Source organism: Lampetra fluviatilis, chromosome 21, assembly GCF_964198595.1.
Source record: "Lampetra fluviatilis chromosome 21, kcLamFluv1.1, whole genome shotgun sequence".
Lineage (NCBI taxonomy): Eukaryota > Metazoa > Chordata > Hyperoartia > Petromyzontiformes > Petromyzontidae > Lampetra > Lampetra fluviatilis.
In genome coordinates this window covers 8726255-8994132 of record NC_136295.1, presented here as the reverse complement: position 1 = coordinate 8994132, position 267878 = coordinate 8726255, and the positions used below count along the sequence as shown (strand labels likewise).

The 267878-nt window shown below is 44.3% G+C and overlaps 6 protein-coding genes and 4 non-coding genes across 15 annotated transcripts; 8 read left to right on the top strand and 2 right to left on the bottom strand.

Annotated features, from left to right (window-relative positions):
• The first annotated feature begins 69106 nt into the window (after positions 1 to 69106).
• LOC144938206 (frizzled-2-like) lies at positions 69107 to 72626 on the top strand. Its single transcript, XM_078866012.1, has one exon. It carries the CDS (start codon positions 69213 to 69215, stop codon positions 71019 to 71021), a length of 1809 nt encoding a protein of 602 aa, XP_078722138.1. The 5' UTR covers positions 69107 to 69212; the 3' UTR covers positions 71022 to 72626.
• Positions 72627 to 83702: 11076 nt separating this feature from the next.
• Positions 83703 to 118737, top strand: KIAA2012 (KIAA2012 ortholog). Of its 6 annotated transcripts, none has more exons than XM_078866005.1 (25): positions 83703 to 83802; positions 84624 to 84786; positions 85557 to 85988; positions 90414 to 90561; positions 91260 to 91430; positions 92307 to 92479; positions 93931 to 93996; positions 94492 to 94627; positions 95523 to 95641; positions 96415 to 97003; positions 97305 to 97445; positions 97640 to 98023; positions 99023 to 99247; positions 100005 to 100082; positions 100166 to 100233; positions 100649 to 100724; positions 103202 to 103408; positions 103783 to 103909; positions 106838 to 107081; positions 109161 to 109254; positions 110055 to 110365; positions 112346 to 112554; positions 113657 to 113829; positions 114890 to 115109; positions 115758 to 118737. In XM_078866005.1, exons 2-25 carry the CDS (start codon positions 84682 to 84684, stop codon positions 115930 to 115932), a joined length of 4671 nt encoding a protein of 1556 aa, XP_078722131.1. In that variant the 5' UTR covers positions 83703 to 83802; positions 84624 to 84681; the 3' UTR covers positions 115933 to 118737. The 6 variants fall into 6 exon arrangements, with proteins under 6 accessions (XP_078722131.1, XP_078722132.1, XP_078722134.1 ...); XM_078866006.1 differs by having other exon boundaries at positions 83704 to 83802; positions 84621 to 84786; XM_078866008.1 differs by lacking the exon at positions 83703 to 83802 and adding an exon at positions 83825 to 84096 and having other exon boundaries at positions 96415 to 96988.
• On the bottom strand, positions 118728 to 121672 carry MTERF1 (mitochondrial transcription termination factor 1). Its single transcript, XM_078866011.1, has 3 exons — positions 121314 to 121672; positions 119901 to 120620; positions 118728 to 119468 (listed from the first exon to the last, which is right to left on the bottom strand). Exons 2-3 carry the CDS (start codon positions 120600 to 120602, stop codon positions 118971 to 118973), a joined length of 1200 nt encoding a protein of 399 aa, XP_078722137.1. The 5' UTR covers positions 120603 to 120620; positions 121314 to 121672; the 3' UTR covers positions 118728 to 118970.
• Positions 121673 to 122192: 520 nt separating this feature from the next.
• NOP58 (NOP58 ribonucleoprotein) lies at positions 122193 to 136146 on the top strand. The gene is made up of 16 exons (XM_078865760.1): positions 122193 to 122372; positions 123740 to 123816; positions 125049 to 125101; positions 126279 to 126403; positions 127324 to 127460; positions 128330 to 128394; positions 129288 to 129422; positions 130001 to 130146; positions 130787 to 130913; positions 131153 to 131316; positions 131915 to 132049; positions 133345 to 133406; positions 133917 to 134071; positions 134574 to 134687; positions 134981 to 135072; positions 135889 to 136146. Exons 1-16 carry the CDS (start codon positions 122328 to 122330, stop codon positions 135940 to 135942), a joined length of 1686 nt encoding a protein of 561 aa, XP_078721886.1. The 5' UTR covers positions 122193 to 122327; the 3' UTR covers positions 135943 to 136146.
• LOC144938305 (small nucleolar RNA SNORD70) lies at positions 125185 to 125272 on the top strand. The gene has a single exon (XR_013637839.1). It is a non-coding gene; the product is annotated as a small nucleolar RNA SNORD70 (small nucleolar RNA).
• Positions 127126 to 127216, top strand: LOC144938307 (small nucleolar RNA SNORD70). Its single transcript, XR_013637840.1, has one exon. It is a non-coding gene; the product is annotated as a small nucleolar RNA SNORD70 (small nucleolar RNA).
• Positions 127918 to 127998, top strand: LOC144938309 (small nucleolar RNA SNORD11B). The gene has a single exon (XR_013637842.1). It is a non-coding gene; the product is annotated as a small nucleolar RNA SNORD11B (small nucleolar RNA).
• Positions 129548 to 129627, top strand: LOC144938308 (small nucleolar RNA SNORD11B). Its single transcript, XR_013637841.1, has one exon. It is a non-coding gene; the product is annotated as a small nucleolar RNA SNORD11B (small nucleolar RNA).
• A 306-nt stretch (positions 136147 to 136452) lies between the features above and the next one.
• On the bottom strand, positions 136453 to 160196 carry LOC144938104 (uncharacterized). Its single transcript, XM_078865801.1, has 20 exons — positions 160143 to 160196; positions 159656 to 159748; positions 157691 to 157783; positions 156877 to 157047; positions 155931 to 155990; positions 154879 to 154971; positions 154001 to 154093; positions 150572 to 150688; positions 147928 to 148056; positions 146553 to 146801; positions 145408 to 145716; positions 144346 to 145032; positions 143296 to 143430; positions 141682 to 141750; positions 140826 to 140900; positions 140644 to 140718; positions 139777 to 139860; positions 138337 to 138415; positions 137809 to 137982; positions 136453 to 136538 (listed from the first exon to the last, which is right to left on the bottom strand). The coding sequence occupies exons 1-20, from the start codon at positions 160194 to 160196 to the stop codon at positions 136468 to 136470; spliced, it is 2910 nt and encodes a 969-aa protein (XP_078721927.1). The 3' UTR covers positions 136453 to 136467.
• Positions 160197 to 206466: 46270 nt separating this feature from the next.
• Positions 206467 to 259223, top strand: LOC144938203 (integrin alpha-8-like). Its single transcript, XM_078866003.1, has 31 exons — positions 206467 to 206993; positions 207927 to 208152; positions 213932 to 214059; positions 217968 to 218071; positions 219900 to 220023; positions 220679 to 220740; positions 221194 to 221239; positions 223683 to 223808; positions 224950 to 224994; positions 225129 to 225172; positions 225600 to 225656; positions 225777 to 225829; positions 227276 to 227481; positions 230321 to 230512; positions 231432 to 231477; positions 231960 to 232067; positions 232916 to 232971; positions 234813 to 234967; positions 237315 to 237452; positions 238861 to 238928; positions 240390 to 240537; positions 245597 to 245689; positions 246426 to 246505; positions 247826 to 247906; positions 249189 to 249294; positions 250491 to 250655; positions 251626 to 251751; positions 252971 to 253084; positions 253781 to 253882; positions 254724 to 254846; positions 255637 to 259223. Exons 2-31 carry the CDS (start codon positions 207968 to 207970, stop codon positions 255733 to 255735), a joined length of 3180 nt encoding a protein of 1059 aa, XP_078722129.1. The 5' UTR covers positions 206467 to 206993; positions 207927 to 207967; the 3' UTR covers positions 255736 to 259223.
• The last annotated feature ends 8655 nt before the right edge of the window (positions 259224 to 267878 follow it).

Genomic DNA, 267878 nt, shown 5'->3' with positions numbered 1-267878 from the left:
CCCAGTATGCTTTAACCATGTAGTCACACATTTCAACCAATTCTCATTCCACCACAACACTTTCTTGAAGTGTTCCATCCACTTGCAAACTTGGAATCAATAGTAACAATTTACATCGTAAAACAGCGCCACCAAATCTCCACTCTACCAAACCGAACGTGGGTGAAAGTGAAACAACGAAAGTGGCCACCGAAGACCCAGGAGTCGTGGCATTGGTGGCAGCGCGACTTGTCAGCAGTGCTGTTGAGAGGAAAATTTAAATAACATTAAGCACGGCGATAGGAGCCTCGCTGACAGGCTCCCAGCAGGCCACTTCTTGCAAAATTCGGGTAATTTGTTACGAGCGGCAGGGACCGAAGGCGAAGAAGCACAGCTTGAGTTGTAAATCGGTTTGGCAGAGGCTTCCTACGTGTGCTATGGGCACCGGAGGCGAAGACAGCCGTCTCTGATTGTACCCAGAGCACCACGATACATTCAAAATTAAAGCAAAGATGAAAAAATGCGTTTCTTTTGTGTGTGTGTGTGAGATTGTGCAGAATTTAATTATTCCAATAGTGTCGTATAACCTGCGATTTGCAATGTTTCATATTTACATGAATCATACTCAATGTGTTTGCCTGAAGACCCCCCCCCCCCTTGCCCCCACAAAGCACTGGATGTGCAGTATTCCCTGGTTATTCGCGATTTTGGCTATCTGCGAATCGCATATGGAACTCTACACGACGACATGGAGAGAGAGAGAGAATGTGATCCGAGAAAGTGATGAGATGAAGTGAGATAAAGTGATGAGACAGAATGTGATGTGATAAAGTGATGACATGACGTGATTCTACTGTGCAGCATCTACATTATTTAAGGTAAGTTAATTTATAAACTAGTCTTTGATACTTTCATATGTATTTGTATTTCCTTTATGGTTATTATAACCAGTTTGTAGGTTTTTGCTTTATGATAATGTTCATGTATTTCATAGATTATGTATTTATGTTAATTAATTTTAGAAATCTAGATTCGCGAGCATTTCGGGAAAGTATCCCTTGCGAATGACGAGGGAAATGCTGTCCACACGTTTGGGGGAACTGTGAAGATTAGTTTTTGAAAGTGTAAAAAAAAACTCTTCTGTGATTGCCGAGAAAAAAAAGGTGCAATTTTACATTTACACCTTGACCAAAAAAGAATGACATGGGAAAATAATAAAATAACTTTAATTCTTATATAAATAATCACGTCTTCACGAGACTCGGTTTGCTGTCAGCCAACGAGTTAAGCATACAGCTGACGAATCTGTGCAGCCACGACAGTGCTTTATATTAATAGTGATTTTCATTTGGTGGAGTCTGCACTGGTATTGGTTATAGGCAGAGGTCGCAACCGGGTACCCAATACCCGTACCCTACCCGATACCCGGCTGCCCGTACCCGGCCGGGTACGGGTACCCGTTTGCGACCCTGGTGCGGCCGAGTACGGGTAGGCCGTGAGTCACTGGTGAGTCACCGTTTGTCACTCATTTCCCAACGTCTTGTCTCTTCTCACAATTCAAGTTCCTAGAATCAACCCACCCGCACCTGCAACATGGCTTCATCCCAGAAGTCGCAATCGGGTACCCGTACCCTACCGGATACCCGGCCGGGTACGGGTAGCCGGGTATCGGGTAGGGTACGGGTACCCGTTTTCGACCCTGGTGTGGCCTGGTACGGGTAAGGAATCAAAACCCGTTTGCGACCTCTGGTTATAGGTGGAGGCGGGGGGGGGGCAGGTTTATGCTACATCTCCCATTGTGGGCAATGGCACGAACTCCACTTGTGTACTGATGGAGCAAGCGTCTTGTGCTCAGAGGGGCCGCACAAATCTGCAATTAATGAGCTTTGGCTCGCGTTCAGGAAGTGTGTTAATGATGTCTCAGCAGAACCTGGTGCCATGAAATAATGATACCCTATGCTCCGCACTGCTTTCCCGCAGCAGTCACACCAAACTGGAGAACTGATAATTGTCCGGAATTAATATTTAAAGCGACACAAGAAATACAGATAACTTTCAAATGGAATACCAACTGTGCATATGAAATTAGCAATTTCCAACTCAATTTCAATTCATGCATCACAAATTGGTGGTTTTAGTTGAGCTGGCTCATATTTAGGTTACTCACGATGTGAACAATAATATGGCCTATTGATGTGAATATTCCATGCGTATGTTGTGCAGTCCTTTATCAAACCACTGCTATTTGACCATACTTCACCACGCTGGTCAGTGGGGGTTGTGAAAGCGGGTCGCATAGACTTTGGAACGTAGTGCAGTACAACGTTTGGATTTTGGCAAGTTGCCCTTTTTATTACAACGTAGCTCCACAACAGTCTGCTACCCTTTGTGTGCGTGGTGGTCACCCCATCCTAGTACTAGCCAGGCTAATACCCGCTTAACTTAAAATTATTTTTAAAATAAAATTTAGCGCACTGAGCGTGATTTCGTCATCGGCTTATGCGTGTATCAGGCACCTTTATTTGTAAGTATTATTGAATTCACATTGTGCGTGTCTATGTGTTTTTTTAATACAACTATATCTGACAGTGATGTTCGGAATGTCTTTGAGAATGCACGGCCGAATTGATTGGGTTTGGTGCAGTTGGTTTTCACTTAAAAGAAGACATTCTCAACAATATATCTGTCGGCAATTTTTTTTTTTACACTGATACGTAAAAAAAATACATTCATATAAACACTGTATGCGCATTCACATTAAATGCTCCGTATCACTCTTTATCACATCTCTCAAAAGTATATTATACACATATGTAGGAATGTATTTGAACAGGAAATTGCACGTTCTCCAATATGAAAATGCACTTGCTCGATCCGTGTTTAATATACCGGTTTGTCAAGCCTCTCTGTTTTAATTGGGGCCATGATCTTTCCACTTGCTGTGGCCCAGAGTCGTTTACATCCGAGTGGTAATGCACTGGGCTCCACTGACAAGATATAAATGAAATGAGACTGTAAATATGCTAGTAAAAAAACGGACATAAAACGACAATGTATTTGTTAACGCCAGTAATTATTTTTAAACAAAACGTGCAAATTATAATTCTAGATTTGAAGCTTTCGTGACTGCAAGGATTCATACTCTTAGTTCTTTCGGTAAAGTCACGTAGGTAAAAAATGACATTAAAATTTATAAAAATAAAACAATAAAAATCACGACGTTTCGGAGGCAACACAAGCTTCCGTCTTCAGGTGAAAAAAAAAAGACGGAAGCTTGTGTTGCCTCCGAAACGTCGCGATTTTTATTGTTTTATTTTTATTAATTTTAATTTCATTTTTTACCTACGTGACTTTACCGAAAAAACTAAGAGTGTGCAAATGCTAGTTGTTTTTGTTATTGCTAATGATGTGTTTTAACTGCAGCAAGCAAAGCTCTTGATAAGCCGTTTCAATTGGAGAACGATCGCTATTTGCAGTCCTTAGCGTGTCCACTTTCAGCCCTTTTGTCAATCTACTGCTGGACCAGGGCGAGTCGTCATGGTCGTTTGCCCATACTTCACCACACTGGGTCAGTGTGTTTTGTGAAGTTGTAGAAGGGGGGGGGGGGAGTACTTTGTGGTAGCACATCCAAGTACTATCCGGGCTCAAAATCCCTGCTTAGCTCCCAAAGTCTGACTGGAGACGGGCGCATTCTGAGTGAGTTGGCCACAGGGTATGCGATTACAATTCCACCACAATTCACTCTCTACAATGTAGACGAACAAACTATTTCCAGCACATGTGAATGAAACATTTAAATACAACTGTGTTGGATATAACCAGATGACGCCCACGATTCCTGGCCAGAAAGCCTACGATTATTTAATTGGCATGTAATACGACTCTTAAATGGGATTGTGGGATCGGCAGAATCGCAGAATCATAGGGGCTGCACAGGGCTTGGCCAGCCTAATGGAATCAACATTGAAATGTATTGGCCAATGAAATGCCTATGACTTTTTTTCACTGGCGATACTGGTCGATACTAGCCAGCTAGTACGTAGGACCATAAGAGCTTTGAAGTTGAAAAAAATATAGAACAGATTTGAATTAATGTATAAATGGCGTTTCCATGAACAGATATTGAACACATATCAATTTCTCAGCCAAAGTTACACGTTATTTACTGCAACATGAGCAGACCGCCCCTTTACCAATATGCATTTCCGCAGAACGAATTCAGTGCGTGTATTCGTGGTATTTTATGCACTCTAGGCAACAATTGTGAACGTGAAGTTATCTTAGTCTAAGTGAACATAGAGTGTACGTCAATAGGTTAATGGGGACCGGAACCCCTCTCGATAGGTGAAAATCCGCGAAGTAGGATTGGCCCCCTAGGAATTTCCGTATATGTGTGTGTGTGGGTACCAGAATGTTTAAAATATGTATATTTATACTTTATATATATTTTACTTAAATCTATTTAATTATAAAACCTTAATATTATACATTCACTCTCTCTCTCTCATACGATACGTATTATGGTGTTCTACACTCACCAATGACACTAGTATCTTGAGACTTGACTCCAGTAATGACGACGATGACAATGACGATGACAATGACGACGATGACAGACCTGTGCAGTTCGATGAATGTGATGATGAATGATGATAATGATGGTGTTACTGCACAGGTATAATGAGGCCTTTAAATCAGTTCCAAAAATCCGCGATGCACTGAGGCCGCGAAACTTGAACCGCGAAGTGGCGAGGGATTACTGTATATACATCAACGGCGGTGGTGCAGCGGTTAGCCCACTGTGCAATGTACTCGGCTAAGTTCTATTCCCTTGTCACAGCGAATGAATATCAGTGGCGGGTTTTATCTGAACCAATCCTCCGGCCCCGTTTTCTACCAGCACACACTGGCCAGCACAGTGAAGCATTACCGAAGATAAAGATCGCCCGTATGGCCTCAACAGACTATTGGGACAAGTGTTGTTGGCGAGCACCTATCACGAGGTTGGTGGGTGACCAGCACCACGCGCAGCCGCCTTTGTCTCCCCATTAGCGATGTTTACGCACCGCACCGGGTATTCATTTGAGGCCGAGTCGACCTACCGGAGGCCCAGGACCGGTTTCAGACAATCGCCGTGACCAGGGGGATGGCAACAAAAATAACCTGGAAGAGCCATTTAAAAAAAAATCGAAATGGTATAAAAAATGTTTTTTTTAAACCCCTCTCAATATTTCAAGAGCCGCAATGCAGTTGGTGAATGACGGTCACGAAGCAGTCTTTAAAGAGCCGCACGCGGCTCCGAAGCCATAGGGTTGCCCATGACCAACATGTCTTTTGGAGACCTTTAATCCGCGATAAACAAACGGGCAGTTATTTTATATAGTGATACACCATGAATCCGTTGTCAGTCATTAACACTGACAGTTTTGTATAATGAGACTACCTGTGCAGGCTATGGGTCTCCTAATTAGCCAATTTAATGGTGTAATTGCCCCAGGACAGTGACCATTATGCTGGCCGCTGTCTCGCCACTCTCTTGGCGATTCTCTCCATCTCTCTCTGATAATAAAGATAATGATATAACACGTCGCTATAGGGTTATATTAGTTCGGTATGAAGTAAACACGGCTACCGCTTCGTATCACCGTACTATTATGCGTGTCATCGTATCCTCACCCAACTCATATTTTCCATTCATTTTCATGAAAGTTTTGCATTTGTATTTATGATGTGTATTTTACGAGGGCAGCAGCAGTAGCAGCAGCAGTAACATTGTTCCCATGAAACCTGGTCAAGTGTGATTGTTCAAGCGTTCCGAGTTGGAATTCCACCGGGGCACACTCAGCCTCTCAATTGTGCGTTCAGGTTGTTACCGGGCTGCGTGTTCAGCGTGATATCCGACGTTTCCAAACCAAGGCCTTCTGTGAGCTTCGTCGGGTGAGTTTTATGCTACGTGAAGCATCTTCGACCGCTGTTGGTGGCCAAGGTGCTTGAAATTAGCCACCAGGCAATGTTTTGTGATCGAGGGAGACTGCGAGCTGCTCACTTCATTTGCTGCTGTGGCAGCTGGCGGTACGGGCAGCGAAACGTCGGCCATCATGCCGAACAATTCGCGGGCACGACCGGTAAGACGCATCGGAGAGAGGCGTGCAGTGCAACCCCGAAATAAGAAAATGCTACACAGTAACAGAGTCTTTAATTGGCAGGGATTCGTAGAAATTGTTTCTCAATGGAGAGAGTCAAGTGTGGAGAATCATTAAATAACTGCAGCATCGATGATGGTCTGGGGGTTTTAACGTCGCCTCACATTGTAAGGAGCAAAACAACAAAAAAGAAGCACACGAAGGTTTTTTGTTATTGTATTTCCAACGACATTCATCATCCTTAAGTAATGAGAAAACGCAATACTGCGGTTAACAATTGGGTCTCGGAGCTTTGAGTGGTAATTATTGATTTAAAGGTGACTCTGGGGAGCTGTGGGGACTGACACACATTCAAACAAATGCGTCCACACGTACCAAGCGCCAGCATTTGGCATCGCTCCTTCAGACTTAACCTAATTACTCGATATGTGACCAAATGAGTGCATATGCCATTTCTCGTATGCTAAGAATGTGTATAGTTTGCAAAAGTTTCCCATTTCATTGAAGCAAAAAGGGTTTGCAATCCTTATACCCAACTGATATATTTGTGGGGCCTATGTACATGAATATTTCCCAATTGGTCAATACAGTAGAAATGTAGGATTGAAGATGCATGTGTTTTTTATATTTTAAACAACAGCTCCGCTGGCTAAGTATATACTGATCCACCTCTCAAAAGATTCGATTAATTGTCACGATTCGTGGGTTGGAAATTGCTTCGAAACATTTTTTTAAATCTCTTGAATAGCTCTTAAGGTACTGTCAATTGTAAAGGTACAGCCCTGCAATTACTTCCTCATACCACTGCTGGTGCAAGGGCTTCCACTAGAGCAGTGATTCTTCACCTATCCTTCTCTGAAAGGCCATCTCTCACCCCCCCCTGGGGGTGCGTGCACCAAAGGTTAAGAACCACTGCACCAGAGGAAGCTCTAGACAGTCCCTCTAGTGGACTGTATTTGGCCTTTTCTTCCATGCTGGCCAAACGGCTTGGAAGAGCGGTGGTGAATTCCTTACCCCACCAAACGCGACATGCCAATCAATTAGCTGTCGTGTACTCATTTATAACGAGCTCGGTGGAGACGTGGTGAGATTCAAAATAAACCATCGCTTTTTTTGTCAATGCTGTCGCAGGAGGTCACGCCATAGACGCAACGCTCCTTCGCTGACTGCGTGATGAGTGATTCATTGATTGTTTTTGACTGCCCCTGGAAGTTTAAATTGAACCGGACGACCTCTGGATGGCAAGCACAGTGCGCTAACCATCCTTTCATCAGCCATATTTAGCCCCGAACAGCACCGTGAGCATATGATTTGTATAAAATGTGCAATCAATTGATTTACGTGCAAAAATTTCAAACGATTGATTTCCGTACGCACTATTTGATGCGTGTATAGCGAGCATGCGGATTGATTTCGGGCAATCATTCGATGCATCGTTGCTTGCACTTCCGATCCCACGCGCGCACCCTCGCAACTGTGCAACCTACGAGGGCATTCAAACAAAGTTTTGAGGTTAACGGCGCTCGTACATTTTGACTGCGTTTCGCTTTTTAAAAATACCGTATACCGTTGGCAACCCCCTGACATGAATGCCCTCATTGCTGTATGATTATACAAAGTGCTTTTGAAAGGAAGCCTGGCTCGAGGTTTGTGTGACTGGCTCTTTAATGTAAACCAGCTGCGAGGCTGTTTGCCTTTTAATGAGTCCCCACAATTAGAAATGCCACTGAGCAGCTGAAAGCAACTTCATGTTTGTAATTATTTAGTATTATTACCATGGGCGAAGTTTGGGAGGGGGAGGCACGGAGGAGGGGGGGGGGGTAACGCCCCTCCCAAACTGGACACCTTTATTAATTTATTTTCAGTAGTTTACAATTAAGATAAAAATGAGTTAATTATATGCACCCGTGATTCCTAATGTGAGAGACAAAGCGAACCTCTGCCCCCCCCACCCCCCAAATATGATTATTATGCTTGTTTACTCAGGAAACCCTCACTGAGTCTCAAGATTATTTTTCAAGTCTTCGGAGTCGAGGTGATGATCGCTTTATGTTTTTTTCCAATTAAGTTATTTACGAGTTTTTTTTACTTACAACATGACACCGGCAAACAACAATGGCCTACTCTTCTTTGAAGGATGTCACGGGATTTTTGGCATCAACTGTGAAGCAGACGACACCTTTATTTTTTATGATTAACACACCCTCAGTATTAACCAGGACGGCCTTCCAGATTCGAAGCACACACCCCTGCAACAAGCGGCGAAAGTGCTACTGCTGGGCAATAGATGACAGGGATTAGACCAAATAGATTAAAAAGAAGAAATTCTAATGTCAAAAGGCTCATTGGTACAGGACACATTATTGATGTGCAGCGCTTAATATAAGAGCGTACCACCGGTAACAGCTTGAGGTCACGTGAAATGTATTTTGCATTCAGTGCAAGGTGCAGGGCGATGGGTGCATTCATTTGAATGCGATCGTTAATACTCCCGGGATAAATGAACGCAGGTAAATCCAGGTGGGAAATTCAATTCGTCTTTGCACAACAACAACAACAATGTCGCGCAAAAATTTTTCCTTTTCAATCGCACTTTGGGATATTTTATGTCCACTAGCGGACAAGCAGCACAGCAGCATTCAAAGGACATACCCTTTTCTTTTTGTTTTTGTCCATGCCCGCAGCGAACTATTAGAAGTGACTTGGGGGGAACGGCAACCTTGCGATCTTCGCGCGCAGAGATGAACGCTGCTGCCGAACTCGCCCGGCCAATGCCACGCGTCGAAGGTGCCATCACGATGATTGCGAACTCAGAGCGAACGAGCGAGCGAGCGAGAGCGCGTGCGGACATCCCATCGTGTTGAGCAACTAAATAAATAAATATAGCGATTTTTTTCTTGGCGGGGGGAAATTGAGATGCCGTAAACGGGAAGCATTTCAAGTCGTCGCAGCAATGCCATTGAAGTTTGAGACGTTAAATCACGAGTGGTGTATCCAATCAGCCCCTGGGCCTGGGCCATCACTTTGAGCTTCGTGATGCAGCAATTGACGCCCAGCTGTGTTTTCATTTTTGCTTATGCACTCCGTGAGAGGTATTGGGCAACACAGGACGCGTTCGAGCAGGCCGAGAGAGCGAAAAGTTTCTTCGCAAATGCAAAATCGTTAGCGAAGACACACCGCCCAAGGAAAACTTGCAGCTACGTGGTCACCGATCAGCCGTAGGTCAATCCACTGCCGGATGAAGTCCATCCGCCTTGTGTCACGGTCCCGCTGCGCCCTGTCGCTGCTTTTGGTAAACAAAATGATGGCATTGCTCAAGGGGAACATTTTCACAGATATAATGAGATGAGCCTCAACATTGCAATCTTGCAATGCACACACGCATTCATGACGCGGAGCACACCGAGAATATATTTACAGCGGGGGTTATAAGCGGCTAACCTATTTTAATATATGCCTATGACCTTCACAGCATCGGGCATGCACGTAGGCAATTCTTGACTGCTGCCTGGCGGTCTTACATCTGAAAGCCTCCACGTTTTTGTAACCCAGCGTGTCCGCTGGGACCCCTTGCAAATCTGCAGCAACGAGCATGGGTCATAATTACCGTAATACCAACACACGCCGAGCATTAAACACACTAAATACATTTTCACGTTGCTCGTGTAAATGCAGGTAATGCACTCGAGGCTTTTTAAGTGCTGTTTTTGGCCCCCGTCTCTAATCATCTACTCAATTTGGCTGGACATTAATAGTCAATTTAGTTATTTTTATTGCAAGCATTCCAAGGAGCATGCCCAACAACCAGTATTCATTGCTAATTAATTCATATAAGAACACATTGCAGGGAAAAAATTATAATATTGCAGTGGTTTAGACTTGTCTTGGCGCAGTTCCATGAAAGCAAATCGTACAGAAACATTGCCGTTGTTTTTTTTAACGCTTCGCCCATCTATATTCATGCGTACACCGCTCCCTTAAATCAACCTGGGATTATTATTTGTCTTCTTCTTTTTCCTGTTCCTTCTTCTCTTATCCAGTTTAGCCATTAGCTGGCAGCACCTGTATAAATTGACAATGTCAGTCCCCTTATTTACCCAAAAAGGGTTCCGGGGGATCACGTGGAACAGCAACGATGTGCCCGGTCCAATTTGCTCGTTGTCACGGGGCCCAGAGGTCCCTGCTCCTCACAACAAGCAACAAACGCTCGCTCGCGTCACACAACCAAGGGCTGTAACAATTTGGGGGAGGTGGTGGTGGGGGGAGGGTGGGCGGGTGGGAAGGAAAAAAACAGAATGCCCCCTTCACTTCCTCCTTAAGCCGTCACTCGGTTTGGGGGGGGGGTTGGCTACAAGCTGCCCATTATTAGAGGAGCATTGCGGGGAAACTGGGACGCTTCATTATTGATGCCTCTGCGGTGAGAGGTGGAGGGGTGGGGTGGTCACAGCAAGGCCAGATAATTGAAATTGGTTGATGCTGCCAATATCCGTCGAACGGACGGCGGTCAATTTGATGGACAGGTGACTCGCGACGGATGCGGCTGTTTACCTCGATTTGTTTTAAATATTTTACTGAACGCGCGAGTGAGAGACACATTGCCTCATTAACGGTATTTTTTTTTTTACCCCGTGTTGCTATAGAAACGATAGCAACCGACGGAGTACGGACACCCACAACATTTCTCAGATTGCCACGGATGAGACCAGCGCGCATGATTGCTATGTTACGTGTATTACCTCGACCGGACATATATCAATCTCACGTATAATATATTACATCCATATTTTCCTCACTGTTGTAAATTATGCAAAAAAAAACAAGCGATTATAGGGAACACTAGGCCAACAAATACATGTTTGGCCACACCTCGCTTTAAAATGCTTGCTACGAGAAAAAGAAAGAGAGAGAGAGAGAAAAAAAACTGTCTTTTGACTCTTCTCTGTGTTCAGGAAAAGTTTGCAAAAAAAAAAAATGTTAATGTTGGCAGCCTCAGCGGTGGGTGGTTCATCTCAGCAGGCGGACGATTTGCATAGCCCTTCCAACAACCGAGGTCACTTTTGCACGACCGTTCTATCCGCGCGCGCGCGCACGTGCGCAGCCCCCACGGAACTGCGGGTACACCTCGTCCGATCCATTTTAGCATTCCGCAGAGCCCCTTATAATTGCCGACGCAGCGAGCAGTCTGGGCTCGCGCTGATTCACCCCCCCCCCCCCCGACGTTACAGGCACTTTTCCAACAAAATGTATGCTAACGGAGCTGTGGGAACACATTCGTGGATAATGTATATATTTTTGACACCATTGGAACCTCATTTGCCAGTAAAAAATATGATTATTGTTTTTTTACCCTTCTATCTGGCAACAAAACTGACACCTTTTTTTTACAAGGAGTCATGTTTGCATAGACCGCAATACCTGCAGTCATAATGCAAACAAAAACATAACTCTGATTATGTATGCACATTATCAGAGTTATGTTTTTTGTTTGCAAACATGACTCATTGTAAAAAAAGGTGTCAATTTTGTTGCCAGATAGAAGGGTAAAAAAACCAATTATTATATATATTTTTAACACCTAATACCGGCAAGAAAAAAAACAAGACATGATCGCCATTGTTTGGAAGCAGCAAATGAATGTTTATGAAGACACAGGCTGCAGGCTTTCGGTAATGAACCACAGGGACACGAGTTTAAGTCTGCACGCGATCCTTAAGGGACTCTCCCCATCCCCAGGTTTTCATTTGAGAGATAAACTGCTTTTGCAGAGGAATAACAAACAGTCTCACGTGACCCTGCCAATCATCCCTTCATCCAGACCCACAGACCTTCCACAACACTCCCCCTGTGGCCATGCACTATTCAAAATGACCCATTCCAACTTCTGCCAATAAATAAATCCGATTAACCTCAACGCCGTGTGAAGTCAATTATTTTAGAATGTTTTATGCATGTGTAGTGACTGACTCAGAGACACTTAGAGTTGGAGGCACTCTGTTTATTAACACGGCCTAACGAGTGAACACTTCCAGTAATTCGTCTATAACGGACTACGGTTCCCAGTCAGGTCTGCCTGACTGGCGACGCCGAGATGGTGAAGACGGAGATGGCGAGAGAAGAACGGCGAAGACTCCAGCAGCAGCAGCAGCACAAAGGGGATCCCACTCCACACGACAGCCCCGAGGTCCCCTCCAGGAGCCCCTTTTATACTGTCACGTGGCCTGGCTCCGCCCCCGGCCACGCCCCCTTTCTGGAACCTACCCGAGATCCCCCTCTGGTCTATCACGTGACCTGCTGTCGGCCAGGGCTGCTGTAAGCTGCAGATCCCCGCCAGCAGCCAGCGCTATGCCGCTACATGACCAAGTTTATGTCACTGCACATGTGTGAGCGTGGTCCTAAACAACCATAATAGAGGTTTTATTGGCTTAGATTGCGTAAATAGAAATGTGTCCTTAAACCCCCCACCAACCGACACAGCCAATTAGTAAGGTTTGTCACGTAAACAAAACGTGCCAATTCGTTACTAGTTCAGCACACGGGTGTGTTGGAGAGTAAATACCCAACATTTACAATTGCAACGTGATAAATTAATAAGGTTTGTCACATTTAAGTGACGAAATTTACTAATTGGCTGTGTCGGGTGGTGGCAAGTTTAACGACATTTATATTTACGAATTCTAATCATAAAAACCTTTCATGGTTAATATTGGTCGTGAAGGCCTACCTGTTAAACTAACCCTAAACAACGGCTAACATTGTCTGTGACGAACGGGCACATAAATACGCATTGATCCTCATGCTCACGACAAATGTATAAGAATCGATTTTAATTTGTTATTACGCTCATGATAAATGCACCGCGCTTGCTTGTGTGAGAATGGATTACCCTGGGTTTATACAAATTGCGTGCTACTGCAACGCTTAGGTTAACGCATTGGACGCAAGAGTATAACAAAGGTGGAAGAGACAATAACGGCGGCGATTCTTGAATCTAATTGCGACCCTGAACATTGATGACAATTTGTTGAATCACTGGGGGATTGGGGGTGATGGTGATCTCCTATTCGTCGAAAAATACTGCAAATTGTGGGTGCCTCCATAGACGCCACATGTCCAGAGTGTCAGATACCCCTTGGTATGACTCTTTGTTCCGAATGAAATCCAGGCATTTGAGATTGACTCGCCAAATACATTTAGCATTGACTAGCCAAATACAATTTATCGTCAAGATTTTTAGAATGGGATCATATTTTACAGGAACCCATTCAACATTCCTTGAAGATTCTGTTCGAAAACAAAAACGTGAAATGATTATTCGTGTCAATATCGTGATACCTTAACCAGTCCCGGGCACCAAAACGTGCAGTGACTCGTGTGCTAAAGTGTGGTGACGAGTCATTCATCCAGCAGTTGCTTGCAAAGGGCTAAACGTAAGATGACAATAATGATTATTACGTATAACGGTGTGTTTATTGCAATCACAGCTATCACCTTCATTGCATAGAACATGTGTTTATGTTAAGCGCATCTGTGCACCATTGCATTATTATTGTTACGGGCGTGGTGGGGGGGGGGGATTTGTTGGGTATTTATAACCATTCACTCAAGTCTATAAGGCCTTCAGTCTTGCACATCAGCTTGCGCAATGGTTTGTTGGTCCTAATTATGTCCCCATGCTCATTAAAAGCAATGGGATGAAAGCTCAGCTTTTTTTGCAGCTGCCATGGTGAACACAAAGTCCTCCCCTTCCTCCCTCCCTCCCTCTCTCGCCTCTCCGCCCGCGTATGTCTCGGCTCATTAAATCGGTGATCAGATTTGCACTAACGAGCGTTGTTCACTGACATACTGGGTCGGCTTCTCAGAGGCCGTGGTATGACACTGGGATGGTTGGCATTTAGCCATGCCTCGCAAAATAACAAGGGTACTTTTCGCTCGCCCTTACCGTAATACAGAGAATGGGCAGGTCAGTTATATTTATCTTGTATGAGTGGGGCGATCAGTTGTGCGATTTTTTTTATTGTGTCAAATGTCGAGCGTGAAATGACGGATGACAAATTTGACACGTTTGCATTGTGCTTGTGCAGACCTCCGATTTATAGCAGCTCAAGCACAAGAGGCTAACATCCACGCGTATATATACTCGCACACTGGCCATACATTTTTTGATGGCGCGTGCGTGCGCTAATATTGCGTACCATAAATCGCCGTCCTGCATTTTAAAGAAATAATACGGAATTAAGGAAGATCGTTTGTGATAGTTGCCAGTGGACTTGTTTTCATGCGCATAATTTTGTCCTCTAAGCAGAGAGAGACGCGCTATTGAAATTATTTGGAAAAGCGATCAATTAATTACTTCCATCCAAATACCTTGAAAGCAAGAGTCATCTCTGGCTACGGTTATGGCCGGCGGTTTGCTTGAGAATTGTAAATAAAACGCATAACAAACACAAAACAAGCCAGGTGCGCTGTACAGCATCGATGCATATATTCCACGTTGCTCTATGGCTGCCAAAGCGTAAATAATAAATCAATTTGGAGGATTGTCTCTATGCATTGCAGTCGTGGCACTGCAGTGCGTCGCATTTTCCACTTGCCGAAGCAAAGGAATAACTGACAATACTTCGCGAGAAAATTAGGACCCGTAATTATGCCTTCCGCGTACTAGAACCTCTTCAGGAGATGTCCCAGTCAATGTAGGACGCCACGGTGGCTATGAGATGTTAACTACCTCGCCTGGTATACAGGAGGTCGTGGGTTCGATCCCCACCATGACACCTGTATATTTGAATTCAGACGCTGTCGCTTCGACAGACCTGGTTTTCACCTGAGGACGGCTGCTTGCGTTGTGGCCGAAACGTCGTGAGAATTGTTTTATTATGTTTTATTTTTTATTATTTGATTACTTCCCTTCTACGTGACTTTACCGAAAGAACCAAGAAGATGAATCCCTGCAGTCACGAAAGCTTTAAATCGAAAAATGTATATTTGGAGTTTGCATATTCTGCCCGTGGTCGCGTGGATTTTGCTCCGGGTGCTCCGATTTTTCCCTCCACATTTATAAACATGCGTTTCGAGTTTTTTGGCTGGTATAAATGTCCACGTGATAAGCTACTTCGTTGAGCTGTCATTTTTGATAGCCAGGTTGCTTCTGAAAAAGAGCTATAGAGCTATGTGGGCCTTACCTGGTTAAAAAAAAGTTTTTAAAATGGTAATAATGGTTCAATGTAACACACTCTGGAACAATCTTCACTTGTTTGGACCTCCACCCGTTGTCTATATGAATATGCTGGTTTGCAAACGCATATACAATGCTTACATGAGATTTGTCCGCGAAAGATTGGCTTGGTTGTGCAATTCCCATCGAGGTGCGATGCGAGTTATGGGACTTTCAGGTGAGAATGGAATCGATCAGATTCAAAAACAACATTTTTTTGTTGTTGCAAAATACAGAGCATTCCTTTGGCACTCAGCGGGTCTTCATAGCCACATGGACAGAGGCGTTAAATTAACTTATGGCACCAGCATGCATCATCATCTTTCCTGAATGATCGTCTGTTAACTATTGAGGAAGCTGCTTTTCTCTTCACGAGTCAAGCTTAATTTGTCTGTGAGCTCCGGCTAAGTTTATCCTTACATTTTAAAGAAATAAAATAATAATGTGTAAATAAATGTGCATACTATTACACATTGCATTGTTCAATAGCATTTATGTCAGCATCGTTATCATAAAGCATGACCAATCCACTGCTGGATGGAGGCCTCCCCTACCCCTCACCCATGTTTACGATCCCGTGATGTAATAAGTATCCAGTACCTGAGAGTGAGCTCATTGCATTGCTCATCTCCTCGGAAGATGTCCTCTCAGGCGTATTCCCTCCCTTGGCTGCCAACATTTAATTCAAATTGAGATGTAAGGGCGTGGTGGATTTATTTGATTCTTTCAAATCATATTTACGGAACGTTCAACACTGAACACAAACACAGACGAATCAAATGTGTCGTGCGTTAGTGGTACACGAGAAGAGGTGGCGCAGTGGATGTGTGCGCGCTGTGCTCCGAACCCAGTAACCTGAGTTTGATTCCCGTACCGGAGCTAATTACCAGTGGCGAATCCGAGGATCCCCTTCGTCGACCTGCACTGAGCAGTGTGGTGAAGTATGGTCAAGCAACTCCCATGACCTAAACACGTGGTGCTGAGCACCCCCCCCCTCCAGCAGTGGACCGATAAACAGCGGCGGTGATAATTATCATCGCAGGACTGCGTTCCGTGCTCACTGTTCACCAAACACCGCCGTGAAATGTGGCCAATTGTTTGAGTTAAAACTACACAATTAACATTCCATGCCAGTCACGTTTCGGAGAACAAAATGTTTATGCCAAAACACTAAAAATATAACACCTTCACTGCAGTTAAATCTTTTAACAAAATGTAGTCTCCCTTGTCCCCATACCTTCAACCATCTGCTGACAGCTTTTGTATTCACACTTAAGTCAGCTAAATCCCCTGGAAGTTGGTGGAATAATTTATGAGGAACGGGGGGCCTCTGGCTGCCGGAAACCAAACAGAAAGCCTGCGGCGTCGGTCGGCTACGGGCCGTGCCACTTAAAACCCAAACTGCGGGTCTCACCAACAGCAGCAGGGCAGTAATGTGTTGCCGTTGTGCCAGCACCACACTATTTAGGGAGGGGGGCAGGGGGGGGGCAGTGTCCCGTGTCACTGCCAGCCCCCCTTTCAAGCCACGCTCACGGCATAAACATTTTTTCGGGACGCAGATGGAATTGGAATTTGAACTTGTAGAGAGTGTGCACATCCCTCGCACGAGGACACAGGCTTTTATAGGGCGGATTGTAATTCTTGTTTTTGCACGTGACTGCCGTTTTAGAAACGTCGTGAAGCAAAGGAAAGAAGGTAAAAGGCGCAGGCCTGCATCTGCTTTGCTTATGCCACTGCTGGTGGAATGGCCTCCGCGCGAGGTTCATTTAGACAGCTCTTCTAGAAGGTGCTTGGCCTCCCCTTCCATGCTGGTCAGAAATCTTGGAGGAGGTGGAATAACCCACACTTTACCCCACTACGCGTGAGCTGCCTATCCTATTTTTTTGTTTGATGGGAAAGGCAGACAAAGGTAGCTCTAGTTTCCCCAGCACCTCCGATTAGCGCGGTTGGCTACGTACGGTGCGAAAGAAGTTCAACATGCGTACGTGCATAGTTTAGCGATTAACTCAATGCTTTCCTGAGATGCCAAGTGGGAAAGCACCTCGCGCAACAGATCTCAGTGGGCAGGTGGATGCGATACGTGTCCCACGATCTGGGACTCATGTCCACAGTCGCACTTCGTCGTCGACTCGCGGAGTGGGTGGCCCGGCCACGTCATCGCTCCCTCGTGTCCGGTTGTGCGGACTCGGTTGAAGCCAGGGACCTCTGCCGTTGGGTCAGTGCTGATGAGGTGACCGACTAATTGTTGTGTCACAACTTCTGCTGCTTGGTGGACAGAGGTGGGGGGAATTTGAGAAACTCGCCGCATAGCTTCAAGTGCCGCGCTGGCAGATGAAATCTAACCGGCGACCTCTGGGTTTCAAATGCAGTGGGCTAACTATAACACCACTGTGGTAGCATCCACAAATGTAAACATTACGAAGTCACTGCTGTCATCAAAGAGTTATAAAACTAGTTAAGTTCCCATATGTGAGAGTATATGCATATTTACAAACCATCATTTTGGTTATATACTATCAATGATATTTTGTGAAGAATAAGGGTGATGTTTCGAGTTTCATGGAGTAGTTAGAGACAGGAGGCCCGGCTGTTTGTCAAATTAGGCTGGGTGTTGTTTGTGCTACTGGCTTCCCTGCGGCAACAACAAAAAAATCCCAGCGAATCGCAACGTGCTCACTGCTGCGGTACCGTGAAATGTTCTTCCATTATAAAGTATGGGCATGCTGCTGTGCGGTAATGGTTAGCAAACTGGACCTGCGGTAATGGTTAGCACACTGGCCTTGCAATCCAGAGGTTCTCTGGTTCGACCAGTTTCAAATGATGGTGCGACCTCACGAAAATCGACGCATACTCTGTCCACCCAGCAAAAGAATTGGTGCACTATGCTGCAATTAATCGATGGGCGGGTCCCGCCTCCTCCAGGATTTCTGACGAGCGTGGAAGAGCAGGCCTCTAGAGACAGACTTAATTTGGAGCTTTCGTGACTGCAGGAATTATTCTTTGGTTCTTTCGGTAAAGTCACGTATTAAGATAAAATACTAAATTAAATTACATACTAGCATACGACGTTTCGATTGCAACACAAGCAATCATCATCAGGTATAAATTAAATAGAAACACAAATCTAGTATACTTAGAAATGTAATGTAATGCAACAGAGAGTCGGATAACATAACAGTCAACACCCTACCTGGTTGATTACGTTCTTCCTAACTCTAGAGACAGCTCTCTTTACAGATTCCTTCTTGGACGGAAGTACTTCCACCAGCAGTGCTGAGAAAAATCAATTGCAGGGCTGCACCTTTACTTCTTCCAAAATGCTCCCACGACGGAATAACAACTGCAGTGGTAAAACCTTAATCGGCATCATGTTTTGCACCATCACCGCAGCACTGTATACCAAGAATGATCAATAATTTAATTTAACTTCCACACCACCGTAATAGTATCCAGAACTACACCACGAAGCAACACCACCATCGTGCCTTTTCATCATTACCGCTTTGGAAATTGGCAACGTCACTCTCGCACGCTTCAGCAGAAACACACAGCGCTCACTCGAATCACTCTTTTCCACAGCATTGGACTCGAGTCCCGCAGGTGAAGTTGAAGAACCAAAATCTCCTACAGACAAAGGCTCATTAAATCCTTTATATTAAGTTCACTTGCTTGCGCGCGCGTTTACGACCGTGCAAATCTTTCGGTCGTTTTTTAACCCACTTCCCGTGATCCAATCGAGCTGACACTTTGCACACAGACTCGTTGTGCGTGACAATTAATTTTTGTGAATTTTTTTTTCCATAACTTTACACTTTTTAGGAATTTTTTTTTTATATTTAATTACCAATTGCTTAATGGTGGCAGGCAATCATCTGACCCATAGGTGGCAGCCATCTCAAGCCAGAGGACGAGAGGACTCTAGCCGCCACGCATATAAAGGATTTATAGTGAAAAACTTTGTTTTTACGGGTTAATTTTTTTGTCATCCTGGCCACAACAATTACACAGCAGATATCCACCCTAAAGTGTTGACTCATTTAAAAAAAAATTTTCATCGCACAAAATTCCACAACCATCAGTACCTACAATGGTGAACATTTATTCGTAGAATTCCAAACAAGACACTATTATGCACTTCTAAATGGCACGTTAATTGTAGGTTTTCCTACCCACTGCCTGTGTGTGTGGAAAGCACGCCACGCTCTGCATCACATCGCAACCGACCAATTAAAATGAGCGGAAGGGTGTGAATTGACTCGGCTTCGCTTTCCGGATAATTATCGCTCCATTTAAATTGGCACTTTTTTTTTTTAGGTACGAGCTACGACGACCGCGACGGCGGCGGCGGCGGCGATGATGATAACAATAATGTGTGGGAGGAGGGTGGGTGGTAAGATACGGGCCGTCACAGCGTGCCGTGACATACGACGCGCAATATTTTTGATGCCTCTTCCTGCGTCGCCCCCCTCTCACTCATTACCACCAGGCTGGGTTCTGCGCAGCAGGGGGGTGGGGGCAGGTGTCTTCGAAGCGTAAAGTAATTTAAAGTCGGCATTCTCGCGAACGTGCGAAGCGAGGCGTTAAAAAATACAGCGCCGGCTTGACACAAAACCGACGCACACGCCTGTGCCTCCTCCTAAGAAGCCGGGGCACGCCAAACCAAAAAAATACAATTCAATGTATAATTCACGCACGTATAAATGTGTGTATGGTATTCATAAGTGAGTTAATCTTTTATAATATATTGTATGGCGCTAAGTCCAGCTGAAAAGGATGGTAAATTATAAAATTGATGTCGCTGTGCGTTTGCTTTTCACCTGCGCGCAACACATTGTCCGAGCATGCCAATATTTAGTGTGTAGCATGCACACGGAGGAACGCATAATTTATGTATGTTTTGCATGCACTTGCATGCTGCCCCGAGTATTTTCTAAACTGATCGGTATGCTGTTAATTGATAGAAGCGCGCGTTGTTTTATCGTTTTAACGGGTGAATAAATACGTTTGTAATGTATTATTCTTCGGTGGAGGAGGGGGGGTTGCACCTTTCTGCGTCACTGTAGGCGTCTTCCAACCCCTTCTCTCTCTCGAGACAAACCCCGCCACCAGGGCGAGATGCATTTTCAAACAGAGTGATGCCATCTTTTCAATTGTAAATGTGCTTCAGGTACGCACGCACACAAATAGTATTTAACGTTTGCATCGGGCTCTACGTAATTCTAACTGTTGTGGGTAAGCGGGTGTGGGCAGGACGTATCACGGCTAGAAGGGAGTGGCAACAAAGGAAATGGAACGTGCCTGAGAAACTAAAACTCAACAATTTTTTATTGGTATCCTATCAGGTAATGTCCACTGAGCTATATAGCTCTTTGTTCAGAAGCGACCTGTTCATAAATGATAGGCAAACGAAGTGGCTTATCACATGTGAAATGTATCGTAGCCAATTGCTCTAAACGTATGTCGATTCTAAATGTGCAGGGAAAAAACTGGAGGGCCAGGAAAACAATTCCACGCGACCACGGGGAGAAAACACACACTCTCCACGACCTCCTGCATGCCAGGCGAGGTAGTCAACATCTCGCCATCACGACAAGAAAGAGAGAGCATGCCAACCGAGGAGATGGGGCCAGGAGATGAGCTCGTACGAAGGTGCTGGGTGGATTGTGACATCGTAGGATGTGAGAGAGGGTGGCGGCACTGAGAGGCCCTCATCCAGCAGTTAATCGACCAAGGCCGATGATAATAAATTCATTATGCTTCAGGGGATATGCCCCCTTTCAGCAGCACTACAGTAATTGGATACTGAGCTTTACTCGACGATCTAACACACTCGTATCTCCCCAAACAGCCTGCCACCAGCGTGCAATACTTTTCAAAAACACAGACAACTCGTCTTTTTAATTGTAAATTTGCTTTTGGCGTGTGCAAATATAATTAAAAATTTTAATAGCTGCTCCGTGTTGACATCACCGCTGGTCATGCTAAATCATAAAAAAAACACACCAGTCAACAGAGGAAAATAATCAATGGCAGCGAATAAAATGTAAAATTACCCCCGTCGTAAAAAATCCTTAAATGAGTCTGTAGCGATGCCAGCCAATGAGCATATCATGTCGGGCATTTGGCTCTACACATGATTGGAGCTTCTTTCAGGTCCTGAAGAAAAAGCTTTCAGCATGTGGAGCGAAACGTCGAACATTGGAAAAGGTGAAGGTGCAGCCCTGTAACAGCCAGGAAAAAAACATCAGTGAGTTAAATAGGGACAACCAGGAAAATATAGATTAAATAAACATTCTATTCGCAACAACATTTTTTCAAGGACTGCTAATGGCATCATGTCTCAAATATGCTACCACCAGGTTGCAGTTTTTGTCGATACCGAAATTAATGACACTGAAAATGCACCCAGAGCCATCTCGTATTGTACACTGGAAAAAAACCCAGAGGGCAGAGTTGAAGACACAGAAAAGGTCACGTGGGCCATGGGAAGGAGCACGGGGTCATGGGGTTCCCTCCGTTTATCTTTTGGTTGTGAGTGCCAAATTAGAGAAGTGTGTTGGAGAGAATAAAAATCAAGTGAAGTTCACATCCTAATGAACGGCAACCATATATTGTATAACCAATTAATCTTTGTAAAAAAAAAAAGGGAGAAAAGGCTTTTATTTTTTCAAAGGTAGAATTGCAATAATTAACATGAAAAATACAGTAATCGTTAAAATGATCTCGTACACCAGACTCCATCAATAGTTGTAATCAACCACTCAATGTAAGGCACTTGATTACACTTCTATAATGCACCAAATCATTACATCACAAATCATTAAAAGTGGTGTATACTTAAATCTTGACTTAAAGCTTTCGTGACTGCAGGAATATGTTGTATACTTGGTAGATAGCACACTGGCCTTGCATTACAGAGGTCGTCGGTTTGATCTCCCGGCATAGCAGTTGAAATATTCTGGAAAGTTGCTTGAAATCCAGCCGCCTCTGTCCTGGTAGCTGCATAAATGGGTACACAGACTGCAGTTAGTCGATCGGCATGTCGCGTGCGCTGGGATGAAGTGTGGGTACTCTCATCTCTTCCGAGATGTCTCAGAAGAGGTTGGAGTAGGTCAAAAACATACCCTCTAGAGGGGGCTGTCTGGAGCTCCCTCTGGTGGAGGACCTTCTGCCAGCGATGGTTGTGAGCAAATCAATACAGCACAGGGCTGCTCCTCCAACTTCAGTTTTTTTAAAATATATTTCAAAATCAGTCTTTATTTAGAGTGCACGAGGAATCCATTGAGCTATGAAGCTCTTCTTCACAGATGTCCGGTATGGGGGAGTTAGCAAGTTTACAACAAACAATACAAAAACAAACACGATAAGAGTGCAAAATAGAGAAAATGGCAAGTCGCCAAATATAAATCATAAATAATTCATACATTTATTATATTAGTCCGATTTATCACGCTTGGGGCAATGCAGAAAAATCAACACCACAAGAGTCACAGGCCACACCAAGATAACACCAGACAGTCCCCAATAGAATAGCACATTAACATTGCAGTAAAATAAATGCGCGTATAAAATGTGGGGCAGTTCTCTGTTACTTGCCAAAAGTGAACTTGCAAAGGGAGTGTGCATGGACACACACATATATTTCAAATGAAACGAGGAATTGTACGTTTCTTTCATGTGAAACCATTTAATTATACAAGCAGCATCTGATGCGATTAAATCTGTCAAAAAGTGTTATTGTTAATCATGGGTGTGAGTATCCTTTCTCAAGGTGGTACCATTTTTGTCAATGTGTTAAAGTCGGACATGAAACATTCATACGATAATCCAAATATCAAATGATATTCATGAATCCCTGAAAATAGAGTGGAAGTGTGATTAAACCTGCTCGCACAAATTTCCTTTGGACAGAACGTGTCATGTAAAATATCTCATGTGGCCAAAACTAAAAATCAGTATTCTCTCCTATTGCCGCTGTTCCATTAATCCAATATAGAGTTCTGTCAACGGCTTCAATGCAAGTTACTGGAAACTCATCTTTTGCTGTACATGAAACTGTAGTTTAATTGTTATCTCTTTATTCAGCAGTTCCTTACTGAACTGCCAGGTAGGGTATGGATCTGTGAAACCCTTAGGTGCCTATTTGTTTTGGTTTCGTCCACGCAGACTAATGTGTTCTTATGAATGTGTCCATGAAATAAAATAAATAGAGGTTTTAAAAAGTTTCCGCTAATATTGTGGTTGAAATGAACCCACGTCAGCCGGCGGGAAATCTAATGTTCTTCCATTTCAAATGAAACATAGGAACATTGTATTGAACACATACATTAGTTAATTAATGTGTTCAATAAAAAAAATACCGTTTAAAGTCCATGAATATCTATTGGCGTGTTACAGGCACGCAGATTAAAACATTGAAATTCAAATTGGCATCAATGCCACCACCCAGTGTTTAGAACATCTGCAGAGTTTTGAAAATTTCTGGGTTTGATCCTATTGACTGCTGTTCACGAAAGCGTTTAAAATAATTGGGCACCAACTGCACTGCGGATTTCCGCTCGGCATATAGAAGTGAAACCTGGGTGCAAATTCCTGCACAGGGCTGCCTCTGTGCTCGCCAAACATAGCCTTGAACACCAAGCTGCGTACACCGTGCTGCGATGCCAGCAAATGCGGCTCCTAAAAAGAGTGGCAGCACTGGGCATAAGCACACCGAAGTAAGAGCGTAGCTCAAGGTGCCCCAAACTCATGACAAAAATAGGGATGCGTCAAATGTAAATACTAATCTTATTCAACAAAACAGGGTCATTAACATAGCACATCAATTCATTTATCACATCTCCACCTTGTTAACATCTATCTGCTCTCATTTCACTGCATCTTGACTTTTGACTGCATCTCTTTTATCTCTTTACGTCTATCTATAGCGGAGATATTTTGTACATGCAATGCACGTGTGTGTGTGTGTGTGTGTTGTTGAACCGACACGTACTGTATATCTCTTGCCTCCGTCTCTTCGATCATCTCACGAGGATTGTATTATTTGAAATTGGGGCCCTCAAAAAATGTTCTACTTCGGGCTCCCAATGGGCGAGCACCCCTATTGCTACTAGAATATTTATTTACCTAAAATATACTTATGTAAGATGCAATTGTGTGTAATTGTATACTCACAGTTTACCAAAAATGTGCAAAAGGCTTTCTCACTGTTGTCTCACAAAAATAAAAATCACAAAGCAATTTCCTGGATGGAATGTGTTAACCTCTGACCTACGTACTCCATATTGTCTTGCAGTTGACCTCGAGTTTCTGGAAAAGCAAGAATCCCATCTAGCTGACCTCTGCCATCCACCTCTCGGCTTTCATTCCAGACTCTTTTCAGTAGCTTCCAGACTATTCACAAAGGATTTTCATTTCAGTTTTTTGGTCTCTCCCAACTGCCAATTTAATTTCAATTGTGCTGTCAGTGTCAGGTCATGTGACCAAGTAGTCATTCAAAAATCTCGCATAGAAGTTGCATCACCCTTTGTTAAGAGTATGGCCCACGGAAGGTGATTTCACAGAACTGCTTCTAAGAACTCTTCAAGTGACCTCTGGCCCAGAGTAAGAGGCACTTTCCCACACGCTCTGTGTACGAGAGTAATGCTCGTCGCATTTCAAATCCACATTTTTATTCTCAGAAATGGAACTTGGCCAAATTGAGTGCAGAAACAAATGTAATGTGATGTGTGATTTTTTTTTGCATATTAATTAAACCCAGGATCTTAGCGGTATAATTTATCATTCTACATTCGCACCCAGATATCTTTTTGCAATTTCCACCCCACCCCCCCCCCCCCCAATTAACATCACTCATGAGTTTTCTCGGGATTTATTGGTTTGTATTGTTTAGGCATTTTGTCATATGCTGGTATCCAGCCTTGCATGTCAAAACGAGCACCTTGCCATCCTATCTCATCAGGGGTACCTTGCTTTGGATTTTCAGAGCCTTAGGCATTTCCGCTGAATCTTAGAAATATTAAGTCACGGGCTCAGGGCCAGATGCAAGCTCTGTAACAGATGTTTCCCTGGTTAAAGCCACTTAACTCACCCTCCAGATTATACCTAACAATTAAGCAATGAAATACCGAAGTGAAAACGGTCATAATATACACTATCCAGCGAGGTATACAATAAATGGTAGTGGGGACATTGCTATGATCTGTTTCGTTTGCGTGGTGTTAATTGGGCCTTTGTTTCACTATCTGAGGTTCCCTTCCCCTGAACATCTGCGTTGGCTGAGACCATTGGCCCAAGACCTCCTTCTCCTCTCTTGACTACGACCGATTCTGTCTACGAAGAGTCCTCGTTATAATAATGCATGGCTCTCCGTCAGTCCAAATGCGGATGTAGGTGTCCTCATGCACACTGGTGAACGGGAGTCGCTTGACTATACTGCACCGTGCTGGTTAATGCGTATGAGTGAAGGAGCTACCCACCAGGACCAGATTTGAGAAGGCCGAGAATCAAATGGTGCAATGCGCCGACCACTGTGCTACTGCCCACTTCACTGCATCTCCATTCTTCTATCCTAACATGTCAATGCACTCGCTGGCCTTCAGACCTTCTTGCTAAACAAAAAACCGCCTTCAACACCAAATGCCCCTGCCACCTTCTCCATACGTCTTCCATCCATCCTGTAATTTTGGTCATAAAGGTCACTCTTCCATAATACTGTATAAGCTTTTGGGTTAGATCGTGTAAATATAAATGTGTCGTTAAACCCGCCACCACCCGACACAGCCCATTGGTAAGGTTTGTAGCGTAAACAAAACATGGTAATGTGTTACTTGTACAGCACACCGGTGTGTTGGAGAGTAAACCCACAACATTTACTATTCGAGTACTGTGAGATTTCGCCAGATATTACAACCAGCATCATCAGGCGACAGCCAGAGTCATGGCGAGTAAAACGAAACTTTTATATTTACACAATCTCACCCAAAAAGCTCAGTTATGGATGATACCGTTGGCAAAAGCCTCTTACGTGTTAAAATGTCACTCTTGTAATACAAAACCATCACAGCATCTCTTGAAATCTCACCTGGTTAAAAAAACTAAACTATTTTACATGGCCTTGACCAGTGGTTACATTCAGATTGATACATCCAAATTGCATTGTGACGAGATTGTGACGAATTAACGAGTAAAAGAGGTTGTTGAGGCTATGATAGTTGGGGCAGGGATAGGGTGCCTCTTTCTGAATCAGATTAAAAACATACCGACTGAACCAATATGATTGGATGTAAACTCACAGCATGGTGCTGAGACATCTGCATACCATACAGCAACGGTAGCATATGCTTGAAGCCAAACATAATAAGGGGATATCATTTTATTTCCAGATAATAGCTCAGCGAAGAGCTACAATGCATTTAGGAAAATTAGAACGAATCATGTTTTTTTTTACAAGAACGTGACTCATGCGGCTATCATAGCCAGCAGGCATGTAACAATGTATACTTTCATAGATTACAATTTATCGTAATAATAATAATTCAAATTTATAATTCGCATTCCATCCCAGGATTCCAATGCGCGTGGATTGACACGTGATTGTAAGAAGTGATATATACAAAGACTGTAACATGTTAACCTTACATTTAGACTCAAGGAGTGAACGAGAGACCACTAAGGCAACAGAGAAAGCAAGCAACACAACAACAACAACAGGATGGAAAAGGTAAAGGTGCAGCCCGGCCTCCATTCGAGGGAGCTATTTTGGTCTGAAATAGAGGTTTCTTTTGGGTTGGATCACGTAAATATATAAATGTGTCGTTAAACCCTTCACCACCCGACACAACCAACTGGTAACGTTTGGTTACGTAAACAAAACGTGACAATTCGTTACCAGTAGAGCACACGGGTGTATTGGAAAGTAAACCCACAACATTTACCATTTTAAATGATGTGCTACCCAATACATCTTAGTGGCATCTTATTGCAGCTTAGAATATTTAAATACACGCTATTCATTAAAATATTATGCATCTTTTTTTGTACAAGGTTACCACTTATAGAGGCGATTTTTTTTTGTCTGGTAAGAGTTGGTTAAACACACCACGCTCAACAAAAAAATAAGTTTGAACCTGCGTGTAAAAAAAAAAACATGCCGGTAGGTATCAGTTGCAATGAGTCTGTGTTCATATTGACGACCATGCAATGAGCGACAGTGCGCGCGCGGGATTAGGTATGCAGACGTTGTGTGGACCAAAAATGTATTATGTGCATTATGTTAACAGAGTTGTTTGCGTTAAAAAAAAAAGCGGTGGCGAGGCAACGGCGTAAAATGCGAAAGAAAAAAAGCCCTTTGATTTCTCAGCCGCAACTAAACTGCATAATTCCAAACCTCAGAATAAATGGAATGTGAATTAGCATCCACACTGATGGTTGACCAGACTGCGATGAGACTTGGATGCCGTTTTTTTGTTAATTCCTTTGCATATTTTTTTGAACGAGTTCCAATGATGGCAGTTTTTTTTCTTTATTTCTTTACATTTTAATACGACTCGGAGTAGAATGCGGTATTGTTATTGAAAGAGAGGACACGATAAGCTGCAGGAAATTAGATTTTATTGTATTGCAGGGGTGCATTTTATGCTTCATTTAAGTTCGCAGCACAGAATGATGAGGTTGGGGTTATCCCCCCCCCCACCCCGTCTAAGTAATATTTCCGGCACACGCACGAAGACAAAGATCCCCCCGTATAGCCTGGGTTCGTAGTGCAGCGAGCTAACCGCTACACGAACGCTCACAGCACACATGCAGACACACACGTGCACAATCTAGCCAGCCGTGATGCCTCTGTAAAAATCCAAGCCTATTCATGGTAAAAAAAAGGCAAAGGTGCAGCCCTTTGCCTTTTGCTGGTGGAAGGGCCTCCACTAGAGGGAGCTCTAGAGAGCCCCATCTAAAGGGGATTAGGCCAAGATTTGAAGCTTTCGTGACTGCAAGGATTCATATTCTTAGGTTTTTTCGGTAAAGTCACGTAGGTAAACAATAAAAATTAATAAAAGTAAAATAAAAATAAAATATTTTATTTTACTTTTATTAATCAAAGTATTTTTATTTAACTTTTATTAATAAAAGTAAAATAAAAAATATTTTTTATTTTATTTTACTTTTATTAATAAAAAAATTTTGCCTACGTGACTTTACCGAAAAAACCTAAGAATAGGGATTAGGCCAAACCAAACGTATTCGAAGAGGTGGGAATACCCACTCTTTACCTCGTTACACACGCGACCTGGCGAGCGACTAACTATGGCGTGACCATTCATACTGCTGGCAGAGACCGCGGCGAAAGGGGCGCCACGATGGCGAGATGTTAACTATCTCGCCTGCTATACAGGAGGTTGTGGGTTCCATCCTGACCCGGACTCTTGTATATTTAGAGTTTGCATGTTCTCCCTGTGGTAGTGTGGATTTTTCTCCGGATCCTCCGGGTTTCCTCTCCATATTTAGAATGAACACGCGTTTAGAGTATTTCGCTGCAATACATTTCCACATGAGCCACTTCGTTGAGCTATCATTTGTGGCCAGGTCGCTTCTAAAAAAGGGCTATATAGGTCAGTGGGCCTTACCTGGTAAAATAAAATAAAGATTGGTTTGGATAAACCTGCCCCATTGTTTCAACTGCTGCACCAGGACATCAAATGGAACTTGCGACCTCTGGATGGCAAGTCCTTACCATCACATCACGGCAGCATCCTTCTATTCGTGGAGACAGACAGTTTCACCTTTTTAATAGCATCCCAAACCAACTGCAACGTTCTAAACAGTGAAAACACAGCCCGACACAGGCCCAAATCAGCATACTTATTTCTGAAATATTCCTAAATGGAGCATCTTTACTTAGCAATCTAAACTTACTCTCAATCTCCAATGCTCAGCATTTCAGAACGCCCAAAGACATTTCAGCAAAGCATTTCTATATATATAATGCATGAGTGTATAAATGTTTTGAGAATGAGCTCCTGAAATATATCCACGGGCTTACTTTTAGCATATTGAAGGCCTCACTTTGAATGTATTACTGGGTGGCATTTTTTCTCAAGTGCTTTGCCACAACCAGACGGCAGTGAGTTCAGTATCCAGCTGCAGATCGACTCAGGCCATTATCCCCTCGGGATTAATAAAAATTAACCCGTAAAAACAAAGTGTTTCACTATAAATCCTTTATATGCGTGGCGGCTAGAGTCTTCTCGTCCTCTGGCTTGAGATGGCTGCCACCTATGGGTCAGATGATTGCCTGCAACCATTAAGCAATTGGTAATTAAATATTTTAAAAAAAAATCCTAAAAAGTGTAAAATTATGGAAAAAAAATTTCACGAAAATAAATTGTCACGCACAACGAGTCTGTGTGCAAAATGTCAACTCGATTGGATCACGGGAAGTGGGTTCAAAAACGACCGAAAGATTTGCACGGTCGTAAGCGCGCAAGCAAGCAAGCAAGTGAACTTAATACAAAGGATTTAAAAATAAGTACCGCTTTGTGTGAAATCAAAAGTGTTCACATACGGGACACTTTAACTTGACTTGGATGTTAGTGCAATGCTGCCTTTGAATTATCCAGGAAAGCCTCATTGAGTGTCAAGAATGTTTTCAGGAGAGTCCTGCATTATTGGAATGTTTGGCCGAATCCATAAATGAGTGTCCGACTTTTTGGGGAAGAAACTGGAGAACCTGGAGAAAACCCAGACACGCAAGGAGAGTGACACTCAAAGCTCTGCACAGATACACTGAAGAATACACTGCCATCTGCGAGCCATCTTTCAACTCACAAGCTGTAATGCTGGCATAATTCACTCCCAGACAGTTTCTCATCCAATTGCAAAGCATGTTCAACCCTGTGTGGCTAACGAGATCAAATCACTCGTACAACAGGCACTTTCAAAACGACTTGGTTGTAGGCAATTTTAAAATAAAACCTTGCCGATTTTAACCTGCAAAAAACACAATGCATGTTTGTATGTTGAACTTCTTTCGCACCGTACGTAGCCAACCGTCCTGTACTTGTGTAAGGTTACATCCAAAACGAAAAGTGAATTAATAACCGTGAGTACGTGCGTATTTTGTAAGTGCCATTTGTAAGAAGCTTTGTGTACCCTTTGTGCGTGCACTCCATCCGTACAGAGTGGGTTTTGGAACCACATTGGCAGATCACTCTGCCGGGTATTCATGGTGTCTGGGACAAGCCGCGCCACCTGAGCTGAGCTGTTGTGAGTGTTCAATCCCATTGACCTGAAAATGCAGTCACTGTCCAGACTGACTCCCATTAGGAATTTGCACATCCGAGACGTAAGCGTCTGTGGCAGGCATAAATTGCCCTATTGAAGCTGCCAGTGCAGAAGCGTGTCACGGAATGAGGAATTTTGTGTTTATATAAAGCCCTAGGCTCAAAGTCCATCGTGCCGTGAAGCTGCCAAGCCGCGAGGGCAGACACGAGGATTGCGATGGCTTCGGGGAAGTATATTTTTTTAATAAAATTGCAAATGGTAGCGAGTGCAGTGTGTATTTACACATCTGGTTATGTGAACTAAATATGTCGAGTCCAAATGCTGCGCTAGAGGAATGCAATGAAAAGGAAAAGTTGCATTTGTAGATCATCAACCGTGGTCGATCCACTGCTGAACGTGGAACTCCCTACGTCGTCACCATCCTTGACGGTCCCACGATGCCACAATCCACGCCACTCCTGCGTCTGAACCGATATGATCGCTCCATCTCTGTGGTAGTGGTGGTCGTCTTCCTCCTGTGCACGCTTCCTCTTTCGGCTGTCACGCCGTCACCAATCTCGTCGATCGGGGGGTCATCGCCCATCCCAGCGACGAGTGCTGCCCCGAGTGCACTTCGCCTCGTTGAACTGAACTTCAACAGAATTGCGCGTGCTGTACACACAACACGCGCATTACATTGTCGCACAAATGTCGGCGGCGATATTTGTTTTTGTGCACAAACGGTCGATCTGCGGGAACAGCCGGTTGAGAAATGTGCGTGCGCACGCGTGGGCAAGGCGCATCGCCGGATGGGGCGATGGTGACCGGATGAAGAGAATGCGCCAGAGAAGATAAACACCGTGGAGATGGCGCGACAAAGGTAGGCTCACCTGCAGTCAAAAAGCAGCGTCTTTTGGCTGCTGGCCATCGAACAAAGACGGGCACTGCATCGCGCACTTTCACATGCGCTTCTGCGGCCGTCTGGAACGTTCTTCCTTCCGATATTGGGAAGCCACTGGACTTATGTACTTTTAAATCGTCTAGTTTGTAAATTATTTTATTTCGAACTGATCTGTGTGTTCAGTTTGTCGTCCTTCCCGCTGCACCTCCGATTATCACGATTGGCAAAAGAAGTTCAATATACAGTGCATACAAGCCACGGTGATGACTAGTGTCTGCGTACAAAGGCCTTTATCCATCAGTGGGTAGATCATGGCCGATGCTGATGATGATTCCAATAACAACGCAACTATACATGTAATGATATTTGTTTTAACTACTAAGGTAGATGCTGAATTTCAAATTAGGCATACAATTAAATGAAAAATGATAATATTATCATTCGGATACCTGCTCTTGGAGTAAAATGTATAATAATGCCAAAAATAGCTTTCATTTGCAGATACGTATTCTGCGGGCACAATACCCGAAGGCTGCCGTTGGGTGCTAAAGTTACCTTTATAAAGGCACTTAAAGGGATTAATGATTACATGAATTGATTATGTCATTACAATTGGATGCAGCTGTCATTCAATCTATCGCAGATCCATGTGATTGCCAAAAGTGCATGTTGCATTGATTGGAAAAATGGGTTCCGTGCGTGACTTGCTCCACGGAATGTCGCGTTCGGAATTTACTTTGCCCAATATGAAAAGGACGCTTGAGACCGTTTGCAGTGAAATGCACTGCGCTCATGAGCGGTACAGCTCTTAACCTTCAGAATTTGACGGGCCGGGCTTCGTGTGTTATTATCAATGCGTCGAGGAGATTCCTTGGCTAATGCGCCCAACCCGGCAGGCTTTATACTCCTAACCGCGGCGAGTCGCTCAATCGGAATGTCAATGATCGCAGATTAACCGGTAACGATCCACCTCTCTCATTGGGTTAAAAGCACGCATGCGATGGGGGAAGGAATTACAACAACGAAAAAAAAAAACCCTGCAACTTACAGGAGAATAAAAGACGGGGAGACACATGGACAGCCCCCCCAAAAAATATCCATGTTAATCGTGTAGTGGATGGGCGAGCGAACGAGGAAAATGATTGTTCTTTTCGCATGTGCGGCTGGCTATCCCTTCGGATACGCAATGCCCTGGCGTGTTCCTTGCCAAGCACGGAAAACCTTGAAATTCTGGTAATTAGCTCTCGCTTTTAGCAAACAAAGCCGCATGCTGCGCTTTGAAAGTTGCTTGTTGAATTTTGAATCATTGTGTACTCTGCAGATAGCGCAGAACATCGTCTGTTGCGCACAAGAGCTCATTAGGAGCGGGAGGCTGCAGGGAACGCGCGCGCGTGATAATTAGCACGAGGCGCGAGTTCTCGCCTAATTGTTGGGGTGCGTATAAAAACAAATGGAAAAAAAAAATCTCCGACATTGTCACTTCGTCAGTAAATAAATAAGCAATGTAACGAACTCGTTACGTTTGTTTTCGGTGACAGCCGTGTTCTAGGATTTAGCAAATTAATCATTCGAAGGGGTAAATCCCTTAGCTCTGTGCCATTCTGTTTTCCGGGCCCATGTATCTGTCCAGCTTTCTTCCTTTCGACTGCGAGATGCTAACCCAGTCCACCTCTGTCATATTGCACCGATTGTCGCAACCGCACCGATATCTTCGGACCGAGCTGCATTGTCTTCCGGTTGCCGAACGGATACATTGTGAGGTCGCGCTCATCTCACACGAAGCACTTTCCACAAATGAACCACGATACCTCGTTGATCTAGTCAAGGAGCATAAACCATCACGCGAACTCGGGTCATTCTCGCGGCTGCTTTTGGCTGCTGGCCATCGAACAAAGACGGTCACTGCATCGTGGGCTTTCAGATGCGCTCCTACGGCCGTCTGTAACGCTCTTCCTTCCGATATAATTTGAAAGTAGCGATGTACTTAAAAATTATCTAGATTGAAAACTCGTTTAGATTTAGAACTGCTTTTTGTTTTTAGTATGTTGTCCTTCCTTCGCACCTCCGATTAGCACGGTTGGCTACATACGGTGCGAAAGAAGTTCAACATACATTAATCTTAATGTTATCCATAAAAAAAAACTAATTTTACTCTCATCAAAATAGTTAATATTTGCCTTGCAGTTCTCTGCACCCTGGTGATAACTGACATAACATGGAGGTGGAGTAATGGTCATCGCCTCCCACTGAAACACATCCAACGCAACATCTGTTGGGGCGTGGTACGAGATTAGCTGGTGTTCCTATGCATTACGAGTGGAAGAAACGCATTCTGTATGGGTTGCCAGATGTACAAATCTACGTGCAAATCATTCTTCAACGGTGCTCATGTCCGTATTTTCAACATCAGTTATCTTATAACGTTGTGCAATAATTGTACGCAAACTCATTGTGTGTTGTTGTGGAGCGTCCTGGGTAATAATACAATTAACACATCCACCTCCGTTCTGTATATTCATTCGACTCAAAAGTAATGTATTTTAACGTGGAGATACAGAATAGCAAGTTAATGTGTTTACTGTGGGATCAATGTATGGTGTTTTAACTACACTGCTGTGTTGATATGTAAACTCCTTTGTCAAGGCGCTCTCCTCCTCCCACCCAGCTTAAAATACGCTGCTAAGCTTAGCAGTGTCCATTAGGACGCTGTCTTTCCGACAGCCTTGTTCTTCACCTGAGGACGGCTGCTTGCGTTGTGGCCGAAACGTCGTGAGAATTTTATGATGTTGCATTTTTATTATTTCCCTTCTACGTGACTTTACCGAAAGAACTAAGAATATAATTAAATCTCATTATATATACCTTGTATATTTAAGTTGGGGGACACGAAAAAGTATTGTAACTGCTTTAATGTAAACTGATGTTGAAAAGCTTTCGTGACTGCAGGGATTCATCTTGTTGGTTCTTACGGCAAAGTCACGTAGAAGGGAAATACAAATATTTAATTATGTTTTATTTTTATTATTTTATTATTTCCCTTCTACGTGACTTTACCGAAATAACCAAGAAAATGATGTTGAAAACGTCACCATGTCGAATTGAAGTTAGGTGGATTGTGCATGTCAAACTTGCCAGTTTAATCCTTCAGCTTGACAAACGGATCACGTGAGTGGGGTCAATCACTAAAAAAACACGTCACGAGAGCACTTATCAAAATCCCATGTACGACCAATTCAGTTGCTTCAATTACAGCAGCCAACACGGTACTGGTTGTATTCCAACTCAAGTTCAAGTTCATTTATTAGGTATAGCCCAGTGAGCCATTCGGCTCTTGAATCGGGTGCAACCGCAACAAACAAAAAACAAAAACATGAACAAAAAACATCTTAAAGTGAAAATGTGACTAAGTGCAAACAGAAAATCCAAGAAAAGACAGCAAATTATTGCAGAAAAAAAAACTCGCCAGCATGACGCGTGAAAATCAACTCACGGGTGCGAGTTTAAATAAATAAGCGACTGGGAGAAAGGGAAAACACATCTATATATACACACACACCGAGATCTCTTTTGTCAGCGTACCAAAAAAAAAAAAGCTGATGAAGAATCTCCGGCTATAATTATTATCCCGCTCACTATCGAGCGGATGTGCTCAGGCATCACCCAAAACCCAGTTGCTTGTTATGATTCGACGAGGCATCTCCCCCCCCCCCATCACCTCCTTCCCCGGCGCGCGGTACAGCCTCGGCTAATGAGGGCACACATTAAATATTAATAACGGCTTGCCGTCCTGAAGGGCTTCGTGCCATTCAGCGGGCCGCCTTCTCTCTTCGCTGTTAGCAGCCCCTCGCTAAAGCCCCTCCGCAGCACGTGGTATTCAGCTCGAGCCGCCAAATAAATTAACCCCGTGGGGGGGGGTGGGGGATAGAGCTGTCACTTTCTGGTAAACAAGACCTGGTGAAAGTTTTTTGTCTCTCTCTCTCTCTTACTCCTTACTCTGTCTTTTTCCTGGACCCAGTTTTTTTTAATGAAAAAAATGTACAATTTTTTTTTTAAATATTATTTTAATATTATCTCAGTTTAACACGTAGGCTTTCGCGACCAATATCATCCATAAGAGGTTTTTTGGTTAGATCGCGTAAATATATCTTCCCCACCACCCCCCACCCATCTCAACTCACCCCCCTCTGACAATGAGTGCTGGTAAAACACAGCAAAAACATGTTTTAAATTCAATGTCTGCAAGCAATTTCAAAACATATTTTGGCTTCTAAAAATAAAGCCGAATGCATCTGAAAACTTTTCTGCACTCTCGTTATTAAAATTCGTGCAACAATATCAATAACAAACAAAACAAAAAACTGCATTGTACCTGGCTTTTATTAAAGCTGGAACTAGTAGTTATAATCCAGAAATGTCTGGTTCAGAATTTGTATTGTAAATTACTGAAAATTCATTAATAAAGGTATCTAGTTGCGGCGGCGGGGGGGGGGGGGCATTGGCCCTCCACGCAAAACCGGCCCTAGACCTTTGGGGGCCCTAAGCAAAATTTGGTTGGAGGCCCTTTGATGTATGCTTTTTTTCACCCACTAGCTAGCAGCGACTCTAGGGAGCCCTCTGCTGGCCACGGGGCCCTTTGCAATTGCAAGGGTCGCTTAGTGGCTGGGCCGGCTCTGCCTCCACGCCCCCAGCCTTTTGCCAATGCAATGCTGGATGGAGAGGCCTTCCCATCCTGTGTCAGTCATGGGGGTTGTTTGGCCATACTTCACCAAGCTGGCCAGTGGAAGTTGGTGAAGGGCAAACCCCTTCAGATATAATTTGACACTCACGTGAGGTGTGGCCAGGAATCTTTTTTCAAAAGTGACCTGGCTATCACAAATGACGGCACAATGAAGTGGCTCATCATCTACATGTAGAGGGAAAAAACGGAGGTCCCCGATAAAAATCCACGCGACCACGGGGGAGAACTTGCAAACGGGCGCTAGGCTCAGGAGAGAACCCACGACCTCCTGTACACCAGGCGAGTGAGTTAACATCTCCTAGCCACCTGTTGCCGGTTTCGTAGCAGAGCAGGGGCACAGCGTCCACGCAATACCAACCTTGTGACTGCCCTACATATACAATATGACATGCTGTACTTTAAGTAACCCAGCCACTCGAGTTCAATTCACAGCCATGGCTAACATCGAGAAGCAAGTAATATCTGAACCGGTCTTGGGCAGCATGGTGAAGTATCGTCAAACAACTACGTGACCAAAACAGCATGAGTTTTTTTTTTGTAATCCAGCAGTGGACTGACAAAGGGCTGTAAATGGTTATTATTATTATATACTGAAATTATGAACGTGTAAAATGCACTTAGCTAGTAATTTACAATCAACTACTGAAATAATTAATGTGTGGTCATGCCCTTGAGGTTTTTAGTAGAAGTTTTTGTTAAATCAACAAGGTCAGAAACAGAGCATTGATGAATAGTAAAGTGGTTCAGCAAAAAATAAAGTCCATCATGCTAAGTTCATAATAGAAAAGGTAAATACAAGATGTCGCTTTGCACAGCTGGGGTTTATGAAATGTATTTTCTCTATCTACTTAACATATTAAAGGGATGAAGCAGCAATCCAATTAAGCGTGCTTTAAATTCACCATTTGCAGATTTATTTTTGGAAATGTGACCTTTATAAAATAAATTAGCCTCACTAAACCACATTACATTTAACATTCTAACATGTGAAAAGCATCAGCTTATTACAAGATGACAAAAAGGAGAGAAAGGGAAGAAAAAACACAGTTAATAAATAAATAAGCCTGACAAAATAAATTAATATATACATAGACTACCGGGGGAGGGATAAGGCGTGGCTATTTATGTATTGCGTTAGTCTTTGGGTGGCTTTTTCCCTGTTTAGGAGATTACAGGAGTCATCGCTCGCTCATCCACTTATTCTATCGAATGCTGCCGACCGTCCTCTGCTGCAGCTGCACAATCACATTACCCATCCACCTCGGCCACTCCGAGGTCAAACGCTGGGTCGGGTGTTTTTCGGTCCATTCCATAAAAAGCTTACATAGCGACGCGGTGGCCGAATGCGGCGAATCGCTGAGTACGAGCCTAATGAAATGGCTCTTTTGTCCGCAGGGACCGCTGGAAGTTATATTTACTGAAAGCGCAGGCAAACTAATCATCTAATGGAGTCTCGCATGAAGCCGCTGGCGGCCAGCCTCATCAATCTATTGGGAGCAATGGTAAAGAATTTAATCTTGCAGATGAATATAAAGCAATGGCCTGCAGCCTCGAGATTACTTTTGCTCTGCGCGCATGTCTTAAGTGTTCACAATGGCACACCCTAGCCTCAATTTTATGAAACTCCCAAATGCCACTTTCAATTAGTCTGCGCGTGTAAGCGACAACAGTGCGGCTTTATTTTGCATCGGTGGCTGATAAAACCAAAACGCTGCCGAAGCCCAGAGGTCTCCGACTGTTGTATTGCAATAAAAATATAATGGAGGGAGAAAAAAAATACAACACAAAGCACACCGGCGTGACGTAGTGATACATATGATTCACAAAATATATGCCACGAGTTATACATGTATATACTAAGTATAATATGTAATTCCAAATTAGACTTTTAAGTTTTGCCAAGATTTGTAAAGTGTCATCAGAGTGAGTGACACCATGTCTGTATCTGTCTGCATGCATATGTAATTGTGTGTGGGTGGGTCAGTCTATGTGTGTGTGTTTGTGTATATGTTTGTCGCTATATGCGTATTGTGCGAGTGTGTATGAGTCTGTTCGTGTGTATGTGGCAAGCGTGTGTTTGTGGGTGGTCTTGTGCGTGTATATTTTTGCACAGCGTCTGGAGATGAGCTTGTATTCAGATACGCTGTAAATCTAAACTGTGAACGCGTCATTATCATCATTAGTATTGTCATGCTTTACAGACCATTACATCCTACGTGACTTTACCGAAAGAACCAAAGAGTATGGATTCCTGCAGTCACGAAAGCTTCAAATCAAGATTGAAGCTATCCTGCTCAAAAAAATAAAAACTCCGCTTCGTTCACGAACAGCCCTTGCGGTCGCACCGCCGACCGAAACCAAGTTGATTGACATCTTCCGACCTGCTCACAGTCAATTGGGGATATGATACAAACAAAAAATTCCCCCGGCTTGCAGGACAGATGCCCTCTTGTCAAAGTGCCCAGGGGGGCAAGCAGGCCCGACCATGAGAAGCCGCGCGTGCATGTGCTGCCTCCGCTATCGACCGACGGCCGTCTCTGTGTGCAGCACATCGCAGGCCGGCATAGCCCATCTCTTCTCATCATCTTGCTCTCACCCCCCCCCCTCACCCCAGGTTAGGGGCAACTGCATTAACAAGGCTGGAGGGATTTAAAGCTTTCGTGACTGCAGGGATTCATCTTCTTGGTTCTTTCGGTAAAGTCATCACGTAGAAGGGAAATAATAAAATAATAAAAATTAAACATAATAAAATAATTCTCACGACGTTTCGGCCACAACGCAAGCAGCCGTCCTCAGGTGAAGAACAGGTCTGTCGGGAAGACAGTGGCTGAATGTGTCATTCAATGTGTCATTCAAACGCTGTCTTCCCGACAGACCTGTTCTTCACCTGAGGACGGCTGCTTGCGTTGTGGTCGAAACGTCGTGAGAATTATTTTATAATGTTTTATTTTTATTATTTTATTATTTCCCTTCTACGTGACTTTACGTGACTTTACCGAAAGAACCAAGAAGAAGGCTAGAGGGGACACGAGATGCAACCGTTGAGGGCGATCTTCTTTTTTTCGTACGGCTGATGTAGATGGCAGAGCCACAACTACAATTTCACGTTCAGCTGGTCAAGCCCAGGTAACCGCTTCAGGAGCAGCGCACGGAGTGGTATCGCTGTGATGTCGCCTTTGTATTTGTGGATCGGGGCATTGCGTCGTTACACGTTGAACGGTCTGGACTCGATGACCACAGTCGCACGCTGACCGAGAGGTTTACATCTTCCACTTGTGCATCAGGTATCCGCGTCTGCCATGGTTTGTGCATATGCGGCTAAGGGTGGACCACGAGCTTCGTGGAAGATCACAACCAACGGATCTTCTGCGTTGGGTCTCTAACACTGTGTTTGTTTGCGAGTTATTTTGAAGTTGAGGGCAATGATGGGCAACTTCCCCCAAGGCGTCGTCACTGATAATCTCACCACAGGCCATGGAGGCCTCCAGCGTGTACCAAGAACTCTACCAGCAATTGGTCGATCATAAAATCTGCTAAACGCGAACCCAATGGAGGGACTGGACACCCCCGTTAATGGGATATAGGCATCTAAGTACAGCCATTCTTAATCCAACAATGGATGAAGGCGTCCCCACCCTTTGTCGGTTATGGTGTGTGTGTTTGTGAACCCATGCTTTACCACGTTGGTCAGTGCGGGTTGGGTGACTGACTGGGGAGAGGGCAGGGCTGGTTCTGATATCACTCGCCAACACTGGGGGGGGGGGGGGTGGCATGTGCCCCCCCAATGATCCGATCGAAATCCCTCATTTCGATCGGATCATTGGGGTTTATTGGTAATAAATCGGCATTTTGCGACCCCCACTGCCACTGTGTAGCATATTATTACGTGCCAGGGACTCTATGAGATGATAGGACAATAGTCTGAGTCCATAATTGGCAATAAGTAACGGCAAAGCGGTTATAGGTGACTCACAGAATTGTGCGCAGTTGCGTCTACAGTCCACGACTTCCCTGAAGGCATCAACACCTTCAGCGAGCGCGATGCCGATCACACAACGCGGTTCGAATTCGACCCTCGATCGATGGCTGCGCCATTCCCGCACACGCGTCGAATTAAAAGCAAGGGACAAGTCCGTACTTCATGGAACCTCCTTTGCCAGTACCAAAATATACTAATAGGGTTTTTCCCCTTTTTTCTGGCAACAAAACTGACACCTTTTTTTTGCAGAAAAAAGGGGGAAAACCCTATTAGTATAAGTCCTTACTTACTAACAACTCTATCATTTTTCTTTGCTGGAGGGGTTGCCCCCCCTACCTAAAAATCCTGGCTCCGCCAGTGCTCGCCAATGCTATCAGCCTCAGCTGGGAAGTAGACTCCAGTCGCTGAGCACAGAGTGACGAATGTTAACCACCGTTGCACTGTTCCATCAGAAGTTAACAGTTTAATTTTCAATTTCATGGCATTGTCGTAACGTGTGTGTGCCCTGTGACCAAATCGTCCAGAAAATGTGCCCGATCTCAACATATTTCGGAAGCCAAGCAGGTTTGAGCCGAGATAATACTTTAAAATCAAAATTCAAAACGACTTTCTTGACAACTGCGTTTTGTGGTCCCCCCCGCAACTCCAATTAGCACAGTTAGCTGCATAAGGTGCAACATACGTACTTACATACGGATGGGTTACCATCGTGCATATCAGGAGCACGAATATGCTTGGTATTAATAGATATGTTGGCAAATAAGGTTATGGCAATTGTCAGGCTCGCAAGGAAGCTACACACGTGGGATGGCTCGGCCTGCGGTAGCCGCCGGCAGCGGGTGATGTGACAGGGCATAGCCGCAGGGGTGCTACCAATGAGGGCACCCAACCTTTTTACACTTGAGAGTGGCCTATGGCAAGGGTTTCTGAACTCCATTCCTCAAGGCCCCCGGAGCCCAATGAAACTTAAAAGCCACAAGGCATGGGCTCAGAGCTGTCAGGAAACATAATGCCGTGAAGTGTTGGAAGCTGTGCATTGTTGAGTAAAATTGCCAAAATACACGAGGCTTTACCCGTCCAGAAAGATGAACTCCATAGTTTGGCCAAGACGCAGGGAGGCATGCCTGTGCGTGTCAGCACGTCTCATTCGGCTGTGCAAGACCACCCCAGCCACGGCAAAGTTTCCATAATTACCGACCATCCGGTGCATGCAGTTTGTAGTGGATGCGTTGGAATACGATAATAATATGTACATTTTGGTATTTGCACCATTCATATAGCGCAAAGACTTTCACGAAGGAGCTATGTGTGTACTCTGTAAGCTTTACCGAACATTTCACGGACAGTGACCGGCAGTGCAGACGGGACAGAAGCATCGAAATAGTGTGCGAGTGTGTGAGCGGATGATTGAGTGAGCCGGTGAGTGCGTGAGTAGGCGAGTGAATGAGTGAGTGGGTGGGTGAGTGAGTCGGCAAGTGAATGAGTGAAGGGGTTGGTGTGTGAGTGAGCGGATAATTGAATGAGCGGGTGGGTGAGTGAGTGCGTGAGTAGGCGAGTGAATGAGTGAGTGGGTGGGTGAGTGAGTAGGCGAGTGAATGAGTGAGTGGGTGAATGAGTGAGCGGATTATTGAGTGAGCAGGAGGGTGAGTGAGTGTGTGAGTAGGCGAGTGAATGAGTGGGTGGGTGAGTGAGTAGGCGAGTGAACGAGTGAGTGGGTGAATGAGTGAGCGGATTATTGAGTGAGCAGGAGGGTGAGTGGGTGAGCGAGTCGGCGAGTGCATGAGTCAGTGAGTGGGTGTGTGAGTGAGCGCATAATTGAATGAGCGGGTGGGTGAGTGAGTGCGTGAGTAGGCGAGTGAATGAGTGAGTGCGTGGGTGAGTGAGTAGGCGAGTGAACGAGTGAGTGGGTGAGTGAGCGGTTGGGTGAGTGAGTGCTTGAGTAGGCGAGTGAAACTGCAGGTGGCATATCTCGATGTCTTGGTGCGTCGACCAATTGGGTGACCGTTGGTGCTGCCGATTGGAGTTGATGATGACCAGCGTCGGCTGAAACTGGACACGAGCACATATCAGCCAAATAGGATGTGGCAGCTTTGTATGCAAGCTTTGTATGAATAGAGGAGATTGCTGATCACAACCCTACGTGCCGTGGTGGATCACAAGGGCCGAGGATTTTTGAAATGTTAAAGATCACGACGTTTCGGAGGCAACACAAGTCTGATGCAGCTAATCTGGCTGTGACGGTCCCACCTGATGACGGAGACTTGTGTTGCCTCCGAAACGTCGTGATCTTTATTTTATTTTTTATTAATTTTGATGTTTTACCTACGTGACTTTACCGAAAAAACCTAAGAATATCTATATAGCTCGGCTGAAAACATTTTTTGGAATGTACTGTATTCATGGGGTGGGAGAAACTTGAATTTGAACACCAGGACCTCAGCTGTGCCGGCTCCGTGTCTCTGAGAAACCGAGCGAACCTCATTTTCCCCATCTTCTCCGCGCAAAAATAAGACTCACATTTGTGCACATTCAGCATTTGTTTTTCTTTCTCATCAAATTGTTGTTGCAGATGTTTATTGCGAAGTACTTTGAAGATAATTTTGCCTTCCGTACCGTAAACAGAATATATCAAATACGTGAACGTTGTTCGCAATGAGGGTTAAGGGGGGGGGGTGATGATTAGCGTGCATAATTGTGTAGTATGACAATTTGGATCCAGCCCCACGTGTTCCCCCGCCTCCCCACAATCCACACATAACTCCTGGCCATGACCTTGGAAGCATGAAAATGTGGAGCGACTGGTTACACTAATTGGCGGTCTGCTGGCTGCTGTGTGGTGTGGGTGGAGAAGCACGTGGCAGACCGCTGCATGCATTGTTTATCAACCCCATCTTTTCTCCCCACTCCCTTGGGCTCCCAATCCTTGCTTCCCCCACCCACCCAGCCCTGTAACCCCTGAGACCCCCCCTCTTTGTCCCCACCCCCCCACCTCTCCTGCCTCAACCCCCAACAGAATGCATTTACGCGACCGTGCGTAACTCTCAGTCCCACGTTGTGCGCGAACTCCAGACGCGTCTCCGTTTAAAGTCCTCGTATTGCTGCGCGCCACCGTAATTATCGTTAAGTGTTCTTGGCCGCTGAGACCGTCCCGAGGCACACATCTCTCCTCGACGTCGCTCTGTCTTTTGCTGCTGTAAACCTAAGCGCTTGTTTTTATTATAGTTTTACCCACTGAGCTGTATAGCTTTTTTTTCAGAAGCCACCTGGTCATAAATTATGGCTTAAACGAGGTGGTTTTTCCATAATATAGGTTTTTTTGGGGGGGTTAGATCGCGTAAATATTAATGTGTCCTTAAACCCGCCACCACCCAACACAGCCACTCAGTAAGGTTTATCACTTAAACATAACATGACAATTCGTTACTGGTTTACGTCATAAACCTTACACCGATTGGCAGTCTGCTTGCTGTGCGATCTCATCCAAAAAAACGATATTATGACAGATGCTATTGGTCGCGAAAGGCTACGCGTGTTAGACTGAGGTGGCTTATGTGGAAATGTATGGCATCCAAATGCTCTAAAATAAATGATGTCTTTAAATGTGGAGGGATAACCCCGAGGACCCTGAGAAAAATCTACGCAACTACGGGGAGAGGAGACACGCAAACTCCAAATATACAGCAGCAGGCGTCAGGGATCGAACTCCACGACCTCCTGTATACCAGGCGAGAGAGTTAACATCTCGCCACCGGCCATGCGTCATTCATTGTTGACCATCGATTGGTATCAATTGTCATTCTTTCACTTCTTCTTGGTCTTTTCCCAAATATTTTTCCCTCCATCACCTAATTCGGCAAGCGGTTCCCTCTCACCAGATGCATGCATAGAACCCAGACGCATCATTCAGATGAGTATTGACGGTTACAGCTGCTTATGAATGGTGTGCTTTTTAAATAGAAATGTGTTATATCTAAAGGTGGAAAGAGGCATTAATTAAAATCGATTATTCAGCTCGCGCCACCCTTCGCATCGCGCGTGCGAGAATCGATGAGTTTAGATCTGCGTGTAACTGGATCGCGTGACCCCTGCAGTCAGCCACTCGAGGTGCGAACCATTCAAGGCGATGTTGAACGAAAGCATCGAGCCTCGTATAGAAACACGGCCCCCTAAATCGTGACAATTCATCGATTCGCCAGGTAGGGTTGGGTGTTTGGGTTCGGGGTGGTGAATAATGTCCATTTTATTCTAGATTTGAAGCTTTCGTGACTGTAAGGATTCATATTCTTAGGTTTTTTCGATAAAGTCACGTAGGTAAAAAACTTAAAATTAAAATTAATAAAAGTAAAATAAAAATAAAAATTACGACGTTTCGGAGGCAACACAAGCTTCCGTCTTCAGGTGGAACCGTCACAGCCCGACAGCTGTATCAAGTAAAAGAGAGATTACAAGAGATACCACTCCGTATATATAATGGTTGAGTGGGGGGGGGAAGGGCCAGGAACGGCTCACTTTTGTAATCTCTCATTTACTTGATACAGCTGTCGGGCTGCGACGGTTCCACCTGAAGACGGAAGCTTGTGTTGCCTCCGAAACGTCGTGATTTTCATTTTTATTTTACTTTTATTAATTTTAATTTAAATGTTTTACCTACGTGACTTTACCGAAAAAACCTAAGAATATGAAAATGTTCCTTTTGTGTGTTTGAGCTATATGACATACGACAATGTAAATGTGTGTGTTTGGTGAGCGGTGGTGTAGCGGTTTGCACGCTGCGCTACGAACCTGGCGACCCGAGTTCGATACCCGCTCACGGCCAACACCCAGTGACGATTATCTGAACCGGTCCTCGGCATCCCCCTAGGTCGACTCAGCCTCAGTTGAGTACCTGGTGCGGTGTGTAAACATCGCAACTGGGGAGACAAAGGCGGTCGGGCGTGGTGCTGGCCACCCACCCCCTCGTGTGCCGTTCTGGCCTTCATATGTGCTCGCTAACAGCACTTGCCCCTACAGCCTGTTAAGGCTATACGGGTGATCTTTATCTTTGTCATCACTTTAAAAGCCGTCTCTTTGTCATCGCTGACCATTGAAACGGTGTGGGAGGGGGGAGGCTGCCACGATTGAATGATTAACATACAAAATCCAGAGGTTGCTGGGTTCCATCTCCTGGCAAAGACAATTGAAACAATCGGGCAAAGTTTCTCGAACTGCCACCACCACCCTGTCCTCTGTCCATCCACCCAGCGACATAAGTGGGGTTAACCACAGTGTGCCGATCGAGCAGGTCGCTTGTCATTGTGGTAAAGTGCTCGAAGTCCCGCAGTCGTCCAAGACGTACGCACGCATGTATGTTTGAACTTTCTTTCGCAGCCATACGCGGCTAGCCAGCCGTGCTTATCGGAGGTGCGGGGGTTACACTAATGTAGATGTGCGACCAGCGTGTAAGACGAGGCTCTGCATAGAGCAACAATATGTCGTGGAAATGGAGGGTGCTTCAGAAAAATGTTAACACTTCTGAGAATTTGCAACAATACCACGAGAAATTGTGCCTCCAGGCTCTGGAGACCACTTGGAGAAGATTCCAGGCACGCGTTGACAATGATGGCGAACAAGTGGAGACTGTTGACTTTTTGAAGCTATTAATATACATTTGTTATCATGTTACAGTGTATTATCCGTTCTTTTGCCATTAAAAACGATATAGTCCCATATAAGTGTTAACATTTTTTTCAAGCACCTTGTATATTCTGCCAGCAGTGGCATAAACAGGACATTGCAGGGCTGCACCTGTAGCTCACATTACACTTGAGCAGAATGGAATATTAAACTTCCTGCAGCCAACTACGTACGTAATGGGAGCGGCGATCATTCTGAAACGTCTCACTTTCGGTGGAGTGCTCAATAATTAGCCCGCAGTTAAATACTTACATTGATAATAGGGTTTCCCCCTTTTTTCTGGCAACAAAACAGGTGTTAAGATGTTAAAACACCAAACTGAAACCTTTTACAAGGAATCATGTCTGCATTAACCACAATGCTTGTGGTCAGAATGCAAGCAAAAAACATACTCTGATAATATATGCATTGTCCTTGAAACTGATTGTGGTTAATGCAGACATGATTCCTTGTAAAAGGTTTCAGTTTGGTGTTTTAACATCTTAACACCTGTTTTGTTGCCAGAAAAAAGGGAAAAACCTATTATTATATTTTGGTACTGGCAAAGAAGGTCCCATGATGTAGATGCTCACCCCGAGCTTTCATTACTTGTCTTTGGGCTGTACGCCTTTTGGCGTCCTCTGGTCTAACACCGTTTGAGATGAGGCTCAAAAGAAAGCTGTCTCTGGTGTGGACCAATACGTTTCAAGGACAATGCATATATTATCAGAGTATGTTTTTTGTTTGCATTCTGACCACAAGCATTGTGGTTAATGCAGACATGATTCCTTATAAAAGGTTTCAGTTTGGTGTTTTGTTGCCAGAAAAAAGGGGGAAAAAACCTATTATCATATTTTGGTACTGGCAAAGGAGGTCCCATGATGTAAATACTCTGACAATGTCGTCACGGAGCACAGAGTCCGTATTGCACATTTACAGGGAAAGAGGCCAAAGAGCCGCCGTTCTCATTTTAAACTCCTCGGGGCACAACGTGGACCAGCTTTCCCTGTCAGGAAGAAGAAAAAAACGTCTCCACATTCATATGCTAATAAGGCACCCATTCAAATGCAAAACGTCGTTGCATATGAAATGCATCCATCAGTTGGGAGACACAAAACACTGGGGCCCTTCACTGCTCTCTTGACAATGCCGACTTTCTCCTCTCCAGCAAACTCCATGGAAGCAGCTGTGGAGGAATGACCCCCCCCTCCCCCCCAAAAAATAAAATCTACCAGAAATGTCATAATTTACGAGATTACCATCGATCAAATGTTCGTGCCAATTGTAAATGAGATGTGGTGTTTTGAATACTCGTGTCCGTACGTTTTTAGGATGTTTACTTGTTGCTGTGAGTTAACATCAGCGGTTGTTCTAGATTTGAAGCTTTCGTGACTGCAATGATTCATATTCTTAGGTTTTTTCGGTAAAGTCACGTAGATTAAAATTTAAAATTAAAATTAATAAAAGTAAAAATTAAATTAAAAAATCACGACGTTTCGGAGGCAAGTTACTTGATACAGCTATCGTGCTGGGACGGTTCCACCTGAAGACGGAAGCTCGTGTTGCCTCCGAAACGTCGTGATTTTTATTTTATTTTGATTTTACTTTTATTAATTTTAATTTACATTTTTTATTTACGTGACTTTACCGAAAAAACCTAAGAATATCAGCGGTTGTGTCGCGATTACTTACACTGATTTTAGTAGTTTGTGTTTATTCTTGCGGGGATATCTTCCACACTTTTCGCAGGTGTCAAGATGTGCCAGACTCCTCCCTTCAATTCTAGATTTGAAGCTTTCGTGACTGCAAGGAATCATCTTCTTAGGTTTTTTTCGGTAAAGTCACGTAGAAAGTAAAATAAAATAAAAACAAAAATCACGACGTTTCGGAGGCAACACATGACGGAGACTTGTGTTGCCTCCGAAACGTCGTGATTTTTGTTTTTATTTTATTTTACTTTCTACGTGACTTTACCGAAAAAAACCTAAGAAGATCCTCCCTTCAAGTGTTGGCAGCAACATTTTTGACGAGACAAACATTGCTCATTATAAATATTCATAACAATAATAATCCCATATAACATGGTGAAGTTGATACAAGCACCTCATAAAGAAAGCTGCAGAGCGGGGCTACAGATAAATATAGTAGCCAAACGAAAGGCAGGCACAACAAATTCGATACATTATTCAAGGTGTCTGTTGGAGGGACAACACTGCAATAAAAAAAAACACATCTGTGTGTATCTATGGCAGTTATTGAAGAAGGGCCAGCATCAAATTATTCAATAAAAAGGTGGACGAAAGCCGGTTGGAATGCCTTTTGCAATAAAGGGGCAAACTAAGTCTAAACAATGTAACGATTTTTAAATTCACGGTGGGAGTTACGGGTCTTGCTGGTGCATATATTGCTTTAAATGCGGACCATATTCGATGACGAAACTCGCCCGGGAATTCATCTATTTACTTTTTTGAGTGACCAGGCTGAAAGCCTGTATCGAGAGGTTCACGTGATCGTAACAATGTTTATTTTTAGTCCACCCTGAGGCACGGTGCAGAAACGTGCATTTGGATTATTTAGCTTATTTTGCTGATAAAAATTCCCACATATTAAGTCACTTCGTTGAGCTATCATTTGTGGCCAAGTCGCTTCTGAAAAAGAAGATAATAAGTCAGTGGGATTTACCTGTTGAAATAAAAAAAATATTTTATTTGTTTGTGATTTTCTTACCTTCACCTATACTTTGCACTCCTATCGTTTTTTATTATTATTGTTGTAACGTTCTGACCCGCACCTGCTGAGCATCTCTGAAAAAGTGCTTTGTAGCTCATCGTATTCTGCCAGTATAAATAAATATTATAATTATAATTCTCAATGCGGTATTACCACTTTATAGGTCTACATCTGACATGGACAATAACTTCCATGAAGGCCTTGTCACCCTTGTTCAAAGTAAATTGTTTCGCACCCATTATCCGCTGATCCGAGGACCTATTATCCATTATTCCTGTTGGCCAGACACCATAAACAGTTCCACTTTCTATTGCAATCCCAAGTGAGTGGGATATGTGCCGGTGCACTATCTATACCTGGTCGTGTAGGTCTTCTCTCCTTCCTTCTCTCCTTTCGTGTGTCTTCTCTCCTTCCGTACGGCTGATGTAGATGGCAGAGCAACAACTAGAACAGCGGAGTGGATCACTGCTGTGGCCGCGGTAATGAGATTGCACTAAAGCCACCAGCCGCCAAAACTTGTCAATTCGATGGTTCGCTGTAGATGACGGTCGGATAAACCCTAACAACACAATCTCAGTGCTAGGCGCAGTTGCGACCCAAAATGGGTGGATTTTGGGAAGGAAAATAATAACGTTATAAGTAGGCAAGTAGCAGACTCTGAGCGTCTACGGCATGGCAAGGGCACCAGTCATCATAATCACAGCCTCTCAAATGGTAATTTCATGCCTCGGCAAGCGGGTTAATTAAACCCAATGGGAAAACTTGCATATCAGTCGGACAGAAGCTCCAAGCCCTGTGAACGGCAGGCTGGGCGGTCTTATTATAAGGTCCATCATCTGCCTGCAGCCTGCAAAGGATTATACTGTGCTCACTTTCCTGTCTCTGCCAGTGGTCGGCCCTCACGGTTGCCTTTAACCATTTTGAAAGACGGCGAGAGGCAGGTAAAAACAAGTTAACTTGCCAAAAAGCGCGCATTTTCGCCACTAGCAAAAAAATTTTTTAATTGCCACAACGCCGGTAATCTGATGCGCAGACATTTATCGCGTCCCGTGTTGACGATTATGCTGTAGCTGCAAATTGTAAATACCACGGACAGAGTTCCGCCACGAAAATACAACATTAACGTTTCATTGGCCCAGGCAAAACATTAAACGGGGATTACAAATCGACATTTGATACGATAAAAATTTTAAAGCACGCAGGATCAGACTTTATTTTAGACTGCCTTTTAGATGTTCACGCTCGCTAATTTTAAACAAGCCCGTTGCTAAATTTGGAAAGAATGCAATGCTCTACTTGGCTATTTGTTTACCTTGCTCTGACTATAAGGGTGTGTGCAAGTATAGGGGCCGTCCATAAATGACGTCACGCGTTTTTGTAAGATTTTTTTTACCCCCCCCCTCCCTCGTCACATGACGTCGCAAAAAGTCAGACCCCCCCTCAAATATGACGTCACAAAGCTCTGCCCCCCCCCCCAAATAAAACATGCTTCAAATCGCTTTAAACTATTATCATTGTAGTGCGTATTTAATGTGCCGCTGCACTCTGATGTTGTAGGAGAAGACATTTATAAAAAAAAAAGTCTATTTAATTAAGTAGAACGTGTTGTCTATATTTATTTAAAGTTGCGCATTTTGAGGTGACGTCACATTTCTCAAACCCCCCCCCCCCTCGTCACACATCGTCACAAATGTCTGACCCCCCCCCCCCCCAGGTGTGTGACGTCATATATGGACGGCCCCATACCCTGTATCTGTATGTGGGTGTCAACTGTAAATAACTCTTCAGGGGTATGTAAAATATGTATTCGATGCCAAACGTAAATATTTTATACAGATACTGGATGTAGCCATGGCATAAAATTCCACTATCACCTCAGAAAAAAGCAATGGAAACACCTGAAAAACAATGCGAAGAGTTCAAATTGAAACAATATAAACATATAGAGAGAGTAAACATCCATTTTTTGGCCCAATTAGCCTACATCAACATCAAATCACGATTGATATTTCAAGATGAATTCAGAGGCAAAACTAAATATTTTATTCATGGATCGAAAACATGAATTTTTTTTTGTACCCGTGTGCATTTGCTATTCATAACGATTACATTGACAATATATATTGGTTGAGTGGTGGCGCAATGGTTAACGCAGTGCACTATGAAACGCAACCTTCATTAAATTCGGGCACGGTTAATATCAGTGGCGAGCTACATATGAACCCATCTCAGCCACCCACACCAACCCACACTCACCAGCGTTGTGAACTATGGCTAAACACCCCCCATGACCGACCTGCTGTGGAGAGAGAGGGCCCTTCATTCAGCAAGCGGACTGAGATAGGGCTGCAAATGATAATTACATTTTCATATGGGAGGTGGAAAAAACCCCCATTTCAATCATGGAAAATAAAAAAGATAAATTATGGAAAAGGTAAACATTACTGTCCCCCCGTTTGGCCTCTGCCAGGTTACCGGAAAGCCATCGAGGTCGTGCGTAGCCTCTTACGGTGTGTTTAGTCACGTCTGACTCACTCCGTCTTCTGCATTTTGTCACGCTTCTAAGTTTAGGCTCCCACTCTCAGCGAGAGCCACTTGCAGGGGCCGCTTGTGCTTAATGCATCTGTCAGTGGCTGGCAGTACCGGAGAGCCGCCACGCTTCCAACAGGACCTGCTTTGCTCGTGTGTCGCCGGCAAGATTTGTTTTGCTTTTTCTCGCCCGGAGGGAATTACTACCCCCCTGCCTGCCACCCGTGCCTGTCTCGAGCTAACAAGGCTCATTATCCATAACGAGCTACCAGCAAGACTCCAGACGCCCATAGCCACCCACACCATAACCCTGCCCCCCCCACCCGCATCTACAACCGAACCACTCCACCAAGTCGACCAGAAAATTGCTTAATGATAAACCCAATTACACTGTATTCTACGGTCTCTCTCCGCTTACTTTTCTGTGCTGCTGCCGCACAGCGTGATCGGAGTTGCTTTGTTTGCGGCTAAACGGATCGCGACAATGCGCGGAACGGAATGAAATGCAAATATTGTTCATTCGGAGCTGAAAGCGGAATTGAGGGCCAGCGGGTGTGATGGCGTAGATGGTAGCAATGTTGTCTGAAAATGTTCCCTATGACGAAAACTTCTTTGGGCGTACGAATGTCTGCGGCGTATTCGCTAAGTCTACTCAAGTGCCGGAGGGATGTTTGCCCAGGCGCAATGGTTAACACACCGAGGCAGGCCTCTCGCTGTGTGGGGCGCTAATGTGGCGAGATGTTAACTACCTCGCCTGGTATGCAGGAGGTCGTGGGTTCTGATCCCGACCCTATCGCCTGTATATTTGGAGTTTGCGTGTTCTCCCCGTGGTTGGTGTGGATCGCAGTGGCGTAGCTAGGATATTTTGCGCCCGGGGACGAACTATTAAATTGGCGCCCCCCTCCCCCCCCCCCGTTTAATCACATACCAAAATGTAATTACATGACATGTAGGCTGTGTGTGGCGGGATATATAAACTTTTAGGTTGAGGTGTAGATTTGTGCAGTAGTTTCAGGCTGCCGCGCCCGCCGCAATAAGTTATAATGTAACGTTGTAAGCCTCATTTTGGCGCCCCTTTACCTTGGCGCCCGGGGACATATGTACTCCCCTGCCCCCCCCCCTCTAGCTACGCCTCTGGTGGATCGTCCTCAGGTTTTTTTCCCCTCCACATTTAGAGATAAGCGTTTAGAGGATTCGGCCGCTTTAAATGTCCTCGTGATAAGCCACTTCGTCGAGCTATTATTTGTGGCCGGGTCGCTTTTGTAAAAACAGCTATGATAGCTCAGTGGGACTTACCTGGTAAAATAAAATGAAAATAGTTTCGTTTATAGTTTAGTTTCAATTTCTTGAATCCCACCTCCCCTCCGCTGTCCACCCAGCACGGTCAGTGGGTGAACCGCAGTCGATCGGCCAAGTCGCGCGTCATGCGGTAAAGTGCCGGTACTCCCACCTGTTCTAAGGCGTCTGACCAGCGTGGAAGAGTAGGCCAAAAGCACCCTCTGGAGAGGCTCTCTAGAGCTCACTCGAGTGGAGGCACTGCCACCAGCAGTTGTGCGTACTAACTGCTGTGGCAAGAGATTTCAATAAATAATTAATCGTTGTTGCGTCAAAAACTATCCTGATGATTGCGACCCATGTACATATACACACGCAACTTACTGTGTTTTTGAGGGTCATTTGGAATGAAAATATATTCCAAAAATATTATGTTAGGTGGTGACAAAAGAAATAATCTTTCCAGCCACCTTTCAAAAACATTAAGTGGTAGGCATTCACAAAATTGTAATAATGTTGGAGGAAGAGTTTGCAAAGTAGTGTTACATTATTCGACGATGACACGATTGTGTTTTCTTTATTGCCTTGGAATTTTAAATAATTGTGTTTTTCCAACAATGAATGAACTTCAAATCTATAATGAGAGCATCGTTTGGAATTTATAAATAAAATCTTAATGAGATAAGTTCATGTTGCATAAGAGATATATTATTGCCTTGAAATAAGAGAAATGTGGACAAATACAGTCAGTCATTGACTTACGAACGCCCGACTTACGAACACCCGTACTTACGAACCAGCTTCCATGAAATATCAAAAAATGGCATTAACTTAAAACGCGAACTCGCAATTGCAAACTAAACCGCAGAACTATTTTGTTCAGAGGAGCGATCCTCCGCGAGATGCAATGAGTCGGTCTCCCGCTGGGAGTGAGTGTTTGCGTGTGTGCGTGCGTGCGCACGTGTGTGTGTGTGTGAAAGTGTGAGTGTGTAGGGAGTGGTGGTGTAACGGTAAGCGCGCTGAGCTACGAAAACGGTCATCAGTAGTACCTGGTGTGCTGTGTAAACATCACCACTGGGGAGACAAAGGCGGCCGGGTGTGGCGCTGGTTACACACCTCCTCGTGTGCCGTACCGGCGGTCATAGGTGCTGCTCGCGAACAGCACTTGCCCCAACAGCCTGTTAAGGCTATACGGGGGGTCTTTATAGTGTGTGTGCAATTGTGGTGACTCATTGCCCCCTTTCCCGATTACAAGCTAGCATCAGGATGCAAGGTAAATGAAAATTAAACCGTTCTTTCTATTTATGTTACTGTATCCATAAGAGGTTTTTTTTGGGTTATATCGCATAAATATATAAATGTGTCGTTAAAACCCGCCACCACCCGACACAGACAACTAGTAAGGTTTGTCACGTAAACAGAACGTGGCCAATTCGTCACTGGGGGGGGGGTTAGGTCGCGTAAATATTTACGCGAAATATTTAAGCGCTCTAACCCCAAACAAAACGATATTAAGCTTGCTGTGTATTCATATTTCTCCACTTACGTTTATTGGGATTTTATTTTGAGCTCATTATTTTGATGCGTCCCTGTTTACATTTTGGTTTTTTTTAATCGTCAAATTGTTGGGGCCCAAACCCCCCCTTTCAGCTGCTTGGAGTCCGAATGCTTTTCTGCTCGGTTTGTTCATGCATACCGCCACTACCGTTCTGGACGTACACGTCTGTGCGCACGATATGCGGTGCAAAAATGTAGCAAACATTAATGGTCAAACATAGAAAACAAATATAGTTCCATATACGGTCCACGTAGCCTCTCTTCTCTCCTCGTTTGCCCGCTCGCTCGCTCGCTGCAGCAGGCAGACGCCTACACGTGACCCCGAGGAAAGAGGTCACTCGCCAGATCGCAGCACTAATTATCCAGCTGGGCATAGAAGACATCGCCCGTCAGCACGTGCTGTAGGCAGGTGGAATAATAAGCCCATTATGTAATCACCCCTGACATTATCATCCCTAACCCCCACCCATTAGCCGTGCTCCCCATTAGTACCGAACCAGTCTTTCATCTGAATATATATGATATTTTTTTTATGTCCCAGCCATTCTCAATACACTAATGGTCGAAGGCCTCCCCATTGCTGTTGGTCATGGGAGAGTTTTTTGACCACACATCAACACGCGTGTCAGTAGTGAGGGTTGGTGAAACAGGGGTGGGAGGGAGGGAGGGCAATTCTGGTTCTGATATCACTTACCAATGGTGTTAGTTGTGGTCTGGAATCGAACTAGGATTATCCACTGCACCAATGTTCCACCACTGAATATAGATATACTGCTCATATCACCAGTATGTGAATGGAATATATGTTGAAGTATTGAATGTTAGTATGTAGTTGCATTATGGCAATACACCAGCATGATGTTTTTTTTTAATTACTGTGATGAAAAAGGATTTGTATGTGCCTCAAATGAGTACCTGGTGCGGTGTGTAAATATCGCAACTAGGGAGACAAAGGCGGTCGGGCGTAGTGTTGTCCACCCAACCCCTCGTGTGCCGTGCCGGCCTTCGCAGGTGTGCTCGCTAATATCAGTTGCCCCAAAAAGTTTGTTAAGGCTACACGAGGTTTTTGTGTCTTTATACAATACTGGATGTATGGGGTTTGCAGTGGGGGTGCAGTGGTTGGTGCACTGTGCAATAAACTCGGCGATCCCGGCTAACATCGGTGCCAAATTATATCTCAACCAGTCCTGAACATCCATACTTTACCAAACCACAATGACCAGCGTGCTGAGGATTGTTGAAAGAAGCCCCATGACTGGCAATGCATGGAGAGGCCTTCATGAAAAGTTTGACTGACAAAAGGGCAGTATATTGTTATAATTCTTACCTTAATGACATTGCATTGACTGTATGCATGGAGGAGTGTTCGCAGGTATTCGAGAGACCGAAAAGTAAGCACAGACCCATACTTATTTGTATTCCAATAAAGTAACACCTTCAATCAGTGCACCGATTCTATTAAGTGATTAGCACGTGAGAGATATGGCTTTGAAATAAGATCAACATTAGGTTACAACTTTGTATTATGATTATCTTGGTCTAAAAACTTTGTGGACTTGCTGCTGTCATACATTATGTATAACATATAGCATGGCGCTGTACATAAACACAAATGTGGTACGTATTATTGGACATTATATATTTCAATAAACGTGGAATGTGTGTAGGTACACGGCCACAGAATAAAAAAAAACTATGCACGCTTCGATTACACACTTTCCATCTTAATTCCGTAAACCCGAGGTTATTAAAATTGTAATCTAATCTCGTGCGGCGTGCAAGCAATTAAAATGCATCCTACAACGTTGCATACAATTCACGCGACGAACCTGTTGGCGAAAATAAATGGAAATTATAAAAAAAAATTCCTTGCACATTCATATCTTTCGTCATCTTCGTATCCAAATCGGGTCGTGTTTGTGAAAATCAGAACTGCAGCGTTCTCCCCCCCTCCCCCGCCCTGAATGTATTACGTTGCAGGAATGTCTGTCCAATTTTGGCATCATTTGAGCTGGAGGTGGACATGAAAGTCCGTGAACCTGCGGGTAATTGAGAGCGGGGCTTTCCTGCTAAACGGGGCATGTGTTTCATTCAGTTCGTGGAAGCTGGTGGTTTTTAGTGGCTGGGAGAGAGGTACGTTGGTCGGGAAGCTGGCCGCTTGCTACAAGCTGTGTGCTTTTAAAAGTTATCATCATCGGCGTCGAAATCAGACCATCGTCAATCCACTGCTCGATAAAGGCCTCCTCCAAATGTCCGCCACTACCTCTCTCACGAACCCACTTAGCACTTTGACTGGTCAGTTATCACAGCAAGAGATATACAGATAGTCCCCGAGTTACGATGGCCCGACTTACGATATTTCGATCTTACGATGGCGATAGCGATACGACAAAATTGTAAAATATTTTAAATTTCGCGCGACAGGCAAACGCAGCAGGGTACAAGGTACGATACTGTACGTTGGGACGCTGCCGGGATGTACGCATCTCCCGCCTTGTGTGGTGCAGATAGGATTGTTTCCTGAAAAAACTTTCTATTAAATTGCAGTTCATATAGGTAGGCTAAGAATTCACCTTGTTTTTTACTTTACATGTTACTGTTCAATACAGTATTGTAATTAATAAATACATACAGTCTATAGTTTATACAGCACGGAACTGTAAATTGCTCTGTTTTGCTAAATTATCACTATTATTTAAAACTCCTAGGTAGGCTAGGCCATCTTCGACTTACGATATTTTCGACTTACGATGGGGTCGTCGTAACGCATCTCCATCGTAATTAGAGGACTACCTGTATAGGCAACTTCGCCAAATATGTAATTTGAACCTTCCACTTTAAGCAAACAACTATGCAACACATGTCAGTAAATTGAATGTCAAGGCAATTTTTTCCATTAAGATTTAAATACATTATATTTGCCTGTGTCTTCAAAGAGAAGGGTATGGTCATTACTACTTGTGATTTTCCGTGGCATTCTCAAGTGAGATTAACGGAGGGCCGATTCAATCGTTCAAAGTGTGTTTGAAATCGATGTACATACTTGACTCACTTTCATTAGGTTATCAATATTTCTAGCTTAAGCTGTGATTTATCAGCTTCGGGCACACTGGTCTGAGCCGAAATTGGATCATTAAGGATTTCTATGCTCAATTTATTGCCAATAATCATGAATCAGCGAGGGTCCCTTAAGCTGCAAGCCTGCGGTAACTAAAGCTAACATTAACACAATGCGACCCATTTCAATCAATATCAGCTGTTGGATAAATGGTTGGCAATTCATCCTCGTGAGTAACGCTAATAGTTTCAGACGGGACAGCGGTAGCAGAAACGTGGGATTAAAGACATGAAGATTAATGGCGTTTGTATGACTGCGGTTACGGGTTAAAGCTGACGTGATCTATCACGGAATTATGGCAGGCTTCTGGGATTGGCGCCATGCGCAAAATGCCCAAACCCCACCGGCCGGATCGTTCCACGTGACGCGAGGCGCACAGAGAATGATTGACAGGACCGATGGGTGAGCGGCCATACCCTTAGCAATGCACTGAAATCAAGACTTTTATTCACATATGAGCTCAGTAAAATGTGTCGATAACTGGCGGGCACATTCGGTGTTATATTTGTTTATGCATGGGCATGTATGGAGTGTTTTTTTGTTGTTGTTGAAAATGTGTAATGTGAAAAGCAAATATGATTATAATTGATTTGATTTCCAATTAAACACACTATTGATAATATTAATGTTATTATATGTAAAATCCCGCACACCCTATTATCACTTACACATTGTCAATTAAAAGTTTCTCTCACGTTTATTTTTGTTACAGAGTTTTTTTTAAACCAATCACTGTTATAAATATTCGTACAGTGCGGTAAATACGCGGCCATATATTTGGGGGGGAGGTGTACATTTGAAATTATTTAAACGCAAAACTTGTATGCCAAAAGGATGTATTGAGACACATTCGCAGTGTGACAATGAAATCGACTCCTTGGCAAGCTCCCGAGTGGAGAACGGTTCAGGATGTTGGTGGAGTGCAGGGTTAAGTGTGCGATTAATCCCTACACTGCATTGTCGCTGTTTGTTTTCTCTCTCTCGGCCCGAAGCTGGAATACTTTTCCTCTCCCAACTGGACTCTCCTTGCTCATAAAGCCAGCGGATTAATATATATAAGGATCACTGCTTAGCATTCTGAACACAGCGCAAGGGCCAGAACGATGTCTTCCATTGACAGGGCAGGCAGCGTGGAATGCCAAACAATCCGAAGAGCCACGTGGCTTCTGGATGCCCCCTTTGCTGCACATGCGGGTCGCCCCTCATCCGCTAACAGATGCGCGTCTCCCTTGACAATAATCGTGCATGCTGCCAGTCCATCTCCTTCAGGGTCGTGAGATGCTGACGAGTTCCAACTGTTGTACTTTAAAAGTGCGGCGGCAACCACTCTGCGGGTGTATTTTCATTCATCATCATAATAATCACAATCAACCGCTAGTTAATTCACTGCTGGATGAACGTATGTCAATGTATGTGTGGTAGTCCTGAGTGGGCAGCGGTGGTGTAGCGGTTAGCGCGCTGCGCTACGAACCTGGCGGCTCGAGTTCGATTCCCGCTCACGGCCAACGCCAGTGACGATTATCTGAACCGGTCCCTGGGCCTCCCCTAGGTCGACTCGGACTAAAATGAGTACCCGGTGCGTGTGTTAACATCGACCACTATAGGCAGACAAAGGCGGCCGGGCGTGGTGTTGGCCACCCACCCCCCTCGTGAGTTGTGCCGGCCTTCATAGGTGCTACTCGCTAACAGCACTTGCCCCAACAGTCTGTCAAGGCTATACGGAGAATCGTTATCTTTGTTGTGGCTGTCTTTGTGGTGGTTGTCCTTAACATCTCCAATTGCTAAGCGACGCATGTTTAAATCATTGCGTTGTGTTTTTTCACACAATAAAAAAACCCTTTTTTATTGTCCACAATAGCTTGGACATCGACCACAACCACACCGACGACTAAAACATGGGTTTCTTGAGAAAATAGATATGCGCAGTGAACAAAATAAAGCAACGGAAATCAAGAGTTCCCCCACACAGTTCACAGACTTTAAAAGTTATCCCGAAGCGTGCAACAAATAAAAGAACACTTCGGATTACTACAGCGCGCCCTTAACGAACAAATGTTGAAATCCTCATTATCCACTGTTGACCTAACACACCAACACCATCACTCTTCGCAGGACCACGAGAGGTCTAATGAGACTAGCCACCTGCCGTTGTCCGAGGCCAAATGGTCTCCTACCCTTTGGTTGACCTAAAATAACTTCCGGAACACTTCATGCTCATTTAGGGCATTCAGACGGGTGGGTCCAAAGGCACGCCGCAGATCCACACGATATCGCCGATTACAACGGATATGGGGAAATGGGCCAGTGTAGCTCCGACTGGGGCATGTCAAGAAACTGACGTTTCTCCTATTATACGGATGAAAAGCCAGTCTGCTGGCCAGGCTGTTTGCAAGACCCCCCCTCCATCCAGTCTGCGGCCCCACTCCCTACATTAGCATTATCACACCCCCATTGCCAGCCCTGTCCCTTAGCAACAGACCATCGATATACCCCGCCACGCATCTTTGAACAGCTCGGGCGTGTTACCAGTTAACAGTCAAGGCAGCGGGCACCGGATGATGATGCTTAGTGAAGCGAAAACTGAAAGAATTTGCTTTTTTTTGTGTGTGTCTCGATAGGGCCCCCTCTCCTCCCAACCGGTTTTGCGAGGTGTCTATCCGTAGCAAAGTCACTCCGTGCCATTGCAACACACTGCTCACTCGCACAAACAAAGATCGTCACCCGCGTAGGCATTAAGAGGTTGCTGGGGCAAGGTGCTGTTAGCGAGCACATTGCAAGTCTTGCACGGCGCACTCGAGCGGGGGGACGGGAAACAAAATCAGCATATTTATTTCTATTGGAGGAATCCGAAGAGCTATAAAGCTCTTTTTCACAGATGTCCAGTTACAACAACAAACTGTGCGAAAACACGACAGCAGTGCAAAGTCACAAGAAAGGTAAACAAATCACCCAAACACATACAAATAAAAACAACTAAACCATCCCCAACCTACCAGCGCTGATTATTTTACACACCAGGTACTACTCATTTAATGCCGAGTTGACCTTGCGGGGGATGTTGGCTGAGAAAACAAGACGTCCTCTCGTCCCTGTACATAACGTGTGGAACAGCAAACCCACCCCCCACACACTCACCCAGCGAGGCCATCACGCAGCGCTGTCGTTTAGCCCCCCACCCCACCCCTCTCCAAGTCTGCACACAAACCAAACACTGCAGTATCTGTAAAAGCACAGCTGTCCCCTCCTCGTGCCTCCTCTCTCTCTCTGTGTCCTCAACAGCTGCCCTCGCTGCTGCCGATGTTTCGTCTGGCAATCGCAGAGGCGGTAGGAGCCAATCGTTGTGCAAACATTACGGAGCGAGGGTGCCACGTGCTTTTACGTTCGTCCCTTTAAATAACATCGTTGGTGAATGGCTTAGTTATTTCCATCCAATTACACACAAGTTCCACACCCGCGTACACCGAACCATTCAGTCCACTCGGTTTTCCCCAGAGCTCTGCTTTTGTTAAGTTTTTTTTATATTCCCATCCCCTTCTTTGTGTGCTTAAAATTAGCATGAGCAATGCCCATCGACGCTGAAAATGGGTTCGATGCTAGTGGTTCATTGTATGTGTTAGGAAAATTGTTACAGCGATGCTGGCTGCATTGGCAGTGGCTTCACAAGCACAAAGTAAATACGAACTGAAACAAATTAGTTACGTTGGGCAATGGGCCCCCTTCTGCCTCTCGTATATATGTTTTCCCTATTTCAGGCAGTCTTATTATTGATGAAGATGTTGAGTTTTTGGTTGATTGGGGTACTCGACGTCTTTTGGGCGACGATGATGTGTAGACATTGTGTGTATTGCATCCACTTGTTTCCCGATACAAACTTGTGATATTAAAAAAATAACTGTTGCCATCGGCGATAATAATTTCGTCATGGAATTTAGCGATGAAAATAATTGTCACCGAGGCGCCTTTCAATTTTAGTCAACCGTGACTATGAGTGCATGAAAATCATCAGCATGCCAATGACTACGAAACAAAATCTGACCGACTATGACGAAAGTAAATAAATGAGTCTGCATGAACACACAGACTAAGATAGTTTGGTGACGTTATTTAGAGTCAGCAGTGCATCGAGGAAGATCAAAAACACCAATTAGCTAGACAGTAAACATATATACATTTTTTTTACCAAGTTCCGATTATCACGGTTGGTTATGTACGGTGCGAAATAAGTTCAACATACGTTGGCTAATATATGGGGAGGGGGGATTGCAAGTCCCTCACACCAACAATTGAATAACTATGAGCCGACTACATTTTGAACTGCTTCAGTCGATTAGACTAAGAGAATAGCTAAATGAAATCCACAGGCTAAGACTTAACTAACATTCCATGGGTTGTCCTCGACAAGACTATGGCTGTGATAGAAAATGATGACTAAATTTACATTGGTGTCCATCAAACTTTTGGAATCGCTGAAAGGTGTGCGCAGAGAGTACCCATGCTGATCTGTATTTGTTTCTTATCTTGAATTCAGTTTCAATTGCTGGCGCATATCCATCCTTGATAAACGAGCTCTACAAAACAAGTATTGAGTAAAACAAAAAAAATATGAATCGAATGGGATAAAGCGATTGCACAATGGTCCGCTCACCGCACTATGCAGAGAGTGACCTGAGTTTGATTCCTGGCAATGGCTGGGAAATGAAATAGACTTTGATGTTCTGACCAGCATGGTGAAGTATGGTTAAATGAACCCCATGGCCAACACGGTGTTGGAATATGTTCATTAAGCAGTCTATTGACAAAGGGATGATAATTATTTCAACTAAGCTTGTCAAAAGCACGATTAAGGCATTTTCAAACATCTCATTGATTATTGCAAAACAAAACATTGTGAATAACAGCTTTAGTTCATAAGGACTAAAAATAATTCACGATGAAAATTTGTACTTGCATTTTCAAACATTGTCACGTGGCTATTTACCTGCTTCCTCTGCTGATGGAAATTACATTAATCCAATATGAAGTGTTAAGAATTATACATAAAGCTACATTCACAAAAAAGTAAGAAGAGAGAAGCCATCCAGCCAGTCAAACCAGGCCAGTAAAAATTGTGACAATTCTTAATTTTTTTTTAAACAATGCCACATTAGGGGCCTTGCAATTCCAGTCCTAGCAGGTATAGACAAATAATGGATATTCATGGATTTTCTAATGCTTTCCAAGATTCGTTGTGCTCAGAATAATTAGACAACATATGCAGGTTATGTCCGCACCTCTGATTAACACGGTCGGTTATGTACGGCGCGAAAGAAATTCAACATACATTGGCATAAAAAACTAAGTTTGGCTTGGGCAGGAGACTTCTTCGATGAGCAGGGATGATGGCCGATGGTCGGAAGAATAATAAAACGGCATCCAAGGAATGGAACACATTCGAGAGGGCATCCACCGAGGAGATGGAGCGATGCGATGAGTTTGCGTGCAGGTACTGGGTGGATTATTACTTCGCACGATCGTAAGAGGTGGCGGTGCTTTGTATTGTCTGCTGTTGTTAGTTGCTGACCCGCCCAGTCTGTGACAGAGAGCTTCACAGATCATCGGATTCCTCCTGCAGTCTAAATAACGATTCTGATTGAGAAGCATTCATCTAGCAGCGGATTGAAATTGACTGACGGTGGCAGTACAGTACTGTAATGTTGCGCAATAGTGTGTAAAGTGCTATACCGTATATAATATAGATTACAATGATTCAGATGGCATACCCGTTCAAACAAATATACAGGCACAAATTAAGCAAAATGGGTAAGGAGAAGGGGGTCAGGCTAGCATGACAGTGACACATTAGACCAGGGCTGGGGAACCTTTTTTTCTGCCAAGGGCCATTTGGATATTTGTAATATCATTCGCGGGCCATACAAAATTATCAACTTAAAAATTAGCCTGTTATATTTGGTCAAACATTTAATTAACTCACCCCTAATGTGATGGCTGGAACCGCTTCTCTTTGGTGAGGCGTGTGGTGTTAGCTGGTATTGATGATGTTGCTGCTACTCGCAACTGCTTTTCCAGGATTGCTCCTCGATTTATTGAATTTCGAGTCCCGCCTGCGGTTGCCTTGGCAGGGCCAGAGACCAAATGATTCCGCGGGCCTTATACGGCCCGCGGGCCGGACGTTCCCCACCCCTGCATTAGAAAAACAAGAATGAATATTATAAATGTGAAATCAGATGAGACAAACGCAAGCATTTAATGCTGACAATGCACTTCCACTAAATAAAAAAGTATCATGCCGATAGGCTTTAACCCATGTCCTCAAAATTAAAGCCCTAACGTTAACAAAAACTTTATAATCAACACCGAAAACAACCAAGTTAGTTGTAGAATGATTAAACTTAACGTTTAATTACTTTTTGTTTGTTAATTTTCCTTCATACGTAAATATTTTTTTTTATCGATGAGGAGAAGTGAGCCCCATGAGATACTGTAATCAAGTTTTTTTTGTAAAGAATACCTGATAAAATATTTTCTTAAATATGTGACAAATGCATATAGATGTACATCCCTGTTTCATCATTAAACTGCTGGATGAGGGCCTCCCCACCATGCCTTGCAGGCCCTTATTGTTATTTGACCATACTTCACCACCCTGGTCAGTCTGTGTTGAAGGATCGGGGAGGGGGGTGGGGAAGAGTAGAACAAGAATGTATATTGTAGTAGGTTTTTACCCTTTAAACTGGTACAAAACTGACAGCTTTCCTTAGAGCCTAGTCTCCATTGGTGTTGGACCAGATGACACCAAAAGGCGTACAACTCAAAAACAGCGCACTATCAGAGTATTGAGAGCTCGGGGTAAGCATTTACACTATGAGACCTCCTTTACCAGTGGCAAAGTATAGTAGTAGCTGTCTCGGGTGTGGACCAATCAACTTCAAGGACAGTGCATATCATTACCATTATCAGAGTTGTTTCTTTTTGTTTGCATTTTGACTGCTTGTGTTGTGGTTATTGCAAACATGATGCCTTGTATAAAGGTGTCAGTTTTGTACCAGTTTAAAGGGTAAAACCCAACTACTATATTTTGCACACTGGTAAAGGAGGTCTCATAGTTTAAAGAATGTATACATGTTTTCTTTCTGCATTGCCCTCTGCTGCCTGTGACACCTACAGCGTGTCTTTCGAGCATGGTGGTCGCTCATGAAAGCACGATCCAGGCTCACCGCTGCTTAGCTTCCAATGTCTGAAGAAGCCAGGCTCATTACAGGTTATTTTATATACAAGTGGCAAATTTGTACTGTACTGCTTCCAAATCTGCTGCTGGATAAAGACCACGTTGCTCTTCCTGAATGTGTGTCCGCTTTCCATGGAGACAATGGGATAACAAAAGCCACGATTTACCATGGGTTATCTACGAGCAAATATGCAAATTATTCTTTGGTTCTTTCGGTTAAGTCACGTCTAAAGATAAAATAATAAATTAAATAATAGCATATTACACATTCAATTGCTCTCTCTTTTTTACAGGATTACAACAGCAACGATTGATCTGATTAAGCCCATTGATCAAAAATGATCGACGCCTCTTTTGTGGCTGATGACTGGGGCCTCTTTAATAATGTTAGCCGCCCCAACATCATGATCCCCTGAAAGCACGCATCAACTTCCCGTCCAGCGGCACACGTGGGGAGAGAGGTTGAGATTGTCATCTCAAACAACCATTTACGGTGTTATACGATGAAATTAGTAGAGTGATCGAAAAAAATCACGAGGATAATCAATCGACCACTGAAATCATCGGGCAGGTCAGCTCTGTGCACGATTAAGTTATTTACAAGTACAGTGAAAATATTTTTTTTATAATAGTAATAACAGCTGTTAGTCTTTAACCAACAACAAAAAACTCCGCTCAATTAATTCAGTACTGTGCATTAATTAAACAGCGATTCCAGTCAATACAATAACGTAGATCTAATTAAACATTAAATTACACGGTTCAGCTGCCGTCCGTTTTTTGGTACATTATCGGGCCCCAATATAATTAGTTAATTCGTGGTCAAAACAAAATTAGTAATTCACTCATCGCTAGGCTATTTTTAAAGGCTATCTTCTGACAGCCTCTATTAATTTGCATGTGTGGTACAGCGTGCAGGACTTTGGAAATGTCCATTGTATAGACCAGGGGTCGGCAACCTACGGCTCCGGAGCCGCATGCGGCTCTTTACGGGCTGCTTCTTGACGATATGTACGTATGTACATAGATGCATTGCGGCTCTTGAAATACTGAATTTTGTACCGAATTGGAAAGAAATGGCTCTTCTTGTTATTTTGGTTGCCGACCCCTGGTATAGACCATACTTTATTTAATTTTAGGCCCTGTGCAAAATTCACCACCTCCACCGCCCCCAATTATGATTCTATCAACTTTCACGACTCGGGGTTGTGATTCCATTCAAGAAATCGATGCATTTGTTCGCGCTGTTGGCAATTTGGCACCTAAATTTCGATTGAAAGCTTTCGTGACTGCAGGGATTCATCTTCTTGGTTCTTTCGGTAAAGCCGCGTAGAAGGGAGATAATAAAATAATAAAACATAATACAATAATATAATTAATTAGATCTAAAATAATACCATTGTATTATTTTATTATGTTTAATTTGTATTATTTTATTATCTCCCTTCTACGTGACTTTACCGAAAGAACCAAGAAGATGAATTTGACACCTCTAAAGTGTCCACAGAGATCACACGAACGAATTATATTAGAGCTACGCTATCCGATTGGTGAAGTAATCAATTACTGTACCGATTATCTGTGTGATTTCACAATGCATCAGGTAACTCAAAAATAGCGGGGGGGAGGTGGGGAGAAGTCTCATCTCCATTCCCACGTGTGCCGTTGGAGTGTTGGACGGGAGATGATGGGCACATCTTGGTGATGTCAACGGGAATCATCAGCGGCGTCGTCACGCTGTGAATGAGTTGTAGAGAGTTTCCTGCCTTTGAGAGGTAGGCGCCCGAGTGATCGACCACACAAATAGACCATTACATTTTCAAACGATTAACCGACTTATTCTGTCCGACTCACCGTCCGAGTTTCATAAGAATGCATGTTTTTGTTTACTGTGGGGAGTCATACTCTCGGCAACGAGTTCGGGTGGGTGGAATTGTCCCACACCCCAAAACATTTTGAGTAGACAAGCCATATACTCTAGATTTGAAGCTTTCGTGACTGCAAGAATTCATACTCTTTGGTTTTTTAGGTAAAGTCACGTAGGTAAAAAATCTAATAAATTAAATGAAAACAACTGTGTTGCGCCCGAAACGTCGTGATTTAATTGAGTTGTTTTCATTTATTTGATTTTTTACCTACGTGACTTTACAGAAAAAAACAAAGAGTATGAAGCCATATACTCGTCAAGAAGCTTAAACCATCATCACGCAAACTCCGGTCATCCTCACAGCAGCGACTTTTGGCTAACCATCGAACAAAGACGGTCACTGCATCGCGCGCTTTCAGGTGCGCTTCTGCGGCCGTCTGGAACGCTCTTCCTTCCGATGTTAGGAAGCCGCTTTTAAATTAAGATTGAAAATTAATTTCTTTGGAACTGCTATTTGTGTTTAGTTTGTTGTCCTTCTACCGCACTTCCGATTAGCACAGTTGGCTACGTACGGTGCGAAAGAAGTTCAACATACATTCCATTCCATCCTCACTTGGCTGTCATTGTCCCGCTGGGCTCCTAAACAGGACTATAGCTACGAATAATAATCCATTTCCCTTACCCAGGAAAACCTCAGTGAGTCTCAATAATATATGTTTTCAGGTGGGTCCTGCATTGGAATGTTTGGCCAATTCCATTAATGAGCATTTGGCTTAATGTGTGAGCAGGAAACGATACGGAGAGAAAGCCCACATAGATGAGAGAATGAACTCTTATTTCAACACTGACAGATTCAAGAATGCACTGATTGACTGCCATTGCCCCGACCACCTCCCAAATTGTTCGAAAACACAAATGCGGTGCCCTTAACAAATCAACGTCCTCCGTACCGATGAAATACTCATGCACCGTACAAACTTATTCAACTTTGCGTTTGTATGTTGTACAAAAAAATCTAGTGCACCACTCGTAACATACCATACCTGTCAACCCAAACGGTTTCTTGTACAGGGAAAATTGAGTTTTTATGTCCATACGGCGAACAGCCGTTTCAATACGGGCAACAAATAAATGTGTCTATTTGTTTGTGTTTCTCCCTTGTTGATGGGACTTTGTAGGATGAACGTTGAGATGTATAAGGGCACGGGGTGACCAAAAAGGTCTGAATTGGTCTATAATAAGTTAGGGCACTGATAAGGGGTTCACATATATGTACATACGTGCACACACTAATTTGTTTGTGACACGCTGCGTACGTGTATGTGTCATGTGTTCCCCCCCCAAAAAAAAAATTCCCAACACGAACCGATTTTTTTTTCTTACCAAAACAACGAGAAGCTTAATTTCCACCATGTGTGTGTGGTGTGTGTTGGATGGGGGATGGGGGCGGGCCCTGGGCTTGGCTCACGCCCTCACCAACGGCGCGGGTTTCTAGGCGGCCCGGGGAGCCGCCCATTCAAGGCGGATGGATCCGTGGTGCTTCCCTCCATCCCCCCCACCCTTACCGATGGTGGTGGGTGGGGGGGTGTAGAGGGGGTGGGGGGGTGTAGAGGGGGTGGGGGGTGTAGAGGGGGTGGGGGGGAGGTGTAGAGGTGGTGGGGGGGAGGTGTAGAGGTGGTGGGGGGGGGGTGTAGAGGGGGTGGGTGTAGAGGGGGTGGGGGGGGTGTAGAGGGGGTGGGGGGGTGTAGAGGGGGTGGGGGGGGGTGTAGAGGGGGTGGGGGGGTGTAGAGGGGGTGGGGGGGTGTAGAGGGGGTGGGGGGGGTGTAGAGGGGGTGGGGGGGTGTAGAGGGGGTGGGGGGGTGTAGAGGGGGTGGGGGGGGGGGTGTAGAGGGGGTGGGGGGGGTGTAGAGGGGGTGGGGGGGGGTGTAGGGAGGTGGGGGGGGTGTAGGGGGGGTGGGGGGGTGTAGAGGGGGTGGGGGGGGTGCAGAGGGAGTGGGGGGGGTGTAGAGGGGGTGGGGGGGTGTAGAGGGGGTGTAGAGGGGGTGGGGGGGGGGTGTAGAGGGGGTGGGGGGGGGTGTAGAGGGGGTGGGTGTAGAGGGGGTGGGGGGGTGTAGAGGGGGTGGGGGGGTGTAGAGGGGGTGGTGGGGGGGTGTAGAGGGGGTGTGAGGGGTGTAGAGGGGGTGGGGGGGGTGTAGAGGGGGTGTAGAGGGGGTGGGGGGGTGTAGAGGGGGTGGGGTGTAGAGGGGATGGGGGGGGGTGTAGAGGGGGTGGGGGGTGTAGAGGGGGTGGGGGGGGTGTAGAGGGGGTGGGGGGGTGTAGAGGTGGGGGGTGTAGAGGGGGGGGGTGTAAAGGGGGGGTGTAGAGGAGAGGTAGAGAGAGGGGGGGAGTAGAGAGAGAGGGGGGTGCAGGGTGGGCTAGGCGGTGGGGCGCCTGGAAACGGCTGCCACAGGGATCGGACTTCAGACCTCAGCTTTGGGGCGAGGGAAGAGAAGAGGAGAGAGGAGTCGGGAGGAGCGAACGTAGAGAGACGCACGAACGCGGGGACGGGCGATGCCCGCGCTGCTGCTGCTGCTGCCGCCACTAACTGCGGAGAGGGAGAAAGGAGTTTTTCGAGGCTTCGTCGCAACCCGAGGCGCGCAACGACACGAGGCGAGAAACTCGCAGCCGAGTTGACGAGTCGGCGGATGAAGATTAACGATGCAAGGCGGTGGCAGCCGCTGACTTTTAACCAGCGCGCTCGTTGCGTGCAATAAGCCGACACGCAAAATCCCGAGTCGAGTTTGTTGTTTGTTTGTGTGTGCTTGGGTCGTCTTGCGGCCAGCCACAAACGTGCGGACTTTTGTTTGATTTAAAACAACAAAAACAGCAGCGCAAGTTGTTTTATAGTAACTTGGTCACGTTACTGGGGGGGGGGGGGGGTTGTTGTTTTGGGGGTTGGCGGGTGTGGGGGTTGGGGGGGGTAAGGGACCCCTGAAGACAAGGAGTTGATCCAGCGAGGTATTGGGGATCCGTGCACGGGAGCGCTGTGACAACACCGCGGGGCGTGCGGGATGATCGCGATGGTGAGGATGGTGCGCCGAAGAGAGGCAGCCTACCACCACCACCATCATCATCATAGCTGGGCGTCGGTGCTGTCGCTGGCTCTGCTGCTGCTGCTTCTCACCTCCACGAGTTCCTGGGCCCAACAGCACGTTGGAGGTGGAGACACCGGCGGTGGAGGAGGTGGTCGGGCCATCTCTGTTCCCGAACACGGCTTCTGCCAGCCCATCTCCATCCCGCTGTGCACGGACATCCCGTACAACCAGACCATCATGCCCAACCTCCTGGGTCACACCAACCAGGAGGACGCGGGGCTGGAGGTGCACCAGTTCTACCCGCTCGTCAAGGTGCAGTGCTCGCCCGACCTCAAGTTCTTCCTCTGCTCCATGTACGCGCCCGTGTGCACCGTGCTCGAGAAGGCCATCCCGCCGTGCCGCTCGCTCTGCGACAGGGCCCGCCAGGGCTGCGAGGCGCTCATGAACAAGTTCGGCTTCCAGTGGCCCGAACGACTCCGCTGCGAGAACTTCCCCGTGCAGGGCTCGGACGAAATCTGCGTCGGGCAGAACCACACGGACAAAGCCGGCCCCACGGCGCTTCCACCCACGCCCCCGCCGGGTGGTGGCGGCGGCGGCGGCGGTGGCATCGGAGGAATTGGCGGTGGGGCCGGAGATTTCGTGACCATCCACACGCGAAGGCCCCCCGGCCGAACGCACCCGTTCATGTGCCCGAGGGTGCTGAAGGTACCTCCTTATCTGAACGCTCAGCTCTTCAGGGAGAGGAATTGCGCGGCGCCCTGCGAGCCCAAGAAGCCCAACGGGCTGATGTACTTCAGCGAGGAGGAGCTGCGTTTCTCACGCCTCTGGGTGGGCATCTGGTCGGTGCTCTGCTGCGCATCCACCCTCTTCACCGTGACCACGTACCTGGTGGACATGCAGCGGTTCCGCTACCCGGAGAGGCCCATCATCTTCCTCTCGGGCTGCTACTTCATGGTGGCCGTGGCGTACGTGGCAGGCTTCCTGCTCGACGACAAGGTGGTGTGCAACGAGCAGTTCTCCGAGGACATCTACAGGACCGTGACGCAGGGCACCAAGAAGGAGGGCTGCACCATCCTCTTCATGCTCATCTACTTCTTCAGCATGGCCAGCTCCATCTGGTGGGTCGTGCTGGCGCTCACGTGGTTCCTCGCCGCGGGCATGAAGTGGGGCCACGAGGCGATCGAGGCCAACTCGCAGTACTTCCACCTGGCGGCGTGGGCCATCCCCGCGGTGAAGACCATCACGATCCTCGCCATGGGCTTGGTGGACGGCGACCTGCTCAGCGGCGTCTGCTTCGTGGGCATCAGCAGCGTGGCGGCGCTGCGCGGATTCGTCCTCGCGCCGCTCTTCGCCTACCTCTTCCTGGGCACCTCGTTCCTGCTGGCCGGGTTCGTGTCGCTCTTCCGAATCCGCACCATCATGAAGCACGACGGCACCAAGACGGAGAAGCTGGAGAAGTTGATGGTGAGGATCGGCATCTTCAGCGTGCTGTACACGGTGCCCGCCACCATCGTGATCGCGTGCTACTTCTACGAGCAGGCGTTCCGCGAGCAGTGGGAGAAGACGTGGGTGTCCCAGTCGTGCAAGGGCTTTGCCATCCCGTGCCCGGTGAACCATTACCCACACATGGCGCCAGATTTCACCGTCTTCATGATCAAGTATCTCATGACGCTAATTGTGGGCATCACGTCTGGCTTCTGGATCTGGTCGGGTAAAACCTTGCATTCCTGGAGGAAGTTTTATACCAGACTTGCAAATGGAAACAAAGGTGAAACCACGGTCTGAACTGAAGCAAGATGGAAGGGGGGGTGGGAAAACCCCCTTCTTCAAATGTTGGAGTTTGGTCGCAACTGTATATTCTATACAGCAAATAGACACACATAGTATGCATATAAGTAAATATACATATGTATGTATTTTAGTCTGGCTTTTAAAAGGCAATTTTTATTCAAGCAGATCCTTGTACAGACCTGTAAACTGATTATATTTGTATTTAAATGACCAATAGTCAATAGTTGTTTTGTACAATTTTGTTTTCCCTCATGTGAATATCCTTATATAACACTGCAGTATATTATATTGCATTTTTTTGTACAAATTATTAGTTGGAACATTAAAATGCTGTATACTTTTAACAACTTCCAACATTGTTTTTGCGCTCCTCATACAGATCTCGCCAGGAGAGAATTTTTTTTAAAAACCCGTCAGCCTTGCCTGTGTGTAACAAACGTGACGGGGTCATTAAGCCTACTTTTAAATGTCAAACAGTGGTCAACGGATCAGACAAAACACAAACGTAAATGATTGGAAAAACATTGAGTGCTGACTTAACCTGAAGTAGCTTTTGACATCGCTCTGTGGAGGATAGAATGCACGTTGGCAATTTTCTTTTTCAAGCCAATAATCCTGCAGCCTTATGTTCACCGGCAAACTTTAAGGTATATATATTTTTAAACAATTGTAGATTCGCAAGCCTCACTCACTACTCATTTCGACTGCAATTGCCGCATTACAAATTTACTTGACTTGCACATTATTCACACAATTACAATTCGTTTTAAACAACGGACGAGTGTGAGCGGTACGTATAGGTGACGCAGAGGCATTCATCAGTTCCGGTACAAAACTGTACACATATCTTTGTTTCACTACAAATTATTTTTGCGGGTCAAATTATGAACCGAAAAACAAAAAGAAAACATCCAGAAGCTGTGATGTTATCGTTTTGTTTTCTGCGGGAGAAGGCATTTAAAAACTGTGACCCAAACTTTTTTTACAAAAAGAACACTTTAAAAATAAGAAATTTTTCAAACGTACAATTTCCTTTCAGAACGCTGCATGCGCACACAAACTTCTGGGTCACATGTATGCAGATCGTAATTGTTGTTTTCATGAGCGCTGCTTATAAAGTCTTACGGGGTTAAGCACGCCCTCTACGGTTGCCAATGAGTTAACTTGCTCTTAAGTCTGGCGCCAATGCAATTCATTGCATTGTGGTGATATTTAAATGACTGCCATTGACAACTTGTAACGCCCATGCGTGTACTTATATCCGATCACGCTTGCCGATGGCACCGAAACAACAACAACAACAAAAACAAAACCCGAACGTAAAGAGTAGACCGCCCACTTTAGATTTTTTTACGTGACCTGACCATTATTTCACCTCCGGTGCAAATGTGACCCCAACAGCTTTGTTTCGTGCACACACACAGCATAGCGAAGACACGCAACCACGCACAATAACAACGCAACAATGAAAGCGGTCCTCGATGTTGACGCAACAGCCGCATAACACAGTTTTTTTTATTTAAACCCTCATCGCCTTCCATGTCTTCATTTTTTTATGTGCATATTTAAGAGGCAAATGTTAATAAATGTTTCATAGCGCGTTGTTCATCCGTATGCATTTGATCTGGGTGGCAATTAGTTTGGGGAGCAGACAAGGCTGAGTTGCTTGCAACCCAGTCGTGTTCTCTGGGGACTCAAAGGCTTTTCTGCAGCTGTCTTTCATCACGTAGACACATGTCATGCCTGGCTTCTCACGTTGCACCGGAGGCCATGGACTGGAGGTTTTAAAGAGAAATAAAATCCCTTCCTCTCAGGAAATGGTGCACCAAAGAAGGGGGGGGGGGACAGTCCTACTTACCTCCTCCCCCCGTCGCATCTCTCAAATGCAAACCCGCCGCTCACGCACACAATTCTCGTATAATGCCGTTCTTAAATTTTCAGCGCTTACATTTTTTTTGTTGATACGCTGAGCCACCCCAAGCCGTCTGCGTTTTTCGTTATCGCGTCAATTTAAACACCAAGAATGCGCCCAGGTACTGCTTGCATACAGCAACGGTGCAGTGTCTGCAAAAAAAGACGGTTTACATCACGTTCATAAATGTCAATGCACATGTATTTATTTACATACAGTACAATTATTTTTGTATGAGCAATAGCTTACTCCAAAAAAAATGGGACGAAAACACTGCACCACATGTAAAATTAAGCTGCATACATGAAAATGGACTGCTTTATTACCATTTGTAATGGTACATGCTTTGCCCCATGGCTGGCTAATAGGAATCAATATTGTACAGCCCCCTTTGTCAATCAACTGCTGGATGGAGGATCGTGAGGAATGTTTGAACATACTTCATCACGCTGGTCAGCGCGGGTTTGTGACTGGTGTATGGATGCCCTGGACGTCTACCACTCGTGGCTGATGCAAGGCATGGCCGGGAATCGAACTTAGGACGCAGGATTTTGAGCACAAACATGGTGACCACCGCGACACTACTCTTACCCGCCGTGGCCAACTACAACCCCAATGCGAAAATAAAACCCAATTCTTATGACATTTTCGTCGAGAAATACATCATTTCAATCCACGGTAGTGGATCTTCCAAGAGCTTGCCATCGAAATAAAGCTTTAGCACAAGATTGTCTGGTTTCATGCAATGCTTTGAAAGAAATGGGCGTGTGGATGGCGGGCGGGCGGGGGGGTGAAAACAATTGCTTTGGCTCAGTTCGGAGTAACACTGGAATGTGAGAATACACACACACACGTGTACACGCGCGCGCCCCCGCATGCCAAGCGTGACTGGCCACTCCTGGGGTAGTCGATGCCGTGCTGGTTTTGGCTGCTGACGTGCTCGCCTTGCCTTGCTTTGCCTTCCTTTGCCTTTCTGCTACTGGGCTGCACCAAGAGCAGTGGAATGAAAAGAGAGACACGAATAGATTGTTATTCGAGCCGACGGGCCATTGTGCTGTAGGGTTTCGACCCTGGCGCCTGAAAGGGCAACTTTTCCCCCCCCGCCCGCCCTCACCACCACCAAACTGGCCCCCTCGGCCGGCACCTCTGCCACCACCACCACAACTTTCCCTCCCCACCCTCTCCCTGCCCCTGCCACTCTTTTTCTCCTTCACTCTTTTTGTATCCAGCTCCCAAACAAAAACCACCCCCTTCTAACAGCTCCTTAAGCATCTGACTTGGCCAGAGAAGCCTTGTGTAAAACGACAAATATGCCAGGGATGGACTCTGAAAACGTAAAAGAAAATAACAGAATAAAATGTTGAAAACGTTTGTATTTTTAGGCAACAAAACAAACGGCTGTTTTCATGAGGGTTTACCGATCAAGAAAGATGAAAACCAAAGTTTGTAGGTACGTTTAAATTAGGCTCTGGATTCAGCCCTCCTCCCACATTCCTATATTCAAGTAATTCTATATCGAAAATGTCTCATGCATAGGGGGTGTAGCCGGTATAAACGACAAGAAAAAACCGTCATCACCATCTCGTCTTTACAGATTCGACTATTGTTGGCAAAGCCAAGATAATGGGGCCCACAGTGTGGAAGTAGAGACTTCACATGTATTATATATGGTTCCAAGAGGCAGACTGTTCTATACGAATGCATCCTAATCACGATTAAACCAGTGTACAGTTTCGATTTAAAGCTTTCGTGACTGCAGGGATTCATCTTCTTGGTTCTTTCGGTAAAGTCACGTGACTTTACCGAAAGAACCAAGAAGACAGTGTACAGTTGTGTATCTGTATCACTGCTGCTTGTCCGTCGGTCACATTTGCTCATTTATTTTGATGACTATAGGCAAGAAGACCAAGAACGATGCTCCTCTTCAGAAACTGATAACGGTTTTGCATAATGGGTGCTTTTGATGCGTTTTTTTGTGTGTTGACCGAAACTTGCAAAAGCTACGGCAGAATGCAGGATTGTAAAAAAGAGGATCGTATCACTGCTCGGTCTTTTTAAGCGCTTACCGTTTGTTTAATCTTTGACTGTATCGCTGCCTCCCACAGACTTTTTAAACCCCCTACTTGAAATAAGGTCGTGCTATAGGGCTGTCCCTCTATCGACTCTTTGAAAAACCCTCGCTATTGCCGGTCTGGTTTGGATTTTTATCCCTGATCTTGCTTGCGACATTGTTGTCCAACTTGAGTTATGAGGCAAAAAGAGTTTCCAGATGTGCAGTTGGCTTTTTAAATATATTTTTTTTTAAATATGCTTTCATGCCGTATGCCCTCTAAAGGAAATATTTCATTATTTTACTACTTTTCATATCCAATATCTTTTAAGTTATGTGGGTGATAGGACATTGCTATTTGAGATATTTCCTGTTTCATCTCAGTCGCGAGCTGAACTACAATGACAATCTTGCCTGCTGTAACATTTTCAGATTTGCTCACTAAGCTTAACTTGTAGACAAACATCCATTTGCACAGTTGACACTGACGTTTGGTACAGCTTGTTACTGGGTAGTTCGACTCCGAGCGTTCGTGAGATGGGAGTGATTAAGAATCGTCAAGTCAAGCGGAACTGTGTAGATAAATGCACTACATCGTACAACTATTTTGTTTGTTGATGCAGTGGCTTGGAGTATTACCAAGGTTTAATGTCAGAACGTTTTTCTTTATCTATTTGAAGTTGAGCCACTCTGATTGCGGAACAAATGGTTTATTTGCATGACATTTCTATCGTCGCATAGGGGCAATAGGGGTGGAGGTGGCAGAGTGATTATGGCACTGCGATATGAACCTGGCGACCCGAGTTAAGTTTCAGGCCACGGCTAAGATCGGTGGTGAGTGATATCTGATCCAGTTCTAGCCCCCATCTTCACCCAAATGAGCTGACCACCGCTGTGAAGTGTGGTCAAACAACCTCCATGACTGGCATGATATGGGGAGCCTTTATTTAGCAATGGATTTACAAAGGGCTGTAAATTATGATTGTTAGAAATGTATCCTGCTTATTATGTTTTTTGTGCCATTCTTGTAGCGCAAGACCATCATAATTGCACTATTTTTCAGGCAACGAGTATAGTCTGATATTTTGCCAATCAGAAATGACGTTGCCATGTGGTTTTACCTGATTAAATTATTTTTGGGTATTTCTGTTTCAATATGGACTGTGAAGCTGACACACGTGACCTTGTCTTGTGAAAAAAAAGTATGACAGGATTATTAACTTTGAAGCGGACTACACATGTTGCTGATGAATATGCCCACAGTATGAACCAGGGCAGCTACTGGGATCAAACCGTGGACCCCTTCAGCAAGCAGCAAACACGCTATCACTCAGCCATGTTACAGGGGTAATAAAGGCGGTTTTTACTTGATGAGAAACAGCAATACCAATTTAACAAAAAAACTCGTGCAAGTCTTGCCTTTGTCCTTCAAAGGAGCACTCAATCTTGCCACTTCCACTCCCAGTTATGAGGCTGTTTGATTGAAAACGCCTTCCCACATTTCTGGGAATTCTGGGAAAGTGAAGCCAGAAGAATACTGTAGCTGCCTCCTAAACGCTATGCCAAACCCTTGCCTCCTCAAACGCCACCCATGACAATTATATTATTTGACAAGACCAATGCTCAACCACAGCTGTAAAGCAGATGTCAAGGCCTGATCGTACACACTGCTTAAACAGAATGTTTAAATTTGAAATATACAGTACACCATACATATGAAACAGCTGTCCAGAGTTTGTTCCACATGCTCGACAATAAATTTCACTTCAAGGATGCATAAATGTAAGCCTACCGTTTGGTTGTTGTAAGGTTTTTTTAAATATCCTGACTCAAGTTGCCAGCTCATTTAAAGGCACATCAAAGCCTCTCCTGCATTGAGCATGATTCGGTAATGGTGCCCTATGCAATAATACTCTATTATAGTAATTTGGGCCAATTTAAAACGAGAAAAAAGTATGCAATTAAAGAGAAAAAGTAAATGAAACCAGAAACCTCTGGGCAAACTGGAATGATTAGACATCCTCATTTTACTTAAAAATGGGACCTAGATGTGATGCTGCCCTCATGCCCTGGCTATTACCGCCAGGCTCAATAAATCAAATATGAGGTCGTGTTTGACTTGCAACACGTTGGTATGCCTGTCGGCAAGTTGTGTATGCCTAATAGAAACACACTTGAGAAATTGTAACTTTTATACTACGGGAAGTTATTTTTTTAATACTTTTAAACAATCATCCTGTCTTTTTCACCGCATTATGTCACGAGTTGAATAACCCTCTCATAAGTCTTCCGGCAAAGAGCAACCACCCTGAGTCAGAGTATGGCCATGGAAGAGACTTTTAATCGGACTTTTCAACAAACAAATAATATTTATTCAAGTGGCCTTTTATCCTGTACACAGCAAGGCTCGCAAATTGCGATACACCCTGCTATGAGACCGCCGATCACATTGCAAATGTGTTTAATTCCCACTGCTAAAATTTTACAAAGTTAGTTGAAAACATACAAGTACTACGGTTGTTTATTTGTGTGTTGTCATTGGTGACTGCTACACTGAAGAGCCTGGCTTAATCATGGGTGGCTGCCCAGTTTCAAACTCGGGATCTTAGCAGTGCCGGCCCAGTGCTCTATCCTTTGAGCCTCCCAGTAACCTCATGGAATTTGTTTTATCCTATTAGCACGAAGGGTAAGTATTTCAAAGGAATGCTTCTGCTATGATGGATTTTCTCATCATTTACACATTCGACCTTTGGAAGGACGTACACATTTATATCTGATTCTTTGGCACTTAATTTGAACAAGTTATTTGGAAGGCCAGGCATGAGTGCTCCATTCTACCTATTATGGTTATATGCCAGCAATATCTGGCATGTGTACAATAGCTACTGGCCATCATTGTACGCATGTGGTAATGTTATAATTTGCATTTGGTGAGACGGATTTCTTTGACTCGTAATCGCTTGTTCCTTGGGACGCCCCAAGTACAACTTCTATATCCCAATCATGGGCAGCATCATACATTTAAAGCTCCTCAAACAGGCCGGGGATTTTGGAATGCCGGACTCTGCAGAGTACATGCGAGGAAAATATTAATCCACTGCTATGATATTATTACTTTATTATAGTAAACTCTGCCATGAGATTGTGCAGCATACATGTGAGGAAAATGCTAATACACTGCTATATGTTTACTTTATCATCGTAAACTCTGCTATGAGATTGTCACAATATATTTTTTTTTGTTAAAACGCAAAACCCTTTTTTATGTGATTGGTGTTTGTTTGTGCAGTCATTGACGACAGGCTTAGACCATCAATGCTCTAGACCCGGTTTAATCACAGATTGGCTGCCTGGATTCAAAACCCCAGGATCTCAACGTTGCCAGATCAGTCCTTTGACCTCTGAGCTAGCTGGCCATATGATTACATAATAAAGCCTAAGAATGGTATTGCCCGAGGTTCAATATAATATGCGTTGTACCGTTGAACCTTGAGTTGAACACGTACAATAGTTTTACGACACTGTCTCACGTCGCTGTGAAGTTTCAGAGACTGCACGTTTGTAATCTACCGCGTGTAAGTGCGTGCGTGAATTGTGCACCCAGATACACAGTGGGGTATTTCAGTGGAAACTGATGGTTTTACGTCATTGGCAATAGGCATGAAAAGACTACCAACAAAAATGCATTGACTATACAATACATTTGAAGTTTTTCATCTATGTCTGTCCGAGCTCAAGGAGCAAAACCCATAAATATTGAATGCTGAGATTTCGTACTCACATTCCTTAGCACGGGTAGATGTTTCTATTCCTGAAAATACCTTTATTTTTTTTCCAACGGATGGCAGCTCAAATTTCAGAAATAAGGAAAGTATTGTTGTCTCAGGCAAACGTGATCTGATGCAGCCAGAAGAGATACAATCAATAATGTCATTCCGCCATCATCCTAAGACATATCTGATCTACCTTGCTCACAAGGTAAGGAATGACTTCCGATCTGTGTTTCTCAACAGGTTATATGCATCAATGAACACATGTCAATACAATATACTGTACAGTATGGTTGCTGAGCACGGCCCAAGGCACCAATAAACCAGCAACAAAGAGCACTTAAATGTGTAACGATAAAATAGTCATACATATATTGCATTTAGCAAGGATATAATATCGATTTAAAGCTTTCGTGACTGCAGGGATTCATATTCTTGGTTCTTTCGGTAAAGTCACGTAGAAGGGAAATAATAAAGTAATAAAAATAAAACATAATAAAATAATTCTCACTACGTTTCGGCCACAACGCAAGCAGCCGTCCTCAGGTGAAGAACATGTCTGTCGGAAAGTCAGGGTCATTCAGACGCTGTCTTTCCGACAGACGCTGTCTTCCCGACAGACCTGTTCTTCACCTGAGGACGGCTGCTTGAGTTGTGGCCGAAACGTCGTGAGAATTATTTTATTATGTTTTATTTGTATTATTTTATTATTTCCCTTCTACGTGACTTTACCGAAAGAACCAAGAAGAAGGATATAATAATTTAGGGAAGGAGATGATGGGAGTGAATTCCAAACTCCAGCAGTGCGTGGAAGGAAGCAGACAGAGAAGTGTTTTGACCTGCACTGTGGCGGTTACACACAGCACGGGTGGAGGAATCGGTGCGTGAAGTTCATGGGAACAGGAACCTTGGTAGCGATAAAACAGTGATAAGGGGATGACCGACTGCCTGTATACGAGTTACTTGAGTTATCTTGTGAGCGTTCAATTATCAATCAACCTCACCGCTTATGTCGAATTCTACCAAGGGCAGCGAGGTAGGCAATGGACACTCCATCCCAGACAACATCGGTATTCCAACGTCGGCCCAATGTGTGCTCTGTATAAGCGGTAATAATTGCGCAGCGTTAAAGAAGGCTTGAATAAATAAATAACCAATGCAACCTCTCCATGTGGTTGAGGTCTTGAGGCAGCTTATAGCCCCTGGCCTGTTGTCACCCCAGTGCGCCTTGAGATCTCTGCACGATAGCACACGTGAGCACTAGCTCGAAGCACCAACACCACCCGCCATGGATGAATTTCACCCCCGATGGCCAGACACCTAGTGCGACATTGTAAGTCACTGGCCTTTAGGTTTCACAATTGCCCTAGCGTTGCTCTCTTGTGTAATCTCTAACCCACACCTGGAGTTCGTGTGTGTGGTCATTAATTGCATGGGCAACACTGAGCAAGAATCCATAATACTGTGCACATGGTGATCCATGTATATATATAAAACAACATAAATAACCAGTCTTCTTCACATATCCGTCTCCAAAAAAATTTATTTCTTACACAATTCATCAGCTGCACGGACTTCTGTGAGTGCATACTTTCAGCAGCATTGTTTCAAGACAAGCAAACTATGGACTGTTTTCAGCACACAGTGCCACATCAGCAGAGTCAGGTTTGCTTGATTCAATGTTGGTGAAATGCCGCGCTTACAGGCAGGCAAGAGCCCTCCCCGTTAACACAATCGGGTCATATCATGGGACCTCCTTTGCCAGTCGCAAAATATGAGAACAGTTTTTCCCGTTTTTTCTGGCAACAAAACAGGTGTTAAGATGTTAAAACACCAAACTGAAACCTTTTACAAGGAATCATGTCGTCATTAACCACAATACTTGTGGTCAGAATGCAAAAAAAACATACTCTGATAATATGTGAATTGTCTCTAAAACTGATTGGTCCACACCAGAGACAGCTTTCTTTTGAGCCTCATCTCAAAACGGTGTTAGACCAGAGGACGGCAAAAGGCGTACAGCACAAAGACAATGCACTATCAGAGTAATGAGAGCTCGGTGTTAGACCAGGGGACGTCCTCTAGTCTAACACCGTTGTGAGACTTGGCTCAAAAGAAAGCTGTCTCTGGTGTGGACCAATCCGTTTCAAAGACAATGCATATATTATCAGAGTATGTTTTTTGTTTGCATTCTGACCACAAGTATTGCGGTTGATGCAGACATGATTCCTCGTAAAAAGTTTCAGTTTGGTGTTTTAACATCTTAACATCTGTTTTGTTGCCAGAAAAAAGGGGAAACCCTATTATCAATGGGGTAATAGTTCAATGCAAAATTGCATAATACATAACTCATGTGTTACGGTACACCACTAAAATAATATGGAAAACGTATAGGCAAAATTTAGGTTATGTAAATAAAATCTGCACATTGTTGAAGTAAGGCTGTTATTTGGCCCAATATTATACCACTTCAGACCTTGCTACACTGAACGCATTTTTTGATAGTCATGAGTAAATTGAGGCAGTTTATCAACAGCATCGTACAAATACATGTTGTAGGCTATTCTAAAGGCAACAATATTAGCCAAACTAAAAGACAACTGGCTACGAATGAAACCAATTGGAAACACACTACTGGATATTGTTTTTTGACCAAAACAGGGTTTAACAAAAAAAAAAACTTCGCTGTAATTCTATATCTCGAGCAATCAAAACATGAAGATCGTTTTTTATGTCATCAACATTTTGTCAAAATCAGTTGAGTGACTTTTTTTCCACATCGTGCAAAGACAAAGGTAGCCTAAACAAACTGTAGGGGCAAGTGCTGTTAGCGAGTAGCACCTATGAAGGCTGGCATGGTACACGATGGGGTGGGTGAGCCAGCACCATGCCCGACTGCCTTTGTCTCCCAAGTGGCGATGTTTACACATCGCACCAGGTACTAATTTGAGGCTGAGTCGACCTAGTAGAGGCCCAGGACCGGTTCAGATAATCGTCACTGGTTTCGACCGTGAGCGGGAATCGAACTCGGGTGGTCAGGCGCGTAGCCCAGCGCACGAACCGCTGTGCCACCACTCCCCGCACACAAAGACAAAGATCCCCCCCCCGTATAGCCTTAACAAGTGCTGTTAGCGAGCACCTATGAAGGCCGGAACGGTACACACACAAACCCACACATGAATTTAACAGAATCCACGGCGGCATAACATTTCAAAGCATCAGCCACCACCAGAGCCAGCCATGCGGGCAATTTGGTGTAGTTTTACATGGGTCCCTACCACCACCACCATCATCATCTGCCATGGTCAAATCCCACTGGGGTGGATGAAATATCTCTCCTTTTTTTTATTCCCAAAACCGCAGCCCATCTAAGCTCAACACGATCGCGCACCCCGCGTAACAATCGGCTTGTTACAAAGGATTTCATCGCTCCGTTTTTTTTGCTCGGGAGGTAATAAGGATGTCCTCCCTCGGGCGCGTTCCAATCGGTTCCCACTGAAATAAAGACAATGCAGCCTATTCTTCTTCTGCTTTCACCTCGCTCTTCTCTTTGGCTAAATATTGAGGACAAGCGATGTACAGTGCGTGCTTTTTTGTGGTTGTTGTTCCGCTTGTGATTTGCTGCCATCTGTTGCCATCAATTGCTACTACTTCACGTGTGCCGTAGCCTCCTTTGCAATCTGGTGATTGTGTGCGAGTGGCGCGTGTGCGTAACGAGACCACGTTTGTACAACGTTCGTGATGACAACCAAAACACGTTTGGCAGAGGAGTCTTAATACGGTATAACATTATCAGACTTTCGCTCTCGCGAGGGTTATTTTTTGAGTTTTTTCAGTAATTCGTCGACACGGTTGACCCCGCTGAGCCAGTTTTGCCCGGCACATTTTTTGTTATTTTTTTTAACAAGGCAGATCCGTGGCGCGTAAACACGACAACTACAAACAACAAAGATCCCACTGTGTGTAGCCTTAACAGACTGTCGTGGCAAGTGCTGTTAGCGAGTTGCACCTATGAAGGGGCGAAGTTTGCACACCGCACCAGGCTACTCATTTAAGGCTGAGTCGACCTAGGGGAGGCCCGGGACCGGTTCGTAGCGCAGCGCACTAATCGCTGTGCCACCGCTCCCCCACAACAACAACAACAAAGACAAGCATCCCCCGGTATAAATTTCGATTTAAAGCTTTCGTGACTGCAGGGATTCATAAAGATCCCCCGGTAGAGCCTGAACAGACTGTTGGGGCAACAACACAGAGACAGTTTAACTGTCGCCTGATGAAGCTGTTTGTAATTACTGTCGAAACGTCGTACTCGGATTGTAAATGTTGTGGCTTTGCTCTCCCAACACACCGGTTAGTGCTGTACTAGTGACGAATTGGCCACGTTCTGTTTACGTGACAAACCTTACTAGTTGGCTGTGTCGGGTGGTGGCGAGTTTTAACGACACATTTATATATTTACTCGATCTAACCCAAAAAAACTATTATGGAACACACACACATCAATTATTGTAGAGAATGAGGTACAGGGAGGGTGGGGATGCGGTGGTCCTTGAGGAATATTGTGCAACGAACAAACAACTTTGCTGCATTGCGATTTAAGTAGACATCGTGTTAATCATTTATCTGTTGGAGGGGAGAGAGTTGGGTGCCGGCTCATTCAAGAAAAGGCCACGCAAGCCAAACCCTCCTTCTTTACAGCTCTTACCCACGGTGGCTTTGCGATTTTTTTTATTCTTCCTCTTCCACGGGTGGGTGGGGGTTAGGGGTTTAAATGCGAAAAGGTTGCTTTGAAAAGAAGGCGAGCCAATGATGCACAAGTGAATTGTGCACAAGGCCGGCCGAGCATTGGCGTTGTAGTTACAGAGCCCTCCCGAGCCTGGCAACGCGAGAAGAGAGAGAGAGGGCTTTTGGTGGTGGTGGTGTGGGTGGTGGTGGTGGTGGCAGTGTGGGTGGGAGGTTGGAGATGCATTGCAGTCGGCAACACAACGCACGCTTCGCGTTCTTCTTCTCCTCCTCATCATCATCATCCTCCTCTTCAACACGGTGTTTTTTAATTGCTATTAAATTCTCGTTTTCTTTTTGTTTCCCCTTCAGATAACGCCGCTACGATTTGTGAAGGGAAATGGGGGTTAGCTGTGTCCATCGAAGCGTTTTAAAAGAAGTGTTATTTTAGTGCGGTGTCAAAAAGGGAATACTTTTTTTTTAGTTGATGAGTGTTTCGTGAGACGGGGGGGGGGGTAAAGAATTACGTTGGGATATGAGACCAGTGTCAACAACAAGTAATTCCGTAACACCACACTTTATGTTCAACTGGAGGAAAGGTACCGTGTAACAAGTGTACGTAAGGTCGACACGTTTATTTATTTAAAACAAGCTTGTTATAATGTAAAAAAAAGGTGTAATTTCTCACTAACTCAGTTGATACGATGAACTCCATTTATTGTGTCGGTGTAACCGGTTGTGTTCGTTACAATTGTTATCAAACAAACTGCATCCACCCTCTTTATCCGGATCATAAGACGCACCCTCTCGCCTCGTGCAGGTTATGTATGTGGTGTGTGAGCAGCCGAATTTGTGTAACTTCATTACCACAACTTTAGGGCGCGTCTTTACTTTGCCGAGCCTCTCGTGATCCAGATAATGTCAATTTCTCGGTGACACGACACATGGGCGCGATGTTGTTTCTTAATTCTCCACGTTGAAAGAACGGTGCCTTGCACGATTCCAGAATATTGACATTTAAAACAAAACCTAATCGTGTAACACATTGTCATTTTAATTCACGAGCATGTGATTCATTAATGTGATAGCAAAACAAATGGCACCCGAGGCTAATTAGGGTTGGCACTCTCTCTCGGAAGCAGTCAAGCGTGAGACAAGGAGGAGTTGGTTCGGTCTGGAGGGAGCCGGCATTGAGGCGTCATGCTGGACAGTGACAGAGGAATGCCTCTGTCCCTGCTAAGCCGAGGCATTGGCCTGCTCGTTCGGAATGGCCAGGAGAAGGTGGAGGTGTACTTCGAGCCTCAGGTAACTCTCCTTTACGCACGTACGTTCATCCACAACACAAAGCCATCTTTAACACGTAGGCTTTTGCGACCAATATTATTCATAATCAACGTTTTTGGGTTTAGATCGCGTTATTGATAAATAAATATTTATATTTATTGCCCATGGTTACATAAATAACGCGATCTAAACCCAAAAACGTTGATTATGGACAAAGCCATCTGCATTCATGTAAGGTGTGGTGAATGCATTTATGATCAGCAGCAGCATTTTCAGCAGCATCAACAGCAGCATCATCATCATCATCAAATTAGCAGCAACAGCTGGGGGCAACATCATCAGTAGCAGCAGCAGGATTTTCATCACAAGCATTATCAGCAGCAAAGCTCCCCTATCAGACGACAATAGAGCAGATGAGGCCTCGTCTGCTCTTCACCGCAGGGGCAGTTTGTGTTCTGATCCTGGCCGAGATGGCCTCCACTTCCTGAGGTTTATACTCTTTGTTTTTTTCGGTAAAGTCACGTAGGTAAAACATAAATAACAGAAAAACAACTGAATAAAATCACGACGTTTTTCATTTATTTATTTTTTACCTACGTGACTTTTCCGAAAAAAACAAAGAGTATGAATCCTTGCAGTCACGAAAATTTCAAATCTAGAATTCCTGAGGTTTGCTTTGTACTATCCAACACCTGTACAAATTGCAGCCCAGGCATTACCAGATTGCCCATGGTTACATTTTTTTTGGCAAAATTTACGTGTCATTTTTTGCTTTCTCTGCAATCCCCGAGGACTATTTGAACTGGCGGGTGACTGGAGGCCGGCACCCCGCGTGCCGCTGCCCTTACTGGCCCACCGGTGGCCTGGCCAAGACCTACACGACCCGGACGGGGCCCCTCCTCCTCTACTCCGAGGAGCTCGCCTACCCGGCGCATCTCTACCAGGAGGAGGTTCGCCGTCACCAGCGGCGTGGCCACCAGCCCAGTCTCCCGCAGCCGGAGAGCTTCCTCCAGCAGGTCCAACCCCACCAGCAGGAGCATCTGAATCAGCAGGCCCTGCTGTTCCAGCAAACGCAGCTCAACCAGAAAGCTCACCTTCAGCAAAGAGCGAGGGCGGCGCGGAGAAGGCCGGCACACCCGGACAGGAATGCGGACGCCGTCACCGCACAACTGAAAACCCTCAGCGACCTGACCGATGCGATCTTGATATATGGATGCAGACAGGTGAGATAATGCCACGCTCGTCGTTCGGTCGTCATCGTCACTTTTATTATAATTGTGCTTTAAAGCTTTCGTGACTGCAGGGATTCATCTTCTTGGTTCTTTCGGTAAAGTCACGTAGAAGCGAAAAAATAAATATTTTATTATTTATTTCCTTTCTACGTATTCATAATAAACGTTTTTGGGTATGTTTTTTGTTTGCATTCTGACCACAAGTATTGTGGTTAATGCATACATGATTCCTTGTAAAAGGTGTCAGTTTGGTGTTTTAACATGATGCGAAGGATCTGTTTTCCTCCGGGCTGCGGAGATGAGAGGTGTCAATGAGAGTCCGATGTAGTGGTGGAGGTCTCTCCCGCACTGCGGGCTGCAGTCAAAGGCAAGGAAAATAAGGAAACAAAGGCCTCTTTTAAAAACACGGTTGCACGGCCATAACAAAGCCAACATTTAACCTACCCCGAATTGTGTAAGAACTTAAGGACATTGAAAAGAATAAATGTTGCTTATCTCGTCTTTAAAAAAAGAAGATATATTTTAAACCCAATATATAATGTGTATATGATCAAATAACATCATATAAATGTTATTCCATAGCTGCATGAAAGGCTCCACGTTGCAGTGTCAGTTATGGGCGTTGATTGACCATACTTCCAACATCAGCATGCTTTGTCGGTGCGGGTTAGTGAAGGTGGATGTTATGAATAGTTCAGATATCGCTCATCATCGACGCAAAAGAGCGTTGCCGGGAATCTCAAGGTACGTCACCGTGTTCCTAGCGTAGTTGGCTAAACACATGTTTTGTAATAAAGCAGTATGTACCAAAACACAATGAAAAAATGTGAACTTAAACTTCTCCACTTACTGATATATGAGCACCAATAGGAGGTAGCCTGCTGGATTTTAGGGCATCAATCTTGCTTATGGTTTCCTGTAGACAGATATACAGATGCCCTTTAGGGGAAAAAAAACAGGTAAAAAGGCCACTGAGGCGAAAAGTTTCTCTTTCAAGGGAAACCCGGGTCACAAATCAAAATCGTTAGTTCATTTGGGCATTCGTGCCATTCTTCTAGCACACGGCTATCAAGAAGGTGTGTTCGCACAGATGTTTGTAGTCTGTGGTAGTTTCACAGTGGGTTGCAATGTTTCTACGCGGATTCACCCAATTAGGTAAAATAATACAATGCTGATTTAAAGCTTTCGTGACTGCAGGGATTCATCTTCTTGGTTCTTTCGTTAAAGTCACGTAGAATGGAAATAATAAAATAATAAAAATAAAACATAATAAAATAATTATTTTGTTATGTTTTAGTAAGAAAATAATTAAAATAAAACATAATAAAATAATTATTTTATGTTTTATTTAGTCTGGGGTGTGTCATTCAGAGTCTGGGGTGTGTCATTCAGACTCTGTCTTCTTGACAGACCTGTTCTCCACCTGAGGACGGCTGCTTGCGTTGTGCCCGAAACGTCGTGAGAATTATTTTATCATGTTTTATTTTTATTCTTTTATTATTTCCATTCTACGTGAATTTACCGAAAGAACCAAGATTATATAATTGTGCTGTCGGCATAATGTAATGCCACAAGACAAAGTGTTCATTCGGAACTCTGACAAAGGACTGTCATTACCCCCCACCCGCACCCCGTGTGTATTGGTCAGCAGAAGCAGATGTCACAGAAATACCTCCAGCACTCTTCAAGTGACCTTTATTGTCCACACTCTGAAGGGGTGCAACTTTTCCACCCCCCCTGCCCCGCTGCTGCAGAGGCAGATTAGTTGCATGCCAGTCACACCGAGATATAAAACAATTCAAAGCTGCACATTAGCTAATTTGAATGGAAAACCTAAATTAATATGATAATCTTTTTTTAGTTGGTCCAGTCACTGAGTTGAGACCATCCACTCTCTATACTTGGTAATGTGGCATAATCACAGTTTGTTGGGACCCACATTTCAACCCTAGTCGTTCTGATAATTGCTTTTTTACCCTTTTATCTGGCAACAAAACTGACACCTTTTTTACAAGTCGTACTGCTGTGAAGGCTCAACACCCTGACCGCCGAGCTACCTATATCTTTTTTTTATGTTCAATGTCATTGATTCAGAAAATATAACGGATAACAATACGGGTAGTCTGGGATACCATTACATTGAATAAAAACAATTGGTAGCTTTACCAATTTTTTTCTCAATCAAACTAAATTTCTACCTGCTGCTCCCATGTAAGCGAAGCACTCGTCAGCACCAGATTTTGAGGCTTTATCTGCCACGAAAACTCTCGTGACACTCCTGAGGTAGTTCCATACCGAGTGTGGCAAACAGTACTGTGGCATATTCTTAGTTTTTTTCGATAAAGTCACGTAGGTAAAAAAATTAAAATTAATAAAAGTAAAATAGCTCTCACTTGATACAGCTATCGTGCTGTGACGGTCCCACCTGAAGACGGAAGCTTGTGTTGCCTCCGAAACGTCGTGATTTTTATTTTATTTTTATTTTACTTTTATTAATTTTAATTTTTTACCTACGTGACTTTACCGAAAAAAACCTAAGAATATGAATCCTTGCAGTCACGAAAGCTTCAAATCTAGAATTGAGTACTGTGGCACTATCCTTAATCGACCAGGCCAAACATTCTGGGCTAGAAAACATTGGCTACTATGTTGAGTAAACATTGATTGAGAGGTTGCACAGTAGCAAGGCCAAACAGTTTGAAACATTGTTGGTTTAGTTGTCCTCTTTCCAGTCTGGCCTTTGGACAAGTGCTGTAGCATGAACATAGCAAATAGAAACTTGATGACGTAGTGGCACAGTGGTGCGCACACTGCTCTGAACCCGGCGACCTGAGTTCAATTTCTGGCCACAGCTAAAATCAGAGGCTAGCGATATCCGAACCATTACTTAAAACCTCGTCCCCCCCCCCCTCCCCCCGCTTCACCAACCTGCATTGGCCAGTCTGGTCAAACAGCTCCCATAACCAACATGGCACGTGATGCATTTCACCAGCAGTGGATTGAGAATAGGCTGTTAAGTTATTTAACTTATACCCTGTGCGGGATGGGTTCACGTTATACCTGAAGCCACTTATTAGCCATGGCCAGGAATCAAACTCATACAGCACGTACCAAAATAAATTAATAGATTCTTACCAAATTTTAAATATTTGTTATGACACGAATCAATTGTTTCTCGCTGCTATTGGTTACGCACATTCATGTAGTGTGCCAAAACATCAATAATACGAAAGGTTTATACCGCAGAATTGCAGCACTTAAGACAGCATGTTTAAAAGACCTCCAGCAAGCATATCATTGAACCAACATTCTTGTTGACCGAAGGCAAAAAATGTGATAACCAATGCTTACTCGGCCGCTTCATCATTATTTGAACAGCCCCTTGCACATTTCTCTGGATATAATTAATTGATCTGTTACGCAATTATCCGATATTATGCCGCTTTTTTCAAAACGGATCACGATCAAAATGGGAAGCAATGTAGTGATGGTTTACAGTATCGCAATAATTGTCCATTAAAATATCGCAATAACGCCACACACCTCGCTGAAGAAACTGAAATATGGGTTGTGCTTGCGAAAAAGACATGGGAAAACACTCTAGGGTCCCTTTGAAAGGAGTGCCACTTTGCAAGGCTAATTTAGACATAATTACCAGTACATACACATGGGGCTTTAAGTGCATCTTATTATAGCTCTGTACCAAACTTGCTCCCCCAGGCGGTATTATCTTGAGAGCTCGGTGTCATACCACACGTGAATTATGAGCCTGATGATGACGCATGTGTAGACCTTGGTTCCTCGTGCACTTCCTACAGACTCAACTAGCCCTTCTGATGGGTGGCTCAGGGAAATATTTTATTCTCCACAAAGAGAAATACACACCCGAGTGTGCAGAATATCGGCACTTCAGTGTTGTCCCTACGGTCTACTGCGGCTATACTTTGGGCGGAAAACGTCTCTCACCAGGGCAGCTGAGAGCAACAGGACTCTCTCTCTCTCTTATCCATTTTTCACCGGCACATCACAGCCATGCCAGCGTGGGGCTCTCACGGTATGTGTGGTTAGGTTTCCACTGGCTAATTGCCAAGCTGAGCTCGAACAAAACCGTGAAACGTGAGCCTCATAAGGCATCTGAATCTGACTCGGGGGCCAAACAGGGTCCGTGACCGAGTTAATCACGATCATCATGCATGCGAAACTCGTGGATTGCGTGTAATGTCCATTGGTACAGTGAGAACACGCTCTTCCCCGCGTCATCGACTCGTTCATTTCGTGTGACGCCAGCAGCATGGCTCGGGTTCTGCAGTGGAAAAAAACATTGTGAGCCGCCCCGGGCTGACTCGGCACGGCCCCGGCACGGCCCCGGCACGGTTTGGTTACGCGGTGGAAAAAAGAGGTATCTGTGGTGTGCAGATTGTGGGAGGCCAGCATTGCCCGAGCATTCAGTCCCTTCCGTCGGCGAAGGCGAGCAGGATTCGTCCGGGCTACTCCGCACGCCGCTACCTCTGCAACTGGTTTCACTCTTGGGATGAGGCATTGCTGCTCAAGCTCCACAATTCGGGTGCGAATTCTCGGACCTTTCTGCGAGTGTGTGGTGAGAATACAGCGCGGGGTATGACGGTGCTGCGGTTAGTGTCACGAACCCGGCGACCTGAGTTCGAGTCCCGCTCACATCCAACACCAAGTGACGAATATCCTAACCGGTCCTGGGCCTCCCCGAGTTCGACTCAGCCTCAAATGAGTACCTGGTGCGGTGGGTAAACATCGCCACAAAGGCGGTCGGGTATGGTGCTGGCTACCCCACCCCCTCGTGTGCCGCACCAGCCTTCATAGGTGCTTGGTAACAGCACTTGCCCCAACAGTCTGTGAGGGCTATACGGAGGATATTTGTTTTTGGTGAAGACTCAGAATACCAGTGGATAGTGTAATAACCCTTATGCCTTCCATATAACCTGATGTAACCATACTGCTTTGTACAATGCGCACAGCCTTGTTTTAGACCACCATCTCAAAAGAGTCAAAATTGTGGCTGTTTCGTTTAGAGAGCCAAAGGACAATTAGTCAACTGTATACCTGTATTGAATGAGTTCACGTGACCTTCCAGCCACTAGAGGCCTCAAGTGTTGCAAACATAACTCTGAAATCGAACCACAACCCTGACCGGTGACAGTTGATTGAATCCTTGCAGCTTTAATCACCACTACAGCCATAATATGTGTTTTTCCCTTCCCCCTCTGTGCATATTTTGGCTATGAACAGGTCGGATTTCATACTCCACGCTGTACCGGGAGGGCAGGTGGAGCCCACGCGCCTTTAGAAGAGCTCACTATGACCTTACTGCAGCGCCACAGCCGTATCAGCTCACAAGCAGCATGCTGCAGGCACCCGGACATACCCTGTTATGCAGGACCGTTGCCAGCTATGCGAGCGGTATGCCGACGGTGACCAAAACAAAACACAAAAAAATCACCTGGTTACCAGAGAACATCGTGATGTAGTAGTACTACTGTACTACGTGGAATATTTTTTTTCCACCGTTGCGCCGTATGCAGCTCTCCGATATGCTGCTGGGCTGACCGCGAGTTGCTTGGCAGAATGTCCGACGTTGCATCGACGGTTCCCGACGAAGGTCTCGGACCCGACGACACGTGGAAACGGCCCGGAAACGCATCGGAGAGTTATCGTGAAGTCGCGGTGTAAACACATTTGCGTTAGCTATTGAGCGTGCGGGTGGCGTAACTGCACGAGTGCCCGCGGGCCAGAGGGATTTAGGCGCCGGGCTAAGAAGAAGTTGGAAGTCATCATTTGTGGTTATTTCCCCCCCGGCCACCCCCCTCGTTTCGAACTCCTCGCAGCCATGTAAGTCGTGTTGAATGAGAAAACCGGAAGGGAAAAATAAACAACGACAACGAGATGTGTGTGAGAACTCGGTGTTTAGAGTGAATAACCACATGCACTATGAACACCGCCTTACATCGGATAAATATACGGCGGGCTGACGTTTTGGGCAATGGGCCTTCTTCAGAGCAGGGAGGGCAGAGAGAGACTCGCCGCCACGTGGTTGAAAATCACACTTTCCGCTCTCGTTCCCCGAGGCGATCGGGCTGAGACCATTAACTCGCTGTGCTTGAGAAACCCATCATACTCACAGGTGGTGGTTGCCTGGATTTGAACCCACGATCTCAGTGGTGCCAGCTCTTCACTCTGATCTTATTTCTCCTACTTCTTTCATGGAAACCCAGCGACTGATGGCCCCCTATCCTTGAAATGTGTTCCTTAATCACGACGGCACGCGGTGCCTTGCAGGCGATGAAACGGAGGAGAAGCAGCAGGGTTCCGGCAAGCAGATGACACTGCCGGACGGCGTCGGTGCCTCAAGTTTCCCTGACAGCGGCCAGTGCGGCGTTATCGGCAAATGCTTTGATCAGTCCGCGAACGGACATCGGCTTGAGCCTTCATCTCAGGATAGCATCGTGAAGGTACGGTGACAGAGGCTGTGGCACATTTGCACTTTGAATCTGAAATATGATGGATTTCTCAAGTGGCACCAGCAGATGTAAAGCACCTTAATTTGGTTAGATGGAGAAAGGTTTTTTTTATTTCTTGAGTGTTTTTTTGTTTTATCATCAACAAACCACTTTTGAAGATCTAAGTGATAGTTAAGAGTAAATACACCTCTTGAATTGAGCAAGGTTACATGACGTTGGGAAAAGAGAGAATCGATGGCAATTCCAAAGAGGAGCAGTGCAAGAGGGGAAGAAACAGAAAGAGAAGTGTCATCACCTGCTGTTCTGTGGTTGGTTACAGTATGGATGAGACGGAATAGTCTGATAGATGGATGGAGAAACCAGTGGTGGAGCAATCGGTTAAAAATAATATTTTAAATTGTATGTAAACATGTAAACTCTTACAGTTCACACTTATTTTAAGGTTTTTTAAATGATTTTTTACATTGCTTACTGGTTCATAATACAGGTTTTTTTTTGGGTTAGATTGCGTAAATATATAAATGTGTCGTTAAACCCGCCACCACCCGACACAGCCAATTAGGTTTGTCACGTAAACAGAACGTGGCCAATTCGTTACCAGTACAGCACACCGGTGTGTTGGAGAGCCAAGCCACAACATTTACAATCTGAGTACGACGTTTCGCCAGTAATTACAACTAGCTTCATCAGGCGACAGCCAGATTTGTGGAGAAGTCCACCTGTTTCGTTCCTTAAATAGAGGCGTAGATGTGATGACAACACTTGTGCACTCTTCTTGCACGAAGTTGGGGGGGGATTCATGAATCAACGCACATTATGCACGCGCATTATGCGAGCCCATTAATCTTGCATTTCCTGTCCAATGTCTGTACTAAAGCCTACATGTTAAATCGTTGATATTCCAATCGTGCTTGATTACTATTTGCCTTTATTTGTGAATGCGAACGGCATTGTATTTTCTTCTTGGTTCTTTCGGTAAAGTCACGTAGAAGGTAAATAATAAAATAATAAAAATAAAACATCATAAAATTATTCTCACGACGTTTCGGCCACAACGCAAGCAGCCGTCCTCAGGTGAAGAACAGGTCTGTCGGAAAGACAGCGTCTGAAGTCTTTCCGACAGACCTGTGACTTTACCGAAAGAACCAAGAAGATGAATCCCTGCAGTCACGAAAGCTTTAAATCGGCATTGTATTATTTTACCTAATTGGGTGAATCCGCGTAGAAACATTGCTACCCACTGTGAAACTACCGCAGACTACAAACATCTGTGCGAACACACCTTCTTGATAGCCGTGTGCTAGAAGAATGGCACGAATGCCCAAATGAACTAACGATTTTGATTTGTGACCCGGGTTTCCCTTGAAAGAGAGACTTTTAGCCTCAGTGGCCTTTTTACCTGTTTTTTTCCCCCTAAAGGGCATCTGTATATCTGTCTACAGGAAACCATAAGCAAGATTGATGCCCTAAAATCCAGCAGGCTACCTCCTATTGGTGCTCATATATCAGTAAGTGGAGAAGTTTAAGTTCACATTTTTTCATTGTGTTTTGGTACATACTGCTTTATTATAAAACATGTGTTTAGCCAACTACGCTAGGAACACGGTGACGTACCTTGAGATTCCCGGCAACGCTCTTTTGCGTCGATGATGAGCGATATCTGAACTATTCATAACACCCACCTTCACTAACCCGCACCGACAAAGCATGCTGATGTTGGAAGTATGGTCAATCAACGCCCATAACTGACACTGCAACGTGGAGCCTTTCATGCAGCTATGGAATAACATTTATATGATGTTATTTGATCATATACACATTATATATTGGGTTTAAAATATATATTCTTTTTTTAAAGACGAGATAAGCAACATTTATTCGTTTTAATGTCCTTAAGTTCTTACACAATGCGGGGTAGGTTAAATGTTGGCTTTGTTATGGCCGTGCAACCGTGTTTTTAAAAGAGGCCTTTGTTTCCTTATTTTCCTTGCCTTTGACTGCAGCCCGCAGTGCGGGAGAGACCTCCACCACTACATCGGACTCTCATTGACACCTCTCATCTCCGCAGCCCGGAGGAAAACAGATCCTTCGCATCATTTTATGGTGGCTCGCTCGCTGGAAACCGCAGGAATGTCAGCAGTAAGTTTTCATCTTTAACGACTTACATGCCGACTTAGTGCTCTATACGGCTAGATACATCATCCTGACATGGTAATGATCACTGCGTAGGTTTTTCGTGGTTGTGCCGAATAGCATTCCCATCGGTTTTCGGGTCATACAACCCGGTGAGTATGTGGGTTGTACCACGTGTTGTTTGGCACTATGTCCTACATGCTGGAAGCTTCTTTAAACACTGAATATTCCATTTCTGAATGCGGTACAACCTGAAAACACCTAATGGGGTGATAGTAATCATCATTTTCATCATCATCAGCACCAGCAGTAGTAACATCATCATTAGCATCATAAATCACCAATGATCACATTCTGAAATACAATGCACCTCGATTTGTCTGTGGTATTATTTCCTGCATCTCAAGTAACCACAGGCTCTGTTGATCTGTGACACATCCTGTTATCTGCAGATGGCTCCTTACTCACATTTATCCATGGATAAGTCATTCAAAAGCAGTCTCCCAAAAGTGAAAAATTAATCCCATTTGCATTTTTTTCCAGATAAAAAGAGGGATTTAGAAGTGCCAATACGTCCATCCTATTATCCGCCATTATCTATGGATAAGCACATGGATATCAAAGTTTATTTCACAGACGTCGACAATATTACAGTATCCCCCAATAGCGCCCGCTCACATATCAACGCTAATGAGATAGGTTTTACTCGTACTGTTGGACAGGTTTCCCAAGCCCAGCATCTAGTGCTGATCAACACCTTACATGTTTCGTCAGTTTAGTTCTCTCACACATCTCAACTTTGTTGTTTTCTTTCCTCGCGGTTTTCTCATTCAATGCGACTTTAACATGGCTGCGAAGTTTAACGCATTTTCCGAAAAACTTGTCTTTTGACACTTACAAGTTTCGGCGAAGGCTCTGGCTGTGGACAAACGAGACTCGGGATATGGAGAAGAGGACAGGGGGATGTCGCGCTTTCCTGCTGTTACAGAGACTATCTCGAAGGAACCGGCAAGAAAGCCAGTGAGTGATCTCAATCGGCATACTTATTACGTCATTCAATTGTTTTTTATGTAACTGACTAGGCTATGCTGGTACTGTAAACCAGATCACTTGTAACATATGTTGGGCCCTTCACCTGGTAGCCAGCATGCTATGATCACATTTGTTTTCTATGAGGGCAATTTGTTTTAAAACGAAAGTGTGCAAGCCTTTCGGCAGGTATATATGCAACGCGTTGCTAATCCACATCTGTACCAACACCACATTATTCTCGTTCACACTTGCTGATTTAAACGGACTTAACTGCACTTGTTGACTCGCTGGCACAAGTGAGGGCCAAACCACAGACTGCTGTACCTGCACTTCTGGCTTGGAGGCCCTGTCTTCTAGTTAATGAGTAATAACCCTACGTGAACTACCGACCAACCCCTATCCAATGACCAACAACAATGTCTTTGACATTGCTCGTAAGGCACTGGCGTAAAGCAGCATAATAGTACGAGCAAAATGTGATCTTCTTCTGGGGGTTAGGCCACGTGTTGAGCCTTACTTCTCTCAAGCTTTCGCCACCACAAATCGCTCCGGTTATCTTCTTCAATTCAACTCCTGGAAATTGATTACACTTGTTTGAGAGAACCAATGTTTGACACGTGGTCTAACCTCGAATACCAGCAACACATACGTTCTAAAATTAACGGTGTGAGATCACCCTCATGGACGTGGTGGCGGAGCATGCACATTTGGCCGTGAGCAAAACCACCTCCGCGCCTTTGTGTGTTTTTGTGCACCGGCAGCCACCGTCCGATGGCGTGAAGCTGCCGCTCATTACGATGGAGCCTCCTGCCACTCCCCAGAAGCAACAGGCCGGGGATAACACGGAGGAGGAGGCAGAGCAGAGGAAGGGACCTCCTCAACCACTGCTGCCGTCCATCTCCCAGGGCAGGTCACCCACGATGGGGCAAGGCATCGGCCCCGTTCAGGACCGCGTTGGTAGGACGTGGGGCTTAATCAAACAGGGGGCCACGCGGGGAGGCGTCACACCGTTCGAGGCGGCCCGGGCAAAGCCAGCAACAGGCGGCGCCCGACACGGCCAAGTTGCCAGAGACGCTGGAGTGAATAGAATGGCACGAACCGACCAAGGTGCCGTCACTTTCGTCAAGCCACAGCGGGATCGTTCCCCGGATCGTGGAGCGACCAAAGCTCAAGTTTCGTTGCCGCCTGTAGATGAGCCTGTCTGTGCAGCTAAAGAGAGAGATGGAGTGCCAGGTGTTCACTGGGGTGATGCGGTCGTTGCCAGCAGCTCAGGACAACCGGTCAGGCGAGCGACGGATGTGGAGGGACCTTCAGTTGTTGGTCAGATGGCTGCAGGTGAAAGCTCTCAATGTAAGCATTACATGAAGCACCTTTGTATTTGATGTGACTATAGGGACAGTAAACTGTCAATGTGTGGGGAATGCTACAGTGTTTCAAATGTTTTTTCACGTGTTAAATGTTAATAAAATTTAATATGGAATTTGTTCTAGATTCTTGGATTAACATGAAAAATCTGAGAAAATTGTGGCTCGATATGAAATTCCGGATGATTTTAATAACAATTGTTTAGAATTAATCTAAAGATGTGTATGTGGGGATACCGGTGAATAAATATATTTGTTTGCGATTATTCATTACCCTCATCCTTCAGATGAGTGGCAGCTTCTTGGGAAAAAGGGGCCCGGCAGCCATGACAGTGCGAGAAGCAACAAGGGAGGCAAGGGTGCACAAGACATGGGCATCAAGGGCGACAAGGCCGGCAGAGACATTGTCATCAACCCAGAGGACATAGGTAGGGTTTCTACCCATCCTGGTTTTCCTAGGAATGTCCCCTTTTTGAGGTCTTCCCGGCATATTTAAAGTCCCAGATTTTGTCAGTTGTGTAGTAATTCACTACTCGAGACGATGCATTTACACGTATTCTCCCCTCTTTTTTGCTATTGCGAGATATTATTCTCATCATATTTTTTTCTTCCTTTTCCTCAGAGGTAGCACAAACTGTAGACGTCGACCTCGAGTTTCCCCCAGTGGCCACCGGGGTTAACGTGGGAGCCGGCGAGGTTAGCGGCGCCAAGGCCGAACGGGGTGGTGCTAAGCCTGGCGGTGCCACCGCCGCTTCTGGGGCAGCCGGCGCGAGGACCGGGGGTGGCAGCATGAAGCCCGCAGACGCGGCCGAGGGCAGCGGTGTGAAGGCCGGAGCCTGCAGCATCACGTTTGAGGGCGGCACCGAGGGAGCGGGCAACAGCTCGAGCAACAAGCTCAACGGCGGAGTCACTAAAGGCGTCCCCAAGGCCGCGGGCAGCAACGCGAAGGCGGCAGGTGGCGAAGGGACGACCGTAGTGAAAGGGAATTTACCCGAAGAGCTGAGAGGTCGGTGATTCTGCTGTGTTTTTTGTTGTTGTATTAATACTAACAAGGCGAAAATACGTGAACGCTGAATTTGTTTTCGTGACGAGCACTTATTACCATCTTCTACGTATTATAGCACCCTCCGGAAAGTAAGCCACATGGCCAACTCGTGCCCGGTATTAGTACAGTCATGCAAACCTGCTCTCACACACGGACACACATATGCCTGCCAGATTATAAGATGCACCCTCACCTTTTTCTTTAAAATATAGTTGGAAAAAATGCGTCCTATTATCCGGAGACTATGGTATTAACTGAAAACCTACACCTTTACTTAAAGTACAGTATTTATGTTGAACTTCTTTCACGCCTGCTGATGTCTTATCACCCTCTTCTCAACAGGTGATTGATTATGGTGAAAGTGATCGCTCCATATCTGACAAGTTAGAGTGTGAAGAGATGTAATGTACGTGTGTTGAGCTATGTGAGATACGTGCAGAGGCTTTAAGAATAAAATGTCGTTTTCTGCCTAATGTATCCCTTATTTTAGTTGGTTACCTATAAACGAATCGTCTTTTTTCACCAGCGTTATGCTTAACACGTAGGCTTTCGCGACCAAAATTATTCATAATCAACGTTTTTGGGTTTAGATCACGTTATTATAAAAATTGTAAATGTTGTGGTTTCACGCTTCAATACACCAGTGGGCTAAAGCAGTGAACTATTTGTCTTTTGTCAACGTGACACTTTTTTACTGATTGGCCGTGTCGGGTGTTGGAGGGTTACGACACATTTATAAATAACGCGATCTAAACCCAAAAACGTTGATTATAAAGCGTTATGCTTATCAGAATCTTTGTTTATCCTGGAGAAATCTGATGAGCAATGACGTTATTTTTGAAAGATGTCCAGTAGCTCCACAGATGTCCGGTGGGCATCGTCATTATAACTGTACCCTTACAGATGAATCGTACGCTAAAACATACTATGTTCATCCTTTACCCCGTGCGCATCTGATAGCCACACACACGGGAGGAGACTTCATGGGCAGTGCTGTCCTGGGTCCCGACGGGGAAATCATCAAACTATCTTTGGTGAGAGCCGCCTATTACATCGACGCGAAAGGGCAAGACGGCGCTGGAGATGTGCTCGTGTTTAACGTGAGCATGGAGCACAACGCTGCGGCACATGAGCGGCAGTGGAACGCGCTCCTGGGGGCCTCGCAGCGGAGAGGAGGAGACGAAGGTACGCCGGCCGCACCTTTAGCACCACGCACAGATCTTGATCGCTGCTATAAACGTCCACTCCGATGAGCCGGCTTCGTTGAGCTACTGTTTGTGGCCAAATTTCGATTTAGAGCTTTCGTGACTGCAGGGATTCATCTTCTTGGTTCTTTCGGTAAAGTCACGTAGAATGGAAATAATAAAATAATAAAAATAAAACATTATAAAATAATTCTCACGACGTTTCGGCCTGGTCGCTTCTGAAAAATAGCTCAGTGGGCCTTACCTGGTAAAAAAAAAAAATGCTCGTTTTACAAGACAGCAGCAATCCTCTCGGGAGAAAACGAGTTAATGTTTGCAGTGGGAAGTGAGGTGAGATCGCCCCGTCTGTCTTTTGTTTAGGCTCGCCTTGTTAAAACAAATGCTGCCATTTGTCCTGCGCAGTAAAATGTCTCTTAAGACTGCAGTGACACGAGTGGGGAAATGTAAAGCAAATATTTGTATGTTTGTACGGAATAATGGCATCGCGGTTACTGTGCGATGAACTCGGTGGTGACCTTGCTTCAATTCCTGACATTGTTTAACAACAGTGGTGAGTGATATATGAACCTGTTCTGGACCTCTGCTAGGTTGACTCGTTGTGTAAACATCAGCGCTGCAAAAACTAAGATGGTCTCTTGCGCAATGACAGTCTTAACATGTGTTCTGCTAAAAGCACTTGCCCCAACAGTCTATATGACTAAACAATAATCTTTGTCTGTGTGTGTGTGTTTAAAAAGACGTGAGGTCAGTCGAGTCTGGGGTGATGGAAGACGAGGATTACCAAGACCTTCCCGTTTCCAACAAACAGAGCCCACGTAATCCTATGCACGAACTCACTGCCACAGATTTAGCGATATTGCACACATGTCTTTTACTAACCACTGTTGCATTCTTTCAGGTGACATTGACACTGATAAAGACACAAAAACTGAGAAGGGGACCACTGCTTTTTCTGCTGTTTCCCAGGTACAAAAACACGCGTGTTCATAACCATCATCATCAATCGCGGTGATTTATTCTCTGCTTAATTAATGCTTCCTTACCAAGTCTCTATAGCTCATGGTATTGAACTTCAAAATTAGACGAATTTTCAACATTCAGAGCCGCAACTTGATCAATGTTTTTACTTTACCATTTGCATTGTTTCCCTTTTGCTCTCTCTCTCTCTCTCAGTTTCACAATCTCATTCGCTCCATGTATCTCTACGTGACATTTTCATAAGTTGTAAATAATCGATACTCGCACGATTCGATACATGTATCGTGAGCGTGATAATTTAATTTTTTAGTCAAATGAAGCGTCGCATGCCTCTAGTATCTACAGCAAAGCGAGGGCAATGATGCGGTCTGATGTCATTTATTTTGTTTCTGCACGTTACCAGGGAGCTGCCGACAGTGGATTGTTTGTAACGAGTCCCGTAACAATGTCTGAACTGACGGAACCTGGCACGGTCATGGGTGAGCTGCTATTTTTGTTTTCTATTCATGTTTTTGTATCTGCAGTCAAGAGGCAAAGGATCCGTTAGAATTACTTGCAAAGCAATTCATCTCTTCCGTTGTTAGAGAATGGCCTGCAGAAGCAATTATCACAGAGCTACCATTGAGATTCCTTTCAAATGACCTCTACCCTACACAGCAGGGGGGAATAATTTCCCCGCATACCCTGACAGTAAAATCAATATTTCAATTCGTAGAACTGGAATTCAGTCAAATCGCTATGAGACCTCCTTTACCAGTGGCAAAATATAGTAGTAGGTTTTACCCTTTAAACTGGTATAAAACTGACACCTTTATACAAGGCATCATGTTTGCAATAACCACAACACAAGCAGTCAAAATGCAAACAAAAAGAAGCAACTCTGATAATGGTAATGATATGCACGCCTTTTGGCGTCATCTGGTCCAACACCAATGGAGACTAGGCTCTAAGGAAAGCTGTCTCGGGTGTGGACCAATCAACTTCAAGGACAGTGCATATCATTACCATTATCAGAGTTGTTTCTTTCAGTCAAATCAGTTTGCAGTACTAAATGTCGTAGAGGTTGTTTTTTATAATGCAGTGGCCGGCTTGACACCATCAAGCAGTCAGGTGACGACCATTGCTCTCATAGGGAAATGACTACCCTCTACCACGTGTGTAAAAGGGGATGGTAGCAATCGCTCTGTGATATCCATTTCTGTGGACCATTCTCTCATTGGTGAGCGGCCTGAGACCATAAATTCGCTACACTTGAGAACACTGGTTTATCACGAGTGGTTGAAACCTAGTTGTGGCGTGAGATCTAAACGACAAGTCACAAGCCCATATACAATGCGTTGTGATGGGGCCAACTCTGGTTGTAAAGGAGCTAGCGAGTGTGTGCGGACACAGCAATACAATTACACGTATTGTTGATGTGCAGCTGGGCATTAAAAACCACAATCACGGCTCCTGCGCTAGGTAACTGTAGCTAATCTGGGCAGAATTAAGCCTAAGCCCTTGATGAATTTAAAATATAATTCCACAGGTTGAACCATGTGTGAGATACAGTGCAGAATGTGTTCACTCCTTTAAAGGAAATGGGCAAGATTAACTCTGCGTCTGAACAGACAATTGAGTGCATAACAAATCTAAAATTACATCTTTAATCTGCTGTTATTAACCCGTAAGAAAGAAGAAGTGCAGAATATGAAGGTTTACGTTTATGCTTATAGAATGGTAAGCTAGCGTAATACAATTGTTGGATAATTCATGAATTTGGACGATTAAAATGACACTCGGTACAGTTGGTTACAGTTGTGTTTCATCTTCTTGGTTCTTCCCTTCTACGTGACTTTACCGAAAGAACCAAGAAGATGAATCCCTGCAGTCACGAAAGCTTTAAATCGAAACAGTTGTATTTGTTTGCTGTAGAAGTAAACTTTGACTGTAGTTCAGGAAGGACAACAACTTCAACACATTAGTAATTTACGTTTCCATTAAAATCAAACAATATATAATATGTGATGCTTCGGGCAATGGGCCGTCATCACAGCAGTGTAAATGTTCCCTTCCACAGCTTGTCAACAATGTCATTACCACTTGCTTCTTGCTTATAAAAAAACAAGTGCTCACATTCGGTGTGTAAAAATTCAGTCCCTTACAAACCATGATTCTATGAATTGTCATGATTCAGGGTGGCAGATCGATAAAAAAAATCGATACTTTTTTACGTCACATATTTGCCATCTCGTTTCTTTTGTCATTTTGTTCTCTCCCGTTTGCCTAACTGAAAGATTAGCATATAATCTACACGTGTACAGCCCTTTTTGTTCATAGACTGCTGGATGAAGGCCTTCCCATACTCTGCGGGTCATGGGGGGGCTACTCGACCACACTCCACCGTGCTGGCCGGTGTGGGTTTGGTAAAAGCGAGGAGGAACGAGTATAACCCGTAAAAACAAAGTTTTTCACTATAAATCCTTTATATGCGTGGCGGCTAGAGTCCTCTCGTCCTCTGGCTTGAGATGGCTGCCACCTATGGGTCAGATGATTGCATGGCAGCATTAAGCAATTGGTAATTAAATATAATATTTTTGTCCTAAAAGTGTAAAATTTTGGAAAAAAAATTTCACGAACATTAATTGTCACGCACAACGAGTCTGTGTGGAAAATGTCAGCTCGATTGGATCACGGGAAGTGGGTTAAAAAACGACCGAAAGATTTGCACGGTCCTAAGCAAGCAAGCAAGTGAACTTAATATAAAGGATTTAAAAAAAAACGCAGGAGTCTAGAAGCACAGCACAGCGATGGAATTGTTCAGCATTGCCCTGTGCCGCCCGCCACGTAGCTCCCGCAGCCCTATGACAACCCTTGTTCGGCGTCAGAGAAACAAAGCCCTGGCTGAACCGATGCATCGTGAGTAAAATATCGTGGTTTTGTATTATTATTGTCGTAATTTAATGAAATGTTTCAGCTTTGCCTCCGGCGTCAGAATCGATGGTCAAGGTGGAGTTCGACACGTGGAGCCGCGAGCTCAACTCATCGCCGAGTCCCAACGAGACCATTATTGTAGAGGACGGCCGCACCGGACGAAGGATCGTGAGGTCGCGGCAGACGCCAACGCAGATGGGACCTCCAAACAGGAGCAAAACGTCCGTCTCCATCATCCTACCCTCCCAGGGTGCGTCATTTTTTGAGCGGCAGCCATCCCGAGCTGTTCCCCCTTCGGATTCATGCAGGATGTATGCGTGTGTGTTGAACTTCATTCGCACTGTACCTAGCCAATCGCGTGAATCGGAGGTGTGGGGGAAGGGGAATGTAAGGATAATGAAATGCAACGGAGGTTTTGTTTGTGTATATTTGTAATAAACTACTAGACAAAGGTCTGTTTGTATTGCCACCATCATCATGGGCCATTGCCCATATATTTCTGGATAAAAGGCTTTAACACACAGTCGGCATCTCTAAAGGTCCTGGGATGCCACAATGCATCTTGTAAAATAATATTGTATTCTGATTTGAATTGGTACATCTTTCTTTTCCGTTTGCCTGTAGGTATGGATGATCCAGAATCATTCCGTTCCGATGAAGACAGCTCGAGTGTGCTCTCAAATGCATTTAAAGACTCAAAGGAACAGCAAATGAATAATCACGTATCTGAGACCAGCCAGAACCATGACAGGCAAGAGCATTTATTGAATTTGTCAATCTAAAAGTATATTTAGCACATATTGAAAATGTGAATTCTAAAACCATGTGGCTTAAAGCGAACACACTCGCACAATATGCTGCCAAGCTGCACCAGTGTCTTCCTGATCTGAAATAAATGTGGATACGTAAACATGAAACCAGGCCATGTTACGCAGACATAACCCAACTTGAAATGTACTCATTTCATCCTTACAGTCGTGGTGGGATGAACTACAGGGGGTAATTATGTGCACACAGCAAGGGCCTTTTTCAACACTAGTACAAGCTACGAGCAAAATACGGTGTGGGGAAATAATAAAATAATAAAAATTAAACATAAGATAAAATTCTCACGACGTTTCTGCCACAACGCAAGCAGCCGTCCTCAGGTGAAGAACAGGTCTGTCGGAAAGACAGCGTCCTAATGAACACTGCTAAGCTTGATAATTGTTTTTTTGCCCTTTTATCTGGCAACAAAACTGACACCTTTTTTACAAGGAGTCATGTTTGCATAGACCACAATACCTGCAGTCATAATGCAAACAAAAAACATAACTCTGATAATGTATGCACTGTCCTTGAAGTTGATTGGTCCACACCCCAGACAGCTTTCTTTAGAGCCTAGTCTCACATGGTGTTGGACCAGATGACGCCAAAAGGCGCACAACTCAAAGACAATGCACCATCAGAGTATGAGAGCTTGGGGTAAGCATTTACACCATTGGAACTTCATTTGCCAGTAAAAAATATGATAATTGTTTTTTTACCCAAGTATCATATTTTTTAAGCTGGGTCAGAGGAGGAGAGAGCATTGACAAAGGAGTTTACATATCATTGATATGACAAAGGAGTTTACATATCATTGATATGACAAAGGAGTTTACATATCATTGATATGACAAAGGAGTTTACATATCATTGATATATAAACTCCTTTGTCAAGGCGCTCTCCTCCTCCGACCCAGCTTAAAAATACGCTGCCAAGCTTAGCAGTGTTCATTAGGACGCTGTCTTTCCGACAGCCCTGTTCTTCACCTGAGGACGGCTGCTTGCGTTGTGGCCGAAACGTCGTGAGAATTATTTTATTATGTTTTATTTTTATTATTTTATTATTTCCCTTCTACGTGACTTTACCGAAAGAACCAATAAGGTGTTTATTTTGTTTTTTTTCGATCAAATATACGCTGCCAAGCCTGGTAGTGTTTCATTAGGACGCTGTCTTTCCGACAGCCCTGTTCTTCACCTGAGGACGGCTGCTTGCGTTGTGGCCGAAACGTCGTGAGAATTATTTTATTATGTTTTATTTTTATTATTTTATTATTTCCCTTCTACGTGACTTTACCGAAAGAACCAATAAGGTGTTTATTTTGTTTTTTTTCGATCAAATATACGCTGCCAAGCCTGGTAGTGTTTCATTCAGACGCTGTCTTTCCGACAGCCCTGTTCTTCACCTGAGGACGGCTGCTTGCGTTGTGGCCGAAACGTCGTGAGAATTATTTTATTATGTTTTATTTTTATTATTTTATTATTTCCCTTCTACGTGACTTTACCGAAAGAACCAATAAGGTGTTTATTTTGTTTTTTTTCGATCAAATATACGCTGCCAAGCCTGGTAGTGTTTCATTCAGACGCTGTCTTTCCGACAGCCCTGTTCTTCACCTGAGGACGGCTGCTTGCGTTGTGGCCGAAACGTCGTGAGAATTATTTTATTATGTTTTATTTTTATTATTTTATTATTTCCCTTCTACGTGACTTTACCGAAAGAACCAATAAGGTGTTTATTTTGTTTTTTTTCGATCAAATATACGCTGCCAAGCCTGGTAGTGTTTCATTCAGACGCTGTCTTTCCGACAGCCCTGTTCTTCACCTGAGGACGGCTGCTTGCGTTGTGGCCGAAACGTCGTGAGAATTATTTTATTATGTTTTATTTTTATTATTTTATTATTTCCCTTCTACGTGACTTTACCGAAAGAACCAATAAGGTGTTTATTTTGTTTTTTTTCGATCAAATATACGCTGCCAAGCCTGGTAGTGTTTCATTCAGACGCTGTCTTTCCGACAGCCCTGTTCTTCACCTGAGGACGGCTGCTTGCGTTGTGGCCGAAACGTCGTGAGAATTATTTTATTATGTTTTATTTTTATTATTTTATTATTTCCCTTCTACGTGACTTTACCGAAAGAACCAATAAGGTGTTTATTTTGTTTTTTTTCGATCAAATATACGCTGCCAAGCCTGGTAGTGTTTCATTCAGACGCTGTCTTTCCGACAGCCCTGTTCTTCACCTGAGGACGGCTGCTTGCGTTGTGGCCGAAACGTCGTGAGAATTATTTTATTATGTTTTATTTTTATTATTTTATTATTTCCCTTCTACGTGACTTTACCGAAAGAACCAATAAGGTGTTTATTTTGTTTTTTTTCGATCAAATATACGCTGCCAAGCCTGGTAGTGTTTCATTCAGACGCTGTCTTTCCGACAGCCCTGTTCTTCACCTGAGGACGGCTGCTTGCGTTGTGGCCGAAACGTCGTGAGAATTTTATTTTATTATGTTTTATTTTTATAATTGTATTATTTCCCTTCTACGTGACTTTACCGAAAGAACCAATAATATGAATCCATGCAGTCACGAAAGCTTTAAATCGAAAAATGAAACACGGTGTACAAAACAAATTAATCACTTACCCAATGTCTGATACATACTTCCCCAGACTGCCAATCCTGTACGCACTTATACTTCTCTGAACAGCGGCGATTAAGGTGTGCATTTGCGTTGACAGTTCGTGCACACAAAAATAGGTTGCGTTATGCATTTCAGCAACCGCTCTGACATTCGAGGCGGTACGATCATCACTAAGCGACGTTTTATTTGTTCAGTGAAATGTGTGGAATGGGCTTTAAAAACACTATTAATCTCGTGGCAGATCAGCACAAGAATCTGGAAAAAACAAGGCCGTTGTGTCGAAGAAAGGTAAACGCCCCGAGGCAAGGGACGACAAGGACAGGCGTTCGGCAAGGCGCTCTGTCGAGACGCGGGAGCGCGCGTCCGTGCGGGAGGGTTCGACGGGGGAGATGAGCCACACCGTGGCAAGGCGGCCTTCCAGCAACGACCCGGACGACGCGTGGGAAGACAGCGTGGGTGATAACGCAGAGGCGCCCTCGAGGGCCGTAAGTAACACAACCGAGGCACGTGGGAGGTGGCAAAAGGGGTCGTCAAGAGCACTGAGCTAACAATGCTGAGATCCTCGGGGTTTGAATATGGCATAGCGGTCCATGATTTTAAACAAGCACTGTCATGGGTTCTCGAGATCCATGAGTAATGCAATGCTGAACCAATTTAATAAACCATAGGTATCACCCGAGGCGTCTTATGAGGTGGCAGGGTGTTAAAGAGGTCAGGGCACTGAGCTGGCACCACCAGGATACTGGGCATAATCTGGTGCAGCCACTCATGAATAAATTGGGCTCTCAAGTGTGAGCTGATGGCCTCAGTTGGGTCACCAATGACTACGCAAAAAAAGCCCATCGCGGTACATTGGTTTTTCATTTCATATAGATAAATACCAGCATGTGATAATTATTTAAAGTATTCAATGTGACAAACATGTCACAGCAAGTGCGCCTCCTAGTGTGTGGTTAAAATAGTTCTTGTGGGGAGCGTTATCGTGCAGCGGTTCGCGTGCTGTGGTACGAACCCGGCGACACGGGTTCGGTTCCAGCTCACGGTGATCACCAGCAACGATTATCTGAACCGGTCCTGGGCCTCCCCTTTTAGGTCGACTCAGCCTCAAATGAGTACCTGGCGCGGTGTTTAAACATCGCCACGAGGGAGACATAGGCGGCCGGGAGTGGTGCTGGCTTTCATAGGTGCAATTGCCCCTACAGTCTGTAAAGGCTATACGGGGGATATGTCTTTAAAATAGTTCACTGGATCGGATCTCAGTGGCAGCCCTGTAAAAAAAAATCTGCTTCTGTGAGCTGTTCTCGAACACGCAGGGCTGCAGCGCTCTGCAATATTTCCAAATGGATTCCTCATCCCATGGCATGACACCGATCGCGCAAATGGATTAAAATTGGGTTTAGAGACACGTGCTGCTAGTTTCAGCCAGGCCTATCGTGGTGTAAGCAATAATATATGGGCTATCTATTTAATTAATTATGATTCGATTCCTCGATTAGTTGGACAGAAAATAGATGGGGAGAAAAAGCTCGCTTTTTTCCCACGTGTGCCGCTGGACGGGAGGTGATGGGTGGGGATGCATGATGTCTTCGGCATCATCAACCGCGTCACACTGAGCGTCGGATGTTGGGGGTGACCGCCATTTTAAACGGGGCCCCAGTAATCGGCTGCACCAAAAGTGGTCGATTATCATATTTCGTTGATTGCACAACTCTGTGGGTGAATTGTCCCAGCTCTGTTATACATGGCGGTTTGAGGGCTTTGCTGCCAACTTGTAACATCAGGGATCCGGTGCCAATTTGATTGGGTTGTGCAATTGCCAAAACTCGCGTGTTTTCTTTGGACGCAGGCACCATCTTGGTCTGCTGTGTGCACGCACAGAAGCATGATTTTTAAATCAGGATAAAACTGTGGCAGACCCACATCCAATGGGGGATTTTATTATCTAGGATAGATGGAGACATAATAGTCAAGAGGGCACACACAGGGTCGGTGGGGGGGAGGTCCATTAGACCATTACGGTATTGGCACTGGCATTAAACCGCTTCGTGCAAAGGGCTTCACAGTCATGGTATATAAGTGGGTGACGTCTACGTACCATGCTCAGTTTTCATTATTCCTGAGGAGCCGAGTGGCTCAGGACCAGCACACCGTAGATATCCTTGTTCTTGATTTTGGGTTTCGGCCACGTGTGATTAAACCAATTACCAATGACTGCACAAACCAATCGCACGAAATTTGGGCATTTTTTGACTACGCTTAAGCCTCCACCCTTAAAAAAAACAAGTTTGACAAGTGATGACCAATTTTTTCAGAGCATTAAAAGGTGTCCCTAGCGTCGATAAAGAGGGCTATTGAAGTGGCATCAGAGGTAGGTATGTGACGTCATCTTCTGGGTGATGCACTGCTCGCTGTAGAGTTGCAAATGCTATAAATAGGGGAAAAATAAAATAAAAGCTCCGTATTTAATTTTCTATAATGGAAGCATTGCAAGCAAGTTGTTATTTGTTTGTTATTAGTGCCTGTGTGTTTTATTCTAACCGTCTGCTTTGTTTTGATTGCACAAGGAAACGAGAATCGCAAAAGAAACGAAAACTAAAAAGTCCGAGGGCAGTACAAAAGCCAAAGCGAACGAAAATGAACGGAGTGCTTTTGTTGTAGGTGAGACATTATAAATGACTTCCAGCGCCTAGCTTCCAGTCGCACAAGAAACGTTACACATCCCCTGTCCTGTTTTTATTCTACGTAACTCTTAGCTTCAGCTGCATCCAGTTATGTAATGTTGGATCAACCCGTTGATACGATTCTTAAGATTATAATTATAATAGAGGCGATCATTTCAGAGGCACGTGGAACCACAGGCAAATGGCATAGGCAGCCAGGTGGTGATTGAGCACTAAATTCCCCCCCCCCTCCCTGCAAGATCTGTGGTCCTCTATATATTGAGATGTTATCGGCCAATTAATGAGTGTTTACATGATGCATATGTACAGCCATTTTGTCAATCCACTGCTGAGTAATAGTCTCCCCACACCATGCAGATGGTGGGGGTTATACGAGGCATACTTTGCAGCACTGTTCAGTGTGGGATGAAGGAGATGCATAGACATTGGAGCAAAGTATAGAACAACGGATTTGCTACACTGCCCTACACTGCAGCGGCAGCCCACAAAACCTGTTTTATGCATGGTGGACGCTCAACGCAAGCACCATCCAGGCTCAACGTCCTACTTAGCCTCCGAGATCTGATGAGATCCTACGAGACCGTCGAAAGGATACAAATAACAGTTGTTTCTTTACGAGCGCTATTCAGTGCATGTATTGCGAGTGTGAGAATCGATGTTCAAGCAATTATTGGACACTTGACAAACCGAGACGTCCCATCTCAAAGGATCGCCGCACGGGCGAAATATTTTCGACACGTTTAAAGAAATGCGCCTTCACGTTCCCCCCCCTTTTAGGCAAACCCAGGAAAACGAGGAAGAGTGAAGCGACGCAAAAAGGAGCCGATGGGGAAAAAGCGCCGCCTTCGTCAAAAAAAGAATCCGGTGGCGAGCAGAGGAGGAAGAAGTCATCGCTGCGTTCTGCGGGGCCGCCGCCAAAGGATGGCAGCAGGGGAACGGACGATCAGGACTCGGGGGGAGACGACGACTCTGCTTTCCAAGACGACGAGACTGATCGGCATCGCCAAGGAAGAAGGGGGAGCCGAGCGCAGGCCCGCAAACTGGGCAGCCAAACGTCGGAGGACCAATTTGTTGAACCTGGCAAGGAGGTGAGGAACTCTGCTGAACAGTGCTGTGCTGTACAGCAAAACGTCGCACATTTAGCCGTTACATATCCACCTGGTCAATTAACTGACGCCCAGTGCTGTATTGTGCATGGTGTGACTGTATATAATTTGATATATATGTTCACATATCTGACCTTAAATTTCGATTTAAAGCTTTCGTGACTGCAGGGATTCATCTTCTTGGTTCTTTCGGTAAAGTCACGTAGAAGGGAAGTAATAAAATAAAAAAAATAAAACATAATAAAATAATTCTCACGACGTTTCGGCCACAACGCAAGCAGCCGTCCTCAGGTGAAGACCAGGTCTGTCGGGGAAACAGCGTCTGACTAAACCTGGTCTTCACCTGAGGACGGCTGCTTGCGCTGTGGCCGAAACGTCGTGAGAATTATTTTATTATGTTTTATTTTTATTATTTTATTACTTCCCTTCTACGTGACTTTACCGAAAGAACCAAGAAGATATCTGACCTTTTCACATATCTGCCTATATCTCAGTCCCCAGAGGCGGGTATGCATTGTAGTACTGTGCCAGATCAATCCGAGTACGTAAGTAAATTAGTTCCTATCTTACAGTTACATGCTAATTTCTCACATTAACATCACCAGCTCCGGCCACTGCTTTATGACCCTTGAGCTACACCCATTTCAAACCTTTTAAAACAGTCTGCCTCAGCAGCAAACCATGCTTTCCCACCTGATGACGGACGCTTGTGTTGCGCCCGAAACGTCGTGATTTATTTTATTTTATATCTACGTGACTTTACCGAAAGAACCATAATGTATAAATTAGTTCCATGACATAGTCACTCTCTTGAAGATGGTTATTTGGAGGTGGCCTGATGGACCAAGGAAGGGTTTGCATGCTGCAACGGCACTACTCACATCCTGGGTTCATATCCTGGCTGCCACCTGTGATTAAATTGGTTTCTGACGTATAGGGAGTTCATGGACTCAGCAATGACTGCACAATACAACCGTCACGTGATATTGTTTTTTTTACTTTTATTTCGCCACGTTCCATCTGTTACTGATGTTTTTCCGCGTCGTTTCTCTCCATTCCAGTGCCGCCCTCTGCACTCCATTCAGTCCATATTTTCTTTCAGGCACACATTCTGCCTCTGTTGCCTTCCACTCGTGTTGCCATTGCTTTTCATGATTCCCATTTGATGCCATTCTCAGACTCAAGATTTTATTTGAGCTGGTTTGACCAATTTAGCAAACCAGCCCTTTTAGACACGGCTAGTACCGTAGCAGTTTGCATTCTTTTTTTTATATATATCATTGTTATTCTTTATTCATATTTTTTTCAATATCGGGTGAAGCCACTTCTGTCATGCTACACTTCTTTTCACTTGAATTTTGGGCAAAACACTACTACGTGGCCAAACAAAAAAAAATTGCGATCATAGTATTTGCCACAAGTAAATATTTTTAATATTATCGTTTGATATGGCTCCTCCAACAGGATCGTCTGTTGGAGAAGTCACGCACAGCTGAACACTTGAGTACCGTCACTGGCAGTGCACAATATCGTTTCATATCGTTCTGAATGGAACTTGGTAAAGCCCCGTCCTGTACATTCCACCTTGCTGGTCTCGCCAAGGAACGTAAACCTCTGAAGGGAACGCCTCGAAGCAACCGCTTTTGGCTCGCCATTGAACAACAACGGTCAGAGCAACGGTCAGCGCATCTGAAAGCACGCGATGCGGCTCTCTGGAACACTCTTCTTTTCGATATTAGGAAGCCCCTGGAGCCTATGCACTTTAAAATCATCTAGATTGAAAATTCCTTTCTTTGAAACTGCTTTTTGTGTTCAGTTTGTTGTGCTTCCCCTGCACCTCTGATTAGCACGGTTGGCGACGTGTGAAAGAAGTTCAACATACGGTACATTACATACACAGAGGCTAAGCCTACGCTGTCCAAATCGAGCAGCTGAGAGATTCGAACCGCGTGCGTGCGCGAGCGGCAGCCGGGGTCGGACGGGCGATCTCCGGCCTTGTCGGAGCGCGAGGCTCGGCGGGCGGCCCAGGCGGAGCAGCGGCGGCTGGAGGTCGACCGGCGGCGGCAGGAGAGCGAGTCGCAGCGGCTCCACGCGCTGGAGCAGCAGGACAGGGAGGAGGTCATGAGGGCAGAGCTGGAGGAGGCACGGCTCCGGCGCGAAGAGGAGGCGAGGTGGGTGAGGGGGACGGGACTGACGGCACCGCACAGGGCCCGGCTCTCACTGCTGGCACCAAGCTAATACTGCAGCCGTGACAGCACGGACAATATGTGCAGCATTGCTGTGCGGCTACAAAATTACGTTTAAAAGGAGGAAATTGTATGACGGTAAAACAAGAGTTATTTGTTCTCCTGCGTACGCAGCCCGCCTGTACTCCTGTACACTTGGCCAGTGCGCACTCTTACGTAATCAGCCAATACATTTGTGTTTAGTTTGTTGTCTTTCCCCCGCTACGTATGGTGTGAAAGAAGTTCAACATACAATACGTACTCCGACATACGTATCCAGTGCATTCTCCAACTTTAACCAGTACATACTCCTACACATTCAGCTCGCGACATAGTCTCACACCTCTTTTTTCCATTGCACAACCCAAGCCATGCCAAGCTAGCTCCGAACAGCTTAGGAGGTGCCATGATGTTTTTTTTCCACGAGTTAAGTTAGTTAATCCTCTTCATCCCCTATGGGACATGAGGCCACAGTGAGTTCCCTCCACTTCGTCCTGTCCTTGGCAACATATTGAGCCTCACCCCAAGAGAGCTTGATCGCTGCTACCGGCTCGTCCTACGCTGTCTTGCGCCGCGTGGCCTCGGGTCTCCCAGGTTTCCTTTTGCCCGGTGGTGCCCATCTTAGGGGAAATATTTTGTCCTAGTCCATTCTGAGTACATGTCCGAGCCATCTGAGTCACCGTCCCTTGATGTTTTTTTTTTCCACTACAGAACCAGAACTGTGATGTCGGCCTGCCGCTGCCATCGCACGCAATTAGCGATTTGAAACGCATGGGGCCCTGCTTTTGCCTCAAACCAGATTCAATTGTTTTGAGGCCAGCATAGCGTGGACTTGGTACTGACACATAGCCAGTGGAAAGCCACCTGTACCACGATGGCTCGGTGCCCACGCGGCTTGGATGTGCCAGTGACGAACGAATAGGGTATGACCATAGTTAACCGGCGCATACTCAATCTTATCGTCAAAACTTTTGGCCATGTGTCCAGTTTTGACGAGCTATCTGAGCTGTTTGCCAAGTGCCCTTTCCCCCCTCCTTGTCCGACTCAGGCAGAAGAAGCTGCAGCAGGAGCTGGAGCGACTCAAGGTGCAGGAGCTGGAGATGAAGCGGATGGAGCGCGAGCGGGCTGAGCGTGAGCGTGAGCGCCGGCAGCAGGAGGAGCACCGTCGCAGGGTACTCGAGATCCAGCGCAGGAAGCAGGAGGAGGAGGCCCTGAAGAAAGGTGAAAGCCTCGCACCTTCACTCTTTCTCTCTCTCCTGTATCGAGCACATTAACGAAAACTAAACTATTTTTTATTTTACCAGGTAAGGCCCACTGAGCTGTATAGCTCTTTTTCAGAAGCTACCTGGCCTCAAATTATAGCTGAACGCAGTGGCGTATCGTGCGGAAATTTATAACAGCCAAATACTCTAAACGCATGTTGATTCTAAATGGAGGGAAAAACCAGAGGACCCTGTGAAAAATCCACACGACCATGGGGAGAGAGACATGCAAACTCCAAATATACAAACGTCAGGGTCGGGATCGAACTCACGACCTCCTGTATACCAGGCGAGGTAGTTAACATCTCACCACCAACATGGCGGGTGAAGCATTGTCAACGGATACCTCTGTTGATCGACCTTGCAATGCACGTTGCTGGTTGGTGGATCGTGTGCGGCGAGGTAGAGTGTGGGAATTCTTATCTCTTTTAATCCGTGTTACTCTTATAATGATGTCCAGTGAATGAACTTACGGATACAGCAGTGGGGGGCAGGAGCAGTGGTGCAAACGTTAGCGCACCCCATGTCTCGCATCAATGATCACGTGTCACGTCAATGGCAAGCAAAATCTAAACCCATCCTGGGCCCCAGCCCCCTTCACCATTCGAAATTTACCAGAGTGGAACAAAGAACCCCCGTATAGCCTTTAACAGACTGTTGGGGCAAGTGCTGTTAGCGAGCACCTATGAAGGCCGGAACGGTACACGAGGGGGTGGGTGGCCAGCACCACGCCTGACCGCCTTTGTCTCCCTAGTGGCAATGTTTACACACCGCACCAGGTACTCATTTGAGGCTGAGTCGACCTAGGGGAGGCCCGGGACCGGTTCAGATAATCGTCACCGGTGTTGGCCGTGAGTGGGAATCGAACTCGTGTCGCCGGGTTCATAGCGCAGCGCGCTAACTGCTGCACTATCGCTCCCCACGGCCAACCAGAGTGTAAGAGCACGGTCACACTGACACTATCGAATACCGCACGAACGAACCGGCAATGCCGGCGCGCTCTCATCTCCGAATTGCAGCCGAGCAAGAGCGGCTGGAAAGAGAAGAGGCGGAGCGGCGAGCTGAGGAGGAGCGGATGCTGTCGCAGATGGACGAGTCGGAACGGCTTGAGTACGAGCAACGGAGGCGGAAGGAGGAAGAGCAGAGGAGACTCGCGGAGGAGCAGAGACGCAGGGTGATGGAGGAAGAGGCTCGTCTCGCCATGGAGGAGGCGATGCGACAAGCCCGCTTTCTGGCCAAGTGAGATCCGCGCATCTCTGCCGGGGAACTGCTTCACAAAAACTCAAACGCATTTGCCAATAACGCTGCACAAGAGAGGAAAAATTACGTGATAGAGAACGTTTCTGGCAATGGCCCTTCTTCGTAGCGAAAATGTCACCGGTTATATAGTTTTGCCTTTTAAGGCAGTGGTGTTGACGAACGTGTTGAGTCTGTGTTTATTGTGCTTGTGCACCCACTGCCAATGCAGCATCACCAAATAATGTATTCAATACTATACAAGTGGGTTTCAGAGAGTCATTATTTCCTACACTTGATGATATGATTTTTTTTTTAAAGAGACATAACACAGCGTGCACATTTTAATTTCTGAGCACTGGTAATATTTGATGAACTCGTCCAATATTATAATAACCTTGTTTAACGGTTGAACCCGGTGGCTTTCGACTGAAAGTCCAATTAGGCAGCCTATGGACAGCAGCCGCTCCAAAAGGCTTCATAAATCAATGAAACGCAACGGATCAAAGATTACACATCTAACGAGCATGAATGTGACCAATTGCGCAACCAGTGAACAAACCAATGAGAAGCCACGACCGTGTTTAAATCACGCGGCCAGCAGTTTCTTTTATGGCTCCCTGACCCGACGTCGTGAAAACCTCTTTACAGGCAGCAGGCGGAGCTGGAACGCCACCTCATGTTCCACCGTGAACTGTGGCTGGAGACGAGCGGGATGGAGCAAACGCAGGACGTGTCTCGGCCGTGGGTCTACTCGTACTACGAGCTCCTGCAGATGCTGGGGCTGCAACGGCCAGAGCTGGAAGCAGGGCAGCACGTTGACTGAGCCGCTAAAGGTCCCACCGACAGGGAAATGTCATATCCTGGGTCTCACAGGCCGAATGCCCGTCCATGGTTTTATTTCATATGACCCATCGGTCACAGGAGGCCTAATATTTCGAAACGGCCCGCAAACTATATGTATCCATTACTACAAGCATCTTATCGCACTAATCCGACACCAGAAGGGAATATATTTGACCTTGATACACCACCGTGTTTCTAATTTTAGCATTACACTCAGGAACTTCTGAGTGTACAGGGTGGTCTAGATGTCGTGACCCGCACCGTGAGACACCACGGTGGCTAGGAGCTGTTGACTACCTGGCCTGGTATACAGGAGTTCGTGGGTTCAATCCCGACCCTGATGCCCGTATATTTGGAGTTGAGATATTCTCCCCGTGGTCGCGTGGCTTTTTATTTAGGTCCTCTGGTTTTTCCCTCCACATTTAGGTACATGCATTTCGAGTATTTGGCTGCTATACATTTTCACGCAATAATCCACTTCGTTGAGCTATCATTTGGGGGCAGGTCGCTTCTGAAAAAGTTATATAGCTCAGTTGGCCTTACCTGGTAAAATAAAATAAGCAGTTTAAACAGAGCTGCGTGTGGCCTGCCAAGTGAGTTTTGATGTCCCATTGGAAAGTAAAATGTTCCCCCACCCCTGCCCTTGAAACGTGGTCACCAATGGTTGCTCACTTTCACTAACTGCAGCTTCAGTGCTTCAACAAATTTCATCGAATTGTCAAATTGAGTTAACGTTCCATGTGTACTCGATAGGGTAACAGTCGATTTTAATATAAAGCATCACAGCACTTAAATCTACATATGCGTTCATTGCTAATAGCCCATAAAGCTAACATACTGGCATATACAGTACATGAAATGTTAATAATTAGTAGTTGAAGCCATTTTTATAAATATAGAATGTTCATATTTTGGGTTGCTTCACAAAGGTTGTAACTGCCAAAAATGTTGCTTAGAACCTTTTTTGAGTACCTCAAGAAGGGTAAAGCTGTTTTGTAGCTTGTTTGCACTAATATATTCTGATTCAAAGCAAATGCTGAAACATATTCTTAGTATTTCCAATCTACGGTGTTTTACTGCATGTGGTATTCGTAGATCTTGTTGTCGGTAGATTACCGAGTGAGCTCATGTGGTGGAGCATGAAATAAAAGGGAGTGCCAGAGATATAAATCCATGTGATAAGACTTGTACCAAGACTGAGAAAATCCAGGTACAAAGGGTGTACACAGTGCAGTTGTCAGTAAAGGTTGGAGTCCATAACGGTTCTTTAGCGAGTCCACTTAATTCTAGACTTGAAGCTTTCGTGACTGCAAGTATTCATATTCTTAGGTTTTTTCGGTAAAGTCACGTAGGTAAAAAATTTAAATTAATAAAAGTAAAATAAAAATCACGACGTTTCGGAGGCAACACCTGAAGACGGAAGCTTGATTTTTATTTTTATTTTACTTTTATTAATTTACATTTTTTACCTACGTGACTTTACCGAAAAAACCTAAAAATATGAGTCCACTTAAACTTCTCATGGTGCTGGACATGCAAGAAACATTCTAAAAGAAGCACTCTGTTGTTGTATGTCGTTGGCATATGATATAAATGCTATGTGGGGGAGACGAAATACATGGAAAATGACTTGGAGAATTAGCGAGTATGTAGAGTAGATCCAAGGGGGAATGTGGTGTGTGACACTGGGAGTGCAGAAGGGAAGACGGAACAGTGGCTACTCCATGCGAACAAGTTCCCATATCTGGGGTTAACCTCACAAGACAGCGACGTTCAACACAAAGTGAGTCAAAAAGTGTGAAGTAGAGAGAAGTGAGTGGAGTGTTATGTGAAGAGACGACGCCACTGAAGATAAAAGACATGTAGGATGTTGTCAGACCTGTGCTCACGTATGGAATAGAAATCTGGGTTAGAAAGAAAATAGAACTACAAAGCAACAGATATGAAGATGCTAAGATGAGTGCTGGGACCGATTAGGAAACACATTGGCAATAAAGTTGGAGGGAGGTTAGTGACGCTGTTCATGAAGCCAAAATTTATAGGAAACAAGCAAAGGTGGTTTCGGTCACGCAGAAAAGGAAGCGATGAGTAGGTTGCAACAGGAAGTAGAAATTGCTGGCAGTAGAGAGCAGGATGGATGATAACAGCGAGGACATGAAGGAGTTTAAGAGTCAGTGGGGCAATTGCTGGAGATGGATAAAAATGTAAAGAGGACAACGGCAGACCTCAAACACTTGTGATCGATGCCAGCAATGAGTTGGTGTTTTACCTATCAGTAAACAATCATTTTGGCACAAACTCTATGTTTTAAAATAATTACTGGAATTTAGAAATGTGCATCCTATTATGAGATTATAACCGTACACAACTGTATTATTGCAGGTTTCTTTGTTGATCAAATTACAAAATACACAGTATACACAAAATACACAGAATTTTGTTTGGTAATAATTTAAAAAATCTAGAGAAAAATTCAATCAATTATTCTTTGCAAGCTGTGCCAAGGGCATGCTTCACCCATCAAATATATATACAATTGCATAACAGCTGGGAGATTCCTGCTGGCTTCTGTGGGCTGTTCTGACACATGGGGCACACCGCTCGGTGAGATTTCCAAATCGATTATTTATCTGACATTAAGATGGCTTAATTGAAATAAATTTGGCGAGAAAATTTGCAAAGCCTCCAGTCATAATGCTCCCCAGTGAAATGTTCGAAATTCTCAGCTAAATTCAAATACATATAAGAACACGAAGACACACGAACATTGACCGAACATTTTATTTAAGTTGAAAAAAATTCACAGCTACTAGTTTCCTTTGAAAATTACTGCTTCAGCACAAAACCTCTATTCTGAGGGTTATTTTCAACGCAGCTTGCTCAAATAACACGGAAACTAAGTCGTAAATATAGCAAATATTTTACGACAAATGTTTTCAAGTCTGGCATCTCATCTGCAAATTAACCGATGCGTCAATATTAAAAGAATTCCAGTACACCGACTCTGATGTTCATTTCTCAGTCAGATGCATCCGGCTGCAGCCTTGTGAACTTTGCCTGAAAATTACACTTGTTGCTGTTCAAAATGTTGATGCCGTGCTTCTCAAAGTCATAGCCAACGCTCTGGAGGACTTGCAAGCGGTGGCTCAGCGTCTTCAAACTGAACTCCAGGCAACGCGGCCTCTCCAGCACCTGGTGGATGGTGATACCCGAGGCCAGCAAGCAACGCAACTTCTCCAGCAGGTTCTCCAGGGAGAAGTAGAGGAAGTACGAGTACTTCTTGAAGAACACCTTCACCTCTTGGTCGTTGCAGCCTTGCTTAAGGCACTCGCTCCAGAAGGCCTCCAGCTTCCTCTTGAGGCTCTCGCTGGACATGTCAAGCGCGTCGGTGCTGTTCGCCGTCAGGAAGCCGAGCAGCTCCTTGTCCGTGAGCTGAAGCCGCTTCACCAGGAACTCCATGTTGGTCTTGACCCGTTTGGTGCTGCGGATGAGGATGTACACGTTCCGCGAAATGATCTGCGCGAGGGGTAAAACGAATTTGTGAGTCCACAGCGTTTAGAACGAATGTGCACAGTACCATGAAGACCCATCTAAAATCTAACTTAGTGCATTTAAAATGTCTCTCAACTACTATTCAACGTAAAAAGAAATATAAAAGGTAAAAACACAGCTCTTAGTAGTTACTGGAGTTACTGTATAGTACTCTGGCATTTATGTGCAGCAAGGAGATGCGGCGAACAAGTCAGTCATTGCTTTTGCACGCTGTCCCATTTATATCTTTAAGGCATGTGATTAAAAAACTAATTCCAATTTTAATTCAATCTTTAGGGGTTCCCCCCCCCTTAAAAACAAACATCCCAATGCAGGACCCTCCTAGAAAGAGATTTGAGACTCAGACCATCCTGGGTCAGTAAACAAAACATTTATAAACAACAAAAAGACTCAAACCTGTTGCACAAAAATGTCGGGGTCGCCGCCTTCCAGCGAGACGCAGGTACATTTCAAAAAGTCCACCATTTGCTTGTTGAGCTCCGGGGTGTTGGATAACGCCCTGGGCGCGGTGGAGAAAATGCGCAAAATGTCCTTCTTGGCGAGCCCCAGCGACGTGAAGTACTCGATGTTTTCCGCCAACGTGGCGTTGTCCGAGGAGCGGAAGAAGGCCTCCGGGGAGCGCATGACGATTTTGAGGACGTCCCCATCGGAGTTGAAGAATTTTCTCCACAGCGCCCACCGCTCCTCCAGGTGTTCGGCAGAGCGGCTGAGGGAGCGCGGGTACCTGCACACGATGCTGGCCACCACCTGCTGAGAGGCCCCTTTGCCCTTGAGGAAGTTGATCAAGTCGACGCTGCCTTTCAGCTTCTTGAGAACGCCGAGTGCCTGCCTGTGGAGTGCGAGATCCACTCCAAGGTCGTCGAGCTTCTGCATCATCTCGGCGGAGGGCTCCGACACACTTGCGCGGGCCGCGGGATGACTGGTTGCTTGACAGCAGCGAACCTGACCCTTCCCGCACACTTCAAGGTGGCCGATTGCTTTCGAGAGGGTACGGGGTACCATCCAGCGATTTTGTAAATGGGTCGTTTGTACTTTTAGGTAGAAGAAGCATCCTTGTGCCACGATCCTCCTCACGTGAAAGGGCTGCCTGCCGAGCATGTCTGACGCATCAGAATCCTGTTGGAAGACAGAACCCACAGCGCATTAGAAAACATGGACACATCCGTCACCAGGTGAGTTTACCCGATATGTTTTCTAGCCCATTTGACGCCTGGGTAACCATTAGTGGTTTTCACATTTTGTAATGGCCCAGACTGCACAAAGATGCCAATTCGTTTTAACCTGATTATTTAATTTAACACGTAGGATTTCGCAACTGATATCCATAAGAGGTTTTTAGGTTAGATCGCGTAGATATAAATGTGTAGTTAAACCCGCCACCACCCGACACAGCCAATTAGTAAGGTTTGTCACTTAAACAAAACATGCCAAATCGTTACTAGTTCAGGACATCGGTGTGTTGGAGAGTAAACCCACAACATTGTGGTGTGTTGGAGAGTAAACCCACAACATTGTGATGTGTTGAACTCGTAACGAATTGGCCCGTTCTGTTTACGTGGCAAATTTTACTTAATTGGCTGCGTCGGCTGGTGGCGGGTTTAACGACACAATTATATTTACGCGATCTAATCCAAACAAAACCTCTATTGTGGACAGCGTAACGTTGCTGCACAACGCAAGCCGTGGTTGCATAACAACACAGCACCGCATAATGTACAGTGACACATGTGCCAATCATCACAAAGCCTCGAGATGATTAAACCGACACCTGCATCGCACACACGAATCGCGGCTGGACTCTGTACTCACCAACGCGAGTCGCCACACCGCACACCGAATCGATCCCACTCGCCCACAAAAACTGCAATTGAGAAATATCCCAAAAAACAGCCCTCTAATAACGACGCCGATCAGAAGTTAAGCGCCCGGCGATCACAACAACAAACCACCACCAGCACCACAAAGCAACGATGCATTCATGGAGCAAAACGAATTCGGCGGGCACTTTAGGAACGAACCCCTCTCAACAACGTTAAGGGGTAAAATAAATGAACGCGGCGCATTTGGGGGACGCACATGGGGCACCGCGCGCACGTGTCTACGAACTAGATCCGGGGCACGCACGTGGCCAGTTCACGGCCGCCCGCCCGCCCCCTTACAAAGACAAAGGTCCCCTGCGTACCCTGCAACATACTGTCCGGGGGGGTTGGGGGGCGTAAGTTGCTAAGTAGCGTGCAGCCAGCGTCTCTGAAAGGCCCCGGGCCACTTGTTGGCACACGAGACATCGGGGTTGGTTGGGTGGCCGTAACAAACCGAGCCCGCTCGACTTTGAGTCTCTTGCCCCGGTGGTGATGTTTACTGCACAGCGCAGCAGGTCAACTGCATTTGAGGCTGAGTTGACCTAAGAGGGGGGGGGGTAGGAGGAGGCCCACAGGGACCCGGTTCAGTTGTTCGTCACTGGTTGTTTGGCGACTGTGAGCGGGATTCTAACTCGGGTCAGCCGGGTTCGGAGCACGTTGAGCCTGCCGCTAACCGCTGCGCCACCGCTCCCCCCCAACATCGCCCCGCCCCCCAAAATCGCCCCACCCCACATCGCCCCGCCCCCCCACCCCTCAACCAACCGCACCGCGATTCGTATTCCCCGTGACGTCACGAGCCTTCTCCGCGCATGCGCAGTGTGGTCCCGGGACTCGTGTGTAACACGTGGGAAGTTTTTTGTGTGCGCGGGACCGCAGCAGTAGCAGCGACGGCGGCGGCGCTCTCAGAAGCCGTCGAAAGTTTGTAACGTCGCCGCTTTTGCAACGTTCCAAAAACGCAGCGACAATGCTCGTCCTGTTCGAGACCGCGGCGGGCTATGCCATCTTTAAGGTAAAAAGCGTCCGCTGTACCCGAGTGTGTTTTTTGCGCGAAAGAGGAAAAAAAAATTAAGGCCTCAATTTTTTGGCCTGACACGTGGTTGCAAGTTGGCCGAGGGGCCTTCCTGCGGCCTTCGCTCCACGTTGGCGGGCGGGTGTTCTCCGCAAGGCTCCCCCGTTGGTGGCAGCGGCCTTCGCCCGGCCGACAATCGCGGTCTGCTGCGGCTTGCCCCCTACGCCGATTACCCGATCGCGTTGACGGCGGAATGAACGCGGCCTAAGCCGAAACGTGGTCCCCCCCCCCATCGCAATGCCGTTATGCGTTGGAATGTCTCCCGTCTCTTCTTGCCCTGGCCCCCCTCCCACTGCCCCACCTACCATAGCTCGTGCTTTGGTGATTTTGCGTAGTTTATGTGCGGTGCTTGTTTAATTTTTTTTTACAATCGCAATGTTTTACTGATGATGCTAGTTGAAATTATTGGCACGATGTCGTACTTGGATTGTAAATTTTGTGGATTTGCACTCCCAGCACACCGGGGTGCTGTAGTAACGAATTGAAACGTTAGGTTTACTTGACAAACCTTAATAATTGTCTGTCGGGTGGTGGCGGGTTTAACGACACTTATATTTACGCAATACAACCCCCATAAAAACTATGGATGATGTCGGTAACGAAAGCCTACAAATAACTTAACCTGCTTATGAGAGCTATAATGAAGTTTCGAGTTTGCTTAAATAAATCTCCATCAACTGTGTTGAAATCCACTGCTGGATGATGAAGAACTCTAGACGCCAGTTATCTCACGATTCTGCGATGTAATACCAACGAGAGCACCTGCTGGCACACGCTTTGATTCCATCGCTCCATCTCTCGCCTGAGACAACGCGTTCCCATTCATTGTCTTTAAAATATTAACCCGTAAAAACAACGTTTTTCACTATAAATCCTTTATATGCGTGGCGGCTAGAGTCCTCTCGTCCTCTGGCTTGAGATAGCTGCCACCTATGGGTCAGATGATTGCCTGCCACCATTAAGCAATTGGTAATTAAATATAATTTATTTTTTCCTAAAAAGTGTCAAATTTTGGGGGAAAAAAATTACGAAAATAAATTGTCACGCACAACGAGTCTGTGTGCAAAATGTCAGCTCGATTGGATCACGGGAAGTGGGTTAAAAAACGACCGAAATATTTGCACGGACGGAAGCAAGCAAGCAAGTGAACTTAATATAAAGGATTTAAAAATGCAGAACCGATATTGGGTCTGGAGACTGCGAGGGGTTTTGCTCGGATAAATGTTGTAGGTTCTGGTGAAGAACCCGGCGTGTTTTAACGAGCGAGCGCCAAAACTCTAGCTTTCATCCTCTTGCCACGTGCTCAGGTGCTGGACGAAAAGAAGATCCAGGAGGCGGACAACATCTGGAAGAACTTCGAGACGGCGGAGAAGGCGAATAAGATGTAAGAACCGTGGAGAGAAAAGTTAATAATAGCTGATAATTGGTTCTTTACCCTTCTATCTGGCAACAAAACTGACACCTTTTAAAAAAAAAAAGGTGTCAGTTTTGTTGCCAGATAGAAGGGTAAAGAACCAATTATCATATTTTTACTGGCAAATGAGGTTCTTAATAATAGCTGTAAAGTTTAGCATCGATTTTTATACTTAGAGTAAGATATGCAGCTGTGAATCCGCCTTGAAAGTACAGTACAGGGTGGTGGTCTAGATGTCTTGTGACCCCATCCCCCAATTAATCTAAATAAACGTTACCTTTTAAAAATATTAAGTTTTTTGAAGGGGGTGCGGGGGTTTACAAGCCATATGGACCACCTTGTACAGCGCTTGGAGTACCAATTGTTTGATCTGACCTGCCTCTTCGATAGTGAACTTTCTCGGGACCACGATTCTGTTTAATGGATTTGTGCTTTTACATTGGGCATATATAGGTGGATAGCGGTTGGAAAGATAATTTTTTTACATTGGTGGTAGTTCGCAAACTCAATGATTAAAATCGAGTCTTAAAACAACTAAACGTGCATGGGATTGTGTTATAGGGTCTGTTTTAAATTAATGTTAGAATAGTAATTGGCCTCCCCGTGCGTTCTGATTAAGACTAATCGACCGAAACGTTGCCAGCTATATACTTTTTCAAGGCAGTTTAAGTGACGAATGTGAGGATTTTACGACCCGTTAATGGTTTACATAAGATACTTTTACAATGCAAAAAGAGTGTCATGTAATAGACAAAGTAAAGGCATCTACCAGGGATCGTTACATCTCATTTAATCGCGTGTCTAAGTGAATTCAGTCTCTTTTTAAAACACTTAAATCTGGTTCTATAGAATGTCGTTTGTATCGACCATGTAAATTACCTTTTATGTTCATTCCTGTGTTGATTTGTTAATCCAGGTCTCCTTTGCAATAATTAATTGCAGTCAAACCAGTCTCTCCCCTGGCTATACATAGTAAAACAGAATTCATAAATGGAATAGTGATGGTACCAGGCTCTCACCTGGCTATACATAGTAAAACAGAATTAATCAATGGAGTAGTCATGATTACTCTTAAGGTGCTGGAGTATATAAAACTAGTCACTGGGTCTGGCTACTCCATCCACCTTGTTGAAATGCCACTGTTGTCTGGTCATACGCTGGATGATTTTTATTTTTCCTCCCCACTTGTAAACTTTGTGCAGCGTCAAGCTGAAGCACTTTGAAAAGTTTAAAGACACAACAGACGCGCTGGCAGGTGAGTGATCCTCGTGCGAGGCCGCTGGCTTTGGACAAAGATTTTTGAATTTGTACAATTTAGCCATTTTTTTACACAGCTTGCAAACTGTTGTCGATGATGCATGAATTTATAGACTGAATGCAAAGTGATGCACGATTTATTCGTCACTACCACTGAGACAACAGAACAATAACGTTATGTTTATGCCCATGCATAGTTTTACGTACAATAACGTAATGTCTTTTTCCCAGAAAAAAAACTAATTGATTTTTAAGACTCTTTTCAGGAGGGTCTTGCTTGAAGATAGATGTTTGACCACATCCGTCAATTAATACAGGGTGCTTCAAAAAAATGTTAACTCTTATATGGGACTCGTTTTTCATGGAAGAAGAACGGATAATACACTGTAACATAACAATTGTATGTTAATAGCTTCAAAAAGTCCCCACTTGTTCGCCATCATTGTCAACGCGTGCCTGGAATCTTCTCCAGGTGGTCTCCAGAGCTCGGAGGCACATTTCTTGTGGTATTGTTGCAAATTCTCGGAAGTGTTAACATTTTTTTGAAGCACCCTGTATTTTACATCTTAGAGTAAACCACAGTACCCAGAGAAAACCCACATGATGGGGGGGGGGGGGTAACCCTCAAGAGGAGAAACCCTCAAGGTGCTCCACATTGCCCTCCAGACATCTGGCCACTTCCCCATCCTAAGCCTTGCAATGCCTGGTGTTCTCTGGCAGTCTCCCATCAAAGCACCAAAGAACACTTGGACCTGCTTAGCTTTGGAGAATTGATGATGTGGGCTGCTTTTAGAATGATATGAGGTGATCGCAATTGTATTCAGGGCATAATACAATTCTGCATAAGTGAGTTTTAACGTATTATTCAGAAGAACAATTCACTTTAATGCAATTTCCATGGAGTTTATTGGCTCAGAAGTGACTTGGTACATTGAATAATTATTTAGGAGACGCATAGCAGCGTCTGAGTGGGTTCTGCCAAGTGTAAGCGCCGCTGTAGTTGACCGGGCGTCAGAGGTCGCAACCGGGTACCCGATACCCGTACCCTACCCGATACCCGGCTACCCGTACCCGGCCGGGTACGGGTAGCCGTTTGCGACCCTGGTGTGGCCGGGTACGGGTACGTGTAAGGAATCAAAACCCGTTTGCGACCTCTGCCGGGCGTCTCTCTGCAGCTGCCACAGCGGCGGTGGAAGGGAAGGTGGGGAAAGCTCTGAAGAAGATGCTCAAAAAGCTGGTGGCGAAAGAAGCGCATGAGCAGCTGGCAGTCGCCGATGCCAAGCTGGGAGGAGCCATTAAGGTAAGGATTCAACAACCATAATTAATCATGGGACCTCCTTTGCCAGTAGCAAAATATACTAATAGGGTTTTTCCCCTTTTTTCTGGCAACAAAACTGACACCTTTTGCAAGGAATCATGTTTACATTAACCACAATACTTGCAGTCAAATGCAAACAAAAAACAATACTCCGATGATTTATGCATTGTCTTTGAAACTGATTGGTCCACACCAGAGACAGCTTTCTTTAGAGCCTCGTCTCATATGGTGTTCGACCAGATGACGCCAAAAGGTTTCAAAGACAATGCATAAATTATCAGAGTATTGTTTTTTGTTTGCATTTGACTGCAAGTATTGTGATTAATGTAAGCATGATTCCTTGCAAAAGGTGTCAGTTTTGTTGCCAGAAAAAATGGGAAAAACCCTATTAGTAAACCATACTTAATTTGAACTTTCATTGCTGGTGAAATTAAAACTAGTCACTATCCCCCTTGCCTGGTTCATTTCATTTTCTTTTTTAATTGTGGGTTGTCGCTCATAGGCCAAAGATGGCAAGCGGCCAGCAATGCATGGTACGATCAAAGGTGTAATAGATAATTGGTAAAACACATTTAATGTCTTGAGTAAGGGTATATGAATCTTGCGAAAAAGATGATGGGAGGGAAGTCCCAGGTGACATCGTTCCTGGTGTCGATCAACACTCGGGAACGGTGCTTTTAAAACGTTACATCTGAAATATCGAATTAAACGTTGCCAATGATGCATCACATTTCCATCTGATAACAAATGTAGAATCTATTGGAAATTCGTCACTACCTCTGAGGCAACTGTCAAAGTAGCTCTTACTCCGGGTGCTTTGATGTCCATTTTTTTGTGGTGGGTGGGATTTCAGCTGGGAGGAGGTTCCGTGTAACCGGCACTATTGTTCTACTTGGTTTCAGGACAAGTTGAACATGAGTTGCGTTTACAACACGGCGGTGACGGAGCTCATGAGAGGCATCCGCTCGCAGATCGACAGCCTGATCACGGGCCTCCATCCACGCGAGATGAGCGCCATGTCCTTGGGTCTTGCGCACAGGTACCGGACCCATGAGAGTCACAGCTCTGTTAATATCTATCAACAGACCTCTTTACTTATTTATAGCCACAAATAAATAAAATGTTTTAGCATATTAGCCTTCCAGACCATTGTAGCCCAGCAGCATTTGTTTAAGCAAGCAAACTCTGGACCGGTTTTAGCCTTCTAGGTCTCATTAGCAGAGTCGGGCTTGTTAAACAAGTTGGCAAGAGCATTCTATGTAAACATTTGGGTGCTTTTAAATTGAGCAGTAGGTCACACCGGTCCAGAGTTTGATTGCTTAAACAAATGCTGCTGGATAATATTATTGGTCTGCAGGTTTGTATTCCTTAATGAGCAGTTAACGAAGGTGAACGTTTTTTTGTTATGACGAGAGGTGTAAATGATTCGATGATTTTGCTCACAATGTCTCTTTGTAGAGTTCTTTGACCACACGTTGTGTGCCTTTAATGTACCCTGCTGGCCGATGATGATGCTCATACGATAACCTGACTTAATCCTGAAGGTTTATCAGTCACTACCTCAACTGAGGCCTGCTTTTTTACTGTAGCGGAAAAGATCGTGTAAAATCCGTTTTAATGGATTTGTATGTTCATAGTTCATCCACTAAAGGTGATATAATGCACCACAATGTTTACATATTTGTTTTCATTTAATTGACTTGTAACAATTCAACTGATTTGGAGGATGGCGAGTCGTTATAGGTCTAATGATAACGAGCTCGGGAAATGAATGAAGATGTACTGGCCGCTCGCAATTTTAGCTGTATTCTAAAGCAGTGTATATAACAAATAATCTTGCTTTGGCTTTTCAGGAACGTTTCCTGCATGTCCCCCTAATGTCTGATTCTTTTCACATTTTATCGTCAGCTTATCACGGTACAAGCTCAAGTTCAGCCCGGACAAGGTGGACACGATGATTGTCCAGGCCATATGTAAGTGATACCATAAGAATAGTTGCATCCACTTCAAATACAAGTGGAATGCAATCACAATCCTTAAAGCTAAATCGTCTTGAGACTCCCATAAATCACGTGACTTGTGTGGCCACCCCCACTTTTTTTTTAGTCCTTCCTCTTCTCTCTTCCCCCTGTGAAAACACTGCTCCTTCATGCACCTCACTTACGCTTGCTCCTTCTCTCTCATTATTCCTTCTCCTCTCATCACATTCTCATCCCCCGACATCTTGACCTGATCAGTCCTCCTCCCCTTCCTGCCCGGTGGTCCTCATTTCTTCCTGTTGCACATCCCGAGTCCCGTCTTGGGGACATGCATCCCAACATCCCCCTTCCCGACACGGCCAATAAGCAAAAAAAAAGTGTCACGTTGACAAAAGACATATACAGTAGTTCACTACTTTAGCCCACCGGTGTGTTGAAGAGTGAAACCACAACATTTACAATTTTTGAGTATGACGTTTCGCTGGTAATTGCATCCAGCATCATTGGGCAATTCGCCAGAATGGCAATTCGCCAGAATGGCGAATTGCCCGATGCAATTACCAGCCAAATGTCGTACTCAAAAATTGCAATTGTTGTGGTTTCACTCTTCAATACACCGGTGGGCTAAAGTAGTGAACTATTTGTCTTTTATCAACGTGACACTTTTTTTGCTGATTGGCCGTGTCGGGTGCTGGAGGATTACGACACATTTATAAATAACGCGATTTAACCCAAAAACGTTTATTATTAATAATATTGGGCGCGACAGCCTACGTGTTAAATCTCCCTTCCTTTTGCCGTTCCTGTTTCTTTTTTCCCTACACGAGTAAAAATGTTTCCGAATAATATATAACCTCGCCGATTTTTTGCTTTATTTTTTTACACAGCCCTCTTGGATGATCTCGACAAGGAGCTGAACAATTACGTCATGCGCTGCCGGGAGTGGTACGGCTGGCACTTCCCCGAGCTGGGAAAGGTGGTCACCGACAACCTGGCTTACTGCAAGACGATCAAGAAGATGGGTACGTCTGCTCTTATCAACGCCACGAAGCAAAACTAGCTCTGCCCTTGCCACCATGGCTGAGCTGTGATGAGATTTTGCTTAAATACACTGTTACGAGTTTTAGAATGACACCTGCTATGACCATGCCGGCCGATGATGATGCTCATACGATAACCTGATGAATTCTGAAGGTTTATCAGTCACTACCTCAACTGAGGCCTGCTTCACTACCATCGTTAGTCATTGTATATCTGTTGCTATCAAACCCCTGCTACCGTCAATCTCACTCCTGCTCATATCCAGTGTAGCTCTTCAGGCCTTGAGCCTAGACCTGCTGCGCCATGCCCATTGGAAAAAAGGAGTCTGCATACTATAGGGGAAAAGTGTCATTATAAAAAAAGTAATATTAATATCTATATTAGTTAACTATCATAACCACGCAGATATGTTTATAGAGTGCAAGCAATTAAGTAACAACAAATGTGTCTTTGTGTGAGGCACCCTGTGTTCGCGTTTGCATTCGGTCCCTAGGAGCACGGTTCGTTTTGCTGTCACGTGCGTGTAGGGTATTGAATCCCGGTGTGTTTGCCGACGCAGGTTTCCGAACGAACGCAGCCACCACAGACCTGTCGGACATCGTGCCCGAGGAGGTTGAAGCCGATGTCAAAGCTGCGGCGGAGATCTCCATGGGCACCGAGGTGTCGGACGAGGACATCACAAACATCACCTTCCTCTCTGAACAGGTCCGAGGAACCCTGCTGTGTTTTTAGTCTTCTTCATAATTGCGTCGGTGTTTTGTAGAATATCGCCACCGGTTCACGATCTAGCCACTGATGGATAAATGCCAGGCCTCCCCAGGCCATCGCCCATATGTCTTGGTCATGCACTCCGATAATCCATCTAGCTCTTGCACACCAACCAATTTCATTGGTAGACATTCTGTTGAACGTTTTGCCCACCTTTGTGTTGAGTTAATAGAATACGTTTGCGGGCTGTACATACATACGTCATGGACAGCATGCTAACGTGCACTAGGAAAGCAACTCGATTGTTGTTGGTGTGTAAATCTGGAAATACTTTATCTTATGCGTATGTTGTGTTAAAGTTACCGCTATTGAGGGAGTACTCTCCAATAAGGATTTGTGTACGCGTCGCTGCTTTTGTAAACGAATAAAAATCGCCATAACTCAATACGAGTATTTAAGATGTCTTCAGGGAATCTAATCAGCAAAGAGGTTGATTTTCTTTTCAGACTCAAACTTTTGCCACTAACTTGTTAGAGGATGGACCTTGGTTTGTTTCGCCTAGTTCAAAACAAACATGACAAATTCTTAGCTAAAATCTATCCTCGCGTTTGCTTCGTTGTGGTGCGTGCGCCTTCAGGTGATTGAGATCACAGAGTACCGAGCCCAGCTGTACGACTACCTGAAGAACCGCATGATGGCAATCGCTCCCAACCTCACCATCATGGTGGGCGAGCTGGTGGGAGCTCGTCTCATCGCCCACGCAGGTGATTTTCCCGCCGCTTGGCCTTGTGAAGCCCGCTTCTCATTTCAATAGCCAGCGGGAAACCGCACGTCTACCACAAGAGGGCCCAATGCTGGCATGGCTCGCATCTGCCAGTGGAAAATTGGCACTGGCGTCACTTCGTGGAACATTGCTTTTTGATATCGTTCGTGTTCAGGGCACATTGGCCGTCTCTGTGAATTCCGTCCGCTCATTCGCTCTGTTTGTGCCATCGTTTAAAAGGCTCCCTGCTGAACCTGGCAAAGCACCCGGCTTCTACGGTACAGATCTTGGGGGCAGAGAAGGCTCTCTTCAGGGCCCTCAAGACACAGCACGACACTCCCAAGTACGGTCTCATCTACCACGCCTCGCTGGTGGGGCAGACGACACCAAAGAACAAAGGAAAGGTGAGTACGCTGCGGTAGTGTTTCAAAGGCTGTTGCAAAGCATCATCGTTGGCCATGATCCATTACACTGCTGTGTGGAGGCTTCCTTAAGCCGTTGCCATCGTTTGGTCCTGCATTGTGTAATAATCCACCTGGCACTTAAATTGAGCCTACCCTTGTAAAATAGAAATTAACATAAATATTATTTTTGTGCAGTTGAGGAGAGGAAATTTACGTTGTAATTTTTTAAGTGTTTTTTATGTTTAATGCTTGCACGACTTATGGATTGCCCATGAACTCTCCTCTTATTTCCCCCACGTACTGAGAATTGCTTAAGTAATCTGGTCAAGTGCAGGCATTTCCAGCGAATGCATATTCGTCAGTTATTACAGCTGCATTCAATTGTCATGGGCATCCGAGGACGATTTGGTAATTATAAAAGGCAAAGGTGCAGCTCGGCAAGTGCTTTCTCACGCCAATGCTCCGCTAGTGGGAGCTCTAGAAAGCCTCTCTAAAACATATTGGCCTACTGTTTCGAAACTGGCCAGACAGCTTGGAAGAGTTGGGAATTGTATTTGCTTTTCAAACCACGAGTGCTTTGTATTTTTTTACGTGACAGATATCGCGAATGCTTGCAGCAAAGTCCGCTCTGGCGATCCGCTACGATGCGCTTGGGGAGGATACGACGTCCGAGATGGGCCTTGAAAACCGGACCAAGCTGGAGGCTAGGCTCCGGGAGCTGGAAGACAAGGGGGTAAGAAATGCTGCTGCACCTGCCCCGAGTGTGTGTGGGGTCTTATTTAACCTTCGTACAAAATGTGAATATAAACGGTTACTGCGTGGGGCGCACACTGCGCAACTCTTCGACGTGTTTTCGGGTTGTACCGCGTGCGTCCTTCGACATGTCCCCCCCGTGATGGGACCGTTTTGCAGCTTCCTTAGGAACGCAATTAAGTTGCTTAGAAAACTCCTTTTAAAAAGTTTTTTTTAAAACAACGGATTTATTAACAACTTCGTTTAACTCACGGTGGAGAAGTTCGTCAATGGTGCCTGAGACACACGGCGCCTGCTTCTTGTGCGAGCTGATTGCACAGTTTAGGGACCACGGCGTTTTTGACCTACACAAAAATATATACAAATAATAAGGCGTCCATACAAAAATGTAAATTGCTTTAAAGTAGCGAAGTAATTGATGAATTGATGCCGATTTTCATACAGGCATGCATTGTCACCGGATCTGAGTACGTGCGCAAAATGTGGGATTGATTGGACAACTGGAAGTAGACTGACTTTTGATTACAAGATTTGACCATATTCTTAGGTTTTTTCGGTAAAGTCACGTAGGTAAAACATTAAAATTACTAAAAATAAAATAAAAATCACGACGTTTCGGAGGCAACACAAGCTTCCGTCTTCAGGTGGAACCGTCACAGCCACCTGAAGACGGAAGCTTGTGTTGCCTCGTGATTTTTATTTTATTTTACTTTTATTAATTGTAATGTTTTACCTACGTGACTTTACCGAAAAAACCTAAGAATATGAATCCTTGCAGTCACGAAAGCTTCAAATCTAGAATTAAGATTTGACCACTACAAACACAAGTGACGTTAAATAAAACCGTTGAAAATGACTCCCCCAGCATGTTTGGACATTGGGCTGAACAGTGTTGTTGTTATTCTTGGTTCTTGCGGTAAAGTCACGTAGAAGGGAAATAATAAAATACAAATATAAAACAATAAATATGCTCACGACGTTTCAATTGCAATACAAGCAATCATCATCACAGCTGTGGATTTCACACCTGATGATGAACGTCGTGAGAATTTTTATTGTTTTATATTTGTGTTTTATTATTTCCCTTCTACGTGACTTTACCGAAATAACCAAGAATATGAATCTCTGCAGTCACGAAAGCTTTAAATCAAAATTCAGTGTTGTTAAATCCTGAGAGCTTGTCACTACAGCTGATAACCTCGCTTGCTACAATGCCTTGCCACTTACATAGCCATCTTAAGACTTTTTGTTTTATCCTATCTGATTCATTTTCAGATTCAGCGAATCAGCGGCACGGGCAAAGCGTTGCCCAAGTTTGAAAAGTACCAGCACAAGAGGTGAGTTAGGTGTACATCATCATTATTATTAGCCATGGTCAAAGGCCTTGTTAAGCTTTTGTCACATCTCCAGAATTGCAAAAACACAAACCAATCCTTTTTACTACCTGACTGTGAACACGTAGCAGGACCCCGCTCCCTGAAAAGCCTCACTCCGTGAGGCTTTTACAACTTATGTGAATAAAAAGTTGTGCTTTTGCCTATGTGTTGCTTTTTTGATATGCGGCCCGCTGATGATACTTGTATGATAACCTGATTAATAATGAGGGTTTTATCAGTCACTACCTCTTCTGAGGGCCTTGCTTTACAAAATAAAACGGCAAGAGCACAAAAAACGACAATTAATTGTCTTCCAGAATATTTGATAATGCGTACGCGCGTGTAAAGGTTATTGATTTTATTGGGTGTGCGGTTTTTTTAGAGTAAGTTTGACCTTTTTCACACGCGGTTTGTCTCGGTTCGATCACAAGCTGGTTTGGATGGGGTTTGTCTTGTTTTCCTCCCTCCCAGCATGGTGAGGACATATGACCCGTCCGGTGACTCAACGCTCCCGTCGGTATCGAGGAAGCGCAAGATCGAGGAGGTGGAGGACGTTGGTGACATGCAGCAGCAACAACCAAAAAAGATAAAGAAGGAGAAAAAGGACAAGGCTTCCGAGGCAGAAGGTGGGAAGGGGGAGGGCGGAGGATCGAGGGAGACATGCTTGTGTTCGGAATGCTCTCGAAGCGAGGTTAAATGTATCGCGCACGCATACGGATTCTCTCCGTTGCTTTTCCAACGCGTTGTCCCAGCAGTGGTCTTCAGAGTAATGATCAATAATTGAGCTGCGTTTCAAGCCTCGCTGTGAGATGACGCAGTTTTTTTCTAAATCCTTTTTAGGGCTGGTTTTCATCTTTGAGGCTTTTGGTAACCCTCCTTTGATCGATTTGGCCCTTTTTATAGGGCAAGTCCCGAATAGCAACACAACTTGAGATTAAAGGATTTGTTCGTAAAGTATAATCTTTACGAGAGTTGACGTGCCACTTGCTATAGACGGGCCCTCGTGCACTGACATTTTCAACACTCATTTTCGCACACATTCCCCCCCCCCTGGTTATCGCAACGGTGATGTGAAATTCACGATTTGTTTTTTGTCTTGCGCTTTTCAACCCTCGGGGCTCACAAAAGCTTCCACCCCATCGTCGTCAAAAAAGAAACGCGCAGCCGCCGAGTCTGAGAGCGACGAGGACGTTGCAGACAAAACGCCGAAGAAGAAGAAAGAAAAGTCCCTGGAGGTGGAAGGTAGGCATTGAAAGGAGCTAGCTGCTCTATTTGCATATATTTCCATAGCATACGCCGTTTTTTTGCATGGGCAATGCGGTTGCATTTTGGCGCTTTATATATTCCCTGCTGAAACCGGTTTGCTCCTGCCCCCCCTCCTCCGCTCGCTAAAAATGCAAAGATTGCTGTTGTTACCTCGCCCTTTGAACAGACTTTTTTCGTGGCGTCCGTAAAGCGTGCAACGCAGGTCATTGCGCGTGACTTAATTCCACTTTGTCTAATTGCCGTGTGCCCCTCTCTCATCAAATCTAAAGAGACGGAGACTCCAAGCAAGAAAAGTAAATCTAAGAAGGAAAAGCATCAAGAGCAGGACGAGGAAGAGCTTCCCAGTGTGTCCCCTGCGCAGGTGAAGCCGTTTGCAAAACTTTGGAGGCTACTCGCAGCCCCGCGCGCGCGCGCACTTTGGACATTACTGGTCCACCCCCACCCCTCCGTCTAACCAGCCAGCAAAACTTTTTTTGTAATACAGATAGTCCCCGAGTTACGATGGTCCGACTTACGATATTTCGATCTTGCGATGGCGATAGCGATACGACAAAATTGTAAAATATTTTAAATTTCGCGCGGCAGGCAAACACAGCAGCGTACGAGGTACGATACTGTACGTTGGGACGCTGCCGGGATGTACGCATCTCCCGCCTTGTGTGGTGCAGATAGGATTGCTTCCTGAAAAAAACTTTCTATTAAATTGCAGTTCATATAGGTAGGCTAAGAATTTACCTTGTTTTTTTTACTTTACATTTTACTGTGCAATACAGTATTGTAATTAATAAATACATACAGTCTATAGTTTATATGGTACGGTACTGTAAATTTCTCTGTTTTGCTAAATTATCACCATTATTTAAGACTCCTGGGTAGGCTAGGCCATCTTCGACTTTCGATATTTTTGACTTACGATGGGGTCGTCGTAACGCATCTCCATCTAACGTAGGGGACTACCTGTACAGTGAACGACCGTCCTCCCCCTTCCCCCAACGTCCCCACCCCTGCGTGAGGGGGGGGGGCGGCCCCCCCTCAACTGACTGAAGTGGGGGTGGGGGGTCGACGTTCAACCTTCTACCGCTTGTGTATAGAGCCACTTGCCCCTGCGTGGATATCGTCGTGTTTCTGATCGAGTCTCTGTTGTAACTCATTGGTTGTCTTTATTGTCTGCGTGCAGCCCTCTTCGGAGAAGAAGAAGAAAAAGAAGAAATCCAAGCAGGAAGACGATTAGACAAACAGGAATGTATGAAAGAGTCGCTGTATCACGAGCGTGCAGTGGGCCTTGAAGGTATAATACCTTTTTTATACGCAACATTTCGGTGTGAGTCGTAAGCGATCGCTCAATGAGTTTGATCTGCCGGTGAGCAGGTGCTTGAAGTATGAGTTGACATGTGGCAGAATGTATAAACCGTCCGTGGAAAATAAAAAAAATGTACTTCTATTTGAGTTTGTGTTATATCATTTTATAAATGAATATTTCGTTATAGATATTGTAATAGAGTTTTTTCAGTTGCCATAGACAATGATTAGAGAGGGTTCACACAGTAAAAAGGTTTATTTTCACAAGAAAAACGTTGGAAAAAAAGTTCCAAGTAAAATGCAAACGCACGGTTGGTATCTGTTTTTTAACATACAGTAGTGTAATACAATATGCCTTGCGATGCAAACATTTTGGACGTAAAAATTTTATACATTGATTTTTTTTAAACATCAAAGTGGTATCATGGCTAAACTGTCAAATGGCGAACAGCAGTCCTCACGTCCTGTCTTCCTCCGTGCTGTTGGTCGTGTTCACGATGAGAAACCTCAGTGGTGGCTGTTCCTTTCCTGGCAAGGGACAGGATCAATCACTCCTAAGTGAGTGTACTTCACCTTATAACAAACAAAAATGCATACAAGTCTTCTCATACACTTTCGACTGAAACCTTCATTTTAAACCACCTTGCAAACGAATTTGTGCAAATTGCCTAGTTTTCTTTTCGTATAATTTTACATTAGACAGTCCGTATGTTTCGTCCTTTGTCCAACCAATGTCGGGCCGAGCCGTGGGGTGGGAGGGGTACAAAATGTTCCCATCGGAGAACAAGAATTCGGGAGGGGTTATTCTGTGCAAGTTCTCACGGTTCTGCCGTATAGCTCCGATGTGTTCTCAGGTTGTGGTGTTCGGCATCGTGTGTTTCACTCCACAAGCTTCAGAAACTGACTGGAGCACACTTTTGACCCTCTGTTACGTACGTATGTTGAACTTCTTTCGCACTCTACGTAGCCAATGGTGCTGATCGGAGGTGGGGGGAGGGGAGGACAAACTAAACAGTTATAAACAAGTTTTTTAAAATCTGGATTTAAAAGTGCAGTGCTTTCCTAATATCGTGAATGATGAAGATGGTGAGAGTGGAGGATTGGGTAGAAAAGTGGATGAGGTACAGCTTCATCAAAGGCTCGTGTGACTTTTGAGAGGACCGCTCACCCCGAAATCCTCGCCACTCCTCTCCGCCCACCTCAAACCCGCTCGGCTCGTTAAGAGTTGCGGGCTTGCTGGTGTTCGGTAGGTTTGTTAATAGTGTGGCATTCTCTTGTGTGTGCATGTTCATCGCCTGCACGCAAGCGGTGAAACTGGACACGGCTCGCTCTCACGGCCTTCCCTGCCCTTAGAGTGTCCACCGCACTTCAAACATGCTGAACACACCGCTGAGTAACACGTAGGTGGAAAAATCTTGCCGAAAGTTCGTGCCGGTGTGCGTTCGGAGTTGAGCGGTTTAGGAGGAGCTGGGGGGAGGGGGGGCGATGGTCTTGCGTACGACCGATGTCTACTGCAGAGCGACAACTACAATCTCGCGTTCAGGTGGTCAAGCCAGATGACTGCGTCAGGAGCAGCGAGCGGAGTGTATCGCTGTGATGTCTGTAATATTTGTGGATCGGGGGCTTTGCAGCGTTATGCACGTTGTACGGTCTGATCCGGATGACCGCAGTCGCACACTAGAGAGTTTTTATGTTCCATTTGTGCATCAGGTATTCCCTTTTTTTTTATCCGCCATAGTTTGTGCAGTGGATGTGGTTCAGGGTGAACCATGAAGCACCTTCGTTGCCGATTGCTCACCGAGGGCTGCCATGAGGCCGAGCAGCGCCGCGAACACGAGAGTGCCCATCAGGAGGCCCATGAGCAGCGACTGGCACTTGCGTCTGCGCGTCGGCTCGCTGTCGCCCGCGTGGCCGATGTACGCCCGGCAGTCGGGGAAGCAGCCCCCGCACACGCAGTACGAGCTGCCCAGTCCTGGAAAACGTGCTTGGGAGGATTGGTACATGTTGTGCTCGTGGTGCGGATAATTCACATGACAGCTCAACGAAGTGGCTTATCGCGTGGAAATGCAAAGCAGCCAAATGCTCTCCGAAACGCACGTTGATTCTGAATGTGGAGGGCAAAATCTGGAGGACCCGGAGAAAAATCCACGCGACCGCGGGGAGAGGCAAATAGATACCGCAGACTCCAAATATCCAGCAGCTTACGCTGGTAACCGTGCGTGCTCTCTTGTTTTCGATGCAATAAACGGTTATTTCGAACCGAGCCTAATGGGAAAGTCGCAGAAAAGCAACATCGTGGAACGTTTATTGAATCTGATGGTCGTACCGTAGCACACGCTGCGCTGGCTTGCCGATCGGGAGACAGCTGGCGGTAGTTTATCCGCAGGCTTCTCTTTCTTGGTTGGCTGTGGACAATGAAACTTGAACAACAGCAACAACAAAAACTTTGCGTGTTGGTGATGTCTCATTTTCCTCGCCAAAGCCAATCGTGTGATCGATTAAAAACAAAATTTTTTAGATTTGAAGCTTTCGTGACTGCAAGGATTCATACTCTTTGGTTTTTTTGGTAAAGTCACGTAGGTTAAAGATGAAAACAAATCAATTAAATCACAAGCTTTTGTCTTCAGGTGAAACCGTCACAAGCAATTTTGCTGTGACGGTTTCACCTGAAGACGGATGCTTGTGTTGCCTCCGAAACGTCGTGATTTAATGTATTTGTTTTCTTTTTTAACCTACGTGACTTTGCCGAAAAAACCAAAGAGTATAAAACCAAAAGTCTGCTTTTGCAGATCTGGCTCGGGAAGAATGGTTATGCAGCTTTAGCATAAATATAACGTTATTCAACTTTTACCTGCGATATATTATCAACTTCAACTGCATAATTATACACATGTCCGAAGACCAGATTGCCCAAAAAATGTGCTCAGTCTCATCAGAACTTGGAGGCTCAGCCAGGGTTATGCTCGGATGGGCGACCACCACGCATACCAGGTGTGATAGGCTGCTGCGGCGCTATGTGATGGTCAGCAAAACCCATCCTTACAAACCTTTGCACATCTTTGCTTGCTACCCCTCACCAACATGCACTAACCAGCACGGAGGTTGTACGGTCAAATAACTCCCGTGACCTCCACGGTGTGGCGAAGGTTCTCGTCCAGCAGTGGATGAGGAATATTACTGTACATGTGCGTATTGTAACATCCCCAGCGTTTAACGGTACTCTCTTTATTGTCAGCCAACACTGCTATAAACATGGGCATTTTCGTTCTTTTCTATCATGTGCATCAACAGGTGCTTGTGCACAGGCATGTCCACGTACACGTGCACCTCGTGCTCTCTTTTAGCCCCGCCCCCTTCCAATACGTCATCATGTGCAACAACATTGACTTGCGCACAAACACGTCCTCTTCGACGCCTACGAGCACCTCGTGCCCTCTTTTAGCCCCGCCCCCCCCTCCCGATACGTTCCATTCATTGGCTACCATATTCTGATAAGCTCCCCCCCCCCTCTCCTCCCCCTTAACTTGTATTTAAGAGCTTGCATCTTGAATCCCTGCCTCACTTGATGCAGCAAATCTGGCTGTGACGGTCCCACCTGATGACGGAGACTTGTGTTGCCTCCGAAACGTCGTGATTTTTATTATTTTATTTTTATTAAATTTTATTTCATTTTTTACCTACGTGACTTTAACGAGAGAACTAAGAGTATACTATCTAATGCTGCAGCGGTAATGGTAGATTGAATGCAACGTGTGAATCAAGGTACCTCTTTTGCCGCCGTTTCGTTTGGCTCATTTTCCACGGAGATGTCCAAAGAAATCTGGGGTGGCTCCACTTTTAATGGCTCAGGCTGCAAGATACGCACACCAAGAGTGCTAAAAGTAACAGGTGAACGCACAAGGACTTAAAAATTAGTCTTCTTGGAACAGGTCTGTCGGAAAGACAGCGTCTGACAGACCTGTTCTTCACCTGACGACGGCTGCTTGCGTTGTGGCCGAAACGTCGTGAGAATTATTTTATGTTTTATTATTTCCCTTCTACGTGAATTTACCGAAAGAACCAAGAAGATGACTCCCTTTGAGAGCATCCAGCAGCCAGTTGTCCACGTGACTCAAAACTAAACTTGTATTTTACCAGGTAAGGCTCACTGAGCTACACAGCTCTTTTTGCAGAAGCGACCTGGCCACAAATGATAGGTCGACGAAGTGGCTTACCGCGTGGAAATGTATAGCAGCCAAATACCGTAAACGCGTGATGTTGATTCTAAATGTGGAGGGGATAAATCGGAGGACCCGGAGAAAAGTGCACGCGACCACGGGGAGAGACGAGAGAGACACGCAAACTCCAGATAAACAGACGTCGGGGGTGAGGAATGAAGCGACAATACCAGGTTGAGGGAGTTTGTCAGATCTGTCGGGACACCGGCCTGGCCCTGCAGAAGGCCTCTGCTATGCGGTGGAACATGAACACGGGTGTGACCGGCCAGCATCGTGTGCACAATTCTCATGATTTTAGGGTTGTCTGTAATGCCACGACAAAGATTGTTGACCAGAGAACAATCCAAAACAACATTTTATCCACAACAGGGTTGCTTCATTGAAATGTTTGCTTTCCATGGCAGGCCCACTCTCACCTGTGATGATTCGTTGCCAGATGAAGTAATAGTTTCATTTGACTTTAATTCATCTTCATCGCTGTCTTCGGTGTCCTGCAACAAACACAGTATTTTTCTGAGTTCGGCGCGATAGTTTCAATAGTGTTAAGTCTTATCTCGGGTGATCACTTACAATGTGTATCGTGCATACGGTGACGTACCGTAGCTGATGTTGATGCTGACGATGATTCAGAGCGGCTCGTTGCCGATTCACTGCCATCTTTTGTCAGCTCTGTCTGCATGGAAAACAGAACTGGATTCAGACTCTGTCGCTTCGACGGACCTGGTTTTCACCTGAGGACGGCTGCTTGCGTTGTGGCCGAAACGTCGTGAGAATAATTTTATTATGTTTTATTTTTATTATTTTATTACTTCCCTTCTACGTGACTTTACCGAAAGAACCAAGAAGATGAATCCCTGCAGTCACGAAAACTTTAAATCAAAATAGAACTGGATGTTTTAAGTTATTTTTCGTCGTTTTACAATGAGCTTAATTTCTCGCCGAAAATGTAATTCTCACTATGAGTAGGCACATGACGAGTCCCACAGCCAGAGTGAGACGTATAGACTGGATGTGGTGTGTCATACGCATATATATAATACTGGTAGGAACCTGGTTACACCAGCCCACAGGGGATTATTGTGTCCGTCCGTCCGTCGTGCATCCAAAAATCGGTGGGGTGGGGCTGCGTAGCGAGGGGAGGGTGGAGCTGGGTGGGGAGGGGCTGGGTGGGGAGGGGCTGGTCACCCCGTGGTGCCCTTATAAAACTAAACGTTTGACCTACTCACGCCGGCTTGTGCCCGCCCTCAGTCAGCCATATTTGCGGAATACACCACGCCGCCGTTGACCCTGGCCATTGACCGAGCAACCCAACGTTCCTACCAGCTCCCTCCGCAGGAATGTGCTTCAGGTCACTGACCTGGACAAACCTGCTTGAAATTAATTCCTGTTTTTACGTGACACGAGAGTTCAACCGTTCCTTAGTTGTGTAATTGTCTCAAGTAGGGTCGTCGTACCTGCGCGGACTCTCCAGAGCTTGACTCCGTGTCGCTGGATTCGGACTGTGTGCTCAGACTGCCATCAGTCTTGAGTTCGCAAAGTAAACAAACTTCAGGTCAGATTATTCACGTGACAAATACTTTGAATTGCGTTTCATGATAACGAATTGGCGATCAATTGCGTCCCTTCGTCGATCCGCGAGTAGATTAATGCCTCCCACGCTTTGATCGGTCATGGGAGTTGTTTGACCATAGTTCAGCACGTTATTTGAGTTTGGTGTGAAGGTATGATGTCAAATCGTGGTTGTTAGATTCATCTCGCGTTGTGCTAAACATTGTGTCGCCACTCCATCCTGTTTTTCCTTAGAGGTTTTTTTCTAACAGTGGTTATGATTTATTTGAGGTGGTCAGAGAAGCACATTCATTGTTACTCCCAACAACTGCATACACTTCGGAAGCCACGCTGCCAAGCATAGTGATGCATGATGATGATGAATATAATTATCCCATTCTCATGAGCCATTTGGTAATTGCTTTTAGTTGTGTGGTTCGGAAGGATCCCTCGACACGGCTGTCATCAGTGGACACTGATGACTTAATGCAAAGCTACAACTGCTTGCTCCAAGACACCAACCACAACCCTTCGTTGCCAGAGGCTGAGCAGGAGGTTTTCCTAACGTCAGAGGTCACGTAAGCATTGACCCTATTCGTCAGATTTAATCCAAACCCACATTGACATTGCTCTGCTAAAATCACTGCAATAACAGCGCCGGTGGCTGGTGTTAATGTTAAACTATAATGAAATACCCCTGTGGTTAAATCGGGACGCATTAACTGCACCAATGTAATTTCGCAAAACGGCAAACTGCGTGCGTGGGCGCGTTCAGCCAGACGTTTCCTAAACGCCTCTCGAAAATGGTACGCGGTGGCCTAGTTTGGTTGACATGGGCCCTGGAGCAAGGAATTACATTGGGGGGGGGGATGGGGGGGGGTCCTTGCCCCTGCCTGAGTGTCCGTGGTCTAGCTATTGAACTGGACTAAACTATTTGTTTTATTTTACCAGGTAAGGCCCACTGAGCTGTATATAGCTCCTTTTTAGAAGCGACCTGGTCACGTGGTAATGAAGTGGCTTATCAACGTGTGAAATTCATAGCAGCCAAATACCCTTAAACGCGTCCTGTTGATTCTAAATGTGGAGGGGGGGGGAGGGGGACGGAGGACTCGGAGAAAAATCCACGTGACCACAGGGTGAGAGAGTGAGAGACGCAAACTCCAAATATTCAACAGGCCTATCAGTTGATATGCAAATTCTTTTGTCAAGGCCCTCTTCCCCCTCCAACCCAGCTTAAATATACGCTCCAAGCCTGGATTCTTTCATTCAGACGCTGTCTTCCCGACAGACCTGTTCTTCACCTGATGACGGCTGCTTGCGTTGTGGCCGAAACGTCGTGAGAATTATTTTATTATGTTTTATTTTTATTATTTTATTATTTCCCTTCTACGTGACTTTACCGAAAGAACCAAGAAGAAGAGGCCTATCAGTGGTCGGAGATCGAAACCACGACCTCCTGCATACCAGGCGAGAGAGTGAACATCTCGCCACCGTGGCGCCCCAAGGTTATCGGCGCTCACCTGGGCCCCGTCGTGAAGGTGAGCCGAGTAGGAGGGGCGGCTGTGCCGTGGCGACCTCATCACCACGGGGCCCCCAGGGCACGGCAGCTCCTTCCAGCTTCCCGGCTGCTGCAGGTGGCCGTTGTGAGTCTCCGTCTGCGAGATGGGAAATCTCATACTATTAGGTTTTTTCGGTAAAGTCGCGTAGGGAAAAATAAACAAATAAATACTAAAAATTATATAAATAATAGAAATAAAACAATAAATCACGACGTTTCGGAGGCAACACAAGTCTCCGTCATCAGGTGGGACCGTCACAGCTAAATGTACTGTATTAAGTGAATCTTTGCAGTCACGAAAGCTTCAAATCTAGAATGGGGAATCTCATCAAATTGACGGATTCTCGGTTCGTATTCGGGCACGTGCGATAGAACTTTTGTGTCTTTCATTCGTTTTATTTCACCCAAAGATTAACTTGTAACGCAAAAAATTTCAGCACGTGGCATATGTAGAAGGGCAAATGCCCATAACATCGCGGATTATATTTTTTTTCAGGACAAAGTGTTGTTAGGGAGCATGAGTTTACTGCTAGTTGTGCTTGTGCACGACTGCCAACGCAGCATTGACAAACGATGTGATTAAGTTACCCCACTGTATTCTGCTCCAGGTCTTTAAAAAATATGAGACCAGCCCAAATGGGCTCTCAGGTGTTTTTAAATGAATATCGCTGTGCTCTCGAGATCGGAATTATGCAATAAAATCTTCATATACCGAGTGGCTGAGGGGCAACATGCTAGCGCACTGTGCTACGAACCCGATGACCCAAGATCGATTCCACGACCAAAACATCGACAATACTCTGAACCAATCTTCGACCCACACCACCCACTCGTGTGCCATTCAGGCCTCAATATATCGGTGCTCGTCTTTGTAACGCCCCAACGGTCTGTTACGAAGGCAACACAGGGGATATTTGTATCAACCTATCTCAAACTGCTGTCTAATTACAATTATAATCCTTTCGGTTACCTTTATAGGCAAACCCCTGCAGAGAAAATGTTGTAACCTTACCTCCGTGCGCTCGGCGGCGTTGGCTCTACTCTTGCCACGCTTCCTGCGGTGAACGTGCCTCTTGGCCTTCTTTAAAACGCCCGGGCAGTCCTTCCCGCGGCTCGTGCTCCTTCGGCTGTCGCCGCCGCCGCCGCCGCCGTGAATCAGAATTATCGGCGCCGTCCACTCCGGATCCTCCTTCCTGCAGTCCGCCTCGGGGACCTCCGTGAGCTCGCGATGGAACTGGAACGTGGAACTGCGCCGGCGGCTGGCGGCTTGCGGGAAGCTGCGACGGCGCCCGGCGGGGGCGACCGAGCCGTGGCCGGCCTCGCCGGCGCGCAAGAAGCTCTCCGGCGGGAGCGAGAAGGGCGCGTCTGGGTCCGGAGGCTTCTGCCCGTCCACTTGGTGGAACGTTAACACCGAGTCGCGGGCGCCGCTCGAGCTGGTCTTTCTCGTAGAGGGAGCAGTCCTGTGCCTCTTGCGTCGCCTCTTCTTCTGTTTGGGGGTCGTGAGGTCGCGCAAACCGGGCCGGTTGGGCTGCGATTCTGACGAAACTTTGGCTGCTGCCGGATGCTTCTCGTTGGCCTTGCCCGGTCCAGTGGCTGAGTCCGGGCCACTACGGCCAGGGTGAATGTTGGCGCAAAATGGTTTGGAGGCAGCGGTGATGGTTCTCTCAGGCAACGCCACTTGTCCCATGGGAGTTTGTAACTGGATGGCAAAATATAAAGATGCGTGATTAACATCATTTTCAGTTTTTTTTTTTTACGATGAGACAAAAATCGTGAGCGAAGTTTGATCTTCTGCTGGGTTAGGCTGCGTGTTGGGCATTTCTTCTTTCAAGCTTTTGTCGCGTGCCAACGTGAGCTACTTCAACTCCTGAAGATGTTCGCAGTAGTGCGTTGCAAAACCCCGGATAATTAATTGCTCGATCCGGAAGAGCGCACTTGGATTGTGAAAAAAACCCGCCTGCTAAACAACATTACCCAGCAATTACTCTAATCATGTTTAGTCATTCTTTGTCATTCTTATCATTGTCGAATTCTGGACACTCTTCCACTGAATTCTGTCTTCGGTGGCACTTACCGATAGGTCATCTTGCCGTGTTCCGTGTCGCACCTCTTGCCGCGTCCTGCTCCCGGTGCTGGGAGGCAGAGTGCTGGATGGAGGTAGGGTGCTGAGTGGCAGCATGCTGCTGGGCGGGTGCAGGAGGCTGAAGCGCCTGGCGTCGTGACCCTGGGAGCCGTGCGCGAGGTGACTCCGGGCTTGGTGGCTCAGAGCGATGAAGGGAGGCAGCGGCGTTTGGTAGAGCACGGGCACCCGTCCGTACCCGGACAGGGCCCATGTTGGGGTCGTGGCTTCGCTGGCCCATTGCTTCCTGGGGTATCCAGGCTGCTGTCACAGACCAACCACCGGCAGTTTACATCGGGAGCGCCCGTCTCAAAAGAGCCAGAAGCGTAGCTTCTTGTTTCGTATGGCTGATTGTAGATGCAGCACAACAGCTATAATTTCACATTCAGGTGAGTGGATCAAGAGCGTAGCTGATGAAAGACAACAGACAAGCGAGCGTCACAACGCATTTGCATTTTTCGAAACGGTATTTTAAATATATATTCCAGCCATTCTCAATACACAGCTGGATGGAAGGCCTCCCCACGCACAATGTCAGCCATGGGATTGTGCATTGTTTATTTTACTTCACCACGTGGGTCCGTGGAAGCTGGGGCAGGATAAGTTTTGATATCGCTCGCCACAGATGTTAGCCTTGAAACTCGGGTCGCCGGGATCTTACTGCAGCGTATTAACCACTTTACCACCACTCGGCTATCATAGCATTAATCGCCATTGTTAATGTTTTGTTTATCAGGCCGTGCATTGGGATGCGTGGCCAACGCCATTCACGAATACCTGGCTTTTCGGTGGAGAAAACGAATTTATAAGGGGAGCAACACACAAATCCCCACTCGGTTGTATTAAATAATGTTGCCGTACTGTCATCATGTCGACACCTTGTAGCCCAACCCAGAGACTGTCCAAGCAGTCTCTGACTCAGCCTTTCGAGGACGGTCGCATTCATGGTCGTGGCACGTTAAGCTATGTATTCACATCGCTCACATAATCGCAATTAGTACATTCGCGAGTTTGGGGCACGGCGAAATGTGGAGGCTGCGCCATATTTGCATTGGATGTGAACCTGGGAATTGATTTCCTGCCAGGGTGTGCGCCAATACCATGGTGCCATCCCTCTGCACGGGCTGCAGCGGTTGGGATGCGGCGTAGCGGCGGCCAGGAGTCCTGCTGCTGGGCTCGTTCACGTGGCGGGTCTGCTGCAGGTCTGGATACAGCCCGGCCGGCGTCATCGTGGGGAGGTGTGGGGCTGCTGGGTGGCACACCGGCGTGTCGGCCTGAGCCGGCGACATCCCCAGCCGCACGGACTCCGCGCGAGGTGGCCAGTAGAATAGCGGGGGTCCATTGCCCATCTGCGCAAAAAGACAAAGATCCCCCCGTAAAATTCTAGATTTGAAGCTTTCGTGACTGCAAGGATTCATATTCTTAGGTTTTTTTCGGTAAAGTCACGTAGGTAAAAATTTTAAATTAATAAAGGTAAAATAAAATAAAAAATCACGACAGTTCCACCTGAAGACGGAAGCTTGTGTTGCCTCCAAAACGTCGAGATTTTTATCTTATTTTTATTTTACTTTTATTAATTATAATTTTTTACCTACGTGACTTTACCGAAAAAACCTAAGAATATGAATCCCCCGTATAGCCTGTAACAGACTGTTGGGGCAAGTGCTGTTAGCGAGTAGCACCTACGAAGGCCGGCAACGGCACACGTGGGGGTGGGTGGCCAGCACCACGCCCGGCCGCCTTTGTCTCCCCGGTGGTGATGTTTACACACCGCACCAGGTACTCATTTGAGGCCGAGTCGATCTAGGGGAGGCCCAGGACCGGTTCAGATAATCGTCACTGGTGTTGGCCGTGAGCAGGAATCGAACTCGGGTCGCCGGGTTCATAGCGCAGCGTGTTAAGCGCTCCACCACCGCTCCACACACAAGCGCACACGCAGGAGCTCAAGGGGCCCCGCGTACGTTTGTTCAAGGGTGCAGTGCGGTGACCGCTGAGGTCCTTTGTAATAAATTACACGTTCATTCCCACTGCGTAATTCATGAAGCGTGAAAAAATATATATAACCGTTTCCACGAAAGAAAAACACCCGTCAGCTCTTGTTTAAAAACCCACCATGGATTTCTCGCGAGTACGGCAAGACCCTTGGCACGGAGGTCACGGTGGTCATGGAAATCGTGAATTTCAATGAAGTCCGTGAAATATGGGAAATAGTTCTACGCCGAGACGGTGGGTGGTGTGGGGACAGGGTGTTGTAGATAAAAAAAAAATATCAAGCAAGTCTTAGATTTAATTTTAAAAATCCGTGTTAGGCAGGGGTGGGGGGGGGACGGTGGCAGTGGAGGATGGGCAGCCCCCCCCCCCCCCCCCATTATTCCATGACCATTCTGTGAAAGAAATAAAAATCCCTCGTGAATTAAGACAAAAAAAACAATTACCGTGCCAAAACCGCGAGCATGAGCGGCCGTGCAAGCACACCTGGTAGTAGGTGGGGTCGGCGACCGTGTCGATGGCCTGGCAGGCGGGCGCCACCCTGCGTACCGACGGCAGCAGCCGCTTGCCTGCGCGCCTCTGCCTGATTCTGCGCAGGAGCTTGAGGAATCGCGCCTGTCGGAGGAGCGCGTGCGTCAAGGGAGCATGCGCGCACACGCACGCCTGTTGAACTTCTTTTTTAAATCCTTTATATTAAGTTCACTTGCGCGCTTGCTTGCTTGCTTACGACCGTGCAAATCTTTCGGTCGTTTTTTAACCCACTTCTCGTGATCCAATCGAGCTGACATTTTGCACACAGACTCGTTGTGCGTGACAATTAATGTTCGTGAAATTTTTTTCCAAAACTTTACACTTTTTAGGACAAAAATATTATATTTAATTACCAATTGCTTAATGGTGCCATGCAATCATCTGACCCATAGGTGGCAGCCATCTCAAGCCAGAGGACGAGAGGACTCTAGCCGCCACGCATATAAAGGATTTATAGTGAAAAACTTTGTTTTTACGGGTTATACTTGTACACCGTGCGTTTGCCAACTGCGCTTATCGCAGGTGCGGGGGCGGAGGGGGAGGGACAACAGACTGAACACGAAAATAAGTTCTAAATAAGTGAGTTTGCAGTAATTCTAGATTTGAAGCTTTCGTGACTGCAAGGATTCATATTCTTAGTTTTTTTCGGTAAAATAAATGATGATACTTGATACAGCAAGCGTGCTGTGACGGTTTCACCTGAAGACGGAAGCTTGTGTTGCCTCCGAAACGTCGTGATTTTTATTTTATTTTTTATTAATTTAAATTTTTTACCTACGTGACTTTACCGAAAAAACGTAAGAATATGAGTTTGCAGTCTAGATTTGAAAGTGCGTCCTTCCAGTGGCTGCTGTATATCGTAAGAGCAGCCACTGTAGCCCAGCGATGCGGAGGCGAGGATTGGTGGGTCGCACAAATGTTGTAAAACTCACTTTATGCAGGCGTCGAGGAGGTGCCATATTTCTGGCTTGCCAGGAGAAGGCGGTACAGCAAAGTTGACTATCATCTGTCCCTTTTGTATGGGATAGAGTGTTGCCCCCTCGCATCCGCGGGTTTCCCCTGAGTGCTCCGGTTTCCTCCCATGGGATCGCGATTACAGTATCGTAACAATTCTGTGATGGGATGTCCGTTTAATGTAAACACTCCTTAATTGGCTACGAACATCTTAATATATATAGAGGATCGCAGAACTTGTCTAATTGTTGGCGCCGGCTGACCGTGTGACTGCCTTCCTGCTTGTCTGCGGTTCCTCGCACTTCTGGGTCGTTCCCTCTCTCTTCGAGTGTATAATTATAATAATGTATAATATATTATTTCTTTTGATTTAAAGCTTTCGTGACTGCAGGGATTCATCTTCTTGGTTCTTTCGGTAAAGTCACGTAGAAGGGAAGTAATAAAATAATAAAAATAAAACATAATAAAACAATTCTCACGACGTTTCGGCCACAACTCAAGCAGCCGTCCTCAGGTGAAGAACAGGTCTGTCGGAAAGACAGCGTCTGTCGGAAAGACAGCGTCTGTCGGAAAGACAGCGTCTGAATGACCCTGACTTTCCGACATATATATTATTTCTGTTACAGATAGCATGTGCCACGTGCAACCCGCGGGAATAAGAGGAGTTATAATTCACTGGGCAGCTATTGAATATAAATCCACGCAACTGCTGGCTACTTATACTCAGTGCTGAGCCTACCGTCCTTGTGCTCCTGTGTGTTTAAAGGTTCTGTCACCAGCATAGTCGGCACTTATGACAACTTCGATTTAAAGCTTTCGTGACTGCAGGGATTCATCTTCTTGGTTCTTTCGGTAAAGTCACGTAAAATGGAAATAATAAAATAATAATAATAATAAAACATAATAAAATGATTCTCACGACGTTTCGGCCACAACGCAAGCAGCCGTCCTCAGATGAAGAACAGGTATGTCAAGGAGACAGAGTCTGAATGACAACCCCAGCTTAAAAAAGACGCTCCAAGCCTGGGGTTGTCATTCAGACTCTGTCTCCTCGACAGACCTGTTCTTCACCTGAGGACGGCTGCTTGCGTTGTGGCCGAAACGTCGTGAGAATTATTTTATTATGTTTCATTTTTATTATTTTATTATTTCCATTCTACGTGACTTTACCGAAAGAACCAAGAAGATTATGACAACTTGTTGAAGGGAGAAAAACCGACGAACAAAGAGCGCCACAATATTTGTCCAAAATGTTGCGGGTGTCTTCTCTTCGCAGTATCGGACCACGCTGGGGGTGTCGAGCCACCCACCGACAGCCACGGAGGCTACGTCCCTGGAATGCGTGCGTACAACGTGAGCGTGTTCTTCATCGGGCAAATATCTCTCGCTGCAGCCAGCCAGAACTACTGACGCATTCGCATCTGAAGTACGCGGCCAATCGAATGACGAATATTCGTAAAGGCCGGGACAGAAGTGTGCATTCCTGAAGACGCGAGACCTTTCAAGAAAAACAACGGAACGACGAAAATTGGTCGATATATGCATGAACGTAACTTTTTTTCAACGGCGAGATATTCAGCAACATTTAGCCGAAAGCTGTTTCCTCACAAGTGTGTCGTTTTGCAAAAAAAATAAAAATCCTCACCAAAATGGAGAGCTTATTTGGCTTCTCTGTGGCCTGCGCTGGCAGGCTGTCCCGAGGTGTCGCGTAGTGCCAAGGAAAGATCTGAGAACACAAAAAAATCGACGGAGGCGAAGGAAACTATTTTCTCCTCTCCTGTGCGACTACTGCGGCTACTTAGACGCGTGCCATCATTGGCCTTGGACGAATGACACGCGCATAAATATTCGGCAAGACATTGTAAGCGATGAATTCAATCTTTGTATTTCAAATGTGGCCAATTGAAAGTAAAAGTCTATTTCACTAGGGAGACCTGCATTAACAGAGCAATACACATATACGTGTAATAAACATTAATTAACAGCAACATTATATCGATCAATGATGAAAACAACAACAACAACAACACCCCTTAAAATACTATAAAACATTAACAGTGAACAACAGGACGTAAGTGCAGTGATAACTGAACAAATTATATGTGTACATACATTTTTTTAAACTTAATTTAAGTGATATTTTTGGTTACGTTTGACTAAGCCGCGGTGTGTTATGCCACGCAGGGACACGAGTGGCAAACACGCCGCGGGGCGAGAGAGGCGAGAGGATCGGTGGACTCGAGTGCCCCTCGCAAACAAACCTGTGGCAAGTGTGTTTGTGAAGCATTTAAAATTCCCCCGTCCAGAGGCATCGTTTCAGAATGGACATAGTCGGACGAGTAAGTTGTGTCTGTAAATAGAAACGGATAAAATGAATGCCCACACTTACGACTGTTTTTCTTTTGTGTGTGTGTGTGGGAAAACAGCGTGGATGACTGCATCGACACACATTTGAAATCGCGATCACCAGCACTCCCGGCTCAAGGGGTCACAGCCACACTGAGCGAGTTGGAGGTGTCTCACTGAGTTAATGGTTCCCAGTTTAACAAAATACAGCAGAACCCCTCTTAACGAAACCGGTCGTCAAGTGATTTGGTCGTTAAGTGAGGATAGGAAATACACTTTTTCACCCAAAAACATACTCTATAATATTTAAACAATGGATATTAAGACACAAAGATACTATAGAGTGAAACCACAACATTTAAAAATGTTCTCTGAGGAGTGAATCCACAACATTTATAATTTTTTTTTTTTAAAATTCTCAAAAATTGTAAATGTTGTGGATTCACTCTTCAACATACCGGTGGGCTAAAGTAGTGAACTATTTGTCTTGTGTCAACGTGACACTTTTTTGCTGATTGGCCGTGTCGGGTGGTGGAGGGTTACGACACATTTATAAATAACACGATCTAACCCAAAAACGTTTATTATAACAACTAATTGCCAGTTTATTGGTCACATGATAGATATGATCTACAAAGTTTGCCTCCTAATTCGTCACGTATAGCAGTTCTACAATTACCAACAATTTTTATGTTACCAGGTAAGGCCCACGAAGCTGTCTAGCTCTTTTTCAGAAGCAACTTGGCCACAAATGATGGCTCAATGAAGTGGCGTATTGCGTGGAAATGTATTGTAGCCAAATAGTCTAAATGCATGTTGACTCTAAATGTGAAGGGAAAAACCGGAGGACCCAGAGAAAAATACATGCTACCACGGGGGAGAGAGAGAGAGAGACATGCAAACTCCAAATATACAGGCTTCAGGATCGGGATCGAACCCACGAGATGTTAAATACCATGCGAGGTATTTAACATCTCGCTACTATGCTATGATTACCACTTTTTATTCATGAGTACCACTTTGCAGGCGAGTCAGGAGTAGTTTTGTATAGACTCGTCCCCGTCATAGGAATGTGGATATTCCATCGCTGGCTCATGATTGTAAACAGGATATGATTACCACCTGAATGTTCAATTAAGCAGGAAATTACTTTCGTTTACTGCACTTCAGTGTTGAACCTACTATTTATGTGTATTTAAAGGTTCCATCATCAACACAATCAGCATTTTAGTCCTTGGGACAGTTTAATTATACGAATAATAATTAACAAGTTGACAACCCACTAATTTCCAGTGGTTATCACAACATTCACTACTGTTGGCCACATTAAGATGTTGGAACCGCTAATGTTATGCCACCTCAGTTGGTACGCGAAGAGTGAAATATCTTGTTCTGGGCTCATGGACATTTTATGTCAACTTGTTGATGGGATAAAAATGCAGAGTCAAAAAAAATACCAGGGTTTTTGGGTCCATATATTCATGGGTATCATCTGCAAGCCACATCTAAACTGCTACCACCCACAGTGGAGGACCTGTCTGGGTGTCCTGGCACATGCGGCCATCCTGCAGAATGTTGGTTTGTCCAGAAGCCTGGGTTTGTGTTGGCGACCATGTCTGAATGCCTTGATCCAAACGCATCTAAAAAAACAAAGAACCGACCTTTTTCCAATTACGCGTTGTATGCATGTTTGTTGAACTTCTTTCGCACCGTACGTCGCCAAACCGTTCTAATCGGAGGTGTAGAAAGGGTGGGGGTGTACTCAAGAAGTAAACGATATGTAAGGTTAACCAGTATGATCGGCTGAAACGGTTTTAAAACCATATTCATGATGCCTCTCGAGACAATGATACAATGCGTGTCCCAGAATAAACGCACGCATCTTAGATAACAAAAAATTATAGGAATTATGGATTCAGAATATTTATTTAGACTGAAAGAACCCAATGAAGCTATGAAGCTCTTTGCTCACAGATGTCCGGTCGGAAACGGGCATCAGCGAGTAACATCGACAAGAAATACAAAAAAAAACGATACGAGAGCAAGATCGAGACAAAGTAAGCGAACCACGAAAGTAAATAAGCATGTAAATAAAGTGCAGTGGTACAAATTGATTCTAGATTTGAAGCTTTCGTGACTGCAAGGATTCATACTTTTAGGTTTTTTCGGTAAAGTCACGTAGGTACAAATAAATAATAAAAATTAATACAAAATACGTGACTTAACCGAAAAAACCTAAGAGTATGGTACAAATTGCTCAAGCACATACATTCCTGCCGATTTGTCAACACCGAATGAAATGCTTCGGCAAGGCAGAAAAATAACAACAGTCCCAGACCACATCGAGATTGCTTTGCACGTCAAGGTAACGCATTCTGCATACAGCCTTGTCATACATAATAGCCTCGTGATAATAATAATAATTTACGATTTATAAAGCGCCCTAAAACAACCATTCTCAGGGCGCTATGTATGAAAAGGCGGAAATAGTTTAATATCAATGGATGAGAAAGACGTTTGAAAATAACTAGAGAGAGAGAATATCATTTTAAACAGATACGCTTTCGGTTGAGATTTGTAGTGATGGCCAAACGCTCAAAACAATGTGACGTCATATTTCTGTTCGTTTGTTAAATCTTGCAATCACTTTACAATTATCTCACTCACAGTTTTGTGTTAAGACTTAGCCGAGCACTGCAATGTAAATTGCTCTGCACATTTGTTTTACCTCCGTTTGCTTCTTGAGGCCAAAAGTGCACTGCGCCTTTGAGGTTTCCAACGAACGTTCAAAGCTCCCATCCGTCATGATCATCGCGTCTCTCTGTATGAACAAAAAATGTTCAACGAATTTCAGACCTTGAAAAATAAATTTCCATTTATAGAAATCAACATCGGCTGCGTGGTGTGATTAGCGCAGGCCCTGATGGTATTAAATGGGACCCCTGTCCAATTTCCACCATCCCACCCCACAATATTTATAACACCTGAGCCACTCTGTCCTGTGGAACTGTGTACAGTTTCACCACCTGCACACTCAATCGTTGTGCCACAGATCAACAGCATCATCGCCATCATCGTTATAAAGTACCACTATGAACAGGACCATCATTGTCAATATCGTCTCACTCTTTTCAGGTTGCACCGCCTGTTTGTTCGGCACGATGTCCCACGTGCTGGAAGCTTCTTCAGTCACGGACATCACGCTGAACGCGGCGGGAGTATATACTCTTCGTTCTTTCGGTAAAGTCACGTAGGTAAAAAATGAAATTAAAATTAATAAAAATAAAAATACAAGCATTTAAGAGCTTGCATCTTGAATCCCTGCCTCACTTGATGCAGCAAATCTGGCTGTGACGGTCCCACCTGATGACGGAGACTTGCGTTGCCTCCGAAACGTCGTGATTTTTATTTTATTTTTTATTAATTTTAATTTCATTTTTTACCTACGTGACTTTACCGAAAGAACTAAGAGTATGAATCCTTGCAGTCACGAAAGCTTCAAATCGGGAGGAGATCTGTCCGGCACAAGCGCGAAAACCTACGTGGTATAATCTCACTGTGATCGATTTAACGAGTGACGGACGGGAGAGTTGTTTGACTTCTCACCTGTGCCGGCAGGTCGTCGGTCTGCGTGGACGAGCAAGCCTGGGTGTTGGGACTGGCTGGGGTCCAGTGCCACTGTCTTGGACCATGCACGGACTGCACATGCGTGTGATAAGACACACAGACGGATCACCGGAACACACCACGACGGGTAGGTCAGAGTTTTGCAAGCAGTTATACACTCGCGCATACGATGATGATGGTGATGATTCACATTGGTGACTCGAACGTGCTCGAAGAGAGAGGCAAAGCCACAATTGGAGAAACAACAAAAAAAGTGACTGATGTGGAAGCACCAGGGCTGAGACTGAGACAGGGCCTGGAAGGGAGTGGTTCGAAGTGGTGAGCCAGGTTATTAATATTTTGCCGTCTTTTCCTGGATTTTCTGTTTGCACATAGTCATATAGTCACTTTAAGATGTTTTCTTGTTCATGTTTTAGTTTTTTGTTTGTTGCGGTTGCACCCGATTCAAGAGCCGAATGGCTCACAGGGCTATACCTAATAAATGAAAACTGAAACTGAATGAAGATCTCTGGAGTGGAAGTGGGAGATGATGGCTCAAGATAACAACGAGTGGAGCACGCGAGCAGGAAGGCAGACACCACACGAGTGGGAAATTTGCCAAAAAGACGTTAATGGCTGGGGTCTTTGTGAGCTCCCTGTGTGCGTGTGTGTCCTTGAAAAATTACACTTAGATATTCGGCATGTTATAATGCATAGATTAACAACTGATTAAAATAAATAGATTACTACGTTTACAATACATATATCGAATCATGCGTGTAACAAAAATATGATTTATTAATTATATTCGATGATATGCGATTTAGGGTAATGGAGCGTATGTGGCGGAACAAACTAAAAAAACGAGAAATTGTACAAATGACAGTAAACATTTCACGCGAAGTAAATCTATTCTGGAATTGTATTGCGACCTCGAACGATGCGTGCCAATTCGTGGAACCACGAGACTGATGAATCACCGCGTGTTTAATGAACCACGTGCAGACAAATGGAAACGTCATATCTATTCAGCATCGTCAATAAATGTTTACCTTGTACCTGTCTGAGAACAGGTCATTTGCTTGTATAGAAAAATTGTGTTGCATCGATGGCTGCAAAGGCACACAGGAGAAAAGAAATTTGCAAGCAAAATGTAATAATCATGTACATATATTAACTAATAATACTCTATTTTACCTTCATTTATCAAGATAAGTCTCGATGAGTGTCAACATTATTTTTCAGTAGGGTCCAGCATTGCCATGTTTAGCCAATTCTATTTGGCATGTAGGAAAACCGGAGTACCTGGAGTAAACCCACGCATATGAAGAGCTAACTCTCAAATTGCCATACAAATAGATTCACGAATCCATTGCTGTGTTGTAGGCTCGCAGCACGAGCCTACGACGCCTGGAGTCTCCCAGCAAAACGGGCAACTCTGGATCAACGTCAGCATGTGGTTTGGAACAGTTGGATCGACGTTGAGCCCCAACGTTGGCCCAACATTCAATCCTTCCTGTGCTCCAATCGCATGCACGAAGCGGGCGCGTCTTTGCCAAGCTTCCAATATCTGTTCTAGATTTGAAGCTTTCGTGACTGCAAGGATTCATATTCTTAGGTTTTTTCGGTAAAGTCACGTAAAATTAATTAAAGTAAAATAAAAATAAAATAAAAATCACGACGTTTCGGAGGCAACACAAGCTTCCGTCTTCAGGTGGAACCGTCACAGCACGATAGCTGTATCAAGTGAAACGTCGTGATTTCTATTTTATTTTTATTTTACTTTTATTAATTTAAATTTTTTACCTACGTGACTTTACCAAAAAAACCTAAGAATATTCCAATATCTGCCCAACGGTGATCTAGTCGCTCGTAAACCGTACTTGGCAATATCCCGTGTGGGCCAATAGAAACGCAGCCAAACCGCGTGCTGGAACTTAAAACAAAAAAGAGGATTCCAATTCCACCGCGACTTTCGTCCCGAGTTCCCGGTCGCACCTTGCGCGGGGGCTGCTCCGTTTGCGGCCACGTGGAGGTCGCTGCCCTCTCGCGGCTCCGAGTGGCCTGCGCCGGCGTGGCGATGACGAGCGCCCGAGCCCTCTGCTGGGAGCCCTCCCGGATTACCATGGTCCGCAGGTGCACCTCCTCGCACCTCTTTTCCGCGTTGCCCTGCGCGCCGTGTGCGGGCACGGCGGTCAGAAAGACCCCGAAAAAGCTTTCGGCCTCGGTTCCCTTGCCGGCCCGGTCGTTGCTGGGAGTGCCACCGATCTCGGGTTTCGTCAGTTGCGCAATAGTAACAACAACAATAATAATACGCCACTCGAAGACAACTCACGAATACGAAGTTTTCCCCTCTTTGCGGCCATTGTGAGATATTCTCAACAATGCGCACCTCCGATTAGCACGGTTGGCTACGTACGGTGCGAAAGAAGTTCAACATACATACAAACATACACACGTGTACATCCATCTTATTCTTAGGTTTTTTTCGGTAAAGTCACGTAGGTAATTTTTTTAAAATAAAATAAAAAATCACGACGTTTCGGAGGCAACACAAGCTTTCGCCTTCAGGTGGACGGAAGCTTGTGTTGCCTCCGAAACGTCGTGATTTTTATTTTATTTTAATTTTAATTTTTTTACCTACGTGACTTTACCGAAAAAAACCTAAGAATATGAATCCTTGCAGTCACGAAAGCTTCAAATCTAGAAATACATCCATCTTCTCGTACGTCCGGGGGTCGGTCTTTGTACCACAGAGGTGGAAACCGCCGGGCTTCGTGTTTGTGTACGGTAAGGTTTGCGTGAGCGGTACCAGCTGCAGAGCTCCACTGCCGAGACGAAGCTTGTGCCTCCGCCTGGCCGCCCTAGCCTTGGGTCTCCAGCTCCAGTGGATCGATGTCAGGTGCTGCGTCGTGGGCACAACGGCGATAACCACAGACGGGGAGTCAGCGTCGAGCCCACGGCTTTCGTTCGCTCTTGAACAGAGGTCGCAACCGGGTACCTGATACTCGTACCCTACCCGATACCCGGCTACCCGTACCCGGCCGGGTACGGTTACCCGTTTGCGACCCTGGTGCGGCCGGGTACGGGTACGGATAGGCCGTGAGTCACTGGTGAGTAACTGTTTGTCACTCATTTCCCAACGTCTTGTCTCTTCTCACAATTCAAATTCTTAGAATCAACCCACCCGCGCCTGCAACATGGCTTCATCCCAGATGTCGCAATCAGGTACCTGATACCCGTACCCTATCCGTTCCCGGCCGGGTACGGGTAGGTTATGGGTACGGCCAGGTACGGGTACCCGATTGTGACCCTGGTGCGGCCGGGTACGGGTAAGGAATCAAAACCCGTTTGCGACCTCTGCTCTTGAACGAGGAGCTCGGAGGCGCGAGGGAAACCACGGGCAGCTGGGAAGGCAGCAGCTAGGCTGTGAGCCAGCACCAACAATTGCCCAAGCAGTCCTCCATATATATTGCGGTATTATCAGGCAATTAATGAGAGTTTATATACGTCAGAGGAAACTGGAGTACCTGCATAAAATCCATACAGATGGAAACAGATGGATATTCATCCACTTGTTGTAGTGCAGGGTATGACGACCTCGACGCCCACAGGAAGGAAGGTTAAAAGCATTTATGTGGCGCCACCGTGACGAGATGTTAACTACCTCGCCTGGTATACAGGAGGTGGTGGGTTTGATCCCGAGCCTGACGCCTGTATATTTGGAGTTTGCATGTTCTCCCCGTGGTCGCGTGGATTTTCTCCAGGTCCTCTGCTTTTTGCCTCCACATTTATAATCAACATGTATTTAGATTATTTGGCTCCTATGATAAGCCACTTCGTTGAGTTATCATTTGTGACCAGGTCGCTTGTGAAAAGGAGCTATATAGCTCAGTGGGCATTACCTGGTCAAATAAAAAATAGTTTCGTTTCGTTATCCACCAAGCCTAACTCCACAGGGCTAGATAATAGGCATGTGCCAATAACTGGTTATACATTGGAACATCTATTGTTGAATACGTGCAATTTGTCATAATTATAATTTAGTGGCAATTAATGTTTCAATTTGGGAATTGGGCCAAGTCCTGACACTGTGAATAATGACGTTACAGGCCCGTAATGTCCACTTTACTCAAGACAGAGCACGTTGGTGATTCCCGGGAAAGGAAAATATGCGATGGCTTGAAGAGAAATTGAGCTAAGTGCTCACGGTTCAGCTTTCCACTCCCTAATGTTTGGATGTTTAACTTCATCTGCACTGTACGTATCCAACTGTGCTGATCAGAGGTACAGGGGAAGGACGACAAACTAAACACAAACATTTTTATATAGAAACAAAAATGTAGTGTACGTCCAGGAATTAACATAATATGGACAAATACGGAACTTGTCCCTGATCGTGGTTTTCGCAAGCGCGTGCGTGCACTGTCATTACATTTTCGACCGTCGTTTATTTGGCAGCATGTTGAATTTAACGACGGTCAAGAATAATAAGAACGCGGAGTGACAGCCAAGCAATGGAACCGCATCCGAGACTATATCCACCGAGGGGATGGAGCGATGAAATCAACTCGTGTGCAGATGCTGGGAGGATCATTACAGCACAGGATCGTGGGAGATGGTGGTGCTTTGAGGCCCCTTCATCCAGCGGTGGATTGACCATGGGCAAATGAAATTGTGATGATATGAATGTAGCCGTGGTGTCCGTTCCATGTTGAGATATACAAACGTAGAGCGTGATAAAAAAAAGTGGACGAGTGTGTGACGCCTCGCATACCTTTTCATTTCTCTCCAACACCAGCCCCTGGAAGTGGTCCCTGACTGCGCTCCAGTTCTGTCGGCTGGACACAAACCCCGGGATGAACTCATCCTGCGATGGGGACGTGTGGAAGGCACGTCGCGTGAGAGGGACAGCATTGGTCACATGGCAGTGCTTACAGTGGCACTCATTACACACAAAGTGCTTGCCACAAAAGAATCGCAATACCTTGCTGATCTCAGGGAGAATAACACATCAAGCGAACGCCGGTCATACTCACAGCGGCAGCTTTTAGCTAACGATCGTACAAAGACGGTTATCGCATCGCGCGCTTTTAGATACGCTTCCGCGGCCGTCTGGAATGTTCTTCCGACATTAGGAAGCCACTGGAGATGTGCACTTTCAAACCTAGTTTGAAAACTCATTTCCTTATAACTGCTGTTTGTGTTCACTTGTCCTTCCCCCCTCCCCCCCGCACCTCTAATTAGCACAGTTGGCCACGTACGGTGAGAAAGAAGTTCAAGGTAGGTACATACTGGCTCAATAACCTCTGAGCCATCTGGCGCCCATCAGCTTTTTACCAAAGTCTTGAGTTTCATCTGAGCATCTGTTCATGGCCCGGACTTAAGTCGCCACGCAGATTTTTCCCCAACTGTCTCCTGTGTCAATATTTGGACCCCGATGTTATCTGGTGCTTAATTAAATTATCATTCAAAAGATTGACTTGTTATATTTTTATTACGTTACTTTATCAATAATAATGATAATAATGCAATTTGTTTATCTAGGAAAGTCTCTCCGAGTCTCACGATTGTTTTTTTTCTTCTAGATATGATATATAGAATAAGGTGAGCAGGTTTTGTCTACATTTGGGATGTTTGCTCAATTCTGTGATAGCTGTCTGGCTGCGTGTGGGAAGAAACCGGATGACCCGCGAATTCCAAATGCGTACGTGGGGAGAACACTCAAAAGGGGCCAAAAACCTGACCACCTACAATAACAATGCCCTTTGCTGATGCAGGAAAGCTTTAGCCAGCATGGAGACTAGTTTTCAGGCAGGGGCCTGCAATTAAGAGGAAAAAAAAAACATTCTTCCCATTCCAGAAAACAATCGTTTAGCATGATGAAGAAAACGGGAAAACCAAACGCGTACGAGGAGACAGCGCTCAGAGCTCCACGCATTTGATTGAATCTACTTGCTGTGCTGCTTTATCCTGGGCACCTCGCAAGCCAGTGTGGTGGGGAGTTTCCACAAATTTGCGCGATCCACCAATCCTTGCCTCCAAAGCTCTGGATTACGGGCGCGTGTTATTGCGCGACTCTAAATCCGTTATTTCAATATTCCGCCAGCTTTGAGTGTCTCGTTTATATCCCGCGAGCAATCATGTCCACTTTTGTGAACCACGGATTGTAAATGTATTGTGTCGTACTGCACAAGTATTCTTGCCTGGAATGGTGCAAAGTCACTTTCAGACTCTTCAGTCTATAAAAAGAAAAACCAGAAACAAACGAAAATTAATTTAACACGTAGGTTTTCGCGACCAATATTATTCATAATATAGGTTTTTGGGTCAGATCGCGTTATTTCTTTTTAAAAAATGCTGTTGATTCTCTCTTCAGCACACCGGTGGGCTAAAGAAGTGAATTATTTTGTCCTTTGAAAAACGTGAGGGGTGGTGGAGGGTTACGACACATTTATAAATAACGCGATCTGGCCCAAAACCCTATATTAAAAACGAAAATTAGACTATTAAAAACAGAAAATGTTACTTGGCATCAATCAGACAGTTTGTCGGCCATCTACTGTGAGTGCCGTTGTCTTTCACAATTTTACTTTCGTTAATGTGTTTTTTGTTGTTGTTGTTTGTTGTTGTCGTTCAATTCCCATACATTATCGTGACTGGGCATCGAATGCAGAGAGAGCGGACTTGCCTGCACGGCGATCGTGTTCGTTGGTTTCTTTGCTCGGAAGTATCGGAGGAAATTTGATGCCATGAGTTTGTTTGGGGGATCGACGAAATCTAAATCTCTGGGGGATGAAAATGTTTACGTCTTCATCAACACCGAGCTCACCTGTGTGAAACACAAAAACGTACGTTAACAACAAAACAATCCGTGCGATTTCGAGCAGGGTGAATGCTTACCGCGCGTTTTATTTTATTTTGAACATTTTAGACGTCGACTGGAAGAGTGGGATGTTTTGCTCCAACCACCACAACCACCACCAGCACCACCGCGACACAACGCAGCGACTTTTCGCGATCACAAAACAAAAAACAAGCGAAAACATCGACAGCATCGCACGACAACCAGCCCTCCTCTCACCTTAACAACGTGCCACCCTGACAGACCACCGAATGAGCATTGCCCTCTTCGGCCGTACAAAGCATTCTGTGTTTTTTCGACACCCCCCACCCGCCCCCCCATAATTCTACAAGCCCGTGCGTTCCCAAAAAAAATGAGCATAGTCACTGTTGCCAGGCTTGGGTGCCCCGGTCAGGGTGGGAGCGTCAGCTAGCAGCGCTGTCGCGATGTTTGCCCTCGCCCTCCACGCTCTCGCCAAAGCACCCTCACCTGCTCCTTTTATCCTTTGTGGTCGCGGTTTGCTGGCTTCTGCTCTCCTCCGCGGGGGCCCTCTCTCCGTCCGCCGTTCGAGGCCGTCGCGGCTGAAAAGCGTCAATCCATTGCACTCTCGGCCGCTTTAAATGATGTTGCCCCCGCAGCTGGGATCGGCGCGCGCTTATGCTTCGAGTGCTTTGTTGCTGCCCGTGAAAAATTGCTCGACGCAGAAGGCAAGGGGTTTGTATGACATGAAGTGCCGATAGTTACACACGGTCGGATTGGTGTTTTTTTTGTGTTCACTTCAATATATGAGTTTCCTTTATGCGGCATGAGTGCGGTCGTATTGCAAATGCGAATCGCCTAGCATTGGTGGCTGTGGCCACGAAGCCAAGTGATGTGACCAAACAGCGGTTAGCCACTACAGATTACCATTGGGCTGTGCGCATCTTATCTTGTTTACATCCCTGAGTCATTGGTGTGAATTCCACGTTCCTTTGGTCGGGATGATTGCTCATCAAATAACCACTGATGACTTTCCACAATAGAAATATTTTTTTATCAACCCCAAAGCAACCTTCTGATCTTTAGCCACATGCACTCAGCACTCTATGCTTCAGCCAGCCAATGTAATTTTAAAAAACTGATGTTTTGCCCAAGTGGAATTCCTCAACTGCAGAGCGTCCAAATAAAAAATATCTATAAATGTTGTCAACACATTGACTATTTATCGTCACAATCGAAAAATAATAAATGTTTAAATCATTCACATATATGGTAATATTAACTGAAGCATACACGTGCATATTTAATAAAAATCCATAATCTATGCACGTGTGTGTCATCGTGCTTTCGGAGTCCCTGACCCTCTGCTCACGATCATTAAGGACCTTCATGATGGTGAGCGGGCCCGGGTAAAACTACGTGGCCGGGAGTCGGAACCATTCCCTATACACCTTGGGGTGCGACAGGGATGTCCTCTGGCTCCCACATTATTTAACATCTATTTCGACTACATAGTTCGTGAAGCCTTCGATGGCTGTACCGGAGGAATTTCTATCTGGTACAGATACAATGGAGGCTGATCGATACGCGGGTGCGGTCAAGGGATGGCTCCCTATTGCTCAACCATGTTATGTATGCCGATCTGGTAATTGCTGCTCACTCAGAGGAGGAATTGGAGGCGCTGCTGCTGAACCTGGAGCTTGCCACTAAGAGGTGGGGCCTTACCATCAGCCCCACCAAAACTAAGCACCTGCCTGGGTATTTTGTATCATCGGACACTCCACACCCACAACTCACAATCGGTGATAGGGCAGTTGTGGATACAGTGGAGTTTCCCATACCTGGGCAGTGTGCTCATGACCGACTCCGGTTTGACAGCAGAGGTCTCACTCCGAATCAGTCGAGCTGCATTATCTTTTAATCGGTTGCATAACGCTGTGTGGAAGCTACCTGGTCTGTCGCTCCGCACGAAGCTTCAGTCATTCCCTCCCTTCTCTACGCTTGTGAAACGTGGACCCTTCCTAATGGAACATCTTCGCTGGTTAGAAACATTTAGGCTGGCCTGCCTACGATCCATCCTGGGTTTAACCAGGCTGGATTGTGTGAGGAGCTCACAAATCCTTGAATGATCTGGACAAAGTCCCATCGGTGAGCTCCTCCGGCAGGCAAGGCTGCGTTGGCTGGGTCATGTAGCCCGCATGCCAGCCACCGCATGCTGAAACAGCTTTTGTTCGGCCGGATAGAGGGGGCTAAACGGGCGCGGCACGGGCTAGAGAAGAGATGGAGTGATGTGGTACAGGAGGATGTGGAGCTGAATGGACTTGCCGATTATTGGTACCAGCGGTGTCAAGATCGGCCTCTGTGGAGGAGGCTCGTGAAGGACGCTGCTGGGCAGTTGGAGGCAGTCGCTTCCAACAACGGAGGGCGGAGGAGCGACGCTCACAACAACGAGCGGAGCGCCAGGTGGCTAAAGCACAGCAAGTTGGCACAGTAGGGGGCACAGACGGTGCATCAGCCAGTCATCAAAGTCAGTCGACCCGTGGCACATGGGTCTGCCCCCTGACCTGCCAGCGGGCGTTCGACACTTCACGTGGCCTCAACGTGCACCTAGCCTGGCACAAGCGTCGTGGTGAAGTCACCGCCACTTAGTGGCGAACGGCGGTTGTTGTTGTCGTCACAGACATGCTGCGGTTTATACGTGTGGGATATGTATGTATCGCTAGATTACGCGTGTGCATATATACACTTGTTTTTTTAACCATCCGTTAGTATTATGCATAGCCTTGTTCAAACATGTAGCAATGCAGGAACACACTGTGCCCGCCTTTTGTTTCTCAAGAGGCGACTTCACATTCAGTCCTGTTCATTACAACAGGTTTAATCAAACAATCGCACAATGATACAACTAATATAGCACTTCGGTCAGAAAATCTGGATAGTAACTTTTGAAAAGCAAAATTGTGCGTTTTATGTTTTGCTGCTGATGACTCCTGGAACCGCAGCTTGTCCATGATAACACCCACCGCCTAACTTCACCTCCCCACTCTATTTAAGCCTCTCGCTATCTGTATAAACCTCCATATTTCCTGAAGAAGACCAGCCAACCAACATACCTTCCTTGCCTTTTCATTATCCTGTTAAACTTAACGGTTCATTCGGTAATAACAAACAAACACAACAAGTTAGCGTAATTCGTTTTTACTCTGCAATTAAGTCGTGCAGATTAACTACTACACGACATCCATCACACTCAGTCTGAAAGCAAAGGCATTTGTGCTTACCATGAATAAGATATATGGCCTCACTCTCGGGTCATCTGTCATAGCCAACAGTACGATACGCAGTCGGTTTTTTTTTGCGTGCAGATAGAAGGGCACTCAGGAAAGCATTTTAAGGAAAGACCAATGATTGCCCCTTGACATTTCCATCATTCATGTCCTACAATGGACAACAGAATCAATTGTTAACCGTTGCTCCTAGACCCCCCCACCACACCCAAAAAAAGTGAGGTCAGGGGTTTCATCTGGGCAATATTAAAGCCACGCCTAAGCCTCACCTCGGGGTTGCCTTGAACGGTTTTCGAGGGCTGGGATCTGGATTGCCTGTGACTGCTCATTAACGTCACGGATGTTGCCTTTCATCTCGCCTCGGCAATAACCGTAACAACGTAAGGGGTTTCGATTTAAAGCTTTCGTGACTGCAGGGATTCATCTTCTTGGTTCTTTCGGTAAAGTCACGTAGAAGGGAAGTAATAAAATAATAAAAATAAAACATAATAAAATTATTCTCACGACGTTTCGGCCACAACGCAAGCAGCCGTCCTCAGGTGAAAACCAGGTCCGTCGAGGCGACAGAGTCTGAATAAAACAGCACACGAGCTTGGAGCATATATATAAGCTGGGCGCCTTGACAAAGGAATTTACATATCAAGAGGAATTTAGCAAATTTATGGGAAATGCAAGAAAACGTAAAGGGGTGTAACTTAGAGGGAAAACCGCTTTCTCATCCGCAACGCCCACCATCAAACTTCACCTTTGAAGACTGTGACTCAATGTCGATAGCGCAGACAGAATGTCTCCTTTATACTGGATATCAAAATGCGTATTTATCCTGGAGAAATCGAATGAGCTATTCAGCTCCTTTTCACAAGTCCACTTACATTTTTACAATAGTCTAAGGTCATTTATCTGTGAGAATCCATCACTTTGCACCGTGTGATAAAGGGGATCGCTTTGTGCATTGTCTGGACTCCCCCACAAGAGGGTGAGATGGAGCCTGCTTGCCATCAAGCCAAAGTAGTGAAGCTGATGCACTCAGTACTCTGTGACGCTCCTCGAGAATGTCAACAAGCGGCATTGAAGCAATTGCTCCCAGATTTTTGCACAAGTAGCCAATAGCACGAACAAAGATTCATTGTGAACCGATTGCATCCAGCATAACGCGTCTGTGTTGTTTATCAAACGCGTAATACAGTTGCCCATACGCATAGCATGTGCCCTGTGTAAATGTTTTAAACTTTAACAATTAACTGCATGTCCTTTTGAAAACAGTCCGCTCTTATTGAACGGCTACATCAATGCACTGCGCTTCGGGGTCTTCCCCCACGGTGCATTGGTTACAGCAGTTATTTGGCCATACTTTACCATGCCGGTCAATCAATGCGGACGACCAAAGGTAAACCCCCAGGTAACCGAGCCTCCAGAAGTGCAGTGCGTTAAGCGCGAAATCTCCGACCCTATATCCAGTGGCGGATTATGTTAGTAGCGAAAGTAGCTACACATGCTACGGGCCCGCACTTTCAAGGGCCCCGCGCTAAATGCTTTCAAGCTATCAATTCCGGTTCAGTGATTTTGCACTTACTATATCACTATAGTACTATACTGCCTTCAACTTTTATGAAAGACTGGGTGTTTAAGGTTAGCGATTTGTCGTATTATCTGGCTGTATAGCAAATTTTTAAAAATACAATTACTATACTGTGCAAGTTAAAAAAATGTGTGTTTTAATAGTTACGTGTTCATTTTTAATTTAGGGGCCCTTTATAACATGTGCTACAGGCACCGCACCGTATTCTCATTTTAGAATACTGTGACAGGACAGAATTCTGATTTTGACGACGCGCGAGCCACTAGAGGGCCCTCTTTAGTTATGTAACCACGACGCTGAGTGGGTGCTGTTGGATGTTCGGCATGTGGGGCCCCGGGACTCGTGTGTGTGAGTTTAAACGCAGGGGTTAAAGCCTGGAGCAAATTCACAGAGGGCAATCACCTTCGTCCAGTGTGGCCACTCGCAGTGGCTTGATACAACCTTCATCAGGCCAAATTCACCCATTACATTGGCATTTAGCTCCTCAACATATTGCCATATACACAAGCATATAGAACGTGGTGTTTGTCTCACATTGTATATTACAACCTTTTGGCCAGGTATGGAAGATCCAGCAAAGTGGCCTTAACTTATCCCTGTAGTTGCCTGCGATGTTTGGGTCATTGCTGTACTTGTTAACTTTAGGTTTTACTCCTGTCTCGTTGGAACATGTTTCGCTGCAGCTTTTAAGTTCGTTTTTTTTTGCAATGCAGGTGCCTTGGCCTGCCCTACGTCTGTGCTTGTGTGTTCATTATTTTATCCCTGACCGCAATGTTCCATTAACCTTCCAGATATGCAGGATATGGAAATTCCATAAAGGAATCATCAGTTGTAGCCTTAGCACAAAGGTGCTCGTTGCTCCTGGGAGATAACAAGAATGACCAACTTGGACATCACATTTATGTAATTTTATTTTGGTTTCTGTTTGTGTACATAGTCCCCCACCCCTCCTCCCATCATCACATTACCCCCCCCTTCCCCTTATAGACTCCTCCCGGCCAACCACTACCCCGAGCGTGGTAGGACAGCGAGCCCAAAATTTTGAGAGTGCATTACGCCTGGCTTGTTGTACGTTACCTGTTGTTTTTCCCTCCTTTTGAAATCGACCCCCTGTATTTTCTGGGTTCTTTAATGATGATAACAAAAACAAAATGCTTATCAAGAAAAATGTATCATCGGTTATTACTAGGCAGCTGTTTTTTTTTATTTACCGTGTAGTTCAATGTTCAAACGATGTGAAAGAGAACGTTTATGCCAAAAACCTAAAAAAACACGAGCGATCTTCAACAGACCGCGACAAAAGCATGGGGCGCGCTGAAATCTCGGTACGACTTTATGTCAGTAACACCGCGGTGGACACGGAGAGGTTCAGAGGCATGAGACGCATTGCAATATAATCCTCATTCTGCCCAGTGTGAGTTTGCTTTTTAAAGGACCGAGCTCACACTGCATTCTAATTATAATTATACTGGTAGGAACCAACTGGTTCCACCAGCCCACAGGGGATTATATTGTGTCCGTCCGTCCGTCGTGCAGAGAGGGGCTGGGTGGGGAGGGAGGGGCTGGATGGGGAGGGGCTGGGTGGGGAGGGTGAGTAGGGGCTGGGTGGGGAGGATGAGGAGGGGCTGGGTGGGTTGGGTGGGGCTGGGTGGGGGGTGGGAGGGGTGGGGCTGGGTGGGGAGGGGCTGGTCACCCCCGTGGTGCCCTTATAAAACTCAACGTTTAACCTACTCACGCCGGCTTGTGCCCGCCCTCACAGTCGGATATATTTGCGGCATACACCACGCCGCCGTTGACCCTGGCCATTGACCGAGCAACCCAACGTTCCTACCAGCTCCCTCCGCAGGAATGTGTTGTAAATATGCACGTTACGTTTATGGGCACTTTGGATTGCATATTACTTTTGATGGTTTGCTCAATCACCGGTGTGCACAGGTGTGCAAAGGTATGCAGCCTAAGAGTCGAGAAACTAAACACACGGACAGGTATGTGCTAACATGTTTGTACCCTGTTCGTACTGTATTACTACGACAAGTGAGATAAAACATTCCCACGACTTGTAAAAAAAAAACGAACTCGTGGCTTTCACTCAGAAATATACCAACTGATTTACTGTGACATTTATTTGAATAGCTTTTTACACTGGTAAGGTTCGTTTGGCCATTGAGCAAAAATGCAAAGGTTTTTTTGCTCTGAAAGAAAATGAATGACTTCCAGCCTCTGCCAATCCACTGCTGAATGAATGCTCCTCCATACAGTGTTGGTCAGGGTTTTTTTCTCATCGTCATTGCGGGCTCGTGAAGGGTGGTCCAAGGGCCAGTTGGGATGTCACTCAACACTGATGTTAGCCGTGACTCGGAATTGATTTCTGGTCGTTAGGTTCACAGAGCAGTGAGCAAACAGCCGCATCGCCACTGCTTCCAATGGCGGAGCCAGGATTTTCAGGTAGGGGGGGGGGCAACCCCTCCAGCAATGAAACATGATAGAGGAGTTATTAGCAAGTAAGGACTTGCCCCTTGATTTTTATTCGAAGCGTGTGCGGCGATGATGCAGCCATCGATCGAGAGTAGAATTCGATCCGCGTTGTGTGATCGGCATCGCGCTCGCTGAAGGTGAATGCCTTCAGGGAAGTCATGTACTGTATACTCAACTGCGCACAATTATGTGAGTCACTTAGAACTGTTTTGCCGTTACTTATTGCCAATTATGGACTCGGACTATTGTCCTATCATCTCATAGAGTCCCTGGTCACGTAATAATATGCTACACAGTGGCAGTGGGGATCGCAAAATACCGATTTATTACTAATAAACCCCAATGATCCGATTATAATTGGGGATTTCGATAGGATCATGGGGGGGGGGGGGCACGTGCCACCCCCCTCCCCCCACTGGCTCCGCCAGTGATCTGCTTCCCCCCCCCCTTACGCCGTTCACCACCCTGGCTGATGCAATTAATCTTCACGCAGCGGACTTAACAATAGGACCAAAGTTACTTCGCAAAACATTGCTAAGTGTAGTAGATTATCATTAAAGTAGCTGTGATATGTTGCGGCTGACTTGATTTGCAGAGCTGCTCATGTAACCGTCTTATCTGCTTGGGAAATCAGCAGGCTCTTCTTTCGTTAACGGATGAGACAAAAATGCAACGTCGAACCCGAAAGCTCGCAAAACCAGAAATGTGTGCTCAGTGTGTGCACCTTACGTGACATCTTGAGGTCAAAGGTGAAGCCTGGCAAAACAGACGTTGCCTCTTCCACTTTTATATCCCACTGGCCGACTACTCGTGCCCGATGCTAGGACAGAGACAACGATGGCATTCAGTAGTCGAGTGAAAGTGAAGGTGATTTCTTTCTCAAATAAGCTTCGAGGCAGTACTCACCTCCTGTTTGTAGCCCAGAGCCAGTGGTTGAAATTATGCAGTCCTATAACAGGGGCAAGTCACCACTTGGGGACAATAACTGTTTGCTTTATTCACATTTTGTTAACCCTGGAAAGTTCTAGATTTGAAGCTTTCTTATCTACTTCCGCCCCCTGTATCACAAAGCTTCAGTTTGAACTCCATGCGTTGTGTTGCGCCCGAAACGTCGTGATTTAATTTAGTTGTTTTCATTTATTTTATTTTATTTTTTACCTACGTGACTTTACCGAAACAACCAAAGAGTATGTACCCTGGAAAGGTTTATCGCGTTGAGGCCATCTGTGCCTGATGCCAGCATTGTCGTGGTCTCGCCGTCAAAGGCAAAAGTGGCGTCAGTGGTGGCGCTGGCCCATCGGGAGCCCTGCAGTTGAATTGTTTTGGGGGCAGGGCCGTTTCAATCTACAGCGTACATTCCTGGTGAGGTGACAGAAAAGATAAACACAAGACATAGAGCTGTTGCAAGATTAAAAAAAAAGAAACCGACGTACAGAGATGATACATAAATGTAGTGAAATGAGAGAGACGACAGAAGCTTGATTAAGAGGGGATGTGGCATTGTAAAATATATTTTATCCGACTATCTAAAACAAATGCGGACAGAATTTTACTTAAACTATGAGGCGTAACAATGTCCAATTTCGTTGTATCTGAAAGTAAAACGTTACCTTTATTTTACGTAAGAACTCACGAGATTCACAAAACATTCTAGAAATGAAAAACCCACAGCTAGTGACTGCACGATCTCCACGCTCCTGAAGAAGTGGAATACGACAAGGCCTTTAAACGTCCGGGTTGTAAGCACTTGCCGGGTTGTAAGCACGTGCTTACAATCTGGGACGATAGGGGCACTAAGGTGGCGAGATGTTAACTACCTCGCCTGGTATGCAGGAGGTCCATGGGTTCAATCCCGACCCTGACGCCTGCTGTATATTCGGAGTCTGCATGTTCCTCCCCGTGGTGGCGTGGATTTTTCTCCGGGTCCTTCGGTTTTTCCCCTCCACATTTAGAAACATGCGTTTAGGGTGTTTGGCTGCTCTACATTTCCACGTGATGAGCCACATCGATGAGCTGTCATTTCCGGCAAGGTCGCTTCTTAAAAGAGCTATATAGCTCAGTGGGCCTTACTTGGTAAAATAAAATTTTAAAAAATGCAGTGCTTCCATTGCATTAGATTACTCGATATATAATTGTACCAGCGAAATTGAACACCAAGGAATCTTTGCAAAAAAATACGTGGCTTTTTAATTGCATTGCATTCAGTCATTTTCCATTACCAATCTATATTTATAAAATTGTCCTTTAAAAAAACAACAACTCTTTCTGTCAAGAAATCCAATTAAATCGTCGCATATTGGTGTGGATTGAACTTTAAAGGTAGTTAACGTGCACCAAAGTACACACTATTCGGCGTAATTATGTCACGTGGAGGTCTCTTGGCAATGTCATGTGCCGAACCAAAAAGTGCATAACCATCGCACAGATGCCAACTCCAAGAAGCAACAAACAACATCCAAATAGTTTCCTGTATCCGTAGTGTGTTAAATGCTGAGCACAAGCAGTTACGAATGTTTCTTTGACTGCATGAGAACGCGATGTAACGCACGACTACCATGTTGACGCCTTGTCCCAGCCACTCAGTTCTTCAGCAAAACTGCAAACTTAGTACGTTAGCTAGAAAAAACATCACCATAAAAATATAAAATATGACAGCTTCAGTGTGGATTTCACCCTGAGAGAGATGAGTATGCGTTTTAGAGATGGACAGAGATATAATACGAATATATCGTTTTAATCACCCAAATGCATTTTGTTACTGTATTTAAAAGCGAATGAATGCATTCATGAGTGCATTGGCTGTTACGATGGTCCTTGTTATTGTCTGTTTCTTAATTTTATTCCAATAGTCGCGTTGGCATCATGTCATAAATAGATGTAGTTCAGAACCCTTGTAGAACAGTGCATGTTAGAGATGAGCTCACATTACTATTTCTAAGATACTTTCAGTGACCCTCTTACATTCGGGGGTGTGCTTTCCCAGAAGCCATGCCATTGAGACACTAATTGCATGGCAGTCAAACTGTTTAATTCTTAGAAGTGGAATTTTGCCAAATTCAGTGAAACTCCATATGGTTGCGGTTTTCTTGTGTGCAGTCATTGGTGGCTGGCCTCTAAGATCGTCAACTCGGTAATGATAATAATAATTTTTATTTCAACTTGAAACGCACCGCACGGTAATCACTGACTCGAAGAGAGAGTTGCAAGCGGGGAGAAGCAGCCACTTGGTGAACCGTGACAAATTCCTCCCCCCCCCCCACAAGGCTCTGCGGTCATCTGTATATTAAGGTGTTTCCAGCCAATGAATGAGTGTTTATGCGTTAGAGGAAACCAGAAAACCCGGAGAAAACCCACGCATGTGAGTGGAGCAACAACAGAGTTGGAAGTCCAAAATCTGGAGGAATTCGACTTCTGCTGGAAAGCCAGAATTTAGCACCTCCACGACACCCACGCGAACGGAGTTTCACATCGATTGCGCGATCTATCAACCCTCGCTTCCACAGTTCTGGATTTACGGGCGTGCATTGCCACCACCGCCCATTCAGTTGGGAACTTGGTTTAATCACGGGTGGCTCAAGCCCAGATTCAAACCCAGCTACTCAGCAATAAATTTCGTTAAGGAGGATAAACCGTCATCACGCAAACTCTGGACATCCTCGCAGCAGCGGGCTTTTGGCTAACCATCGAACAAAGACGCTGGTCACTGCATCCGCGCGCTTTCAGGTGCGCTTCTGCGGCCCTCTGGAACGCTCTTCCAATATTAGGAAGCCACTGGAGCTGTGCACTTTTAAATCTAGATTGAAAACTCGTTTCTTTAGAACTGCTTTTTGTGTTTACTTAAGTTGTCCTTTGCACCCCGCACCTCCGATTAGCGCGTTTGGCTATGTACGGTGTGAAAGAAGTTCAAAATCCGTACAGACCGGCTCAATGACCTTTTTAGCCATCTGGCCCTCTTCAGCTTTGACCAAAGTCTTGAGTTTCATCTGAGCGTATGTCAATGGCCCAGACTTAAGTAGCCACGCAGATTATTCCCCGGCCGTCTCCTGTGTCCATATTTGGACACCGATGCAATGTTTGCGTATCTGCTTTGTTTCCGTCGGCGTCACCAGGCCGAGGTTGGGGCTGGCCCCTGCGACTCGAGAGACGGGCACGTAGACAAAGTCACGCCGCCCCAGTTGCCTTCAGACATGATGTTGCGCAATTGAACTGCACAGCCACTTAATAAGCAAAGCCCCGAGGCATTTCCTTAGCGGGACGCTGCTAAAACAACTGCCCTTGTTTGGCTGTATTGAGCCCACTTACTGTGTCTGTTAGTTTGCATGTTTTCTCGTTTCTCCTTGTGCCTCACGGGATCGTGCATGTCTGTGCCTGATCTGCATTACGGTCGTGCGAAGAGCGTATCACTCCATGAAATGTTCTGCAATTGTTTCAATGAGATTATTCTAATATGATTATTTTTAAAAGTGTATTCACCAATGTTTTGGTTCCCCAAGTCGAGCTTCATTATAACCAATGCGAATCGTGTGAACCGAAATCAGTGGTGAGAATTTTCGTCAATGATCACTCATGAGAGGATGAATGTCCACAAGGGTGAAGATGACACCCGACTACCCACGACTGTCTATGGCGAGACAAAATGAACAAGTCTCAATGAATACTGAGATCATTTAGTGACGCTATTAGAGACAGCAACGCACTAAGACCTACAATTATTGTTGTCTTTTTTTGTACATAATAAGATTTACAGGTATCCCTCGGTTTACGAAAGGAACGCGTTTAAACACATTCCTGCGGAGGGAGCTGGTAGGAACGTTGGGTTGCTCGGTCAATGGCCAGGGTCAACGGCGGCGTGGTGTATTCCGCAAATATGCCCGACTGTGAGGGCGGGCACAAGCCGGCGTGAGTAGGTTAAACGTTGAGTTTTATAAGGGCACCACGGGGTGACCAGCCCCTCCCCACCCGGCCCCACCCCTCCCACCCAGCCCCACCCTCCCCACCCAGCCCCTCCCCACCCTCCCCACCCAGCCCCACCCTCCCCACCCCACCCAGCCCCTCCCTCCCCACCCAGCCCCTCCCTGCACGACGGACACAATAATCCCCTGTGGACTGGTGTAACCAGGAGGTTCTTACCAGTAAAAAAAACGCTTGTAAAGCAGAAGTTGTAAATCGGATTGGCTTTTCCCATTAATTTAACACAGTCATTCCAACTCTACTCCTAATCCACAAATATACACGTATATCATTATGACAATACAAAAAATAAAGAGTATATTTATTGAAACGATTGAATCATGATTTTTTTTTAAGATTAACCTTTTCAGGGAACTCGCTAAAAGATCCATATGTTGGAATGAGAGGAAAGGTGATGTAGAGGAGTTACTTCTGCACTGCAGGGACACCGTGACGCTGTCGCGGATGGAAGGCGTAGCCTCGCAAACGGATGACGTAGCCACGCGGACGGGTGACGTAGCCTCACGGACGGGGACGTAGCCTCACGGACGGGTGACGTAGCCTCGTGAACGGATGACGTAGCCTCGCGAACGGGGACGTAGCCTCGCGAACGGATGACGTAGCCTCACGGACCGGTGACGTAGCCTCCCAGGTAGCTTCTCGTTTGATGCTCTCACGGCGCGTGGCCGGAGTGAAACTTCGTGAACGTGGAAATTAGATTTCATTCATTAAAAAAAGTGTCCATAATTTGTCAAATTGCGTTCACGCAAAAAAATTCGTAAAAGTGAAGGTTCGTGAATCAAAGGGACGCCTGCACCTGAATTCGCCGATCCGCTGAGCTGAAAACATTGGGATAGGAAATTACTAAAAGTCTGACTAAATGTATGACTGCTTCAGTCGACTAAACCGACTCAATACAATTCACAGACTTGAGACTTCACAATGTTGTCATCGACTAGACTTCAAGTTTATACAATTCTGACTAAGTGAACACTCTATTACCAAAAACTAGACAGCACTCCTCCGTACCCTGTACGGAGTGATTTAGAACATGGAAGTCACCAATTACATTTAAACATTTTAATCTTCAGAACCAGATGAAGCCGAATTCAGTAAATTACTAAGATGGGTTTCTTGTTCAAATTTCCCTTAATGGTGACCAAGGAAACACTGTCATACTATAATTTAGGATATGCATTCGAGTGACCTTTTATCCACACTAGAAGCAATGCATTATCCCACCTGCCGTGCAAGGGAGATGTTCATCACGCGGTAGTCAAATGCAAATGCTTAATTATTCGAGTCAAAATGTTGCCAAATTAAGTAAAAACTCTAGTAGTTTTTTGGACATTGTTCCATGGTCATTGGTTACTAGGCTCAGAATCTCAATTCAATTCACTTCAGAACCGGGATTAATCACAGGTCACTGGCCAGGATTACAACTGAGATTGTCAGCGGTGTTCACTCATTGCTATAAGCATGGTCATCACAAGCCAAACAAACCACCCAGCTACTAGTTAAAAAGTCATATAATTTTTACAAACATAATGTCAGCAGCAGAAAAACAAAACACCGATGTTAACGGCTGATACAGGCAACATTTATAACAATGTGTATCGTGAGAGTAGATTAAAAAATAAAATGTGAGTTTTTTTTCATATTGCTTTTGCTCTTTACACAGTAATGTTAATGCTATAATAATACTTTAATTCATATTGCGCTCATTACGTAAATGCAAGTTTCAGAGCATAGCTTTTATATGTATAGGGCACCCCAAGTGGCAGCTAGCTGTCCCTGTGTAGCACAACGTGACTCAGCACCGGTCTGCTAATGGACATTTGTGTGCCTGTAGGGGAGCGGCCATCGCTGAGTAGTCCCAAGTGAGTCATTTTATTCATATCACAGGAAACGATTGCGGAAGGCTATGCTCACCCAGAGCCCTTGTACGGACGTGTGTGTGACCGTCTCGTGTGCCCCCTTTCTCTGGCTGCGCTGAAGAGAGTGACGAACCGTGTGGAACAACCTGATGTATATGTCACGTCCGTGTGTTGCCGCCGCGACATTACGTAAACTCGAGATTCGGAAGTCTGCCACTGCAGAATTGTCTGTCTCGGCGGATGATTTATGAAGGATTAAACACAACGGTGATCGTTCGCATACCCCACGGATTACAAGACCACACTTCCTTTGATGGCCGTCGAATTATTTCACCTGAGCCCACAGTAGTCTCTGTGAATCCAGACATGTGTCTGTAATGACTGTGTCTCTTCGATGTAGCGTTTTTTGTTTAGGGTGTTTGTGTTGGCTCTGCTGGCAAATAATCCAGGGCATTTCTTACCAACGTAAAAAAAGTATTAGAAAGCATTATGATCATCGGTGTAATTGCCACGTTACACACATCACATGCATTTACTTTATTTAAGGTAATCCCGTTTAAATAAAGGTGCTGAAAGAATTTAAACGAGCCACACAACCATGTAAATACAGCCTTGTTTTCTTGAACAACTTAAAATATTTTTGGCATACTTGTTCAACTTAATTTTTTTTCCTCCCTTTACTGAACTTTCCAGTAAACGCTGAGTACTTGGAAAGAGATGGTAAAAAAAAATACTCCAAAAACTATTTATAGCAGAAGTTTGTAGGAATTTGAGCTGCCCCTCTCATTAACCCCCCCCCCCCCGACCATTCCATCGAATCTCGACTTATTTTACATTCTGGTTAAAGTGCCACGGTAAATTCTATGATGTGCGATGATGTGAGGCAGCTACACCACACGTATATTGATTTAACTATTTAAGCACGTGGCAAAATGGGGGTTGTGGTGTACTTTTTTGTTTTGTTTACCGTGTTGTTGAATAAAGTGTGCATTTCAAATTTTAATATTTTACACAGAGGGAGAGGGCAGAGGTCAGTGAAACCAGTTGCCCCCACTCCCAACGCCCTAGAAACAATCTTGCCCTCCCTCCTGCGCCCTCTTCTTCTTCTTCTGCCTCGATGATGCCACCCAACTTCAACAATGATGCCCCATGCGTAGATGTAGCTGTGCCTCCAGCCACCCACCCACAATTACGCTCTATGAGCACACCAATGGCGTCCGTACACGTGCGTGTGTGCGTGACGTATGCACGAGTCTTGTGTAGTTGTCCGCACTACTAGCTGCCAGTCTAAACTATTTAAACTAAACTATTATTTTATTTTACCAGGTAAGGCCCACTGAGCTATATCAGCTTTTTTTCAGAAGTGACCTGGCCACAAATGGTAGCTCAACAAAGTGGCTTTTCATGAAGACATTTACAGCAGCCAAATGCTCGAAACGCGTGTCGATTGTAAATGTGGAGGCAAAGCCGGAGGGAAAATCCACACAGGGGGAACATGAAAACTCGAAATATAGAGACGCCAGGGATAAAACCCACGACATCCTGTATACCAGGCGAGGTAGTTAACATCTCACCACATTGGTGCCCAGTCGAAACGACGGAGATTGGCGTTAGCGGTTTGGTTATTTTATATTTTTATTACGCGCTTTCTTTTAACTCACTCTGTCTGTTGTCGTTGTTGTTGTATCCTCAAATCTTGTAACTCAATTTTAACCCACTTCCCAATGTGGTATCGACTGTAAACTTGCTATTCTTACGTCATACTGATGACAATACTATATTCTATCATAAATATATATATTTTTAAACATAATTTTTTATATGTTATGCTTCGGCTTGGGACTAATTGTCCACGCTCAACTGACGTTGGCTGTAATTGGCAGAGGTGGGACAAAGTCATTGTTATGCAAGTCCAAGTCGAGTCGCAAGTCATCAAATTCATGACTCGAGTCTGACTCGAGTCCAAGTCACATGACTCGAGTCCACATCTCATAGGTGGGACAAAGTCATTGTTATGCAAGTCCAAGTCGAGTCGCAAGTCATCAAATTCATGACTCGAGTCTGACTCGAGTCCAAGTCACATGACTCGAGTCCACATCTCATAGGTGGGACAAAGTCATTGTTATGCAAGTCCAAGTCGAGTCGCAAGTCATCAAATTCATGACTCGAGTCTGACTCGAGTCCAAGTCACATGACTCGAGTCCACACCTCTGGTAATTGGCCATGGTCCCTTACGTTATGGCAAGCTTCGGGGCCACTTCCTGGAGTCGTGGAGTTCTGCCATTACTAGTACATTTCATAAAAGCGTGTTTTTTAAAAAGAGTTTTTTTTTATATTTTTGTTTTACTTGTGGTCTGTGTAATGCAGGCGCGTCAATAGTTAAACAGACGATCCGGCTGTGACACAGATCCTTCCGCACTGACCGCAGGGGTAAGCGGACAAGTGTTCATTGTCCCTGTGCTAGCAAACCCGACAATTGGAGTCAGATTTCCCCTCACTGCCAACCACGGTTGATGAATGTCTGACCCGGTTCTGGGCATCCCCTAGGTCGACTCAGCCAAAAACATGCGTTGAGATTATTTAGATTATTTTGCTGCTATACATTTCCACACGATAAGCCACTTTGTTGAGCTATCATTTGTGGCCAGGTCGCTTCTGAAAAATAATTTAATATCTCAGGGGGTCTTGCCTGGTAGTATGGGGATGGTTTAGTTGTGTGTGTATGTTCAAGCGTGGTTTGTTTGCCTTTCCCGTACTTTGTACTCATGTCGTGTTTTACTGGTAGGAACCTCCTGGTTACACCAGCCCACAGGGGATTATTGTGTCCGTCCGTCATGCATCCAAAAATGGGAGGGGTGGGGCTGGGTGGAGAGGAGAGGGTGGGGAGGGGCTGGATGGGAAGGGTGGGGAGGGGCTGGGTGGGGAGGGGAGGGTGGGGTGGAGAGGGTGGGGCTGGGTGGGGAGGGGCTGGTCACCCCGTGGTGCCCTTATAAAACTCAACGTTTAACCGACTCACGCCGTCTTGTGCCCGCCCTCACAGTCGGGCATATTTGCGGAATACACCACGCCGCCGTTGACCCTGGCCATTGAACGAGCAGCCCAACGTTCCTACCAGCTCCCTCCGCAGGAATGTGTTTGCACCGTTTGTTCTTGTAACATTCTTACCCGCCCCAACTGGACACATTTACGTGCATCGGCACTTGGAAGACAAAGGTGGCCGGGCGTGGTGCTATCACACCACTCCCCTTGTGTGCCGTCCTGGCCATCATTATATTCTCGCGAAGAGCACTCGTCCCAAGATCCTGTATATTAATATATAGGGGGATATTTGTCTCTTGCACGAACGTGCGTGCTTTCGTGTGGTCATCTTGCGTGGTTTTTGGGTGGGGCCCTTGGAGCAGAGCGTGTGAAGAACGAGGCAGGTGATGCTGTCAACACAGACAAGTCAGCTGCTGGCAAACCAAGGCTGTAATAATTATTATATATTTTCGGGGGAACACATCCCCCCCTAATATTCAAATATGCTCAAAATGTCCCCCCCAATATATTGCAATAACATTTATTTTTGTTTATATTATTGTGGTTATGGTTGTATTTTTAATTAAAAACTTTCGTGACTGCAGGGATTCATATTCTTGTTTCTTTCGGTAAAGTCACGTAGAAGGGAAAAAATAAAATAACAAAATATAAAACAATAAAATTCTCACGACGTTTCGACTGCAACACAAGCAATCATCATCAGGTGTGAAAACACAGCAAGAATGTTTTCCCTGTTATGGTTGTACTTTATTAATCCCTAATCTCTGCCATTACATACAATGACACAAGAAAAGGTAAAAAAAACGGAGCAATGTAATACAATACACTATTAGACATTATTGTAAAAAAAAAAGTCCATCCTATGCGTTAGTGAATTTTGTAATATTTTAGGTAGGAAATGAGTTTTCAAATTTAGATTTTTTTTTTCTTTCTGGAAGATTTGGTCCCCCCCCCCCAATGTTGACTCCATGGCTACGGCCTTGTGGCAAACACAAGGCCGCGTGACGGAAGCGCCGAGAGCAGGCAAGTCGCACCTTGTCGAGAAACTCTTCTGGGGAACCCGTGAGGGTCGGGTTGGGTTGGGTGCGTGGGTGTTGACTGGGCTGCAGCCTTCACCACCGACCCCCTTAGGGGTTCCAAGTAACTTGCGAGTTCCAAAGCTTTCAGGTTGGCACCTGCGCATGATTTTAGAACTCTTTACTCACGAGCCAGAACTGTTACAAAGAAAGCACTAACGCTGTGTTTTCAATCAGGATGCTAGTTTTAGTGATGTGTGTTGTCAGTGTCGCTATTGTAAACTTTTAATCACATTTGTTGGGAAAATTGTTACGTTGTTTACATAGCATTGTTTTAGTAAGTTTTAGAGGGGCTTGGTTTGGCCCGATTTTTTTTATTTAGTATAGATTTATACTTCTAATTTGTATCTGTATTGTATTATGATTGTTATTGGGATCAAACATCGAAATGGAATTTTTTGCACTTTTTGTACGCAGCATGGACGGGTGGTGATTTTTCTGTAGGATTTCATTGTTGACGTACGTGATGTTTAGATTTGTGTACAATTAATTTTAGGTGTATCTTGTAATTTTATTGTTTGTTGCGATTGCACACAAATCAAGAGCCGAATGGCTCACAGGGTAAATCCTAATAAATCAAACTGAATACTGATATACAGGGTGGCCCAAACGCCTGGACACGTAGGCTTATTTAACTTATTTTAACACTGACATTTAAATATTAGTTGTATTCTTTATTCTTTAAGTTATATTGTATGTATTAATAATATCAACATTTTCGTCTTCCTTTTCGGATGATATTTAGAAATGGGAAAGAAAATGTACTCGTTCAATTAGATTGTGTGTATGCTAAAGAAGGTGGCAGTAATATTAGTAATAGTCCTAAATTCATTTCTAAAGAGAATACATGCGTGCATTAAGGTTATCATGGAAGTCAGTTTGAACATTTGTTAAGATAAATTAAATAACCCTATGGGATGTGTTAAAATAAATATAATAACCCTATGTGTCCTGAATTTTGGGCTGCCCTGTATATAGCTATGCACAGGTCTTCATTACTCATGGAATAATTTCTGAGACCCACCAAACCCACGACCTACCAATTGGAGAGGCCTTCATCCAGCAGTGGATTGACAACACTGTACGCATTTACAGCCCTTGACCATTGGTGGAAATTCTGATTCCTATGGCCGGGGTCGAGTCTATCCATAGGACAACCACAGTTGACTTCCGCACACGTGGTGATTCGTTTTATCGACCCCAAAGCCAAGATGGGTTAAGTCAACCCCCAAACTGGATTAAAAACTCGCAACCTTTTAATTGTGAGTTGCTGGCTTTACAGCTGAGCTACCTGACCGATTACAAACATTAAAATGTTATTCGGCGGATGGTATAGCCATGTGGGACTGAACCTTTGGACTTGGAAAATAGCTCCACTTTAAAAGTTCCCACATTAATGAAAGACAAAACCCTTGTATCTAACCATAGTCCTAACCGCATATATGTACTGTATATCCCTATAATACCTTTCTATTCGAAATTAATTCCCCTGTTCAAGAACAACTTTGCCGGTTTGAATATGAATGTATTGTTGAACTTCTTTCGCACCGTATATAGCCAACCGTGGTAATCAGAGGTGTTATGGTGAGTGTCTGTATCCATGGAGAACTCACCCCTGTTTACAATGAGCTTCTGACGCAGATGACATGGTGGGTGCGCGGGGAATTTTGTTAAACTCCTACATATATGGGGAGTCATTGGCACGAACAGAAAAAAACATTTGCTAAGCCCCAAGTATTCCTAACAACCGATTAGACTTGTTTTTTCTCCCTGCAATAATCATAACAAGCCATGCCGTGGGTGTGATCATGCCAGGAGGGGCAGAGAGCTTCTAGTACATTTGTGCAGCAGGCAGATAATTTTAATTGATCATTTGTTTTTATTTATTTCTCGCCTAATGTCTTGAGCAAGAGTTAGCAACTTGTTTTTTTTTTAGCTCTTATCACCACAGCTCAGAGCTTATCCGTGTCCTGCAGCAAACTGAGATGCGGGCATCGGCTACGTTGGTAACCAGCGCTCCACGGGCGTGTTAACACAGCTCACACTTCATTCTGCATGCGTTCACTTCTTGAACGACACGAATGTAATACAATAGAACCCCTCTTAACGACCACCCCTGTTGACGACTAATCGCTTAACGACAGGCCTCCACAGAGCCAAATGTGTAGTGTATAGTATAGTAGATATTAGTGTAGTGTATAGTGTAGTGTATAGTAGTGTAGTGTATAGTGCAGGGGTCGGCAACCAAAATAACAAGAAGAGCCATTTCTTTCCAATTCGGTACAAAATTCTGTATTTCAAGAGCCGCAATGCATCTATGTACATACGTACATATCGTCAAGAAGCAGCCCGTAAAGAGCCGCATGCGGCTCCGGAGCCGTAGGTTGCCGACCCCTGGTATAGTGTATAGTGTATTGTATCGTGTAGTGTATAGTAGCGTGGTGCCACCCTACAGAGCCAAATGTGTAGTGTATAGTGTAGTGTATATTAGTGTAGTGTATAGTGTAGTGTATAGTAGTGTAGTGTATAGTAGTGTAGTGTATATTAGTGTAGTGTATAGTGTACTGTATAGTAGCGTAGTGTATAGTATTGTAGTGTATGTAGTGTATAGTGTAGTGTATAGTAGTGTAGTGTATAGTGTAGTGTATATTAGTGCAGTGCAGTGTATAGTCTAGTGTATATTAGTGTAGTGTATAGTGTAGTGTGTATTAGTGTAGTGTATAGTGTAGTGTATAGTAGTGTAGTGCCACCATGGAGCCCAATGTGTTTGCTTACCGACCATTCCCCTGTTAAAGACGGGCTGTTGTAGATTCAGTGAATATGAATGCATTGATTAACCATGTTTCTTTTAATATTATCTATTTATAATGTTGTTAGGATTTTTATCTACTAATAACCATTGTTTAAATATTATGAAGTACGTTTTTGGGTGAAAAAGGTTGTAACTTTCAATGCTATCGGAACGAATTAAGCCTTTAGCGTGTATTTCTTATACTCGCTAAACGACCGGTTTCGTGGAACCAATTGTCATCGTTACGAGGGGTTCGATTGTACGTTTGAACGTCACCTCTGTTTAAATTGCGCTTTCATCGCGACTTGCTTCATCAGCTTAATTTAAAGCCAGCGACAGTCCACGTGTCGACAGATATGCAAACAGAAAACTAAAATGTGAAAAAAAATCACAAAACTTGTAACAAAATGGACATAAAACGTTGAACACTACATTGGGGCTATTTATGTATTTAACTTGTATTCTTAAAAGATAGTTCACAACCATTCACTCCATTAACTTACATCATCATCGTCATCGTCACCATAAACCATGATCTATCTACTGCAGGATGAATGCCTACACGAGACCTTTCCATTTCAGAGATGTAACAATCCACTTAGTACCTGCACACGAGTTGATTTCACCGCTCCACCATCGGACAAGGTCCCTCCCTCCTTTAGCTGCCACTCTGCTGTTATGCTCGCCCACCGGCTACCGTCCCTTACAGCGACGTGCATCATCCGGGCCCGCTGAGTTTTCTTACCGGTCAAAATGATGCCTTTTAACGTGCATATGTAGCGCACGGTGTCTTAATTAACACTGCAATTAAATTGGTTGTCGTAAATAAGCATTTATTAACGGGTGGACCGCTATCTTTCAAATGGTATTTGATTGTCGATGCGTACAGCTGACGGACGCAAATACGATTCTCAACGTTTTAAACATCAAGTTGACTGACGCCGGTGATTTTCATCCATGTGTTCTACATCAGGCATTATTAGGTATCACAATTTATGACCAACAGTGCAAGCGTATGGCGGGGAATTTGTATATCGGCACGTGGTTTGCGTCAGCTTAAAAAACCAAAGTTGCCAGTTTAGTGAGAGCTAAATTAAAAGCAGGCCTGCTTACGTAAGGGTGTGCATTCACAAGTGTTTACTGAACCCAATGGTTGAGCCTCCTTCCTGGCATCACAACCGCATGAGAACATCACACGGATGCTGCGGGTGCGAGATGTTAACTACCTCGCCTGGTATTTAGAATCATGGCATTTAGTGTATTTGGCTGATATAAATTTCTACATGATAAGCCACTTTGTGGCTTGAGCTATCATTTGTAACCAGGTCGCTTCTGAAAAATACCTATATTAGTCAGTGGGTCTTACCTGGTGAAATAAAAATAGTTCATAGTTTACGCATGAATGGTAACTAAAGGACACTCAAGATTTGAATGTAGTGAACAACTTCAAACAATTGAACATCGAGTGAGCAACTGGCCACCATTGTCTGCAAACGTCACTGCGACTCACCCCATTTCTCCCGATGGTCTTGGTTCGATATGAAAATCTTAATGTCAAACTTTATTTCTCCATACCGCGTAGGAATCACCAAAGTGTAATTTTTATCATCACCATTAAAATAAAATAAAAACACTTTGGTGATGATGATGATATCATGTGAAAGAAGAGCAACGTGGTACAGAATGATGTTATCTCTTTATATCCAGTCAAGAACGCAGGGTGAATCACAAATATGCTTCCGTGGAATGAGCTACAATGGACAGTTGTTCACTGCGACTCCCCTTGCTTGAAGTGTTCACCAAATTGGAACCGTGGAGTGCCCTTGAGTCTACGCTGATGATCCGCGCGGTATAAAAAAAAAACCCTGAAAACACATCGGAGAGGTGGTATACAGTGCAAACACAAAGAACTGTGCAGTAGATTCATCATCACCTCCGTCAACCGTACGATTAGACCACCCAAGCACATACTTGCAATGCTGCCAATGTCTAGGTGCTCAGCAAATCATCAGCACTTCCCCAATCTACGATAACAGGAAACAAACTGATGTGCAATTTGAACCACTGAGCGAACTCCTTCACAGAGGTGCTCTGTTATTTCCAAAACAAGATCGGACAAAAGAGCTGTTTGCACGGTCTAAGTCTCTTCTTACGTGTCATGCAACTTACTGCCGTCTGTATTTGACCTGTCCAGCCAAGCTGCACCAAGGGCTCCTGTTTCAGGATGCCACAGATAAATGTGCAACACTATGCCATTTCAATCAGTTGGAAAGGTATCCTCACGTTTTACACTCCCACTGAACGTTCTGGATTGTAAGAACGCTTATAATAACGCATTAATCGTGTTGAAATCCTCGCAAATCTACCGCTAGACAGATCCTCCACTTGATGTGATAGTCGTGAGGATTGTTTGATCATACATTACGGTGCTGTTCAGTACAGGTTTGTAGTTAGTTAAGTTAGTTAATCATCTTTATCCGCTATGGGACATAATGCCGCAGTACAGGTTAGTAAGCCGTGTATAAACACCCAATAATTGGCAGAAACCATCTCCATAGAGGACCGCAGAGCTTGGGAAATTATTGACGCCAGCTCACGGTCTGGCTGCCTTCCAGCGTGTGCGTGCTTCCTACTCAGCGATTGTGAGATGCAATCTGCACGAACGGTGACGCTACATATGATTTTTTTTTTATATAAACATTAAGAGGGCAATGGAACCGGTTCAGGTATCACTTGCTACCTGCCATTAACTGTGGCTGTGAAACAATCTCAGGTCACTGGGGTCACATCGCAGTGTTAATGAGGTGGGGGGGGGGGCTCTTTTGCAGTGACGTCACGCACGGATGCAGCACTGTGCTTCGTAGATTTATTGTTTATCGTCGCTTTCTGCAAAGAAACGTCATATTTGAAGCGACTTTGCGTAATAAACTATTTCATTCAGCTCGACTTTCCTCTGCGTTCGTGTAAAAATCCACCCACTCATGAATATTAATGAGGAGGGGTGGGCCTCATGTGGAGTGACGTCACGCGCGGAGCGGACAGACATTTCTGGGTGATTATCTAAGGTAATTATCAGAATTCTTGATTTGCAGCTTTCGTGACTGCAGGAATCCATACTCTTTGGTTCTTTCGGTAAAGTCACGTAGGTAGAAAATGTCGTGATTTATTTTATTTTATACCTATGGGACTTTACCGAAAGAACCAGAGTAATTATCAGAAATGGAGGCGTCTTCAGGAGGCGTCTTCAGGAACAGTGAAAAGTCGGACATCACGGTACAACCCACAACCACGTCGGAGAGCTAAAGCAGTACAATCGGCGATAACCTGCGTTGTGATAGTATTAAGGACTTTACAAGATGCTGTAACATAATTGAGAGCATGCTTCATACGCAACGTCTGCGATGAAGGCAACACAACTCAGCAGATAGCTGGGGGATGGAAACATCATAATGATTCATGATCTAAATGCGAATTAAAAAGTGCCGAAAGTTGTCCCTGCCACAGTGTGAACTGTTGTTTTGGCAGAATGCGTATGGGAGGCAGGGTTCCTCGCTTGGACGAATTCCAGAGTAGCCTGTAGGGCGTGGGAGGGGCTCTCAATGGTAACAGCCCTCGCTGCTTAGCACTCCATAGCGTAGTATGGGTGGACATCTTGACACGTGTGCCTGTAGGAGGTTTTTGCGGCAGAGCGTGCCAGACTGCCTGAGGCACCACGTTCTGTTATGGGCAGCAGTAACGGCAGCCAGATGAATGCATCCATCCTCTTGGGCAGGCTTATTTTATTCTGAGTTTATTTTAGATGTCCCTTTCAATGAACTATGCCAAGGGAATCTGCCGTTGTGAGCGGCACACAACGCTTTGTGAAATGTCTACTGCATCTATGCATTGACTCGTGTTTTTATGAATGTAGTGAGGATCTAAAAGGAGCTATACCACCACAACAGTGTCGACGGTGGACTGTATATATGCCGTATGTGTATATGTACATGAAGAGCACGTTTGCCAGTCTACTGCTGGATTAGGGCCTATGCCATTAGGGCCATGGCCATGCCATGGGTTTCATGGGAATTATTTGACCATGCTTCACCATTCTGGTCAATTCGGCTTGGTAAAAGGTGTGTGGCATAGACGTGGGATCATAGAGGTTCAGTACAGCAATGGATGTGGCTGCAACTATCCTCTGCAGACAACAAACACCATTTTAATGAATTGTGGTCGCCCATCCATGCACTAGCCAGGGATAGATGTTGCTTAGCTTTCGATGTCTTGTGGATGGATTCCTGGTGATACGGACACAGGCATTAAGGCTTTATAACATGGAAATATATACACTGTGTATAACGGGATATTTTTAGCAAGAAGGGTAATTTCCTGCAAACGCTAGCCTATGACTGATATTTGTGTTTTTTTTTTGTACTTCTACACCACTGCGAACAGAATCTATCATTTAAAAAATATTAATATATTGCCCTGTATGCACACGGTATTTAAGCACGATTCTTAAACAATGGAGACAACACACAAACACGCGCGGATCACTGGTATAATAGTTTGTCTGACCTCTGCAACTCTACAAATGTAAATTATTCATTTATGAATAGCTCTCAACAGCAAGGCTATTCATACACCCAAGACTCGACGCATGGTTTGATTTCCTCTGGAAAGGCAGCTGTCTGGTGACTGAGACTTCTTACCACAGCGTGTGCGGTGAGGGTTTTATGAACCTGTGGGGGTGGCGGTGGCGGCGACTCGTCCGTGCCTCCACTATGTAGACTCGGCCCTAAATGAGTACCTGGTGCCGTGTGTGTAAAGGTCGCCACTAGGGAGACAAACGTGGCCGGGCGTGCTATTGGCCGCCCACTCCCTCGCGTGCCGTGTTGGCCTTCATAGTTGCTGGCAGACGGTCACTTGCTCACAACGATCTCGTCGAGGCTATTAGGGGGGGGGGTATCTTTGTCTTGGGTGCGTTGGTGTGCACGAGTGACGGGGGTTTTAGGGAGTGTGGCTGGCCTGGGGAGGCAAAGGGGAAGGGAGGAGGTGGGGTCGTATTCGTATTCGCGTAGGCATCATTTGTGTGGAGTTGAAATAAATAAATAAAGGATACATCGACAAAGGCGCTCTGTTTTAAAGGCCGATCGCATCAGAATGCATGTCAGCGCAGCCCTCCTTCTCTCAGCCTCTCTGGGGTTTGGTGCAGAGCTTTGCCAACCAAATCCCACGCAGTTCAGTCTCCGTTGGCCGCCCTCCCAGCACAAGGAGTTTAACATACCGCGCACAATCCGATGAAAACTCTCTGCCTGGACAAATTAGCCCGTTTAAGATAGCTACGTTATTTTATGATTCTTTGTATAAGTAATTAAATAAATGTCACTCCGTTGTTCCCGGCAAACAACTGTGTTTGGACCGAAGTCAGGGGGGTAGTTAAGTTACGTATTTTTCTTTTCAAGTGCTCTAAATAATTATTACGTGAATGGTTTACGTGGGATTTGTGAAAATAATTGTACGATCGTCCAATCTTGAGTGTGTTTGCGCCACTTCAAATGTCGCTTCCCTCAATTTTGTTGTTTTTACAGCCCCTTTGTGAGCACCCTCCTCAGGATAAATACCTCTCTGTCCACGTGACGGTCACAGGGGGTTATTTTTCTTCTCATACCTCACCATGCTGATCAGTGCGGGTTGAGGGCCCAGGACCGTTTCAGGAATCGTAGTGCGGTGGCGCTAACCATAGCGCCACCGCTCCTGGTGGCCATAAGAAGGTGACATTCCAGTCACGGTTCGGTGACACTCACGGTGAGCAGGAGTGGAGGTTTATTGCACGAAGCAGTGCACGTGCTTGTGTTAGGATGGGTGCATCTTCTCGCCAGTGCAGCGCTTGTCATAACATGGTGGACTGTAACCCAATGCATGCAGCGACGTACAATGGGACCACGAAACGCGACAACAGGAGCTGCCTGAATATGCAATTCAGCCCTCCTCGGGCACAGTCATTCAGCGATGATTGTTGCTGTCAGAGGAGAGCTTTTGTCATTGGAAGCAAAAGGACAGGGAGATTGCTTGCCCGAGCTGTGTCATCACTGTGGCACAGTTTAGCATTAGTTGTTTTTTGTTGTTGCTGATTTTATGCAGAACATTTATCCCCATCACGTGGCCTGCGGTGATCCGTGAATAGTGCCTATTGTGGAAGCTACCCCTTGTGCACGTTAGCAGATTATTCCAACATTCCTACAATGTGATGCGTTGGCTTAGTAGGCACGTTATAATCCAGTAATGACTCATGATGTGCAGCACAATGTACATCATGGGCAATCACAGGGGTGTTAAATGATGCATCGAATCGTCCATTAATATTCATATTCTTAGGTTTTTTCGGTAAAGTCACGTAGGTAAAAAATTAAAATTAATAAAAGTAAAATAAAAATAAAATAAAAATCACGACGTTTCGGAAGCAACACAAGCTTCCGTCTTTAGGTGGAACCGTCACAGCACGACAGCTGTATCAAGTGACGGTTCCACCTGAAGACGGAAGGTTGTGTTGCCTCCGAAACGTCGTGATTTTTATTTTATTTTTATTAAACTTTTATTAATTTTAATTTTTTACCTATGTGACTTTACCGAAAAAACCTAAGAATATGAATCCTTGCAGTCACGAAAGCTTCAAATCTAGAAATATCGTCCATTAATATTAATTTTTAAAACTCACGATATATGCGTTGAATGGGCTCGATAAGAATTGATTGTTATCATTGTATGCATATTATATGTCAAATGTTAATGTTACATTTAGGCAACTGGAACAAACTAAAACTGTTCGAAGAAGATATAAAAACAATGACAGCCAATACAAATTAGATGGTAAAAATGTGGGTACATATAAAGAATGCATTCAAGAATCACATTTTTTTTTTAGACATTAAAACAATTGACTGACTAATATGTTTTAATGTAAACGATAGAGAAAACGACATAAACAATACAAATGAGATGGCAAAGATCTAATCAAGAGAATGTGATTCTTGAATGGCATCACGGTCACAAGTTGAGGGTGAGTCGTGACACCCACTGGTCATTGGCTTTCGTGTAGAGGTTGTAATGCACATGTATGCTTGAGTATCATATTTCATCAAAGGACGTTATTATTGCAGCTCAAAAACACACACACTGTCATTTCATAGTGTAGCTGTATGGTATTAAAAAAAATGTATCCGTAAATAATTGTCCAATATTTCTCACTGTGATATCAAAGTATCCAGCTCCGGCTCGTATAATGCAAACATTTATTGAGAAAAAATGATTTTGAAATGTTTTGCTTGCTCTTTAGGCCTTAAGCGAGAAATGCAATATTTTCTTTAAAGTTCACATAATACCGTTTAAAACCTAGCTTCAAACTTTAAGCATATACCTGTGCGTTTGTTCATAAAAAAGAGCAAAAAGTTCATGTACATTTGGTAATACTGCTCTTATTTATAGTGCCTAGCTGCTGTAACATTTTAAAACGTCACTCATAAACAGAGGCCTGGCAAGTACAATGCGTGGATGCAGACGGGTGTTTAAAACGCACAACAAAGTTATTATGCTCTGTTGACATCTGGCCAATGAAGCCGTATCACGCATTGGCAGTGAACCACGATGCCTTGGTGTCGTGGTTGCACATCTACGTGTACTAAGTTATAATTTGCATCCCTTTATCAATGTACAGCAGGAGAAAGGCCTTCCCGTGCCATGTCAGTCATGGGGGTCGCATGACCTTCCCTCACCACACTGGTCAAATCAGGTTGGTGAAGGTTCAGGATACAAGTCCAAAATAGACCGATGCACATATCAGTTGCCACTGATATTAGCCGTGGTGAGGAATACAACTCAGGGTACGTTTCCACCTTGTATTGTATATAAATAAACTCATGTGCTCTTGTGGATCAATATGGGTAATACAATACGTAAATAAACCTAACTTTTTTTATCTTCACGTAAAAAACATGTTTTAGTTGATTGGCCTATTGGTCTTCAAGACTTGTGTCTTTTTTAAGGTGCACGGTTTGTTTAACAAGACTGGTTGCTGTAGAAACTCAACAGGTCAAATATGTTTCAGCTGGTTAACACAAGTTGGGAAGTAAAGAAGCTGATAGCCTTACATTTATTTCATTTTTACGTAACAATTTGCATGATCACGATGCCCCAGTGATTCGAGAATTCATAAAAATTTAGGGCCACGGTTCAATTGTTTTTGTTTCGTCAAGTTATTTAGTATTGTTGTCTTTCATTTATATACGTTCACACCATCAGTGTAAATGTAACGCTCGTGTTCCATTTGCACACAGTTTCACATCGTTTGCATACTTACAAAAACACATCGATTCTTATGCACGTGCCTTGATCCGTGGACAGTGAGCCTTTTGCATCGACGTTAATCAATGGATCGATATTCTTACTGTACCATCGTGACACACCAAGCAGAGAGCATGTGCATTTAATCCCTGAAGACACTTTTTGCACAGTTCATTTGCGAGGGGTGGAATTAATGGCGGGGGGCAATAACCGGTCTGCCAGTTTGCCCGGAGGCTTATTGGCATTCCTTGCGTAGTTTCTAACCTGATCAATGCTTCGGTCTGAACAACTCTGTGAGCAAGTCAGCACAAGCACTTCCTAGTGCTCACCAAGTCAAACCTTTTTACACGTTGCAGGGCCAGACAACAACAATACGTTGCAAGTAATTTTTAAAAAGTGTTTACAGACAAAGTTAGCACCCACTGTAAATGAACATAATCGTTAATATTATGAGACTCTTTTTGTAAATGATACATGAACTGCAAGAAGAGAAGTTGCAACTCGTTTTCCAAATACATTCAGAAGCTGCCTGGGCAAGTTTTTTTAAGGACTGTTAAAACATAGACATCGGCAATTTACCAAGAATATGTTGTGCAGCCTGTGTGACTTTGCTTATCTTGAAGTCACATTGCCACCAGACACGCTGGGGTCCCCTAACTTACAGAGAAAACATTGGCTGATGTGCAACGTCGATGAGGAATTCAACAGAGACAGCGGGTCTGGCCGCGTGTGATTAATGTTTGAAAAGACCCCTCCCTAAGTAGTGTACGTTCACTCCTGGCTCAAACATAGCTGATGCAGTATAAAAACGCAAGCAAAGATGCACCCGAGTATATTTCATAGTAAGCCATTGCTGCAACGGCACAGTTTTTGGGGCCAGAACAGTCTTCAATAACAGTGCCGTACAATGGAGGGGGGGGGGTGATAGGTGACATTGTGGACAATGAGCACAGTCACACTCTTAAGCTTTAGCTAATTTAATTAAATGAGCATTGACTCTTGTGTACGATATGATGATTAGTAAAAACAAAATTGTGCGTAAGTGCATATTCTCCAAATGATGATTGTTTTTTTATTACCCTTCTATCTGGCAACAAAACTGACACCTTTTTTTACAAGGAGTCATGTTTGCATAGACCACAATACCTGCAGTCATAATGCAAACAAAAAACATAACTCTGATAATGTATGCACTGTCCTTGAAGTTGATTGGTCCACACCCGAGACAGCTTTCCTTAGAGCCTAGTCTCACATGGGTTGGACCAGATGACGCCAAAAAGTGTCAGTTTTGTTGCCAGATAGAAGGGTAAATAACCAATTATCATATTTTTACTGGCAAATGAGGTTCCAATGGTATATTCTCCAAATGTGTACCCGGTGTGACACCACGCACATGTAACGTAAGGGGGGTTATAAGACGGACCCCCAGCTTTTGCTTTAAAATACACGGGGAGGATGAGTCGTATGATGTGGATCGTGCAGCAAGACTGTTAAGTATTACACTAGAGCAGTGGTTCTTAACCTGGAGTGCACACCCCCCCCCCCCCCCAGGGGTGCGAGACATGGCCAAAATGTTTTGAAGGTAAATCATCGAAAAACAAATTAAGCACGGTGCAGGTAAGTACAACTACTTAGTTTCACTCTTTGGTTCTTTCGGTAAAGTCATGTATAAAGATAAAATCATAAATTAAATAATAGCATACGACGTTTCGATTGCAACACAAGCAATCATCATCAGGTATAAATGAAATAGCAACAAAAATCTAACCAGAAAACTATAGACAGACATATAAGCAGATCGGTCTGCTTATCTGTCTGCTTATATGTCTGTCTATAGTTTTCTGGTTAGATTTTTGTTGCTATTTCATTTATACCTGATGATGATTGCTTGTGTTGCAATCGAAACGTCGTATGCTATTATTTAATTTATTATTTTATCTTTATATGTGACTTTACCGAAAGAACCAAAGAGTAATTCCTGCAGTCACGAAAGCTGCAAATTTAAAATACTTAGTTTCATTAAACCTGTGTATGTATTAACGTTATACATCTTTTAACGGTTGAGAACAAAATGGTTTCAAAGCTGCAGTAAAGGTTGAGAATCACTGCACTATAGGATGTCATTATCAATACTGTATGTATTTGGAACAAAACTCATTCCGATGCCCGTGCCACGTAAAAAGAGTATTGTAATGGTAATTTCCATCTCCTGACCATATGGTTGCAGACCTTTATCAACCAACCACATAGAATGTAAAGGTCACAGCAGGGATGAACCGTTGACCTGACACTCACTAGGGGCTCAAAGTGCAACTTTCTTAGATCTGGGACTCTGGTTTTACTCAGTGAAGGCACTGTTTTTGCACATCAGGACACTTGTTTTTATCACCCTCCAGCATTCTCCCTAACCCTTCACACTCTCTCACTCCCTCTATAGCCCCCCCCCCGCCTTCCAAAAAGCAATGTCCTGCCCCAATGCCTCTTATTGCCCTTTGATTTCCCATCTTGCTGGCTAAGAGGTCACTCAGTCCTTATGAAGTGCAGCGCATGCTGCTTCAAGCCTCCATTTCAGCAGCACGTGGCTGCATTAGCTGCCGCTCTGCCCATGGTCGAAAAAGGCCCCTGGGAAGAGCTGTGCATGCATGTGTGTGTGTCTTTGTGGCGTTCCGGTTAACGCGTTGCGCTACGAACCCAGCGCCGTCCGAGTTCGATTCCTGCTCATGGCCAACAACCAGTGACGATTATCTGAACCGGTCATGGGCCTCCCATAGGTCGACTGTGTTTGTAATTGCAACAGCTGTGTGAGACTTTGGCCAAGCCTCAACCACATTCGAGGCATGGTGAATGTGTGTATGATAGGGTTGTGTAAATTGCAGCGGTGAGCAGCACTGTGGTCAGAACCTGGCGACCCGAGTTAGATACCTGGCCACAGATAGCATCACTGGACAGATTCCGGGTTACCAACATTCACAAACCCGCATTAACCAGCATGGTGAAGTATGGTAAAAAATAATGATGTGGCTCAGACGGTGTAGAGAAGCCTTTATCCAGTAGTGGCTAGAAAATAGGCTGGTTATAATTATTTGTGTATATATACTCATAGGCTAAGTCACTCGGTAAGGACAATATGGTACAGTATATGCTCCAGAGAACTAACTTCTATCATGTTTAAAAGTGCTTTGTTTTAATAATAAAATAAAAATGCAACACATTCTTCAGGATCAAATAATATGCCCAAATATTTTATTTTGTGTGCTAACCCTTATCCTGCTGTTTGAGTATCATACAATAGATGTACAATTCGAAGCAGGAGAAATAGCTTTTTTTTAAGTGGAAATGTATTTGTGTTACAGTAGTTGAGGAACTTGCTGATTCCCAATAAAGCATTGTTCCTCTTAATTGTTATCACTGTCATCGCGTACTCAGATGTACACGTGCTTCTGCAGCAGCATCCTTAAAGCCGACTGTGATGGAATTCCTCATGTGTCATCATCGTCTGTCTTTATCAATCCATTGCTGGATGAAGACATCCTCCAACCGTGTCAAATTTCAAATGATTAAAATGTATTTATTGCATTAAAACAGTAATGTATACAGAAACATAGGAAGTATAAATGGCTATTCTGTTTGCTGGTACAACATTATTATTTGTTTTAAGGGTTATCAACATATTTAATCCATTTGATTGATTTTTCGTAAACAAAAAAACTATTCACATATACAGTGTATGGCACTGAATTAGACACCCAGTAACTGCTGGTGAATGAACAGTGACGTCAATTAATTATGGCTGAAAGTGATGCTGTCACCACCATTGTACTCTTGTGACCTCTCAACTCTGAAAGGTGCTCGCAAACAGTACCTGAGTCTTCGAGTTTGCGCAGGAAAATTGGGATTTTGTCTGTTGTGTATTTACTTTGCTGATGGGTGTAAGCATACAGCACGTTAAAATATATTTAAAAATACGTTTCCAAAGATGTGAAATTGTTCCTGAGTCCTGACTATAACAGCGTAGGCACCAACAATTGCACAACTCTCATCAACGTGCTTCCATTATGTCAACTGTTGGTAGGGGTCTTTCCTAATCCTCCTAAGCTAGAGGACAAACACCAAATAAGCCTCACACAACCAAAACAAACAAGTATTACCCATTTAAAGCTTTCGTGACTGCAGGGATTCATCTTCTTGGTTCGAAACGTCGTGAGAATTATTTTATTATGTTTTATTTATTATTATTTTATTATTTCCATTCTACGTGACTTTACCGAAAGAACCAAGAAGAAGTATTACCCAGTATTCCAATTCAGAATTTTGCTTCGGCCGTGAAGGCGTTGTAATGTGTTCAATATTTTAAACGCGTTCAACTGTTTTAGGGTTGTACCGCGTATTGTCTGGCATGTTGCGCTCCATGTGCTGTGCCCTTCTTCAGGAACCTGAATAACGTTACCTGAAGACCTCCTAGCGCGTAGAATGAAACATCGGGCATCATACCGTATAACGCGCGGCACGACCTGTAAAAACCTCTGCAGTTAGGTAGCATTCAAGGTTAATTCACCTTAAACGTTTATAGTGTATTGGACGGTAAAGTTAGTTGACTTTCATGATCATTAAACATTTGGAAAGCCTACTTTTGAACCTAATAGCAATAACTGTACTTTGTTTTGTGAAATAAAATAAAACAAAACTCCCAAGAGTGGATGTGACACAACTATATTTGTACCCCGATAAATATTTGTATTGCATATTTACAAATCTAAATCGTAGTTTGGGAGCGGTGACGCACATCTGTGAACCAGCACTTTGGAGGTGAAGTTTGGTGGCTCGCACGGAGATCTGTGAAGTTGCCAAACCCCACCGAAGTTTACTGCAAGGTGCCCAGGAGATGGCAGGACAATTGGAAATAATTCATCGATGCAGAGCTTTGAACCAGAGGTCGCAACCGGGTACCCGATACCCGTACCCTACCCGATACCCGGCTATCTGTACCCGGCCGGGTACGGGTACCCGTTTGCGACCCTGGTGCGGCCGGGTACGGGTACGGGTAGGCCGTGAGTCACTGGTGAGTCACCGTTTGTCACTCCTTTCGGGTAGGGTACGGGTACGGGTAGGGAACGGGTACCCGTACCCGGCCGGGTACCCATTTGCGACCCTGGTGCGGCCGGGTACGGGTACGGGTAAGGAATCAAAACCCGTTTGCGACCTCTGCTTTGAACGTTTTTCTCCTTGTACGTGTGGGGTTGTTTCCAGGCACTGTTTTCCAGTTTCCTCCAACACCCATTGATTGGCTTGGCACAAACATCCCAATGCAGTACCTTCTTGAACCGAAGTCTTGAAACTCAATGAGAATTTCCTGGATAAACGAAAGGGCATCGTTATCATACTTTTTTTTTTACGTATAACTCACCTACGTTGGTTGACACACGAGGTCTCCCTGGCCTGGTTTTTGCACCTGGTTATAAATAAAGTTTGGCATGTCATGGTTTAATATTATATGACATGTTAAAACGATTTAATGTTATCAAGAACGACATTGATACTGTGTTATGTCTTTTTAGCATTGCTTCCAGCTGTAGCATGGATAGGAGCAATACAAGGTACTGTATGTCCAACATAAAAAAAGACAAGCTTTAAGTAAGATAATTACTTGCTGATACTGTACTGCATTGGCAGCGATCAGCAAGCAGAAATAACAAAACAAAATCGACACATTGGAATAACACTGCTTAAAAGGAAAAGTTGATAATGCGTGATGTTATCGGGAATGAGCCTTATTCATAGCACATCATGGTGTAAAGTGCAGTCTTTAACGCTTATCCACTGTACCTCTCTATTCATAAGCTATGAAGAAGGGGCGTTTCCTGAAATGTCACCCTTTATATCGTCTTCCTTTTAAGGCAGTGTTATTGACGAATGTTTTGGGGGGGGGGGGGTTAAAATTATAATTTAAGAGAACAGTGATGGTGAAGCTTTCACGTTTTCGAGACGTGAATTAAACATAACCGTAATCTCTGCACTTAACACCTATTGCATCACCAGGAACGCATAAGTTGCCCCACTCACTGCCTTTAACGGGCCATTTTAATTGGCAGCTTCCCTGAATGAATTCCCTCGGGCTGAGCACGCAGTTTTCTACACAGATACACGGGTTGCACAGAACGCATGATAATTACTTGGGGAGCTACAGAATTCCCGGAATGTGGGTACTTGAGAAGAGATTAATAAGAGCAACGTGTTTCAACGTTTTGCACGAAATAGAGCTGTAAACAAGTGTTTTTTGTTCACACGTGGGGTTGTGTGCGCACGTGCGCGTGTGTGCGTGTGATGGGGAGCGGTGGCGCAGCGGTTAGCGCGCTGCGCTATGAACCCGACGACACGGGTTCGATTCCCGCTCACGGCCAACACCAGTGACGATTATCTGAACCGGTCCCGGGCCCTCCCCTAGGTCGACTCAGCCTCTAAATGAGTACCTGGTGTGGTGTGTTGGCACTAGGGAGACAAAGGCGGTCGGTCGTGGTGCTGGCCACCGTTCCGGCCGTCATAGGTGCTCTCTAACAGCACTTGCCCCTACAGTCTGTCGAGGCTATACGGGGTATCTTTGTCTGTGGTTGCCAGCGTGCCTGAATGTGCGGGCGGCATGAGCGCGTGTTTTTTTGTACGCGGATTAGGTGCGGGCGTGCCACTCACCATGCTGAGCGTTTCCTGAGCATCTTGCCAACAACCCGAAGGCTCTGAACGCCGTTGCACTCTTCACCGCGAAGAAGCGAAGATTTCTTCAAGTGCTGAAGACAATTATCACTTGATACTACAGTTTAAGCACTCAAATATGCGCTCGGGCTTGCGCTTATACGTTTGCCTTGCTTTCATTTGTACAGATTCCAGCATATGGAATTTTTTGAGTCTTATCCCCCGTTTCAACACCCGCATCGTTCGTTTGTCCGGCAAAGTTCTGCAATATACTACGGTATTGTATACACAATTAGCTGCTGGTGTTACAACCCTGAATCCAATGCATGGCAAAGTCAATGATGCGATGCCCTGGGTTCTACAGCCAAGGCGAAACTTCCATTGAAGATAAAAACCGTACTCTGGTTAAAACCAAACGTGTAGTAATGATAATACTAATTGAGTGTGCTTTGTCAATCCACTGCTGGATGAAGGCATCCTCCACGCCGTGTCCGGTCATCTATGACAGCTAGATTTGAAGCTTTCGTGACTGCAAGGATTCATACTCTTAGGTTTTTTTCGGTAAAGTCACGTAGGTAAAAATAAATAATAAAAATAATAGAAATAATTATAGAAATACAAATAATAGAAATAAAATAATAAAGCACTATTATTATCATTATTTTATTTATATTATTTATATTTATATTATTTTTTCTATTATTATTTATTTTTACCTACGTGACTTTACAGAAAACAGGTCCCTGCGGGGTGGGCTGGTAGGAACGAACAAATGAATGGCTATAATAAAATGAAATGGCGGGGGTACGATACGAAGGGAGAGTTTGAGGCCTAGTTCTAGGCTTTAGGCCTAGCTGTAGGCTTTAGGCCGCTAGGAGTGAATTTTTAATTTAAATGTTTTAATTAAAAACTATCTCAGGGAATTATAAGGGAATGTTACACTTGTTTAGCCAGGAAGGCCTCACTGAGTCTAAAGGTTTTTGTAGGGTCCTGCCAAGTGTTTGCAGTAGGGGGCGATGTTGCTACACCTAATCGGACATCGGACGGACGGACGGACGATATAATCTATTGTAGGCTGGTTCACTTCGTTCCTACCAGTAAAACCTAAGAGTATCTATGACAGCTTCCATGGGGGGTTGTTTAACCCTGATAGGGATGCTTTACTATAGGGTTTGGATATCGCTCGCCACGAATGTTAGCCGTGGCAATAAATACAACTCGGGTGGATGAGTTCATAAGGGGCAGTGGACTAACTGCTGCACCGCCGCTCCCCAAATTCGAAAGTTTACTGTGGAATTACAAAAAAAGTATCTCCAATGAACCAGGTTGTAGCTGTCTACGTAGAACACATAATCCATTTGGCTACCGCCCCAGTAATACAAAAAAATGTGTTCTCGCAATAAGTTCATACCAAACCAAAGCAGTGTGGTGGTATTTTCCTGCAGTATTGTATTGCACACCAACGTCAATCGTTTTAACATTTCAGAGCCCTTTATCAATCCACGACCGGATGAAGGCCTCACCATGGGGCTTGGTTGGCCATACTTCACCACGCTGGTCGGTGAGGGTTGATGAAGGTGGAGCCCTTGACCGTTTGAGTAATCACTCGGCAGTGATGTCAGCCTTGGCCAGGAATTTAACAGACCCTGTGTTCTTATGACAGTGCGCTCTAACCAATCCGCTAACTGCTCCAACCCCTTACTATCTACACGTCACCACAATACAATGAGTGAAGGACTCCAATGCCTTTTGGTAATGGCCTTTGACCTTACTTCAGCACACTGGTCCCATACAGGTCGGTGGATTGAAGGGGGGTAGTGCAGATTCAGATATCACGCGCCACTGATGTTAGTTATGGCCACAGGGCTATGCGTTAACCACTGGACCTCCGCTCTCCCCCCAACTGTACCCATGCCATGTGAATAAGCAGTGGCACAGCTTATTCAAGTCCAACATTTACGTCCATTAACAAAAATATCGTATGTATAATTGAAAAAAATGACATACTTGAAATGTTAATAACTCAAAGAGTGTCATATAAGTGCAGCTGGCAATTCTGATAATGACCTACTCAAGCCTTATCACTTCCGTCAGTAACCACACACACAAGCGTCACGGTGTATTTAAATGACCTTCGAGTAAACATTTCCATTTCAGACAACCCACACACAGATTGGTGCAAAAAAAGCTTGCCAGCCACACATCTGCACCCAAACAAAAAAAAATATTCCACATTATTTTTTTCACATATTTTGTAGTCGATTGACAAACTCAAAACAGGTTGTGCTTTGCCATCACGTGAACTGTAGCCTGTCAATGTGCATTAATCAAAGCACACATGGGAGGCTTTACATTAGCGTCGCAGTTTAGCTCCTACAGTTGAAACAAAGGACCAGTTTGGCTTTTATTTATTTATGTCACCTGGTGGCCCCAAATCACTTCTACACGTGCACTGTCTCCTATTTGGCTGTCGACGAGACGTCCTTAGGTCTTAACTAGAAGGTATACTGTATATCTTCTTGGTTTTTTCGGTAGATATAAGCATCATGCATTTATATCACTGAACAATAACTAAAACTGCAGAGACTCCTAATTATACAGACGGAAACTTCGCTTACAATTTAAAACATAACCAGTTCAGAATTCGCACATTAAGACGCTTTTTAAGGGCTCCTTTTGGAATTTATCCAGGGAAATTGTTAAGATAACTTGGTAGGACGGACTGCATGTACAACACTCTAATGCACCCTATCATGCTTTGTCTTCACCAACACAGCAAGGGGGTCGTTTGGGAACAACTTATTTCGTTTTTCTTTGGGATCTTCGAGAAGATGCTCTTAGATTGGCTGTAATTATCACTCCACTACTTCTGACACACATTCACACTGAATATGAAGACTCCCTCAAACATGGTCTGGTGAGACTTAGGAAAGGCATTGACTCATGGTTCTTAAATACTTTGGTTGCGAAGGCATTTTCTTTGTTTTATTAAACTATTTGTTCGTACGGTGTTTTATTATTATTCACATGTGCGTGTCTAAGCTCATGCACACGATGACTTTCTGCTTAATGTCTCACCACTAATTCCTTCCTGCACGCCACCTATTATGTGCTTTTGCAGGGGAGCAGAATCTTCTGTTTTGCAATGGAATTAAAAAAAATTCCATTACGGTAGTTTAATCGTGATTTAGTAAAACCTACATGTTCTAACAATGAGAATTTTTGCATGTCACAACCGGAAGTCAAACGTTTATTTTCAATTGGAACCTGTATCACGAGCCTTTTGCCCGTCCAAGGACGGGGGTATTGCAGTGAATCTGAAACTTGCAAGCGAAAAGCAGACCTCGACGTGATATTCATTGCATCAATTCGTGTGTGCAGTTTGTAAGGGCGCGGTGACACAGACTTATTTCATTTGAAGGTTATAATCCCTTGTTCATCACGACGTCCCTTTTACTTCGATGTCTCAGCAGCGTTACGGAGACCACGTGACGTGAGGCTTCTGCCTTTGTAGCGAGGGTTGTGAGTTGACGCCGAGGAGGGGGGAGGAGGCGCCTCGCCCCCCATGTGGAGTGTCGTCACCCGCTAATTATAATTAATGGAGGGGGGGAGGTGTCCATGTGAAGTGACGTCATTTGCGCATGAAATTTAGTGGGGGGGGGGGGGGAGTACTCCATGTTGAGTGACGTCACCCGCTCATGCTCGAGAGGAATTGTCCACCCCGAGCTGCCACTGCTATTCAGTGGCCTAAAATAAAATAAAATGTTTCGCTCCGGGTGACCGCTGCAAAGTATGATCTGTGTTTTGATTTAGTGTGCTGATCTGAAAGGTGCATTGAAAAATGTTGATACTCCGACTGATGCTCCTGCTGTTGTGGAGTGACTCATGTAGCCAGCTATGGCTGCAGGGTGTTGTGGTACATGTTGTTTATGTCGTTTATTGTGAAAATTCGGTCACAGTTCCTATGATCACTGTTACATTGCTTTTATGGCTTTATTTTGGTGATTTCGAAAACGTTTTTTGGTTTGGCCATGTTTGTTGTAGTACGGAGTTAGACTGATGGCCTTAATCTAAGTTGTCGTGTGGTTGTTGTTGTTTGACTTGCATCCCACTGGGATTTTTGCGCACAGCATTGGTGTACGGTGTTTTTTCTGCAATATTTTGCAGTCTTTTCTTGGATTTTCTGTTTGCACATAGTCACTTTAAGACAGAGGTGTGGACTCGAGTCATGCGACTTGGACTCGAGTCAGACTCGAGTCATGATTTTGATGACTTCAGACTCGACTTGGACTTGCCTCATCTTTGACTCGACTTGACTCGGGACTCGAGAGCAAAGACTTGAGACTTACTTGTGACTTGCACAACAATGACTTTGTCCCACCTCAGAGGTGTGGACTCGAGTCATGCGACTTGGACTCGAGTCAGACTCGAGTCATGGTTTTGATGACTTCAGACTCGACTTGGACTTGCCTCATCTTTGACTCGACTTGACTCGGGACTCGAGAGCAAAGACTTGAGACTTACTTGTGACTTGCATAACAATGACTTTGTCCCACCTCTGCTTTAAGATGTTTTTTTGTTCATGTTTTTACGTCACCTGCTCATGAATATTAATGAGGGGAGCTGGTCGATATGGAGTGATGTCACGAGCGTTAAGGACAGACATTCCTGGGTGATTATAGTAGGTATTTGTAAAATAATGTTGCCGAAGGAAATCTGGATACAGATAATCGTACTGCTGAAGATAGTCGCAATGTGTTAACGTTGCAAACGGCAGTGCTGTGTACAGGGTGGTCTAGATGTCTTGTGATCCCCACATTGGGAAGTGGGTTAAAATTGAGTTACAAGATTTGAGGATACAACAACAACAGACAGAGTGAGTTAAATAAAAGCGTGTAAAAAGAGCTTATATAGTTCAGTGGGCCTTAGCTGGTAAATTAAAAAAAATAGTTTCAAATAAAAATAGTTTATAGTTTTTTTTTATAGTTAATTGTCTAAAACTGTAAATAGTTTTAAGCAATCTTCTTGGTTCTTTCGGTAAAGTCACATAGAAGGGAAATAATCGGTAAAGTCACGTAGAAGGTAAATAAATAAAATGTTTATTTTTATTATTTTATTATTTCTCTTCTACGTGACTTTACCGAAAGAACCAAGAAGATGAATCCCTGCAGTCACGAAAGCTTTAAATCGAAGTTTTAAGTAAGCTTTATTTATAACAGAAATGAACATGCAAAGGAAAAACATGTCTGGGGTCAATTAATTGAGGGTCACAAGACATTTCGATCACCCTGTACAGCTCAGCAGATGGCAGGCGTGGGGAGGCATGGCATGGAGTGTGGGAGCGAGACTGCGTCCTGCTTAGTCAGCAGTCTTGCGGGCCATGAGTCAGTGTCCTGGAATCCCAGATTCCATCACCGCACCGTCCCAGCATGTTCTTTATCTTTACCAAGTGCCTATTCGGAGTACATCGTGTCTGCATAGACATCACTGCAGCCAACACAACAACAGTAAGAGAGTATTGTACTGAACGTACACGTTCAATTTTGCATAAAGCACGTTCATACAATATGCCACCCTTAGTCATTCCACATTCAACCTTTGCTCAACGGGAGGATGGCTCCTTCTCTGAAGCTGATATCATTGCCTGGAATTCCCTTCCTCTGGTTGACTGCACAACTGAGAACCCTTCCCCTTGTTCAAGCCCAGGCTCAAATAATTTTCTACAGCAATTGACTGTTTCTCAATTCGTTTGCGCCTCTATTACCATCTAAATCCCCTCTCTAGCCTGATCATTTTAACCCTCTTTCCCTGCTCTAAAATATGTATTTTAAACACCGATCTTCAAACTATATACACGTGCTTTCCCCCCCATATTTTCACTCAAATCTATATTATCCTGTTATGTACTCTTCTTGATAGGCAGGTACAGTAAATCCAAATACTAAAACAGATAACATTTTTTGAGTACGTTTTCAATGATGTGTGTAGAGCTAGAGGGGCATATTATTGCTAAGAATGTCTCTTTCTGAGGTTAGTAACAGCTGTCATGGTATTCACAGACATTGCAGCCTTTGAGCATCTTGATTGATGCTCCTCGTGATTGTGTTTGAAGTCTTAACACCCTTTATTGAGTGCTGTAAGGCTGTAAAAACAAAGAGCTAAGCACTGCCAGTACACTCACCCAGCTTAATAACCGGGCTACAGTCTACATTATAGACTGCCAGAACACTCACCCAGCTTATTAACCAGGCTACAGTCTACATTATAGACTGCCAGTACACTCACCCAGCTTAACCAGGCTACAGTCTACATTATAGACTGTCAGTACACTCACCAAACAATTAACCGGGCTACAGTCTACATTATAGACTGTCAGTACACTCACCCAGCTTAATAACCAGGCTACAGTCTGCATTATAGACTGTCAGTACACTCACCCAGCTTAATAACCAGGCTACAGTCTACATTATAGACTGCCAGTACACTCATCCAGCTTAATAACCAGGCTACAGTCTACATTATAGACTGCCAGTACACTCACTCCGATTAAGAACCAGGCTACAGTCGACATTAATGTTTTTATCATTTTTTTATTCACTTTATTTGTATTATTTTTCTATCTAGCTAAGCACATGTGACTGTTAAGAACATCACACTTACTGGTGAATAAGAAAGAGGCATAAAGGTTAAACGCAGTCGAGAATATTAATTGTTATACCATAGTTGATCTGCACAGTTCGCGCGTGGTGGGATAAAGTGTGGCTACTACTTCTGAGACGTCTAGCCAGCATGGAAGAGTAGGCCAAATACCATTCAGAGGGGCTATCTTGATCTCTTTCTAGTGGAGGCCCTTCTGCCAGCATTGGCGTGAGCAGGAAATTACAGGGCTGTACCATTGACCAACTTTTGTTATGTTTAACACTAAAAAGCTTTTTACCACTTTTTACAGTATCGTATATTATGAACAATACGTAAATGTAGCCATATACCCATGCAGATTGTAACGGTTAACATTGGTGAGCCATTCTCTATGTAATACTGGATGAAGCGCTCATAATGCTTGGCACCATGGTCTGTGGTTCTGTTCAGGCACGACCCATAATTGTGTCCTGATTATTATTTAGAAATTGTGGAATGTGATATTACCATCCACATTTTCTTAAAGCAAGACTACAGTGCGAACTACACTATGTTGACAAGGAGTGGCTATTCCTGTTGAAGCCAGTTTTAAACGAATGCTTTTGTTTGTTAACATAGACTGCCACTACAAGTGCTTGGGGTCGAGACACCTTAAAACCCACGTCTGCTCATGTGTGACTCACAGAACGTAAAATTGTCACCGGAAAACAGAGGCCTGAAATCGTTTACGTAATGTGGGCAATCCATCAATAAAATGGGATGTGTCATATATGCAGTGCTGCACTACTGGCGAGTCTGCTGGTTCACAAAGACATGCAGGCGCTTTTTAAAACTTTCCAGACAGGTGCTCTTTATGTTTTATCAAAGGAAACCATCAGTAACCACCCTATTTCTCGTGGCTTCCGGTGGCTATATTAAAATACGGTACAAATACTAGCAGTGTAAATGTACTTAAAACTCGTCTTTCTCTTTGTTGCAATAACAAGTCAACGTGTGGCCAAATGCCATATTCGCAAAGTAATACTAAATACACATTTAATACATATTACGAAAGAATTAAAAAAATACTTGTGCCCACATAATTAGGTGCAGAGAAATGCCTTTTCACCACATTTATTATATGGCTGGCACTTTTGGCAGATCTTATTGTCCGTGCCCACGACAATAACGCCTGATCTTGACTTAAAGCTTTCGTGACTGCAGGAATTCATATTATTTGGGTCTTTGCGGTAAAGTCACGTAGATAGAAAAAAACAATAACAATAAAATAATAAAAATGAAAATAAAGTGAATGAAAAATAATAAAAAAAAATATCACGTTTCGATCGCAACACAAGCAATCATCATCAGGAGAAACAAGAAGGGGAAAGCTGCTGATGCAGGCTGTTTTTAAAGGTTTTGAAATGGGTGTAGCCCAAGGGTCATAAACGAAGTGGGCGGGGCTAGCGATGTTTCCCCAAGTGGCGATGTTTTACACAGCACCAGGTACTCATTTGAGGCTGAGTCGACCTAGGGAAGACCCAGGACCGGTTCAGATAATCCGTCAGCGGGTGTTGGTGGCTGTGAGCGGCAATCGAACTTGGGTCCGCCGGGTTCGTAGCGCAGTGCTAAGGGACCGTCCATAAATGACGTCACGCACAAGGGGGGGGGGGGGGGTGAGAAATGTGACGTCACATCAAAATGCGCAACTTGAAATAAATATAGACAACACGTTCTACTTCATTAAATAGACTTTTTAATAAATGTTTTCTCCTACAACATCAGAGTGCAGCGCCACATTAAATACGCACTACAATGACAATAGTTTAAAGCGATTTGAAGCATGTTTTATTATTTGGGGGGGGGCAGAGCTTTGTGACGTCATATTTGAGGGTAGGGGGGGGCTCTGACTTTTTGTGACGCCGTGTGACGAGGGGGTGGGGGTCAAAAATCGTCCAAAATCGCGTGACGTCATTTATGGACGGCCCCTAACCGCAACACCACCGTTCCAACCCCAACCCACGCACAAAGATAAAGACCCCCCGTATAGCCTTAACAAGAGTGGCAGGGGCAAGCGGCAAACGACACAGACGGCGAGACGCAACACTCGACGAAGTTGCCACTCCAACACAATCAACGCTCTTCCTTCTCTCTCTCATCTCCCTCCTCTCTCTCCTCTCCCTCCTCTCTTCTCCTCTCTTCCCTCCTCTCCTTCCTCCTCTCTCTCTCTCGCAAGTTTCGCTCCACCCCATTGCCCCCACCAGCGTGTCCCCTCCTCCTCCTCCCCGTACCCTCTCCACCCCATTCGCCCGGGCCCCGTGTCCTGTCGATCTTCTTCCGCGGGGCGCGCTCCAAACCCACCCCCCCCACCTCTCCTCCTCCTCCTCTCTCATCTCCGCCTTCTGTTTGTGTCCAGCGAAGGCGAACTTCGCTTTCGATCCCAGGGAGTTCGCTGGGTAAACCCCCCTTCCCCACACCATCACGACGCGTCTTCTTCTTCTCCCTTCTTGTTGATGTCTTGGTCACCACGAAGTTGTCAACTGAAGCCATCGTCCCGACGGAGGCAACAGAACGAAGAGAAAGGCGAAGGAAAAGTGAGTGGAGTTTGTTTGATGAGACTTGGTGTTGTCGGCAAGGCAAACCTTTGCGGTCGGTCAGCGAAATAATTAACTTGCGGTAAGAGTGTGAAGTTACTGTACGGGGGACATTGATGCTTTTGTTTGAGTTGAGTTTAACAGGGTAGTGTACACACACACACTGCTGCCTTACGGCGTTAAGCAACACACGCAGTGTAAAGTTTACACATCGTTTTGACACACTGTAGGATCGTTCCCTGGTATGTTGTGGTACGTTAATCATTAGAGACACGCACGCACTCAGTTCTGATAAGTTTGGGATATGTACGTTCACATGTGATGGGCATACTTGTACAAGGACATACACACAATGCCGTGTAAATTACACGAAACTAAAACTAAATCATGCACACGTGTGTTCAATTACAGGGCTGTATATACAGATAGCATACAGACTGGCACAGACACACACACACCAACTACACATGGACACACAGAGTGTAAGGTTTATACAGACACACACTTGTGTACACAAAAAAATCATTATCGTTGTAAGCCCATCACCGTATAGACACGGTTTATACAGAGATTGTCACACACACAAAGACAAAGATCCCCCGTATAGCCTTAACAGGCTGTAGGGGCAAGTGCTGTTAGTGAGCACCTATGAAGGCCGGAACGGTACACGAGGGGGTGGGTGGCCAGCACCACGACCGACCGCCTTTGTCTCCCCAGTGGCGATGTTTACACACCACACCAGGTACTCATTTTAGGCTGAGTCGACCTAGGGGAGGCCCAGGACCGGTTCAGATAATCGTCACTGGTGTTGGCCGTGAGCTTCATAGCGCACTACCGCTACCCACACGGTCTATACAGAGATTGTCACACACACACACCCCATAAGACACCCATCCACAAACACAGACCAAAAAACGGACATCATCTTCACAGGTTCGCAATCCCCGACCTGTGGGGGGAAGAGGGGGGTGACGATGGCTCCAGGCTGCTCGACAGATGTGATCGGGGTGCGTCTGGTCACCTCTCTGGTCCACCTGATGATGGTCGTGCAGTCGACCAGCGCCTTCAATCTGGATGCTACTCGAGCCAATGTGCTCTCGGGTCCAGCTGACAGCTACTTTGGCTATGCGGTGGACTTTTACCTGCCCGGTTCTGACAGGTAAGCCATCGATGGGTGCGTGGGCTGATTGTTGTTGTTGTTTTAAATTAGGTTGTTTTAGAATTTTGATCTAGAATCAACATCTGTGTACTGTATTTGGCCGCAATAAATGTCCACACGATGACAAGCCACTTCGTTGAGCTTATGCCATTTGGGGCCAGGTCGTTTCTGACAAAAAAAGTGCTACGGTAAACATATTCTTAGGTTTTTCCCACCTGAAGACGGAAGCTTGTGTTGCCTCCGAAACGTCGTGATTTTTATTTTCTTTTTTAATTTTCTTTAACTTTTATTAATTTTAATGTTTTACCTACGTGACTTTACCGAAAAAACCTAAGAATATGAATCCTTGCAGTCACGAAAGCTTCAAATCTAGAATTAATGCCCTCTACGGTATACATAGTTCAGTGGATCTTACCTGGCAAAATAAATTAGTTTACAGTGCAGTTTAGGCGTGCGTGAGTCGCCATATCAATCTGCAATGCTCGAAATGATCGCGGTGATGTTGGCAGTCTCGACGTAGAGTAACAACATGCAGTAGACTCCCACAAACAAAGTCGTAGGTTCGATTCGTGCGCCTTTCATGAACCCCCCCCCCACAGTAGCTCAGCAAGGTCGCGTGGTAGAGTTGTGGGTGTCCTCTATGGGTTCTCCTTTCAGATGAGGCTCTTCCGCCAGCAGTGACGCGAGCAAGGCCACTTTCATTGCCGCACCTTTACCCATTTGACGCGTGGTTGTGTTGCCACCGTTATTAATTTATCTGACCAAAATATTTAACCAGTACCCGACCCACCTAACAGCACTTAAACGTGGTTCAAAGAGGCATGCAGAGAGATGTATTCCTAGAATTACTCTTGAGCGTTAGCCTTACATTGTGAGAGAAAGAGAGAGAGAGAGAGGAGGCCTTTATTCAGCAGTGGAGTGATCGTGGCAGATGATGACGATGACGACGAGAAAACCCAGCACGGGCAAAACATTTTGTTTTCACAGTTGTCTGCTCGTGCCACGTTCACTGCGTGCTTGTGTGACTGGCCTCTTGTGATGTTGGAGCATGTGTTGGGGTGACCCATCATTCATTGAGCCTGGCGTGGTAATTACCACTTGCCAGATCTCGTTAGAGGATTAAAGGGCACGGTGTGGCACATGAACATTTGTAATCCACCCAGCACATTGGAGACAAGGGTTTGTGGATCACTTGGTGTTGTCTAAACGTCCAAACCAACAGCTGGGCTGCGATGAGTCCATGAGATGACCGTGCAAGCCAGTGGGTTTGTGAACCTGTATGTGGTGTGGGACCTTTAAGTGTCTACTTCTAAAACGTGGTGGGTTTTCTCCGGGGACTCAGGTTTTCTCTCCCAACATAAAAAAAAACTCAAGAAAATTGGCTAAACATCCCAATGCATGGCCCTCCCCGATAAAGAATTGATATACAGTACAGTGAAGATTTCCCCAATAAAATTACACTTTCAAAATTATCATGGTAAACAATTGGTACAATTGTGTAGACAGTGTTCAGTAAAATAAAGACAAGTGTTTCAGAAAGTGAAAGTTGATGTTTCAAAGGGCAGGTTGAAAGACATGTGAATACAATTTGTTTTTAATTGTGCACAGTCTTCAAATATAATTTGCTTTGTTTATACTTTGATTTCTTTATTTAGGTTACTTTTTCTCCATTGTCTCCCTCTAAAATGAGACTTGTTTTTCTCCAAATAATCTTTCACTTGGTTTTAAATAAAATACTTTTACAGTATTGATGAATATTTCTGTTGTATATGATATTTCAAAAGGAATACAGTAGTGTCGTTAAGTTGGTGTGAGCTTCATCAGAAATGAGTAAATTATTCCATCCACCGGCAGTTAACCGCAGTGAACACGCACTCATACATTTTAATGGCTGTGGTTCTTTATAACGTTTCCGTCCACACATGCCAGAATATCTGTGCACATTTGAGTGACAGGACAATTTTCCACATCTAGAAAAAATACACAAGCTAGAACAAGGGAGAGAACAAGCGAGTTCTAGATACAGTACTCGGCTTCAGTATTTGAATAAGTGTGTTGACAGGAATGCGTTAGAAAATAGTATAGTAGTACTGAGGGGCCCCTTAAGGCTGCTGATTTTCTTTTATCACACTGTTAAGGTTGCGATGTAATATTATTGAACTGGATAAACACAATTGTGTTATTGCCCTGCCTGCCTTATATCGATTGCGTCTCAATTTCCTACCACAATTGTAATTGCCATTACAATATTTTTAGGTTTGACACAGTACTTTCCAGTTAGCCATTGTTACTGCGTTGGTTATTGTGTTACATCATCAAAGTGATCGTTCTTAAAGTAGGTTGAAAATACCGGTGGGTTGCTAAGAGTCTGAACCAAACGGGTGTTTTGTTTGCTACTTCTGGGATGAGTGGCCACAAAACAAGTGTTTATTTGCGTATTATGCACAGCTTTGTGGAAACATGTCAAATGTTAGGTGGTGACATTTTTGATGATATTTTTTCTGCACACAAGAAGCGCTCTTCCGTCCACGCGTAGACCTATCAATGTTACTGTGCATGTGCCATATATGACCTTTTTAGTTCTCACAGTTACTTGCACTGCTGTAACATCATGATTTTGTGCAAAGTGTTTTTTGGCTGTCTCTTTAAGCCATATGTAAACTGTTTTTTGCCATTGTCCAGAGGATACCCACGACTCCCAGAGTGGCTGATGTTGAGTGTGCTTGCAGGTGGCTTTAAACTAAAAAAAACAAAGCCTAATCGAAATATTGATTCAATGAGAGACTCTTATGGCTTTTGCTTAGAAAGTGTCCCTCGAATGAGCATTATTATTTCCTGAATTAGGAGCCCTTGTATATATGAATCGTTCTGGTGAGCACGCACCCTCATCCGATACTCTGAATTCTTAATCCGAGAGCCGACCAGCTTGGCTGCACCTTGACATTTGAGAGCAAATCTTACGTTCGGTGACAAAGATGTGCAGTTATAATAACATTGACGTTTTTACACGAGTTGATACATTTGCCCATATGACAGTTTGAGGCAGAGTACTGCCACGTGTACGTAAATATCAAGTTGGGCTTAGTTATCTTTGCGTTTGTACACGTTTTTCTTCAAAGATTGTGTTTATCGAAAGGGAAGCATCCACACACTATACACTGTTTTGAAAATGTGCGCATGTAATTAAGTGCACAATCTGGACACTCCGCTGTATCGTTTATCTGCATTTATTTACTAAATCACTTAGAAGATACAGGATGTATGTGTAATGTAGACACTTCTTTCTCACCGTACGTAGCTAATCAGTGGTGCGGGATATTCCATGGTGAACCATTTCCTTAGAATAAGACCGTTACCAGGTTTGCCCTGGAAAACACAACACATTTCAATACTCTTCTTGAGGTCTGGCATGCTAAAAGCACGTACACTGTAGGGTGTTTATACTGTACTCATGAAAACGATGTGGTTTGCGTAAACAATCTCATAACTTATTGTTGCTGTGCTGCCAAACTTTGAAATTGAGTGCAGAAATTAAGAATGTTGTACTTTTCTATTAACTGGAAAACTTGTTCACTACTCAAGTGAACAATGAAATGTCTGTTGTGGTGTTGTATCCGTTAAACCACCATGAATGGTGTCATGTTATGCAGATACATTAGAGTTAATTAAAAATAATTATTAAGCTTATGCTGTTCATAATTTTCTTTAAAAAATCCACGTGGTTTCCATTACTGTGCTGTTCTGCTATGTTACTCATTAATCAACGTATGAGTTCATTAAGAAAATATTAATGGCGAGGTCACCATAATATATTTGCATGTAATGATAGCCAGCCATGAGGTTTTAAACATTTGAATTTAAAAGGTAGCACAAACACCGTACAGCACTGGTGTATATATAAAACATTTTTAAAGAGCCCTTTATTAATCCACTGCTGGATTAAGACCTCAAACTATGTTGATGATAATATGGTGGTTGTTGCACCGTACGTCACCGCCTTAGTTCGTGTGGGTTGGGGAATGTAGGGAGGCTGCCCATGACCGCTTCGTATGTACGTATATGTATGTCTATATACCTTTTGCCACAAATGTTTATCCAGGAATCAAACTCAGATTACCAAGCAGGTTCATTGAGCAGGGTGTGAGCCACTATGCAGGCCTTACTCAACTCCCTACTTTCTATACTTTCTATCACAGTAATATATTTTTAATAGCTACGATTTGACCATGAAGGTCCTGGTGGTCGCATAATTTGTGATTTTTAATACATTCCTTGAAAGCACATTAGATTAGGCTGGAGGCCCTGGCAACCATGATCAATCGGCCCATGGAGATACGTAGAGAGAGAGACAGGGAGTCATATTCTTAGGTTTTTTCGGTAAAGTCACGTAGGTAAAACATCAAAATTAATGAAAATAAAATAAAATAAAAACAAAAATCACGACGTTTCGGAGGCAACACAAGTCTCCGTCATCAGGTGGGACCGTCACAGCCGAATTAGCTGCATCAAGTGAGCTTCAAATCTAGAAATAAGAGACAGGGAGGTTTACACACAGACATGGAGAGACACTCGCACACACGTGGAGATGTGGGGAAATGCATTTGGGAGATATTGAGAGAGATGTGCAGATACACACAGACACAGAGAAAGAAAAATACAGATTATACAGAGACATATATATATACACACACGAAGGATTTTGAAGGGGTGGGTTGATCCTTGATACTACAGGACTGATACCCCAACACTTGTCATGGTGAAAGTTTGGCAAACGGGTGATTGTGTGGGGTTAGGAAGACGCCCAGCCACCTGTTTCCTGCACAGTTGCCACCAACGCATGTACCAGCTGAAGTGACCTGAGGATGCTTTCATTGGGTGGAGAATGTCTACACATGTTGGGAAATGTATGACCTCTGAGACGAGACGTCATCCCCAAATTCTTTACTCTGGAAAATTCTCAAGAGACTGGGAATAAGAAAAGTAGCATTAGGATATGTCCGCAGTACTTACACGGTAGTATCTCTCTCTTTTTTATTATCACAGTTGCACAGCAGCAGTCCCAAAGGCCTGAAAATGCCGTTAGCCATCAACAAACAGAACTATTGTAGGTATATTACGGACGAATGCGTACGTTTGAATTGAGCAAAAGATATACAAACTTGGGGAAAAGAGACGAATGGGTGGGAATTCCATTTGTATGCCTGAAGGGTTGTAGGTTCGGGGTGTTTTACACTGATTAGACAGTGTACAGAGGTGCCAATTGGTGCAGTAACGTCAACTTTGAATATAATACTCATTGTGCACTCTTGTGAAATAAAATTATTAACACAATAACAATTGAAATAATGTTATGCATCTGTTATTGTTGTCTTACATATTTGTGAGTATGCACAGCATATAGCATAGTTTTTTGTGTTATCCTGAATTTCTACAAAGGCATTCTACAAAGCACACACAGTATTTTCATTGGTCAAATATTGTCTAAATGAAATGAAATATGCTAAATAAGCAATTGATGGTAATGTGTAATCTCAGTAAGCTCAGAATACACCTATGTGCCTTATACCTTGGGCAAAATCTTTGTTATGATATTTAAAAACTTCTAAGGACAGCTCATGGTTTTCCTGCTCATGAAGTATGGATGATGGCACACAGCTGAGTGGCTGCAGCTCCACCTGCAAACATCTTTGGGTGCCACAACAACGGGGCTTCGACATGGAGCGAATATCAAATATACAAATAATATAATTTGTCGCTTACGTGCGTCTCCATTGTTCAGCGTGAGTGTGGTCATCGGAGCTCCCAGAGCGAACACCACCCAGCCCGGAGTGGTAGAAGGTGGCGCCGTCTACAACTGCCCTTGGGCAGGAGATGCTGATTGCACGACAGTCAAATTCGACACCAAAGGTAAATGCGGAGAAAATGTGTCTGTGCTCAGCCGTTCTGCGGCTTTAGTGTGTCTCGCATCATCATTATCATCGGCTTCATGATCCATCCATTGCTGGATGAAGGCCTCTCCCCACGTCATCATCGTCATTCACTGTCCCACGATGCCACAATCTGTCGCCCTTCTGTGCATGAGTTGACCTTATCGCTGTGGTGGTGCTCCTCTTGGATGCCTTCCATTCCCTGGTTGCCTTTCCATCACCATCTTCTTGGTTCTTTTGGTAAAGTCACGTAGAAGGGAAATAATAATTATTATTTCCCAAGAAGATGAATCCCTGCAGTCACGAAAGCTTTAAATCGAAATTTTCATCACCAGTTTCGTTCATCGGCCATCATCCCTTCAAGGGAAGTGTCCTGTCCTAGCCTAATTTTTTTGAATCAGAATCATATAATCTTTATTTAGACTGGAGGAACCTCATGAACTATGAAGCTCTTTTTCACATATGCCCAGTATGGGCATTTATGTAACAATGTGATGCCTCTACTTTTGCACAACTGAGTGTGAACTCTCCATGGGCCTGAGAGTCCTCATATTCACGGCATAGGGCCCCTTGGCAAATTCGAAAGTAACTGTATCCTACAGGCAAATCTCAAAGGGCATCTTGAGAGACTATTGTATTTAAATGTAGATTTGAAGCTTTCGTGACTGCAAGGATTCATATTCTTAGGTTTTTTCGGTAAAGTCACGTAGGTAAAAAAAATATTTTACGTTTATGAATTTAAAAATTTTTTACCTACATGACTTTACCGAAAAAAACCTAAGAATATGTATTTAAATGCTTTTTTAAGCCAAAAGCAAACCACAACTTAGGTTAATAATTAGATGCAGTATTGTACTTAGTATGGTTAGAATCAACTACCGTATTATCTGGATCTATGCACTTTTCCCTCCTGTATTTGAAATGAAAAGTGTGAGGTAAGTCTTATAATCCAGAGAGAGTGGTAATTCCTCAAGATTACACACTGTCTTTGTTTACCTTTATATATGGTGCATATTTTGTTCGATTAAAGTTCCCTCCTTCTACCCATTCACTCCTACCCGTTGTACTGGAATTGTGTTTATTTACACTTACACAAGTTTTGTGTAGCGTGTGTGCCAGCGTACGTTTAAGTACATACAATATATTAACGGTGCAGTAAAACCGAATGAGAAAATGCACAAACAGTATGTAAACACTGCCATTGCAGCTCAGTTTGTCCATATTTCTCTTCATTATTTAGAATGCATTTTCAAATGTGACAGCTTTAGGAGCCGAGTTCTGCTCCTGCTTCTCACGAATATAGTCTGGAAGTAATCACTAACAGCCCATGTTCGCTCAGAGAGAGAGAGCGCACGAGGAGAGAGAGGGGGGGGGACCGTGCGGATGTTGTTACGTGCGTGGGAGTAATGCCAAACTAGTTTGCACAGACGTGTTATGCAGTACAGAAAATGTAACCGGATGCCAGGACTTTTAAAGTGGCAGCACTATCTGTGAAGAAATAATGAGAGTAATGCATTTATACTTGCAGATTAAGTAGCGGCCTTATGAGTCTTAAAGAACAAACTTTTAAATGGTTTGTTAAAGCCGTAAAACACATTCTTTGTTTTTGTAAGTCATGCCAGTGTAAACAGCGGGTGCAATTTTCCCGAAAGCAAAAACAACGGGATTTTTTTGGTGTGAAAATTGTATGTTAAATTTCGATTTAAAGCTTTCGTGACTGCAGGGATTCATCTTCTTGGTTCTTTCGGTAAAGTCACGTAGAAGGGAAGTAATAAAATGATAAAAAATAAAACATAATAAAATAATTCGCACGACGTTTCGGCCACAACGCAAGCAGCCGTCCTCAGCTGTCTTTCCGACAGACCTGTTCTTCACGTATCGTAAAACGTATCTGAGTATGTCTCTTTGTACGTGGCTTCGTTGCTGTTTATCGGTGAGCCCATCCCATATTTCTTCTAGGAATGTAGAAAAGACAGGGAGATATGAGAATGGATGTGGGGTAGTGGAGGGGGAAGACAAGGGGGGGGGGGGAAGCGAGTCCTGTTCAGGAAAAATACATTTAAGTGTGTGCTTTATACAAATGTGTACACTAAACTGTTTTTGAGACGAGTGTATTTTTCTATATTTTGCCTACAGTTGATAATTTTAAACAAGTTATTTTAGTCTGTTTATTTTAACAAACAGTCCTTTTTTGTAAATAATAAAATATAAAGCTTTTTTTGTTACAAATAATGCTTTAGTTTCTGGTAATGTCTCAGATATTCATTATATTATTGAAACAATCCATCTCAGTGGATTAGATCTTTACTGGGTTTGTTTTCTTTTATCTATCTTTGTAACATTCCTGAACAGAAGGAAATGGTTTCTCCACAATTTCCCTTGGAAATACGCTCCGCCGATCGAGCACGCTAAGTACATTGAATCGCCAAAGTGTGGTTGTTTTGAAAATGGTCTTCCTTACTTGACAATGTTCTTTGTAGAAATGACTGATGTGTGTCTGTGTGTGATGAGTCTGAATTCTCAAACGTATCTAATATTGTAGAATAAAATATTTGCAGTTGCGTAGTAAAGTCGGTAATTATCACTGGGTGGCACAATGATTAGAGTGCATTACTCGCAATTGGAAGGTTTCGAGTTCAAATCTCATTTGGGGGTTGAATCATCCCAACATAGTAATTGAAATGATTGCCATTCAACAGTGGTTCTCCTATGCACTGAATGGCTCCCACAACAGAAATATGAAATTTCTGCCACTGATTTAGGGCTATAAGCAGAAGATGATTGCAACCAATCTAGATTTGAAGTTTTCGTGACTGCAGGGATCCATACTCTTTGGTTCTTTCGGTAAAGTCACGTAGGTATAAATAAAATAAATATAACCACGACGTTTCGGGCGCAACACAAACATCTGTCATCAGGTGGGACAACCACAGAAATAAACAATTGCTGAAGTGGGCCTTCCTTACTTGACAATTGTTTCTTGCTGTGGTTGTCCCACCTGATGACGGACGCTTGTGTTGCCGCCGAAATGTCGCGATTTTATTTATTTGATTTTATACCTACGTGACTTTACCGAAAGAACCAAAGAGTATGATTGCAACCACACACTATTTTTTAGGGTGGTAGCACCCCACACTAACCCACTTTCAATAATCCACACTGACCAGTGTGGTGAAGTACGGTAAAACAACCCCTATGACTTACAAGACGTGTGTAGGCTTTCATCCAACAGTGGATTGACAATCTTAATTTGGAGCTTTCGTGACTGCAGGGATTACTCTTTGGTTCTTTCGGTAAAGTCACGTATAAAGATAAAATAATAAATTAAATAATAGCATACTACGACGTTTCGATTGCAACACAAGCAATCATCATCAGGTATAAAAGAAATAACAACAAAAATCTAACCAGAAAACTATAGACAGACACACAAGCAGACAGATATCACAAAGATACACAGAGAGAGAACACGTATCGGCACAAAGAGAGAGGTCGTCTCTGTGACGAGGCCTTAAATAGAGAGAGGGTGGGCGGGGGCGGAGAGAGGGAGGGGGCAAAGAAAAAATTAGCAGGTCTGTACATTGTTCTTAATTATAATACATAATATTTAACAGAAATGTCCAGTGAACAATTAGTGGTCCCTGAATGTCATGTTGTATGTTGCTCTCATGTAATACACTATTTTCTGAGAGGGCTTAACACATTTAATTTGCAGTCCTTCCTAATTTTCTGAGATTTCAACATTTAATCATCTTTTATAAGCATCCCACTTTTGAATGTATTGCACTTGTTTTGTTCATACAGTTACGTAAACACAAAATTTCCTTCTCTAATTGTTAACCCCCCACTAATCTGTTGGTGCCTTGCCACGTTGTTTTGCCTCTGCAGGGGACCGCATGATCACGCTGCCTACGGAAGCGAGAGAAAAGTTGGAGTACAAATCCAAACAGTGGTTTGGGGCCAGCCTACGAACTCATGGCTCCAAAGTTCTGGTGAGCAGCTCGGATTTTTTTTGTTTCTTATTTTCTCCTCACACTCACCGCACACATTTCACGCACTGGTTGCCCTTAGGCTATTTTGACAGTACTGAGGGGTAATGTGCAAATGACTATGAATGCAATACATTGGCTTCGTCCAGTAGGACGTATCTATGGAACCGTTTTTGCCGGTATAAAGATGATCAACAAAGAATAGTTGTTACCCGATCAGGCAATAATACAGGTGTTAAGATATTTAACACACCAACATGCTTGTGGTAAAACACGTTTTACCACACGCATGTGCGGTTAATGCAGACTTTCATGCCTTGCAATAGGTGTCTGTTTGGTGTTTAAACATCTTAACGCCTGTGTTATTGCCAGAAAGGGTAAAGCCTATTATTTTTTCACCAATGAAAAATATTCTCTAGTTAAAGGAGGGAAAACTATTCTTCGTGTTTGGTTGTAAAAAAAAAAAAATAGGCCGGTAAATGAATTGTAAAGAGCCAAAATTAAAAGGATTATTTTTGGAAATGAGATGCGTTGAGAATGTTCTTCTTGGCCATAGTTACTGTATCTCACTGAGCTAGCGAACATTTTATATTTGAGGAGGAAACGTTGCTATTTACAATAGAGAAGTACTCTTTACTGCTTCGTCAAAAGTAAACGATTTTATTTTCAATCTTACATCCTTCTGCAATTTGTGTTTTCAAATTTTAAAAATGTTTTAGTCCATCAGCCTTTCCGCTTACGAGAGCATGTTATCGAACAGTATTTGTTTAAACCAGTAAATTCTGTCTTCTTGGTTCTTTCGGTAAAGTCACGTAGAAGGGAAATAATAAAATAATAAAAATAAAACATAATAAAATCATTCTCACGACGTTTCGGCCACAACGCAAGCAGCCGTCCTCGGGTGAAGAACGGGTCTGTCGGGGAGACAGCGTCTGTCGGAAAGTCAGCGTCTGACAGACCTGTTCTTCACCTGAGGACGGCTGCTTGCGTTGTGGCCGAAACGTCGTGAGAATTATTTTATTATGTTGAATTTTAAAATTTTATTATTTCCCTTCTACGTGACTTTACCGAAAGAACCAAGAAGATGAATCCCTGCAGTCACGAAAGCTTTAAATCGAAATTCAGCAAATTCTGGTATGTTTTTTTTTACAAGTCTTACTGCTGATGAGACCCAGAATGTCAAAACCAGTCAAGAGTTTTCTTTGGTTAAACATGCTGTTTTATAATATCATCCTGAAAATCCAATATGCTGATGCACTAAAATAAATTTAAATATCATGTTTGGACAGAACAGAACGCTGCTTATTTTTTTACTCAGTTCAGTTCAGCAGCTTGTGTGTGGTCAGAGAACATTTACAATGGCTGAGCAGTACTCCAGGATGTGAAGGCTTTGTTTAGGGGCCCGGTGGCGAGATGTTAACGCCCTTGCGTGGTATACAGGAGGCCGTAGGCTTGATCCCGACCCTGACGCCTGTATATTTGGAGTTTGCATGTTTTCCCCGTGGTTGCGTGGATTTTTCCCCGGGTCTTCTGGTTTTCCCCTCCACATTTAGAAACATGCGTTTAGTTTATTTCGCTGCGATGCATTTCCACGTGATAAGCCACTCCATTGAGCTATCATTTGTGGCCAGGTCTTTTCTGAAAAAGAGCCTTATTGCTCACTGGACCTTACCTGGTAAAAAAATAACAAAAATTGTGTAAAGTTAAAATAGTTGAATAGTCTTCAACATTACTCCCATGTCCTTGAGAAGGAAGGCTGCTATTGCTGCTGCCAGTTTCAGAAAAGTGATCCCCCCTTCCTCTTGTACTCCCTTCTTCACGTGTGCTGTAGGCCTGTGCTCCACTCTACCATTGGAGAACCATGAAGACCAACCGGGAGAAGGACCCCGTAGGGACCTGCTACTTGTCCTCCGACAACTTCAACAAATTTTCCGAGTACTCTCCCTGTCGCACAAGTAAGAGTTGCTCGTTGCACTGTCTGTCACACACACATCTCATAATTTGCCAAGAGAATGCATGTGTTTTTTAATATAAATAGATACATATTGTGTGCTTACACACCAATTTGAATTTAATTTAACGTGTAACATGTGTTTTTAAATGTGAAATGATCTTCACACACGTAAATATACACACGTATGTAATGCATGTAGAAAAATAAAGTAGTCATTTACAGCTCTTTGAAGGTCTGCATGCACTGTGCCGGCGATGGAAGATGTTTCTATCATACTTCTCCATGCTGATCACAGCCATTTAGTGAGTAGGAAAGGGGATCACCGATTTAGTTTCTGCTCTTCATTGATGTCTTCCATGGCCAAGAATTAAACTCAAGTCGGTGGATCCATTGCACCACCGAATGGACGTATTTTTATATTAACTTATCAGCAAGTAAATAAATAATAGCATGGAAGAGTAGGCCAAATACACTCCGGGATGGGCTCTCCTGATCCCCTTCTGGTGGAGGCCCTCTAGAACACACTCCAGTGGAGGCCCTTCTGCCAGCAATGACATGAGCAAGACATTGCAGGGCTGCACTTTTGCATTAGCGAAGAATGTCAGCACTTGACGCTTGGGGTTTAGGAGCATTTATACATTTGTCTTTGTTTTCAGGTTTTGGAGACCCTCAGGGACAAGGATTCTGCCAAGGGGGATTCAGTGTGGACTTCACTAAGGTGAGCCCTGCAACAGGATGCATTACTCATTCTCCCTTTATGATAAATGGTGGAGCTTGTGTGTGTGTGCATGTGTGTGTAGTGGTTATCGCACTGCATTGTGAACCCGACGAAACTGAGTTTGATTCCTAGCCACGGCTGTCATCAGTGGTGATGGATATTTGAATCAGTCCTAGACCTCGCCTGGGTTGACTCAGCCTCAATTGGGTACCTGCTGTGATGTGTTGAAATCAGTATTAGGGAGACAAATTCGGCCAGGCATGATGCTGGCAATATCACCCCCTCCTGTGCCATGCTAGCCTTAATATGTTCTTGCTAGCAACCCTTGCCCCAACAGTCTGTAGGGCTATATAGGCGATCTGTGTGTGTGTGTGTGCATGTGAACGTTGCCTTGGCCTTGCACGGTATTATTTTTAATTTTCCTTTGTATTGAGACGGTGTCTTGTGTTGCAGTCTGGTCGGGTGGTGCTCGGAGGTCCTGGGAGCTTTTACTGGCAAGGTTAGTGCACTCCTCTGCCAACCAATGAATGTTGTTCTCTTCTTGGTTCTTTCGGTAAAGTCACGTAGAAGGGAAGTAATAAAATAATAAAAATAAAACATAATAAAATAAAATAATAATATAATTATTATATTATGTTTTCTTTTTATTATTGTATTACTTCCCTTCTACGTGACTTTACCGAAAGAACCAAGAAGATGAATCCCTGCAGTCACGAAAGCTTTAAATCGAAATGTTGTTCTCCTTGGATATTAGGAGGAGGGGGGGATATCATAGTTTGTAGCTGGCCGGTCGACTCCAGAACAGGAGAGCCGTAAACTTTTCGGCAAGATCCAGGAAATCCTTCCATTTATTTTTTGCCCCGAACAGTGGGAAAAGTAATATTTGTGAGTGGATCTTTCTTGAAAATTAGTTGATGTTGGAAAAACAAATAAATATTTCCATCTCAGTTTCAGTTGTGTAAATATGTGATGGCCGAGCGGCTCAGTGGTCAGAGCAATGAGGTGGGGCCCATGATTAAACTGGGTTGTCCAGTGTTGTTGAGTTCATTCATATTCCCAGCTTGGTCACCAATGACTGTGTTAAAAAAATAATGAGATTCATATATTTTACTTCATTTGCCAAAAATTATAGCTGTGAGAATTAAAATGTTTCGTTTGATTGACATGTATTGGATAATATTGGCAAGGTGTTAAAAAAGGATAGAATGGGTTGTTGAAGTGGTTTCAGAAGTAGTTCCATGATGTAATCTTCTCGGGCAGTGTTCTGACGGGATAATACGTTGTTTGAAAATTCCAATGGATTTTTCTCGGTCTCATATTTGTTACAAAACGTATATATAATTGGAAAGAAAAAACTTCAATGAAGAAAATGCTTATACAGTAAAACCTTGGATTGCGAGCATAATTCGTTCCGGAAACGTGTTTGTAATCCAAAGCACTCGTATATCAGTTGTGACCACTGACGCTCGGCAGACAAAGCGTATACACGCACTACTCGTATTGCAAGACCTCGCTCGTTTATCAAATTAATATTTATTTACAAATTTTGCTCGTCTTGCAAAACACTCGCAGACAAAGTTACTCACAATCCAACGTTTTACTGTACAGATTTCGATTATATAATTCATTTATGTATCCATGAATATAAGTGGTACAATGTCGCCTGGATTAAGTGTTGAGATAAGTCTGTTGTATGTCCTTTGTCACAGCCCAACTGTAACTCCTGTAATATGAAACATATAAGAGACACAAGATTCACTTGTATCACAAGGGGCTTTCGCCCACTTAACTAAAAATAAAACGATACATTTCTTAATACTATAATAGCAAAGATGTCATCCATTGACAGTGGATGACTGACACTGCTATTGCAAAGCAAAACCACTGCATAGCAATCATTAATGCTCTCTACTTGTCACATCAGATGTTGTAAAGATAGGTTAAATATGATAATCTAGTAATGCTTTTTATTTCAAATTACTGCTGTGGTGGGTTCCATTTAACCCTATGGGAACCTCATTTGCCAGTAAAAATATGATAATTGGTTCTTTACCCTTCTATCTGGCAACAAAAAAAAAGGTGTCAGTTTTGTTGCCAGATAGAAGGGTAAAGAACCAATTATCCATTTAACCCGTTATGTGTTTGGATATGAAACATTGTGTAAATCTACCAAAGTATGTTGTAACAACTAATAACCAGTCAAAAATTTGTATGAAACTTTGTTTTCAGCTGTCGTTTGGTTCACTCGTGTGACATGTGTGATTTGGTGTGACATTTTCAAATAGACAAATAACACCAATTTTGACCGGTCACCATTCACTTTTTAAATATAAATTTAACCGCATTTTGAAACAGTGTCAAGCAAGCTAGGCACATTTGTTTATGGTGAGCAGCAGGTCTGGCATGGGTGGGCAAGGAAGGTGCTCACCCAGGTAGCAGGGAATAGCGGTGGCGAGATGTTATCTCCCTCACCTGGTATGCAGGAGGTCGTGGGTTCAATCCCGACCCTGACACCTGTTTATTTGGAGTTGGCATGTTCTTTCCGTGGTCGCGTAGATTTTTCACGGGGTCTTCCGGTGTTTTCCCTTCACATTTAGAAACTTGTGTTTCGATTATTTGGCTGCTATAAATTAAGCCACTTCATTCAGCTATCATCTGTGGCCAGGTCACTTCTGAAAAAGAGATATACGTGGTAAATACAATCCTTTAGTTTAGCAAAGCTGTCAGAGTAGAGTACAACTCCATAACACTGCATATTTCCTATTCAGTTTTAAAGATGTGTGCGAAAATGTGTGCAATCAATATCCACGCATGCGTGAGACAGACAGGGCTCTAAATGATTGTTTTACACACAGGGCAATATTTACATGAAGGTTGGGTCTTGTGTGCAGTGTTATAATCACAATGCCGGCCTTGAGTGACACAGACATTCCTCACTGCAGGGCAGCTGATCACGGCCCCCTCGGAGGCAGTGATGAAGGACCCTACCTCAGAAAGTATGGTGCGGAGCATTGAAGGACAGAAGCAAACCGGTTCTGCCCCTCCCAGCTACGATGACAGCTACCTCGGTAAGATTGTAAAGCGTCGGTTGTCATATGCTTGGTTCTTTCGGTAAAGTCACGTAGAAGGGAAATAATAAAAAAAAACATAATAAAATAATTATCACGACGTTTCGGCCACAACGCAAGCAGCCGTCCTCAGGTGAAGAGCAGGTCTGTCGGAAAGACAGCGTCTGAAGGACACTGTCTCATTCAGACACTGTCTTTCCGACAGACCTGTTCTTCACTGTCTCATTCAGACACTGTCTTTCCGACAGACCTGTTCTTCACCTGAGGACGGCTGCTTGCGTTGTGGCCGAAACGTCGTGAGAATTATTTTATTATGTTTTTTTTTTATATTTCCCTTCTACGTGACTTTACCGAAAGAACCAAGAAGATGAATCCCTGCAGTCACGAAAGCTTTAAATCGTTGGTTGTCAGTTGTGAGCTCGTGTGTTCGTGAGTTAGTCTCCATAATGGTGGATTTTTGTTGTTGCTTAACTTCAACTTTGGTTTTAACTTTATCCCTTTAAAAAAAAAATCTAATTGTTTTCTTTCATATAGCGAGCAGGTGGCAGTGGAGGCACGCAACGAGCAATGGCGATATTTTCATGCAGAAATTATTATCGTGCGAACAGTTTAAAAGTCTATTAACATTGTGGCCATGAATCTGTACAAATTGGAAAATTATGTACAACTGAATGTCAGGATTAGGCTCTGTTTTTGCCTTTCTATCCAATAGTTTGCTAGTTACTTATGATGCCACTCCAGCCATGCAGTGTTGTTTTTTGCAGGTATATTGATAACCATACTCTTATATTTTTTCGGTAAAGTCATGTAGGTAAAAAAATGAAAAAAAAATTTACATGAAAATTAATAAAAATAAAATATTTTTTATTAATTTTAATTTCATTTTTTTATTTCATTTTTTACCTACGTGACTTTACCGAACAAACTAAGAGTATGAATCCTTGCATTCACGAAAGCTTCGAATCTAGAATTGATAACCATGTTGCCAAGCTGTTTTTTTTGTCTTTCTGCAAACACCATTGATAGCGCACCCTCACTTAAAGACTACACCCAATGTTTGAAAAAAGCACATATGTAAACAGACAGTTTTAAGCTTGTTATGTGGTGTATTCATATCTTGATATTTATTTTTACAAACTAGGCTATTCTGTGACCGTGGGAGAATTTACCGGTGACAATCAGCAAGGTGCGTTCCTCACATTCTTTTACATATTTAAATGTTACTGCTGGCAGATATTTTTACGTATATGATTTTCTTCACAAAATCAACAAGCGGATTTTTTGTTGTACTAATTGAGTTAACTTATTTCATTACCACAGATTTTGTGACTGGTGTACCGAAAGGCTTTCGGACACTTGGATACGTAAGTTGTGATCTGAACCGACAGATCAGCACATTCCTATGTTTATGCAGGAGAAAGTAACTAAAAGTAAGGTCTGGCTCATGTCCACTAAGGTTAAAAATTGATTTACAAGTTGGCTGACCTTTGCTGGAATTTTCCCCTTTGTTATGAAGGTAGCATTTTGTTCATCTGTTTCTCGCAGAGTAACTGTCATTCTATGACTGCAGTTGGTGCATTACGATGCGAAAAAACATCAATAGAGCAGCCTCTTAAGGCACTGTTGAACCAGAAGATCTTGGGAGTGATAGACAAAAAGGAAATGTATGAATTATTTACAAATAGTAAAATGTGTTTTTGCATGTACACGGGACCCCCAAATGGCTAATAACATCTTTGCACTGCCAAATGTCTCATTCTGTGCTCCTCAATTTGGTTCTTTTCTTTTCAGGTTGGAATTTTAGACGGTGAAAACATGACCTCCCTGCATAACTTTTCTGGCGAACAGGTACTATGGCTGTGCTTGGTTGATCCAACTGTTCGACTCGCTTGCGAGAGATCTGCGCCCCTGTTTTAGACCTCGTGAACGGAACATCCCTTGACCCTTCTCTGGCTTGCCGCCTTGCAGATGGCCTCCTACTTCGGATTCAGCGTTGCGGTCACAGACGTCAATGGAGACAAGTGAGTGGAGGATGGCTCGGGGGATGTTAAATTAATCACGGGGGAAGTGGAAATGAGCCGAGCATCTGCTGCACTTAGTAATTTCGTCACCGGTTAACATAGCGGCCCATTGATTTTGTTCCCACTCGGCACGCAACTGAGCATCACATCCCCCCCTCCCCCTTTCGCCAATTCTTCAAATTTCGACGATTCGAAGTTACGAATAGATCGCATTTCTTATTTTGTTGTCTTGTTTTTAACATCATTTGTATGTTTTGCTTGTACACTATTTGTCTGCCCCATTCATTAAGCTATATGTAACTCATAATTTGCTTGTCGTTTTTTAAAAAGCTACAGACAATTTGTTGTGCGTATCACGAGCGTAAAAAGTAATTGCTGAATGGAGGCATCGTGATAAGTGTGGTACTCATTGTACGTGTATGCTCGTAATTGTATCTGTATCCACAGATGTGGGATTAACAAAAATGTCTCATGAGTTTAGAAGCAAGTAAACAGCTGTTGTGGCCAGACAGGATAAGCAGCTGTGCTGAATGGTCATTTCTTCTTTCTTAAATGCTTATCCGCTTATCTGCTTATGTTCTTATGGGCATACTGTTCTTAGGCATCTTACAAGGCAGAGAGCTGCAACTGCTGCATTACAATATACATAGTCATAGGCTCTAGACTTGAGTAGCAGTCGATCTTGAGCTATAGATGTCTATGTTATATATCAACAGAACCCAGAGGTGCAGTTTAGTTCTACTTCAATAGTGTATTTATAGTGAGTGGATCATGTGATCTTGTTTTTCGTATCCCTTCCAGCTGTAGGTGGTGTTGCTGTTTTAGATCTTAATTACCAAAAGCTTTTACACGAGCTCTTGGTAATTAAGTGAGCTCTCGTAAGAGTAGAAGTAGTTGTTGTGGAAGCTACCCAAAACATGCCAACAAGGAGGGGACAGGTGTCCTGAGAGGGTTAATAACATTTCAAAGCACTGAGTCAGGACGACTGAGATCCTGTGTTCAGGTTTGTGCAACTGACCTTGATTGAGCCAGGTTCTTATTTGTAACAATTTGATGGTCTCAGCCTGATCGCCGAATGACGTTTTGGTTTTACTTTATTAGACTTCTGTCCTACTTTGGGAATGGTAAAACGTACCATTGCCATGTGATGAACACCTGTAGAGTGTTTACATATTTCACAAAAGGATCTTAGAAGTAGTTCTGTGTAAACAACTTCCTGAGACCGTTTACTTTCAACCATTCTCTAACGTGTCACATTGCTTTACTGCAAGCATTTCAAACGGAAATGCAATCGTCTCGACATTGCAAATGGTCACATTCGGAACTTTTAAAATATACGTATATATAAGTAAACGTACCAACATGTAAGTAGACGATTTCCATTGCTTACCAGTCTGGCAACGAGCACTTGGATCACCTCCCGTTCGTCGTATCTCGTTGCCGCAGGCTGGAAGACGTGCTGGTGGGAGCGCCGCTCTTCATGGACCGCGGCTCGGACGGGAAGCTGCGTGAGGTCGGCCGTGTCTACCTCTTCCTGCAGGAGCGAACACTGTCCTTCCGCGAGCCGCAGCGCTTCACGGGCGAAGAGATGTACTCGCGTTTTGGCAGCGCACTCGCCCCGCTGGGCGACGTCGACCAGGACGGGTTCAATGGTACGTGACGGCACAAGGTCCTAGATTTAGATCATTTTGGCTGCTGTGCTTTGCCCACTCGATGAGCCACTTCGTTGAGCTATCGTTTGTGGCCAGGTCACTTCTACACAGCTCAGTAGGGCCTTACCTGGTATAAAAAAAAACATGGTTTCATATAGGGCCTAGGTTTTAACTGAATATTAGCTTTCCTGGGTTTTTGGGAGAAGGAAATAGGCATAGAAACAGGATGGTAGAGGGGGGTAAAGGTGCAGCCCTGCAATTTCTTTCCCATACCACTGGTGGCAGAAGGACCTGCACTAAATGGAGCTCTAGAGAGCCCCCTCTAGAGGACACTTGGCCGACCATTCCACCCCTTCTACATGTCTTTGAAGAGCCAGGAGTATCTACACTTAACCCCACCACACGCCACCTGCAGATTAGCTAACTGGTGTACCCATTCATACCTCCGAGTCGACAGAGGGTGTGGGCTTTGAAGTAAACTAACCATTGTTTCAAATGCTGCTCTGTAAAATTGAACCAGCATCCTCTAGATTGCAAGTCCAGTGTGCTAACCATTACACCATGGCAACATCTGTGGGGAGACTAAACATAAGTTAGGTGGCCGAAGCCTAAATTTGGAATTCGGTAATAAAAATCCAATGCCTATGCATTATCACTTCATGTCAGAATACCTGTTCGTGTAGAAAACCAGGTCCATTCATTCTAATTTGAAGCTTTCGTGACTGCAAGGATTCATACTCTTAGTTCTTTCGGTAAAGTCACGTAGGTAAAAAATGAAATTAAAATTAATAAAAAATAATTAATGCTTATTGTTGTTGTCGTATTTCTGGGTGCGAATTTTTTTTCTGGGTCATGACCCGAACATACCGGGCTGAAACTAAGTCTTTTAGGTGGAAGCACTTGGGGTCCTACCAAGTTTTTGTCCCACCACAACAGTCCATGCAACGGGTTCTTGACGCAATACTAAATAACAAATAACAACTGGTCTGCACGAATGTGATTCCTAAGCAATAAAAAAAAGGCAAGGATATACTCTTTCAAGATGCAATGCTAGAGGCGCATACTCCGCATTCTTTGGATGACATGCAGGACAAATGAGTCGGTACTGGGAGAATGGGAAATAGAAAAGAGAAGTACACCATAGAAAACCTTACTGCTTTGGGCATATGAGAAGAGGCATCAGTAGCCCAGAAGAGATTATCACCCAAGGAAAGTGTTTTGGGAAGAGGCGTCGATGAAGACCATGACCACGATGACAAAGAGAGTGTTTTTGTGAAGCTGGGAATTAATGTAGCAGCTACGGAAAGCATGGACATGAAAGGTACTCATCGTAGTTGCCACAAAGTCCCAAACGGGATATGCTAAATGAATGAGTGATGATTTCAGTAAAACATTTTTTTGCATTGTGGTGCATGCAATTACCCCTAATGGCTGCAGGGGTAATGTGACATACAATATATTTAAATAATAATTTAGTGCTTTTTAGATGCATGCATGTATGCTTGTATAATGTGCAAGAATACTTATTACATTTCAATCATTATTTTACTTTTCCATTTTGTGCACTTTTAACATTTTCTAAATTGGCTAGCGGGAAGTACCTGGCGTTGACCGGGGGATATATTTTTTTTAAAACATAACATATACATACACAAATACTAAGCTATTGTGAAAGCCCGGTGTGTCGTTTGTCCATTTGTCCAACAACAAAATGTAAAGAGGCTTGCAGAAGTCTAAAAAGTTATGGAAAGTGGGGGGTAGACACCACACAGCCACCAACATAGACATACAGCACTTCAGTAGCTATGAAGGCTGGAACTCCACATACACAGACACCAAAAACACACACACATACACCACACACGCAGACAGACACGACCCACACACACCACACACACACACAGACACACACAGCACACACACACAGACACGCACACAAACGTGGTGAGGCCTAGTCTCATGCAGAGCCCCCGGCGTCGCCTAGATTGGCCAGCCGGCCGAGGTGGCACCTTGGCAGGCTGGGGCTGGGCCACTACCCCGGCCCCCCCGCCCCATCATCCCCCCGCCCGCTCTACAGTAGTTATTTACGGACTATAGTAGTAGCATCGTCATATAGACTGACTCTAGAGTAGCATATATCGACTCTATAATAGTACTCACTTCACAAAGTGTAGTGGTGAGGCCTAGTCCAGTGCAGAGCCCCCGGCCTCGCCGATATTGCCCAGCCGGCCAAGATGGCACCTTGGTATGCTGGGGCTGGGCTGCTATACCGCCCCCCCCCCCACCGCCCGCTCTACAATAGCAGTACCTACAAACTCTACAGTACTATCTACCTACTCTACAGTAGTATGTACCCACTCTATAGTTGTATATACCGACTCTAGAATAGTATATAGCGACTCTGTAATAGTTCTCACTTCACAGAGTGTAATGGTGAGGCCTAGTCCCATGCAGAGTCCCCTGCCTCGCCTAGATTGGCCAGCCAGCTGTGGTGGCACCTTGGCAGGCTGGGGCTGGGCTGCTACCCCGGCCCCCCCTTTCACCATCCCCCCGCCCGCTCTACAGTAGTTATCTACGGACTATAGTAGTAGCATCTACCAACTCTATAGTAGTAACTGCACACATTGGGTAGGATGCGAAGATGAAATAGCGCTGGCTCACCACGGGGCTTATGGCGTGGTACCTGGCTACTTTTTTTAAACGTAAACCCCACGGTTTGCGAGCCAAATCCCTCGCAAGTTTCGTCCACACACAGACAGACAGACACATACAGACAGACAAAGAATGCATTTTATCAGTAAGATTAATATAGATTTTTTTCTTTCTTCTCCTTTGGCAGATGTGGCGGTCGGGATCCCTTTTGGCGGAGAGAACCGGCAGGGTCTCGTGTACATCTACAACGGCGACAAGGATGGGCTGAAGCCAGTTCCTTCGCAGGTGCTGGAGAGCCGGTGGCCAGGGACTAGCATGCCCTCCAGCTTCGGTTACGCCTTGCGCGGCACAGTCGACGTGGACAAAAACGGATACCCAGGTGACTTGCGTGGTGCGGCACCTTTCTTCCAACTAGTTGAGAGGCCACCGAGTTTATGTATTTGTTATGCACGGGGAAACCTGGTGGTCCTATAATTAACCCCTTCCCCGTTCCGAGACATCTGCAAGTTAAATTTCGATTTAAAGCTTTCCTGACTGCAGGGATTCATCTTCTTGGTTCTTTCGGTAAAGTCACGTAGAAGGGAAATAATAAAAATAAAACATAATAAAATACAATTCTCACGACGCTGTCTTTCCGACAGACCTGTTCTTCACCTGAGGACGGCTGATTGCGTTGTGGCCGAAACGTCGTGAAAATTGTATTTTATTATGTTTTATTTTTATTATTTTATTATTTCCCTTCTACGTGACTTTACCGAAAGAACAAAGAAGATCTGCAAGTTAGTTGCAGGGTGGGGGTCCTGTTCACCGTTGAATCTCTGAATGCGCAAGCATTGAGAATTGTAGTGACACAACTGCACTCGATGATAGCTGGCGCCAAACTGTGCCACACGCCCTCCTATATGGCCTTTTACTTTCGATTTCGTGCCGATGATGTACACATGCGTACATGTACATAATCGGAAGAAAAACTGATGACATGCGTCATTGGAATGGGAAAAGGTTAAGTTGTGGGTCTTTTCAACATACCCTGCCTACCTCTCCCCCTCTCATTTTATACAACTCACTCTATCCTCACTACATCAACCAAAGCTTTCTATCAAGGCCTCCGGTAGCTAGAATGTTGTCAAAGTAGCGTCACCGGATGACGGCAGAGCTAAGGTATACACAAAAGAGAGATGTTTTTCGCGTTACGTTGTTTTTTTTACATTGGTTATGGAATGATTAAGTACTAACATGAAGGAGACAAGTGCTACCAAGAGACTTGGCTAAATGTCAGGAAATGTTTGTAATTTCAGATCTTGTTGTGGGTGCTTTTGGCGCTTCCAAGGCTATAGTGTACAGGTGAGTGTTTTTTGTATTGCACCTCTGGCTCATATTGAATGACGCAGTGGTATATGTATTGCATTAAGAATGGTTGTTTGTTAGAATCTTATGTCAATTAAGGTGCATTCAACACTGGATCACTGAATGCACGTAATAATAATCAACGTAATGGCAACTTGAGCCTCACCTGAGTGCGATGTCAAAAGTGAATGTGCCGACGGATTGAAATATTGAACGTTCACTAAACTAGAAGCGAAATATCAGCGACATCAGGATTAGAGCGAAGCAAAGGGGGGAGGGGGGGGCAACACCCAAGGTCTCTGAAGAAATGATCATGTGACACACCATGTGACCCCAGCGCTGACTTCGACTGGTGACATTTTAAACGTTACGCGTGACGCAAGGGACTTTGACGTTCACTGAACAGGGAGTCAGAAATAAATTGTGACCCTTCAATCAAAATGTTTAAGAATGTGTTTGTGCTTCCACTCTTCCAACAGGGCACGTCCGGTGGTAACAGTGGAAGCAGAACTTCAGCTCGAACCACAGATCATTAATTTGGAAAGCAAGGACTGCAAACAGGCTGGGAGCACATCTTCCTTCGCATGGTACAGGAGCTTCTTATCGTCCCACACAGGCTCCACTGCAAACAGTGCCCGTGCATTGTTGCTGTGGAGGTGCAGTGGTTTTTCCTAAGAGTCAAATGGGCACTGCAGCCCTGCGGGTTCCAGCCTTCTGTGGCTCCATCCAATGGAGTGGACATGGCTGCTTTGTATTGATTTGGGCAGTATTCTCAATGATGGCTAAAACTCATGGAACCTAAAATACTCTGCCTATAACTGTGCGTGCATCTAAGGGTTTCCCATTGCTTATTTATCAGATTTCCAGTGATATTGCAGTTACCAAAATCATTGATAATAAGTTGACAGCCAATGCTGTGTGGAATTCATTTTCCCAGTGTGGCTTCTCAAAAGGCAATAAAGGTCTCATGATGAAAGTATCATAAAAAGTACATTTAAGTATTTCTTAAACTATAGCCAATAATGTTTTCTTTTTTTAAACCCCAACCTTAAAACATGTTTGTTTTATCCCATCACTTTAGGCAGTTAATTGGATTTCATGTAAAACGGAACTGATTTATAATAAATGTTTTCTCAACTCTAATCAATACATGTGCCACAACGACATCCGATCAATACTCAATTGCTGTTCCTGCCATGATGTATTAATCCCCGGGTACGTTAAATTGGCTGGCGACTTGCTGCCTATCGATTTTTATATTGTCCACAATGTCACCCAAAAGCATGCCACTTAAAAGCAACCTCATTACTTCCCCGTGCTTCGAGGCAATTACGGTCGCAGCGGCGTGGGGAGGGGGGTACTGCCGGTTGTACATTCGTGTCGCCGAATTCACGACACTTAACGCTGACTTGCTCTCTGCCCTTTCCCGTCACAGCTTCACGGTGAATTACTGCGTGCAAGTCGTAGGCAAAGGCGCTCTATCCTCCACGGGTGAGACATGGGACGACGAGCTTACGCATGAATTAGCCGTGCGTGTGCAGTGGACAGTTACTCAATCGGATTGAGCGGTTCTCTACATTTGATGAAGCTATATGACTCTGTGATGCTGCGTGTCAATCGTTCAAATAATTGTTATGGTAGTCCTCCAATCGTATGCGATTGTAATATTAGCATCGTCTCATGAGATCAAGTCTCGCAGAGCAATGCAAAAGTCTTGTGTTAGAGAATGATCTGTGTGAAGCAGATGTCGCAAATCTACTTCTGAGAGCCCTTCAAAGTGAACCCTTGTCCACACATTTAGAGGGTATAAAATTCTCACCTGCTCTGCATATGGACAGTAATGTTCATCGCGTGGTAATCGCAGAGATGTTTTAATTCTCAGAGCTGGAATTTAGCCAAGTTAAGCATGCTTGTCAATCAGTAACATTTATGGGGGTTATTTTTACCTTCCATTTTTTGCCCACAAAGCTGGGCCAGGTCATTCCAGTCTCCGCCACATGAAGCACAACACTCATTTAAAAGGAAGTTACCAAACCTGAACAATCTTGAGACTAAGTAAACGTTTCCCAAGATAAATAATTTTCTGAATATAGCATAGAAAATATAATGTGTATGGCAAAATAAACCCAGACCATCGTCTTAGTGCAGCATGAGAACCTGGTTTAATTTTGAGTAGCTGAAACTTTGGATTCAAACACAGGGCATCGGCATTGGCAGCTAATTTCCCCTAACGCGGACTTGAGCCCACTAAGCTAGCTGTGTGGTGGTTTGGTGGAGCAGCGATTCACGCACTGGACTACAAAACTCGAGACTTATGCTTGATTCCCAGCCAGGGCTAACCTCAGTGAAATCTGCACCTATCCTGTGTCCTCTTTTCACCAACCTGACCAGTGTAGTATGGTCAAACAACCCCCACGTCCAACAGCATTGGGAGGCCTTTATCCAGCATTGGCTAACCAAAGGATTGTAAACAATAATGGTTATTCATTATAATGTTTGTATAATTGTAACCACAGCATGATTGAAAACTAGAGATCAATTCAATCTCCCGGTGCAACATTTGAGAAAAATGTGCAAGCTTATTAAATCCATCCACCTCTGCCCACCCACCAGTATGAATTAATGAGTCAATGATGACGTCACCCTGCTGCTGCTGCTCTATATAAGAACGGGAGACACAGCAGAGCCTCACCATTCTGGCGAATTGCCCGATGATGCTGGATGCAATTACCAGCGAAACGTCGTACTCAAATTGTAAATGTTGTGGTTTCACGCTTCAACACACCGGTGGGCTAAAGCAGTGAACTATTTGTCTTTTGTCAACGTGACACTTTTTTACTAATTGGCCGTGTCGGGTGGTGGAGGGTTACGACACATTTATAAATAACGCGATCTAAACCCAAAAACGTTGATTATGAATGAATGGGTACACCACAGTCGATTGGCAAGGTCACGTGTCGTGGGTCAAAGTGTGAATTCTCCCACCTTGTCAAAGCCATCTCTTTGGCATACCTCAGCAACTGTTTTCGCTGTGGTGGTCCCCACCTGATGAAGGATGCTTGTGTTGCGTCCGAAACGTCGTGATTTAATTTAGTTGTTTTCACTTTATTATTTTCTTTGATTATTTTCACCTACGTGACTTCCCCCACCTCTTTCTAGACACCTAGCCTTACTCCTTAGAGCTTCCTCTAGTCGAGGGTCGTGCTAGCAGTAGTGTTGGTAAGCAATCACAGTGCTGCACCTTTACCTTTTCTCTAAGCTTAGCTGACCACCACGTGTATTAACCCAAGTGACCACTCCTCCACCTCCTCTGATGGCACGACCATGTGCAGAGCTTAACCTGGAGCTGCAGTTGGACCGGCTGAAGCAAAAGGGCACCATCAAGAGGGCTCTCTTCGCCTTGACACAGCAGTCACGATATGAGCAGCGCATCACCATCAACAAAGGAGAAGGCCCCACTTGCAACAAGCTCACCGTGTACCTTCGTGTAAGTACTGCTCTGAACGATATGCACAGGAGCTGGCGTGTATGTGTGTGTGTGCGTGTGCTCATTATGCCCCCGTCTTCTCTGTGGTTGCATAAAGTGGACCCCTTTACAAGAACACTTACACCAGCTTGAAACATTCAGGCTTGCCTGAATACGATTCGTCCTGGGTTTACTGGCTGGAGTGCATGAAGAACTTACAGATCCTTGTAAGCGTTGGATGCAGTCATATCAGTGAGCTCCTCCGGCAGGCGAAGTTGTCATGTAACCTACATGCCTAGCACTGCATGCCCCCAAAGAAGCTTACGTTTGGTTGGATAGTTGGGGCTAAATGGCTGCGGCACAGACTCGAGAGGGGATTGGCTGATGTGGTAAGGGGGAGTTTAGGTGGTGTTGTGTGCTGTTGTTTGATTCCTGAGCACAGCTACCTTAGTGACGAGCGATATTTGAACCAGTCCTGGAACTCCCCGAGGTTGTTGCACCTTCAGTGAGTATCTTGTGCAGTGTGTAAACATCAGCATCAGTGAGGCACTGGCCTTAATAGATGCTTGCTAACAACACGTTACCATACAATCTGAATGACTACATGACGGAGGGTCATTTTTACGTATATACGTGCATGTGGTATGTCCATAAGTGTGTGGGGAGTGATGTGGTTAGAACACTGCACAGTGATCCAAGCAAACATGGGTTTGTTCCAGACAACACCTTGTTCACTGTCCAATTATTGGACATCCCCTAGATTAACTCAGCCTAAAATGAGTACAAATGAAACAAAAATCTAATGAAGTTCATTGTTACTGTCATGGCATATAGATTTAGTAATTTTAACAAAGGCTTTGTAAATAATTAAAATAATATTTTTGGGCACTGTACTGTTACCATTGAACCTGGTGAGTTTATTTTATTTATGCCTGTGCACCACTGCTAACAAATTCCATTAATTATTTACCGAGCTTGGTTCCTGTTTGCATACAAATCGTAGAACTGATTCGGTGAGTAAAAAAAAAAATCACAAAACGGGAGTGCTGTTTGCGGTAACATCTCACAACCCAGCAGTATTTGTTCAACAAGCCTGATGCAGCTGATGAGACCTTGCCAGGTGGAAACCAGTCCAGAGATTGCCTGCGTAAACACATTTCGTGCAGCTGTAAAACTTAGGCGTGAAGTCCCATAGGCCGACAGAATTTAAATAAACGTTCTACTCCATAGGTTTTCGCCATTGTGCTGTATAGCTCACGTCAACGTTTTTCTGGTTGTACCAAGCAGAGGTGGGACAAAGTCATTGTTATGCAAGTCCAAGTCGAGTCGCAAGTCATCAAATTCATGACTCGAGTCTGACTCGAGTCCAAGTCACATGACTCGAGTCCACATCTCATAGGTGGGACAAAGTCATTGTTATGCAAGTCCAAGTCGAGTCGCAAGTCATCAAATTCATGACTCGAGTCTGACTCGAGTCCAAGTCACATGACTCGAGTCCACACCTCTGGTACCAAGTATTGTTCGGCATTATAGCTAATATTTTACGCCATGTGCTGTGAGCCTTCTTCAGGAACTGAAAAAATGCAGCAACCACTTTGGGTGATAACGTGACCTAGCAGTCGGGCGTTGGCCGCTTATCGCAGAGGCGCATAGTTCAAACCCAATGGCCGCCCTAGTTATTATTGTGGCTGTATGAAACAAAATATATGCACCGACTGCTTCACAGTGAATGTTAAAGATCTTTGCCAAAGTAGGCCGTTTGCAAGAGTAGGCCATTGTGCGTGTTGGCGTCGATGCCCATGTTTACCACAGTTGAAAATTTACCACTAATCATAATTCAATTGGAATATACATACCAATCGTCGCCTCCTACTGATATTCAGTGAGGCTGGGGATACAAGCATAATAAATACATCTTCTTGGTTCTTTCGGTAAAGTCATGTAGAATGGAAATAATAAAATAATAAAAATAAAACATAATAAAATAATTCTCACGACGTTTCGGCCACAACGCAATCAGCCGCAAGCAGCCGTTGTGGCCGAAACGTCGTGAGAATTATTTTATTAAGTTTTATTTTTATTATTTTATTATTTCCATTCTACGTGACTTTACCGAAAGAACCAAGAAGATGAATCCCTGCAGTCACGAAAGCTTTAAATCGAAATAATAAATACACTTTCACGACAACCCTGAAACACACTGGAGAGACAACAAAAGTAAGAAATGTTAGTTTATGCATAGAAACAGACTTTCTGTCGTAATTATATTAAGAACCCTGGCTGTGCTCGCATTATCACTGGGGAGATGATGGCAGATGCATTCTCATTTCACGTCTCTGTCATGTGTGGCACCCAACCTTCGCCACAGGACGAGACGGAGTTCCGGGACAAGCTGACGCCTATCGCCGTGAGCCTCAACTACACGCTCATGGAGGAGGCGACTTCAGCCTCTCAGGGGCTGCGGCCAATCCGCAACCACTTCAGCCCCGACCACATCCAGAAGCAGGTTCGATGCACGCGGGTTGTGGGTAACTCTTCTTGGTTCTTTCGGTAAAGTCACGTAGAAGGGAAGCAGCCGTCCTCACCTGAGGACGGCTGCTTGCGTTGTGGCCGAAGCGTCGTGAGAATTGTGGCCGAAACGTCATGAGAATTATTTTATTATGTTTTATTTTTATTATTTTATTACTTCCCTTCTACGTGACTTTACCGAAAGAACCAAGAAGATGAATCCCTGCAGTCACGAAAGCTTTAAATCGAAATTGTGGGTACCTGTTTTGAAAATTGGATCGTAACTAAGGCTACGATTTAGTCACGGAGGTCACAGCGGTCAGGGGAAAGAGTCTATGAAAGACTAGGGGAATGGGGTGGTGGTATGGAAACACATTGGGTTCGGCTTGCCGCTGATTTCTTTTAAATAATTCTATAATGTTTACTTTTATGATACCAAGTTAAGCCCACTGAGTTATTGGTTCATTTCAGAGGTGACCTGAGCCACCCATCATCACACGTGGGGATTAATAGTAGCAGCCAAATAAACTCAATGCACGTTTATAATTGTAGGAGGGAAAATCCGGAGGACCCCGAGAAAAAAACCACCGGACCAACACAAGGGAGAGAACACGAACTTAAAATTCACAGGCGTCAAGGGTGGGCATCGAACCCACAAGCTCCTGCATACCAGGGAAAGGAGATGCCATTTCACCACAGTGAGATGTTGTGGGAGGTCAGGATGAGGGTGGAGGGAGGGGGGGCACTGTCCCACTTTATTCCCTGACCTTTCTGCCAATTTGTTTTTTTTCCCTAACATTTGGGGAAAATTTTAATGACAAATTACTACCGTGGCAAAGCCGTAGCCTGAATCATACATAGGTTTGTCGCGGGCAATATTATGATTCTCAGTTTTAATATTATGACTGTGTAATCATTTTGTCTCTCTTCATTCAAATGTCTGCTTGGACTGTGTGAGGTGGCCAAGAGAATGCAATACACCAATGGTTCTTGAATCTTATCTGTTTCGAGCATTACCCTCACGCGCATGGTTCTTTTCTAAGTACTGAAGTTTCCTCCCACGTGCTAAACACTCATTCATGGAATTTTCCAAAGAAATTTAGAATTTGCCAAACCTAAAAAAAATACAACGGGGCTTGAGACTCATTGCAGATTTTCTGGGCAAATAAAACATCTTCATCAATATAAAGTTTGATGCTCTAAAACAGTGGTCAGACACCAAAATAACAAGAAGAGCCTTTTTTTCCAATATAATTTGGTACAAAAAACTCTAACGTCACAAAGCGGTCTTTAACGAGCCGCATACAGCAATTAGTAGTGAGTCTGACTGCTCTGTTTGATGACTGTGATCAGAGAGGAGGTAGCCTATGTTAAAATCTAACATCACTCCCCTGTCCTCCTTTTAGGCTCATATACTTCTGGACTGTGGGTCAGACAACATTTGCGTGCCATCTCTCAAGCTCTCGGCTCTGTCGTGAGTACTGCGAATCTCACTTGCATCCATTTCTTCAATGACACAAAATGAATCAATTGATGGTGAACAAATGAATGTTCTAAATGCACAGTTTGATAACTCTCAAAAGGGTTTTTGGGATGTCCCACATGTTGTTTTGTTACGATGTCCGAGGTTTCGTTCCGTTTGCTCGGAGCTTCTTCAGGAACTAAAAATACATTGGAGAACCATGCAGGCACAACTGTGAAAACGTGCACTCATTTGATCAGCTGACAGATCACATTTGTTATATATATAAAGAAAAATATCACGATGTTTTGTTTATATAAGCATGTTCATTAACATCTTTAAAAATGTTGAGCCGTAACTATACGTACGTGCCCAGCGATGTTGACCTTCGAATATTAATGATGTAATTGGGCAGTCCATTTTTTTCCTCTCTCGCAAAAACAAGGTTTCGCTAACATGGCCCCCGCACCGTTCTTGAGGCTCTGCCAGTGCGGGTGGAAGGAACATTGCCTCATCCACTCTCCCTCCCATCGCCTCGTTGTTGTTTATGTCTCTTTGTGGCTCCCCAAGGGGTACTGTTGTGTTCTAATGGTTAGCACACTGAACGTGCAATCCAGAGGTCACCGGTTTGATCTCCCAGCACGGCAGTTGAACAATGGGCCAAGTTCCTTAAATCCGACCACCTCTTGTCCACCAAGCAGTATAAATGGGTGGTACCACAGTTAATCCATTGGACGGTCATGTGTAATAGGGTAAACTTTTGGCCAATCCCATTCTTCCAATACATCTGAGCAGTGTGGAAGAGTAGGCCAAATTACTGGCTAGAGGGGCTGTCTATTGCTCCTCTAGTCGAGGCTGGTCAGCAGTGGTGTGAACAAGTAATTGCAGGGCTGCACCTTTACCTAGACTATCATACCTTTTGCTCAATACTCATATCCAGTAAAGTTTAGAGCCTATGTCTGAATACTGAGAGTGGTGCTGTGATTCAAGCGCTGAATCGCTGCACAACTAGCAAGAGTTGGCCAAAAATACCATTTTGAGGGGGTGGGGGCTCTGTAGAGCTCCCTCACGCATTTGGACTTAGACACTGTACAGTATTTGTATGGTTGCTGAATTTCTTTCGCACCGAGCGTAGCCAACCACGGTAATCGGAGGTGCGAATCGGAGGTGTAATGGTCAGAACCGTACACCAGCAGGGGAGTGAGATTACGATCCGTTTTTGATAAAGCGCCCTTTATGATGAGGCATCGCGCGGGGCACTTTACGCCCCGTAAGCGACTCGCATCTCATGTCAAACATTTCAAAGGGCACCCCCAGTGGCAGCCGGTCTCAAGGTGACTCGGTTACCTGGCCTGCAATCAGGCGTTAGTCTGCCTGTACGGGGGCGCGTTTTGCCACGTCTAATCCCGACTCGTGCGAGCGATGTGTTGAGCCGCACCTCGTTCGCCTTTTTCCGTCGCCCTGGTTGCACAGAGACCGCAAGCAGCTGTACATCGGTGATGAGAACTCCCTGGTGCTCACGGTGAACTCTCGAAACGACGGGGAGGGCGCCTACGAGGCGGAGCTCCACGTGGTCCTGCCGCCCGAGGCCGATTACGTCGGCGTCGTCCGGAATAACGAGGTGCCGGCAACGAATCGCCTTTCCTTTGCACAGAACTGCCAAAGATGACCCCCAATGAGCGAGTCAACCGGATCGCGCGGAATGCCCTCCCCGCTAACCACTGCACCACCACAAAGATTCCCCCCTCCCCCCCCCGTATAGCCTGAACAGGCTGTCAAGGCAAGTACTATCTTGATTTGAAGCTTTCGTGACTGCAGGAGTCCATACTCTTTGGTTCTTTCGGTAAATTCTAGATTTGAAGCTTTCGTGACTGCAAGGATTAATATTCTTAGGTTTTTTCGGTAAAGTCACATAGATAAAAAATTCAAATTAATAAAAGTAAAATAAAAATAAAAATAACGACGTTTCGGAGGCAACACAAGCTTCCGTCTTCAGGTGGAACCGTCACAGCACGATAGCTGTATCTTACTTGATACAGCGAGCGTGCTGTGACGATTCCATCTTTCGGTAAAGTCACGTAGGTAGAGAAATAATAGATCACGACGTTTCGATCGCAACACAAGCAATCCTCATCAGATGGGACAAGCACAGCAAGACAAATTACTTCAGCAGTTTTTTCTTGCTGTGGTTGTCCCACCTGATGACGATTGCTTGTGTTGCGATCGAAACGTCGTGATGTATTATTTTTCTACCTACGTGACTTTACCGAAAGAACCAAATAGTAAGGCAAGTACTGTTAACGAGTACCTGTGAAGGTCAGCATGGCACACGAGGGGGTGGGTGGCCAGCACCACACTGTATCAGATATTCATTTAAAGCTGAGTCTGCCAAGGGCAGGTCTGGGACTGATGCAGATAATCGTTACTGATGGCCGTGAGCAAAAATCGAACTCGGTTGACCGAGTTCATTGCGCAGAGTGCTAACCACTACCCTACGCTTCCCGCTAAATACACACACGCATACGTGCACAACCTCTAATACTGCAAAAATAATCATTTGAACATTTATGTAGTTTCTTTCGTAGAAATCTACTTTAAGGTCCTTTACAGACCAAATATATCACTCGCACAGGAATAACTTATTCCCGCATACATTCTCTCGCAGGCACACTTGCAGGGTTTCACGCGGTCCAGTGGGACGTTTTGCACTCACGTATTCACATATTACGGGACAAAATGTAAACACGTTTCTGAAGACAGATCCGTAAGGAAAAGCATGTTTTACAATGAATAGTTTATGGTTATATTTAAAGCAAAACAGCAGCGTACATGATTGATGTTACTCATGAATGAAATGTATGTGTTTATATATGTGTATAGGTGCTCGCTAACAGTACTCACTAAGAATACCAACAGTCAGTGTAGGTTACGTGAGGAATGTTTGTTTTTGTTTGTATATATGTATAAATTAATTTCTTAAAGTGCAGACCTTTTTAAGTAATGGGCCTGAACGTGGCTTGTCTAGCACATCAAAGTGAAGTGTTTGTTTTTCCAGCAGTTATGCAATCACTGGTCATTTCGTTCTTTTTGCCTGAGGTTTTTTTTAAATCAGTTATCATGTTCCTGTGAATTGAAATCAAACTTCCGACCTGAAGGGCGTGGATGTGTTTTGTAACCTTAGATTGTTGAAAGATGAATGGGCTCAATGACGTTCTAATTTAATTACACCTCCCCGCATGTTGCGTGCGTTCACGCACGCGTGTTTTAAATTACACGCGCCTTTTTCCCCAAGCGCTTCAACATTACTGCATGGATCCAACTGGATAGGAGGGGACGAGATGTTACATATTGAACAGTCATAGCTTCGGTTACACCTCTGTCCACCCAGCAGTGTGAATGGGAGCACCACAAACGGTCGATTGGTAGGCCACATTCGGCGGGCTAAAGTGAGCGTGTACTCCACCCTCTTCCGACACTTCCAGGCAGCATGGAAGAGTAGGTTAAGGTACCCTCTAGAGTTCCTTCTAGTGGAGGCCCGTCCGCTAGCAATGGTGTGATAAATCAATTGCAGGGCTGAATCTTTTATCAGTGCAGTTCGGTCCAACAAAGTAGGCACATCTTTAAATAGTTGCCGGTAGGGTCTCCCCCGAAACTAATGATTTACACGCTCATTCCTGCCGCTGCCTATTTTACTCTTTGACATTAAATCCGGACATTGTTTAAAAATGCCTTTCGATCCGTTTGGCTTTCTTCTCAAAACAGTGCTTTTTGCGGTGACGAAGAGGGGCGGCTGCCTCGTTGTTGGAGAGTCGTTGTGAAGTTCTGACCCGCGTGCCGTGTTCCTGCGGCATGGTGCCGGATAGCTTGGGTGGCGAGTACAGCGTCCCCTGAGCATCGGCCGTGTTCTGCTGTCACGGCGTGAATGATTACAGCCGGCCGCCACAGGAAACCCTAAATAATACCCATCTGGCAAAACAGGCCCTCGCTCGTTCGCTCGTTCCCAGCCCACTGGCGGGAGTGTGGTGTCGCGTCATCGGGCTGACGTGACCTGAGCATTTGTTCTCGGTGGCGATTTCTTGATTTATATTTTTAATGGTGGACGAAAGATGATCATAGCCCCTTTAAAAAAACATTCTTGAGTCTATGTAGAAGATAAATGTACAGTTATCACAAATGCTCACACTCACCACTGCTAATGGATGGGTATTCACTCCAGGGAGCTCTAGAGAACTGCTCTAGAGCATATTTGGCCTACTCATCCACACTGACGAGATGTATTTAAATGTGTATGTATATTTCTGTGCTTTTCGGCAATTGTCAATTTTTTATTGAGTGTCGGAGAAAGAGACACTTTGTCAAGATTCTTATACAGAAATTAGTTTTTAAATGCACGTTTTTGTTTTAGTAGATTCCTGTAAGCCATAAACACCTTGTTCGTCCTTGATTTAAAATGTCTTAATAATACAGACGTTTTGATAGCTTTATTAATGGCGGTGAGTGGAGGCGGAGTGGTTAGTTGCACCGTTCTTTAAACCCTGCGACCCAAGTTCAAGTTCAATCCATGACCCAATATCAGTGGTGCATAATATCAGAACTTGCCGTACTGTACCAACCCGCATTGGCCAGTGTGATGAAATATGGCAAAACAACCACCATCGCTGACATGGTGTGGGGAGGCCTTCGTCCAGTAGTCGAGTGCCAAAAGGCTGTAAACGATCATTTCATACTTTTTTACCACTGTTTTTTAGGAGTCAGCAAAAGTAAAAAGTCAGTAATTTTTTTGCGAGTAAGATGGTCATTAAGACCGATTAAGGTATGAAAGCTGAATCGGCGGCTGGGCTTTCACTTCACGTCATATTTATTGCCGTGTATTTTTGTTCGCTCGCATTCTTTGCCAGCACAAGAACATGAGCACAACGTATTTTCTTGGAAGCAACCTATATTATATATATATTTACGTAGGTTATTGTACAAGAATCTTGTAAATAATTATTATAATTAGGTGAAATTTTGCCATCTGCACTGTGTTACAGCTGTCTCCAACGTTGAAATAGGAGCAGTTTTTTTGTTGCCATTTCCCCCCCCCACCCCCCTCCGGACTGGGAGTATAAGACTTGGTTAACAAAACTTTGGTTGCTTTCCAGCTGTGTTAGGTACATGATTTGGTATAATTGCTAACATGTTTTGGTTCATTGGCACATTTCAGTATGCTAGGACGCAATTCCACTTTCGAGTTACGAATATTGCTTTTCATAATTCATGTGCATAACCAAACAAAGAACACACTGGCTTGCGCTGGTCAATTGCCACATGTCATGTATTAGTTAAATGATTTGGTGACTGAGCAGCTAAGTGCATGAATACCACATTTGAACACTGGACTGGCACCACTAGCTTCCTGGGTATTGGATCTGGGTTTTAGTAACCCATGATTAAACCGAATTCTGCAGTATAGGGAGTGGATACTTTTGTCCCGGTCACCAATAACTGTTTAAACTTATCTCATTCCAGCTTCTAAAATATATTTTTTTAGCTTGATTGTCATGTGACAAACATTGACTGTGTTTGCCATCATCATCATCATTAGCTATGGTCAATCCACTGCTGGATAACGGCCTTCCAATACTGTCACCATTCCTCATAGTCTTAATTTTAGAACTTGGTTAGATTTTATGTCGCTATTTCATTATACCTGATGATGATTGCTTGTGTTGCAATCGAAACGTCGTATTCTATTATTTAATTTAATTTATTATTTTATCTTTAGACGTGACTTAACCGAAAGAACCAAATAATAATTCCTCATAGTCTTGCGATGCCACACTCGTTCTAACCTCCCGCACAAAGTAGTTGTCATCCCAGGAATGTTCACTCCTTTGACTGTCATTCCATCACCAGTCTCGTCTATTGGCCAACATCCCTTCTTAGTGACGTATTCTACCAAAGCCCACTTAGTTTCTTTGACAGGGAATGTGATGTCTATACTTTGTATTTGTTCTTTGATCCATGTATTCCTCTGTCTCTCAGTGAAATCTAAAGAGGGGTATTTAAGTGTAATTCTGTGACTTCATCTTCCGAGGATGTTCCCTGACACACAGAAGGGCACTGCTCACATTGAAATTTGTGAATGTAAATGTATTCAGCTAATCACACAATGCCAATTACACGATAGGAATATCATTTCCAGAAGTATATTTTTTAATTATGCATTTACGTTGAACACAGCTATGAAACGTCAGCAAATTGTCTTTCTAAAAGACTGTGACATACAAAAAGCAACAGTTCAAAATAAATCATGATTCCATCGTCATGTCATAGACAAGGGATTTTATTTTTGCGGTCATACATTTGTTTCGAATCCAGTTTTAAAGACCATGTTATGTTACCGATTATGCATTTCATCAGGCTTTGGCATTTCTGTTTGTCTTAGCAACGACTTGCAGATGATGTCGTTAATTTGGTGTGTTACAGTGTTTGCATACTGGTACCCAATTTAAATAATCTATGTCGTTTACATAAACCTTCTCCGCATGAGATTATCAAAACAATTGTCTAAATCGTCTTACAAACCAGAAGGGCTGATGAACGAGGGCTGCGCTCTTTTAAAAACATTAAACTTTGCCGTGTTCTGCAACATGGCCGTCTTAACCAAAGTATGTTTTTTTCCATCTCATCCACAGTCCCTAGCCAAGCTGACGTGTGCGTACAAGACAGAAAACCTGACCCGCAGTGTGGTGTGTGATCTGGGAAACCCGATGAGAGGAGGCACCAACGTAAGGCTCCACGCGTCCAAAGACTTTTGCCCCGGCATCGCGCGTGATAGCGGGAAGCCGTTTGTGCCGTACTCGCCACAAACTACTTTAAATTGAACCAGATGGGAATCCTAAAACAAATACGGACTGACGGATGTAGCCAGCTGTCTTATTTTCAGCAAGAGTATAACTTGCGTAACAATTTTTTGTGTGGGTGTTCTACGTTTAAGCGTGGCATATGGGTGCACTATTCATTGTGTCATTGTTTAATTGTTTTTATTGAAATCCATTTAGGCTGTGCATTTTATTATACGTGCATTCGAATTGGCGTAGATGTTTGCGGGAGTGGGAACGGACTATTTACTATAAAACTATTTTTTATTTTACTGGGTAATGCCCACTAAGTTATATAGCTCTTTTTCAGAAGTGACCAGGCCACAAATGATAGTGCAACAAAGTGGCTTATCACGTGGAAAATTATCGCAGCCAAATACTCTTAACGCATGCTTATTAAATGTGGCGGTAAAAACCGGAGGACCCGCAAAAAAATCCATTCGACCACGGGAAGAACATGCAAACTCTAAATATACAGATGTCAGGGTCGGGATCGAACCCATGACCTGTATACCAGGTGAGGGAGTTAACATCGCCACTGTGGTACCCCGGACTGTATGAGAATCCTCTCACATTGATAAACAGACAGTTGGGCCATGTGACGCTCGCTTCTCTCCAATCTGTCCTCACTCTATTCCTCCAGCTGCTGGTTGGACTGAGATTCAGCGTTCAGCGACTGGAGGAGGCTGTGTCGCCCATTCAATTCAGCCTCCATATCAAGAGGTACCAATCCCAGAACACCGCATTGGTGAAGCCACCTGAATGTTAGAGGGCTCAGTGACAAATATAAATATACTTTTTTTTCTAAGTCTTTAACGAATCTCCCCCACTTTGCATTTTGGTGGATTGTTATGGTTCAGCATTAACATTTGACTTAAGTACCTCAAGGAGATTCAGGGATGATGCGAGCCCATTACATACAAATATAGCAATTGAAGTAATACATTGTGTACTGTCTCAAGGTGCACCTAGCCTGGCACAAGCATGGTTGGCTACGTACAGTGCAAAAGAAGTTCAACATACATACACATGATGTAATTCACGTTTTAATGGAATTTCAACTGTTAGTAGATGCATCATTATTCTGGTCTACCACCGAGATTGTAGAAGTGTCTGACCCTTCCATTAAAAAAGAATACATTTGTAAGTGTATTGTTTAATATGTATTATTTATATTAGAATTTATAAGTGTGGTGGATTGTGGCACCTCAGAACCATCTTGGATGGCAGCTGAGTAGGAAGGCCTTCACCCACTAATGCAGGGGTGGGGAACGTCCGGCCCACGGGCCGTACAAGGCCCGCGAAATAATGTGGTCTGGCCCTGCCAAGGCAACCGCGGGCGGGACTCGAAATTCAATAAATCTAGGAGCAAACCTGGAAAAGCAGTTGCGAGTAGCAACATGATCAATAGCAGCTAACATCACACGCCTCACCAAAGAGAAGCAGTTCCAGCCATCACATTAGGGGTGAGTTAATTAAATGTTTGACCAAATATAACAGGCTAATTTTTAAGTTGGTAATTTTGTATGGCCCACGAATGATGTTATAAATATCCAAATGGTCCTTGGCAGAAAAAAGGTTCTCCACCACTGCAGTCAATTATTGTTTTGTCTCGTCTTGCTTGGATTGTACATTTTGCAAATGCTGTGTTTTTGCATTTTTTTGTTTACACATTCTTATTTTCTGTAATTATTTAAACTACAGAGTGCTTTTGAAAATAGACAGTTTTAACCGTCTCCTACGTGGTTACGAATAAACTTAGCCTGTCTACGGAGGCCGAATTGTTGGCCGTGTATTAAGTTTGTTAAGCCAAAAAGTACGGGAGGCAGTCCGTACACGTGAACTATGTGGTTCATAACTTTTGTTCACACTCCCTGCTCGCACAGTGCTGAGCTGGAATGCACTTTCTTTGCGGTTGCACATGTGTCGTGGCAGATGCGGTGTTTAGAAATCACGCTGGCAGTTAGCTCACACACTTCAAACAAAATAAGTAACCATTAGAAAGTACTCACTCGAAGTAATAATCCTCTTTGATTTTTACAGCTCCAATGAAAAAAGCCCAGAGAGCAATACGGAGACGGTCGTGCTGCCGGTGGGAGTGTTCGCGCAAGTGAATCTAGTTGGGTGAGTATATCACGCTTGCTACGTGTGACCGAAATTTTACCTGAAATGGACCCAACCTCATCCGCCTAATGATGCTAGTTGTAATTGCTGGTGAAACGTTCTCCGCGAATTGTAAATATTGTGGGTTTACTCTCCAACACTCCGGTGTGCTGAACTGGTAACAAATTGGCACGTTTTGTTTACGAGACAAACCTTACTAATTGGCTGTGTCGGGTGGTGGCCGGTTTAAGGACACATTTACGCGATATGACCCAAAAACCTCTTATGGATAATATTGGTCGTGAAAGCCTATGTATTAAACTGAAGCGAAGCAGGTTTCAGCCTAGATAATGCTAGGATTGGCGACTGCCATACACAACAAGTTTATGTAGGCTGCGAGGCAAGATGATGGGTAGCAGAGGGCAGTGTTGCAAAATACATTGTTGTACTGTGCTTCTAAGCTTCCACATATGCTCCCCTCCTTCGCCAACCTGCACTTAGCAGCCTGGTCAAGGATAGCTTTATAATCCCCACAAATCTGCAGAGCATGGGGGTCACCCTCATCCAGCAGTGGATTAACAAACAGAGCTCTACATTTACAAGTGCAATACCTATGCTGGATAAGCATTGGTGGCTTTAAAATATCAAAAAGTGTTTCGTCCACTTTCAATTGCAGGAGATATGTAGCATTGCAGGACCATTAGGAATGAGAATGACTGCATCTACAAGATCAATACCTGTTTTTTGGTACACGATGAGCAACATTGTGTTATACACCAGAGCATAAGTTAGACACACTAAAATCCATGGTGCGCTTGACCATATGGTCCTGGTGACAACAGTATTGTGATTGTGCAATCACCCTGTGTTATTGTCCAACCTCATTGATTTAGCACGTAGGTTTTCGCAGTCACTCGTAATGCAAGTGTACACTTCTGGATTAGGCCGCATGTTGAGCATATCTCTTCTCGAGCTGTCTCCATGCACTCCTAGATTAACATTACCACCATTATTCGTGGGCATTTACTGCCTGCAGGAGTGCATCTCAGTCAGTTAACCCATAACACCTTGGACTGTCCCGTGACCTCCTGCCAGCAGTGAGCTTTCGACCCTTCACGTGGCCTCAAATTGCACCTAGCACTACATGTGTTCTGATGATGTGTGGAAGGTTTGGGTTGTGGTGTCTGGGAAGTTTTGGTGATGCACTTTGCACGCATATGTGACACACCATGACAAATGTTATTGGCTCATGATTCACATGCATGCCACTTTATTGACACCTCGGTGTGAATTGTGTCCGCAGGGTGTCCATTCCCGATCAGATTGTGCTCCCCATCATAAACTGGGAGCCAGTTGAGAACCCTGTGAAGGAAGAGGATATTGGACCATTGGTGCAGCATGTTTATGAGGTACGCCAATACAGAATAATATATTCTACACGGATATACAGCACATGTTAAATTATGTACATTATATAAATCTTAATTTGTCCATCTGTGAGTCGGTCAGCCTGCTATCGCACTTACTGGAGTAATTTGAGTTGGAAGGGTTAAGGGTTCATTCTGACTGGAAGGAACCAGGGACCGATGGTATTAATGGTATGCTATGTATGATCGATGACCTTTGGCCTAACTTTTCATAATGAATCGTTTATTCACACACTCAAGTGAGTCAGACCAGCCTACATGCCACAAATACATGATTTAAAAAAAATGTAAAAAGGTGGTAAGGGATACAAAACAAGTTCTAAAATGTCTTCATTCGTATAATATTTATTGGTGTAGAGAGCGGGGAAGGGTTTCGTGAAATGATGGAAAAATCTGGGTAACATATGGAGAACATTTTCCCCAGATATTTTTCTATTCCTGGGTGGGAGAAGTGTACTGTGAAATATCATAGGCATTTTATTGTTATGATATAATTCCCTGAAATTTCCTACACCTCTATTCAGGTAATAAATTTCGTTAAACTGTGCTATGTTATAATATATTAACATGTGTATAATTTTATGTTCATGGAAGTGTTTGTGGAAGTTATCTGCCTTGTTTGTGTGTATGTATGTGAGTTACTGTCTGTTTTTACTCTACATTAATATAAGATACAGCATCATATAAGATGCAGCAATTGTTAACACTGGTTCTTGTTTCTTATAATGGGCTTTCCTCGTGTAATTTTCACATCAATATAGCGTTTTACTACATGTAGAAACGCACGTCAAGTCAAGGCAAGCACAATAATTGTGAACATGTAACATGTGCCAACTTTACGACAAAAAACCCAACAGTTCATCCGAAAAACAATGTATGAAAAAGCACACCATTTATAGAGTAAATCTTACCTCGCCTCTTAAATTGAATCTGTCAAATGTCTATATAAACAATGCACCATAATGAGAGATGGGTCATATTGAAGAGACAAAACATCTGTTAAGTAATCACAGCTGGTATGTGCAGGAATATTTTTTTGCTGAGAATAGAATATTTTTGACAAAATTTCACAACAATAGGGAAACGGGAAGGAATTGGCAGCACGTGCGTTTTTCACTTGTTTAAAGCTCCACCCCCCCCCACCCCCACATGCATCTGTTGACCATCGGTGCGAGCAGCTCCGTAACATTGGGCCCAGTCGCGTGGGCTCTGCAGAGATGGATCTCAGCTGGCCGCTGCGATCCGACGACGACTACATCCTCTATGTCCTGGCGCTGAACACGGAGGGTCCCATTAAGTGTGTTCCCGACTCGTCGAACAAGATCAATCCTCTTAACCTCAAGGTGATTCCCTCAACCTCAAGGTCATTCAGTGCTGTAGCCAACCTGGGGGCGGCCGCCACCTGAATAGAGTCATATTTTTCGAAATCAAAGGGCCATGAAAGCAGTGGTGGCTGGTAGCTCAAAGTTTGGGTGGAGCGGTGCCAGTGCCGAAACAGCAGGGGAAGAGGTGGGGTGCAAGCGTGTGGCACCTTGACCCAGATGTTAAGGTGTCTACCAACAGCTCTGCTACAGCTACCCGCAATGAGGTACAAAAAACACAGGACAAAGCATGGAAATAAGAATATCTCACAATACTGGAAGAGGCCAGAGAGGTGTGTGCAATTATGCAACTACCAAAAAAAACAGAAATCTTAATGTCAGACAGCTACCTCAACTTGAAAGCAATCATGGTAAAACCAGGACAGGTCCCCTCTAGATAGCGCTGAACATTTATTGGGAAAGTGAGCCCTGGCTTCCCCCCTCCAATATTTTTTTACCACCGTCAAGTTTATGTTTCCACTTAAATTTTTGGATTTGGTACCAGTTTAGTAAACTAGGTTACCTTTTCCAACAAGATAATATTTGCACACTTCCATCTGCTTGGGGAAATAAAATAATTAATAAGATTGTTGTCCTATAATAAGATCAAGATTCCATTTGTATCTCTGACTGAGCTGCGCATCAGCCCATGAAATCAAATCAATTGACCTTTATCCACACACTTTTGGGGCACACTTTCCTTATCAGGGTTGGAATTTTGCAAAAGTGGATCGAACGATCAAATTAATTTGATCGTATTTTGTGTGCAGTGAATTAGTGACCGGGCTTGAGACTGTTAACTGCACCACACTTCAGAACCCAAGTTAATCACGGGTGGCTGAAACCCAGATTATAGAACCAAGGTATCAGCAGTGGCCATCCGTGAGCAACCATTTATTATTTTTGTTAAGCGTCACTTATCGCCGATTCGTTTGTGTGTGTGTGTGTGCAGCTGAGTAACTCGCACGATACGCCGGGCGCGAATGAAACGGGCAACCAACTGAAGGAGAACCCCCGCGATATCCATCGCCGGGAGCTTCAAAGTGGCGACGCGGACTCAAAATCCCCCAGGACTCTGGTTCGTGGCCTGAACGGCACTATCACACAGACTCGATACCAACAAAAACATCACGTGCGGCCTTACTGGTTGGGCCGCGTTTTCAGCATTTGTTCTTTAGAGCTTTCACCATGCACCACTGCGGGCATTTTCAGCGGTTGAATATGCTTGTGTGCTAGGCCACACTTGCATTACGATTGACTGCTAAAACCCGCAGGCTAAAGAAAATTGCACATTAAACAAACAAAAACAGGCAATCCTCACCTTCTCAGTTTCCCAGGTATCAGCCAATTCATCATTGGTGAGTGGTGGTTTTTATATATATCGTATTTGGACTGGATTATTATCAAAAGTACAATGGGAGGAAAGTGTTTGCAAATTAAAATAGAAAAATATCCTCCGGAATTTCATGATTTCCTGTGTTTATTACCACAGTATACTAATCATGATGGCCAGCTATCAAGGAGTAATATTTTTTTACGCATAAAGTAATACTCTTTGGGTTTTTTGGTAAAGTCACTTAGGTAAAAAATTAAAATAAATTAAATCGTGACTGCAAGTATGAATCCTTGCAGTCACGAAAACTTCAAATCTAGAACAAAAAGTAATGCTTAGCATTGTTAGATATATTTAGAAATCTTGTGTTTAAATAACAGTCGTGTGCAAATGATGCAGTTGTTATTAATAAATAACACCAATAATACATTTGAATACATACATCCTTATATGGCATTGTCAAAAATTGACATATTTTAAGTTTAGTATTTTTCATATTCATACTACAGTACTGGTTTTCTCAATTTAAATGTCCAAATATGCTTCCTTTGCTGTGACAAAATAAATTAGCACTTGGGAGAGGGAAGAACATTTAGCTAATTAGCACAAATCAAGTTTGGCATTTGACTTGGGACATGAGCAGGGGCTGCTCACAGAGGTTAAATGAAAAGTCCGTGTCAATTGTTTGTTTAAAATATTGGAGAAAACAAAACCTTAGGGTAAGCCAGATTAGCAACAGCAAATCAAATATCTTCTTGGTTCTTTCGGTAAAGTCGGCTGCTTGCGTTGTGGCCGAAACGTCGTGAAAATTATTTTATTATGTTTTATTTTTATTATTTTATTATTTCAATCCTACGTGATTTTACCGAAAGAACCAAGAAGATGAATCCCTGCAGTCACGAAAGCTTGAAATCGAAAAGCAAATCAAATAGTTGTTTGTTGTGTGTGGCTCTTCTCCCCGCAGAACTGCAGCACGGCCGAGTGCTTGCACATTCGCTGCACGGTGCAGACGTTGGAGAGCGGCCACAATGCCGTGCTACAGATCAAGTCACGCCTCTGGGCCAAAGCCTTCATGGAGGTATGGGTTTCGGAGCACTGAATTCAGTCTATTGTCTAAGTTTCTTGCGAGAAGCGATAATGTCTATTGTTTTTAGTAAATAATGTTAGTCGTGCGGTAAATTCGCACATCTGTATTTACGCACGGATAATTTGGCGACTATTCGGAGATATCTTCTTGGTTCTTTCGGTAAAGTCACGTAGAATGGAAATAATAAAATAATAAAAATAAACCATAATAAAATAATTCTCACGACGTTTCGGCCACAACGCAAGCAGTCGTCCTCAGGTCTGTCGAGAAGACGCTGTCTTCCCGACAGACCTGTTCTCCACCTGAGGATGGCTGCTTGCATTGTGTCTGTTCTCCACCTGAGGGACGGCTGCCTGCGTTGTGGCCGAAACGTCGTGAGAATTATTTTATTATGTTTTATTTTTATTATTTTATTATTTCCCTTCTACGTGACTTTACCGAAAGAACCAAGAAGATGAATCCCTGCAGTCACGAAAGCTTCAAATCGAAATTTATTCGGAGATATTTTCGTGGATAATATACTCCGCCAATAAGCGGAACCCAAATCAACACGGATAAGTGAAATTTCACTGTACTTCACACATAGGGGGTGAGCATATGATACTTTCGCGTTGGTATAATTATTGAAACGGTTTTGTTTAATCGACCACCTCTCTGCGCTGCCTGCTTTCACTCGACCGAGTGCAGAAGGAGAGCCAGCAGCACACCATCGAATCGGCGGCACACTTCTCCGTCAATGACATGCCCTACAAGATCCGTCCCGAGAAGCTCCCCAGTGGGGCCTTTCAGGTAATGTTATCGTGCCATCAGCTTCGTCTCCACTTTTTAATCATGCGTTGATACTCTCGATCCTTTGTCTGGACTGTGCAGTCCACCTTGCTGTACTGCCTGTATGGCGTTGTCTTGTTTGTATTGTCTCATCTGCACGGTGTTAATAGCTCTGTTTCATCTACTTCCTCGTCTATACTGCAGTCTGCTTTGTCTCGTTTGTACTCTTTCTTGCATTGGCTCATTAATTCCGATCATTATTGCCCAAAGGGTGGGAAATACAATTATGCATGAATACTAAATAATCGATATATACACTCAAGCATGCATCGTCAGCATAATAACCTATTTGCACACGTTAATAAATTACATTTAAATGCATCATGTACTGCGGATTGTCAATGCACTGCCTGATGACCATATTTCACCACGCTGGTCAGTGTGGGTTAGTGAAGAACCCGTTCACATATGGCTCACCACTGACATTAGCCATAGCTGAGAATCAAACGCAAGATGCCAGGTTTGTAGTGCAGTTCATGCCACCATTCCAACCCCAGCGTTATTACCAACTCACTGATGTTCTGATTTAAAGCTTTCGTGACTGCAGGGATTAATATTCTTGGTTCTTTCGGTAAAGTCACGTAGAAGGGAGATAATAAAAATATAAGCAATAAAAAAAATATTGTTGAATTTTATTATTATTTTATTATTTCCCTTCTACGTGACTTTACCGAAAGAACCAAGAATATGAATCACTGATGTTCATTTGCATTTTTCCAACGCGCTTCGGTGGCGTGAATTGTCCATTGCTTCGGGCGTCGCTTCTCTCTCCGGTGCTGACGAGCGGCGATGTCACTCACAGGTCTCCACCATTGTCGCATGGGCCAACCAGGACGGCAACCAGCCCGTGCCCGTATGGGTCATCATCGTGGCTGTGCTGGCAGGGTTGCTCCTCCTCTCCCTCCTCGTCTTCGCCATGTGGAAGGTAATCGTTAGGGTTGCTGAAATATCATTTTTCACGATGAAATATTTTTTTTTTACTTTTGCGAAGTGACAATTATCACGATGTCAGCTCCCCATAACTTTGTAATTGCAGTCGACATTTTCAATGCATTATTTTTGTACTTTGCTGTACGAGTAAAGATTATTTAAAATAACTTACATGTTCATCAACTGCAGTTCACTCGCCAAAAGTCTGCCGTAGATTTTTCTTATGATTACAATCTATAATGTTGTCAGTTACACCAAAATTATTAGTCTTCAATGCATTGTAGAGATGGTGGAATTCCATGCCATCAATTACTCCTAAAAACGTAACAAAATACTAATTTACTGTATAATAGAATTCATTTAGAAATTAATGGATTGAGGTTTCTATTTCCTAAGTAACGTGTGATGATAAAATGTTTAAGAAAAAAATTAGCAATGATGATCACAATATAATATTTAGCCAAACAGATGATATCATTATTGTCGACTATATAATCTTAAGATGTATCGTAGTGTCGCCATATCACGGCAGCCCTACTAAATTTTTATTTTAAAGTGACAATCCAACCCAGTTTTCAAGATGTTTTGTGCGGAATGCTTAATTGTAGTCACCTTCTCACAAAACGATGTCCTCTGTATTGTTCGGGCCCACCCCATCTGGCGCCACAACTGAGGAACATCTCACTATGCGGCATCACTTCCTCAAGCTTGTAATGCGCCATTTGAGCATTTGGTGTGGTGCAACAATTTGACCGTCCCCTCACACTTCCCCTTCTCTCCTGCAGATGGGATTCTTCAAGCGGGTGCGGCCACCACAAGAGGATAATGGAGAGGAGCAACAGCTGCACACGGAAGAGAATGGCGGTGACCATGCCGACGCATAGCGCTCTTACTGGAGAAGATCACCTAAACCTGGCCATTAGGCCATTAGTGCTAGAGACCTCAGCGCCAATGCCTTGTGTCCCTCCTGGGCCACCTCTTCCCACCCACTAATTCTCACCCCTTCCCCCCCTTTCCTTTACGTGCGACAGTAGTTATACGTACAATGCATATGCCAACACTGGACTCTATTGGACTCTACGGAACCTCGTGGTGCATCGCTGTTACTGGTGAAATTGCAATTTTGGAACGTATTGTGTCACGGAGCTCTCTTGTGAAAATTAGGGAATGACGTGGCTCGTCGGAAGTCATGGTGGAGACGGGCAAACGCGTCATGAACTACCCGGAGTTGTTATAACATTGACGGCTGTAGAATACCCAAATGTGGTGTTGTTGTACCCCTCAAGACGTGCCCTGTTTTCTTGGCTGGCCTCGGAAGAGCAGCCGTTGCTTGTCTAGATGATGCTTATATAAATAGCGACAGTACTTTTATTTCCCATCTGGATCAAGTTGCATTCTGGTTTTATTTACCCCTCTGCTGTCTTTGCGTGGTTTAAAATAATCGCAAGAGTTGTTACGATTGGAGGAGACGAGTTTTTAATAGACGCTAGCAAATAACGATGTTGACTAACTCGCGACCCTTAATTTTGATCACCAGTGCGCTTTTTTGCCTTCAGCTGTTTTCGACAGTAGTTTGTATGAGCCATCACGGATGCTGGTATTTAACCGGGTTGAATCGGCTTTGGTGTGAGATTTTCTTTCTGCCTGAGACAGGTTAACCCCCTGGCTTCACACTTGGGGACAATTCAGATTTGTCTTTCCTGTGAATTGTGAAACATTCTTGTTATTTGGAGCGTGAGCATGACCATGCTATTTTCTTATATCACGTCGAGACGATTAACCCAACAAATTTTGAGGTTAGTCGGGTTCAATTTCTCCAAAGTAATTGTGTGCTAATTGTCAAAAGTTTGCCATGTTTTCATGAAGTCCGTTTGAATAACATAACATCATGAATCAAGTCTGATAAACCTGTTACAGCTTAGAAATGTACGTAGGGATTACAGTTGTCTGTGCATTCAAGGGTTTATTTTAATCTATCTTGATTTGAAGCTTTCGTGACTGCAGGAATCCATACTCTTTGGTTCTAGCCAATCAAATAGCAGGTTTATTGTAAGTGGAGTTCTTTGTGGACCCGGTGAACTGCTATCCTTGGTCTTGTACTAAGTTGGGATAACACCTGCTTCAGTAAATTTGCACTTCTTACCATTTAGCTTTTAATCATGGTTAATAACTGCTTCTTAAAATACACGTAAACACTCTTTAAACAATACTTTTCAAACATGTTTTAAGTCATTGGAGAATGTGCACATTAACCAGAATTAATATCTGTGAAGATGTTGTTTCTTCCAAGTTCAAAATATTTTGTTTAGATGTTTATGCCGAATTATTTGTTTTTTCTTTAACTGCTGGCGCTGGCAATTAATTTGCTCATAACATTCCAAAAAGCCTACTGAATGCGGGGTCATTTACTACACTCGTGTCAGGAGACGTTGTAGCTTTGGCTCATCGAAGCAATGATAGATTTGGCAATGAATTTTTTACATATTTCCGTAATTATATTTCAAATCTGCACTCCTGCTCTATGTTCTGCACTGAAGACTGGTGCCAGCACATGTATCATTTGTTCATCCCAAGAAGAAAGTGTTGTTTGGACAAGTCTCTAACCCCCTGTATATAAATTAAGTGATGAAATCTGTGAACAGGGATCAGTTCTAAGGGGTGATGCTGGTTTGTGTTGGTCTAATGCGATTTGGAGCTTGGCTTATTTCTCATGGTGCTTGGGATAATGTTTCCACAATTATACTGTATAGATAGCATGCTGTCAAACATATTTCAAGCATTTGCAGTTAACTTGTGTGCAATATTTTTAGATGCTGTTTAACAATATGCAGGAGATGCAATAGAATGTCTTTGGGGGCTTGGTTGAATTGCAAGGCATTTTGTTTACCAGTGGGAACGATTTTTTTACTTACCCATATTTTTTTTGGACAAGCGGTAGGTAGCTGAGCATGATCTTTTCGTGGCCGTGCTGTATAGATGTCCAATGCGTGTTTTTTGTGTTATACTGCATTTTTTTTGGCATGATCTCTGATGTTTGGCTGCACGTCCTGGGAGCTCCTTCAGGAACTTCCATCAGTTCCAGAAGAACTTAAGGCATGCCTAACAACATGTGGCACAACTCAATAACACGTCAGAGAGCTAAAGCTGTATTATTGTTGACAGGCTCTGTAGGATCGGCCATAAAACTGTCAAAAATTTCTTATGACAAGGCCAAAATTTGTGAAAGTTTTTAAGCAATTTTTTTTTCTTCCACATTTGATTGTAAATGCATTACTGCCATGTTATTCACAACGTATTTGTCTGCACGTAGATAATCACTTTAATATTTGGTAAAAAATGTAATGTCAATTTGTAAGTTATCAAATGACAGAAACTTTCATTACTTTCTGACGTTTGATAACAATATGCCATATTACATTGTCCGTCTTGGGTAATATCTTCAGTTTAAATTTGTATTCCATCAAATGAAAATGCAACTCACTTGTATGTTTATGAAGGTCAAGGTGCATCCCAGCAGTTACTTGCCACTGCTGGCAAGGTAGTAGGTGCAGTGATTTTCGACACAAGCACAGTCCTTAAATGCACACCTTGAGTGCCAAACAAGACACTGAACAAAATGGTGGACATTTTATAAGGGCTCATGAATTTATAAAATGTATAGTATGTGGTCTAATTATATAATGGTAACATGGTGAAATTTGCAAGTCATGTTGAGTAAAGAGAAGTTCAGCTCCAGCGAGATAATATAGTACAATGTAACATTGGTGTTTATATTCCGTTTTCTCTCTGCCACACAATAGGTTCCCTTATGGTTGTAGAATGTTGCTGATGATGGGCAAGGAATGCCTCTCTCGAGTGTCTAGATGTGGGTAAGAAACTCGTGTATCTGTGTAGTTCATTAGCCCACCAAGCTGTGTGTGTGGTGAGCATGCCGCCACCAATCTAAATTGGTCCTGGCCATTTGAATCCCACTTTTGTAATATTTTGTTTGGCAAAGCATTTCCTCTAGTGGTCTTAATTAAATTCCTTAAACATTTCACATTGAGGAATGCCTGTAAGCTTAAACAAAGTACTCGTCAAATGCTGTAGATTTTTTTTCTATTTTTCAGCTTGATAATTTAAGGTTTTTGGTCAAAGCGATACTAAGTGGTAAATTAAAATTGGTATTCTCTTTATTAAGGCATCAAAATGTACTTTTTTTACAAGGGAATGGTTTTATTAAATTTTGGTGTGTGTAAATATGGGGTAATTTTTTTTTAAAGGCTGTACTGTATTTTAGATTTACTCATTAATGTTTATCTCTTGTAAAATATTTTCCAAAGATGCACAGTGTTTTTATAATACACTTTTTTGTAAATAGTTGGCAAAGCGATCATTTGTCATTGGATTTTTTTCCCCTTCATTATTGAGCTCAGTGGAGTGTCGGGTGTCTGTGTATGTCTTGCACATGTTGTTGGGCTCACTTATTTCATTTCAAGTGCCTAGCTCCTGCCCCCACCCACTGGGGCTCAGCTGCTGCCAGGCAATTCAAGTAGAGCGAGTGGAGCCTCCAGAAGGGTGGGAACGGAGAAAGGCCTGACTGCCACCACCACCATGCTGATTTAGCACGTGTAAACCCAGGCCCTGCACATGTGCACCTCGTTAGGGGGAAGGCCGTCGTGGCGGGGTCGAACTTGCCTGCCTGACCTCTTGCTCATCTCTCGCAAGATGCTTCCGTTGGTCCCGCACAGGGTGGCCCTTCCTGCTGTGGTGGAATGGACTCGCTGCCATGCCAAGCCTTGCACCAACCAACCCATTTTAACAACTGTTTTATGACACAGAAGTCCTAGGGTATAGATTGTGTAGTTTCGATGTGTAAAAAATCAGTCTGTTTTTTTGCGGGTCAGTGCAGCACTGCATGTTTGGTTCTTAGGGATAGGACCTCTTCAGTTACAATGTATACGAGGACATCGTGAGAAGAGTATCACAAGACTGAAATATGGGAGAGCTCCATGTAAATGCGTTGTCACGAGTGTTGTATCATTAGGCGAATGATTAAGACGGAGACTTTTGATGTCCCAGGAAGAATTATACATTTCTCAGGACAGCTTCCTCAAAAAGAGGACAACCTAGGGAAAACCAAGATAGGTGGTAACCCGAATGGTTCTCCAGTATTGATGAGGTGCATCTCAACACGTATCCTTTTCAGAGAGATGTTAGAAATTGTCACCTCAATTTTTGTCTTTGTTTAAAACCAAGTAACTGCCAGACAACGACGTCTGCTGGTAATTCTTAATTATTAACGTCACGTGGTGTTTTTGTCTGCTCGACAGAGCGTGTCAAGGTTGTAATTAACCCGGCCTTCTGAGAAAATGACCTGCAGAATGTGCGTGAAGAGGCAGGGGACTCCAAGTGCAGCACACATGGATTCTGTTAAAGACATGGAATGCAGGAAATGTGAACTAAGCCCCCCCCCAACTCTAAACTAGCAAAACCACCAATATGCCATACTGTCCAAATGCCTACACAAAGGTTACAGGGTCCTTCCAAAGTATATTTTGTTTGTTTAAAAGTATTACATTCGTTTAGTTTATCATCGTCGGAGGGATTGCTCAGAGCTTCAGGGCAATGCTGACATTTTTTTTATAATGTGTTATTCTGTCGTTATGACTATTGCACAAGAGAGTAACATAGCATTTATTTACATTGGTTGTGATTGTGCCGCTGGGAATTTATACTTTCATTGTCTTAATTCCGTGTTGAATGTGACAATGTACTCGGCTACTCTGCGCAGTGTAAGAACCATCCATTTAGCCTAAAAGTTGCAGTTTGTATTGGAGTGCAATGTAGACACCGATGCTTCCACTGCCCTCCGTGCCATCGGCATGAAGCCATTATCCAAATGTTCAATTGTGGAAAATGTGGAGCGGTACAAAGGATTCATCTTCTTGGTTCTTTCGGTAAAGTCACGTAGAATGGAAATAATAAAATAATAAAATAATTCTCACGACGTGTCGGCCACAACGCAAGCAGCCATCCTCAGAGAGCAGGTCTTCACCTGAGGACGGCTGCTTGCGTTGTGGCCGAAACGTCGTGAGAATTATTTTATTATGTTTTATTTTTATTATTTTATTATTTCCATTCTACGTGACTTTACCGAAAGAACCAAAAAGATAAATCCCTGCAGTCACGAAAGCTTTAAATCGAAAGGTACAAAGGATGTTGTGGAAATGATTTTTTTTTATTTTGTTACGAAAAATAATTGCTGTGATAAAACAGCGTTTTGACAAAACACCGATTTGCACCAAGTCCATTAAGGTCACGCACATCATCCCCTCCATAATTTATCATGGGTGGCTTATTAACTCAAACAGGTGGCTTATTTGGCTTTTGAGGCCAATACACACGACCAACCAATGCTTCTTCTTGAGCATGACCTCATACGCCTGCACACATGTTACATACGAACGAATGCCGCCGAATATTGCAACTGCACGTGTCGAAACCGTGAGCATGCTATATTAGAGCATCCTCGTGTTGTAAGGCTTGTTCTCTAACGCCTTCACACTTTAGTGGTTTTAATGCCCACGCGCCGATCCATCATCTTGTTTCTTCGCTCAACCCCCAACCGATGTTGATGGCACGTTTATACCCACGATCGCTAAATTATGCATCGCTCGAGTTCCGGTGAAGGCTCCGATGCCATTTATAGCCGGTCTGGAGAGGGCTCTGACAGTGAGGCAACCCAGCCTGGGCTATCGGTAGAACGAGCAAAGTCAATAATGCATGGAGAGCCAATGAAGGTTATGCACTCGAGCATGTCCATGAAAGTTGGGAGTCTACGCGTGTTCAGTGCAAGCCGGCTCTTGACATGGAGCTAAACTCAATGTACAATCTTGATTTGAAGCTTTCGTGACTGCAGGAATTCATACTCTTTGGTTCTTTCGGTAAAGTCACGTAGGTCAAAAATAAAACAAAATAAATCACGACGTTTCGGGCGCAACACAAGCATCCATCATCGGGTGGGAAAGCGTGGTCTGCTGCTGATGCAGACTGTTTTAAAAGGTTTGAAATGGGTGTGGCTCAAGGGTCATAAAGAAATGCACATTTTGCACGCCGCATTGACAAAGCAATGACATGTGAAAGCTGATCTCGCTGTTTTTCGAGAGGACATCTCTGATTCCCCACAGAGGTTGTTCTTGACCAGTTTTTTTTCCCACTGGAACTGCTCCTTCAGGCTTTTGCTTTGGTGAGAGAGAAAAAAACCACGATATATACTGTAATTGTGTGAATACGTATCGTGCTACAATCAGTCCACAACATGCAAACAATCCGTTACAATACATAACGGAATGGCCATGCTCAGCATGTGAGAATGTAAACAAATCTATGCAGTCGGAGAATATTATGCACGCGTGGACATTCCTGTTCCAAATTATTTAGTGATATTACTGCGTTGGCAGTGGTGCACTAGTACAAATGACAGTTTTATATATAAAAACCGCAGCACATTCGTCAATATTATTGTGCCATTAAAGGACAAAAATAAAAAATAATAGGCCAAGTTTTGGGCTTTGGCCCATCTTCATAGCAAAAATGTACGTCGGGTCAATATTTATAAGCTGCACAATCTGTATGCATCGCTGCAATATTAGTGCCACGGTGTGACACTAGTGCAGGGGTCGGCAACCTGCGGCTCCGGAGCCGCATGCGGCTCTTTTGAACCTTGACCGCGGCTCCGGGGCGGATGCTAGCGAGGGGAGGAGGCGCACTGTGACACCTGCTCTGGCGTTGCCGCTGCTGACAGGTCGCCGCTCCGCTCCACACTGCCCGCCCGGTGACAGGCAATAACGTTGCCGTTGCTTTGTCACATGTTTGGAAGAAGTAAAAACCTTCGTGGGCAGCAAAGAGCTCACCTTTGCTGAGCTGGAACAGCCAGAGTGGCTGGAAAAATTACATTTTATGGTAGACATGACAGCACATCTAAACACGCTAAATACAACCCTTCAGGGGAAAGGAGGCACATCCCTGCACATGCTGGAGGAGGTTTTGGCATTCGAGCGCAAGTTGACAGTGTTTGTCAAAGATTTACAGAGAGGTACACTGTCTCACTTTCCCTCTTTGAGAGAGTTCAAACAAAGTCATGATACGATAAATTTGGAATATTTCAAGTCTGCAATCACCACAATGCAAAGTTCGTTTGGGAAACGATTCTGTGAGTTCAGAGAGGAAAAAACGACATTATCCTTCCCTGTCACTCCCCTGGCGATCGATCCATCCCTATTGAATATGACTGCATTTGCAGGTGTAAGTCAACCTGATCTTGAGATGGAACTGGCCGATATAGCCGACAAAGATATATGGGTGTCCAAGTTCAAATGCTTGACCGCTACTCTTGAGGATGTTGCCCGTCAGAAGGCCATTCTGGCTCAGAATCATAAATGGAGTGATATTGAAAACCTTCCCAAACAGGACAAACTTGTATTCGAAACATGGAATGCCATCCCCAACAATTATATAAATATGAAAAAGTATGCATTTGGAGTCCTGTCGATCTTCGGCTCCACATATGTATGTGAGCAGGTCTTCTCCAACATGAACTATATTAAAAACAAACATCGATCACGCCTCACAGATGACAGCTTGCAAGCCTGTGTGAAAATGAAGGTGACGTCTTACAGCCCTGATGTGCAGACACTGTGCACTGAGGTTCAGGAGCAAAAATCCCATTAACCAGGTAATTTAGCTATTAATTTGCAAAAATATATTTTACATTGTTAAGTGAAAAGTCCTTTTTTTATTCAGATTGACAGCTGACTGCACGATCCTGTATATAGCAATAAGGTAAGAAACAATATATGCAGTGTTATATTTGTTTTAAATGTTGCAATGGTTTTGCGGCTCCCAGTTTATTTTTTCCTTCGGAAACGGGTCCAAGTGGCTCTTTATGTCTTAAAGGTTGCAGACCCCTGCACTAGTGCATATGCATGAGCTGCGAGCACGTGTCTTTTTTTTGTTGCATTGATTAGATTTAAGAATTCTCAAGGGAATGCCAAACGTGTTCATGAATTGTGGAGTCGTTGTCGCGCTGTGTTGCAATGCCCTCTAGCGTCCACCATCACTAAGTCCCGTCCATTCATTCGCTTCAATGACATTAAAAAAGGTTGAGAGCTCTGACGCAGTATGGAACAAAGTTGCTCTAACACCATTGGAACCTCATTTGCCAGTAAAAATATAATTGGGTTTTTTTTTTATCAGAGTTATGTTTTTTGTTTGCATTATGACTGCAGGTATTGTGGTCTATGTAAACATGACTCCTTGTAAAAAAGGTGTCAGTTTTGTTGCCAGATAGAAGGGTAAAAAAAACAATGATCAAAGTTGCTAAGTTCAACTACGCTACGAACTCGGCCATCAGAGTTGGATTGTCGGGCCGATGGTTAACATCGGTGGCGAGTGATGTCTGAATCGGTGTTTAAGTCCCAATGATAAACCCATATCCTAGATTTGAAGCTTTCGTGACTGCAAGGATTCATACTCTTAGGGTTTTTTAGGTTAAAGTCACGTAGGTAAAAATTAATAATAAAATAACAGAACTAAAATAATAAATCACGTTTCGGAGGCAACACAAGTCTCCGTCATCAGGTGGGACCGTCACAGCTAAATTTGATACAGTAAATGATACAAATGATACTTGATACAGTGAATTTAGCTGTGACGGTCCCACCTGATGAGGGAGACTTGTGTTGCCTCCGAAACGTCGTGATTTATTACTTTATTTCTATAAGTATTGTTATTATTTTATTTATTTGTATTTTTACCTACGTGACTTTACCGAAAAATCCCAAGAGTATGAACCCATATCCCTTCATCAATCCGCACTGACTGGCGTGGTGAAGTATGGTCCAACCAACTTCACCGACACGGCGTGGGGAGGGATGCCTTCATCAAGCAGTAGATTTTTATTCTGTAAAGACTGAGTAGCGGACACGCAGTTATTTTACATCATTTGAGCAAAGTGGTATTATTAACAAGTGCAGTATAGACAGTATTTTAAAGTTATTTATTTCGTTTTTAAACACAGACGGTGAACGGATATTTCATAAAAATCGTTATTCAAAGCTGCGTGCTCAATTGACAAACGTAAAAGCACAGCACGTTATTTAAAGACTCTGTGTATAGTGTAGTGCAATGTATAGTAGTGTATAGTGTAGTAGTGCTAGAGTATGTCGCCAGGGAAAGGGGAGGTCTGGACCGCCTCTACTCAACACGCTGCTTGCAGCCGCGACCCTCACTAGGACAAGCGGACTGAGAAACGAATGAATGAAACGAACGGTTTTGTCTGCAATTAGAAATCGCCAAATGAGCAAAAAATTGCACGCGGCCACCGTAGCGGCAGCAGCCGCCGCCGCCACGTTTTTACATTTGGTGCTTTGTAAAAAACAAACGGCGACCAACTAGCCGCTGATTGGTCCGAAGCCGATCACGTGATAGCCAAGGGAAGACTGGGCTGCCATAGTGCAGCTTTACTGCAAACACTGTCGAATGCTGCAAATACTGAATGAGGTACTCTTAGGTTTTTTCGGTAAAGTCACGTAGGTAAAAAATAAATAACAAAATAAATAATAAAAAGTAATATAAATAATAATAGAAATTAAATAATAATTGTTATATATTTTTGGAAATCATAATAGAAATAAAATATTTCTATTATTATTTTATTTTATTTCTATTATTATTTCTATTTTTTTTACCTACGTGACTTTACCTGAAAAAACCTAAGAGTATGAATCCTTGCAGTCACGAAAGCTTCAAATCTAGAACTGAATGAGGTTCCACATTGAGCTGAACGTGCAGTATTGCTGCAAATGCTGCGAAGAAGACCAACATTAGCCTGCGTTTCTGTAAATTCCTTATTGCAAAAAAGGCCCAATTTAGGCTGTAAGTGCAGTATTGCTGCAATTTCTGCAGGAAGGCACACGTTGTGCTGCATTGCTGCAAATAACGTGTAACAATAAAGCCAAACATTGAGCTGCAAATGTAGTATTAATGGAAATACTGCATTGCGATGCCAATCCAATATCTCTGATTCCAGGATTATCCCGTATGCCATGTTGCAGCAGTACAGCACTGCCTGATTGACACACTGTCTAGGATTTTGTAAGGATTCAAAATAATATGTCCCACATAGTGCTACAGGCAATAACTATACTATTATAGTCATATAAAATAACACTATCCGTCCACTCAATTTTAATATATGTTCATATCACTGTTCTTCACGCACAGTCAATTATCATTGGCTGAACGTCCTTTTAATTGCATTACTCATTCATGTTGTACACAGTGTTAAGTTTAATTCTGTTCATGGATAACCAGGGCGGTGAAGTATGGTAAAGTCAAAAAAATCCCCATAAACGGACGTGGCCATGGGGAGGTCGTCATCCAACAGTGGATTGACCAGAGGGCTGTAAATGACGAATCGAATTCTGAATGTAAATTATTGATGTGTGGAAATTGGTCTTTACTATGCACGATTGAGCGCACGTATTGATTATTTTCGATTCATGCAAATTGCATTCCACCCCACACCCTATTCGGGTAGTAATGATGACCGATGGGCCCACAGGAGAGACGGAGTGTGTGCAGATGCGACGAAGCAGACAGCAGGTCGGGCGAGAAAGTAGATGGGCACAAAACAAAACGAGACTAACAGTACGGATGAAATATTAAAAGACAGGACAGAACCATGCAGGCAGTAAGAAGCAAGGCGGACTAAAAAGTGTATACAAGACAAGAACGGTCCGCACCAATACATTACTTGGCAGGACAGATGTGACCATAAAAAAGGTGTGAAAGTACAAACGAAACAATACAAATGAGACGGGCAGTAAAAATGAGACGGACAATGCATCTCAGACGATCGCAAACAAAACTTCAACAGAGATCCTTTTTTGACTGCCCACGCACTATAACTCGTAGGCTTTCGCGACCAATATGATCCACAATATAGGTTTTTGGGGTTAGATTGCGTAAATAGTAAGGACCAATTTCCACATCATTACAATACATAATATTTATGCGATCTAACCCGAAAAACCTAATTGTAGCTGTGTCGGGTGGTGGCGGGTTTAACGACACATTTATATATTTAACGACACATTTATCTATTTAGTAAATATAGAAATGTGTCGTTAAACCCGCCACACCCAGCACAGCCAATTAGTAAGGTTTGTCATGTAAACAGAATGTGCCAATTCGTCACTAGGGCAGCACACCGGTGTGTTGGAGAGCAAAGCCACAACATTTACAATCTGAGTACGACGTTTCGCCGTACTAAACAATAATTCTAACCGTTCGGATAGCTACAGACATTGTTTAAATGCATGCCTATACAGGTCACCACACTTCAATAGGGATTACCGTTGAACAGTAACAGGGCTATTTTAGTGCACACAATCGACAGGAAGTACAAGAACAATGGCCTTGCATATTCTTTGGTTCTTTCGGTTAAGTCACGTCTAAAAATAAAATAATAAATTATAATAATAGCGACGTTTCGATTGCAACACAATCAATCATCATCAGGCATAAAAGAAATAGCAATAAAAATCTAACTAGAAAACTATAGACAGACATACAAGCAGACAGACATCACAAGGACACACAGAGAGAGGACACATATCGGCACAGAGAGAGGGGTCGTTTCTGTGACGGTCCCTTAAATATAGAGAGGGGGGGCGGGGACGGAGAGAGGGAGGGGGCAGAGAAAATGAGCATATCAATGAGTGTACGGCAACGTGTTGCTGCTGCGCAAGTAAGATGACGATGTGGCACGGCACACAAGCTTGAAAATTAGGAGAAAGGCACACTAAAATTAAATAACCTCGCAAAATATCGAAATGTGATGTAATGCAACACAGAGAGTCGGTCAACACACAATTAACGCATAGCCTGGTTGATTACGTATTTCAAAGATTGCTAAGTTAGAATTTAAGTGTGAAAATTCCAAAAGAGAGGACACAGGCAGAGAGAACAAATAGCCAGAGAG

Coding starts and splice junctions, on each gene's coding strand:
- LOC144938206 (XM_078866012.1), top strand. CDS start 69,213: ATGATCGCGATGGTGAGGATGGTGCGCCGAAGAGAGGCAGCCTACCAC.
- KIAA2012 (XM_078866005.1), top strand. CDS start 84,682: ATGCTGGACAGTGACAGAGGAATGCCTCTGTCCCTGCTAAGCCGAGGC. Junction 92,480..93,930: donor CTCAGGATAGCATCGTGAAG/GTACGGTGACAG, acceptor ATCTGTCTACAG/GAAACCATAAGCAAGATTGA. Junction 100,234..100,648: donor CTTTTTCTGCTGTTTCCCAG/GTACAAAAACAC, acceptor GCACGTTACCAG/GGAGCTGCCGACAGTGGATT.
- MTERF1 (XM_078866011.1), bottom strand. CDS start 120,602: ATGCTCGGCAGGCAGCCCTTTCACGTGAGGAGGATCGTGGCACAAGGA. Junction 119,469..119,900: donor CCGACATTTTTGTGCAACAG/GTTTGAGTCTTT, acceptor CCCCTCGCGCAG/ATCATTTCGCGGAACGTGTA.
- NOP58 (XM_078865760.1), top strand. CDS start 122,328: ATGCTCGTCCTGTTCGAGACCGCGGCGGGCTATGCCATCTTTAAG. Junction 128,395..129,287: donor GATGATTGTCCAGGCCATAT/GTAAGTGATACC, acceptor TTTTTTACACAG/CCCTCTTGGATGATCTCGAC. Junction 132,050..133,344: donor GGGAGCTGGAAGACAAGGGG/GTAAGAAATGCT, acceptor ATTCATTTTCAG/ATTCAGCGAATCAGCGGCAC.
- LOC144938104 (XM_078865801.1), bottom strand. CDS start 160,196: ATGGCTCAGAGGTTATTGAGCCAGTATGTACCTACCTTGAACTTCTTT. Junction 157,048..157,690: donor GCAGTGGAGCTCTGCAGCTG/GTACCGCTCACG, acceptor CACGGCGCGCAG/GGCAACGCGGAAAAGAGGTG. Junction 138,416..139,776: donor ACGAAACGGCGGCAAAAGAG/GTACCTTGATTC, acceptor CATTGTCCACAG/CCAACCAAGAAAGAGAAGCC.
- LOC144938203 (XM_078866003.1), top strand. CDS start 207,968: ATGGCTCCAGGCTGCTCGACAGATGTGATCGGGGTGCGTCTGGTCACC. Junction 230,513..231,431: donor GGACAAAAACGGATACCCAG/GTGACTTGCGTG, acceptor TTGTAATTTCAG/ATCTTGTTGTGGGTGCTTTT. Junction 232,068..232,915: donor AGCACATCTTCCTTCGCATG/GTACAGGAGCTT, acceptor TTCCCGTCACAG/CTTCACGGTGAATTACTGCG.